The 283,789-nt window shown below is 45.2% G+C and overlaps 10 protein-coding genes and 2 pseudogenes across 15 annotated transcripts in view; 6 read left to right on the top strand and 6 right to left on the bottom strand.

The window, feature by feature from the left end:
* Positions 1 to 8,700, top strand: part of SP7 (Sp7 transcription factor) — a 9,233-nt gene extending 533 nt beyond the window's left edge. Inside the window, exon 2 of the mRNA XM_043968372.1 lies at positions 5,916 to 8,700. Coding sequence (XP_043824307.1) covers positions 5,916 to 7,187 — 1,272 coding nt within the window. The 3' untranslated portion in view covers positions 7,188 to 8,700. The remainder of the gene's footprint in view (positions 1 to 5,915) is intronic.
* A 7,678-nt stretch (positions 8,701 to 16,378) lies between these two features.
* Positions 16,379 to 24,026, top strand: AAAS (aladin WD repeat nucleoporin). Its single transcript, XM_043966563.1, has 16 exons — positions 16,379 to 16,603; positions 17,539 to 17,666; positions 18,330 to 18,385; positions 18,765 to 18,856; positions 19,070 to 19,116; positions 19,331 to 19,429; positions 19,799 to 19,942; positions 21,340 to 21,460; positions 22,342 to 22,466; positions 22,613 to 22,673; positions 22,779 to 22,869; positions 23,046 to 23,139; positions 23,226 to 23,293; positions 23,399 to 23,480; positions 23,561 to 23,645; positions 23,782 to 24,026. The coding sequence occupies exons 1-16, from the start codon at positions 16,481 to 16,483 to the stop codon at positions 24,001 to 24,003; spliced, it is 1,638 nt and encodes a 545-aa protein (XP_043822498.1). The 5' UTR covers positions 16,379 to 16,480; the 3' UTR covers positions 24,004 to 24,026.
* A 78-nt stretch (positions 24,027 to 24,104) lies between these two features.
* Positions 24,105 to 29,227, bottom strand: MYG1 (MYG1 exonuclease). Its single transcript, XM_043966565.1, has 7 exons — positions 28,803 to 29,227; positions 28,577 to 28,689; positions 28,299 to 28,458; positions 25,618 to 25,770; positions 25,372 to 25,494; positions 25,012 to 25,193; positions 24,105 to 24,317 (listed from the first exon to the last, which is right to left on the bottom strand). Exons 1-7 carry the CDS (start codon positions 29,019 to 29,021, stop codon positions 24,125 to 24,127), a joined length of 1,143 nt encoding a protein of 380 aa, XP_043822500.1. The 5' UTR covers positions 29,022 to 29,227; the 3' UTR covers positions 24,105 to 24,124.
* A 129-nt stretch (positions 29,228 to 29,356) lies between these two features.
* PFDN5 (prefoldin subunit 5) lies at positions 29,357 to 40,150 on the bottom strand. Its single transcript, XM_043966566.1, has 6 exons — positions 40,027 to 40,150; positions 39,811 to 39,913; positions 39,320 to 39,351; positions 37,913 to 37,987; positions 37,709 to 37,814; positions 29,357 to 29,508 (listed from the first exon to the last, which is right to left on the bottom strand). Exons 1-6 carry the CDS (start codon positions 40,096 to 40,098, stop codon positions 29,432 to 29,434), a joined length of 465 nt encoding a protein of 154 aa, XP_043822501.1. The 5' UTR covers positions 40,099 to 40,150; the 3' UTR covers positions 29,357 to 29,431.
* Positions 40,151 to 41,315: 1,165 nt separating this feature from the next.
* ESPL1 (extra spindle pole bodies like 1, separase) lies at positions 41,316 to 94,862 on the bottom strand. Its single transcript, XM_043967098.1, has 31 exons — positions 94,809 to 94,862; positions 90,591 to 90,683; positions 89,085 to 90,143; positions 88,694 to 88,798; positions 88,383 to 88,503; positions 87,041 to 87,177; positions 61,916 to 62,109; positions 61,484 to 61,723; positions 61,105 to 61,249; positions 60,872 to 61,010; positions 60,116 to 60,255; positions 59,346 to 59,480; positions 58,733 to 58,852; positions 58,228 to 58,399; positions 57,764 to 57,892; positions 57,447 to 57,603; positions 56,942 to 57,051; positions 55,550 to 56,541; positions 54,381 to 54,729; positions 54,024 to 54,191; positions 53,566 to 53,779; positions 53,176 to 53,363; positions 48,987 to 49,114; positions 48,737 to 48,859; positions 47,321 to 47,476; positions 47,032 to 47,202; positions 46,826 to 46,930; positions 42,565 to 42,680; positions 42,305 to 42,388; positions 41,937 to 42,101; positions 41,316 to 41,619 (listed from the first exon to the last, which is right to left on the bottom strand). The coding sequence occupies exons 2-31, from the start codon at positions 90,669 to 90,671 to the stop codon at positions 41,418 to 41,420; spliced, it is 6,345 nt and encodes a 2,114-aa protein (XP_043823033.1). The 5' UTR covers positions 90,672 to 90,683; positions 94,809 to 94,862; the 3' UTR covers positions 41,316 to 41,417.
* LOC122728453 lies at positions 67,711 to 68,030 on the top strand (annotated as a pseudogene).
* A 24,666-nt stretch (positions 94,863 to 119,528) lies between the features above and the next one.
* MFSD5 (major facilitator superfamily domain containing 5) lies at positions 119,529 to 121,138 on the bottom strand. The gene is given in 4 exon segments (XM_043965062.1): positions 119,529 to 120,845; positions 120,848 to 120,934; positions 120,936 to 121,040; positions 121,043 to 121,138. Coding segments are annotated over 4 exon segments (1,359 nt in total). The 3' UTR covers positions 119,529 to 119,774.
* A 13,031-nt stretch (positions 121,139 to 134,169) lies between these two features.
* RARG (retinoic acid receptor gamma) lies at positions 134,170 to 158,166 on the top strand. 5 transcript variants are annotated; one of them, XM_043969367.1, is made up of 10 exons: positions 134,170 to 134,336; positions 135,153 to 135,218; positions 138,046 to 138,378; positions 150,847 to 150,995; positions 151,354 to 151,495; positions 152,180 to 152,340; positions 153,068 to 153,244; positions 154,401 to 154,605; positions 154,956 to 155,114; positions 156,791 to 158,166. In XM_043969367.1, the coding sequence occupies exons 3-10, from the start codon at positions 138,192 to 138,194 to the stop codon at positions 156,988 to 156,990; spliced, it is 1,380 nt and encodes a 459-aa protein (XP_043825302.1). In that variant the 5' UTR covers positions 134,170 to 134,336; positions 135,153 to 135,218; positions 138,046 to 138,191; the 3' UTR covers positions 156,991 to 158,166. The 5 variants fall into 5 exon arrangements, with proteins under 5 accessions (XP_043825302.1, XP_043825301.1, XP_043825300.1 ...); XM_043969366.1 differs by lacking the exons at positions 134,170 to 134,336; positions 135,153 to 135,218; positions 138,046 to 138,378 and adding exons at positions 144,381 to 144,488; positions 148,859 to 148,993; XM_043969365.1 differs by lacking the exons at positions 134,170 to 134,336; positions 135,153 to 135,218; positions 138,046 to 138,378 and adding exons at positions 145,798 to 146,242; positions 148,859 to 148,993.
* A 2,088-nt stretch (positions 158,167 to 160,254) lies between these two features.
* On the top strand, positions 160,255 to 183,112 carry ITGB7 (integrin subunit beta 7). The gene is made up of 15 exons (XM_043969267.1): positions 160,255 to 160,281; positions 162,726 to 162,935; positions 163,354 to 163,555; positions 163,712 to 163,882; positions 165,090 to 165,331; positions 165,691 to 165,849; positions 166,981 to 167,076; positions 167,215 to 167,304; positions 168,366 to 168,509; positions 168,806 to 168,999; positions 180,799 to 181,022; positions 181,201 to 181,417; positions 181,570 to 181,778; positions 182,015 to 182,175; positions 182,592 to 183,112. The coding sequence occupies exons 2-15, from the start codon at positions 162,729 to 162,731 to the stop codon at positions 182,670 to 182,672; spliced, it is 2,397 nt and encodes a 798-aa protein (XP_043825202.1). The 5' UTR covers positions 160,255 to 160,281; positions 162,726 to 162,728; the 3' UTR covers positions 182,673 to 183,112.
* Positions 183,113 to 183,170: 58 nt separating this feature from the next.
* ZNF740 (zinc finger protein 740) lies at positions 183,171 to 205,330 on the bottom strand. 2 transcript variants are annotated; one of them, XM_043969269.1, is made up of 7 exons: positions 205,064 to 205,187; positions 201,874 to 202,217; positions 189,354 to 189,503; positions 188,851 to 188,937; positions 187,797 to 187,920; positions 187,261 to 187,379; positions 183,171 to 186,505 (listed from the first exon to the last, which is right to left on the bottom strand). In XM_043969269.1, the coding sequence occupies exons 2-7, from the start codon at positions 201,880 to 201,882 to the stop codon at positions 186,416 to 186,418; spliced, it is 579 nt and encodes a 192-aa protein (XP_043825204.1). In that variant the 5' UTR covers positions 201,883 to 202,217; positions 205,064 to 205,187; the 3' UTR covers positions 183,171 to 186,415. The 2 variants fall into 2 exon arrangements, with proteins under 2 accessions (XP_043825204.1, XP_043825203.1); XM_043969268.1 differs by lacking the exon at positions 201,874 to 202,217 and having other exon boundaries at positions 183,397 to 186,505; positions 205,064 to 205,330.
* Positions 205,331 to 237,172: 31,842 nt separating this feature from the next.
* Positions 237,173 to 250,905, top strand: CSAD (cysteine sulfinic acid decarboxylase). Its single transcript, XM_043969270.1, is given in 21 exon segments — positions 237,173 to 237,225; positions 237,227 to 237,293; positions 237,907 to 238,033; positions 238,128 to 238,218; positions 238,752 to 238,783; positions 238,786 to 238,833; positions 238,836 to 238,856; positions 239,170 to 239,222; positions 239,224 to 239,286; positions 239,487 to 239,566; positions 240,126 to 240,180; positions 240,906 to 241,022; positions 241,111 to 241,155; positions 241,157 to 241,178; positions 242,096 to 242,166; positions 242,168 to 242,179; positions 242,775 to 242,930; positions 242,932 to 242,978; positions 243,829 to 243,880; positions 244,002 to 244,091; positions 247,917 to 250,905. Coding segments are annotated over 21 exon segments (1,476 nt in total). The 3' UTR covers positions 248,091 to 250,905.
* An 8,548-nt stretch (positions 250,906 to 259,453) lies between these two features.
* On the bottom strand, positions 259,454 to 259,771 carry LOC122729994 (annotated as a pseudogene).
* Between the last annotated feature and the right edge of the window lie 24,018 nt (positions 259,772 to 283,789).

Raw genomic sequence — 283,789 nt, 5'->3', positions numbered from 1 at the left:
CTGGAAAGGTCTGAAATAGCGGGATGCTAGCCTGGGGGTGGGGGGGGTTATAAAAAGACTGGGAGTTTAAGAAGGATCGGGACAGTCCTAGCCCCGTGTGTGTGTGTGTGTGTGTGTGTGTGTGTGTGTGTGTATGTGTGTGTGTGTGTGTGTGTGTGTGTGTGTGTGAGAGAGAGAGAGAGAGAGAGAGAGAGAGAGAGAGAGAGAGAGAGAGAGAGAGGTGGTAGCAGGGAAGGGCTGGAGCAGGGGAGGGGGGGGGTGTTGTAGAAGGGACCCTGAGCCTAGGGCAGAGAGGGAACTCAAGGGGAGGAATGGGGTCTAGGGCTGCCTGCCCGGCTTGCAAATATTTAGCTTTCAGCCAAAGACAAACTTAGCTCTATTTTGGGAGTGGGTGGCTCCTGAAGGGGTTGGGCCACTTCCCCTCTGGGCTAGGACCCCAGCATCCCTAGCTTCTGTAACTGAAGGCAGGAAGAGCACTCTGAGGTCTAGGTCTCGAACCCCTCGATTCTGAAAGGATGAGGAAGGGCAAGTGTGGGACCGAACTCCCAAACCAGAAAGGATGATGAGAGAGAGACTGAGAGTGGAGAGGGGCCAACAGGGTTCAGACTCAGGGCCCATTTCCTTGTTCCCAGTTCTCTGCTTCTCACTTTCTCTCTCTGGTTTTCTATTTCTATGTATTTCTGTCTGTCTTGAGAATCCAAGAATCCTAGCATTTAGAACTGGAAAGTTCCTTAAAGATCACCTAGCCTGATTTCCTGGGTCCTCAGTTCTCATTGGTCTCTTGGATCTGGGCCAGATCTGAGCCCTCTTCCCTGCTCTCTTTAAACCGTATGGTCATTTAGCATGTTAAAAGACTGACTCTGTGTGTATTTCAGTATGAATTTACGTCCATCTGCCTGCTTGTCCACTCGCTTGTATGTTAGAATGTAAAGGGTAGATGTGTACAAGTTTGGTGTGTAGGTGCATAGGAGTGTCATCTGCAGCTATATGATGGTTTGTGGGTCTGGGGAGCAAGGAATGGGATTGTCGCTATATGTCCATAGGTATATTTGTGTGCCGCATGCCTCTGTGGCTGCATATGGGTCACCGTGCCTCAGAACACAATCTTATTTCCTCATATGGGACCCTAGAACTTTATACTTGTCTTCCAGCCTGGAAAGGGAGAGGGAGAATTTGGTTAGGTCCTGGATCCACCCTCTGACCGTCTTCCCCATGGGCTATGGAAGGGGTTGTATCTAGAGGAGGAAGGTGCTCAGATACCTTGACTCAAGAGGTGATAGTACCATGGGATGTCAGGGCTGTTGACGTGGCGAGGGTGCCTGGGGGAAGGGCTGACCAGGGGCCCTATGGATCCTGATGCGCAGAGAATACAGGACCAGAGTTACATGTATGAAAAACTGACTCTCTTTTCTGTCTCTTTATTCTCTATAAACTGGAGTCTTTCACCCAGGGAGCCTTTTTACTATTTGGGGGGTTTAGGGGTTAAGGTGGGAGGGGGCTGTGGATTTCCCATGGCAACTGATCCTTTTTTGCTGGCTTAGCCTTTGGGATGCCCAGGGGATCAGAAGAAAACTGGGGTCCCTAGAGTAAAGGATTACTGATTCCTTGCCCTTCTTATCCCTACCCATTTTATTCCTAACATTTATAGAGCATGGGGGATGGGTGGAAGAAAGATGGAAGTGGGGCTCTGGAGAATTGGGAACTGGGAGAAACTGGAATTAGGGGATGGGGAAGGCTTAGACAATAACAGGGAGCTTGGAACTGCAAGCTTGGATACTAGAAATCAATAACCTATCAGCCAACATTTCTTTTTTTTTTTTTTTAGCAAGGCAATTGGGGTTAAGTGACTTGCCCAGGGTCACACAGCTAGTAAGTGTCAAGTGCCTGAGGCCGGATTTGAACTCAGGTACTCCTGACTCCAGGGCAGGTGCTCTATCCACTGGGCCACCTAGCTGCCCCCAGCCAGCATTTCTTAAGGTATTATATATAAGGTAGGCTAGAGATAGGGAGATAAGGATCTGGGGGAAATGGAATAAAAACTCTATGCTGGGTCATAGAACACACACATACACACACACACCCCTTCTGCTTCCCTCTGGTGCAGTGTCCAAAACTGCTATATTTGGAATTAGAGGACCTGAGTTCAAATCTCAGCTCTGGCACACATGATGAGTGTTGGGCCCAGTCACAGAATTTAGAATCATAGAACCACTGAACACAAACTTCCCCTTCTTTCCTCTATTTTTTTTCTTTCTTTTCTTTTTCTTTCTTTTTTTTTTTTTAGTGAGGCAATTGGGATTAAGTGACTTGCCCAGGGTCACACAGCTAGTGAGTGTTAAGTGTCTGAGGCTGGATTTGAACTCAGGTCCTCCTGACTCCAGGGCCAGTGCTCTATCTACTGCGCCATCTAGCTGCCCCTTCTTTCCTCTATTTTGCAGACGAAACTGAGGTTGGGAGAAGTTAAATGATTTGCCTCAGTTTGTGAAATTAATAAGTGTTTGAGGCAGAATTTGAACCCAAGTCTTCCTAACTCCATGTACAGTGCTCTGGACCTCAGTTTTCTCATCTGTAAAATGAGTCTAAAGAAGGTCCCTTCCATCTCTAAATCTATGGATCCTACGATGTCCCCAAATTCAACTAGCATAAGTAAAAATGAAGCAATTTGTGAAGGAAGCAAAATGAAAGGAAAGGAGAGGAAGCAATTTGTGATGATTCTTCCCCCCTGCCCCCCATCTCAGGGTTCTGGATGATCTGGGTAGACCAGGTACCTCCAGAGTCCATAAAAAGCTCTGGTCCCTGGCAGGGTCTAATGGGGGAAGAGAGATTAAGTGGGGAGATCTGTACTCCTGGATCTCAGAAAGGAATCTGGGAATTGGACCATTTTAGGAAGGGGTGCGTGGAGATAGTGGGGTTGAACAAAGTATATCTGAGGTGCCAGGAGCCCTCCTAAGCTTTAACAAATCCCGGGGCTTCAAATGAATGAGAGAGGGAATTGCCTATTTCTGTGGAGGGAAACACAGGTACCAAGGGATGGAAACTTGGGCATCCCTCCCTGCCTCCCCTCCAGATAGAGTCAGGAATGGACCCCAGGGTCCTGCCTGTCTTCACCTCACCCCTCCCCTCTCTCCTCAGGGACCATCTCTCCCTGAGTCTGGGGTCCATGAGAGGCTTAGATCACCACCATCCCCCCCCCACCCCCGTCCCCGCTTCCTCCCTCTCTCCCCACAGCTGGGTGGGGTCCCAGGGCTTGGCTGAGGCCCCTGTGGCCACAGTGAGAGGGCCGGGCGGGGGGGACGGCGTCGGCGTTTTTAAAAATAAACCGACCGCAGAGAAACCAACGGAGCCGGGCAGGGCTGGGGGGGGGGAGGGTTGGGGGGGAGGAGGAAAATGGGGAGGGAGGCTGGTCTGGGGGGTTTCTGGGGCCCAGAACCAGGGTTAGTTTTCTCCTAGATGGGAAATCTGCCTTCTACTTCTCTCTTTTCTCTTTCTCAGGATCCACTCCCACTTTTTTTCCTTCCTTTCCTCTTCCTTATTCCCTCTCTTTTCAGCCCTTTTCCTGCCTTGTTTATTCCTTCAGTCTCTTCCATTATCTTTTTATTTGTCTGCTTTAAAAATAGATGTCTTTGCCTGTCTGTGTTTCCCTATCTCTTCCTCCCCCTCCCTCCCTGCTGGACTCTTTCTCCTCTCTCCTCTCCAGTGATCTTTCTGTTTGTTCTCGTTCTTCTCTTTACTTCTATCTCACCTCCTTTCCCTGTTTTCTCTGGGTCCCCGGACTCTCTCCCTGTTTCTCATGGTGTCTCTTTCTTCCTCTCTGTCTCAAAGTTGACTCTGTTCTTTTCCTCTCTTTTTCTCAGGCATTGAAGTACTCGTTCCGTCCTCCCCTCCTTTCTCCCTTTTCAGAGCCTGCCCTGCCCTGCCCTGCCCTGATTTAGAATATCCTCCCTAGCTTTAGAAAGTTAGTAACGTGAGGGGGTGGAGGTGGGGGTGGGGTTTGGGTTATTGTGGCCAGGCTCTGAGTGGAGATGATTCGTCCTGGGGGACCCTGAAGGGTCAGTAGAACCTTCAGCCATGCTAACTGGAGTTGGTCAGCTTTGTCTTCCAATAGAGAGGGCTGATGGGGGACCAGTAGAAGGGAGCAGGGGATTGAACCCTTGTCTTATCCTCAGCTCCAGGACCCTCGTTTGGAGGGTTTGCCTCATACACATCCCTCTTACACATCTGTTCCGTACATGAGCTGGAAGCTGACTGCCGAGGGGTTCATGAGTGTTGGATTTGGGGGCTCCTGGAAAACTTCACTCAGAGTGTATTATGCGTGTAAAGCTGCTGGGACCCAGGTGGTCTGACCCCCAGCTCCCAAGGAGCCTAAGTGGATAGATAAGGAGCTCAGGTGATATCTCATTCCTTTGGTCACAAGGGTCATAGATGTTAACATTTGAGAATCTGTTTCTAGGTGGGATGCTAAAGAGAATAGTAACAACTGGGGGTCTTGGAATGGAGAAGGATGCTTCAAGGATTTCTCCTTGTGGACCCCAAATTGACATTGGATACTTAAAGTTCTTCAGTAAAGGAGGCATGGCCTTTCAACTCAAATTCCGCCAGGCTGTATGCTGAGTTGGATTCCCTCTGATGTGGCAACACTGGCCAGGGGAGGCACTAAGGATGCCCTGTGGCACTGCTAATAGAAACTGCTCATCCTCAGTCCATGGGTGTGCTAGGGCAGGGAGTCCCATATGGGGAGGGGAGCGCTGAGGCAAGGTAGAGCTGCCTCTGGGCTTAGAGAGGGTCCTAAGATCCCCAGCTATCTGAGCCTGCAGTGCTCCTTTGAACTGCCCAAAGTTGGGGCGCCAGCTGGCGTTATGGAGCTGGGGTGTTCGCTACAGTCTTGAAAGAAATTCTTGCTCCAGCCACAATCTTGGCTCATTGGCAACCTCTGCTCACTCTCAATGTCTGTGTCTCTATTCTCCCCCTTTTTTTTTTCTTTTTCCCCGACTTTGTCAAGATAGATCACCCAAGGTCCTGACCCCAGGGGAAGTAAGTTGTTCTCTTGGAGGTACTAAGTAGGAAATAGTGACAGCAAGGGTATATTCAACCCTGGGAAGACAGCATTGATTAAGTGCTTACTATGTAATAGGCACTGTGCTAAATGCTGGGGATACAAAGAGACAAAAATATTACCCCTGCCCCCAAGAGGTTTCCTTTCAAATCAGGGAAACGACATGCAAATAACTATGCCTATCCAAGATATGTCCAGTAAATGGGAAAAGGGAGAGAGAAGGCACTAGCTCTCTGCAGGACGAGGGATGACTGGGAAAGACCCCTCAGAAAGTGGGATTTGAGCTGACACTGGAAGAAAGCCTGGGAGGCCGAGTAGAGAAAGGAGAGCAGTCCCTTCATGGGGGCAATCAGGGGAATGACACCGAATGAGGAGAGGGACTGTCACATGTGAGAAACAGCAAGAAGGGCTAGGGTGGCTGGGTAATTTTGGGGTTTTTTTGTTTGTTTTTTCAGGGCAATGGGGGTTAAGTGACTTGCCCAGGGTCACACAGCTAGTGTGTCAAGTATCTGAGGCCGAATTTGAACTCAGATCCTCCTGAATCCAGGGCTGGTGTTTTATCCACTGCACCACCTAGCTGCCCCCTACTGGGTCATTTGTACAGGAGAGTAACAGGGACATGCCATGAAGGTCTTAAGAAGCCAACAGAATTTGTCTTTTAGTCTGGAGACACAAGGGGAGGCAATGGAGCTGACTGGGTGTGTGCTGCATGGACCCATGTGCCCTTTAGGGAGAGCTCTTGGGTAGTCGAGTGGAGGATGGATGTGAGTAGAGAGAGGAGGCAGGGAGACCGCGGTGCTTACTGGAGCTCTTGGCTCCCATCCTCTGCTCATTGACTCATGGCCATTTTCCCTCTCTACAGGAGGATGCGCACTATGGCTCTAGCCCATTGGCAATGCTGACTGCAGCCTGCAGCAAGTTTGGCAGCTCCAGCCCTCTCCCGGACTCAGCTCCTGCAAGCAAAGTCGGTGCAAAGAAGCTATACTCTCTAGGCAGTGAACTCTCTGCCCCCAAAGCCATGGGTGATGCTTACCCAGCTCCATTTGCCAGCACCAATGGCCTCCTTTCCTCCACAGCCAGCCCTCCGGCCCCAGCTTCAGGTTATAGCAATGACTATACCCCCTTCTCTCACTCTTTCCCAGGGCCCACAAGCACCCAGGACCCTGGGTTACTGGTGCCCAAAGGGCATGGCTCTCCTGACTGCCTGCCCAGCGTCTACACTTCCTTGGACATGACACACCCCTATGGCTCATGGTACAAGGCAGGAATTCATGCAGGCATCTCCCCTGGCCCTGGCAATACGCCTGCCCCATGGTGGGACATGCACCCAGGGGGCAACTGGCTAGGCAGTGGGCAAAGCCAGAGTGATGGGCTACAAGGGACACTGTCCACTGGCCCAACTCAAACTCCACTCAACCCTCAGCTACCCACCTACCCTTCTGAATTTGCTCCACTCAACCCTGCCCCCTACCCTGCTCCCCACCTTCTTCCTCCTGGGCCCCAGCATGTCCTGCCCCAGGATGTCTACAAACCTAAGGCTGTGGGCAATGGGGGGCAGATAGAGGGAGGTGGAGGGAACAAGCCTCCTCGGGGTTCAGGGACAGGAGGCAGTGGTACCTATGGGGGTGGAGGGGCCGGGCGTTCCACCTGCGATTGCCCAAACTGCCAAGAGTTAGAGCGATTGGGGGCAGCGGCTGCTGGGTTGAGGAAGAAACCCATTCATAGCTGCCATATTCCTGGCTGTGGCAAAGTGTATGGGAAAGCCTCACATCTGAAGGCCCACCTTCGCTGGCACACGGGAGAGAGGCCCTTTGTCTGCAACTGGCTTTTTTGTGGCAAGAGGTTCACCCGATCCGATGAGTTGGAGCGGCATGTCCGCACTCACACCAGAGAGAAGAAATTCACCTGCTTGCTTTGCTCAAAGAGATTCACCCGAAGTGATCACCTGAGCAAGCACCAGCGCACCCATGGAGAGCCTGGCCCTGGGCCCCCTTCCTCTGGTCCCAAGGAACTGGGAGAGGTTCGGGGAGCAGAGGAGGAGGGCAGCCAAGCCCCCAGGCCAACAGCTTCACCCATTCCACCTGAGAAAGCCCCAGGAGGCAGCCCAGAGCAAAGCAGCCTCCTGGAGATTTGAACCAGAGGGTCCTCATTCTCTGTACCTTGCCTTAGTCCCTTTCCCCATTGCTTGTCCCTTACTTCCCTTGCCACCTTTTCTGTTTCCCCTTTTTTGTTCACCACACTCTCCAACCTCAATCCCAATCTCATTGCCGCTTGTTCCCATATCCCTGATTTGCCCTCCACCTACTCCCCCTCTAGTTTTGACATACTCACTAAGTGGTCCTCCCAACTAGCTTATTCTTTCTCTCCTTTTAACCCTGGTGTATCCTCATTCCTCCAAACTCACCATACCAAGCCTTTGTCTTAAATCCCTCTGGCTGCCTACTGTCCTCTCTCTTATTCTCCCTCCCAGTATCGCCCCATTCTTTCCCCTGCATCATCTCTGCCATTTTCCTTATCCTAGCTTCCCAAACTCTAGTTGTTCATTGCTCTCCCCTAGCTTCAATTTCCTCTGGACTACCACCCAAATTTCCATACGTTCATTTATAGTGGGAGATTGAGCAGGGGGCCTATGATCAATTGAGTCTCCAAAGGGAGCTGATCAGGAATTCATTCATTCATTCATTCCATCTCACTTCTCATTTGTTCATTCAGCTAATGTTTATTGAGCACCTACTATGGGTTGGTATTGTGCTAGGTGATTTCACTTGGCCCTCTAACCTCTGATTTGCCTAAGATTTCTAAAGTCTTTTCTTCTCTAAAAAGCGTTGATATTATCCACTCAAGTTTCCTCCCCTTTAAATAAGAAAATTATTTCTCCCTAGCTCCATCTCCCACTCCTTATTCTCTTCCAACCTTTTGCTCCATTTCTTCATCTTTACAGCTTTTTTTCCTTCCTTTTATAAACACAATAATAATAATAATAATAATAATGATAATTTATTGTCCCCTGGGTGCCCCTCTTCTGGATCTAGAACCTGGGAGGTGGGGTTAATGGCCTAATAGGGTGGGAACCAATGCCTGTGGTAGAGTGACCTCCAAGGTGAACCTGCTGCCAGGCCTATGCATTTTAAACCCACCCTGTGAATGGAGACTAATGAATAGTGATAATTAATAATAATTCTATTTATCTAAGTTATGATGATGGGTCAGGCAGAACTAGGCCAGGGATAAGTAGGGGTCTGTCTCTGCTAAGGGAGATCCCAGTAGCAAGAGTCTTTGCTTCCAGATGGGTTAGCTAGATCTCCCTCTCTCTCTACTAACAAAGTCTCAGTCAATGGGGACTTTGCTAATGACATCTCCCTTAGTCTCAATTTATGAGGTTTCTCTGTAATTGTGGTCTCTTTTTAATGAGTGGGATTTCTCTTTTTAAGGGATTTCTGCTAATAGGGTGGGTTAGTTAGCTGGATCTTCATACTCAAGAGTTTGTTTGATGGGTTCTTTGTCAATTGGGGTTTCTCTGATAGCAGGGACGATGTTATTGGGGTTTCACTGGTAAAGGGTTTTCCCCAACACCAGGGTTTTCCTAGCCCCAGCCAGAAACTGTGAAACATCAAGTCCTCTGTGTGTGTGTGTGTGTGTGTGTGTGTGTGTGTTCCTCTGAATCCCAGATCAAGGTCTCACTGCTCCCCTCCACCTCCAACTCCCACCCTGGGCTCTGTGGTCTCAACCATGGAGAACCTCATTGGCCATTTTAGAAATATTACCTTGAGGCAGCCTAATCTGATAGGTCGGGGACAGTAGATAGGGGGTTGGGAGAAGGAGGTGTGTGTGTGAATGAGAGGCTTTCTCTGGGACTAGAAATGAATCAACAAGTAGTATCTGAGCACCCACTGTATCTAAGGCACTGTGTGTTTGGAGGGGAGATACCAGGGAGAGAAAATACTGGAAAAAACTAGAAAGGTAAAGTCCCAAATCTGCCATTAGATGCCTCTGATTAACTTGACTCTTACTGTCAACCCCATCCCACCCTGGGACTTGGGATGTTCCCAAGTAAATCTTCAATGACTTTCGATGCCGATCAGTGCCTTTGGATCCTTTCTCTTCTCCTTACCCCACCCTCCAGCTCCTAGTGACTCCAGGTGAAAGGATGATGACCTCACCTAGGGATGGGGAAAGGGGATCGTGGGAGGGAAGGGTCATGCGCTCGTGGAGTTGTGTTTTTGTTTTTTTGTTTCGTGTTTTTTTTTAATTTAATAAAGACCTGATTTGATGTGGTGTCCACTTGGAAAGGGGAAGATCTGGGTAGACGGAGTGGAGGTGGGGGCGGGGGGGGGGTGGAAGTGTGGACCAAACGAGAAGGGCGGATACACATACTTTTCTTACCAAGTTGGGCTACGTCTATAAAATTGCATTCTATTCTGCATTTATTTGCATAGGAAATTCGCTACCCGGCAGGCCATTGGGGGTTAGATTTTTTAAAAATGTAGCTGTGCTCTTCTAATCCGTGGGCAGGAGACACTGGGGCACACGGAGCTCCTTCCTGTGTTTTCGACTTTATCCAGAGCCAAGCCCTTCCAAGTGACCTAAACACTAAGCCCTGCCTTTGGGACACGGCGATCTGAGAAAGGCAGAGAGGGGGAGTTTTCGGGCGCAGGGTTTGAGAACCAAAGGGGATTTGCGTTGCACTCCTCCCACCTAGGCCGGACTCTAGCCCACCCTTGCCCACGTCCCACCCCGCCCCCGACCTAGCAATCAGCTGCACTGGAGGAGCAGCCGCGGAGGAACAAAAGCTAGTCTGTGGCACCAGAGATCCCCGAGCCACAATAGGGCTTTGTGAGGCCCCCAGCCCCTGGGGCTCCCCTGCTGAGCTGGGCGGAGCTCTCCGGCTCCTCTTCCCGGGGGAGGTGCAGAGCCCCGGGCTTAACCCGGGCAGTTCTCCACGTCCTGCGGCTTGTGTCCCCATTGCTGGGGGAGGGGAAGCCTGGCAAACTGGGGAGGGGTGAGGGGGTGGGGTAGGGAGGAAGTCAGGACCAGACACCTCACCTACTCCTGCCCTCCACTGGGTCACTATTCCTCCTGGCACCCCAAGCGTGAAATCTCCCCGACCCGGGGGCAGAGAGCGCTCCATCAAAGGGACTTTGGAGAAGATTGCGCAGTTATCTCAGCAGCGCTGAAGGCCTAGCTCTCCTTGGGGAGTTGGAGAGCCCTAGAACCCGAGAAAGGAGGGGCCGGAAGGAGGGGACAGGGTCCCGCTAAAGGTTCCCAGCGCCTCTACAGGCCCCGGACTAGGCAGGCCACCCAAGTCCCCCGGCCTCTCCGGCGCCTGACCCTCCAGTTTCCCCATCCCTGCTGGTCGCAGGTTCTCCTTCCCTTGCCTCTCCAGCTCTTTCATCTCCCCCGATTCCGTTTGGGTGTTTTTTTTTTCTGGTTTCTGGGAGATAAAAAGCCGCGTCAAATAGAAACGGCGCAACGCCAGGACAAATAGGGCCGGAGGGCGCGGGCCCGGGGCATGTGCCAATGGAATGGGTACAGTGCCAGCAGCCTAGGGTGCTTGGGGCAATGGACTTAGGAAACAGACCCGGGGCACGTGGCTGTTCCCCACAGGGTTTTCCACACCTCCCCAGAGCCCCTTGGAAGGATGTTCCTTTCCAGAAACTGGTCTCTGCCCTCCCGCTGCCTCAGTTTCTCTTTCAGTTCCCTAGGGAGGTTGGAGTGGAGCTAATGCTTGGATGGGTGCTTTGTGTTTCTTAGGGTACTCCCTTCGCTCAAGCAACTTAGCCTGGACAACCTCGCCCCCTCGTGGAAAGGACTGAGTAATGCATTAGGTCTATGTTAAATAGCTAGTTCCATGGGCCTAGGCAAAGTTTTAGAAAAAATTATTTTTTCAATTAACGAGCATTTGTTTTCTTTCCTTCCCACTCCCCCCCATGAAAAAAGAAAGGAAGACAAAACACTTCGAACGTCTGACTATGCAAATACACAGTCAAGCAAAACAAATTCCTACACTGACCCTGTCCAAAAATATGTCTCATTTTGCCTCTTAAGTTCTGTTTCACCTCTGATCTCACTTCTCTGTCAGAATGTCAGCTCTTCAACTTAAATTAAGTCCCCCTTCTTGGTCACTACATGAATCAGGGTTCTTAAGTCTTTCAAAATTGTTGTCTTTTACAATGTTGTTATTTTATTTTATTTTTTTGTGGGGCAATGAGAGTTAAGTGACTTGCCCAGGGTCACACAGCTAGTAAGTGTCAAGGGTCTGAGGTCATATTTGAACTCAGGTCCTCCTGAATCCAGGGCAGGTGCTATATCCACTGTGTCACCTAGCTGCCCCCACAATGTTGTTATTTTTATTAGTTCATTCAAGTTTTCTCAGGTTTTTCTGAAATTTCACCATTCCTTACGGCATAATAGATTTCCATTCCATTTATTTACCATAATTAGTTCAGCCATTCTCCAACTGATGAGTATCCCTATAGTTTCTAGTTCTTTGCCACCACAAGAAAAACTGGTAAATATTTTTGTAGGTATGGATCTTTCCCTCTTTCTTTGATCTTAGGAGTATGGGCCTGGTGGTGTCATCACTGGATCAAAGGATATGCATACTTTAATAACTTTATCCACACAATTCCAAAGTGCTTTCCAGGACAAAATTTATATCTCCACCAAACAGTGCATTAATGTGCCACTCCGATATTTGTCATTTTCCTTTTTTTTGTTAATTTGCCAACTTGATGGGTGTAAAATACTTTAATAAATCTCAGTTGTTTCTGAAATTATTAGTGATGTGGATCATTTTTCATATGACTACTGATAGATTGGATTTCTTCTTTTGAAAATATCCTGTTCATGTTTTTTGACCAATTTTCTGTTGAGGAACCACACTAGGAAAAACTGTGAAATAGGAGGTTGGTATTAAGTGCTCAGGATGCCCCATACTACTTAGTCTGACTTCTTTCTAGGTTTCCCTGGAACTACTTGTTCTGGGTCTCTTCACTTCAGGGCTAGACTTGAAGTGTCTTCATAAAATCTGATTGGGAAAGGACCTTGCATGACATCTAATCAAACCCCTATCTGAAATAGTCATACAGTCAATGTTTGAAGGAAGACCTCTGGTGATGGGGAAAGTGTTGAGAAGGGGAGAGTAGACCAGGGCTCTGGAGGCAGCTATAACTGTTAAGGAGTTTTCCTCTATTTGAAAGAGAATGTGCATGCCTATATCCTGCTCTCATTCCTCCTTATTTCTTCTTTCTGTGGCTAAGCAAAACAAGGTTAATCTGTCTTTCACATAACAACTCTTCAAATAATTGAAGCAATTCTCTTTTTTTTTTTATTTTCTGCAATCCTCTCTACCCCTTGAAGCAATTCTCTTGATCTCTTCCTTCTCCAGACTAACCACCTAGTCTAGTGTTTGTGGTATAGTTTCATGTGTTTCCACTACTTGGGCTGCCTTCTCCTGAAAGAGAGGAAGCTTTTCAGTGTCCTGCTTACAGTGGACAAAGTGACCAATAAACTAATCATGACAATAATAAAAGGCTAGATGAAAGTCTCAGGGCCTGACCTGAAGGGGCACCTTAAAATCTTCTAATTCCCCTCATTTTACCCAAGGAAATTGGTAATTGGAAAAGAACATTGGATTGGTAGTTAAGGGCATTTAAGTCAATTTATCTCTCTAAGATTCAGTTTTCTTGACTATAAAATGAGGGGATTGAACTAGATTATCTCTACAATTCCTTTAAGCCCTAAATCCTATGAAGGTGAAGTGATTAGCCCAAGGTCACATAGCCAGTTGGTGTTAGAGACAGCAGCTGACTACTTTAACTTCTAATATGGTTCTCTTCCCATTAACCCTGGCCTACCTTCTAGAGATATACAGAGCCTCAGTCTTCTCTTGGGTTGTCAGATTTAAAGTAGAAAGTGTCAGGATAGGTAGTGTCCTCAGAGATAGGTGACATTTTTTAAAGCAGAATGTCCCTCAGAATCCTCCCTGTCCCAAGTCATTCATTCCTCTGTATGTTACAAGCATTTACTAAGTGCCCATGATGGGCCAGTGCATACTAAGACAAAAGGAAAATAGGCACAAAATGGGTCTCCTGTAGGAGGGAGCTCTCAAGCTGAAATTTGATTCTGTGAGGTGCAGCAGAGGAGGGTTTCTATTCTAGTCCCATGTAAAGGAATGGAGATGGGAGATAGAACATACAGGGAACAGCAACTGGGTCATTTTGACTGGTTGTAGAATTGAGAATAATGTTTGATAAGATAGGCAATGTTATGGGAAAAATATCTCCTATTAAATTTGTGTGATGGATAACTTGCTGCTAAATAAATCTTATCACAATGTAGAAATGATAGTGGTAGAAACCTAGATGTTATTGTGCTTATAAGCACAGGTTCATGAAGTAGAAAGATAACCTTGAACTCCAATTGGGTTTGGATCAATCTACTTGTAGAGAAAAACTGTATCACAGAGACAGAAAAATTTTCTAAATATATAACAATCTTTATGGCCTTGGGCCATAAAGATAACACAGACCTAGTCAAACAGATTCATTATTTCATGCTTCCTTTGGTTGTTCTTGTTCAGTCATTTCATTTTTTTTTAAGCTTTTTTTTTTTTTTAGTGAGGCAATTGGGATTAAGTGACTTGCACAGGGTCACACAGCTAGTAAGTGTTAAGAGTCTGAGGCCAGATTTGAACTCAGGTCCTCCTGACTCCAGGGCCGGTGCTCTATCCACTGGGCCACCTAGCTGCCCCTTGTTCAGTCATTTCAGTGGTGTCTAACTCTGTGACCCCTATTTAGGGTTTTGTTGGCAAAGATACTGGAGTGGTTTGCCATTTCCTTCTCTACCTCATTTTACAAATGAGGAAACTGAGGCAAGCAGGGTTAAGTGACTTGCCCAGGGTCACACAGCTAGTGTCTAATGTTGGGATTGAACAAACAGAACAAATTAGTAAAAAGACTAAGTTACAGAGTTAAACACTGAATTTACAAAATCCTACACTTACAAAACTACAAGGCTACTTTTTTTTTTTTGTGGGGCAATGGGGGTTAAGTGACTTGCCAAGGGTCACACAGCTAGTAAGTGTTAAGTGTCTGAGGTTGGATTTGAACTCAGGTCCTCCTGAATCCAGGGCTGGTGCTTTATCCACTGTGTCACCTAGCTACAAGGCTACTTTTGTTTTGTTTTGTTTGTTTGTTTGTTTGCAGGGCAATGAGGGTTAAGGGACTTGCCCAAGGTCACACAGCTAGTAAGTGTCAAGTGTTTGAGGCCAGATTTGAACTCAGGTCCTTGTGAATCCAGGGCCAGTGATTTATCCACTTTGCCACCTAACTGCCCCCTACAAGGCTGCTTTTATTTTATTTTTTTGGTGAGGCAATTGGGGTTAAGTGACTTGCCCAGGGTCACGCAGCTAGTAAGTGTTAAGTGTCTGAGGCCTATTTTGAACTCAGGTCCTCCTGACTCCAGGGCTGGTGCTCTCCACTGTGCCACCTAGCTGCTCCTACCTATAACTTTCTAATTTTAACTATTGGTTTTGTTAGGGCAAATACTTTTCAATTTTATGTAATCAAAGTTGTCCATTTTATTTCTGTGGTCTTTTCTATCCTGTTTGGCCATGAACTCTTCCTTTCTCTCTTCATAGATCCAAAAGGTCATTTCTTCCTTGCTCCTTTAATTTGTTTATGATATGACAATTTGTTGTTGTTTATTGTTGTTCTCCTTCCTTTTAGAAGAGGACCAATGACAGTGATGAGGGTGATGTCTTGACTTGCTCTTGAACTGGTTTTAAGTGAGGCAGAATTGCACAAAGTCCTCAACCTCATTCTCTCTTCCAGAGATACTGAAGTCCAATGGAAAGACAAAGATCATGATGACTGGTGATGGCCTGGATGTAGTGGATGACCTTAGCATGTTCCATGTCTGACTAAGCTTCAGCTGTTCTCATGGCAGTTGGAACAAATTATTCTCATCCTTCAATTCCCCTGCAGGAAGGTTTCACACCCTGGGGGTTACACACCTCCCTAACTCACAAGTTTGAGGCCTGTCAGTTACTCTCAACCTGGTTTAAGCCTGTCTGCAGAGTTGGTTTTATTGGGTGTAGCCAGCATGCAATGCTACAGCTTCTTGGAGCCATGCTTGAGAGAGAAGGTAATAGGTGGGCGCTAAAGGTGGATGAGCAACCCTGAAAAGGGCTCAGTGACTCCTAACAACAGAGGTGCTAGTCCTCTCTGAACACTCTATACAATCCAAAGTCAAATATCCATCTGGAGCTCAGCTTGGTATATGGTACGAGATGCTGAAGGAAAGCTAATTCTGCCAGACTGTTTTCCAGTTTTCAAATAATAAGGTCTTACCCTAGGTCTTTGAGGAGATGAAGAGAAAGGGGGTAATATAATATAAGGGAGAGATAGCCTGGGAGAGACTTGAGGGTTGAAGATACTGTTAAGTCACAGTGTGGACAAAGAACAGGGTTTAGTAGAGGAAGACAAAGGAAGAGGTGGAATTCTTGAACGTGGAGGTAGCATCTTGTGGCAAGATGGTAAGATCAAAGTTATGATCATCTTTGTGTGTCTCTGAGGTGGGGTGGAAAAGTGAAGTAAGTTCATGGGAAGTGAATAGGTTAAAGCAGATTTCAAGGTATCTGGGGAGAATCACTGCATATTGAAGTCCCCTAGTAGGATAGGAGTTGAGGAGATTGTGAGCTAGGGGGGGGAATGGCCCAAGGGGGTGGGAGTGCTGTAGCTACCAGGGCTTTGATCGGGTAGTGGAACTGAATTGCAGGACCCTGAAAGGGGACCAGGTGACCGAAGGATGGAAGGAGGGGGAGAGCCCGGAAGTGGCAATGAGGGGAGCGGGCAGGAACGTGCCCACTCCTTGACCTGTTGTTGCTGGGCAAAGGGGGAGGGGTCTTTTGAGGCTTGCCATTGCTTCTGCTTTCCCCCAAGTCTTGGTCATTTTGGGGAGGGAAGCGGGCACTGCTCTGGGATCCCAAGAGAGTGTTGGATCTCCCTCTAGATCCCGACTTTCTGCAAGCCCCCGGTCGTCCCTGAAACCTCTTCCAGGCTGCTCACAGGCCTGGGAGCGCTTACTTAGGTATTTGAACACAACTTATTTAAAAGCCCAGACTATAAAGGGGGGGGTGACCTCAGGCCTGGCTCGGACTCGCCCTCCCCCGCAAGATGTCTCCAGCCTTCTGGAACCTGCAGCCCCCTCCCTGCTGACGTGTTCACGCAGCTTCCCCTCCAAGGCGCCAGAGGAGCGCGAGAAGCAACCGGAAATCCCACCCCCTCGCTCCGCGCTCAAGGCCCTCTATTTCCGTCAGGCGTGGAAGCGGCGGCGTTTGTCCCGCGCGGCGACCCGTCCGCGTTTCGGCTCCGGCCCGAGCGCGCGTGGGACCGCCGGGAGGTGGGACCGGCTCCGCCTCGCAGGATGTGCTCCCTTTCGTTGTTCCCACCATCACCGCCCTGGGACCAAGTTACACTTTACGAATACAACAATGAGTTGGTGACGGGTGACAGCTATGAAAGCCCGCCCCCCGACTTCCGGGGTCAGGTAATTTACTCGGTACACTAGGCCGAGAGAGAGGCGAGGGGCGGGGCTAGTGGTGGGTGGAACAAAGAAGAGAGGAGATGAGAGGGAAGGATCGGTATTGGAAGATACGGGCTTGAAATGGGCGTGTTTAGATAAAGTGGGTGGGGCAAACGGGTTTAGCCAGGGTAGTGGCGGGACTAAGCAGTCTATGGATGGGAGCAGAGCGTCCGGCTTCGGCCTGCCAGACTTGGCCAAGTACCTGGCCCGAGTTAGACGCTTTATAAATGCTTTTTGACTTATCTAATCGAGAGCTTCTTAACCATTTTTGTGATCCTGGACCCCGTTAACAGTCTGCTGAAGCCCACGCACTCCTCAGAGTCATGCTCTTAAATGCATAAAATAAATACACAGAATTACAAAAATTACAAGCCAAGTACATGAAACACAGTTATCAAAATATTAAAACGCACACAAGTTCACAGACGCCTGGTTAGGAACCTCTGATCAAACCTGCATGATAAAGATTAGGAAATGGAGGCCCAAAGAGACAGAGGATAGGAAGTCCTTGATACAAAGTCAGGTTTTACTCCATACCTACAGCAACCTTCCCACTTCACACATACTTTAACCAAACACATGAATTCTGTTATGATTTTTTTCTTCTATAAAGTAATTCTTTGATAGTTTGATTGTTATGGCACTGAGTAGGTCAGTCCATTCAGGTTGTATTGTCATTTTGTTATTAAGTTGGCTTGGCCTTTCTGTGAGGAATTAATATTTCTCCTGTTGTGTGAAGAGTCCCAATGTCCTTTCCACTATATTTTCCAGTACCTTTTTGGAGGGAGAGTAGAGGGAAGGGTTGGGTATTTTATTGGAGTTTGGAAGTTCATGTAAAGCCAGGGAATAGTAAGAGAGGAGCCAGTTCCTTCTTCCTTCCTGAAAACCTGCATCAACAGTGGATCAACCTTCCTGTTCTGCATCTGACAAAAGACCCTCTCAAAACCCCCGGGCGTCTGGACCATGGCACCAAAACTGCCTTCATCCATCACCGTGAGAGTATCTGGAAGAGATGCATCAATGCCTGGTGAGGCTGGGAGCAGGAATCTCTGGGTCTGTAGACATTGGGGAATTTGAGACACCCTGCCTTTACTCAAAGACTGGTGTCATTGTGGCCTCTCCTGGTCTAAACCATGTATCAGATCCTTATTACCTCACCTGTCAAAAGATAAATCTTAGTCTGTGCTTCAAGGGGCTCTCTACTCACTGACTCGGGTGTATCTGAGAGCAGTGGAAAGAGCCCTGGAGGTCAGAGTTAGACAAGCATCCTAGGCAAGTACATACCCTCTTTGGGCCTCAGTTTACTAATTTGTAAAATGGGGGAATTGGAACAGATGGTCCCTTCTAAGCATAAACCCTTGGCCTCTGGTTAACTACCCCAGGCCCTTCTTCAGTCCTGTAAGCTGAGTGTCTCCCTCTCTGCCCCCTTCTCTGTCATCCCATCCAGCTGTCAGACATGAGCGCATTCTCTTTCTTTGTGCTTGTTTACATTTGACAGGTGTCCTTAGGACCTTTGGAGCGTTACCTTCCCAGTTCTTCTCTGTTTGGGTTCTTATGGGTGTCTAGTATGGTGCTTTGCACAGAGACCACTGAAAACATAGCTTTGAGTGTGTTCTGATAGGAAGCAGGGAGGCAGAAGGGCAGGGGTGGGGGGTGGCAGTCCCAGCCTCAGCCTCTTTGTTCCCTGCAGGCGTGATATGGGGGTTTCAGGCGTGTTGAATGAGGTCGCTAACTCCGAGGAAGAAGGTAAGTCATTTTCTTCTACTTCCCCTTCTCTTTTCCTCTGTAATGCAGCATGATGATAACTAGTGTGTAGAATGCATTCAGGTTCATAGAATGTTTTCTTCATAAACTTCAGTTGCCTCTTCCCCCCCCCCCCAAATTGTCCCTGTCCCCTTAACCTCAGCTCTTTTCCATTGCCCACCTTAGTGCTCCTTTCCACATATTCATTGTATCTGTCACTCCCACTAAATACCCCATGGGTGAGATACTCCTAGGGTGTCCTCAGGACTGAGTACCCTGGAGAAGGCTCAGTCACAGTCTAAAAGTGCTTAGTGCATGCACCAGATGTTGGGTAACTGCTGATTGGATGGTTCAGTAACAGCCGTCCCCTTCACCCCCGCAGTCTTCAAGTGGGTGAAGACAGCATCAAGCTGGGCCCTGGCATTGTGTCGATGGGGCTCTTCTCTCCATGGGTCTCTGTTTCCCCATCTGTCAGTGAGTTTGTGTTCCCTCCATCCCTTCCATGTAACCCTTAAAATGTTTAAGGTAGGATGAGGAAGGGAGGGGAGGAATGGTCTTGGTGACCATGGACTGTGCAGGGTGGGTTTTGATCCCTCAGAGAGAAAAGGGCTAAATCCCCCAAAAGGGGTGGGGGATGTCAATGAGAAGGTAGCATGCCCCCATCCTCATTCCTTTATCCCCTCACAGCTCAGGAGTGAAGATCTGATTGCCGAGTTTGCCCAGGTTACAAACTGGTGAGGGGATGCATCAAGGGGCCCCTGGGGAGCTGGGAGACTAACTCCAGCTTTGATACTTCTGGTCTGGTGGGCTGGGGGTTGGAGTTGAAATAATGGCCTGTTTCTCTTTCCCCCTCCCCCAAGTGAGCACCAGTAGCCCCTCAAATGGAGAAGGGTGTGAGCTGGGATTGGGGAGCACATTGCCCTCTCGCTCATGCTCCCTCACCCTCAGGTCCAGCAGCTGCCTGAGGGTTTTTGCCTGGCATCCTCACACCAATAAGTTTGCTGTGGTGCTGTTAGATGACTCCATCCGGGTATACAATGCCAACAGGTATGTGCAGGCAGGTCGGCACGGGAAGCCTGGGCTTCCTGACTGTGGCATTTCCCTTTAATCCCCTAGTCTTCCAGGGCTCATTAGCTGGTCCCCACACCCCAACCCCATGACCCCATAGCCAGGGTGATTGTATGTGTGTGTTGAGGGGTAAGAACTGGGGGAACTCTACATTTCTTGGAGGGTTTGACACGTTTCCTTTTCCCAGCCCCTGTCCCTGCAACTTTGTCTTGCCCATGCTTCCCTCTTGGACCTGTTTCCCTAACTGGCCCTTCTCTCCACTCAGAGTCCCCATTTTATCTCTCGGCTTCATTTCTGCCGGCTGTCCTCCTATCTCTGACCCTCTCCTTTGGCCTTCTCTCCTCTAAGCACCATAGTCCCCTCTCTGAAGCACCGGCTCCAGCGAAATGTGGCTGCCCTTGCCTGGAAGCCCCTCAGTGCCTCAGTGCTGGCCGTGGCCTGCCAAAGCTGCATTCTCATCTGGACCCTGGACCCCAACTCCCTGTCCACCCGGTGAGTTCCCTCCCTGGTCTGCATCCGCTCTGTCCTGAGGTTCCCCCAAGTGTTTTGGGACTTTGTTAGTGTGGGGGTGAGGGTGGGAGCCGACTATGCAGAAAGGAGAGAAAACCAGTTGGCCCCTCTGGAAACTCCGAGGCCAATAGGGCACAGCCCAAGGATAGAGAAAGGTAGAGAGTTAGGAATTGAATTCAAGGCAACAAATGAGGGATTAGAAGAGGGGAGAGAACCACAGGAGGAATGTGAATTTAAAAAGGGGATGAAGGAATCAGATCCTTGCCTGGGATTTGAAGGGAGTAGACAGGAGAGGTCGTGTCATCATGTGAAGCCCCAAGCAGAAAAGGGCCAGGCATCATTTGGATGATGATTAAAAGGCAGCAAGTGGATAGAGTTCTGGGCTTGGAATCTGCAAGGCCCGAGTTCAGATCTCCCCTTAGACACTTACTAGCTGTGACCCTGGGCAAGTCACTTCACCTCTGTTTTCCTCAGTTTCCTCATCTGTAAAATCAGGGTAATAATAGAACCCACCTTCCAGGATTGTTGTGAGGATCAAATAAGATCATTGTACTGTGGGGCAGCTAGATGGCGCAGTGGATAGAGCACTGGCCCTGGAGTCAGGAGTACCTGAGTTCAAATCCAGCCTCAGACACTTAACACTTACTAGCTGTGTGACCCTGGGCAAGTCACTTAACCCCAATTGCCTCACTAAAAAAAAAAAAAAAAGATCATTGTACTGTACTCAGCACAGTGTCTCGCATGGTGTGTGTGTGTAAAAATGTTAGCAGCTATTCTAAGAAGGAAAAGGAGATTCTCATCTACTCCACTGTTTATAGGAGGGGCTAGGTGGCCCTTCCCCTGTTCAGTGGGTTTCTTGAAGACAACAGTCACAACTTTAACTCATTAGTCTGGTATTACCTAACTTAACAAGTCAGGAAATCTTTTGTTTGTTTGTTTGTTCTCACATCACCTCCATTCCTGAGCATACTCCCTGACTTCGTACCATGGAACCATCCCTCAGAACAAAAAGAGAGAAAAAAGCATTATCAGCAGAATTAACCACTATGTCCCCTGGGCCTGACCTTTGTCCCCTACCTCTACACAGAAGGGAGGCCCCTCCTCAGACTTAAGGAAGCTCATCTGGCTTCGGTGGGAGCCTCTTCCTCCTCATTCCCTCTTCAGTGGGGTTGGGACATTGTTTTCATCCTCTGTCCTTACCATGATCTCATCCTTGGATCCCACCGTCCTTTTTCTCCTCTAACTTGGAGAGATGATGGCTGGCTTTGAAGGATTGAGAATTTCTGACCGAGATCCAATGCAGGGACAGCTGGGAAGCTGGACTCCTGGGTTTCCTTGGGCCACCTTGTCACCTTCTCCTTAACTTACAACCCTTGCAGACCCTCCTCGGGCTGTGCCCAGGTGCTTTCTCATCCGGGACACAGTCCTGTCACCAGCCTGGCCTGGTCTCCCAATGGAGGACGACTGCTTTCAGCCTCACCTGTAGATGCTGCTGTCTTGGTGAGTTGTTCCCTAACCCTCGGCTGACCCTTTGCTTCTGGAAAAGACTATTTTATCTGATGATATAAAGTGGGGGCGGGGGCGGAGCTGGAATTTTATTTTCGGTGGTCCAGGTTGTAGTCAGTAACCATTTATTAAGTATCTGTTCTGTGTCAGAAACAATGCTGAGTCCTAGAGATACAAAGAAAGACTTCCTCCCACCTCACCCCTCCAAAGACCAGCGGTTGTTCTCAAGGAGCTCACAGTCTGATGGGGGAGACACTGAACAACTCTGCAGAGATGAGATATCGCAGGATAGCTTGGAGAGAATCTCAGAGGGAGGGCATTCGCCTTAAGGAGGACTTGTAAAAGCTTCCTGCAGAAGGCGGGATTTTAGTTGGGACTTGAAGGAAGCCAGGAAGGCCAGGAAGCAGAAAAGAGGAGGCAGAGGGTTGCTTGTAGGCATGGGGAGGGGCAGCCAGTGAAGAAAATGCCTCAGGCCACCAGCAGGGTGGCCAGTGTCACTGGAGCTCCAAGGTCATGGAGGGAAGAAGTAAGAAGACTGGAAAGGCAGGAAGGGCCAGGTTATGTAGGGCTTCAGAAGCCAAATGGAGGATTTTATATGTGATCTTGGAGGTAACAGGGAGCCCCTGACATCGACTAGACGGGGTGGAGGTGGTCAGATTTAGGCCGTAGCCTGTCGGAGGATGGACCCAAGTGGGAAGGACAGGTCTGCTGGCAGGTGGTTGCAGCTGTCCAGGTGTGAGGTGAAATGAGGCTCATTCCCTCCAGTTCTGTCCGCCCTGTGGCTCCCAGCTCTTCTGGACCCATAGAAACACTCTGGGAAATCGCTGGGGACATTTGAGCTGCATCCCTTGAATGCCTTCTCCTCGTGCTTCCAGGTGTGGGACATCTCAACCGAGACCTGTGTTCCCCTTCCCTGGTTCCGGGGGGGTGGAGTTACCTTTCTGCTTTGGTCCCCCGACGGCAGCAAAGTCTTGGCTACCACCCCTTCTGCCATCTTCCGGTGAGTGAGGAGGCAGAGAGCAGACAGGCCTCACTTTGGCTCCGCCCAGAACTGTGGGGCACTATGGACCATCTTCTGGGCAGAACAGAATTGGACATTCTGGAATCTCGGGAGTCCTTAACCAAACCCCTCCCTCTCTGGTGCAGGGTTTGGGAAGCTCAAATGTGGACCTGCGAGAGGTGGCCGACGCTGTCAGGACGTTGTCAGGTACAGAGGGCTCCCAGACCCCCCAGTCACCTATGAGTTGTGTCTCCCACCTGGAGGCTACTCCTGCCCTTCCTCAGGGACCGATCCCTTTTCCTCCTTCCTCAGACTGGCTGCTGGAGTCCAGACGGGAACCGCCTGCTGTTCACAGTCCTAGGAGATCCTCTAATTTACTCTTTGACCTTCCCTGAGCATAGCAGTAAGATGTTCCTTAGAGGGACGTTGTCATTTTTAATAGACCCAACCTTTGGGGGATTGGGAGGAAGGGGAGGGAAAGTGGGTTAGATCCCAGAAGGATGGGCTGGGGAGGTCCCTCTTCCCACCTCTCGGGGCCTCTGAGGTGAGAAATGGTCTCATCACAGGCCTTTTCCACAGGGGAGGGAAAAGGGCAGGTTGGAGGTGCCAAGACTGCTACCATCGTGGCAGATCTGTCGGAGACAGTAATACAGACACCCAACGGCGAGGAAAGGTGAACGAGGAGCAAGGGCTGTGGTGTGTGGAGGGTGGGAAGGACTCGGCTCGCTTCTCCCCTTCACCTTTCACCGTGTTCTCCAGGCTGGGGGGAGAAGCTCATTCCATGGTCTGGGACCCTAGTGGAGAGCGTCTGGCCGTGCTCATGAAAGGTAACAGGCTGAGGAGGGGGAAAGCCCAGCCCACCTTTGCCCATCAGCTTCAGCCCTGGGATCCTGCCTCCAGTCCTTTACTGTCCTTGCTTCCCTTTTTTGCAGGAAATCCCCGAGTCCAGCATGGCAAGCCCATCATCTTACTCTTCCGGACCCGGAATAGCCCAGTGTTTGAACTACTTCCCTGGTGAGTGTTGCTCAGTCCTTCCCCACCTATTACTGTTTTCTCTCTGCCCTTCTTACTTTTCCCCCCACCTTGTTTCCCAGTGGCATTGTACAGGGAGAGCCTGGCACTTGGGCCCAGCTGATTGCCTTTCACCCATCCTTCAACAAAGGAGCTTTGCTTAGCGTGGTAAGGGGGGATTCCCAGCTGTTCTGATGGGTGGAGATAGAATCTAGAGGAACACAGGGATAGGGATGAAGGATTTTGAGTTGGGGTTGCTTAGTTTGGTTTGATATTTCATTCTCCCCTTTCAATTTCTCTACAGTGTTGGTCCACAGGTCGGATTGCCCACATTCCCCTATATTTTGTCAATGCCCAGTTCCCACGATTTAGCCCCATGCTTGGCCGGACTCAGGAGCCTCCTGCTGGGGGAGGTGGCTCCACCCATGTGCCTCTGTTTACTGAGACAGTCCCTGGGACTATAGCTAGCCCCTGGGACCCCTCTTCAGGAACTTCTTGGTCCCACTCTCCCACCAGCTATCTTTAATAAACATTCTCTATTGCCTTTCATTTCTGGTTGGTTTTTCTTAATGAAATGGGGACTAGGCACTTTAGAGAATGGGAAGAAACTGAAAAGAAAAAACTGAATACGGTCACTGCTGAGAATTTTATTGAGATCCATTAGAAGCCAGAGGTATTTGGCGCTGGGCCAGGGTGGCACGGGCCATACTCAGGGCACCTTCTTTGGTTCGGTGCCCACCGATGAAGCCATTAGCATGAACAAAAATGCAGCCAGGGATCCCACTAATCTGGTCCAGGGCCTCATCCCGAAGGCCCTGCCATTGCTCAGGCAGGGGCAGCCTGTGAGCAGAGAGAGCACACTGGAGGTGGAGCAAGGGAGAACTTAGGAGACAAATGGGGTACCCAAGAATGGAACGACTGTGATAAGGAGCAGAACTGGAAACCAAGGCAGTGTCCCATCAGCTGGGGAATAGCTGAACAAGTTATGGTTTATGAATGTAATGGAACACTAAGGTGCTGTTAAGAAATGATGAAGGGGATGGTTTCAGAGAAACCTGGGAAGACTTGCATGAACTGAAGCAGAGAGAAGTGAGCAGAATCAGGAGAATGTATTACTAACAGCACTGTAAAGGCTTAAGAACCTTGAAAAAAGTCAATGACTGTCATGATTCTGCGAGGCTGATGATGAGGCGTGTTGCTCACCTCTTGGCAGAACAGTGATGGACTCAAGATGCAGAATTACCGGTCCATTTCTGGACATGGCTAACAGAAGAGCTTGTTTTGCCTGACTATCTACATTTGTTACAAGAGTTTGGTCTTGCTTTTTTTTTTTCAGTGGGGTTATGTGGGTAGAAATAGAAGAGAATTAAATGTTAATTGAAAAAGATAAGCCAAACTAAAGAAAGGATGTGGGGTAGTGATGGGATAGAATGGGTTTAGAGGGCAAAAAGGAGTTTTCGGAGCTGTGAGGTTGGATTGTGGAACTTGAGCCTCCAAGGTCTGGGAAAGCAGCTGAGGGTCTGTGGGGCCTTACCTGCTCTCAAATGAGTGAAGCTCTCTTGGCACACACTGTACTCGCCATTGTCCATTCTGGTCAGGGAAGAGCACGAATGCAATGGGCACTAAGGGGGTCAGCCCAGGTTCAAGGTCAAACAAATGGTCTTTCCAGGGACAGCCACCATGAGACAGCTCTATAATTTCTCCACTTGGGTCCACCTAGGGGAAAGAAAGTTGTTAGGGGTGGAGTCAGACCTCATCCTCTTACTGCCAGTTGTGGCCTCTCAGAACAAACAAAACCCATCTGGGTTCCCACACCATCTCAGATGAGATGTGTAAAAGGGCTCAGCACAGTGACTGACACACACCAGGCACTTATGTGTTTTCCCTTTCCTACCTGGAATCTATTTGCCAGGGCTTTTTCCACCAGGGCCCGGGCAGGTAGCCAGCTGCGCTTATAGAAATCTAGTCTCTGTAGAAACTCCTCACGTACTAGCTCCATGGCACGATGAAAGCCGGCCTGTGAATGGAAGAAAACTCAGCAACTGGTTCCCATCCTTGCCAGGAACACACTGGGCAGAGCTTTCCTCCAATGCCCTTTTATTCTCTCAGGCCCCTCACCTTCCGCATCCCTTCTTCCTACCTCTGTGTCCTGATTTGGCTGGTTCCAGGTAGGGTTAAGCCGGGCCACCCGAGCGCTCAAGGTGGTGGTCAGTGCATATCGAGGCTTTCCTCCCTCGCACTGGGAGATCCCATTATCCACCGCATCGACTTCCTCCACAAAATATTCATACATCTGTTAGAAAGGACAAGGGTTTGGGGGTTGGATTGCTTAAGTAAGGAGAGCAAGTGTCATTTCAGAGAGGTGGCTTCAGGGACACAACCAGCCTTTAGTTCCAAAAATTATCCTTGTTTGACAACTGAGGAGCCTTGAGGCTCAGAATGGGTGGGTGACTTGCCCTAAATCACAGTTAAAGACTATGCCCATTATCTCTCTGGAGGCCTCAGGACTGGGATGTGCTGGCGCAGGGACAGGAGAAAGCTCTTCTTATGACAGATTGGCTACTACTTTCTCTTTTTCTTGGTGAGGCAATTGGGGTTAAGTGACTTGCCCAGGGTCACACAGCTGGTTAAGTGTCAAGTGTCTGAGGCCAAATTTGAACTCAAGCCCTCCTGACTCCAGGGCCTGTGGGCCACCTAGCTGCCCCCAGGCCACTACTTTCTTTTCTTTTTTAAAAAATTTTCTAAGAATGAATACATTTTCTTGCTCCGAAATAAATACAAACCAATTTGAAGGGTGGGGATCAGAGGGAGAGGCAGGGCTGGGGGCTGGGGACAAACCCCAGGCTTCTTAGTGCCAAGGGATTCTGGTGCAACCTGGAAACACAGTTACAAATGAGAATAATTTAAATTCTCTAATTTACAGTATGTACAGTAGCAGAAAGGTCACTAGGCACCCTCCCAGGGAGCCCCCCTTCAGGGTGGGAGAGATAGACCCCAGCACACTTCAAGCTGGTCAGGTTGGGAAGGGTCCAAACTCGTGGTTGCCTCGAGGACTCAGACACTACAGAGCCTCTGGCCGGGATTCAGCCAGGGTTCACTTCCTCCCATCTAGTGGATGCTCTGGGGGCCCCTTTGGCCTGGCCCTCCGGAGAGTCCCGTACAGTCTAGCTGCACTTAGAGGGGGAGCAGCCTGACCAGCTTCCCCTGAGACTGGCCCCAAGACCAGGAATGAGTCAGTGCAGAGGTTGATGGTAGTCCCTGGTGCCGGGGGCAAGGGAAACAAGCCAGGTGGGCAGCATCAGTCCATATCACTCATCTTGCTGCTCTGCTCGTCCTGCACCTTGCTGTGGTGGTAAGCGATCTGCACTGACTTTCAGATGTTAGACTTGCGGCCCTCCAGCATCTTCTCCTTGCCGAATTCCTGGTTCACTCCCAGAGGAACTAGCTTGGTCCTGGGGAAGCCACTGCCAGGTTCTCTTGTCAAAGAAGAGGTGGAGGTGGACATGCTCGCGAGCTTCCTGGGTCATCTCCCCAAGTTTCAACACCTCCAGTGGGGGCACAAGAATGGGTACCCTGTGAGGCCACTACTTTCTAATGTGAGTTTGTACAAGCTGCCCCACACCCCTCTGGGGCTCCTCGTCAAGTGGAGAGAACTTCTGTTCTATTTCACACTATTGTGAAGAAATACAGTAACATGTCAAAGTGCCTTGGAAAGGCACTTTGCAGAATGTCTCTCCAGCATGAGTAACAATGCTGTGCTTTTCTCCATGTCATCTAATGACCCAGAGCTGACTCAATGGAACCTGGTTCTAAAATATGCACCAATTAGCTCCATCCACAAGAAAAACAACTGTCTTAAATCATGCTTTCGTTTCTGACTTGGAGGGGACTGTGCTAAGTGTAACCCAAGATATTGGATGTTTCCAAAATGAGTTCACATGTGAGGTGGGAATGCAATGCTGCTTTTCATCACAATAGATTTCTCTTTCTAATAACAATAGCACCTGTGTGGCTAACTAAACTCTTAGTAAAGCTATTTTGTCAAACCACAAGGTAGGTATTACAAGTACATCGTTTCCATTTTACAGATAAAGAACATGATGTCCATCAGCAGGTGCCATGCCCAGAGCTCCTGGAGAATCCAAGCTTTCTGGCTTCAGATCTCCTGCCCTTTCTCACCCTATCATGTTGCCTGGCTCCTGCAACTGTCCAGAGCTAAGAAGGGTTTCTACATTCACAAATCCCTGTAAGATTTAAGTTAAAAACCCTTCTTGGCTCAGGGGCTGTACCAAAGCAGGCAGAGGGATCTGATCCCTGATAGGGGAATGTGCAGTGGCTGAGGGATAGTGTACTTGTATGGAGGGGGAAGAATAGTGGGAAGGTTAGTGAGGGGTTTGAAACTGATCATCCTCAATCTACCCCTGCATGAGAGATGACCATGCTTATTTTTAAATTGGGGGCTGCTCATTTTTACTTTTCCCAAAGGTCCCTGGAGCCAGCTAGGTCTTCTGACTTCTGGGAGGAGTGGCAGGGAGAATAATAAAATCGGCCATGGTAATTACAGCATTATTTATATGTTACAATTAGCCTAAAAGGGCACTACCCTTTCAGGCCCTCCGTATGGCACATTACACGCTATCTCATCAGAATCCTGGAAAGTGGGCTCTTTTGACCCCGATTTTGCAGATGAGGAAACTGAGGCAGGGCCAGAATGCCAGGGCCATTGATGTCCACCTAGTTGCTCAAGCGTGCTTGTGCTTTGCAAGGCAGGGCAAAAGACTTGGCTGGCCCTCGGGGTGGGTCACCCGTGGGGCTCCCCACCTTGTCATACAGGGTATCCACAACTCGGTCGTCTATACTGGTGTCCAGCAGCTGGGCCAGGAGCCTCTGGCCAAAGTGCAGATAGACCAGTCCCGCGCTACTCAGCTTCGTCTGCCAGGGCTTCCCGGGCCGCAGGGAGCTCATGGACTCCGTGAAAGACCTGGGGGAGGGAAGGGAAGGCGGGTCTGAGGGGGCCGGGCGTGGGGGGGTGGGGGTGAGGAGGGCAGCTTTGCCACGCTCGGGCTGGGGGCCGAAGGAGGGGGGGGGGGGCCGCGCACCTCTGGTGATGGTCATAGCGGTGTCTCTGCGGGTCGTACTCGCCGCCCACGTCCACCACCACGTCGCACGTGGCCAGCAGCGACGGATCGCGGGTGCGCAGGATCTCCGCCTCCTGAAGGGACAGGGAGAGGGGGCAGGGTCGTGAGGCGCGCGCGCTCGCGACCTCCCCACGGCCATGCACGCGGAGAGGAGGGGAGAGGAGCCCCGCCCGGCCCCCCGCGGTACCCGGTACTCGGGCAGCAGCCTCAGCAGCGCGCACGCCAGCGCCTCGTCGCAGTGGAAGGTGCCGTTGTGGGTCCCGATGCGGGGCCGGGCCGGCGCCATGAGGTCGTCACGGGGCCGCTTGGGGGACGGAGCGGGCTCGAGGCCCAGCCGGCGAGAGGCCCGCAGCGGCGTGGAGGGGAGCGCCAGGAAGAGGAGGCTGCGGAGGAAGAGATGACCCATGCGGAACTCGGGGGGCGGGGACCCAAAGACTGGCGGAAGAGCGCGCGCCACTTCCGCCCCGCAGCCGTTCCCGAGGGACGCTCTATGGAGCGTGGAAGCGCGACCCCCCGGCCGTGCTGCGGGAGCCGGCCCGATCCCAGACCCCCGAGAGACACCCACTCTCCCGACCCCGGTCCACGGCCCTAAGGACACCACCCGCGGCGCGCCTCCAGCCTAGTCCTGCGTCCCGGGCTAGCGCTGAGGTAGCCTCGACGTCACTTCCGGCATTTGACCACTTGACCTTGTCCTTCCCCTCTCCCCAGGGTCAGTGTAGGGTAAGAAAAGCGACACGAGGCTCCGGGTGGACCCAGCGGGCACTTTTATTGGTTCTGTACACGTGCTCCCGGCTCCCCCAGCACCGCCCAACCCCCTCAAGCCTTGGCTGCCGCCTGGGTCGCCCCCAGCGCTGTGAGCTGCTGAATCTTCTGGCTCATCATCTCCATGATAGCTGAAGGGAGAGAGAGGGGCACAGGGGTCAGGGAGCAGGTCTGGTGAGGGCCGGAGCGCGCCCCTGTGTGTCTGAGCAGGGGGTCCCAAGCACCCCTCCCCCCACCCCCAGCGTCCACTTAGCGAGGTGCGAAGGCAGAGGGCGGCCAGGGAGAGTCCCCAACAGTGACACCAAGTTCTGCCCAAAGCACTTAACTGCAGGAAAACGGCAAGGGGTGGGGGGTGCCCTAAGAGTTTTGAATCTGATCCTCGGTGACTCCAGTGAAAGCACAGGAAAGAAGGAATGACCATAGTCTAGAAAATGTGCTTTGGGATTCAGTGAAAGAAGCCTAACTGTCCTCCTCACTTTCCCCAAGAAAATTCTAGTGAGACATTCTGGCCAATAGGGCTGGCCACTGCAGCCAAACCCTTAGGTTTACAGCAGATAGGGATCAGGAAATCCAATAGGGGACTTCAGCAAGGACAGCCCTGGTGAAAGGTAGCCTCCCACTAGGTCCAGACTTAGGGGACAGGCCTCACCTGGAAGGCTGTGTCTTGGACCAGAAAGCACCAGGGTGATCATGTTACTTAGTATGACAGCAGGAGGTATGAAAGAAAGATTGTGAGCCAGGCAATGAACTTGGTGAGGAAAGAAGGAGCATGTTCCAGAAGTCAGTAGATGACAGCTGCTAGAATCTTGCTTGGCTGGTAAAAATGATTAAGTGAATGAACTCCAAAGTAGGGGAGGTTACTAAGTAATGGAGAGAGAGGGAGAGCCTGGAAAAAATGGGGGGAAGAGGAATATTCTAACTCTCCCACCTCAACCCGGTACTGGAAAAGGTATCCAGGGAAAGTTATCAAGAGGGAGCCAGGCATCAGTAAGTGAAAGAAGATGAAAGAAGTGGGAAAGGAAAAGGATTAAGGTGAAAGCAAGTTTGTTACTTATGGAGCAGGCATCCATGGTAAGAGGGGTGGAAACTTTATAGAGTGTGACAAAGTGACTACTGGCTTGCAGCAGCCTTCAGGTCAAGATAGTCCAGACCTAGAGACTCTGAGGTCCCTAATTCTCTATCCTAAAGTGCCAGAGAGGGCCTCAAGACAGAACTCTGGACTTCAAAGATCCACTGAGGCCTATCTCTCTGAGGTGGAGGTGAGTATGGGAACTTAAGCAGGGCCAACCACACCATCCAAAAGTTCAGCAAGGGTAGACCTTGCACAAAGCCCAAAATCAGAAACTGAAAAAGAGGAAAACCTTATCTGAATAAAGTGGGGCCCCTGAAAACCAGAACAAACAGAAATCAGTTATTTCATGCAATAGGTAGAAAAGTAAAACAATAACCCCCCCTCCCCCCACAAAAAAGCTAAAATAGTTAAAAACCAAAAAACAGCTGGCCCAAGTAAGGAGAGATAATATATTAGAATTATTGGACTCCCTGAAAACTACGATATATAAAAAAGACTAGACACAGTATATTTAAGAAATCATAAATTAAAATTACCCAGATCTATTAGAACAAAAGAACAAAGTAAAGACAGAAAGAATCTGCCAATCACCTCCTAAAAGAAGTCTCAAAGGAAAAGTTTTAAGAATTTGATAACCAAAATTCAGAACTCCCACATCAGAGAAAAAATACTGCAAATGGGGCAGCTAGATGGTGCAGTGAATAAAGCACCAGCCCTGGATTCAGGAGGACCTGAGTTCAAACCAGGCCTCACACACTTGACACTTACTAGGTGTGTGACCCTGGGCAAGTCATTTAACCCTCATTGTCCCACCAAAAAAAAAACAAAAACAAAAACAAACACTACAAACACCTTGAAACAATTCAAGGACCAAGAACTACAGGCCAAGACCATACTTTAAGACATGGAAGTTTTCACTAAAAAATGAGAGATTGTGGAATATGATATTCCAAAAGGCCAAAGAGACAGACTTACAAACAAGAATAACTTACCCTGTCAGATGAAGAAATCAAAGCTATCGATTGCCATGTGAAAAAATGCTCTAAATCACTATTGATTAGAGAAAGGAAAATTAAAACAACTCTGAGGTACCACCTCACACATATCAGATTGGCTAATATGACAAAAAAGGAAAATAAATGTTGGAGAAGCTGGGAAAAATTGGAAAACTAATGCATTGTTGGTGGAGTTGTGAACTGATCCAACCATTCTGGAGAGCAAGTTGGAACTATGTCCAAAGGACTATGGGACTCTGCATACCCTTTGACCCAGTAATACCACTTCTGTATCCCAAAGAGATCATACAAAAGGGAAAAGGAAACATGTGCATAAAAATATTTATGGCAACTCTCTTTGTGATGGCAAAGAATTAGAAATCAAGGGAATGCCCTTGGGGCATTGGGGAATGGCTGAACAAATTGTGGTATATTAATGGAATGGAATATTATTGTGCTATAAGAAATGATGAGCAGGCAGATTACAGAAAAACCTGGAAAGACTTAAGTGGACTGATGCTGAATGAAGTGAGCAGAACCAGGAAAACATTGTGCACAGTAACAGCAACACTGTACTATGATCAACTGTGATAAACTTAGTTCTTCTCAGCAATACAATGATCCAAGACAATTCCAAAGGATTCATGATGGAAAATGCTCTCCACATACAGAAAAAAGAACTAGATTCTGAATGCAGATTGAACCATACTATTTCTACTTTTTTTGAGGTTTTCCCCTTTTGTTCTGATTCTTCTTTCACAGCATGACCGATGCAGAAATATGTTTAATATTATGTAATAATATGTACATGTATAACCTATATCAGATTGCTTTCTGTCTTGGGAGCGGGGAGGAGAGAAAAATTTGGAACTTAAAATCTTTAAAAAATGAATGTTGAAAACCCTTTACATGTAACTGGAAAATAATAAAATACTTTTATGATTAAAAAAATAATAACTTACCCTGCAAAGATGAATATAATCTAGAGGAAAACAATTTGGCCTTTAACAGAAGAGAGGACTTTCAAGAATTTCTTATGAAAAGACTAGATCTGAGTAGGAACTTTGAAATACTAACACAAGAGAGTTGCTAGATAAATTTATCTCAGCAATCGGAGGGAACTCTATAATTCGATAGTATGCTAATGGGGGAGAAGAAAGAAATGTCTCTTGAGAACCTGAATATACTGGAACAGTACTGAGAGAGTTCAAGTTGAAAAAGAGGTCCTGTAGGTGGAATGGCTGTTCTGAGGGGTCTTTAGGGGGTAAAGAGATGGCATGGAGAACATGACATATATGAAGAGACACAGTGAAATGAGTCCAATGAGAACAACTCATATGCAACACTGTAAAGAAAAATTTTTGAAAGACAAGAACTTGGACCACTTCAATGACTGCAATGACAATGTCTGCAGAGATACCACAAGGTGCGCACGCGCACACACACACACACACACACACACATGCTCTTGGACATGGCCATTCTGTGAATTCTTTCTGCTTGACTGCTTATTACAAGATTTTTTACCTTACTTTTCTGTCAGTCAGGGTTAAATGAAAAGGGGAATACTAATGTCCAAAGGAAGAAGGCCACTGTGGTTTTTTTTGTTTGTTTTTTAGTGAGGCAATTGGGGTTAAGTGACTTCCGAGGGTCACACAGCTAGTAAGTGTTAAGTGTCTGAGGCTGGATTTGAACTCAGGTACTCCTGACTCCAGGGCTGGTGCTTTATCCACTCCACCATCTAGCTGCCCCCCTGTGGTATTTTTTTAAATGCATAGAAGACAAGGAAGTTCTGGGGGAAGCAGACAAGCAGGGAATTTTGAAAATAATGTGTAGCTTTTACTAAATTCTTTTAAAAAAGCAAGCAGCATGAAATGGAGTCTGATCATTTCACCTAGAAATCTGTTTTGTGTTCTGCTACATGTATGGAAATGGTTTGATGTTTAAGTTCAAAATGAATTAAAAAAAAAAATTAAAACCACTTAAGATCTTTGCAATCAGAAAAAGATCCTATTTTTACTAAGACCTATGTTTTTCTAGAAAAAGAAATTATCCCAAGTGTGTTTCTTTTAATTCCTGCATAAACACAAGTGACCCAGATTAATCAGGGTGAAGGCAATAAAAGCTTTGATAAATGTTAATTCTTGTGTCTGCCCTCTGAGATTACCTTCCACTGTATATAACTTGGATGTACAGTTCTTTGCAGTTATTTCCCCTATTAGAATGTGAACTCCCCTGAGGGCAGGAACATATTTCTGCCTTTTAATGTATCCCAGGGCTTAGCCTAGAAGCTGGCATATAATAAGCATTTAATAAATGCTTGTTTACTTACAAGAATATAGGAGTTACAAGTGCTAGTGGGCACTGAATATCATAAAAATGAAAATTATAGCTTGAGAGAAAATTAATACTTGAAACATCACCTATGCCTTCGCCCCACCTAATACATGGTTGTCAATACATCAATCAACAAACTTTGAGTCCCAATGAGCCAATTATTACTAGGCACTAGGAGTGCAAATAAAAAGACAGTTCATGCTTTTAAGTAGCTGGGAGAATATAACATGTTTACAGATGAGTAAATATGGGATATTTGCAAAATAATTACAAAATTATTTGGGGATGGCAATAACTGGGAAAAATCAGAAAAGGCAGGAAGGACAGCCTTTGCAAAGTCATGGAGATGGAAGATGGAATGTCTTTTTCAAGGAAAAGCATAAAGTTCAATGTGCTTAGAATCTGTATTAGGTGCCTGGAAAGATAGGCCGGAGCCAATTTGTGAAGGGCTATAAATGCTGATGAGAAGAATTTGAGTAGTCACTGAAGTTTCTTGAACATGTCAGTGATATGGTCAGGTCTATATTTTAGGAATATCATTTTGACAGCTATGTAGAAGTTAGACTAGAAGGGGAAAGAAAGACATGAGGCAAGGACAAAAAGATATTAAACTGCGCATACTCTTTGACCCACTGATATTGCTACTAGGTCTATAGTACAAAGATTCAAGAAAGAGGAAAAGGACCCATTCATAGAAAAATATTGATAGCAACTCATTTTGTGGTGGCAAAGAATGGGAAACTAATGGGATGCCCATCAGTTAGGGAATGGCTGAACAAGTTATGAATATGATGGAATACCATTGTGCTGTTAAGAAATTATTATGGGGATGGTTTCAAGAAAACCTGGTTAGACTTCTGTGAACTAATGCTCAATGAAGTGAGTAGAACCAGCAGAATGATTTATATACTAAAAACAATATTGTAAAGGTAATCTTTAACTTTGAAAGACTTATTAATTCTGATCAACACACTGACCAACCCTCTCTCCAGAAGAGTTATGATATGCCTTTTGTGTTTTATATTATAGTCATTTTCTGATTCAGTTGCACCATCCTTCCCCCCACCTCCTTCTTTTAACTAGATTTTTTTTTTTTTTGGCAGGGCAATGGGGGTTAAGTGACTTGCCCAGGGTCACACAGCTAGTAAGTGTCAAGTGTCTGGGGCCAGATTTGAACTCAGGTACTCCTGAATCCAGGGCCGGTGCTTTATCCACTGCGCCACCTAGCCGCCCCTTAGATTTTTTTTTTTAAATGTGGGTCAGTGAGGGTCAAGTGACTTGCCCAGGGTCACACAGCTAGTAAGTGTCAAGTGTCTGAGGCTGGATTTGAATTCAGGTCCTCCTGAATCCAGGGCAGGTGCTTTATCTACAGTGCCACCAAGCTGCCCCCTGAAGCTTCCTTTTTTCCTTCCTTCTTTCCTGACATGGCTAATTCTAGAATTTGTTTTGCATGACTCTACACATTTGTAATGGGTTTTATTTTTCTTGCCTTCTCAACGGGTAGGGAGGCAAAGGAGAGTGGGAAGGAATTTAGAGCTGAAAAAACATAAAACTGAATTTAAAAAGAAAAAGACTTTAGGCAGGGGGACCTATAAGAAGGCTTCTATAATAGTTTTCATGAAAGTTAATGAACGCCTGAAATAGGGTGGTTTATAGCATTAGAAAGGGATGGATTGCAAAAAAAAAAAAAAAAAAAAGGATGGATGAAGGGCAGCTAGGTGGCACAGTGGATAGAGCACCAGCCCTGGATTCAGGAGGACCTGAGTTCAAAGCTGACCTCAGACACTTGATACTTGCTGTGTGACCCTGGGCAAGTAATTTAACCTCAAATGCCTCACCAAAAAAAAAACAAAAGTAGATCCAAATCTTCAGTTCCATAGAAAGATATAGACTCTAAGATCTTACTGTGCTAATTTTTCTTAATTACTAGCATGCATTTGAAAAAAATAAACTGGAAAGAAAATAAGTGCAATTGAATGGGAAATGTCTGAACAAACATGGTATGTGACTATGTAATTTAGATAGCACAGTAGATGGAGTGCTGAGCCTGGAATCAGAAAAACCTGAGTTCAAATCCAGCCACAGACACTTACTAGCTGTGTGACCCCAGGCCAGTCATTTAACCTGTTTGCCTCAGTTTCCCCATTTGTAAAATGAGGATAACAATAGCACCTACCCCAGAGGATTGTTGTAAGGATCAAATAAGATGATAATTATAAAGCCTTTAGCGTAGTGAAGAGCACATACATATCAGGCACTATGTAAATGTTAGCAATTATTAATTCCACCATAAGAAACAATGACTATATAGAATTCAGAGAAACTTGGAAAGACTCATATGAACTAATATGAAGCAAAACAGAACCAAGGTAACACAGTGAACATGTTAATATAAAAGAATAAAAACATTAAAATACATTAGAATGTGATTCAGTGATCACTCGACTCTAGAGAACTGATACTGAGAAGTAGTGGATTACAGGTACAGACATATACCATCAGATGTGGTCAATGTGATGGTTTGTTCTTCCTTAGTTTAAGACTTCTTTCAGAAGGGAAGTGTCTACTGAGAGTGGGAAATGATAGCAGTGTAAAAAAGCAAAACCAAAATATTTCCCAAAATGCATTTGACACAGTAGAAATAAAATGCAGCTTTTAAAATTCTGTTCCAAGAGGTCTCAAATGCATTCACTAAGATCATGCAAGATTGGGGTAGCTAGGTGGCACAGTTGGTAAAGCACCAGCCCTGGAATCAGGAGGACCTGATTCAAATCTGACCCCAGACACTTGACGCTTGCTAGCTGTGTGACCTTGGGCAAGTCACTTAACCCTCAAAATAAAATAAAAGAATATAATCAACTCTCATTGGAAAATGCCAGAACTAAAAAACAAATAAGATCATACAAGATTCCATGACAGATATAGTCACGGACATAATTTTATTAAAAGTCCTCTGAATAGTGACTTCAAGTGAGGCATAAGAGAAATGCTTACCAAAGGTTTGCCAAGATCAAAATGCAATCACCTTGAGGTTCTCCAGAAGTTCTCATTTACAGAAAATATTGTATGAAAGTCACTGAACCCCAGAATACAAAGAATGATCCTTAATGAAAACCAAAAAAGCCTTGCAATCCATTCAGGAAAAAACCAAGATTGTCCAAATTATGACATGCAGCTGCACAAGAAAGCCCACTGAGTTAAGTCTCTCAGTATCTAACTACTTGGAAAAGGCACTGTAGACAGCCAGTGAGCTGGGTCCTGAATTGAACAGGAAGACCAGGTTGAATTGTACTGGGGGATCTGAACAGCACTTTCCATAATCCCAAACTGTTCCCTGCCACAAAAGCCGCTCTTTTTATCGACAATAGTTTCCAGATGATGCTATGTGTGTGACTCATGGAACTCTCCAAACTCAAGAGAATCCACATTCAGATGACCTAAAGTACAGTGAAAGTTGGCAAAAGTAGTGTGTGGCATATTACCAATGATGTCTTTAGAGTAAGAAGTTGTGTGCAACAAATGGACAGATACACTGCTACACTGGGACTCTGGAAACATTAAAAGAGCCAAGGGAATGCTTCCAGCCACTGTGCAGATGAGCTACGGAGTAATGAAAAAACAAAGACAAGAAATGCCCATGATCATAGAGTGATCACCGAGAGAGGGATTGCCCACATTGATGAAGTCACAGATCTTCTGAGGTTTTATCCCTCACTAAACTGGGGACCCCCCCACAAAGAAGGCCCAATCTCTCAACAAATCCCAGGTCAACTCTACTTACAGAGGGGTACTTGATATATGGTAACTGCCCATTCAAGCACATATGATACCCAGAGAAAGACAAAGGCAACAGAGAAAGATGGGAACACGGTGATATCTCTGGAATCAAACAAAGAAATTCATTTGTCCTAGAACTCATGGCCTCACCTTGCTTCATGGCATGCTTCTCCTGCAAAGCTGGCTGAATTTTTTCCATCTGCTTAGTGAGGAAGTCAATCTTCCTCTTGAAGAAGTCTTTAGCATCATCAGCTGACTGCCGAAGGAGAAGTTAATGAACCTCATGGACTCTCAAGGAGAGGTATACCCGCTGTCAATGAAGATGTCTCCCAGCCCCTGCTCTCACCAACTTACCTTCTCCACATAGTAGCCAGTTCCTACATCAATGAGAACATGTTCCACATCATGTAACTTCCCAGGTACATACATCTGAAGGGTGAGGATTAAGGAAAGGACTAGCCCAGCCTGGAACACCTTTACTTCCATTGTCAAAAGCCATGAAACACATTATGTAAGCCAGGGATTCTGAAGCTACAGTTGTGAACTTAGCATAGAGTGAAATGGATAAAGAAGGAGAGAACCCTAGGAAACTATACGAAGGTGCCCAATAATTGAAAATTCCAACCCACTTTGCCACAGTCAAAATTAAATCCATTTCTCTTCCTGAAATGTTACTCTCATTAGCACTCACAGACTGATAAATGATAATTTTCCACAAATCTATAAAATAAAAGGGCAGTTAAGTGCTGGTGCAGCTGATAGAGCACCAGTTTACATTTGGCCTCAGATACTATCTGTGTGACCCTGGGCTTAACCCTTAACCCTGTTTGCCTCAGTTTCCTCATCTTTAAAATGAGCTGGAGAAAAAATTGCAAACCACCTAGTATCTTTGCCAAGAAAATCTCAAATGGGGCCATGAAGAGTCAAATACAACTGAACATCAAATGTAAAACCCAGGCCTCATTTCTGAACCCACCAACAACTAGGCTCTTGATTTACATATATTCATCCATGAAGTCATTCAATGTCTATTAGTCAACTATTTATCTTTCATTTGTAGTTATTTCTGTTCTTCTGTTTAAGGAAGTCCAGACTACAGAATACAGGGACTTTTCCTTATAACCTGACGTATACAGTGCCCAGAAAAGCCTACTGAAGTGGAGTGACATAAGCTAAAGGGGGCAGCTAGGTGGCGCAGTGGATAGAGCACTGGCCCTGGAGTCAGGAGGACCTGAGTTCAAATCTGGCCTCAGACCAATGATACTTACTAGCTGTGTGACCCTGGGCAAGTCACTCAACCCCAATTGCCTCACTAAAAAAAAAAAAAGACATAAGCTAAAGGGATAGTTAATCTCAAATTGTTAAGTAATACACACAGTGTCTTCTTCTGACCCTTATTTCTATTTCCCTGTGATACATATATAGTTTATACCTTATTTTGTTGGGGGGCGGTTTGCTCCTAAGAGAGAAGGATATTGCTTGATCTCAGCTCTACCAATTCTGTGGTAGCCAGTATGTTGCTTTATATTGAATCTGATTCATGGACCCCAGTACTCAAAAGGCCAGTATAAACTTCAATCAGAGTTGGAATTAACTCTTTCCCTTTCCACTGGCCACCAGAACTTAAACATCTTAGGAGGGCCCATGAAAGGGGCATAAGTGAGGAACATCTAATGGCACCATGTGAGAAAGGTTTTTCTCAATCAGGCATGGAAAAGACTGCTGAAGAAACCAAAACCTTTTTCTAGATGGGAAGGATACAGAACTGGTCAATGGGACGAGTAATTCTTTCCCTGTGAAGGTAACAGAGAGAAACATCTGGGGAAGGCAGTCAGGACTACAGACAAGACGCTAAAAAGTAACCCAACCAGGAGCTTTTCCAGGTTGGATCTATTCAGTCTGATTGCCAAAACTGAGTTGGTAGGAAAACAGGAAGGGAGAGATCCTGACATTTTACCTTAAAAGTTAAAGTGGAAAAAAAATTTTTTGAAGGCCTTTTGGTGTGGAGGGGAGGGGGCAGATGATTTTCTGAATGGCTACTTCTCAAATTCAAGATGAAGGGTTAATGCAAAACTCCCCCACCTCCCCTTTGCCTTCTCTCAGCCCCTCCCATCCCTCAGACGCTGCCCCTGAGGCTTCTCTCTTTCCAACCCGCCCCTCCCCACCCATCCCCCAGGGACTGCACCTCCCCTCCCATCCCCCAGGCTGCCCTCGGTGCCCATCCTCCCCACCTCGGTGCACCCCCCCCATACCCTCGTTGTTCTTGTTCAGCACATTCAGACACTCCTTGGCCTCCACGTATTTGGTCTGTACAACCTTGAGCTGCGCGATGGATGAGGAGAGAAACTCCACCTCCTGTAAAGAGGCGAGAAGAGAGGAGCAAGTGAGGAGGGGGCCCGGCGGAGATGGCGGGACTAGGCGGGGGTCTGGGGTCCCGGGAGCCCCGGGAGCCCCGGGCCCGGCCTCACCTGGTCCAGCTGGTTCTTGAGCAGCTCCAGCTGCGGCAGCGACAACTCCGTGATGTTCACTGACTGCGCCATGTTGGGAGGCTGGACAAGGGCGGGGCACGCCGGGCGTGGGAGACGCTCTAGCCTCCCGCCGGGCGCGTCTCTATGGCGCGAAGGGCCGCCCGCCCCGCTGGCCCTCTCTATGGTCCTCGGCCGCCCGCTACCCGCCGGCCCCCCAGCCCAGGGCTAGTAGAGTGGGCCCCCCGCTAGTTCCTCTGCTGGACTGTTGGGCCCCGCAGCTGGGAAAGATGAAGGGCAGGACCTGGCCGCCTCCGGGGCAGGCCGGGCCACCCCGCCCGCCCCTCTGGCTACAATGTATCCACAATGTTGCACAGCCCATGGCGAATAGAAATACAGTGTAAGTCTACGAGCTGAGTCCCCCAAGCGTCTGCGGGGGCCCATCCACATCTTAGTCTAGATCGTCTTCACTTCTCCGTGCGCGGGCGTCCCCCCAAGTCCCTCAAGGAAAGGACCGTCTCCCTTAGGGTTTTATAGCCGGGGAAAGTAGTGAGGCAGAATGGATAGAACTGGCCGGCAGCCAGGAAGTCATGGGTTCAAGTGCTGGCCGGACGTTTGCTGGCTTTATAATCCAGGTCAAGTCGTGGATTTTTAGCCCTCCTGGCAGTATTCTAAAACTCCCCAACTGACAGATTTTCGTAGCTAAAGGATTCCTCCCCAGGGAGTTACCCCAACTGGTGATAGCACAGATCCAGTCTCTATTCGGTAGCCACTTTCTTGTTGACCGAATGCACTTTGTATCCCATAATTTAGCCCTGAGAAAGGAAAGGTTACTTATTCCTCTCCTTGTCTCCTGGCCCATCCGTCTAGAAGGCAACTTTCTGGTCCTTAAATGGTAGAGGCAGAGAAATGGCCTGACAAGGCAAAGCTTTCAAATGCCACAGGACCCCGACCTTACCCCCACCCCCCAAGCTTCTGTAGGTCTTCCCTCCACTCCTCCCCAGAAACATTTTCTGTTGGGAGAATTCGACCCATTAATCTTTACTGCCAACACTACTGCCCCACACCCAGTACTCCTCACTTTCTCTATATTAAATGTTAACCTTTAAGCAAAATAAAGAGAATGGGCACGAAGTAAGGTAACCCACAGGTCATGGAAATTTACAGCTTATCAAAACATCAACAAAGAAGGTGCAAGGTGCAGAGCAAGATTTTCAACGATCCCTTCAGATAAACCAGACATAACAAAGTTTAAGTGATAACTTTATTACAAAGAATAAAAACACATATAAACAATGAAAAAATCATTTAAATATTCAAAAGGGGGAATTTCAGAAGTAGGGGTTTGGACAAAGAAATCAGAGGCAAGGATTGTAAGGAGACTTTTCTAAGCATCACTGGAGGGAGACAGGCAAGCCATAGGCTACGGGTGCAGCTCCAATGAGGTATTTGAGTCGGGGAGCCTGGCGTGCCTGGATGATATAGGGGAGGAGGGGAGCCCCTGAGCCAGCCTCCAGCCAGCCCTGCAGAAGGGCCTCTGTGTAGCGGTCTATTTCTCTGTCTGTCACGTCCCACAGGTTTCCCAGGAACAGGGGGCTAGGAGACCAGAGGAAAAGAGGTTAAGAAAAGGCCTGGATAAGATCTATACATAGAAAAGGAAAACAAACAAACCCATTTGCCTGTTCATTTTGGGGGCAGAGCTGGAACAAAGGCAAAGGTGGGCCATAGGAGAGCTCTGGGTATGGGGATAATGAAGAAAAGGAAAGAATCAGCTATGTGTGGCTCAGAACTCAAAGCTGAAGTATGATTGGGGAAAGGGCAAGCTGGAGAGATTGGGGGGGAGAGGGGGGAAGAAGAGGGAGAGGGGGAAGAGCTCTCTTTCTCCAGACTCCATGCTCCCAGTCCAGACTCACCAGCCAGCAATGATGTACTTGAGAACAATGCCGGCCCCTTCCAGGTTCCCGTGCACAGCCAGGGCAGCACTGCTACACCCAAACAGCAAGGCTACTGCTCGGCAGCTGAGCCGCTGAATTGCCTGCCCATCCAGGAAGGAAGCGCCAGCCCCGTGCCCTGCATAACTGAGGCAGAGGTGGAATGAGCTAGTACCTGTGACTGAGATTCTTTTCCTTAAACTACCCTTTCTTTTCATTTTACTGCCCGACATCACCAACCACTCCTTTCTGCAAAGTTTTCCTCAGTAAATAAGAATTCTGCACAAATCCCCATGAGAAAGGGCAAGAGGCCCTAGAGGACCCCATTCTTGTCCACCCCAAACACTCACATATACAGATCATGCTCAGTCAAGGCCGCCTGGATCTGTTCTTGGCTTGGGGCCTCACCAACCAAGCCCTTCCAGCCAGCCTCACTGTGGAGAGGAACAAAATATAAGAAAGTGCAACAGGAAAAAATAGAAAAAGATAAAGTAAAGAAAATACTGAAAAGGTAAGTGAAATTAGAGAACCCATTTTCCTGCCCCCTCCCCAAGTTAGGTGTCTCTGATTAGTGAACTCTCAGATGGTCCTTTCTCTCCCTCCAGCCCACCTGCTGAAACGGGCTCGAAATCGCTCCTCTGTGTTTCCCAGATTGTTCTGTGGGTTCAGGACATAGAAGGTACTTTGTGGATTCACTCCCTTGTTCAACACTGATGAGGCCTGGGTCTGCATCAATAAGATAAATGTTCATTTTCCCCTGATCTGATAGAGTTGGGACCTTGGTGCCTTAAGTTGTTATCCTAATGCGTTGCTACAACCCTGTTAGGTAGATACTAAAGATATTATCTCCATTTTATATACCCGATCAAGTCCTAATATGAGAATGATCTTGAACCGATATCCTCTAATGAGGTGCTAGAGAGAAGTGTTAGGTGTCACTTGTGACAGCAGAGGGCAGCAGAGGCCTTGACTGGGGCCAGCCAGTGCAGAAACCACTCAGAGCTAGCATAAAAAGGAAGAGAGAGAGTAGACTAGGAAGGAGCATGGAGGAGAAATTCAGAAAGAGTGGGAGAGAATGAGTTATCAAGATGGTGAAACCAACAAGGGCTGAGATAAAAATCTCAGGAATAAGCAAAGGGGTCTAAAACTAGGGTAGGCAGGCCATTATGGGTGCCAGGGTGACAAAGTTAGGGGAAACAGCTGGGAATCTAGTTTCAAAGGCTTGGGAGTTGGAATCAAGATAGGCAGATGGTTGTACATCTGGTCAGAGGCAAATTCAGACCTTTTCACAACCTTTCACACACCTCATAACCCGATGTCCTTGAATTTTTCTTTTGGTGGGGAGGTGTTGGGCAATGAGGGTTAAGTGACTTGCCCAAGGTCACACAATCAGGTGTCTGAGGCTGGATTTGAACTCAGGTCCTCCTGAATCCAGGGCCGGTGCTTTATCCACTGTGCCACCTAGCTGCCCCGTCCTTGAATTCTTTTTTTTTTTTTTTGGCGGGGCAATGGGGGTTAAGTGACTTGCCCAGGGTCACACAGCTAGTAAGTGTCAAGTGCCTGAGGTCAGATTTGAACTCAGGTACTCCTGAATCCAGGGCCAGTGCTTCATCTACTGCACCACCTAGCTGCCCCCCTGTCCTTGAATTCTTAAAAGGATGCTTCCCTGATGGCCCACACCTGCCCATCACATGACTTTGAGCACTGGGTCTTGTCAGACAGCAGTAAGCAGAGCTCAAAGCTAAGTCTCTGTCTGACCCACTCTACTAGGGGAGAACTAGGGCAACAAAGGGAGCCAGGCTCGGCCCATAAAGGTTTTTTCATTCTCAAAGAATATTTTGGGGTTTTTTTCTCAAGGGGGGTGGCCAGGAAGGGGAATATTATTGAACAGACAGTTGATAGAAAACAGGGTAGATGTGAAATAAAGGAGGCAGTCATTGGATTGGAGACAATGATTTGGACCTTAGCAAAGGCTCCCATTGAGCAGTCTTCCAGGAGGCCTATCCCTGAATGGAGGTGGAACCTGGGATGCTCCACCTGCAGGAACTTCCTACAGCATTAACTGGCATGTTTATAAGTTAATCTTGGCTCAGTGAAACTTGATTTAAAGTTAGTCTAAGTTGGGAACCAAGAAATAATGGTGTGGCCTGGGCAGAGAAGTGGACACAGCCAAATGTTATAGCAAACTAATTCAGTGAGGAAACAGAAACTCCAGTGTCCTGGAGGCAAGAGCCATGGCAGCACAAATCACGTATCTTGTAATTTATACTCATTTATCCTAATATCTGGTTGGTGCCTTTGGCCTGCCGGTCTAAGGGTGGATGAAATCAGGTTTCAGAAGTAGGAGATGAGGTTTGTGGTCAGACTGTAGCCAGGAAACACCACCAGCAGCCATGACAGGTGGACTGGAAGCCATGGGGGGAGTCAGAACTAGGACTAGGATGGACAAAGTCCACAACCCTCAGCACTAAAGGACATGCAAGAACTGTAGCAGTCAGGGCTTTCTAGCTCGAAAGATGGTAAAGGCACAAACCTGATGTATAAAGCTGTAATGACCCATCACAACAGCAATAACCACAAACAATACTGGATTACTGTGGAAGCCTCCAAGTGGATATGACCAGCTGTGCTGGGTCCTTAGGGTTAAGTCTCCCTAACAAGCATACAGGAGGTGGAAGCTGTGCTCTAACCCTGACCCCAGGGGATATATCAAGAAAATGCAACATGGAGGGCCATGAACTGAACAGAAAGATCCTAGGACTCCTGCTGATTTTCAGTGAAAGGGGCGAATTCTAAATGAGGGCTCAGCAGCTATAGTTACCCAGGTTTAATTACCTGGTCTCTAGGTGGTGTCTAGAATTCTGCTTTGTAGACATGATGCTGGCCATGTGATTCTGACAACTGGGGGTACTGATTATTTTGTTTTTGGTGGGCAATGAGGGTTAAGTGACTTGCTCGGGGTGACACAGCTAGTAAGTGTCAAGTGTCTGAGGCCGGATTTGAACTCAGGTCTTCCTGACTCCAGGGCCGGTGCTTTATCCACTGTGCCACCTAGCTGCCCCCAGTACTGATTTTAAAGCATGGAAACCACCCAAGAAATGCCTCCTCTCATTTATGAACTACCTCGGGTGCTGCAGACTTCAGTAACTGGGGGCATGTTATTTGGCACCTTCTAAATTTCAACACCATGATTATGGCTTTGATGGTAAGAAGCTATTCCCCACACTCAATGTTAGCTGTAGTGTTGGGGAAAAAAGTCTGCAAATGCTCAACTGACGGGAAGGGAGGGGTACCCAAACTGCTGCTCTAAGGGACTACTGTGATCTGGGCAGGTGAGAAGATTTGGGCAGAAGTAAACTGGTATTTAGATAAGCACATTACATTCTTGGATTCAGGCAGAAGGGATGGCCTCCTATATAGGCCTAAGGGGGAGAAAGTCAGGATTGAGAAATGGAGAAGTAAGCCCTACAAACCAAGTCTGAGTCAGTACCAGAAGGCCGCAGTGGCTAGCCAGGGCATTCACTCTTTCAGGAGTTAAGGAGTCTACTCAGGTGTCATCTTACAGGGTCCTATTTAGGTACAGTGCTATAACCCAACCCCATTTTTTACTAGGGAATTTGAATTTTTCCATCTAGTGCGGATCTTGCTTCTGACAAGGTAAGTATGTAGGCCTCGGTTCCAAGTTTAAGGTTCTGTCTGGGTACATAGACCATTATCCCATTTCAGTTTCCTAGTCCCTGGGAAGTTCATAACTGAACGCAGGGGGACATTACAGAAACCAAGTCTAGCACTCAAACAGCATATTTACATTAGCCAGACTTCACATGCAATGTGATTTGCCATAAGTAGGCACTAAGTTAGAGGCCCTGAGCAAATCTAGCCAGTGATTGCAGAAGCAAGAGCTTTGCGACATTGTCCTGTACTGACCGGCCCATGCAGCATCTAGACACACATCTGGAACCCTGGCAAAGGCTGGCCACCATCCCTGCAGCAGCCAATCTTCAGGTTTTAACAGGGTCCATGCCCATCATACTCATTTGAGTGATCAGCCCCCGGGATTCAGGGGGAAGTGCTTTCCCGCAGGTTCTTTTCTCTACCCCTGCACAGCCGCATTGTATGGAGAGAAGCCGTAAGGTCCTCCATGCCACCAGGCTGGGTGGGGACTAAGCTGTCCAAATCCTGAGAGAATCTGGGGCTGGCCGGGATTAATAAGGAGCTGTGAGAGGTATTAGTGGAGCTCAGGTGTCACTAAGGAGTCATTCAGGGAGTCTAATGAAGAGACCTTATGTAAAGCAAGAGAAGCAGTAGGGAATCTAAGGGGACTAGGAGAATGAAGAGGTGCAGGTCAGATCCAGATGAGTGGGAGAGAATGGCGTGTCAGTCAAGCAGACAAAGCCCACAGAAGCTGACAGGAAAGAAAATCGGAGGCCCAGGCAAGGGGGCTTGAAAACAGGACAGGCGGGTGGGAGCCCTGACTCTTGGGCAAGAAGTAGAACTGAGTCAGGCAGCATGAGCCCTGATCAGAAAGAAGAAATTTGAGACTCATCAATCTGAGGGTGCTGCCGACCTTTGGGTGGCCTTACCTGTGCTAGGAAGCCCTCCCCGCTGGGGTTTATAAAGGGATGCTTTTCTGTTATCCCTGATAGCTGAAGCCTGCTACTAGAGCTGCAGCAGCTACAGCTCTATCCATTAATGTTTACAAACAGGACAGAATCAAATATCTGGGTAAGATAAACCTTCAGGCTTCAAGATAAACTACACTGACCCTGGATCTCCTCTCCCCCTCAAGCCTTCAGTCCTCTCTCATTTCCCCCCCAACCACATGGCCTCTCCCCTTTCAGGTCTTCACCCAAATCAGCCCCTGCCCCCACCTCTCTGATAAGTGAATAGCTGAGCAGGAACCGGAGTGAGGGCAGTCGAGTGACAGGCTGTGCCCGAAGACTGGGGATGTTCTCCCATGGCAGCTTCTGCAGGTCCTGAGGAAAAGAAAACAGAAGGTATGACTCTATCTGGACCTAGCTGGCAGGGAAGAACCCTCATGGAAGAATATAAGTCTACTAGTATCCTTCCCTCTCACCTTATCTAACACCAGTACCAGGTGCCCATTGCTTTGCCTGGGTTGGCCTTGCAGACGGTCAACAGCCTCCTGTAGAAGCTCCTGGGCTCTCTCTGGATGGGCCTGGCATAGACCGTGGGCCAAAGCCTGAACGTCCTGAGGGGAAAGGCTATGGGCAGCACCCAGAACCACCTGCAGGGAAAAGGCCGTTGTCATAATTTCACTTAAGAAAATATTGGACTGACCTCTGGATGGATCAGATTCCTCTCCCCTGCCTGACTTTTACCTAACCCCTTTCTCCTTAACTCACCTGCAGCAAGGCTGAGTCAGGAGACTTCCAGCCACATTTCCCCAGTGAGTCCTTTAGGGACAAGACTTCCTGGGTCAGGCTTGGACTCTCAGTGGGTGGGACCAGCATCGCCTTCCAACAGCCCAACACATGTTTCTCCAGAGAAGTGATAAGGACCTAAATGGGGGGGGGGGGGAGGGGGTTTACAAATTATACTGCAGAGATAGCACCCTGGGAACATTTTGTGATATTTGACCCATATTTCCTTCCCACTAATTGTAGTAGATGAGAAAAAAAATTTTTCCCTTTTTTTTATTGCCGGGAGAGACTTAATTGGAGCTGAGGGAAAATAAAAGAGAATGAGTGATATGGATATTGAATACAGGGTTGCTTGGTAAATGTCAGGTATTATTAACAATTCATTGATCTTCAAAGGAAGTCCTTCACCAAAAAAAGGCCATCTGTATATACACCGAAATATTTATAATGGCACTTTTTATGGAAGCAAGGAACTGAAAAAGTAGATGCCCACTGATTTTGAAATGGATAAACAAATTGTGGTACATGAATGTAATGGACTATTACTGTGCTATAAAAAATGACAAATGTGGAAAATACAGAGAAGTATGGGAAGATCAACATAAACTGATGCAAAGTGAAATAAGCAAAGCCAGGAACACCAACATACACAGTGATTACAATAATGGAAACAAAACCCATCACAAAACAACAGAAAATTAATGTTGTGAAATTATGAAGAATAAATCTGTCCCCAAAGAAGAGAATTGAGAAGATACTTTCCCTGGGGGGGCAGCTAGGTGACACAGTGGATAAAGCACAGGCCTTGGATTCAGGAGTACCTGAGTTCAAATCTAGCCTCAGACACTTGACACTTACTAGCTGTCATATAACCCTCATTGCCCTGGAAAAAAAAAAAAGGTACTTTCCCTGGCCCTCACTCTTTTGCAGAAGTGGGGGACCCATGGGTATGCAACATTACATATAATGTTATTTTTTTTCAACATATTAATCAGTTGTGCCAAATGTTTTCCCTGTCTTATTCTTCTTAAAAAAAAAAAGTCTTTGTCCAAGAGGATAACTAGTCATCCCCTCAGGAGAAGGGAATACCAAGAGAAATACAGGTAACATAAAACAAAATATCAATAGAAACCTATTTCAAACAACAGTTTTGTGTTGTTGTTATAGCACTGCCCCATTAGGTCGATAGAATGGGTATTATTAGCTGCATGAAGAAGCTGAGGCTGAGGTTCAGTGATCTGTCCATGGTCACACAGGCCCACACCAGAGCTTACATTCCAGCTGTACTGTGGCTGCCCACTGCAACAAGAGGCTTAGGCTGGTCAAAGGACACATAAAAAGAAGACAGGGACACTCCAGGCAGAACTCTGCAGCAACCAGGAGTCCCAGGCCAAGTACCTCCATCCTCCGGTCCAGCTTCAGCCGAGTTGTCCACCACTTGGACTTCTCTGTGCAGCTGCTGTTTTCTTTCTGTTCCTTCTGGATCGCGTCAAATTCTCCCAAGGCCAAACTCAGAGGCAGCTTTTAAAGACAAAACGGTATCTCCCATCACCCCTCTCTCCACCTTCCTCCCCCTTCTCTGCCCCAAAATAAACGACATCACACACAGCTCTTGCCATAAGCTCCAGCTGTCAGCCCTGGCACCCACCTTAGTTTGGGCAGTGGGGATCTGGATGGTAACAGGGGAACTCTTCTTTTCCAAACGTGTCAACAGTAATGTATCCCCCATAGTTCCAGACTGGAGGCTGACCAAGGCCAGCACACACACTGTCACCCCTAAGACAGAAACATATATATATATATATATATATATATATAAAAAATTGGAAGTGACTAGAAGGCAATTCCCTCCACTTTCTATCTATGACACAGCTTAAGTTTCATCTTCTTCATAAAGGCTTTTCTAACTTTCCTAAATAACTGCAACTTTTCCCTCCTCTGAACTCCTATACAGCTTATGATTAAGTGGTACAGTCAATAGAAGGCAGCTAATAAGTCATCTTTTAGATGGCAGAGCATCATTTCCCCCCCCCCTTTTTTTTAAGTGAGGCAATTGGGGTTAAGTGACTTGCCCAGGGTCACACAGCTAGTAAGTGTTAAGTGTCTGAGGCCGGATTTGAACTCAGGTCCTCCTGACTCCAGGGCCAGTGCTCTATCCACTGCGCCACCTAGCTGTCCCCTGGCAGAGCATCATTTACCCAATCTCACAATGAACTCCTTAATGACAAAAACTGTCTTCGATAGTTCACCCCTCACAGCATATGGCAGATTTATACCTTGAACAAAGTATGCATTCACACATTGGGAGGGAGGAAGAGGAGGAGCATCTAATAGGCTGGGCCAGACCCAGACCCAGGCATAGCTGATCTCTGGCAGCCAAGGACCACCCCCACCTAAAAAGGAGCAGACCCATCCTGACCTAGCTCTCTCTGTCCCTTCAAGACAGCATGTGGGGGCAGCTAGATGGCTCAGTGGATAAGCACCAGCCCTGGATTCAGGAGTACCTGACTTCAAATCCAGCCTCAGACACTTACTAGCTATGTGACCCCGGGGCAAGTCACTTAACCCCAATTGCCTCACCAAAAATAAATAAATAGATAGATAAATAAACAAACAAACAAACAGATAGATAGATTAAATAAATAAATAAATAAAAATAAGGCAGCATGTGCCAAGTTCCCCTTACAGCTGCTTCCGTCTTTCTCCCTGTTCCTGCACTCATCAGTCACTTAAGAGAATTCTCCTGTTCTCTCATGGCCATGCTCTTCCAACCCTAGAACACCCAGCTCACACTCCAACTCTGTCGACTCTTTCCACTCAAAGCTGTTCCTCAGTGGACAAATTTCTTCATCCTGGACCTTTTACTCTCACTCTTTGCATCTCCTTCAGCTCCAGTGAAACAACCAGCACTCCTTTCCTCCTCTTCTCTTCCATCTCAAAAGATCATTTCGAAGTCTTTTCTTTGTTCCTCTGGTCTCTGAGAAAGAAGTGGCTCTTCTCCTTGCTTGGGTCAATTCCTCCATAAGCTACCTCTAGCCTTCTTTAACAACTTAGAGCACTCAATCATTCTCTCTCTCCTTATGTACTGGTTCCTTTCCTAATATATTCAAATACACCTGTGCCTCCCTTATCCTTAAAAAAGTCCTTCTGGGGCAGCTAGGTGGCGCAGTGGATAAAGCACCGGTCCTGGATTCAGGAGGACCTGAGTTCAAATCCAGCCTCAGACACTTGACACTTACTAGCTGTGTGACCCTGGGCAAAGTCACTTAACCCCCATTGCCCCACACACAAAAAAAGTTCTTCCATAGGCCCTGCCATCCCCTCAAACTATCATCCTATATCTAGTCTCTCTGTCTCAGCCAGACTACTTGACAAAGCTATCTACACTCTCTACCCCCGCTCCCCTCCCAATTCTTTGAAATCTCACATCTCATCATTCCACTAAACTGTTCTCTTCAAAGTTACCAATGATCTCTTAATTGACAAATCTTATGGTCTTTTCTCAGTCCTCTTCCTTCTCCACTTGTCTGCTATATGTGACATTTGACCATCATCTGCTCCTGGATATTCTTTCCTTTTTGGGCTTTCACAACATTCAACTGTCCTGGTTGCCTCTACCTATGTGACCATTCCGTCTCAGTCTTCTTTGCTGGTTCATCATCCATATCACAGACCGTAATTGTGGATGTTCTCCAAAGTTCCATCCCAGTCTCTTTCTTTTTTTTTTTTTTTAATTTTTTTCTAAATTTATTTTATTTTAGCGGGGCAATGAAAATTAAGTGACTTATCCAGGGGCACACAGCTAGTAAGTGTCAAGTGTCTGAGGTCAAATTTGAACTCAGGTTCTCCTGAATCCAGGACCAGTGCTTTATCCACTGAGCCACCTAGCTGCTCCCCCAGCCTCTTTCATTTTAAACTCTCCCTTGGTAACCTCATCAACTCAGAGATTTAAGCACCATCTTTATATAAATGATGGTGAATAAAAGACCTATCCAGTCCCAGTCCCTCTTCTGAGCTTCCAGCCCACATCACCAATTGCCTACCATATATTTCTTTTTTTCTTTTTTTAGTGAGGCAATTGGGGTTAAGTGACTTGCCCAGGGTCACACAACTAGTAAGTGTTAAGTGTCTGAGGCCAGATTTGAACTCAGGTATTCCTGACTGCAGGGCCAGTGCTCTATCCACCATGCCACCTAGCTGCCCCTGTGCCACCTAGTTGCCCCCCGTATATTTCAAACAGGCTATTTCAAAGATATCTTAAACTCAGCATATTTGACAGTGAACCCATTATCCTTCTCCCTCTCCCTCCAAACCCTTCCCTCATTCAAACTTGCCAATTTCTTTTCTTTTTAGTCATGAGTATTTTATTTTCTACTTACATGTAGAGATAGTTTTCAACATTTGTTTTTGTAAGATTTCTAGTTCCAAATTTTTCTCCCTCCCTTTCTTCCCTCTCCCCTCCCCAAGACAGCAAGCAATCTGATATAGGTTATATATGTACAATCACATTAAACATATTTCTGCATTAGTCATACTGTGAAAGAAGAATCAGAACAAAAGGGAAAAACCTCAAAAAAGAAAAACAAAAAAAGTAGAAACTGTATGGTTCAATCTGCATCTAGATTCCATAGTTCTTTAAATTTGGCAATTTCTTTTGAAGGCACCATTATCCTTACAGTCTCCTCAGCTGGCTACCTTGGTGTTATCTGCAAAACCCTCCCTTTCCCTCATCCACATGGCCAATCAGTTGCCAAATCTTGCTGCATACCCATTCTCTTTATTCACACAACTACAACTTCAGTTCTTGCCCTCATCACCTCTGTCCTAGATGCTTCCAACAGTTTCTTAATTATTTTCACTGTCACTTCCCTAATAAACTAGCTCCAATGGCTTCCTGTTGCCTGCAGAATAAAAATATTACATAATATTTGTATTCTTTGCTGTTTCGCTTTGAAAGCACTCAACAATCTGGCACCAACCTCATGATTCAACCTCACTGGACATTCCTGTCTGTGACAATCAAACTAGCCTTCTCTCTGACATGACACTCCATCTCCTTTCCATGCCTTGGCCATGACTGTCTCAAATCCTGAAATGCATTCTCCCTTTCTCTGCCTCATCGTCTCTCTCCCTTTTAAATACTATCTTCTGCATGCTGCCTTTCTTGATTTCCCTAACTCCCTCTTCTCAAACGACCTTGCAGTTAACAACTGTATGGATTTGTATTTATTCACCTCTCACTGATGACGTACAAGTACCTTTGTGTACTTGTCTTTAAACCATAAGCTCTTTGCGAGTAGAATTGGTTTCTTTTTTGTACTTATATACCCAGTACCTGGCAGTGTCTGACACATAGTAGGTACCTAACAAAGCCTTGTGATTGACTAAACTTCACAACAGGGAATACAGAACACTTATGGCAATTCGATTCACTACCACAAGTTTCTAATATGATTAAAATATTCAGGAATTATTTCCTAAGTATAAGGTGTATATATTTGGCAGAGGGCATAGAATGGCAAACCAAGGAAAATCATCATATACCATTCCATTACAGTCTTTATGATCTCTTTTCCTAGGAAACTTAAAATCAAGACACACACACAAGATTAGACAATAGCCTTCCTAAAGGCAGGGGAAAGGAGAAAAGGCTATTTTTTCAGCAGCCCTGAAAGATGCATCTTTATTCCTGATGCTGTGTGGTTGTCACGGTCACCAACTTCCAGCTCTCACAAAAAAGAGTTCCCGGTAGTGGCTGATGCCTCAAACTCAAGCTTCTCAGTGACACAATAAGGGATAGAAGAGTTCCATTCCAACCACACCCTTCCCAATCATACCACTTGGCATCTGAGCGAGGAGTTCCTGGAAACTCTCCTTCTCAGGCTGGGGGAAGCAGCCAGGCTGTGGAGTCCTGAATGAAAAGAGGTGCTGGAGCCGGGTCAAGGGGACAGCTTTGGGCTCTTCCTGTAGATTCAGCCCCTGTAGCTGCTCAGTCACATCGAGACCTTGCTGCTTCTGTGCTTTGCTATGAGGAAGAAAGGTGGAAGGAAAGGAGGTTAATTAGCTCCCAACTTCACTTCCCTCAAAGAGAGTGGCCCATGTCAGACCCAGACCTCCCAAATCCAGAACACCCAAGGCCTAGTCCCAGAGGAAGCCAAAGGATCAGCAAGAGCCCTTGAAAACAGTCTCAAAAAGGGCCCAGAAAGGGTGAAGAGAGTGTTACTCACTGGAGATGTCGGTGAAGGGTGGTGAGCAACTGGTGTCGGGAAGTGACGGAGACAGATTCGGTGACCAAAAAGGCAGTGGCATGGGGATCCCGGTGACCCAGGCACAAAGCCAGGAGACGGCACAACTGAGCGTAGAGCCCACTTGGGGGGCAGTGGCTGACACAGCGGAAGGCAATGCTTAGGGAGTCATAGACGGAGTCAAGGGTAGAGTGGCCTAGGATGGGGGCAAATCACTTTCCATTGGTGAATTCCCTACTTTTTGACTAATCTAAGCAACTTTTCTTCTGCAATTAAGCCCCCATACTGAGTCTGGAAAGGGAACGTGAAGCTCTAAACCATCCATCTTGCCACCTTCATGGGTTCTCATTCTACGTGAGAATTTTAGACTTATCTGAACTGCAATGACAGGAGTGTCATGGGCAGGTGTGAGACACCCATTCCCAGGCCCTTTTACTCACCCAAGGCTGCAGGGGCAGAGGCAAGCCTAGAGCGCGCGCCACAGTGTTTATTGCCTTCTCTCTTCTCTGGAGCCAGGAAAGGCAGAGCTTCCTTGTTGGCATCTCGTCTTACCACTTCACACTCCCCCACAGTTGTATCACGCCAGGTTGGCATTGACTTCTGCCCACCTAGTTGGAGATAGAGTCCCGTGAGGTGTCACTTCTGGTCTCGAGCCCTCCTCTACCTTGGCACAGTGACTGCCACCATCCCTTCAGCCACCTCGTGGAACCTCATGACTTGGAGTTCCCCCTAACAGAAACATCTCAAGTCCTGACTCTTTGGATGCCCGCAGCAGTGTTGGGCTCCCTCCATCACACCTGAGGCCGTGCCCTCCTCGTCAGAATCCTGGAGAATCTCCAAGCTCACATCCAGTTTCTCAGTCATTTGTTCTTCAGGAATGGTCCGCATGAGCTCCATGTCCGACTTTGGCTGACGTCGAAGGGCTCTCTGAGGGGCGTGTTCCTCTACCGCTGCCTTCTTGCTACGGTGGGGTCGGCTGCCAGAGGTAGACTGATCCTTGGAGCCACCGGGAGCACCATCAGTATCTGTCTTTAGTCTTGAGGCCCTGCCACCCCGGCCCCTGCCTCGAGAAGCAGCTCCGCGTCTCTTGGGCTTTTCATCCAGTCCCTCAGAGGGAATGTGGTCCTCGTCATCACTAAAGTTCACCTACGGAGAGGGAAAATAGCAAAGAGAAAAACATCAAGAGTCCTGAGCAGTGTGACAGCCTTAGAGCGTAACAAGGGCCATAATGGAGATTTGGAAAGCTTAAGAATTCCATGATTGCTCCTCCACACACACTGCCACCTGATCTCGGTTCAGCGGTCCCAAAAGCCACAGGACATTTCCTTTTGGGTAGGGAAAGGAAAGGCAGCTGGGTGGCACAGTGGATAGAGTGCTGGGTCTAGAGTCAGGAAAACATCTTCTTGAGTTTAAATCTGGCCTCAGACACTTACTAGCTGTGTGACCCTGGGCAAGTCATTTAACCCTATTTAGTTTTCTTATCTATAAAATGAGCTGGAGAAGGAAATGGCAAACTACTCTAGTATCTTTGCCAAGAAAACCACAAATAGGGTCAGGTAGAGTTGGACACAATTGAAAATGACTGAACAATAATGACAAAAACAAAAAGGGAGAGGAAAGACCAAAGACAGCAATATAGTTAATACCATAACCTATATCAGATTGCTTGCTATGTTGGAGAGAGGGAAGAAAAGGGAGAGAGAGAGAGAGAGAGAAAACTTTGGAACTCAAAATCTTACAAAAAGGAATGTTTAAAATGATCTTTTCACATAATTAGGAAAAAATAAAATACTAAGTGGGGGGAAAATATAGTTAATACCAGAATTTCTTGCCTGGAACACTAATGGCAAATTTTAAGTTCCTTAAGGTTAGTAACTGTGTTATATAATGTGCCTTGCACACAATAAGCACTCAACTAATAATTAACATCCCAAACAGTCAATGCAGTCAAGTTCCTCTATGTTACCTTGAGGCGAGTCTGGGCTCTGCACCTCACCCTAGGTGCTTTGGCTAAGTCGGGCTTGTTCTTTGTGGAAAGCTCCTCATCAAACACAGTGAAGGGTGCGTGGGGGCCAGCGCGCCCTGGCTGCTTTGGAGTACAAGGTCTCCCGATAGGCCATAGTACAGCCGAAGGCCTCTCATCCCTATCCTCCAGGGAGGTATTGTTGAGGGACAGGTCATCAGAGACTATCTGCTTGCCTTTTTCTCCTGTAAGCTTTTGGCTCTGACTTTTAGAAGACTTTGAAGTCTGGGGTAATTTCACCACTGGAGGCTGCCAGGTCCAGGTGTTGGCAAAGAGCTGAGTGGTACAACAGCTGAGATGGGATATCGCTGCCAGAGCCTTTGCCACAAGTAGGCTGGCATGCCAAAAGTTCAGGTGGGGAGTCCTAGAGGCCACAAAACTCAGCCCAGTCTCTAAGATCCCCCATAGGCCTTTGTCTGGTGGATGGTTTATGCCTTCCAGGGTCAACTGGGTGTAAGCCTGAGCAATGATGTCCTCTAGGAATCTTGGGGCAGGTGAGGGTAGAGCTTCTTGGCTCAGTGTAGTTTGCAAAACCTGTGCCAGATGGTCTGTGGCCCCCCAGCATCTTGTGAGCACAGAATGTAACAAGTCCAGGCCCTTTGCCTGATGACCTGACGAGAGTTCTACCCCGGCAGAAGCTAGTGCCCACCGGAGACAGACAACTGAAAGAGCAGGATCGGTACAGAGCGTACAGGTGCAGGCAGGCAAGTGGGACAGGAAGGCAGGGGAAGACTGAGGTTTGATTTTCAGAACAGGGGAGGACACCAAAGGGCCAGGATCCTTGTCAACAGTGGCCACCAGCTGCAGAGCAGGGCCCTTCAGAAAGGCCTCTTCTTCAGGGAGACCAGAACAGGAAGGTGCTCGAGCCTGCTGTTGTCCTTTCTGGGGATGGATCTTTTTCATGTTATCTGGCAGCCGGGCTATCCCTTCAAACTCTGGGGAGATCAAAAAGCTAAGTCAGATAGAAGTTGGACTAGATAACTTCTAAATCCCATCAAACATGAAATCATTGAATCCAAGGGCAGGAGGATCATCTTGAAAGGTCATCCTTCTGTTCCCAAACAGGACCGAACTATCTCATGTCGTCTCAGCAGTTTAAGCCTTCTGGGGGAATCCACTTTCTCCCTAGGTCTCCTATTCCTGTGTTCAACTACGACAGTAATAAAGTTTTTCCTTATTTCTAATCTCAATTCTTTCTATAGCATAAAGAAGGTTGTCACTTGAAAACTCACTTTGGAGCCAGGGATAAATCTTCATCTCAGAAAATACTCAGTTTTTCTTACTCTACTCCCTTTACCTTCTCACCACTCTCTACAACTTAAGGTCATCACTCACCTGTCCCAGACTGAAGCAGGAATAGCACCTGCTCAAGATCTGAATGGCAAAGGTCAAGATCATTTCGGGCTAGTTCTAGTTCTCCCTTCAACACCAGGAACAGGGCACACCTTTTGGAAGGGAAGGGGTAGTTGAAAGACAAAAAAGCCATGAGTAAACTTTCCCTTTTTCTTCTTGCTCCATGATTCCCCCTGGCTGTTGCCTACAGCATCCATAGCTTCTTGCCCCTTTTACAAAAGAGCTCAAAAGTTCACTAGAGGTAGGTAGGACGTCCCCTGAGAAACCTCCCTTCCTCTCTATTCCTCCCTAGCAATGCCTTAGAACAGATGAAGAAACTGAGCCCTACATTGTGGGCATTAGGTAGTCCACAAGACTGTACATTTGAAACCTAGCTCTGGAAAAATGCCCAAAGGCCAACATATCCACTCCTAAGGAATACTTGGGAGTTACTGCTTTCCTTCCCTCTCCACCCTCTCTTCCCACCCTCTACCTCCCCAGCACTCACTGGCGTAGACACTGCAACTTCAGCGTGAGCCTCAAAGCCTCCAGACAAAAAGCCTTGGCTTCGCTTACACTGCCCAAGCGTCCCAACAAGGTGACCAGCTTCTCTGAGCAGCCCAAAACCTCTGCAAGAATTTGCCACTTCTGAATTAGGTTCTCACCTATACCAAGGGAAGGAAGACATTGTTATATCTCAACTAGAAGTTAGATACCCCCAAGACAAAAATAGGCACGTCTTCTATTTAGTCCCTGTATTCTGAACTTCAGAGGGACGTTCTCCCCCCAGAACCTGCTGACAAGTCTAAGAAGAAAAGAACCTACCATAGTCAAGAAAGCCAGTCTCCACAGCAGCCCGTTGGACAGAGAGCACATCCCTGCCCATCAGAAGGATAATTATGCTTCGGAGGAGCTTGTGGGATTCGGTGAGAGCGATCTCAGAGGTCTGCCAGCCTGTGTATGGAAGGAAGGGAGGGCCAGGAAGAGGGGAAAAGGAAAAAAGGTTACGGACAGAACTTTCCAGAATAAATAAACACTGTCATTCATATTTCTAGGGAGGGGAGGAAGTGCAGCTGCTTTTCACTACAGAGAGCAGATCCTAGACAATCCAGACTCATAGATCTAAATCAGAGAAGGGCACTGAGATGAGCCAGAGACAGGCTTAGTGGTTGGGTAACTAGCCACCTGAGTGAATAGGTTCCCTTGAACTCTACATGGAAAGAATCTCACCATGGTGCCTCTGGCACAAGGGAGTGCCCTTGTTCTCTTTCCCTCACATATCCACGTACCTTGAGTAGAAAGTTGCTCCCACTGCTGGACAGAAAGACTGCTTGAGGGGAGATTAAGGTAAACAGCCACCAACTGCAAGGCCTGTGCCCGAAGCAAGTACCAGGCCTTAGAAGGTTTCTGAAGGGCGGAATCGCGCAGCACAGACAGCAGCAAAGACAGACCTTCGGCCACCTGGGTGAGGGCAGTGCAGAAGAAACACAAACATGAGCCCCAGTGAGAGCTGCCAACAAAAGACAGCCAGCACCGTTCCCACTTCCGACCCCTCAGAGGGGACACGGCCTTCTAAGCAGTGGTGCCTGAGAGGAAGTAACCCAGGTGGTCATCTGGCGGCAGAACCAGCCCCAGAGCCCACGTATTCTCCTAGCCACATCCAAGTGCTCTTTGGTGAGGCCACTTCTTCAACGGAAAGAGGCTGGAAGCGTCCCTCCCAACCTAGTTGTCGTTCCCCATACCCGGGCTGGACAAGGCTAAAGATGCCTTTACCAGAGAGAACTGCTGGGTTACCTTCTTACAGAGGCAGTCAAGTTGGCTTCGAAGCAGGGCACAGGTATGGGTGAGGAGCAGGTGGCCATCGCTGTTGTGATCACTGAGCTGCAGACTGGCCTCTGCCTCCTCCAAATACAGCTACAGGCACAATATGGGAAGTGAGTGGTAGTACGAGGAAAAGCAACACATGGATAAGCTAAAGTATTATTTATTAACTCAAATATCAAGCTTTAAAGCATCTTTAAAAGTAGTTAGACATAATCCATTTAAAAGGTTATAGGTCGGGGGCAGCTAGGTGGCGCAGTGGATAGAGCACCGGCCCTGGAGTCAGGAGTACTTGAGTTCAAATCTGGCCTCAGACACTTAACACACACTTACTAGCTGTGTGACCCTGGGCAAGTCACTTAACCCCAATTGCCTCACCAAAAAAAAAAAAAAAGGTTATAGGTCCCGAGTTTTAAAAAGGTGCAGTTTTAAGAGACTTCAATTCGACAAACTCCATATAGCATATTTCTGCTGAGTATCATGAAGGGGTAAGAAAAAGATCCATGGGAAGGCAGGTCACCCTGCTCCATTATCTTCTGAGTTACACCCTCCCCAAGGCACCAGACAAGGCTGCACCAGTACTCACCTGGGCATAGCTGGGACAGTCAAAGGACAAGAGGATCCGAGTGATGTGGCAAGAGGCACTGGCTGCTCTAATGTTGTCCTTCAGATTTCCTGAGAGTCTACGCAGCAGCAAGTATGTCTCTAGAGCCTGAAGGGGCTAAGAAACCAGGAATGGCTGCACCCAAAATAGCAGAGATGCCAAACGCCCTCCCTAACCTTCACCGACCTGTTCCCCAAGCCCCTTGGAGCCTTATTCTGGGTCCACTTCAGGCTGAGTTGTTGTTCCACAAAAGGCAATTCTATGACCCAACAAAAAAGAAGTACTAAGAAGTATAACACCAAGCATTGCATCTCTCAGGATTTCCCATGGAGGTCCCAGATCAAAAAATACTCTGCAATGTGAGAGAATCAAAGAGGCCACCAGTCTCCCTGGCCTTCTATGTTTGATCCTAGGTTGCCTGGGAAGCTACATCCAAAAGAGCTGCACAAGTTCCTTATGCAAGATATTCACTCAAAACAGTTATTCATCAAATACCAATGATAGGCCAGACCCATTGTGGCGGGCGCTATAAACAATGTTCTAGGGGCAGCTAGGTGGAGCAGTGGATAGAGCACCAGCCCTGGAGTCAGGAGTCCCTGAGTTCAAATCCGGCCTCAGAAACTTAACACTTACTAGCTGTGTGACCCTGGGCAAGTCACTTAATCCCAAATTGCCTCACCAAAAAAACCCCAAAAAAACCCCCAATGTTCTGCTAAGATTACAAAGCAGCACCAACCTCTCAGCTTTGTTACCTTGGCCAGCAGCTGACAGAGGGCAGCCAGGATCTGGAGGGAGGCAGTAGTCTGTTGTAGACATCTTACAGCGGGCACCTTCCCTCTTGTTAGCATCTCTTTCCAAAGGGCCAGTGCCTCATCTAAGCACTTAGAATGAGCTGAAAGTCAGGAGAAACAACATTAAGGCCAACCTCCAAATATGATAGGCACAGACTCTAATTAGAGAAAACCTATCAAAAATAAACCACCGCAGGGCAGGTAGATGGCGCAGTGGATAAAGCACTGGCCCTGGATTCAAGAGCACCTGAGTTCAAATCCAACCTCAGACACATGACAATTACTAGCTGTGTGACCCTGAGCAAGTCACTTAACCCTCATTGCCCCGCTAAATAAATAAATGGACAAAAATAAGAAAAATTTAAAATAAACTGCCTTTTTCCCATGCAGGCCACCCCTACTCCCACCTCAGCCATGTCCTACTCTTAAGATGTAACCAAGGTGGGGCAGCTAGGTGGCACAATGGATAGAGCACCGGCCCTGGAGTCAGGAGTACCTGAGTTCAAATCCAGCCTCAGAAACATGACACTTACTAGCTGTGTGACCCTGAGCAAGTCACTTAACCCCAATTGCCTCACTTAAAAAAAAAAAAAGGGAAAAAAAAAAAAGATGTAACCAAGGGATCCCATCTCACCCTGAACTTTAGCCAACAAGACCTCGGCTCCCAAGAAAAGCATTGCTTTCTCCCCCAGCTTCCCTTGCTCCTAATGCCCTCACCAGCATCCACAGCCAGATTGAAGGCAATGCTACTGTAGAGAAAATGGTCATCCTGTATTTTATCTTCATAATTCAGGTCATTGGCTTCTAGCTCTATCAGGCTGGGCTGCAACTTCGTCCTCAAGTCTTGCTCGATGCCCTGAGGGACAGAAAAGTAGGGTCTGATAGGAGCCTGGTTTAAGATGTGAGGGAAGTAGCCCATCTCTATCTGACCCACTACCAGGTCCACTCACCTTCTGCATTTTGGCCTCCAGGGTACAGATGTAGAACCACAGCAAAGCCTGGGCTTTATCATCCAAGAACTGGTCTGTCGTCTGGCACTCGGGCTGTACCAATTCCAGCAGCTTCAGGGCCTCCTGCATGGCCTCCAAAGCTGAGCTGTGTGTGAAGACAGGGAAGTGAAACATGTCACTGGGCCCACGGCACCCCTCTGGAGGAGGCTGCGGGCAACAATCAGAAGCTCTCCACTGTGGACCCTTCCACAGGACAGACAGGCAGTTAAATGTGCCCCAATGGGCCTCAGGCCCTGATTACTTGGGAACAGAGACAAAAGGCAGGTAATAAAGGGCAGTCCTTCCCCAAAGAGCCCCCGTCCTGGTCCTTTAACCTCACCAGTTGGCATGCTGGGCAAAGTCATAGTAGCAAAGCACTTGGGCAAGCTCTACCAAATAGGTGGCCCGTGCCCAGGCCCCCGCCGGCGTATCTTCTGTGCTCAGCTCCAGCAAGTCACAAATAACATTGAAGCGCTCTTGTCCCGTGTCAGCCCGAATTGCTTTATACCCTCGCAGCTCTTCTACCAGCAAGGATGTCAGTGTCTCTGGGTTCCAGCCAGTCAGGCTGTCCCGAAGGGTCCTAAGGGAAGAGATGTGCTTAGGACCAGCCTGTCCCTGACAAAAAGGCCTTGAGCGTCCCTCACTGCAGGTAACCAGCATCCTTGCTCATTTCACATGGGGGCTACAACCATGGGCATGTTCATCTTTCATGGGCACAGTGATCACAAAAAACCCCCAGAGATGGCTTCTTCTTATGCTAATCCCCACTCACTTCAACTGCAATTCCTTGTCACCAGCCTTGGCAGCATCCATCTTGACACGAACCCAGAAACTGATGGGCTCCGCCATTTGCTCCATGGTGCAGGGCTGCAGGGCCATCAGCCACAGAGCCACCATCTTGCAGCCCTGAGCTGGCTGGCCTAGCTTCTTCAGGCTCTCTACGTGTAAGCGAAAGCACTTGTGCAGCTGTCAGGAGTTACAGAGTAAGGAAGACAAAAGAGATGCCATTAAGGACACCTGCATGTCCCCAGTTCGCTTTAGATGGACCCAAGGACTAACTTCAAACCATTAACAAAAATCTTTGGAAAAATGACTCCAAATCACTAATAATAAGAGAGATGCAAATCAAAACAAGTCTGAAGTTTTCATCCCACCCCAAATTTTAACAGTGACAAAAGAGAAACGTCATTCTGGAAAACATATTAGAATTAGATTGTTTAGCTAATGCATTATACCCTTTGACCTAAAAATTCTACCACTAAGCTTATGCATCAACAAGTTTGGTCAAAAAGAGAGTGTGTGTGTATATGTATACATACACACCCACATATATATTTGGACAAAAAGAGAGGCTTTCTCTTTCTCTGTGTCTGTGTAATGGGTGTGTATACATATGCACATATGTCTCCCTTTTGTGGTGGCAAAGAATGGGGATAAAATGCCCAAAGATTGAGAAATGGATAAACTGAAGTACATTTACTACTACAGTAATAAAAAATATAACACAATACAAAACATAAGAAGTAAGTAAGTAGTAATACCACTATTGGGTCTGTATTCCAAAGAGATCATACAAAAAGGAAAAGGACCCACATGTACAAAAATATTTATAGCCGCTCTTTGTGATGGCAAAGAACTGAAAATCGAGGGAATGCCCATCAATTGGGGAATGACTGAACAAGCTGTGGTATATGAATGTAATGGAATACTATTATTCTATAAGAAATGATGAGCAGGCAGATTTCAGAAAAACCTGGAAAGACTTACATGAACTGATGCTGAGTGAAGTGAGCAGAAACAGGAGAACATCGTACACAGTAACAGCAACATTGTGTGATGATCAACTACGACAGACTTAGCTCTTCTCAGCAATACAATGACCCAAGGCAATGCAAAAAGACTCATGATGGAAAATGCTCTCCACATCCAGAAATAGAACTATGGAGTCTGAATGCCGATTGAAACATACTATTTTCGAATTTTTAAAAGTTAATGATCAAGATGGCAGAGGAAAGGCAGTGAGCTCCCGAACTCATGACACAATCACTCCAAATAACACTATAGGAAAATGCCCAGAGCAGCAAAACTCACAGAAGAATGTGCTGAAATCATCTTCTAACAAGAACGGCTTGGAAGGTCAGAAGGAGGGAGCTGCTGTGCTGATACAGGAGTTGAGCTCAACCCCACAGTCAGCCTGACACAGATCCGATCCCAGGAAGGCCTCCCCAGAAAAGCAGACCCCCAGAGCCTCTGAATTAGCTGAAGTACCAGTGTCATCTGGAACTAAGCTCACAGTCTAGTGAGTGGGCTGAGCCCTGGGAAGGGGGGAGACTACAGGGGTCTATGCTGGTGCTAAGGCAGAACTTGGATTTTACACCCCTGCTGAGAACCAGGAAGCAGGCTCAAGTAGCAGTGGCCCAGGTTGGGGAAGGGCCCAATTTCATCGGAGATAACAACCACAACACACAAAGCTGGTTGATTAGCAAGTTGGTCTGGGGTCATCTAAGGACCAGGGAACAGACTGGGCGAGTGAAGAACCTGATCCTCCTTAAATCATACCACCTGGGACTTCTTCTTTTTTTTGGGGGGGGGGCAATGGGGGTTAAGTGACTTGCCCAGGGTCACACAGCTAGTAAGTGTCAAGTGTCTGAGGCCGGATTTGAACTCAGGTACTCCTGAATCCAGGGCTGGTGCTTTATCCACTGTACCACCTAGCCGCCCCCCACCTGGGACTTCTTAAGCTTGGGATACTGCAGCCTGGAAACAGTGCCCCACTTTAAGGAGCTAAAAGTCAAGTAAAAGAAAGGAAAGATGAGCAGACAGAGAAAGGTGAGGACCATAGAAAGTTTCTACAGTAACAAGGAAGACCGAGGGGCACCCTCAGAGGAAGATGTCAATATCAGGGCCCCTATATCTAAAGCTTCCAAGAAAAATATGAATGGGGCAGCTAGGTGGCACAGTGGATAGAGCACCAGCCCTGGAGTCAGGAGTACCTGAGTTCAAATCTGGCCTCAGAAACTTAACACTTACTAGCTGTGTGACCCTGGGCAGGTCACTTAACCCCAATTGCCTCACTAAAAAAAAAACAAACAAAAAAAAAGAAAAATATTAATTGGTCTCAGGCCATAGAGATGCTCAAAAAGGACTTTAAAGATAAAGTTAGAGAGGTAGAGGAAAAAATGGAAAGAGAAATGAGGGAGATGCAGGAAACACATGAGAAAAATGTCAACAGCTTAATAAGTCAAATTGGCCAAATGGAAAAGGAGGTACAAAAGCTCTCTGACGAAAATAATTGCCTAAGAATGAGGACTGAACAAATGGAAGCTGGTGACTTTATGAGAAACCAAGACACAATAAAGCAAATCCAAATGAATAAAAAAATAGAGGACAATGTGAAATATCTTCTGGGAAAAACTGCTGACCTGGAAAATAGGTCCAGGAGAGAGAATTTGAAAATTACTGGTCTACCTGAAAACCATGATCATGAAAAGAGCTTAGACATCATTTTCCAAGATATTCTCAGGGAAAATTGCCCTGAAATTCTAGAAGCAGAAGCTAAAAGAGAAATTGAAAGAATCCACCAATCACCTCCAGAAAGAGATCCCAAAAGGAAAACTCCTAGGAATATCATAGCCAAATTCCAGAGCTCTCAGGTCAAGGAGAAAATATTGCAAGCTGCCAAAAAGAAAGAATTCAAGTACTGTGGAACGCCAGTCAGGATAGCACAAGATCTAGCAGCTTCTACATTAAAGGACCAAAGGGCATGGAATATGATATTCCAAAGGGCAAAGGAAATGGGATTACAACCAAGAATCACCTACCCAGAAAAACTCAGCAGAAAAAAATGGGACTTTAATGAAAAAGAAGACTTTCAGATATTTGTGATGAAAAGACCTGAACTGAATGGCAAATTTGACTTTCAAATACAAGACCCTAGAGAACCATAAAAAATTGGAGTTGGGGGACATACCTGGGGTTGTACAGTGGGTGACTGTCTTGTGTCTGAGGCTGGGTTTTGGCTGGGATCCCCCTGGGTCCAGGGGTGATGCTTTGTCTACTGTCACTTAGCTAGGTGATGACATCTTTAGGGTTAAATTGAGGGGTGAAGGGAATTCACTGGGGGAGGGAGAAGGGCAGAGGTGAAATCCTACATGAAAGAAACAGGAAAAGGCTTATGGAGTAGGGGAAGAGATAGGAGAGGAGCAGGACAGTAAATGAATTTTACACTCATCAGAAAAGGCTCAAAGACCTTAAACTCATCAGAGCTACCTCAAGAAGGGACTAACAGACACACCCAACTGGGTGGAGTAATCTATTTAATCTGGGCAGTAAATGAGCCTAACACTCATCAGAATTGGCTCAAAGACCTCAATCTCATTAGAATTGGCTCAAGGAGGGAATAATTTAAACACTCGATTGGGTGGAGTAATCTCTATAACCCTTCAGGAAAATAGGAGGGGAAGGGGATAAAGAGGGGCAAAAGAAGAATGGGCAGAGTGGGGGAGGGGACAGAGAGAAGCAAATCCCTTTTTTTTTTTAAAGCAAATCCCTTTTGAAGAGTGATAGGATGAAAAAAGATGGATAATGGAATAAATATCATAGGGAAAGGAATAGGATGGAAAGGAAACAGTTAACAATAGTAATCATGAAAAAGAGAAAATGGGGAAAAAATTGTACAAAAAATATTTATAGCAACTCTTGGTGGAGGCTAAGAATTGAGAATCAAGGGAATGTCCATCAATTGAGGAATGATGGAAAAAGCTGTGCTATATGACTGTAGTGGAATGATCTTGTGCTACAGTAAATGACAAACAGGATGATCCCTGAAAAACCTGAAAAGACTAACGAACATAGATGTATAGTGAAGTGAGCAGAGCTGGGAGGACATTGTGCATAGTGACGGCAGTATTGTTCAATGAGCAATTGTGAATAACTTAACTACTCTCAGCAATGCAATGATCCAAGACAATCCCAAGGAACTAATGAGGAAGCTTACTATGCACCCCCATAGAAAGAACTGATAAAAAGAACACTTGTGGATTGTACATATATAACCTGGTTGCAATCTTGTGGAGGGGGGAGGAAAGGGAGAGAGGGAGGGAGAAAAATTTGGAACTCTAAATCTTATGAAAATGAATGTTGAAAAGTACCCTTACGTGTAACTGGAAAATAAATGTTTGTTGCTGAAATTAAAAAAAAAAAAAGAATGAATAATGAAACCTACTATTTTCACTTTTGGGGGGGATATTTTTTGTTTCTTCTTTCTTGTGGTTTTTCCCTTTTGTTCTGATTCTTCTCTCAAAACATAAATAATATGGAAATATGTTTAACATGATTGTACACATACAGCCTATATCAGATTGCTTGTTGTCTTAGGGAGTGGGGAAGGAAGAGAGGGAGGGAGAAAAATTGGAACTCAAAATCTGACAAACATGAATGATGAAAACTATCTTTACATGTAATAGGAAATCTGGGCAGCTAGGTGGCGCAGTGGATAGAGCACAAGCCCTGGATTCAGGAGGACCTGAGTTCAAATCTGGCCTCAGACACTTAACACTTACTAGCTGTGTGACCCTGGTCAAGTCACTTAATGCCAATTGCCCCATAAAAAACAAAAAGAAAAAACAAAACATGTAATAGGAAAAAATACTATTAAGAAGAAAGAAAAGATTACTTAAAAAAAAGAGAGGAAGACACAATGCAGAAATGACAGTGATAGGATTACTAAAACTTAGTTTTAAAAAGATCATTAAATCACTTAAAAAGAAGCACATCAATACACTGTTGGTAGAGCTATGAATTGGTCCAAATATTCTGGAAAGCAATAGAATTATGCTAGAAAAGTGATTAAAACATCCATTCTCTTTGACACAGAGATTCTACTGCTAGGCATATACTCCAAGGATGTCAAAGATTGAAAGGAAGACTCTACATCATCCACTGGAGAATGGCTAAGCCAATTTTGGTACATGAATGTGATGGAGTATGACTGAGCCATAAGAAATATTAACTAGGAGGAATACAGAAAAGCATTGGCAAAACAAGCTGAAGTGACAGAGAAATAAGCAGAACTAGGAAAACAAGATACATAATAACAACTATGTAAATGGAAAGAAAAAATGAAAATGAAAACTGTTCATTGTAATGACCAATTCTGTCATCTAAGAGAAATGTGAAACTGATTCCTCCCTTCTTTGTAGGAGGAGAAGGCTATAGGTGAGGAAATTTTGCTAAACTGCTTTCTTTATTACTCTTTTTTACTCTTTGCTCCTAGGAATGGGTCTCTCATAAGAGTTCAGTAGATATATTTGGAAATGAAGGTGATTAAAAACAAATGGTATCAGGGGCAGCTAGGTGGCGCAGTGGATAGAGCACTGGCCCTGGAGTCAGGAGTACCTGAGTTCAAATCCAGCCTCAGACACTTAACACTTACTAGCTGTATGACCCTAGGCAAGTCACTTAACCCCAACTCCCTCACTTAAAAAAAAAAAAGCAAACAAAAACAAACGGTAGGTATCTCTGTCCTTCTGTTGTGGCTGCCACTGAGGCTACAATGGCACCGCAGCCATGGCCATCAGCTACCCCATGGCCATGGGCCTCAACAAGGGCCACAAAGTTACCACAAACGTTTCGAAGCTGTAACACTGCTGCCGCCATGGGCGCCTGACCAAACATACCAAGTTTGTGCAAGATATGATCTGGGAGGTGTGTGGGTTTGCCCCTTATGAGAGGTGGGCCATGGAATTGTTAAAGGTCTCCAAGGATAAGCGAGCCCTAAAGTTCATCAAAAAAAAAGGGTGGGAACTCACATCCGAGCCAAGAGGAAGAGAGAGGAGCTCAGCAACGTCCTGGCTGCCATGAGGAAGGCCACTGCCAAGAAGGACTAGACTGGACCCTGCCTGCCTTGCCCCAGTTACCCAATAAATTACCCAATAAAGATTTGACAAACAAAAAACAAAACAAATAAAACAAAAAACAAATGGTATCAATAAAAATAAAAACTAGAGTATGGAGGCAGAGACAAGGTAGCAGAGAAAAAGCAGGAACTGACCTGAGCTCTCCCAAATTCCCCCCCAAACTTTAAATTTTCAAAATGAATTCTGGAGTGGCAGAACTCACAAAAGGATAGGGTGAAATAATTTTCTAGGCCAAGATGACTTAGAAGAACAGCAGGAAAGGTCTGTCACATTCAGGTAGAAGGGGAGTGCAACCCAGCTCTGCATCCAGGCAAGCCAGCAGGAGGTCTCTAGCCCCAGCACAGGTCAGCAACAAAGACCCTGGGGCCTAGCAGGCCAGTTGTGAAGCCTCCACCTCTGAGAGGAATGTGTGAGCCACAGGGCTTGGGGGCCCCAGTGCAGCAGGCAACTTGCCAGACTGCAGCCCAAGGGCAGCAGGTGATACTCCAGGCCCTGTGCAGCAGGCCAGTGGCCAGGCCTCTGGCCCCTGGTGCAAGAAGCTTAGGATAGTGCCCCCTGTGTCCCAGGAGCAAAGTTCAACTTTAAAATTCACAAAATAGGCTGGAAAAAGAAAAAACAAATAAACTAACCCTGTCCACAGAAAGCTATTATGGTGACAGGGAAGATCAAAACAAAATCAGAAGAAGATAACAATGTCAAAACATTTACATATGAAGCCTCAAAGAGAACTATAAATTGGTCTCAGGCTAAAAATAAAGTCCCAGAAAAGCTCAAAAAGCATTCAAAAAATCAAATAATAGAGGTAGAAGAAAAATTGGGGAAAGAAATGAGAATTATGCAAGAGAATCATAAAGAATCAACAGCTTGGTAAAAGCAGCACAAAAATGGAAATAGATGTACAAAAATCCACTGAAGAAAACAACTTCTTAAAAAGTAGAATTGGCCAAATGGAAAAGGAGGCACAAAAGCTAACTGAAGAAAATAATCCTTACAACTTAGAATTGGGCAAGTGGGATCTAATGATTCCATGAGACATCAAGAATCAATCAAACAAAAGCAAAAGAATGGGGAAAAATAGAAGAAAATGTGAAAAATCTCCTTGGAAAAAAACAAGTGACACAGAAAACAAATCCAGGAATGACAATTTAAGAATTATTGGAATACTGAAAAGCTCTGATTTAAAAAAAAAAAAAGTTTGAACAGCATCTTTGAAAAAATTTTCAAGGAAAACTGCTCTGGTAACCTAGAACCAGAAGGTAAAATAGTAACTGAAGAAATCCACTAATCACCTAAAAGAGATCCCATAATGAAAACTCCCAGGAATATTATAGCCAAATTCTAGAACTCTCAAGTCAAGGAGAAAATACTACAAAAGCAGCCAGAAAGAAACAATTCAAATATTGAGGTGCCACAGTCAGGATTACACAGGATCTAGCAACTTCCACCTTAGGGGCTTGGAACATGATATTCCAGAAGGCAAAAAAACTTAGAGTACAAAGAAGAATCAACTACCCAGCAAAACTAAGCATAATCATTCAGGAGGAAAAATGGACATTAAATGAAATAGAAGAATTTCAGACATTCCTAATGAAAAGACAAGAGCTAAACAGAGAATTTGATTTTCAAATACAAGACTCAAGAGAAACATAAAGAAGTAAATGGGAGGGGCAGCTAGGTGGTGTAGTGGATGAAGCACTGGCCCTGGATTCAGGAGTACCTGAGTTCAAATCCAGCCTCAGACACTTTGACACTTACTAGCTGTGTGACCCTGGGCAAGTCACTTAACCCCCATTGCCCTGCAAAAACAAAAACAAACAACAACAACAAAAAGAAAAAGAAGAAGAAGAAGTAAATAGGAAAGAGAAAATATAAGTTATTCAATAAGGTTAAATTGTTTATATCCCTAGATGGGATGATACTTGCAACTGTTAAGAACTGTATCACTATTTGGGGAGTTAGAGTATACACAGAGAAAGGATGAATATTGATGGGATGATTTTTTTAAAAAAAGGTGTGAGAAGAGGATTGCAGTGGGAAAAGAGGGAAAGGAGGCAAATTGGCTCACATGAAGGGGCAAGAAAGACCTATTACAATGGAGGGAAAGAAAGGAGGGAGATGAGAATCACTTGAAACTCTCATTGGATTTGGCTCAAAAAGGGAATGATATACACATTCAGTTGGGTATAAAATCTATTTTGCCCTCTAAGAAAAGTAGGAGAGATGGGGAAAAAGAAAGAGTTAGGCTGATAGAAGGGAGGACAGACTGAAAGAGGCTGAGGACAGACTGAAAGAGGCAGTGGTCAGAAGCAAAACACTGGTGAGGAGGGACAAGGTGAAAGGAGAGAAAAGAATAAACAGGAAAATAGAAGGAAGGGAAATACACAGTTAGTTTTCATAACTGTGAATGTGAATGGGATGAACTCATACATAAAATGGAAAAAAATAGCAACATGGAACAAAAATCAGAATCCTATCAAATGTTGTTTACAAAAAACACATTTGAAGCAGAAAGATACAGACAGAATAAAAGATAAAAGACTGGAGCAGAATATATTAAGCTTCAGCTAAAGTTTAAAAAAAAAAAGTAGGGGTAGCAATCATGACCTCAGGCAAAGCAAAAGCAAAAATAGATCTAGTTAAAAGAGTTTAGGAAGGAAACCACATCTTAATAAAAGGTACCATAGATAAAGTAATATCAATATTAAATATATATATATATATATATATTCACCAAATGGTATAGCATCCAAATTTTGAAAGAAGTGAAATGAGTTATGGGGAAATAGACAGTAAAACTATATTAGTGAGGGATCTCAACTTTCCCATCTCAGAACTAGATAAATCTAACCACAAAATAAACAAGAAAGAAGTTAAGGAGGTGAAAAGCATTTTAGAAAAGTTAGATATGATAGACCTCTGGAGAAAATTAAATGGGGAAAGGAAGACGCTTTTTTCTTTCAAATTTTCTTATGCATCTAACCTCTTTTTTTTTTTTTAAGTGAGGCAATTGGGGTTAAGTGACTTGCCTAGGGTCACACAGCTAGTAAGTGTTAAGTGTCTGAGGCTGGATTTGAACTTAGGTTCTCCTGACTCCAGGGCTGGTGCTCTATCTACTAGCTGGCCCAAGATGCTTTTTTCTTAGCAGTACAAGGCACCTACTCAAAAACTGACCATGTATTAAGGCATAAAAACCTCACAATCAAATGCAGAAAGGCAGAAATATTAAATGCATCCTTTTCAGATCATGATGTAATAAAAATTACATTTAATAAAGACCTATGGAAAGAGTTGAAATAATCTAATACTAAAGAATGAATGGGTCAAAGAACAAATCACAGAAACAATCAGTAATTTCATTAGAGAATGACAACACTGAGACAACATACCAAATTTGTGGGATGAAACCAAAGCAGTACTTACAGCAAAATTTATATCTATTAAAATTTAGAAATGAATTAGCCATACAACTAAAAAAAACTAGAAGAACAAATTAAAAATCCCCAATTAAACACCAAATTGAAAATGCTAAAAATAAAAAAAAAAAGATTAATAAAACCCCATTGAACTAATAAATAAAAGTAGGAGATGGTTCTATAAAAATAAATACACAAATAAATAAATAGATAGATAAACCACTGGTTAAATTGATTGGGGGGGATAGGGGGAAGCAATGAGGGTTAAGTGACTTGCCCAGGGTCACACAGCTAGTGTCAAGTGTCTGAGGCTGGATTTGAACTCAGGTCCTAATGAATCCAAGGCCAGTGCTTTAGATACTGCACCACCTAGCTGCCCCCTAATTTGATTTTTAAAAAAGTAAGAAAACAACATTATCAGTATCAAAAGTAAAAAGGGTAAATTCACCACAATGAAGAGAAAATTAAAGCAATGATTAGGAGCTACTTTATGCAACTGTATGCCCATAAATGTGACAATCTAAGTGAAATGGATGAATATTTAGAAAAATATAAATTGCCCAGATTAACAGAAGAGGAAATAGAATATTTAAATAACCCTGTGTTAGAAAAAGAAATTGAACAAGCCATCAATGAACTCCCTAAGAAAAAATTCCCGGGGCCAGATGAATCCATAAGCGATATTCTATGAAACATTTTAAGAACAACCAATTCTAGTATTACATAAGGGGCAGCTAGGTGGCACAGTGGATAAAGCGCTGGCCCTAGATTCAGGACTCCCTGAGTTCAAATCCGGCCTCAGACACTTGACACTTAACTAGCTGTGTGACCCTGGGCAAGTCACTTAACTCTCATTGCCCTGCCAAAAAAAAAAAATATATCAGTTCTAATATTACATAAACTATTTGGGAAAATAGGTGAAGGAATCCTACCAAATTCCTTTTATGACACAAATATGGTGCTGAGACCTAAACCAGGAAGAACCAACCAGAGAAAGAAAACTATAGACCAATTTCCGTAAGGACTATCAATGCAAAAATTTTAAATAAAATATTACCAAGGAGATTATAGCAATATATCACAGAGATTGTGCTCTTTGACCAAGAGGGATTTCTACCAGAAATGCAGGACTGGTTCAATATTAGGAAAACTACCAGTATAATTGACCATCAATAACAAAACCAACAGAAATCACATGATTATCTCAATAGATGTAGAAAAGGCTTCTGACAATAATACAACACGGCGGGGAGGGGGGGGGGGCAGGCAGGGCAATGAGGGTCAAGTGACAGCTAGTAACTATCAAGTGTCAGAGGCCAGATTTGAACTCAGATTCCTCCTGAATCCAGGGCCAGTGCTTTAGACACTGCACCACGTAGCTGCCCCCAACACCCATTCCTGTTGAAAACACTAGAAAGCACAAGAATAAATGGCGCTGTAACGATTGGAATGATGCCACCTCCTGGAGACTTACTGTAGGAAAGCTCCAACATGAGGAGAAGGCCTCTGAGGGCAGGACCATGCATCTTTTCTTTGGTGTCAGGAAGTGACGTTTGCTTGTGGGAGGAAGAAAGGGGAGCTTGGCGCTCTGATTCTCTCTCTTTCCTGTGGACTCTGGCGGAGAGCGGAGCTAGGAATGCTCTCTCCCTTTAATAGATAGATGAATCTAGGCCTTTCTCTCTCTCTTTACCAAATTCTTATTCTCCTTAATAAATGCTTAAAAGTGTAACTCTTGATAAAGCTTATAATTTATTGGTAACCACTCATTAGATATTTTAGACAGTATAGCTAGAATTTTAGCCCTTGCAGCGCTTTCCTTAAAATGATAAGTAGTATCTATCTAAAACCATCGGCAAGCATTATCTATAATGGAGATAAACTAGAAGTCGTCCCAATAAGACTGAGGTGAAGCAAGGATTCCCATTATCACCAGTATTATTCAATATTGTATAGAAATGCTAATTATAGAAATGAGAAGAAAAAGACATTGAATTAGATTAGGCAATGAGGAAATAAAACTATCACTCTTTGCAAATGATATGACAGTATATTTAGAGATTCTTAGAGAAATGACTAAAAAACTAGTTGAAATAATTAACTTTAGCAAAGTTGAAGGATATAAAATAAACCCACATAAATTATTAGTATTTCTATATATTATCAACAAAGCACAGCAGTAAGAGATAGAGAAATTCCATTTAAAATAAATGTAGACATTATAAAATATTTAGGAGCCTCCCTGCTAAGACAAATTCAGGAAATATATGAACATAATTACAAAACACTTTTTACACAAATAAAGTCAGATCTAAGCAACTGGAAAAATATAAATTACTCATGGGTAGGCCAAGTAAATATAATAAAAATGACTGTTCTACCTAAATTAATTTACTTATTCAGTGCCAATACCAATCAAACCACCAGAAAAATATTTTATAAAGCTAGAAAAAATAATAACAAAATTCCTCTGGAAGAACAAAAGGTCAAAAATATCAAGGGAATTAATGCAAACAAATGTGAAGGAAGGTGGCTTAGCCATACCAGATCTCAAAACTGTATTATAAAGAAAAATCATCAGAAATATCTGGTACTGGATAAGAAATAAGAGTGGTGGATCAGTGGGATTGGGTACATAAGACTCAGTAATGATGACTACAGTAATCTAGTGTTTGAAAAATCCAGAGACTCCAAACTTTTGAGACAAGAACTCACCATTGGACAAAAACTGCTGGGAAAACTGGAAAACAATATGGCAAAAACTCAGTATAGACCAACATCTTACACTGTATGCCAAGATAAGATCAAAATAGATACATGATTTAAACATAAAGGGTGATATCATAATCATATTAGGTGAGCTAGGAATAGTTTCCCTGTCAGATTTATAGAGAAGGAAAGAATTTATGACCAAACAAGAGATAAAAAACATTACTAGGGGCAGCTAGGTGGCACAGTGGATAGAGCACCAGCTCTGGAGTCAGGAGTACCTGAGTTCAAATCTGGCCTCAGACACTTAACACTTACTAGCTGTGTGACCCTGGGCAAGTCACTTAACCCCCATTGCCCTGCCAAAAAAAAAAAAAAACCATTACTAGATGTAAAATGAACAATTTTTATTTTATTAAATTAAAAAGGTTTTGCACAAACAAAACCAATGCAACCAAGATTAGAAGGAAAGCAAAATATTATTTTTAAAAACTAAGAGGTTTTTGTATTAACAAAATCAATGCCATTTACATAAGAGAAGCTCTCAACCGGGGGAAAAAATGATTTTTTGTATAAGAAGTCTGATAAAAAGTCTACCCTCCAACATATAAACAATTGACATAAATATATAGACCAAGGGTCATTCCTCAAGGTCAAAGGATATGAAGTTTTCAGAAGAAATTCAAGTGACCAATAAATGTTTTAAATGCCCCATATAACTAATAAGAGAAATTTACAGTATAACAACAGAGTATTTACCTCACATCAACAAATTAGGAAAAATAATTTAAAAAACAATATTAGCAAGTCTTAAGAAAGACAAGTCCAAGCACACTTTTGCCCTACCCCCCCTCAAAAAACCTACTATTATTCACTCCAAAATCTCTATACTGTTCATACCCAGCAATCCTATTACTGAGTGTAAACTGCTACATACAACAAAATATTTATAACATCACCCCTTGGAGTAAACAAAAAAACTGGAAACAAAATAAAAACCATCTGTTGGGGAATAGCTGAGCATTATAAATGGAGTATTATTATGTTGAATATGAGGAATTCCAAGAAACACAGGCACTCCCTGCCCAGGCCTAGGCTAAGTCCAGCAAAGCATCAGTGGCCTAAGCCAAGGAATAGGAAGAAAGTCATGAGCAAAATTCAGGCTGAGCAGTTTCTGAAACCTGTGGAAGGAGCACAGCAGGGGAGTAACCCCTGAGCCCAGTAACGGGGAAAAGACCCTAGTCAGAACCACATTAAAGGAAAGGTCCAATGGCCCCATGACAGAGGGAACCCTCAGGTAGAGCCAAGAATTGAATCAGTCTCAAAGTCCCTTAAAGTGGGGGAAGGGGGCTCAGTGCAGTCTGGCCCACCATATTCAGGGCAGCTCCTGCCCTTGCCATTCACTTGCAGAGCTTGACCCAAGCAGATACCCCCTACCCAATCCCTCCAGGAGCAAAGCAGGAAAAACTCTGACCACCATAAGGAAATGCCTTGGTTTGAGAGATACTTTGGGGTTAACCCCAAAGATGATAGCAACCCCACAATAAGTACAGATAAAACCACAAAGAAAAAAAATTCCCTGGCCACAGGGGCTTTAGGAGTATCTGGAAATAATGAAACAAAAATATATAATGGAAAAGCAAGGAGGCAAGACTGGCAAGGAAAACTGAGACCTTGGAACAGACTATGGAGAACCTCCCTCAGGAACTGAATGCCCTGATAGTTAGAATGGGCCTTTCAGAAAACAAAGACAATACAACAGGAAATAACAAAACAAAAATACATTTTAAAAATCTAAGAAATATTTAGGTCTAAGGATTACTGAGTTATCTAAAAAAGTCTGGATATTACATTTCAGGAAATCACAAATTAAAATTACCCAGAAGTTTAGAACTGGAGGGAAAAGTGAAAATGGAAAAAATACATTGATTACCTCCAGAAAGAACCCCCAAAATAAAAAGTCCTAAGCACAGTATGGCCAAATCCAGGGCTTCCAGATGAAAGAAAAAATACAATAAGTAGCTAAAAAAGGAGTTCAGGGGCAGCTAGGTGGCGCAGTGGATAGAGCACCAGCCCTGGATTCAGGAGGACCTGAGTTCAAATTCAGCCTCAGACACTTAACACTTACTAGCTGTGTAACCCTGGGCAAGTCACTTAACCCCAATTGCCTCACCAAAACCAAACAAACAAAAAAAAGGAGTTCAGATATCAAAGAGCCACAAAAGAAGAGGTGAGCTTAGAATATAATATTCCAAAAAGCAAGAGATAAAGGCTTAAAGCCAAGTATGACCTACCAAACAAAACTCAATACAGGGGGAAAAGGACCTTTAAAAAGACTAGAGATTATAGATATTAGAGGGGATGTAGAAAATTGGGACATTGATGTATTGTTTGTGGAGTTGTAAACCAATCAAACCATTCTAGAGAACAATTTGGAACTGTGCCCAAAGGGCAATCAAACTGTACATACCCTTTGATCCATCAATACCACCAACTTGTACTGTATCCAAACAAAATTTTTGAAAAAGAAAAATATGGGAGGGGGAGGGGGGCAGCTAGGTGGCACAGTGGATAAAGCAATGACCCTGGATTCAGGAGGACCTAAGTTCAAATCTGGCCTCAGGCACTTGACACTTACTAGCTGTGTGACCCTGGGGCAAGTCACTTAACCCTCATTGCCAGAAAAAAAAAATAGTGAAAGGACCTATTTGCACAAAAATATTTATAGCAGCTCTTTTTGTAGTGGTGAAGAATTGGAAATTGATGGCATGACCATCAACTGGGGAATGGCTAAACAAGTTGTGGTAAATGACTGTAATGGAATATTATGCAAAATGCTTTCAGAAAACCATTACTGATGAAAAAAGGCCAGAGCTGAGCAGACATTTGAAAATGGAAATGCAGAGGCCAGAGGAAACATAGAAAAGCATACATATTTGTATAAGTGAAAGGAAATGTGTGAGGATGAGCTGTTAAAAGAGGAATGATAAACAAATGTCTTCTCAAAATCCTAATGTCTTTAAGGGTCAGAGATAAAAGTTAAAATGACTGTGGGCCTGTCAGTGGTTTTGTTCTTTTTAATAGTCTTAGGAGAGGAAAATTCATTCTTCTCCTGGTTCTACTCTTGACTCATCTCAACCAGACTTTCCCTACCAGGTCATCAGCTGCTACCTTCACTCCCCACTTTTCAGTTCCCTTATGTGTTATCCTCCCCTAGTACAATGCTGGCTCCTTCTTTCTACTTGTATTTGTTTTCGCACACAGTATCTGTCAAATAATAATCACTTAATAAATACTTCTTGTCTGAGGCAGGGTCAGGGAACTATGTTGGGAAGCAAAGGAGGAAGTAGGGGAGGGAAATCATTACTACACAATAAAAGATTAAAAGTACAGTCATGGAAGAAAGGGTTAAGGGAGTGGGCATCCAATGAACCATACTGTATTATGAATGAGGTATGAAAACAATCATATTCCCTTACACACACAATTATAGAATAGAACATTCTCAGAATGGGAATATATTCAACTTCAAAGGGAAATTGGATGGGAAGGGACAAGGGAGGAGCAGAGAGGGTTCTAGGAGAGAAGGCAGGATAGATAAGGGAATAAATCATAAGCAAAACAATCTCGAATATAGGAGGGAGGAAGATTGAGGATTTACAATTAAAAGAAAGAATAAAAAAAAGAGGAAATAGGCTGCTCACTTAGAAATCATAAGTGTCAGGAAAATTCTCTTCTATCTTCTCACTTACAAAAAGGAAGGCAGAAGTAAAGAGGAAAAAAGCATAAGAGGACAGGATAAAGAGAAATATACAATTAACAATCAAAACTATTAATATAAATGGAATGAACTCACCCATAAAATAGATTACAGCAAAACTGATTAAAAAGCAGAATCCATGGGGCAGCTAGGTGGCACAGTGGATAGAGTACTGGCCCTGGATTCGGGAGGACCTGAGTTCAAATCCAGCCTCAGACACTTAACACTTACTAGCTATGTAACTCTGGGCAAGTCACTTAACTCCAATTGCCTCACAAAAAAATAAAATAAAAAAAAAAGCAGAATCCAACAATATGTTATTTATAAGATACACAGTTGAAAAACAAAGATTCACAGAGTTAAAATGGGGGGCTGGAGCAAAATCTATTATACTTCAGCTTAACTCAAAAAAACAGGGATAATAGGGGGCAGCTAGGTGGCACAGTGGATAAAGCACCTGCCCTGGATTCAGGAGGACCTGAGTTCAAATCCAGCCTCAGACACTTGACACTTACTAGCTGTATGACCCTGGGCAAGTCACTTAACCCCCAATGCCCTGCCAAAAAAACAAAAACAAAAACAAAACAGGTATAAAATTGATTTCAGTTAAGAAAAGAACAGAAATTGTATTATTCTCAAAAGCACCGTAGACAATGAATCAATCTCAGTACTTAATATAGATGTCCTTACTAACATCTAAAGGAACATTTAAAGGAAAAGTTAATTGAAATGGAGGGAAAATTAAATATTAAAACTATAATAGTAGGACTTTAATATACCCTTTAATAAACCAAAACTAGGGGCAGCGAGGTGGCGCAGTGGATAAAGCACCGGCCCTGGAATCAGGAGGACCTGAGTTCAAATCCGGCCTCAGACATTTGACACTTACTAGCTGTGTGACCCTGGGCAAGTCACTTAACCCCCATTGCCCTGCAAAAAATTAAAAATTAAAAATTAAAAAAATTAAAAAAAAACTAATAAAGAAAGAAGGGCCTAAGCAGAATTTTAGCAAAGTTAGGTATGACAAAACTCTGGCATTTACTGAATGGGAACAGAAAAGAATTTATATTACTTCTCATTCTTTTTTTTTTTTTTAAAGTGAAGCAATTTGGGGTTAAGTGACTTGCCCAGGGTCACACAGCTAGCTGCCCCTATATTACTTCTCAGATGTACATGACACTTTTACAAAAACTGGTCATGTAGAAGGCATAAAGACCTCACCAAAATATATAGAAAAGCTGAAATAATAAATACACATTATTTATTGATCAAAATGCAATAGAATTAGGGGGCAGCTAGGTGGCACAGTGGATAAAGCACCAGCCCTGGATTCAGGAGGACCTGAATTCAAATCTGACCTCAGACACTTGACACTTACTAGCTGTGTGACCCTGGGCAAGTCACTTAACTCTCATTGCCCCACTCCCCCCCAAAATGCAATAGAATTATATTTAATAAAGGGGCCCTTAAAGAAAATATTTAAAAGCAATTAGATGTTAAGTAACATTATTCTAAAGAACCATGGTTCAAAAAAAGCAAATTATTAAAGCACTTGCTGACAATAATGATAATAACTAAAACATTTCTGAAGGGAAAATTAATACCTCTAAATGCCTTCATAAACAAGAGAGAAAAAGAACAGATTAGGGAACTGGGCAAGCAATTAAAAAAACCTGAGCAAATACAAAATCTTCACTAAACAACAAAGTGGAGATTATAAAATTTAAAGATTTTAATAAAGTTAATTTTAAAAAGACCTTGATGGGGGTAGATAAGTGGCACAGTGGATAAAGTGCCAGCCCTGGATTTAGGAGGACCCGAGTTCAAATTTGGCCTCAGACACTTGACACTTACTAGCTGTGTGACCCTGGGCAAGTCACTTAACCCTCACTACCCCTTAAAAAAGAAAAAAAAGACCTTGATGTTATAAAACTAGGAACTTGCTTAAATACTTTTTAAAACTAAGAAATAGTCAGCTAACCTGGGTTAAAAAGAGAGGAAAACCTAATTGTCAATATCAAAAATTAAAAAGCACTCACAACGAATGAAGAGAAAAGAAAGGAAATTATTAAGATGTATTTTATTCAATTATATGCTAACAAAACTAGGCTGCAGGAAATAGATGAATACTTCTAAAAGTCTAAAATAATCAAACTGATAAAAGAAATAGACTAAATAACCAATTAGCAGAAAAAAATTAAACTATAAATGAATTCCCATAGGAAAAAATACAGGACCAGATGGATTGATTCACAAGTGTATGCTATCAAATATTCAAGAAAAAGTAATTCCAATACTAGATAAACTGTTTCAATAATAAGAAAAGATGGGGGCAGCTAGGTGACGCAGTGGATAGAGCACCGGCCCTGGAGTCAGGAGTACCTGAGTTCAAATCCGACCTCAGACACTTAACACTTACCAGCTGTGTGACCCTGGGCAAGTCACTTAACCCCAAATGCCTCACTTAAAAAAAAAAAAAGAAAAGATGGTACTCTTCTAATCTCTTTCTTTTCTTTTTTGTTTCTAATCTCTTTCTATGATACAAATATGGTCTTAAACCAAACAGGCAAAGCAGAGAAAAAAAGAAAAGCTTATAGACCAATATCCCTAAGGAACATTTATGCAAAATGTTAAATAAATTATTAGCAAATAGATTACAACAACATGTCAGAAAGATTATACATTATGACCAGGTTTAGTTTATACCATAAATGCAAGGTTGGTTTAACACAAGGAAGAATATAAATATAAGCCATGTTAATAACTAATGAAATATCAGTGAAAACTATATAACTATGTCAATAGATATTGAAAAAGCTCTTGACAAAATTAAACTCTATTAAAAACTCTAGAAATCATAGGAATAAATGTCCATTTCTTCAATGTGGTAAATAGTATTTATCTAAAACCAACAACAAAAATTATATGTAATGAAGAAAAGTTATGGAATTATGCCCAAAGAGCTATAAAGCTGTGCATACCCTTTGACCCAGCAATACCACTTTGGGGTCTTTTTTCCCAAAGAGATCATGGAAAGGGGAGAGGGACCCACATGTACAAAAATATTTATAGCTGCTCTTTACGTGGTGACAAGGAATTGGAAGTTGAGGGAATGCCCATCCATTGGGGAATGGCTGGACAAGGTGTGGTATATGAATGTAATGGAATACTATGCTGTAAGAAACAATGAGCAGGAGGAGTTCAGAGAAACCTGGAGGGTCTTTAGTGGGCTGATGATGAGTGAGATGAGCAGAACTAGAAGAACATTGTACGCAGTATCATCAACATTGTGTGTTGATCTACTGTGATGGACTATATTCTTCTCACCAGTGTAACAATACAGAAGAGTTCCAGGGAATTCATGATAGAAGAGGATCTCCAAATCCAAGGGAAAAAAAAAAACTGTGGAGTATAGATGCTGAATAAACCATACTATTTCTTTTGTTTTTGGTGCTGTTGTTTTTCTATTTTGAGGTTTTTCGTCATTGCTCTGATTTTTCTCTTATAACATGACTAATGCAGAAATATGTTTAATTTTATTATGTATATATATAAAACCTATATCAGATTACCTGCTGTCTAGGGGAGGGGGGAAGGAGGGGGAGAAAAATCTGAAATTGGAAAGCTCGTATAAACAAAAGTTGAGAACTATCTTTACATGTAACAGGAAAAAAATAAAATACTTTATTAAAAAAAAGAAGGGGGCGGCTAGGTGGTACAGTGGATAAAGCACCGGCCCTGGATTCAGGAGGACCTGAGTTCAAATCTGGCCTCAGACACTGGACACTTCCTAGCTGTGTGACCCTGGACAAGTCACTTAACCCCCTTGCCCCACAAAAAAAAAAGAAAAAGAAGAAGAAGAAGAGGCCAGTGAATCTCTCTGTTATATATAACCTGTGTTGTCTTAGATAAGTCCCTTCCCTTACTTTACTATGTTAAAGGACTGTATTGAAGTAGACAATATCTAAAGTTCACTCCAGCTGCAAAAAAATGTATGATTCCATTATTTTGTGAAATAATTATTGCCTGTAATTAAGAGTTTTTATTTGCTCTGAGTGGAACATTAAGGGTGACTGTAGAATTGAGAAGCAATCAAAATGACACTTTAGGAAAATGATCCCTGTTGCTTCTTTTAGGCTATATTAAAGGAGGAAGTTGCAATTTGAAATTGTAATAATTATGTTGTATATGAATCTAGGAGTATCTTAACTTGACCTGTACATTATGAACATGCAACAACATTTAGGTTCTTGAATATATTTTGCAAATTATTTTTCTCTAAGTACACAGATCTGTAGTAAATAGACAAGTATTAAAGTTTTTAAAAGATTACTTATTTTATGCCAAGTATTTTGTGGATTAAACAGTCAATATATCTTAGCGTTTTCACACTAGTATTCAATATTATATATCCTTAGATTCATTTTTCTTTAAAGCATTTCTTGTGATAATAAAGCTGTTTCTTAGACATTAAAAAAAAAAAGTTAGAAGCCTTTCCAATAATGTCAGGAGTAAAGTAAGAATACCCATTATCAGCACTACTATTTAAGAGTGCAAGAAATGCTAGCAATAGTAATAAGAAGAAATTGAGTGAATCTGCACAAAATTATAGTTTTTTCAAAAAATATGATGGTGTAGAGAGACAATTAAAATTAAATGAAATTATTAATAACAAGCAAACTTACTGGACATAAGATAAATTCACATAAATACTGTGTTCCTTGTCAAAGAATTGCAAATTGAAGGGGTGCCCATTAGCTGGGGAATGGCTGAACAAGTTGTGGTATATGAATGTAATGGAATACTATTGTTCTATAAGAAATCATGAGCAGGCAGATTTCAGAAAAACCTGGAAAGACTTCCATGAACTAACGCTGAGTGAAGTGAGCAGAAACAGCAATACAATGATCCAAAACAATTCCAAAAGACTCATGATGGAAAATGCTCTCCACATCCAGAGAAAGAACTATGGAGTCTGCATGCAGATTGAAGCATGCTATTTTCACTTGTTTTTTATTTCTCATGGTTTTTCCCTTTTGTTATGATTCTTTTTTTCACATGACTAACATCGAAATGTTTAACATGACTGTACATGTATAGCCTATATCAGATTGCTTGCGGTCTTAGGGAGGAGGAAAGGAAAAGAAGGAGAGAGAAAAATTTGGAACTCAAAATCTTACAAAAATGAATGCTAGGCGGATTTCAAGGAAACCTGGAAGGACTTATAAGAACTAATACAGAGTAAGATGAGCAGAACCAGGAGAACTTTGTACATGGTATCAACAACATTGTGTGATGATCCACTGTGATAGACTTGACTCTTCTCAACAATACAATGGTTCAAGATAATTCCAAAGGACTCACGATGGAAAATGCTCCAAATCCAGAAAAAAGAACTGTGGAATCTAGATGCAGATTGAACCATACTGTTTCTACTTTTTTTGTTTTTCTTTTTTAAGGTTTTTCCCTTTTGTTCTAATTCTTCTTTCACAGCATGACTAATGCAGAAATATGTTTAATGTGACATATATAATGTGCAACATATATAACCTATATCAGATTGCTTGCTGTCTCGGGGAGGAGGGAGGGAGGGAGGGAGAAAAAATTGGAACTAGAAATCTTATAAAAACAAATGTTTGAAAACTTTTTCTACATATAACTAGAAAATAATAAAATACTTTTATGATTAAAAAAAGAAAAAATGAATGCTAAAAACTGGCTTTACATGTAGCTAGAAAAAATTAAAATACTATTAAATGAAAGAAAAAAAAGAAAGAAAGCTAGAGATTATAAGAATTCGAAAAGAGGAAGGAAAATATTCCAGCAGGCATGGAGAATAACCAATAAATGTAAATAGGAGATGGAAAAAAATCAGTGTTCCTTTACACAACCCAATAAAACCCAACAAGAAGAGATACAAAGAGAAATTTCATTTGAAATAACTAGAGAGGCTATAAATAACTTTGGAGTGTAGCTTCCAAGATTCACCAAAGAACTGCATAAGTAAAAGTATAAAATACTCTTAATAGAAATAAAAACAGACTTAAATAGAGAAACATTAATTGTTGAAGCCAATATAATAAAATGACAATTCTAACTAAATTAATTTACTTATTTGGTGCTGTGGCAATTAAACACCCAAAAGCATTTTACAGAACTAGGAAAAAAAATTCATAGGAAAGAAGAAAAGGTTAAGAATTTCAAGGATAATAATGAAAAAAGGTAGTAAATAAGGAAGTCTCTCAGTAGCAGATCTCAAACTCTACTACAGAACAGTAATCATTAAAACAATTTAGTACTAATTTTTTTAAAAAAGGTTAATCAGTGGAACACATTAGGTATATACAGAAGCAAACACAGTAAGGTAGTATTTAATAAATTCAAAGATTCTAGTTACTGAGGGAAGGATTCACTAACAAAAAATCTCTGGGAAAACTGAACATCAGTCTGGCAGAACTTAAGTGGAGAATAACATCTCACTTCATATACCAAGATAAGCCTTAAATGGAAACATGACCTAGATATTAAAGATCACAGCATAAACAAGGTAAAGGATCAAGGAAGAAATTATCTTTTGGATCTATATAAAGGGAAGAATTCATGACCAAACAAAGGATAGAGAGGATCACACAAGGTAAAAAGGACAATTTTTGATAATATCAAATTTAAAAGTTTTTGCATAAATAAATCTAATTAGAAGGGAAACAGGTAACTAGGAAACAATCTTTATAAAAAGTTTCTCTGCTAAAGATCTAATTTCCAAACTATGTAAAAGAGACAGCTAAGGGGCAGCTAGGTGGTGCAGTGGATAGAGCACCAGCCTTGGAGTCAGGAGTACCTGAATTCAAATCCGGCCTCAGACATTTAACACTTACTAGCTGTGTGACCCTGGGCAAGTCACTTAACCCCAATTGCCTCACTTAAAAAAATAATAATAATAAAATAAATAAAAGAGACAGCTAGGTGGCACATTGGATAGTGTACTGGCCCTGGAACCAGGAAGACCTGAGTTCAAATCTAGTCTCAGACACTAGCTATGTGAATCTGGACAAGTCACTTAACCACACTTACCTACAAACCCCAAAACTCCAAGGTATATAAGGAACTGATAAGATTAAGAACCACTCTTCAATAAGTGTTAATAGGACAGAAGCACTTAAATTTTAAAACGAAGAAATCCAACCTATCAATAATCATATGGGGGGCGCAGCTAGGTGGTTCAGTGGATAAAGCACCAGCCCTGGATTCAGAAGGGCCTGAGTTCAAATCTAGCCTCAGAAATTTGACACTTGCTAGCTGAGTGACCCTGGGCAAGTCACTTAACTCTCATTGCCCTGCCAACAAAAAGAAAGAAAGAAAGAAAGAAAGGAACAAAGAAAAATGGAAAAAATATTTTTAAAAATCATATGAAAAATTATCTAAATCATGAATAATTAGAGAAATGAAAGTTTAAACAAATCTGAGGTTCCACCTCACAACTATCTGATAATTTGTAACTGTACCAGGAAGTTATCCAAATGTTTCTGAGCCAGCAATACCATTACTAGGCCTATACCCCAAAAAAGGAAAAGAAAGATGAAAAGGATCTATATATACAACAATACTCATACAACCATTTCCTTTTGTAGTAGTCAAAAATTGGAAAATAAGGGGGTTTCCTCCTATTGGGAATGGCTAAACACAAGGTGATATATAAATGTAATAGAATATACTTGTGTCATAAGAAATAATGAAATGGGACAATTTCATAAAAAACTGGGAAGGTTTATATGAACTGATACAAAGTGAAGTGAGTATAACTAGAATATATATAATGACATTATGGCAAAAAACAACTTTGAAAGACTTTAGTATTCTGATCAATGCAACAATAAACCATGAGTTCAGAAGAATGCAGGTGAAATAGTCCACTCTCCTCCTGATAAGAGGTCATGAACTTAAAATGTAGAAAGAGATATACACTTTGGACATTGCTAATGTGGGAATTTGTTTTGCTGGACTATACATATATCTATAAGATATGGATTTAGAGATTTGTTCTTTGTTTTGTTTTTAATTTGTTCAACGAGAAAGGGGAATAGTTGGAGGGTCAGATTAATTTTTTAAATGCTTGTTTCTTGGAAAATAGAAATAAGAAACTAAAAAAAAAGGGGAGGGGGGAGAAGAAATATAGGAAGAATTGAATGAAATAATGTGTAGTGATGAAAGTAGAGCGCCAAGAAAATAAAACATACAATTTCTTTTTGTTTTTTGGGTTTTTTGTTTTTGTTTTTGGTTTTTTTTGCAGGGCAATGGGGGTTAAGTGACTTGCCCAGGGTCACACAGCTAGTAAGTGTCAAGTGTCTGAGGCCAGATTTGAACTCAGGTACTCCTGAATCCAGGGCTGGTGCTTTATCCACTGCGCCACCTAGCCGCCCCCTAAACATACAATTTCAATAGTGTACATTCAGACAGCAATGAACATTTTTTGATCACATCTATTTTTTCAGAGTGGTGGGAAGAATGAGTGAAGAATGCTGCTTATAGGGTAGCTAGGTGGCACAGTGGATAAAGCACCGGCCCTGGATTTAGGAGGACCTGAGTTCAAATCCGGCCTCAGACACTTGACCCTTACTAGCTGTATGACCCTGGGCAAGTCACTTAACCCTCTTTGCCCGGCAAAAATAAAAAACATTTATTTTAATATTAAAAAAATGAAAAAGAATGTTGCTTGCTCTGTCAGAATCGGTTGCTAATAGGTCAAGTTTGTACAACTTCCCTCTGCTTTATTCCCCACATCTATAGGATTTTCTTTTCTGCTTCCCTTATCTTATGGAAGTTTACATCTAACCAAGATAATATCACCAAGTAAACACAAACTGAAAAAAGGAAAGATAAAACTTAAGACTAGTGTGCTTAACATAGCCAAGAGCTCACTCTCATAATCATATAAGGTTCTTGGGCTAAGACAGGAAAGCTTCCATTCTCCTAGCTCTGAAGCCAGTGGGCCCAGGCTGGGAACATCTCCAGTGCAGCCTCACAGAGCAAAGTAAACTTCCCATGTGCCTTGCAAATCCCAACCATTCACTATGTCAATCCCTCTCCTCCCCCTGCCTCCTCACCTTCTCCGGAGGCACTGCAGGGTATGTTCCAGGCTTTGCCAATCCCATCTTCTGACAGAAAGGCTCAGTGACAGTGCTAGCCTCAGCATAGAGCTTCTGGCTATAGAATCTATAGGCCAAGTGACTGGTGCAGCAGGCTGCCAGGCAAGAGAAAGGACCATCAAAAGAGGTTCAATTCCAACTCCTATTGGAACTGCTAAATGGGGAGGGGGGGGGAGGGAAGAATTACAAATGCAATATCTGTGCCTAGGCAGACCATTCCAGTTAGGCCACTTTACTTCTCCCTAAGTAAAATTAGTGGTATGGCACATTGAAAGAAAACTGACCTTTAAGTCAGCAAGTTATTGGCTCAAGTCCTCCTTACATATGCTGGCTGTGACCCTGGGCAACTGACTTAACGTCTCCATGCATGGGAAACCCTAAAAAACTAAACTGCACTGATGAAGGGCACTCCTCACAGGGAGATATCTACCCCAGTAAAATCACAGATCTCATTAAAAAACAAACGACTTCTTTTGAGGCCACTGCACAGGCTGGCTGGCATCATTTTTTTCATGTGCCCTCATCTTCCTTTAAAAGGATCTGTCTTGGGGGCAGCTAGGTGGTGCAGTAGATAGAGCACCAGCCCTGGAGTCAGGAGGACCTGAGTTCAAATCCAGCCTCAGACACTTGACACTTACTAGCTGTGTGACCCTGGGCAAGTCACTTAACCCCCACTGCCCCACCAAAAAACAAAACAAAACAAAACAAAAAATAAAAGGATCTGTCTTCTTTCACAAAGTTTTCCTAGATTAGCACTCTATTCACCCCGTTCTTTATTCCCTACATATGTAGGATTTTCAAGCCTGTGAACTTTCAATTATATTAAACACTCCCCTGTTCTATTTCCATTACTATGGATAACTGAAAAGATGGCTGTAAATATGACCATCTCCTCTCTATTCCTTTAGCCTTCAAGGTTCAGGGATGAAAACGGTTACTTCTGCAGTCTTCTGTAACTTCCATAGTAACAGGGGCAGCTAGGTGGAGCAGCGAGTGGATAGAGCACTGGCCCTGGAGTCAGGAAGACCTGAGCTCAAATCCAACCTCAGACACTTGACACTTACTAACTATGTGACCCTGGGCAAGTCACTCAACCCCAACTGATTCACACAAAAAAAAAAAGAAAAGAAAAAGAATTGATTACTTCCATGGTGACAAAGACAGTGGCCCAAGGCTAAGCGTCGATTGCTTGACCGGCCTTCTAAGAAAAGTTCTGTGTGGACATAGCCTTCACAGTGTGCAACAAGCAGAAAGAACCCTTCCATGAGCACCCTAACAGAACAAACATCTAGGAACTGACCAGTAACTCCAAGGTACTCAGCCTGCTCTTGGTCCTTTAGGCCCACTAAAGCTTCCAGCATCCAGACAACAGCACAGTGACAACTCTCTACTACCTGGTTCAGGTCAGCCAAATCAGTTACCTAAAGAAACACATGTGTGAGATGAGAGAATGCAGGATTATCTCAAGGAAACCCCAGCCACCACTTAAAACAAGTAACAGCAGCAACACCAACAACAATACTCAAGCTGTCCATTTGGGTACTTTAAGCAAGACCAAAGCAATACTTTTGGGAAAAGGTCTATCACCCAGGTGCAAAAACCCAAGAGTACCTTAGCACCGTTGAAGAAATCATAAACCATCCTGGTGTAGAGTTGGAGTCCGTGAAAATGAGTCTGAACCAAGACTTGAAGCTGCTTGGGGCAATCCACAGGAGCCTACAAGGATAAGAAATAGCAGAAAACTAATTCACGGGGAAGCAATTATCATGTGAGAAGCTGAGTCAGAGAAAAGAAGGGCCAGGAGAGTGGCAAGCTGGTTAAGAAGGACAGCTGCCAACTCCGAAAGTCTCAGGCTGTCAACTGGCTGCCTATGGCCCACTACCAAACCCACCCAGGTGAGAGCAAGAATTTCCAGATTTGACCAGGGACTCTCGGCTGGCAGGGAGTTTGAGTTGGGTCCTCCCCCTCCCCCAGCCCAGCCCAGCCTCCAAACATCACTTACATTGTCCCGAAGCTGGCGAAGAAGATGACAGTATTGGCCCAAGAAGGCAGAAAAGCCCAGGATGGTGTCCAAGTCATACTTTTTCTGGGCGTCACTCTCCAGGACCGAGAGGAGAAACTGGCAAGTCTCCACAAGGGCCCTATGTGAGGAGGACGGGCCCTTGACACCCAAATCGAGGGTAACCGCAGCCTTGCTCAACAGCTCCCCCACTCCCCCAAGGGCTCCTGCCAGCGACCTCTGCAGCTCTACCCCAGACAAGCACAGCTGCAGGCTAGGGGCCAGCTCCGTACGTCCTAGATAGGCCTGGGCTTCCCGCACAGCCCCAGCGGCCTCATCACAGCAGCCGCTCAGGCACAGGCGCCGACACCGTTCTAAGGTGAGCTCGAGGAGGCAGAGGGCCCTGCAGGGAGAGAGAAGATGCGAAGGGCAGGCTTCCTCACCAACCAGCACTTGGATCACACAAGCAGAGAGCTGTTCACTGAGGAAGCAGGCATCTGCCTTACTCAAAGGATGCCCGCTAGTTTCAAAGAGCCGGCAGGCAGCTTCAGCTTGACAAGCCGTTGGGGAAGAAAAAAGGGGGAATTTACAAGGGGTGCTGTCATCTTCCAGGAGTACTAGGAAGCTCAGAGCCCACAGGCGAACAGAGAAGGCAGACTGCTGTTCCCCAATTGCTTCTGCCCCCTTCCAAAGCAAAGAGAAGGCACCTCGGGCAATAGCCTCATAGTCCTGGGATGCACCCACAGGCACATGCTGCACTAGGCAGGCGTGCAATGATTGGGTCAGGCGGCGAACAGCTTTTGGGGCTACCCGGGCAGTAATATTCCGCAAGAGGACAAAGAGGATTCGTTCCAAGTAGAGGGGGGAGCGATGAGGGGTTGCTGTCAAGTAGCCATCACAAGCCAACTCTGCCAGCTGTAACAGGATGCCCAAGTGCTCAGGGCAAGCTGGCCCAGCCACCACTTGCTGGTTGCAGGCCCTCAGAATGGCATCACATGCCAGCCGCTGTTCTGTTGCAAGTGAACGACCTGTGGGGCTATCCAGAGGTCTGGCCAGGAACTCCTAGAAGGAAAGGAATTTGTAAATCAGGTTACCAAGGGAAGGAAGGAGGTAGAGAAAGGGGGCCAGACATCAGATCATTCCATAATAATATCTATCTTTTTTCATATTATTTTTTTGTGTGTGTGAGGCAGTTGGGGTTAAGTGACTTGCCCAGGGTCACACAGCTAGTATGTGTTAAATGTCTGAGGCTGGATTTGAACTCAGGTCCTCCTGACTCCAGGGCCAGTGCTCTATCCACTGTGCCACCTAGCTGCCCCTTTTCATATTATTTTAACAAAAAGGAGGGGAAAGGTTTTAAAAATCAAGTGGGCTACAGCCCCTGGGGTTGTGTACTAACACCAGTCCTCTCTAACTAATAATACTGCTCAGTGTTGGATGGTGAAAACCTAAGGAAGACATTCCAAGCTCTAAGAAATTATCCCGGCCCACCAACCACCCTAACCTAACCTTCAGTTCAACCAGCAATGCCTTGGCCTCTTCTTGGCTATTCATCCATTTTCCAAAGTCTGCTCCTTTAAAGTTCCTCATGGCCCATATGAGCTGCCAAAATAGAAAGAGAATTCAGGGATAATTAGCTAGGTCCAGCTAGACAGAAGGATAAACTTAATATTGAGTAAGTATGCAAAAAGACCCATGTCATCCCATTTATCAATTTCTCATTGCTAATGAATGGCCTTTCCCCACTTAGATCTCATACGGAATTGTTTTACACCACCTAGTATTCCTCTTTCTGTTAAGTATGACCCCCAGTCATTTTGAAGGTTACCCAGATGAGACAATGGTTCTAGCAAATATAACTCTGCTAGCAAGTCTTTAAGAGTCTAGCCTAACTAAATTCAAAAAAAAGTTAATCACAAGATAATTGACCACCAGGTGATAAATTCATTTGGATTCAACTACACAAGATTTCACTTACTTATTCAGGCAAGGCCATGGAAGAAGTTCTAGTGGGGATCACAGATCCATCCCTGAAGTAATGCAATGTTTTAGATTTATTTGTGTGCTGCTTACACTGTGAGTTGTGTGTTGTATCCTTCTTCCAAACTAGAAACTGACCGAGGGGCCTGTGTGACTCTGGACAAATCATTTAATGCTTCAGAATCTGTTTCCTCATGTGGGCTTAATACAATACTTGGGAATATTACCTTACAGAGGTATAATAATAATAAAAACAACAACACCAATAATAATAATAGCAGCTAGCAGTTACATAGTACAATAAAGTTTACAAAGTATAGATATTAACTCAACCTATCTACACAACCACCCTCTAAGGTAGGTGCTAATATCCCCATTTTACAGATGAGGAATAGAGGTCAAGTGACTTGTCCAGGATCATACAGCCAATAAGTATCTGAGAGAGAATGTCTATCTCCAGGCCCTGTACTCTATCCACTAGGCTACCTAGCTACCACCCATGAAGAAAACTCTTTTCGCCATTTTTACAGTGAAATGGAAGGCAAGGTTCTCGGCTGAGAAGGTAATGAGAATGAGAGATCTGAGGAGGGATGAAAAGATTTGGAAGAAGCACTGTGGAGAGAGTGGGACAGTTTAAAAGGATTGACTTCAGGTAGTTAGAGCCCAGTTGAATTTATATAACATAAATTTGTAGTAGATCCAGTCAACACGGTTATTTATTTTATCCTGCTTTATTTGGCAGCTCGGCAGTAGGAATGAAGGCAGAGGATAGTGAGAGCACTCCAGGGCTAAGGCTTAGAAGAGGAAGATCGGTGACAGGATTAGAGGACAAGGAATTCAAGAGAAGAGGAAGGTGTAGACTTGAAGTGGTTCACTAAGCTGTCAAGATGGGGAAGGAAAGAAAGTGTAGTCAGTGCAGGGATGAAGATATGGAAAGAAAAAACTAAAGAGTCAAGGGACTGAAGATCACAGTGGGAAGAACAGGCTCCCTGGTTATAAAGTAGAATGACAATGTAAGCAGATAATAGAATTTCAGAGTTTATAAACACAGAAGTGGAGCATTGGTGGGTGATGTCAAGATCAAGAAATGACCATACGTACCTCACTCTCAACTCTCTACAATCCAGCTTCCAATTTCATCATTCAACCCAAACTGCTCTGCATTGACTTATGAATTAATCTCCTCATCATTACATCTAATGGCCTTTTCTCAATCTTCATCCTTCTTGACCTTTTGGCAGCTTTGACACTGTCAATCACCCTCTTTGATACTCTTCTTTCTAGGCTTTCATGACACTACTCTCTCCTGGTTCTTCTCCTCCCCCTGTGACTGACCACTCCTCAGTCTCATTTACTGGGTCTTTATCCAAGTCATGCCCACTAATCACAGGGGTCCCCCCAGGACTCTGTCCTAAATCTTCCTCTCTCTCTTTTTTTTTGCAAAGCAATGAGGGTTAAGTGACTTGCCCAGAGTCACACAGCTAGTAAGTGTCAAGTATCTGAGTTCGGATTTGAACTCAGGCCCTCCTGAATCCAGGTCCGGTGCTTTATCCACTGTGCCACCTAGCTGCCCCCTTTTCTCTTTTTTTCAACCACAGGTTGGCAGCCTGCACTTTTGTAGGTTTCAAGCTAAGAATGGTCGTTTTACATTTTAAGTGGTTAAAAAAAAATCAAAAGAATACTATTTCCTGCTATGTCAAAAAAGTGGACTTCAAAAGCACCAGCCCTGGATTCAGGAGTACCTGAGTTCAAATCCAGCCTCAGACACTTAACATTACTAGCTGTGTGACCCTGGGCAAGTCACTTAACCCCAATTGCCTCACTTAAAAAAAAAAAAAACTGGACTTCATGTGTCACCTTTTTAAGGAACAGTGGAATGGGGATTATTTTGATATTGAATTAGAAGGTAAGACATTATGTTTATTATGTAATAACACCCAGTCATGAATGACTCTTTGTGATCCTGTGGACACAGACCATCTGGTTTTCTTGGCAAAGATGGAGTGATTTGCCATTTCTGTCTCCAGTGGATTAAGGCAAATAGGTTAAGTGACTTGCCCAAGGTCATACAGCTAGTGTCTAAGGTTGGATTTGAAATTGTGTTCCTGACTCCAGGACCAGCACTCTATCCACTGAGCCATCTAGCTGCCAATAACAGTATAGCTGTGCTAAAAGAATATATGTTGGGGGCAGCTGGGTGGTGCAGTGGATAAAGCACTAGCCCTGGATTCAGGAGTACCAGAGTTCAAATCCGGTTTCAGACCAGACACTTGACACTTACTAGCTGTGTGACCCTGGGCAAGTCACTTAACCCTCATTGTTCCACACACAAAAAAAAAAAGTGTGTGTGTATATATATATATATGTTGACATCACCAGACTAAGCCCTCATCACACATTCCCAACTCACAGGAAAACAATGGTCAGAAAAATGAGAAAACTTTACATGAAAGCAGAATTTCTTGACAAAAATTAAGATGAAAAGGAGGCTGCAAAGTAAGTTTCCAAGTGGTTCATCTGTTGAAGCAAGTTAATTAAATTGTAAATATTTACAGAAGCAGAAGAAATGTGTCCAGAGAAAATAAACTAGTTTTAAGACTTTCAGCCTTTTGGCTCAATTAAAATCATATGCTCATGGATTGCTATCAGTATTTGGGATACCCATCTGTGTGAAAAAAAAATTTTCAAGGATGAAATGCATAAAAATCTCATTACAGATTAGCATTAACTGATGAACATTTGCAATCAGTTTCAATGAAGGGAACACTTTGAACCCCAATTAAGCAAAAGATCCCCCAGAAAAAGAATTCCATTTTACTAAAAAAAACTGTACTTAAAAAAAACCCAACTGTACCTAATTATTATATTTTAAATTTCACCAATTAAAAAAGTCATAGAAGGTTGTTTTCTTTTGTTACATAAGCACCTACATAGTATCCTTGATTTTGCATCGTGACCCACAAAGCTTAAAATATTTACCATCTAGCCCTTTTACAAAAAAAGTATGTCCCAGCTTTACACTTGTTCCTTTGATGATCTCATCACTTCCCATGGTTTCAACTCTCATCTCTACTTATCCAGCTCTAACCTCTGCTGATTCCAGGTCTCTCATCTTCATTGTCTAATAAACATTTCTAAATGGCCGTCTCACAGACATCTTAAACTCAACATGTCCAAATTGAACTCATTATCTTCTCAAAACCCTACTTCGGTACCACCATCCTTCCAGTCGCCCCAGCTCAGAACCTGGGTGTCATCCTTGACTCCACCCCCGCTCCCCCCCAATTCAATCGATTGCCAAGGCCTGTCGATTTTACCCTCCTCCTAACTCTCAGAGCCTGTCAGATAGTAGGGGCTTAATATCAGTGTTTTATTAATTGAACTATTCGTTAGAATGAGATGTCATTGAAGAGGGCAGCCCTTCCCCTGAACAACTGTTGGCTGAATTGAAAATGACCCTTGGGGACCCGCCTTGTCCGTACAAGTGCATTCCACTCGCTTGTTCAGGTGACACCCACAACCCCGCCCCCCCCCCTCCCCGTCCCACGGTTCCCACAGCCGCCCCTCCCCCACCCGGTAGCCGCTCCATCCACGCCTGGGGTCAGTGGGCCAGGGCGAAAGAGAGTCACTCTGGCCTCGGTCTCCCCACTTCAGGCCAATCCCTCGGCCCCCACTCTCCTCACCGCCTCATGCAAAACAAACGAAGCTGCTCCCAGAGGACCACCCCCCTACCCACCGCCCCCTCACCTCTCCCCAACGGTAAGACGAAGATCTGAGAGGTGAAAGACGTCCCCCACTTGCCTTCAGTCTAGGTCAGGGAGCCACGAGAAAACGAGAGAAGAGACTACCAGACTGTACCATTCCCTTCGCGCGCCAGTCCCCTCGTTCAAATATCCGCGTCCGACCAATCGAACTAGCTATCATCATTGAGGCGCGACCCGCATGGGATGCCGGGAGTGGTAGTTCATTGTCCCTTCACTTCTCAGGAGCACGTGACCAAGTCTTCACCCTCCTCACCCTGGGAGGGTTGGAGAGTTTCAGGGTGGGGCTTACTTTTGGCAGTTTGGGGCGCGGAGTCCTCGAAATGAATTATCTCTTTCCGTTTGTTTTTTCTCTTCGAGGAAGGTCGGCCTCTGCCCTCCTGAAAACCCGGTCCCTTCTTCTCGGAGCAAGAAAGATAAAAGTGCAGAAGAGGCTTAAATAGCAACAAAATGGAAGTATAGTTTGATTTTTAAAAGTAAGTTTTTCATTGCAATTAGTGCTGCTTGTCAGTCCTGGCCCTGTTATTTCCTGGACTTCGTAGAATTCTCTCTCTCTCTTTCTCTTCCTCCTTCCCTCAGTGTCACAAGAGTCACAACAGGTTTGTTTTTTTAATGATTTTGAATTTTGTGCTGCATGTTATTTCAAGGTGTTTTTTTGCCAGTTTTCTTTTTTCTTTCATTTTTCGATGCTCGTTCCGAAATATTTGTACTTATTTTCTTACAGATATTCTTACTAGCCAGTCCAACTTTTTGGCACTTTCTAAAAATTATTTTTTTCATTGATATCTTTTGCTGCTATGCATATGTCCCAAAGAGGCCAAATATCAAAATAGAAGTCCCACAGTATTTAAATATTTATAACTTCACCTTTTGTAGCAGCAAAGGTCCGGGAAGAAAGAGGATGCCATTCACTTGGGAGATGGCTAAGCCTGCTGTGATGCATGAATGTAATGGAATATTACTTGTGCCCTTATAAATGATGAATATGACAAATGGCATGCAAAACAGGGCAAAGTAAAATAAGCAGATTAAGGTAAGCACTATACACAAAGATTGCAACAATTTAAAAGGAAACGAGAGCAACAAAAACAAAAGCCTGAAACTAGACCCTTTTTTATTATGATCAAGCTTCACCATGAGGGAAAAAAAATAAAGGAAAATGCACTACTATCCCTTTGAAGAAGTGGGGAATTATTGGATGTAGAATATTACATTTAATGTGTTGGTTAGTTTTTATGAACTTTTTTTCCCTTTTTCTTTTAAATTCTTTGTTACTAGGGATGACTTTAGTTAGAAGAGCAGATATATTTGAAAATAAAGGTGATATGTAAAAAGAAATCAATCAAAGTTAAAAATAAAATTTTCCCAGTAAGAATTCTCTCACGATGAATTTATTAAATGTCATAGGATTACAAATCCAATGAATGTACTCGTGACATCTAATGATGCCTGATACAGTAAACACTGCTTTTGGTTGTTTCTGCTCATTTGCATGTGTTACTGACTTATTGGCTATTGCCTATCTGTTTTTATGCTAATTGCTGGTTCAGGTTATCTGTGGTTAGATGATTCTAGTATGTTGCTTAGTAGTAGCATCACCCATTAATTGAACTGACTTTTTTTATTTTTTTATTCAGTCAGTCAGGCACAAGCATTTATTAACTGTCTACCAAGTGCCAGAGGCTGTGCTAGGTGCAGGGAATACAAAGAAAGGTTAAAAGACAGTTCTGGCTCCAGGAAACTCTTGGTTGAATGGGGGAATCGACATACAAATGGCTATGTACAAACAAGCTATAGACAGGATAAACAAGAGATAACGAATTAACAGACAGAAAGCACTATCATTCTTATAGAAGGTTGGAATTTTTGCTGAGACTTGAAGCTAGAAGGCAGAGAAGAGGAAGGAAAGAGTTTCCAGGGTGGGAGTGGGGAGTTGAGAGGAGCCTGGAGTCGAGAGATCCAGTATGTGACCTGAGGAATAGCAAGGAGGTCAGTGTCAGTAGATCATAGAATATGTGATGAGCTTTAACAAATGAGAAGCCTGGAAAGGCAGGAAGGGGCAAACTCATAGAAGGCTTTAAAAGTCAAACAGAGGGGGAAGCTGGGTGGTGCAGTGGATAAAACACCGGCCCTGGAGTGGACCTGAGTCCACTCAGGAACATCTGAGTTCAAATCCAGCCTCAGACACTTGACACATACTAGCTGTGTGACCCTGGGCAAGTCACTTAACTCCCATTGCCCTGCAAAAATAAATAAATAAATACAAAAAAGTCAAACAGAGGATTTTCTATTTGATTCTAGAGGTACTAAGGAGTCAATGGACTGCTAGATGACTTGGAAACTCAGGCAAACCCTGTGTTCAAACCGAGCCTCAAACACTCCTAACTGTCATGGGCATGTCATTTAATCTATGTTTGCCTCAGTTCTTCAACTGTTCAGTCATTCCCAACTCTTCGTGACCCCATTTGGGGTTTTCTTGGCAGAAGTACTTGGAGTGATTTGTCATTTCCTTCTCTGGCTCATTTTACATATGAGAAAACTGAGGCAAACAGGGTTAAGTGACATGGTTAAGTAAGTGTCTGAGGTGATATTTGAATTCCAAAAGATGACTCTTCCCAACTCGAGGCCTAGTGTTCTATCCACTACACCACTGAGCTGCCTCAGAGAGTATAAATACCAACAAATCTTTGGAGCTTGACTGTCTTTGGAAGAAGATAATAAAACCATAAACATTGATATAGCCAATTAGGAGTCAGAATGCTATGACATTTGCTAAGGTGTTATGAGAAAACTGTTTCTCAGGCTATGGCTTTGCTGCCAGAATCCACTCTGAATGGGGCAGCTAGGTGGCGCAGTAGATAGAGCACCAGCCCTGGATTCAGGAGGACCTGAGTTCAAATCCAGTCTCAGACACTTGACACTTACTAGCTGTGTGAGCCTGGCCAAGTCACTTAACCCCCATTGCCCCCATTGCCCCGCCAAAAAAAAAAAAATTCTGTCAGCAGAACCCTGAAATTCACACCAGACTGAAGAATGATCAAGAAATCCAATGAAAAACTCTAAGTGACATCATCTACCTCAGAACTGCACAAAAAGTCAGTCGGCAGCCTTTGGACAGTAGGAAAGGACTTGCCCAACCACCCACAACAGCAAAGCAATAGTATTGCCCAGGAAAATCAGAGAAGGAAAGGTGTAGCCTGCAAGGAGAGGGACAACACAATGGGAGGGTTCTCATGAGAAAGCCTCTCCCCAGTCCCTGGAAAGCCCCTTGAGGGGAATTTGGAAGCCCCAGGGAGTAGCAGCTGGCAGACCATAGAGATGCCAATCACCCTGGTACTACAGTGCTCACACAAGGACAACCCAGGTCTAGCAACTCTGAGGTCTTCAACACTCCCTAAAGACACAGATTTTTGAACCTCAAAGGAGGGGGGTGGCATACTCCAGGAAGTGGAGGTTCACAGAACTAAGGAGAACCACAATGTGATTAAGCAAGGCTAACCACCACACTCAAATTTGCCTCTTAACAGAAAAGCCCTCAAAGTGACATACCAGTCAAACTACTGAAAGATTACTCTGTTGTGCTGGGAAAAAATAACAAAATTCATATCAAGGAACTCACTATTTGCTGTTGGGGAAACTGAAAAGCAGGATGGCTAAAAATAAAAGGAACATCTCACGCTGATGTGGGATAAGATAAGCTCAAAATGGGTACATGACTTAGATATAAAGGATGACATTGTAAACAAATTAGAAGCAGAGGAAAGCAATTACCTATCAGATCTATGGATAAGGAAGAGAATTCATGACCAAACAAGGAATAGAGAAGATCATAGAAAGTAAAATGCACAATTTGGATTACATAAAATTAAAAAGGGTTTTCATAAACAAAACCAAAGAAGCTAAAATTAGAAGAGAAATAAGTAAAGGGGGGGGAATCTTTACAGTAAGTTTCTCTGATAATGATCTCAGTTCTAAGATATATAGGGAACTAATTCAAATTTATAAGACTAAAAGCCATTCCCCAATTGATAAAACAGTTAAGGGATATGAATAGGCAGCTAGTTATTAGCTTTCAATAGCCATATTTTTTTAAAAGCTCCAGATCACAAATAATCAGAGAAATGCACATTAAAACAATTCTAACTTTCTACCTTAAACTCATCAGCTTAGAAAGTTGACAGAAAGGGAAAATGACAAATTTTCGAGGGCCTGTGGAAAAAGAGGGACACTACAACACTACTGATGGAACTGTGAACTGATCTAGCCAGCCATATTTGGGGAGCATGGCCAGTGTGGGAATTTGTTTTGCTTTACTATGCATATTTGTGACAGGGGGGTTTGTTTGACTTTTCAATGGGGGAATGGAGGGGTAGGAAACAGAAAATATGATTTTTTTGTTCACCGAAAAAAAAATGTTTAAGCCCCAGGAAATGATCAAGGCAATACAGACACAATGGATCAAAACCACAGATTGGAGAAATTGGTCAGATTTCTCAAAAAGTCAGTGGAATAGAGTGATCAACCTTGGGTTAGATGGACCTTGAGAAAAAGAACCTGCTTTCCTGTTGTAGTGTCATAGAGGGCTGGGTAAAAATTCAAAGATGATGGTTCTGTTGGCTCTTTGTAACTACCTACCAGAGAGTTACGGAACTCAAGAAGTGTCTCTAGCCAAAGGAGAACCTCAGTGCAGACAACAGGAAAAGGAAGCTCTTATCTATACTGCAGTTGTAGAGACTACTTTGGAGTACTCTAAAGATTCAGCTAAAATTAATTAAAACAATAACTTCAGGGGCCGCTAGGTGGCACAGTGGATAGAGCACCAGCCCTGGATTCAGGAGGACCTGGGTTCAAATCCAGCTCAGACCCTTGACACTTGCTAGCTATGTGACCCTGGGCAAGTCGGTTAACCCCAATTGCCTCACCAAAAAACCAAAAACAACAAAAAACCCAATAACTTCAGGAGAGTATCATGTTATAAAATAAACCCACATAAAGTATCAGGCTTCTCTGTATATCACCAGCAAAACCTATTGTTGTTGGTTGAAATGACTGAGGAATCAAGGGTTCTAGCTTCCAAGCATATCAGTTTATTAAGCAATGCATGCCAATTGCCTAACAGATCAGGACTGGGGCAGCTAGGTGGCACAGTGGATAAAGCACTGGCCCTGGATTCAGGAGTACCTGAGTTCAAATCTGGCCTTAGACACTTGACACTTACTAGCTGTGTGACCCTGGGCAAGTCACTTAACCCCCATTGCCCCACAAAAAAACCCAACAAAACAAAACAGATCAGGACCAGGCCCCTCAGCTTTGACACTGGATTCTGAATTCAGAGGGAGAAAGATTTTTATGCATTAAAAACAATCAAGGGGGCAGCTAGGTGGTGCAGTGGATAGAGTGCTGGCCCTGGATTCAGGAGTACCTGAGTTCAAATCCGGCCTTAGACACTTGACACTTACTAGCTGTGTGACCCTGGGCAAGTCACTTAACCCTCATTGCCCCACAAAAAAAACCAAAAAACAAAAACAAAAACAATTAATCAAATAATTAAAAGAAAACAAAAATGAGGTAGTCTGATTTCTAATTGCAGGAAAAATTAGGGACTTTCCAAGTTGGATGGGTTAATACAGTTAATAGGGGCAATTCCCAGAAATCAGAAAAAGATGTGTTTCTCTTCCCAAGTGTCTGTATTCAATCAAAGGAACACGAAAATAACTGATGAACCAGTATGGGGCCAGTTTTCAGAAAAGATATATGGGTTGCTTGAGATGTAAAATTGTGAAAAAACTCCTTGCATCAGTCTTCAGATCTGACACAATTTCTGGTCAGCATACACAAGTCATTAGTTAAGATCTAATAATTAAGGGTCTTTAATCAAGTAGAAGTAGTCCAGTCATCCAGGGCTATCTATGTTCAAACAATGCAATAAGGTTTTCTCATAATTCCCACAATTGAATAAAGTTTTCTCACAAGACAGAAATTAGACTAGACCCGTAACTGAATAGGAAGGGAACTGAGCTAGTTCCAGAATTGAGTCACAAGATAGAGTCAGTGTGGTTTACTCAATTTCTCTTCTTGTTGTTGGTTTTTGTAGGGCAATGGGGGTTAAGTGACTTGCCCAGGGTCACACAGCTAGTAAGTGTCAAGTGTCTAAGGTCGGATTTGAACTCAGGTACTCCTGAATCCAGGGCCGGGGCTTTATCCACTGTGCCACCTAGCTGCCCCACCACTTACTCTTCTAATTCTCTCACTATCAAGAAGAGAAAGAAAAAATAATTAAAAAAAAATAACTACAGAATATTATACATAGTGTACTGGCAATCTAAGGGCAATGCTCTGTGTTTCTATCCCACTTTGTTATGGAAATGTTAAGGAGATGTATTTCTTAAGTTCAGAATAAAATAATTTTTTTTTTCTTTTAGTGAGGCAATTGGGGTTAAGTGACTTGCCCAGGGTCACACAGCTAGTAAGTGTTAAGTGTCTGAGGCCGGATTTGAACTCAGGTACTCCTGACTCCAGGGCCAGTGCTCCATCCACTGCACTATCTAGCTATCCCAATAAATTTATTTTTAAAATACTACAGAACAGAAGGGCAGCTAGATGGCGCAGTGGTTAAATCACCGGCCCTGGATTCAGTAGTACCTGAGTTCAAATCCGGCCTCAGACACTTAGCACTTACTAGCTGTGTGACCCTGGGCAAGTCACTTACCCCCCGTTGCCTGCAAAAAATAAAATAAAATACTACAGAACATATAAAAATCTGGAAGACTACCGACTAAAACACACAGGAATTATGTAAATAAAACTACAAGATATTCTTAACACAAATAAAGACAGAAATAATTAGTCTACATTTGTAGACTGTCCATACAATAAAAAAATGACTACCCAAATTAATTTCTGTTTCAAATGAGCTGCCAATCAAATTAGAAAAATCTTACTTTATAGGACTAGAAATATTATAATATCATTCATCTCGTTGAACAAAAAGTCAAGAATTTCGCAGGATATAATGTGGGGAAATCGTGAATAAAGGGGACCTAGAAGTATCAGACCTCAAACTATATTATAAAGTAGTTATCATCAAAATTATCTGGTTAAAAATTAGAAAAGCTGATCATTTGAACAGATTAGGTATCCTACATGCAGAAGCAAACAAATACTGTGGCATAGGGTTTGCCTCAAAAACTTCAGTTTGTGAAATTAGTAATATTTGACAACTGGTTAAAAGAAAAACAAAACAGAAAGCAACCCAGCATAAATTAGGTTTATCCCAACATCTCACACCATATACTACAATAAGTTACAAATGGATTACATGGCCTAGATGTAAAACATAACATAAACAAGTTAGAGAAGGCAAGAAGGAAATACCACTTACAATTATGAAGAGGAGGAAGAGTCCTTGACCCAAAAAAGTATAGAAAGGATTATAGGAAATTGATTGAATAATTTGATTATATAAGACTGAAAAGGTTTTGTGCTAACAAAATCAATTCAGTTGGTATTAGAAGGGAGACAGTTAATTAGGACATTGTAGCAAGTTTCTCTGATAAAGACTTCCTATCCAAGCTATAGGGAACTGATTCAAATATATTAAGAACAAGAACTGGGGCAGCTAGGTGGCACAGTGGATAGAGCACCAGCCCTGGAGTCAGGAGTACCTGAGTTCAAATCGGGCCTCAGACACTTAACACTTACTAGCTGTGTGACCCCGGGCAAGTGACTTAACCCCAACTGCCTCACTAAAAAAAAAAAAAAAAAACAAGAACTATTCTCTCCATACGATATATACATTTTCATAAGATGGAACAGGCAATTATAGAAGAAATTAAAAGAAGAAATATAACTGAACAACTATTATATATATATATTTTTTTTAATTAATAAAGTATTTTATTTTTTTTCCGTTACATGTAAAGATAGTTCTCAACTTTTGTTTATACAAGCTTTACAATTTCAGATTTTTCTCCCTCCCGCCCCGCCCGCCCCCCACCCCTAGACAGCAGGTAAACTGATATAGGTTTTATATATATATATATATATATATATATATATATATATATATATATATATATATATATATATATGTATATATATACACATAATAACATTAATCTTATTTCTGCATTAGTCATGTTATAAGAAAAAAAATCAGAGCAATGATGAAAAACCTCAAAATAGAAAAAAACAACAGCACCAAAACCAAAAGAAATAGTATGGTTCATTCAGCACCTATACTCCACAGTTCTTTTTTTTTTTTTCTTGGATTTGGAGATCCTCTTCTATCATGAGTTCCCTGGAACTCTTCTGTACCATTGCATCAACTATTATATTTTAAATGTCATTAATTATTAATAATAAGAGAAATATAAATGGAAACACTTCTGAGGTTCTATCTCATACCCATCAGATTATCAAAGATAAAAGGGAAGGAAAGGAGGGAAAAAATGAAAATGAAAATGACAATTGTTGGGGAGGGAAGAAGGAACCTGTGGGAGCAGAGGAACACTAATACACTTCTAATATATCTTTGAAACCAGCCAATAATTCTGAAAAGCAATTTAGAATATCCTAAAAGCTACTGAACTTTGGCCCATTGTTACCTCTGCTAGGCATATACCTCAAGGAAATCAAAGAAGGAAAAGACACATTTGCACAAAAATATTTAAAGAAGCACTTCTTATTATAGCAAAGAACTGGAAACAAAGTCTCCCAGTAACTGAGGAATGACTAAATAAATTATGATATATGACTATATTTAAACATTTTTCCCAGTCCCCATGAACTCTCAAAAATCCCCCCAAAAGAGAAATTATTTGCCACATGTAGAGAAATTACAGCTGAATTCACAAAACAAAAAGGAAAAGCCCCCAAAGGTAACAAACATCCCTATAAATTACATTGAAAAACATTATTCTGTTAAATACTCCTCCCCTACCAGATTCCAAACTCACTACAGAGAGGCATAATCCAACACAAACCAACCCCCAGGCTTAATCCTGGATCCACACTGGTATCCCTTCGTGCAGCATACCTTACCTGATTTCCTTCCCCCTCCAGCTTTGCACAAGTGACAGATATGCTGTCTATTCAGCCACATGAAGAGGGAGGGAAGTATGCTGCCTTATGTCTCTGGTAGTTACTAGATTAGCAATTCCAGAGGCTGCAGAACTTCAATGCGGCCAAAGTAATTTTCCTCAGGTACAGATCTGACCATATCACTCCTCTACTCAATCAATTCTGATGGCTTTCTGATAAAAAACAAAAACAAAAACAAATGCCCCTATTTAGCTTTAAAGTCTTTTACAAGTAACAAACTGTTTTAAAGAAATAAATATATGGGGGCAGCTAGGTGGCAGTGGATGAATCACTGACCCTGGATTCAGGAGGACCTGAGTTCAAATCCCACCTCAGACACTTAACACTTACTAGCTATGTGACCCTGGGCAATGTAAGGGGCTAAAATTCTAGCTAGTCTGTCTAAAATATCTAATGAATGGTCACCAATAAATTATAAGCTTTAGCAAGAGTTAGACTTTTAAGAATTTATTAAGGAGAATAAGAATTTGGTGAAGAGAAAGAGAAAGGCCTAGATTCATTTATCTATTAAAGGGAGAGTGCATTTCTCTCTCCCTTCTCCACCTGAGTCCTGTGGAAAAAAAGGCAAGAGAGCCAGCCTTGCCCCCTCTTCCTCCCACAAGCAAACTTCACTTCCTGACGCCAAAGAGCTGGATGTCTTGCCCTCAGATGCCTTCTCCTCACGGAGGAGCTTTGCTACAGTAAGTCTCCAGCAGGTGGTGTCATTCCAATAGTTACAGCAAGTGACTTAACCCTCATTGCCCTGCAAAACAAAACTAAACAAAAAAAGGAAAAGGAAAAAAAGAAATTACTGAACAGTAAGTTGGATTTATACTAGGGATACAAGGACAGTTCAACATTATTAAAATGACATATTAATCATAATAAAACAGAAATATTCAACGCCACATTAATATATTAATAGATATGGGGGAAAAACCTCTGATAAAATACAATATCAATTTATGCTCCTGTAAAACCCTACAAAGTACAAGCATAGAGCAGGGGTTAGTAAGCTTTTTTGTTTCATAAACTGCTTTTGACTATATAGTGACACCTATGGATTCTTCAGAATAATGTTCTTAAATGCAAAAAATACATAGGATTACAAAGAAAACCAATTATACTGAAATAATTACCAAAATAATTTTTTATGTCATAGACCACAGGTTAAGAACCCCTGTCATAGAAGGATCTTTTAAAAATATGATAAGAAATATCTATCTAAAACCAAAAGTTAGCATTATAGGTAATAGGGAATACTAGAAGCTCTCCTAGTAAATATGGGAGTAAAGCAGAGATGCCCCCTTTCTCTGCTATTATTAGACACAGTTCTAGAAATGCTAGCAATTGCAATAAGATGAGAAAGAAATATAGACATGAAGCAAAAAGGAAACAAACCTATTCCTATTTGCTGGTGACATTATGATTTACTTAAAAAATCCTAAAGGTAACTAGATGGAGAAGTGGATCAAGTACTGGACTTGGAGTCAGGAAGACTTGCGTTCAAATCCAGCTCAGACACTTACTAGTTGTGTGACCCTGGGTAACATCTAACTGCCTCACTTTCCTTAACTGTAAAATGGGGATCCCAGAATCCATCTCAGAGAGTTGTTATGAAGTTCAAATGAAATAAGAGGTTATTCCCTTACCATTCCTTCCTAAAGAATCAGAAAGGAAACTAATTGAGATAATTAATAGCTTCAATAAAGTTGTAGCCTAAAAAAGAAATACATAAAAATCAATTGTATTTTTAAATAGTACTAACGAAATCCAACAAGCCATAGGATAAAGGGAAGACCCATTCAAAATAACTACTAAATGTATAAAATACCAAAGAAACTGATTACCTATATAGGTAAATTTACAAAAGACTCCTTAAGGGGGGACAGCTAGGTGGCACATGGATAGAGCACCGGCCCTGAAGTCAGGAGGACCTGAGTTCAAATCCAGCCTCAGACACTTAACACTTACCAGCTGTGTGACCCTAGGCAAGTCATTTAACCCCAACTGCCTCACCAAAAAAAAAAAAAAAAAGATTCCTTAAAGAACTAGAGCATAACTCAGAAAACTGGAGGAATATTCAGTGCTCATTGCATAGGCTATGCTAATATAAGAAAAAATGACAATGCTATCAAACTTAATTTATAGATTTAGTGTTATATAACTCAAACTACCAAAGGTATACTTTTCAGGCTAGACCAAATAACAACAAAATTCATTTTTAGGAATAAAAGATCCAGAATATCAAGGGTAATGAAGAAAATAGATAAAAATGAAAGAGATATAATACTTCTAGATCTCAAGATATTATAAAGTAGCTATTATCAAAACTATTTGGGGGCAGCTAGGTGGCGCAGTGGATAAAGCACTGACCCTGGAGTCAGGAGTACCTGAGTTCAAATTCGGCCTCAGACACTTGACACATACTAGCTGTGTGACCCTGGGCAAGTCACTTAACCCCCATTGCCCTGCAAAAACAAAAACAAAAACAAAAGCAAAAAAAAAACCAACAAAACTTTTTGGTATTGGTTATAAAACAGAAAAATAAATCAGTGGAGCAAATTTAAAAAGGAAGAATCAGAAACATTTTAACTAAATAACTCAATGTTTGATAAATCTCCCCCAGAATTACTTTCAGATATAACTCCCTATATAATAAAAATTACTAGAAAGCATTCCATAGAAAATTAAGGTTAGAGCAGCATATTATGCAATATCCCATAATAAATTCTACCTGACATGAATATTAATGATCATATGTCAAAATTACAAAAGAACCAGATGAGGTACCTTTCACAGAAATAAACAAACAATAATTAGAGGCAATTGCAAAAAATAAAAAAGATAAATTTGATTAGATGAAATTGAAAAGGTTTTGCACAAAGAAAATTAATGCAAGTAGGATAAGAAGGGAAACAGGTGGAAAAAACATATCAAATATCTCTGGGTGTGTGTGTGTATACACATGAGGTAGGTAAAGTGTTTCATGCTGGTATATGGAAGACGGATTAGAAGCACAGATTTAGGGGCAGCTAGGTGGCGCAGTGGATAAAGCACTGGCCCTGGATTCAGGAGTACCTGAGTTCAAATCCAGTCTCAGACACTTAACACTTACTGGCTGTGTGACCCTGGGCAAGTCACTTAACCCCAATTGCCTTACCCCCTGCCAAAAAAAAAAAAAAGAACCACAGATTTATATCTGGAAGGGATGGTAGAGGTCTTCAAGTCTAACCTCCTCATTCTGCAGCTCAGACCTTAAGAAGGTAAATGATTTGCCTGGTGTCACACCATTACTAAGTATCTAAGGAAAGATTCAATTAGACTCATTCTGCTTAGTCTCACAAGGAAGTTCTAACAAGACATAACAAGATAGAAGTTACAAAGGGGCATATTTAGGCTTCATGTAAAGAAAAACTTCCCAAGAAGTACAACTATTTTCGGGGCAGCTAGATGGTACAGTGGTTAGAGCACCAGCCCTGGATTCAGGAGGACCTGAGTTAGAATCCAGCCTCAGACCCTTGACACTTACTAGCTGTGTGACCCTGGGCAAGTCACTTAACCCCCATTGCCTCACCAAAAAAAAAAAATTATAATAAAAGAAGTACAGCTATTTTCTAGGGCTAGTGGGAGACATCTTAACAAAACAAGAAATAGAGGTGATCACAAAAGATAAAACATAATTGTCAATATCTAAAATTTTAAAGCTTTTAAATCCATGCAAATAGGAAGGGAAAGGACGCTGTTAACAGTTCTCATAAGATCATAGATTTGGAACTAGAAGGGACCACAGAGGCCAAAAAGTTCAACCCCCTCATTTTATAGCTGGGGAAACCCCTTAACCATAGAGTTTAAGGGTCCAGGTTCACACAGGTAGTCAGTGTGTGAGGCAAGATTTGAACCCAAGTCTTCCTAATTCCAAATCCAATATATCTAAGTAGCCTCCCTAACATCCTACTGAGCCAGAAGAATTGCAAACTATTAACAACCACGTGGAAGTCTGTTCCAAATCACTAATAATAAGAGAAATGGAAATGAAAACTATTAGGAGGTTTCACCTCAGCTATTTGGCATAGACAATGAAAGATGGAAATAATGAACACTAGAGGTGCAATGGAAAGACAGGTACATAATAAAGTACATTCTCATGAAGCTAGGAATTGGTGCAACCATTCTGAAGAGTAATTTAAAATAATGATAAAGGGGGCAGCTAGATGGCACAGTAGATAAAGCACTGGTCCTGGACTCAGGAGTACCTGAGTTCAAATCCCTCCTCAGACACTTGACACTTACTAGCTGTGTGACCCTGGGCAAGTCACTTAACCCCAATAGCCTCACCAAAAATAAAGATTAAAAAATGCTCCTAAAATGTTCATATTCTTTGATTTAAAACATCAACAATAATAAAAGATGTCTAAAAGTAGAAGAGACTTCCTCCAGAGTAAATTTTGTCTATCTTCAGTGAAATTGTTCAAACAGAAGTTGGATAACCATTTGTTGGACATATGGATTCTGATTCATGTATGGGTCTGGGCTAAATGGCCTCTAAGATTCATTCCAATTCTGAAATTATGTAATTCTGACTTGAAGTATGCTGCTATCTTTTTTTTTTTTTTGGCTGGGCACCAGCCCTGGATTCAGGAGGACCTGAGTTCAAATTTGGCCTCAGACACCTGACACTTAACCAGCTGTGTGACCCTGGGCAAGTCACTTAACCCCCACTGCCCCACAAAAAAAAACAAAAACAAAAAACAAACAAAAAAAACTACTCTGAGATACCACCTCACATCTATCAGACTGGCTTTACAAGTTAATTCTACCAAACAATTAAAGAACAATTAAGCCAATACTATATAAACTATTTGGAAAAATAGGTGAAGAGGGGCAGCTAGGTGGCGCAGTGGATAGAGCACCGGCCCTGGATTCAGGAGGACCTGAGTTCTAATCCAGCTTCAGACACTTAACACTTACTAGCTGTATGACCCTGGGCAAGTCCCTTAACCCCAATTGCCTCACACCAAAAAAAAAAAAAAAGAAAAATAGGTGAAGAAACAGTCCTACCAAATTTCTTTTATGAGATAAATATGGTGCTGACACCTAAATTAGGAAGAGCCACAACAGAGAAAGAAAATTATAGACCAATTTCCCTAATAAATATTGATGCAAAAAAATCTAAATAAAATATTAGCAAAGAGACTACAGCAATTTATCACCAGAATAATATACTATGACCAGGTGGGATTTATACCAGGAATGCAGGGCTGGTTCAATATTAGGGAAACTATCAACATAATCAACCACATTAATAACAAAACTAACCAAAATCATACGGTTATCTCAATAGATGCAGAGAAAGGTTTTGACAAAGTACAGCACCAATTCCTATTAAACACTAGAGAGCATAGGAATAATTGGAATTTTCCTTAAAATGATAAGCAGTATCAGTCTAAAACCATCAGTAAGCATTATATGTAATGAGGATAAGTTAGAAGTGGTCCCAATAAGATCAGGGGTGAAACAAGGTTGTCCATTATCACCACTATTATTCAATATTGTACTTTAGCAATAAGAGAAGAAAAAGAAATTGAAGGAATTGAAGGAATTTATTGAAGGAATTCAAATAGGCAAAGAGGAAACAAAACTCACTATTTGAAGATAATATGATGTAAGGTAATATTTAGAGAATCCTAAAGAATCAACTAAAAAACTACTTGAAACAAGAACTTTAGCAAAGTTGCGGGATATAAAATTAACCCACATAAATCATCAGCATTTCTATATCTGACCAATGAAGCCCAGCAGCAACAGATAGAAAGAGAAATTCCATTTAAAATGACTGTAGACAATATAAAATATTTGGGAGTCTACCTGTCACAGCAAACCCAGGAACTATATGAACACAATTACAAAACACCTTTCACATAAATAGTCAGATCTAAACAAATGGAAAAATATCAATTGCTCATGGGTAGGCTGAGATAATATAATAAAAATGACAATTCCACCTATATTAATTACTTATTCAGTTCCATACCAATCAAACTACAAAAAAATATTTTATAGAGCTAGAAAAAAATAATAAAAACATTCATCTGGAAAAACAAAAGACCAACAAAAGGCCAAGAAAATCAAAGAAATTAATGAAAAAATACAAAGGAAGGTGACCTAGCCATACCAGATCTAAAACTATATTATAAAGCAGCAACCATCAAAGCTATTTGGTACTGGCTAAGAAATAGAGTGGTAGATCAGTGGAGTAGGTTAGGTACACAAAACACAGAAGTAAATTAATGGGGCAGCTAGGTGGCACAGTGGATAGAGCACCAGCCCTGGAGTCAGGAGTACCTGGGTTCAAATCCGGCCTCAGACACTTAACACTTACTAGCTGTGTGACCCTGGGCAAGTCACTTAACCCCAATTGCCCCATTAATTAAAAAAGAAGAAGAAGTAAATAAAGTAAATTAATAGAGCAATCTACTGTTTAATAAACCCAAAGATTCCAGTTTCTGGGATAAAAACTCACTATTTGACAAAAACTTCTGGGAAAAGTAGAAAATCATATGGCATAGACCAACATCTTACATCATATACAAAAGTAAAGTCTAAATGGGTACATGATTTAGACATAAAGGGTGATATCATAGGTAAATTAGAAGAGGAATGAATAGTTTACCTGTCAGATCTATGGAAAGGGGAAGAATTTACAACCAAAGATGAGATAGAGAATATTATGAAATGCAAAATGGATAATTTTGATTACCTTAAATTAAAAAGATTTTGTACAAACAGAAGCAGTGCAGCCAAAATTAGAAGGGAGGCAGAAAGCTAGGAAACAATTTTTATAGGTAGTACCTCTGATAAAGGCCTCATTTCTAAAATATATTGGGAACTAAATCAAATTTATAAGAATCCAAGTCATTCCCCAATTGAGAAATGGTCAAAGGATATGAACAGGCAATTTTCTGATGAAGAAATCAAAGCTATTTATTGCCATATGAGAAAATGCTCTAAATCACTATTATTTTTATTTTTTAATCATAAAAGTATTTTATTATTTTCCAGTTACATGTAAAGATAGTTTTCAACATTTGTCTTCATAGGATTTTTAGTTCCAAGGTTTTCTTGCCCCCTTCCTTCCCTCCCCTCTCCCCAAGATGGAAAGCAATCTGATATAGGTTATATAAGCACAATCACAATAAACACAGAGAAATGCAAATTAAAACTACTCTGAGAGAAACCTGGAAGGACTTGCATGAACTGATGATGAGTGAGATGAGCAGAACCAGAAGAACATTGTACACAGTATCATGAACATTATGTGTTGATCAACTGTGATAGACTAGATTTTCTCACCAATACAATGGTAGAAGAAAGTTCCAAAGGACTCATGATGGAGAAGGATCTCCAAATCCAGAAAAAAAAAAAAAAAGGAACTGTGGAATATGGATACTGATTAAACCATACTATTTCTTTTGTTTTTGGTGCTGTTGTTTTTCTTTTTTTGAAGTTTTTCCTTTTTGCTCTGATTCTTCTCTTATAACATGACTTATAACATAGCAGGAAAAAAACCTACTCTGAGGGGGCAGCGGATTCAGAAGGACCTAAATTCAAATCTGGCCTCAGACACTTGACACTTACTAGCTGTGTGATCCTGGGCAAGTCACTTAACCCCTATTGCCCACAAAAACAAAAACAAAAACAAAAACAAAAACAAAAACAAAAACAAAAACAAAAACAAAAACAAAAACAAAAAACAAAACAAAAACTACTCTGAGATACCACCTTACATCTATCAGATTGGCTAATATGATAAAAAAGGAAAATGATAAATTTTGGAGGTGTGGGAAAATTGGAACACTAATGCATTGTTGGTCGAATTGTGAACTGATCCAACCATTCTGGAGAACAATTTGGAACTATGCCCAAAAGGCTATAAAACTGTGTATATCCTTTGACCCAACAATACCACTATTAGGTCTATGTCCTAAAGAAGTCATAAAAAAGGGAAAAGGACACACATGTACCAAAATATTTATAGCTGCTCTTTTTGTGGTGGCAAAGAATTGGAAATTGAGGGGATACCCATCAACTGGGGAATGGCTGAACAAGTTGTGGTATATGAATGTAATGGAATACTATTGTGCTCTAAGAAATGATGAACAGGCAAATTTCAGAAAAACCTGGAAAGACACGAATTGATGCTGACTCAAATGAACAAAACCAAGAGAACATTGTACACAGTATCAACAACACTGTGTGATGATCAACTGTGATACACTTAACTCTTCTCAGAAATACAATGATCCAAGACAATGCCAAAAGACTCATGATAGTAAATGCTCTCCACATCCAGAAAAAGAACTATGGAGTCTGAATGCAGAGTGAAGCATACGATCTTCAATTTTTTTTGTTCGTTTGCTTGTTTCTTCTTTCTTGTGTCTTTTCCCTTTTGTTCTGATTCTTCTCTCAAAACATGACTTATGTGAAAATATGTTTAATGTGATTGGAAAGTATAATCTATATCAGATTGCTTGCTGACTACAGGAGTTGGGAGGGAAGAGAGGAAAGGAAAAAAATTTGGAACTCAAAATCTTACAAAAATGAATGTTGGGGGCAGCTAGGTGGCGCAGTGGATAGAGCACCGGCCCTGGAGTCAGGAGTACCTGGGTTCAAATCCAGCCTCAGACACTTAACACTTACTAGCTGTGTGACCCTGGGCAAGTCACTTAACCCCAATTGCCTCACTAAAAAAAAAAAATGAATGTTGAAGGGGGTGGCTAGGTGGCTCAGTGGATAAAGCACCGGCCCTGGATTCAGGAGTACCTGAGTTCAAATCCGACCTCAGACACTTGACACTTACTAGCTGAGTGACCCTGGGCAAGTCACTTAACCCCCATTGCCCTGCCAAAAAAAAAAAAAAAATGAATGTTGAGGGGCAGCTAGGTGGCTCAGTGGATAGAGCACCGGACCCGAATTCAGGAGTCTCAAAGTTCAAATCCAGCCTCAGACACTTGACACTTACTAGCTGTGTGACCCTGGGCAAGTCACTTAACTCCAATTGCCTCACCAAAAAAAAAAAAAAAGAATGTTGAAAACTATCTCTACATGTAACTGGAAAAAATACTATTAAAAAACATACTATTGGTAGAAATGTGAATTGGTTCAACCTTTCTGAAAAACAATTTTTGAGAAAAGTAAGCATTTACTATGTGCCACATATTACACTAAATGCTAGGGATACAAAATACAAAAATCAATATAACTGAGGGCAGCTAGGTGGCGCAGTGGATAGAGCACAAGCCCTGGATTCAGGAGGACCTGAGTTCAAATCAGGCCTCAGACACTTAACAATTACTAGCTGTGTGACCCTGGGCAAGTCACTTAGCCCCAACTGCCTCACACTCAAAAAAAAATCAATACAACCTCTGCCTTCAAAGAGCTGACATTCTAAAAGGGGAAGACAACATATATAGGGGAGTTCAAGAAGGGTTAAATGCCTTGGTTAGGGAAACCACAAAGATAGAGATTAGAATCATAGGGCAATTAGTTGACAGACCCTTTCTAAGAATTTTGCTGTTGATAAATTAACAATTTACTAACTATATAGCTCAGTGGATAGAATGCCAGGCCTGACCTCTTCCTGAGTTCAAATATGGCCTCAAACATTTACTAGCTGTGTGACCTTGGGCAAGTTACTTTACAGTGTTTGCCTCAGTTTCCTCATCTGTAAAATGAACTGGAGAAGAAAATGGCAAACCACTCTAGTATCTTTGCCAAGAAAATTCCAAATGAGGTCACCAAGAGTCTGAAATAACTGAACAAAATTGTTAATTTGATTCGTGCAGAGTATATGGCAGGAAGATGACCTAGAAGAAGTCAGATTTTTCTGGGTTAGGACAAGACAGGTAGAATGCTCACCAATGAGAAAATCAGAACCCCAGAGTACCAGGTACAAGATCTGGATTGGGGGCAACTAGGTGGCACAGTGGATAGAGCACCAGCCCTGGACTCAGGAGGACCTGAGTTCAAATCCAGCCTCAGACATTTGACACTTACTAGCTGTGTGACCCTGGGCAAGTCACAACCCCAATTGCCTCACCAAAAAAAAAAAAAAAAAAAGATCTGGATTGGAGAGAAAACAAGGCTCCATGGAGATTGGTGGAGAACAGCCTTATATGAAATGATGCAGACTAAAGAAATTAAAACAAAGAGAATAAAGACACATAGTGGAAAATAATGTAATGAAAACAACACTAGAAGGCAAAATAATTCAGATTAATTGCAATAAAGAATGTGGTCCCAGAGAACAAAAGATGGGGTGGGAAGTGGGGGAACATTTCTTCTCCATAGAAAGGTAGAGGGAGGCAGCTAGGTGGCACAATGGATAGAGCACCGGCCCTGGATTCAGGAGGACCTGAGTTCAAATCCGACCTCAGATATGTAACATTACTAGCTGTGTGATCCTGGACAAGTCACTTAACCCAATTGTCTCACCAAAAAAAAAGGTGGAAGGCTACAGGTACAGAAAGTTACCTATGTTATCTTTTTGTTTCATTTTGTTTGGCTCTTGTAATTGATTCTTTTTTTTTTTTAGTTTTTTTTTCCTTTTTTTGCAGGGCATTGAGGGTTAAGTGAGTTGCCTAGGGTCACACAGCTAGTAAGTGTCAAATGTCTGAGGCCAGATTTGAACTCAGGTCCTCCTGAATCCAGGGCTTTATCCACTTTGCCACCTAGCTGCTCCCTTGTAATTGATTCATAATGGAGAGTTCAGTGTATGAGAGAAGAGGAAATGAAGAGCCCTCAGTGAAAAGACAGATTTTTAAAAGAAACATCCATTTTAAAAATGGAAAGAAGGAAGGGGGTAAAACTTGAAAATTGATCAAACAGTATTGACTAGAGAATGAATAGGAAATCCACGTTTTATTTATTTATTTATTGGGTGAGGCAGTTGGGGTTAAGTGACTTGCCCAGGGTCACACAGCTAGTAAGTGTTAAGTGTCTGAGGCCGGATTTGAACTCAGGTCCTCCTGACTCCAGGGCCGGTGCTCTATCCACTGCGCCACCTAGCTGCCCCCCAGGTTTCTTTTTGAGGTTCCAGTCCATCTTCCCTACAGAGACAAGAGACAGTCTCTTTCCTGGGACAGATGTTATTTCTCTCAAATTCCAAATCATATGGTTTTCTGTCCAGTTGGAAAGCCTAAAAACCAAGAGATTCAAAATTGGCCATATTGGTATAGGGACATATTGGTTTGTCTTTAGAGGGATGTAAGTCATTCCAGCCAATATGTTTATTTGTTTTGCTTGATCATACTTATTACAAGGGAGGGTTTTTATTGTGTAGAAGGTAGTCTTTGGGAAGTGACAGAAATGAGAAAGAAAGAAGGAAGGAAGGAAGGAATAAGAGAGCACCAGAAAAAAACAAGAGAAAGATAAAAGAGCATTCACAAAAGAAAACAGGGGAATGTAAACATTGCAGTAGAATATGATCTCCTTAAAGGCAGGAACTGTTTGGTTTTTGCTTTTTTTTTTAGTGAGGCAATTGGGGTTAAGTGACTTGCCCAGGGTCACCCAGCTAGTAATTATTAAGTGTCTGAGGCTGGATTTGAACTCAGGTACTACTGACTCCAGGGCCAATGCTCTATCCACTGCGCCATCTAGCTTTTTGCTTTTTTTTTATCACCAAATATTATTGAATGTTTTCAACTAGATGTCCTGATGGCATATCAAACTCAATGCACCAACTCCCATGTTCTGAATGTCTCTGTTACTGCTGAGGGCACCACCATCTTGTAGTTGCTCAGGTTCACAAGCCATGGGTCATAGACTCTTCACTTTCCCTCAATCCACCTATCTGATCAGTTGCCAAATCTTGTGATTTCAATCTTCACAACATCTCTTGTATACCTGTGTCTTCTCCATTTATGTAGCCACAACCCTGCTCTATGTCCTCATTGTTTCTCACCAGGATCATTGAAATAGATGCCTAATTGGTCTCTGTATGCATCTACAAGATAGATTGGGGGAGAAAACTAGAGAGACCAGGAAACATTTGAGGCAGAAGGTGACCCTTGAACTAAGTGTTGAAGGAAAACAGGTACAGTAAGAGATAATGGTGTGTATTCCAAGCATGGAATACAGACAGATGTATTTTGCCTATGTCCATATGTGTATGTACTGTCTCCTCCTGTTAGGATGTAAATTCATTAAGGGTAGGAATTGTTCACCTTTGTCTTTGTACCATTATCACCTAGCCAAGTGATAATACATAGCAAGATCAGAGAATTATAGATCTAGTCATGGAAGGATACTGAGAGGTTGTCCAGTCCAACCTGCTCACTTTACAGATTTAGCTGCAAGTCGGCGGGAAAGGCCCAGAGGTCACTAAAGATGAAGCAGCAAAGCAGATAGCATTGTATCTTCTTCCAAAAAAAAAAAAAAAGTTGCAAAGAGAGGGCAGCTACGTGGCACAGTAGATAAAGCACCGGTCCTGGGATTCAGGAGGACCTGAGTTCAAATCCAGCCCCAGACACTTGACACTTACTAGCTGTGTGACCCTGGGCAAGTCACTTAACCCCCATTGCCAGCCACCCCCACCCCCCAAAAAGGTGCCATGTATCTTCTTAATAAAACATCGGTTTCTGATGTTGAAGCATTTGATGACAGCAAGGATTTCTGACATGGAAAACTTTCTTTTCTGGTTCTTCTGTAGCAATAGATACTCAATGGTGGCACTGGTAGAAATATCAAGGCCCCTTCTCCCCCCTGGGGTCTGGTGGCAAGTCTGTTCCTAGGACTTTGGGAATAAAGTCAGAAACTCTAGTTTCCCTGCAGGTCTTGGTAATTTGGGAGCCCATCATATATTCAGAAATGAATTAGAATATCAACTCCAGTGATATCATTAATTAATTTAAATGTAGGGCCTGGTCTCAATTTGATTAGGATAATCTTCTTAAATCATTATGTTGGATTTGAAGAAATCAGGGGCCTTCTAACCCATCTCCTCTTAATCCAGGCCTGTCTCACAGGAGAGAAGAAGAAAAGGTCCCCCATCTATTGTGGTATACTCTGACTTAACCTCAGGAGAATCACTATTACTTGGCTCTCTTCTGAGCTAGTAGGGGTTGGGGGGGGCAAGTGTTCCCCTCCTGCTCTAAGGGGAGGGGACCATTACTCCCCCAGTCCCACCCTCTGCAAGTCCTACATTCCTTTGGCACCAGCTGATGCTATCTCTATTCACAAGCCAAGACTTGCAGGACTGGAAGCCTGGAATGCCTTGGATCTTCCTGTCTAGGCAGTAGCCTGGTATCTAGGAAAGGCCTAGTCTCCCATTTCCAGGATATTTAGCTCTCTTCTTCACCCCTCACTGTCCCCAATAGCACACTGCCTGGAGATTTTCCAGCTTCCTTCCCCCTCTTCCCCTCCCCCAGCCCAGAGCCAGGCTTTAAGCCCCACCCCAGGCTTTGGTGGGAGAGTGGCTGGGAGCAGATAAGATCGAAGGTGGGGCAGGGAGTGGCTCTGCTGGGACTCTTTCCCACCGAGGCCTTCCAGGGTGGCTCACTCAGGATGGGTGGGGAAGTCAGGTACAGACAAGATGACACCAGAACCCTCAGCCTCTTAGCCTCCATTTGGTGTCATTTCTGGTCTAAAGTCAAAGTGGTGAGAATGAACTAGGTAAAAGGGGCAACTCCCTAAAGGGGGCAACAAAGGTGGCAGGGTTCAATCAGTCAATCAAAATTTATTAAGCACCTATGCTGTGCTAAGAGCTGTGGATACTAAAAAAGGCAAAAGACAGTCCCTACCCTCAAGGAGCTTACTATCTAAGAGGGGAGACAACATGTAAACAAATCTATACAAAGCAAGCTATATACAGGATAAATTGGAAATAATTAAAATAAGAATTAAGGAATTAAGAGGAGTTGGGGAAGGCTTCCTATAGAAGGTAGAATTTTAGGTGGGACTTAAAGGTCAGAGTGGAAGAGGGGCTGCCTCCTGCATATGGGAGGGGAAGGTGAGTTTTACCCCAGAGGACAGTTTGCCACAGTGGTCTATTGGTAAGAATTGTTGGCCCCTATTTGTGTCCATTCTATTTCTTCTAAATCCTTTGCAATCCTGGCTTCCACTCAACTGAAACAGCTCTCTTCAGTTACCAAGGATCTCATAAATTGCCAAATCTACTGGCCTCTTCTCAAATCTTATCCTTTATGAGGTCAGACCAATTTACAGCCCCTTTAATGTTCATTGCCTATTTTGATCACTTTTTTGTGTGTGTGTGAGGCAATTGGGGTTCAGTGACTTGCCCAGGGTCACACAGCTAATAGAGTGTTAAGTGTCTGAGGCCAAATTGAACTCAGGTACTCCTGACTCCAGGGTAGGTGCTCTATCCCTGTGCCACCTAGCTGCCCCTATTTTGATCACTTTTGCGATCAAACTTCAGTTATTTTAGTGGGCATTATTTTATCACTTTTCACCTGGACTGTTGTACTGGTTTCCCTGCCCCAAGTCTCTCCCCACTGCAATCCATTCATTCTCCACACAACTGCAGATTTTCCTAGAGTGAAGTGATTTTCCTAGAGTGAAGGTCTGCCATTCCCTTACTCAATAAACTGCAATGGATCCCTATTACCCATAGGATAAACAGAACCCTGACTTCACAACCTTGAACCCCTTCCCACCTTTCCCAAGTCTTCCTACAGGTTCTGTTCCCCCACAAGGCCTCCAGTTCTGCCATACTTGCTACTTGGGATGCTTCACACAAGATACTCCATCTCATCTCTGTTCCTTTCTTTGTACTAGCTGTCCCCCTAACCCTAGAATGGTCTCCCTACTCTCCTGTCTCTAGAAAATGCCCTCCCTTCAAGTCAATGCAGACACCAATTTGGACAGGCAGCCTTTTCTGATCCCCTTAGTCGCTAGGGTCCTCCCTTCAAAACTACATTCTATTTCATTTTTTGGTTTTTAGGGTTTGGGGGTTTTTTTTTGGGGGGGAGGGGGCAGAGCAAAGAGGGTTAAGTATCTTTCCGCAGGGTCACACAGCTAGTAAGCGTCAAGTGTCTGAGGTCTGGATTTGAACTGAGGTCCTCCTGAATCCAAGGTCAGTGTTTTTATCCACTGTGCACCTAGCTGCCCTTATTTCATTTTGTACAGCTCCCCAATAAAAAACTGTAAGCCTCTGTTCCACTTTTGTCTGGCATCTCTCATACATGAAACAATGCCTAGCATAGAGTAGGTTTCTAATAAATGCTTTCTGATTGAATTGCCAGATTGTTGATAAAAACACAATAGAGCTCGGAGTCCCTGAGAAACATTGTCTAGTTAGTGGCCTGGCATCCTGGGAATTTATCTAGCCTGTCTTGATTCTCTAACCTTGGGGACAGGGTATGAGCTCCACTTGACAGCTAGAGAGGAGATTAACTTCAAGCAGAGGGAGAAGTGAAGGAGCCAAGGGGATTTGTTCCTTTCTGTGAGGTAAGCAGACTCTTTCCCCTTCAGGGACCTCAGGTGATTCTACCTATCTCTGGATCATGTATTATCAAAGCCATGCCATCCTCCAAGAAAATCTATACTTACCGATCACTATTAAGGTTGGACCAACTAGAGGGGGAGGGTAAGAAAAATCAAATCAACATTCAGCTCAAAGAGTTTATTTTAAATAGGTTCTTTTGTCTTGTGGAGGAAATAACACAGGGCCCTTTTCAGCACCTTGATTTTCAAGTCCATTTAAACCCTCCACTCCTCCTGCCTGAGCATTGGCAGGGGAAGTAGTCCCAATACAACTCATGTGGCCAAAGAGATGACAATTCAGGGGCAAAAGGGAGATATGTACACCCCCTGGGGGTGGGATCCAAGAGTTCAGGCTGTCCCTAGATCGGGGTCAGAGCTCGGGGGCATAGGGCTCCCCAGCAGGTGGTGGCACCCTCAACTCAGCGTCATGCCTCACAACGGTGAAGAGCCCCACCACAGCAAGCAGGGCCATGACCATGACTGCCGAGCAGATGCTAAACATGTTCCGAGTACCTGTTTTTCGATCACTGTCATGGAGAACAAGGAGCCCTAAGCAGGCTAGCAGGTGCAAGGGGACCCGGAACCAGTTAAGCACTCCGGCCTGTTCCATCTCAGGGATTACTTTTCTTCGCAGAAAGCTCATACTGGGAAAGTACAAACCACAAGCCAGCTCTATGAGCAGGAAGGCAACAAAGGACTCCACTGGGCTCTCCTGGCCTGGACTAGTGGAGAAAGTCAACATGAAGAGGGAAAAGACGACGATGAGGACGGCAAGGGACAGCAAGTGCATGGGTTGGAGGTGGTACCTCTTGGAGGTTGCTATTCGGTATAGGGAAGAGCCTAGCAAGCTGGCTGACATAAAACTGGAGAAGACGATGCCTAGTGGTGCTCCATGGGGATCTAGGACAGGTGTCCAGAGGAAGATAAAGATGAACACAACACTTTCAAACAGGGCTTGAATGGTACCTAGCAGTAGCACCCGTCGGTCTGATAGGAGGCAGCGAAGACCCCCTCCACAGGTCCTCAAGAACGCTCGCTGCCGGTCATAGTTCTCTCCCCAGTTACATAGGGCCAGGATGCCAGCCAGAGCCAGGAGGGGGATGGCGGCCACAAAAGGAGCCACAGGTCCAAGCCCTAGCCAGCTGGCCACAACCTCGGCGGCCACCCCGGCTGCTATGGCCAGTGCGTGGTTCCAAAAAGCAGCACGGGCAAAAGTGGCAGGGATCCACTCGGGTGGGAAATCGTGGCGGGCGACATGTTCGTGGATGTACCATGACTCAAAAGCGGAGAAGAGCAGAGGGCTGTGGAGAGGCCCCCCTAAAGCCCGGTCCCACAAGTAGTACGAAGTAGTCTTGGGAGAGCTTGTCATGCAGCAGAGGGAGTAGGTGAGGGAGAAGAGGACACAGCCTTCTTTCTGCCGCATCCAGTCCACACAGGGAGGAGGGCCACGAGGCCAAAGAGGACGGTGGAGGCCAAGCCGCAGACATAGAGGATGGACAATCTGTGGCCCTCCAAGAAGTGGTAATGTTGGGTAGAGCTTATAGAGGTAAGGAGCCTGCAGCCAGTCTGCGGCCAGAGCCAGGAAATAGACCTGGTAGAAATCGAGCTGGAACCGAAGGAAGGAAGGGTTGCACGCAGGGCCCTGCTCAGAGGCTTGGCCCTGCATCCTGACAGCTCCAGCCCCAGGCAGGCAGCCAGCAGAAGGGCGAAGGCGAGGTAGGCCGTCACTAGCATGGCGGGCCCCGGGCTGACCTAGGGAGGAAGGGAAAAGGTGAGGAGCAGGGGGCCCAGGCTCACACCCACCGGCCGGGTGGCACTGCCAGGGGCCTGGGTGGGTACCCAACAGGCAGCTCCACACCCTCTGCTGACAACTCTCCCTGCTGTCCCCCGGAGCCCAGACCGGAGGGACCAGTCAGGTAGGTGTCCTGTGTCTGGGGACACTAGGAGGCTTGGGAAGGGGCTGAGCATCTCCAGAAGACCCAGGGACCCCTCCTCTTGGGCGCCCAAGGCTGCCACCCCTTTCCATAAGCCCTCGTCCCCCCATTCGTCTTCCCCACGCGTTTCCACCGTCCCCCCCCCCCCCGCGTTCATGTCCCACTCCCGGCTCTGCTCCTGGGATCCCCATCTTCAGCTTCTCTCTCTCACCTCCCCACCCCCCGCCCCCGCGAGCCCCCCACGCACGCGCTTCTCCCCATGCCGGGCTCGCTCTTCCCGGCGCTTCCCCGGACCCCTCCTGCTGGCTTCCCCGCTCTCACCTGCTGCCCCGGTCTGCGGGGACGCCCCGGTCTGCGGGGACGCTCCGGTCGCGTCCGGCTCCCGCCCGCCCCACTCCGGCTCCAGCTGAAGCCCCCGCCCCTCGCTCCGCTTCCGGGAGCCCGGCTGGCCTGAGGCCGCCGTGGGCCCCGCCATGACAGCCCTGTCACGTGACGAGGCCCCAGCTCCCGGGCGGGGGAATGCGGGAGGGGGCGAAGGGAGGGGGGTAGGCGAGGGAGGAGAGAGGGGCGGGGCCTCCTCTCCTCTCCTCCCCTCCCCTCCCCTCCCCTCCCCTCCCCTCCCTTCTTACTCCTCCCTCCTCCTTCCTTCCTGAACTTCCGCGCTTCTGCTCCCCACCCCTGGCACGCACCCGGGTGCCGGGACGGGAAAGGCGAGGAGTGACCCAGGCTCACCTCCGCCGGGCTGGCCCGCTCACTCTGCTCCCTGCGGCCTCCGAGGTGGAGAGGCCGGAACGCTGCATCCTCCAGGCCCGAGACCTGGGTCCGAGAAAGCCCAGACTTAGCCTCCCCCTTCCCTTTCCCTTCTTCCTCTTCCTTCGCTCTCTCCTTCCCCCTTCTTCCTTCTCCTCCCCCCCCTTTCCCCTTTCTCCCCATCCCTCTTTCTCTCTTTCCCCTTTCCCCCTCCCCTTCCCTCTCCTTCCTCCTCCTTCTCCCTCTCCTCCTTACACTTGCCCCTCCCTCGTCTCTCTCCCCTTCTCTCCTCCTCCCCCCACTAACCAGCATGCAGACCACCCTTTGAGGTTTACGTAGGGCTTTACCTCCGCTCAAGGGGACCGTGCAGAGGTCCGAGTGCTGGTGCTGGGCTCGAAGGCAGAAATCTCTGTGTGATCCCGGGCAAGTCCCTTACTTCCTTTCAGCCTCAGTGTCCTGCAGAATGTTTTGAGGATCAGGTGCAATAACAATAGTTGCTAGCTCTTTGCAAAGGCACTGGACAAACATAATGTCATTTCATCCTCGCCACAGTTCAGGGAGGTGGGTCCAGCTGACACCCAAACAATCTTAAACAGCTTCGCATTTCATCTTACGCAAGCTGAGAGGTTCATTACTGCCTGAAGCTGGGCCTCTTTTTCTTGTGTGTAAATGAGGGTTTAGCGGGGCAGCTAGGTAGCTCAGTGGATAGAGCACCGGCCCTGGAGTCAGGAGGACCTGAGTTCAAATCCGGTCTCAGACACTTAACACTTACTAGGCTGTGTGACCCCTGGGCAAGTCACTTAACCCCAATTGCCTCACTAAAAAAACAAAAAAAAAAAACCAAAATGAGGGGCTTAGGCTTCGATGAACTCTGAAATCATGATACTCGAACAGTAGCACCAGAAAGGTCTTTCCAGTGAGATAAGAAGAGCCCCAGACAGCCTGGGCCTGCTTCCGTTCCATGAATTGCTGGTGGGGAGTGTTGTTAAGTAAGCCGACTTCTTCATGGAGTTGGAAGGGACATTGGAGATCAACTAATTCAACAACCTTTCCCTGATTTACAGATAAGGAAATAGAGGTTCAGTTGAAAGAGCATTGGGGCAGGTAGGTGGCACTGGCCCTGGAGTCAGGAGGATCTGAGTTCAAATTTGGCTTCAGATAATTGCTAGCTGGATGAACCTGGACAAGTCACTTAACCCTAATTGCCTTTTATTTATTTTGTATTTATTTTTAAATTTATTTATTTTAGTGAGGCAATTGGGGTTAAGTGACTTGCCCAGGGTCACACAGCTAGTAAGTGTTAAGTGTCTGAGGCTGGATTTGAACTCAGAGTACTCCTGATTCCAGGGCCTGTGCTCTATTCCCTGTTCCACCTAGCTGCCCCTCCTAATTGCCTTTAAAAAAAAAAGAGTATTGACTCTGGAGCCTGAGGATTTGGGTTCAAATCTCATTTCACTCTATCCGTGTGACCTTAGGCAAACCATAACTTCCCTAGACTTCCTCTCTAAAATGAAGAGATTGGACTGGGTTGTTTCTAAGACTATAATCTTATGATTCTAGGTGAGTTACCCAAAGTCACCTCAGAATTTGAATTGAGGTACCCCAACTAAACCCCCTAAAAAAACCCTAAACCAACCATGTACCACAAATCATACCATAGCCAGAGAAAGCAGGAATGGTCCAGGTAGTTGAGATATGTGTCAAATGGGAGACTCATCTAACTTTCCACTATAATCTAGTCCTGTGCACCATGATTCCTTTTGAAAAGACCTCCATTTAGGGCTGAGGTTACAGATGGAGGGACTTACTTAGCATGACCATGGATAGGTCGCCTAATTTATCTGAGCCTCAATTTTCTCATCTGTAAAGTAGGAATAATATAATAGTCTCTTGTGTACCAACTGAAATAGTGCCTTAAAACACTTTGCAAACCTTAAAGTGTTATCTTAAATGTCTGTTATAGGATTTCCAAACTACAGCAGTAAAAACTAGAATGTCTATCCCAGCGGCTCCAAACTTCTTCATTTCTAGCATCTTACTGGTCTTTCCATCATCTGGAAAATAAGGAGTGATAATTCTCCTCATTTTTCAGCTGGAAAGACAGGTCCAAAGGCTTGCAGTGATGTCCTCAAGGTCACCCCACCTGGATATCCTGCCTCCCAGCCTGACTCAATGAGACTTTCTTTTGAGCTTTTTTCTTCTATGTGATGGGATCATGCTGCACAGAAACAGAAAGGAAGGTATAACATGATCTATGACTCTCCCCCCAAAGAAGGAGAACATTTTCTTCTTTATTTTGGATTACTGTTGTTTGTCCTTCTGGGTCCAGTGGCAAGATATACATCAGGATGACTGGATATGGCCCTGGTTGTTTAAGGCAATTGGGGTTAAGTGACTTACCCATTGTCACACAGCTAGTGTCCTCCCAACTTCAGGCCCAGTGCTTGATCCACTGCGCTACCTAGCTGCCCTTTATTTTGGATAATGTAATATTCAAGCCACCTGTTAGATGGAGGGAAATTACATAAGCAAAATGACCTCTGTAATTATTATCTGGGCAGCTAGGTGGCTCAGTGGATAGAGCACTGGGCCTAGAGTCAGAGTCAGGAAGACCTGAGTTCAAATTTGGCCTCAGATAATTACTAGCTGTGTGATACTGAGCAAGTCATTCAACCCTCCTTGCCTCAGTTTCTTCATCTGTGAAATGAGTTAGAGAGGAAATGGCAATCTACTCCTGTATCTTTGTCAAGAAAACCCCAAATTGGGGGGGATGCCTATTAACTGGGGAATGACTAAACAAGTTGTGGTATATGAATGTAATGGAATACTATTGTGTTGTAAGAAACGATGAGCAGGCAGATTTCAGAAAAACCTGGAGACACTTACATGAATTGATGCTGAGTGAAATGAGCAGAACCAGGAGAACACTGTACACAATATCAACAACATTGTGTGATGATCAACTGTGATAGACTTAACCCTTCTCAGCAATACAATGATCCAAGTTAATTCCAAAGGACTCATGATGGAAAATTCTCTCCACATCCAGAAAAAAACTATGGAATCTGTCTTTGGTTTTTGTTTTTTGAGGTTTTTTTTCTTTTGTTCTGATTCTTCTTTCACAACATGACATGCAGAAATATGTTTAATGGGATTGTACATATGTAATCTATATCAGATTGCTTGCTGTCTTGGTGAAGGAGGGAGAAAAATTTGGAACTAGAAATCTTATAAAAACAAATGTTGAGGGCCAGCTAGATGGCGCCGGCACCGGCCCTGGATTCAGGAGTACCTGAGTTCAAATCTGACCTCAGACACTTGACACTTACTTACTAGCTGTGTGACCCTGGACAAGTCACTTACCCCCCATTGCCTGCAACCCCCCCCCCAAAAAATGTTGAAAACTATCTCTACATTGAACTGGAAAGTAATAAAATACTTTTATGATTTTTAAAAAAACAACAACACCCAAATGGGGTCACGAAGAGTCAAATACAAGTGGACAATAACAAATTATTATCTGTACTATTTTTGTTTATTATTGCCCCATTTAGAACAAAACCATTCCTTGGGGTCTTGCTGGCACCTAAGAGCTATGACTGAACCAAAGTTAGGAAGAAACCCCAAAGTTTTACAAATTAACTAGCCTAACCAAAGGGATTTGGAGGGGATAAAGATTGGAAACCCCAGGCCCCCAAATTCCCCTTCACCATGACCCCCATGTCATCTCTTTGTTATGTTATCTGAGGTAGAAAAAAAAAGTTGTGTTTCCACTTTGTGAAGGTATAAGAAGTTGGAATTGAGACTCAGGTGTCCTGGCTCCTCGCCTTAAGGAGGAATTCTGGTTACTGGTTCTGACCATGTCCGTTTCCCTGCTCCTTACATGAACGTTTCAGGAATGAGTGTGGGACAAACAGGATGATTGAGTCCCTAGCAGAACAGGAGACAGTTGTGGTATTCAAGTGAGTATGCAGGACCAAGAAGAGAGAGAAAGGGGTAAAGACAAGCAGAAGACAGAGATAAGGGAGGAAAAGATGGAGAAATGATAGAGACAAAAAGACAAAGGCGAAGAGGGGAAAACAAAAGAGGAATGAAATAAATTAAAATTGACCTGAAAGTGGGTGGAGGGATGGGAGGGGGAAGCAGAAATACAGAAATGAATACTCAGAACAAAGACAAGATCAGGAAGAAAGCAAAAATGGAGGTGAATATAGGGACAGTGAGATAAAGAGGGAAAAGATAGGAGAAATAGGTGATGAGATCCTGAAAAGGGGAAAACCAAAATGTAAAAAGAGGAGAGGAAATAGAGACAAAGGAAGTGAAATAGAATTAGGCTGGCGGGAGAGAGACACAGAGAGAGCTAGAAAATCATAGAATGTGATGTAGATAGAGTGAGAGGCGGGGACAACTAGGTGTCACAGTGGATAAAGCACCAGCCCTGGATGGACCTGAGTTCAAATCCGACCTCAGACACTTGACACTTACTAGCTGTGTAACCCTGGGCAAGTCACTTAACCCTTGTTGCCCCCCCCCAAAAAAAAAATGGACGATAGAGTGAGAGGCAAAGAGACAGGGAAAATATCCTGAGGGAAAGACTGGGAGATAGAGATGAAGAGTCATAGTGCCTGGAAGACAGTTTGGGAGAGAAACAGAGAGTGAGGATTGGAGGGCTCTTGTCTACTGCCCCTCCAGAATTAATACCAAGACCATTAGATCTTAACTCTAACTTTTTTTTCCCCCCTTGCAGGGCAATGAGGGTTAAGTGACCTGCCCAGGGTCATACAGCTAGTAAGTGTCAAGTGTCTGAGGCCGGCTTTGAACTCAGGTCCTCCTGAATCCAGGGCCGGCTAGAGCTTTATCTATTGTTCCACCTAGCTGCCCCCTAACTCTAACTTTTTTTATGGTAAAATGTCTGCCTTCCTCTAGGGGCCAGGGCTAGGATTAGGGAGATGGTGACTGGAAGCAAGTGGATTGGGGAAAGTGAGGTGGAAAGGAGTGTTGGAAGTTGGAGCCACAGGGTAATTTCCACTCCCGGTTTAGGCCAACTGGGCAAGAACATCAATTAGGAGATTACCCACAGAGGGAGGGAGGGGAATAAGGGATTGAGGTCATGAGATTTGGGAGATTCCTCAGAGATACCTAATACAGAAATATCCAAACAGAGAGAGACAATGAGGAAGACACAAAGAAAGTGATAGAGATAGAAGATTACAGACAAGCGAACCTTCCTAAGGGAGAGGGATCTCCCTTCAGGGGGTCAAAGATCACTGCTTAAGCCTTTTTTCCAGTTCTAGGAGATGGACTGGTCTGGACTGGATTAGGGTCCTAGTCCCTTTTCGAAGGCTCTCAGGGAGTGAATGGGGTGAAGTATAGTATCCTCCAACTTGCATAAATGGAGGAGTTTCTCTTACCTGTATTAACTGAAGAGAAGGTTCTTGTTCCAATGAGAGATACGAAGAAGATTCTCACCCTGAGACTAGTCTAGTTGAGAAAGTTCATTCACCTAGGGGAAAGAATGCTTTTGGTCCCTAGAAGGTGTAGAATGGGAACGGAGACCACTCATCCACTGGGACCAACTTCAGAAGGGACACATCTCTCACTCCCAGGAAACCATAGTCCTTGGGCTACCAGCTGGCCCAATGGAGGAACCAAGCTTCGGCCTCTGTCCCTCCAGTTGGAAGCCTCAGGGTTGAGGGGTCTCCAGGAACAGAGCCTTAGAAAGGGAGCAGCAGCAATAGCAGTGGGAAGAATTGGGGGAGGATGGCAAACTCTGTGAGGGAACAGAAGCCAACCTAGGCCATCGAACAACGACCCCCAGAGGGCAGGAGTCCCTTGCAACAACAGCTGCAGCAGCTGGCAGGGGGGCTGGGACCCTGAGCATAACAGCTGCAGCTATTGCCATAGCAACAACGGGAGCAAGGACAGATTCCTTGGCCCCGGGAAGAGGGACAGGTGGGGCCGGGGCTGGGATGGGAACAGGTAGAGGGGTGGCTGGGGCAGGGAGGGTGGGGACAGGCAGGGCAAAGGCTGCAGAAGTCAGGGCAAGCGGAGAATGAACAAGCAGGGCAGGGGGTGTGGGCACAGGATAAGGGTAGATAGGCACAGGATGAGCAAGGAAGATGGGGGCAGGCGGGACAGAGACAGGCAGAAGGGCAGGAAGGGCAGGGACAGACAAAGGAGGGGGTAGGGAGAACAAGGACAGGCAGGAGGTGGGGCAGAAGGGACAGGGATAGGAAGGAGGAAGGCAGTGAGCAGCAGAAGTGGAGGACTGTCTGGGGGGAGCCTTCTTGCCCTGAGGCCCCAAGCGCAGGCCCAGAGAGAAATCCATCCAGCGGCGGAAGCGGCAAAATGGGGGTGCTGCATGGGGGGAGGGGAGTGATAGAGCTGCAGAGGAGGGTGGGACGGGATTAGTCCTGAGCCACCCTGAGCTGAGCTGATCCCGACTGAGACAACTCCTCCCATCTCTTCACCCCCAGCTAGTCCTTCCCCCTGACCCCTAACCTATCTTTAAGGTTAATCCTGCCTCTCTCTCCCATTTCATCCCTGACTCTAGACAGATGGAAGTTGTAGAAGAAGGGGCCTGCACAGAGAGTAACTAAGCCCTGCTGCCCCCAAACTCCCCAGACACCTGGGGGTCCTGAAAGAACACCCCTTCCAGGTTCCCTTCCACTCTGCTAAAAAGGCTGGGACAGGCAGGGTTACCGACACGGTGCCTCCTCGGTGGTTTTGAGAAGGAGCTAAATCTGAAGAAGAAAACCAAGAATTGGAAAGTGAAAACTGGTAGATCTTGTCCCTGTTGGAGATTGAAGAAGACCTCACTGAAGTCCCCAAAAAAAGGTTCAGGGAGTGGGGGGAAGGGGATAGGGGAGCAAGATGCCTGAGCTCTGGGAGTTTCCAGAGTGGGGAAGTCCCAGGGTGTGGGGGTGAAGGTGCTCCTATGGCCTCACCCAGCACCTTGGCCTTGGGGGATGTAGGGCAAAGGGAAGAAAATGGGTCAAAGCAACATTGAGGAGTTAACCCTATTCTTCCCATGGCTTTCTCAAGTTCTACAGAAATGGAGTCAGCACAAAGCCTGCCTTAGAGAGGAAGCAAGTTATAATAGGAAAATCACTGGATCTGGAGTTAGAAGGGCTGGGTTCAAGTCTGCCATCTAATTATTGTGACTTTGGACAATACTTTGTTGTGTGATCTTAGGCAAGCGAATGCTTTGGCCCAGTAGCAAGGTCTGGGTTAGATAATCTCTAGAGTCTCTTTCAGTTCTAACATTTCAGGACCTTTAGTGATTTCCCCTGAAAAGCCCTTCAACTAAGCCCCCTTTATTCTCTCCAGAGACCCTAGTGTCCTGAGACTGAAGTGACTGCTCCCTGGTAGACAGAGGAGCCAAAGGCTGACCCCTACCCCATCCCCCAACCCTCCCCAGGAAGGTGGGGGGAGAACCGCTTCCCTGGCTCCCAAGCTTCCTCTCCTCTTTAGTTATGGAGGGGAGAAGAGGGAATAAGCAGTTATCTAGGGCCTACTATGTGCCAGGCACTTCACTGAGTGCTTTTTACAAATCTTTTCTCATTTGATCTCACAACAACCCTTCGAGTTAGGTGCTAGGGTAGAGTAACAGCTCTCTGTAATCCATGGTAAGAACTGAGATGTTTCAGCAGGCTGTGGAAGGTTCTAAGCCTTCCCCCTAAGGAAGAGGCTTAGCTGTGATAAACAGAGGAAGGCACACACACACACACACCTAGAACACAGACTTTCAAAGAGCCACAAGCAGTTAAAGGCATGGCTGTGCACCCTCACTGAAGGTGCAGAGTGGTGTAAGACAGGTTGCGACTCGTCTAACTTTGGGTGAGGCAGGCTATGAGAGAAGAGCAGACTTTTCTGTTTGATATGGGCTCCAGCTGGACCAAAGGAGTTGACCTGACCCAGAGGGGACCTGTAGGCTGGGAGTTAGTAAATCTGTTTTTTAGTTCCATCCCAGGGGACTCCATAGTTTTCTTCTCTGGACCCCTGTTTTCCTTTCCTGTGGCTTTGGAAGTGGAGTGGGAGGAAGAAAAGATTCATACTGGGACAGGGTCAAGGACAGGACCCAGGTGTCCATGTCTCCCAACCTCTTGCTCTGGCCACCAGAGGGTGCTCACTATCCCCTTTGGAGCTGAAAACTGAACTCAGACATGGGGAACACAGAGGGAGACACCCCTCTCCACAAGATATGAAAGATCCCTTCTTAGCTCAAGGCCAGCTGTCCCCATAGTAACCAGATGGAAAAAGATGCTTTATAAGGGTAGCACAGGATAGGACCTGGGGTGTAGGGACCTGGCCAACAAATGAACATTTATTAAACACCTTTTATGTGCTAGGCACCACCTGGTTAAGTGCTAAGAATACAAAGAAAGCCTCTGCTTGCAAGGAGCTGATAGTCTAGTGAACTGTGCGGGGAGGAAGGGTGAGTAAGTGACATTATCTCAAGACATTCTAGGAGGGTTTGTGACTTTCCCCAGCACATACATATATGCACCTCTTGTTGTGCGGGGAGCTGGTAGGAGGAAGATCAGCAAGTTGGCCAAAGAGGGACAAGGAGGGGGGATGGAATGGCACAAGCCTTGGTGCTGAGGGCAGATCAAGGAGGCAGGGCTATGTTGTACAAAACATGTTTTCCTCTAACACTTCCCTGGTGCTCTTTCCCCCATGGGCACTCCTGTGGCCTAATGATTCCCTCAGAGGCCCTGGCACAGTTCCAGCCTTATGTGCATCTCCCCACTCCCCCAAGCTGTCAACTGCCTTCACCACTACCAAGGGAGGCAGCCATGAGGAGGTCCTGAGTGGCGCCTGTTCCAACAATGCCAGTCAAATGGCACAGGCTGAAGAGCTGAGGTGTTCTTGGGGGGAGACATGCCGGTGCTCTCTGTCTCAAACACGCTGCTTCCCTGGTGGTCATTTCTTTAATCCCAAGCTTCCCAGTTCTCCCCCTTCTCCTCCTACACAGTGACCAAGTTCCGGGGTTCCCTTCGCATCTGAGACAGGAGCCAAATTTTTGCTTATATAGTAAAGGACTGGGTAGGTTGAACACCTAGACTCTGCCCCCTTCTCTGCACCTCAAAATGAAAATAGGTTAATTCTGGGGAGCAGGAACAGGAGGCTTAGTACTGAACTGAGGGAGCCAGAGGAGTCCCTCATGACGTCATTATATCAGATTGCGTCATTGGCAAATGAGTTTACCACTACTACAAATAGAGAGACTAGCCTGAAAGGGGGGAGGGGGAGAGAAAGGGAGAGGAGGGGAGACAGAGAACTGTATCTTTCAGAGTCCCTCATTAGTTCTCGCTGGTGAATAACCGAGCCGGTGAACCAGGAATTCTGGCTTCCAGCCTCCTGGAACCAATAGCGTGAAAGGCAACTCTAAGTTTTGTGCCTCCTTCCCCTCCCTCACCCCCTTCTCTTCCAGCCCCCAACTGGCTCTCTGTTTGCTTTGACTTCAGGCCAGCGCTACACAGACCCCTGTTGTTGGGCACTCCCAAGCAGGGTGGGAGTGGTGCGTGAGTGCGTGCGTGTGTATCCCTAGAGAAGGAGCCTAGATAGAGGAGGATTTTCAAAGCCAGGGGCCGCTCGGACTGGCTAAGAATGCAGGGGACCTTTTAGGAAGCAATGAAATCTAGACTCCGAGCAGTGACACGCAGACTCTGTCGTTGCCTCCCCTTCTCCTTTAGTTTCCTCCCCTCCCCGCCCCCGCCCCGGTCGTTTGTCCCTTTCCCTTTCTCTCTCATCGTGGTCTTCCCATTCCTGCTCCCTGCCTTTTGGAACAAGACTTGTTCTGCCCCAAAGGCTCCTCCTGGTAAAGAGAAGGGAGGGTTTGTGGCTCTCTGGTGGTCAGCTGGCCTGAAGGTGATGCCTGGGGAGGGGATCCTGGGATGTGGTGCCTGGGTTTGTTTGGGGATGCCCGGGAAAAGGAGGGGAGAGGTAACGGTGTCCCCGCCCGGCTCAGAACAGGAGACTCATTCACTGCAAACCAAGTACAGATGTGCCAGGGAAGCGGATCTAGACCGCTTTTCCAAACCGCAGCTGGGTCCCGCCCTTCTGTTCTCCGCCCCCCTCCCCAACTATACTGGGCAGAAAGAGTTAATTGTGTAGAGAAGCCCTTTCCCCCAGTATATACACGGGGGCTCCACCATCTCGCTCCCTAGCCAGGACGCCTGGGTCCGACTCCTAGCCAGGACGCCTAGGTCCAACTTCTCTGACAGCCCCTCCCCGCTCCAGCGTGGCTCCCAGAGTAACCGAGTAATGTCAACAGCAGCCGTGGCCGCTCCGGGGACTGGGCCCCAGGAGTACTGATTCCTAGCTCCTCCCCGTCCCATGGACCGAGAGAAAACCTAGTTATCCTAGCCTCCAGCGTCTCGTTCTCCCGGGACGGAGAAATAGCCCCTCTCCTTCACATTACTTCAACAATCACTAGCAGCTTATGGACCAAGAACCAAGGAGTGGATCCGAAATGGAAAATGTGATGGTACCCAAGAGTCCTAGTCCCCGGCTCTCCAAAGTCTCCTGCCGAGTACATATAGGACCCTAGAGAGTAATTAGTGGAAGGGGGAATAAATTCCTTTGGGCAGCGTCCCCCAGACCAGTTTCCACAACCATCCAGTGAAGCCTCCCCTTTTCCATCCCGCCTCCTCTTTTCTTAGCGCTCCCGGTTCAAGAGGTGGGTGATTGGAGAGAGGGGACTCAGGGAAGGGCCTAAACTCCCAAGATCCCTCCCCTTCTTTAGGCTCTCCCTCAGTGTTTTCCCCTTACCTTCCCCTTCCCCAAATCCAACAACTGGTCTGAAATGGGGCAAACCTCCTTTGTCACAGTGCTGGAAATTTAGTGTGGGGTGTGATGGAAGTTAGACACACAGACTCAACAAATGCCATCAGACAGTGACAGACACATCCACACACCCACTCACAGTCAATAACGTTTATGGAACACACTATTGTGTGCTGAGCACATACACACAGAGACACACTCGATGCTCTCAAGCTCTGCCCAGTCTTTCTCACACCCAACACTCCTCCCCATCCCACACACTAGTCCCAGTGCCCAGCTGCCTCTCCCTTCCCCTCTCTCTATTTCAGAACCCAACTTTGGAAGAGGAGGAGAACATACAGTGCGAACTAGGAGTCCAAGCGCCCTGCCTTCCAGAGGGAGGGTAGGGGGTCTTTATGCTCAGGCTCCAACATCCCCCTACCATCTCCAACAGTCAAACCAGTTTTGCCTTTAAGTCAAAAGGTCTGACTGGGATGTTTGCACTTTGTCTCCCCCTTTAGATTGTAAGCTTCTTGAAGGCAGGAACTGTCTTTTGGCTCTATTTTGTATCTTCCGCTCTTAGCACACTGCTTGGCACATAGTAGGCGCTTAAGAAATGGTGATTTGAAATTGAATCGAATTGAAAATGAGAAGGGTGGGGAAGGAACTCAGTTCTAATGGAGAAAGGAAAGGTAGAGGTGTATGTGTATGTATGTAGTTGACGCTGGCATAACCCTGTCAGTGCCACTCCCCCAATGTTTGGGGGTGAGTAGTAGCCACCAACACCCCACATTAGTGACACACAGTGAGCAAAAGAGGTTGGCATGATGGATAACCAGCCAGTACCCAGCCAAGCTAAACTATCCTTGCTCCACCCCACCCCCCAACAACAGAGGAGTAGGGTAAAGCAAAACTCGGAAAGGGGGCTGGCATCTCTGGCACCCCAGACACTGACCTTCTCTGCCCCTAAGTCATGCCTACTCTCCCCCGGGACCGAGCAACAAAGGCCAAGCGAAAGGGAGGGGCAGAGACACAGGCGTCCCCGGCTGCCCCGCCTCCCCTTCTCTCCAGCCCCCCCCTTCTCCCCAGCCCCAGGGCACCAGGGAGGGAGCCGGGTCCGGGCAGCCGTCCGGGGAGGGAGGAGCAAGAGCAGGAGGGGGAGAAGGGGGCAGGGCAAGGAAGGGAGGGAGGTGAGGGGGGAGGGAGGGAGGGAGAAAAAGAAAGAAAATATTTTCCGTGTCCCCGCCTGCGGAGTCAGTGTGCGGTTTGGGAGAAAATGTGTCGGATATTTTGGGGCGGTCACGTGGGCGGGCAGGCTCCAAGAGGCCCCAGGACAGTCCTAGCTTAGAGCCCGTGGGCCCCCCCCCCAAGATCCCCCCGTGACAGCGAACCCCTACTCTAGCTCCTGCCCATCACCAAGACCGTCCAATTCTGGGACCTCCGGGCTTCGAGGATTCCCCTTCCCCCTCCCCTTCCAGGTGAGTCAGAAGGAAAAGGGAGCTGGGATGCCTGGGTCCTACAATGGGGAAAGGGGGACACCCGAGGGAGCAGTGGTCTGGAAGGCTGCCTCTTGGATGCTGGAGGGCGAAAGTCCTTTCTGGCTTTTGGGGGGGGGGGTTGCTCAAGTCGACCCAAGGAGGGTATATCGGGGCTCTGAGAGGGTGAACTCTGGGGGTGGGGAGAATCTGTGGATTGAGGGATCTTCATGGTGGGGAAGCTTTAACTTATCCTCTCCCTGAGCTTGGAGTGGAAGGGGTGACCCGAAGAACTTGGGGCAGATTCTGACCTTCTCCCCTTTCCCCTTGGGAGGTACTGGAGGCTGGGAGTTATTTAGAAGAGGAGAATGGATTGTCTGGAGAATGATTGTGGGCTTTGTTCTCTCCCCCTAAAAACCCTGCTCCAGCCTGGGAGCTCCTGGGGAAATGGTCTTTTTGGTCAGAGAGGTTCTCCTCCCCTTTGACACCGGATGGAGGGATTTGAGGAGCAGAGATTTAAAAGACAATGACAAGAGCAGAGCGAAGTAGGGTGGGAGTTGGAGGGAAGTGGGGGAATCTTGGGGTGTTAGGGGACCAGGACTCCTGGGTCTAACGATTGCATTCTCCCACCTTCCATCAGAGGGTCTAGTCTGTAACCCCCCTCCCCCCCCCCACACTGGCTAGGATGAAAGATTTCTTCTGAGTCTCTCTGGCTGAAAGCCAGGTGGGACAGAGGAAGGCTAGAATACTGAACTACAAGGACCCCAGAGTCCTAGTCCTCCAGCCCTCCTTACTGACTTTTTGCCTCTCTCTTCCTAGCAGTCACAGCCTAGTCCCCTCAGCTTTGCCCAGTATGTAGGAGGGAGTGTTTCAGGCGGCCAGAGGGTAAGTGTGTGCTGTCCATTTGAATGGGGAGGAGGATGAGAGGTTAAGAATGGGGGGAAGGGGGGGCAGGTCAGAAAGTCGGGATAGTTGGATCCAGTACCTAGGTCTGATGTCCAGGGGAGCTGGAGTCTCGCTCTCTGAGTCCAGAAGGATTACTTCTCTCCAGCCCTGGATCAACTTCTGGGGAGGGACATGGGATCTTTCCATGTGAGGAGACCTCACCTGTGCCCACATTTTAGAGGGAGGTGAAGAGAGGGCAGTATTAGGGAAGTGGGTAACTTGTGTAGCCTGTGCCCCCCCTTGTCAGAAGGGAGTGGGGCTAACCTCCAAAACAACACCCCTTCCCCCATTCATACACTGTAGCTCAGGGCCCTGGTAGGGAGTGGTGGGCACGCCCCCTTCTGCCCCCACCCTGGCACATCCCCCCCTGGCTCAGAAAGCCACCTAACTGGCACCTCCAGTTTCCCCCCTGCCCCACCCTGCCCGTGCCCTCCGATGCCCACACACATTCCACTGGCATTGCCTGCCTTCTCCCCTGGGCACTGCCCTTTCCTGGGGCCAGTTCAATGTAGGGAAGACACCTGGGGATGGGAGTGGGTGGAGACCCAGGGTCTGGGCTCCTCTGAGGTTGGCATAGAGCCAAAGGAAACACCCCCCCATACCCTCTGTAGCAGCCAGGGGCCTAGGCAGGAGGCCTAAGGATGCCTGAGTCCTTCCACTGGGACTGTGGATGGGGTCATGGAAAAAGGTGGTCGTGTTTATTCAGGGGGGGCGAAGAAGGGGAGGGGGAAGAGCAGTCACAAGAGCCTCTTTGTTCCACAAGCTTAGCTGGACTGGGCAGAGAGACATGCCCCCCCCTTCCCATCCGCCCTCCATCCCTGCCCACGCCCACCCCCCTCAGTTATAAGAGAAGCTGCTTTGTAAAGCAGCCCACCCCTCAACTGGGCCCACTCTTTGGGTTGGGATGTTGGTGGGGTAGAGGGGTGAGAAACATTTCTTTCCAGACAGCTCCCCAGGGAAACCCAGGTGTCTCAAATCCAACTCAATGCTTCTCTTTACTCCATGTACCACCCCTTTCCTCCAACCCCAAAAGTCCCCCCACCCCACCCTAGGCTTGAGCTTCACAATGAATGAAAAAGAAACTAAGCTCCAGAGATGAACCTACTACTGTCCCCCATTCCCATTTCAGTCTCTAGGGAGATGAGAGGGAGGCAGCTCCTGTTCCTTCATCTACAAACCCCATTCCTTAGGGAGACCCAGTATTTAAGCAGCCAGTTCTGAGTTTCTACCACCCTGTCTCCCATTCCAGGGTTCCCCATCTCTTTAGACTGCAGCCTAGAATCTCAGTATGTGAGGAGGAAAAAAATGAAACCAGCCTAAGTGACTCTGGGCATCATGACTTCAACTCTAAGCTAGGGCCAGGGAGGGGAAAGGGGGAGAGCCTCTTGTTTCTCATCCTTGGCATCAAAGGGGTTAATGTAGTTGGAATGTGGCCCAGCCTGTTGGGCTGTGGCCCAGGGGCCTCTGGGAGCCAGGACTCCTGGCTCCACCTGGGATAAGGACTCTAAGGAGAAGGAGAAAGGAAGAGAGATGGGGCCCCTGAGGTTGGAAGGTCAGACTTCTGGGTATATGGGTGTGGTGCAAGGTGAATGTGGTAGGGGGTGTCTCATGACCAGTTTTAAGGACCAGAATGGAAAGATACATCACTGGAGACTAGAGTCCCTTACACTTGGGAGAGATAGACAGACACACACAGAGTTAGAGACAGAAGCAGAGGGAGAAGCAGACAGATAAACTGAGAGTTGTAAAAATACCAGGACATAGAGATGCCCAAAGATGAGAGATGGTAAGAGAAACAAATAGAAAATGATAACTGTGGAGACTGAGAGATCATCATGATGCCAGGAGTAGATGCTAAAATGAAAAGAGAGATGCAGGAGTCCTTCCCATCTCTGTCTCTTTCTCTCATTCTATTCTACACACACACACACACACACACACACACACACTTTTTGTGTGTCTGCCTCTCTCCATCCTCTCCCACCTCACAGTCCTAGGAGGGGATACCCCGAGCTCAGTGCAAAGACCTCCCACACCAAATACAGGCTGTAATCCGAGTGAGCATGGAAGAGAGGGAGAGCCCAGCAAAGAGTTAGAAATGGTAGCAAAAGGAGAAGGGAGGAGGAAGATGAGAGGAGGCATGTAGGGGGAAAGGGAGAGAGAGAGATTTAGGGAGAAGACAGTGTTGGGGAAGGAGGAAGTTGAGAGAATTTGGAGGGGGTAGGGGGTTAGAGGGGAGAGGGAAAGGGAAAGGAGAGAGTTAAAAGAAGGGGGAGAGAAAATTGGGAGGGAAGAGAAGAATTTCGGAAAAGGGGGATTGGCTAAGTGTGCCAGGAGAGAAGCTGCAGAGGCTGGCGTGTGAAATGTACACAGATTAATAAAGAGATAAGGAAACACCTAGGGGTCGGAGAAATAGGCCTGGGCTTCAGAAGAGCGATAGAGACTTCTCCTCCATTGTTAGCCCATACTCCTATGGCCGGAGGCCTGACCCCTCACCTTCCTCCTCCCTCGGCCTCACCTCTTTCACCTACTTAGGACAGACAAAGGCTCCGGGGCCCTGGGCTCTTTTTCCTGGGGTGGATCTGGAGGGTGTCTCTAAGCCCCAACACAAGTCCCCTCTGTGTTTCCCCTAAATTTCAAGGGCCCTTTGCTAGCAGCTGCAGATTGGGAAAGTTGTTGCCCTGTGAGTGAGGCACAGGAGGGGTATTTACAATCAAAAAGTGATCCCCTCCCCTTCATCTGACCTTTTTTCTTCTTCCCTCTCCAGGACCCTCGGAGCCCTGGTGGTTGGGCTGGACAGGGTGGGCACGGAGCCTCCCGGGCCCAGGCGTCGGGCATGGGCGGGGGGTGTGGCTGAGGGTCCCCCCCCGCCCATTGCAGACCCTAGAGGGCTCAGCCACCCATGCCACCGCCATGGCTGCCAATAAGGATCGTCTGTTTGTCCCCAGTGCCCTGGGACCAGGGGCTGGTTTCCCTGGGTCGACCAGCTTCCCTTTCGCCTTCTCTGGGGGACTCCGGGGATCCCCACCCTTTGAGATGCTGAGTCCTGGCTTCCGGGGCCTGGGCCAGCCTGACCTCCCCAAGGAAATGGCCTCTCTGTGTGAGTCTCAGGGGCTGGGAGGGGAAAGGGAGGGGAAGGGGAGACAACAAGGAGGTTGGAGGGTTCTCAGATAGGGGGTATCCAACTGGGGCTGACTGCCATACAGACTGGGGAGATGGTCACCAAGGTTCTTGGGTCCCCAGGTAGGAAAGTTAGGTCTGAGCCCCTGGGGCACTGGAAAAACTGTTCGGTTGGAGTCTTTGTTGGGGGGGTGGGGGTGGATCTGGGCCATGTGGAAGTAGTTATAATGAAGAGGGCTTTTGCATGCAAATAGGTTGGGGGAAGCTGGAGAGGAAGAAGTGGGGAGGGGGTTGAGTGGCTGTTGTTCTGGAGCCTGAGAAAGTCATGGGCAGTTATTTGTTGTTGAATAATAATACTTGACACATTTATATGGCAAATGAAGGTTTGCAAAGCGTTATGTAAGCGTTATCTCATTTGCTCCTCCCCATGAACTCTGTGTAGTAGGTACTATTATTACTGCTGCTTTACTGATGAGGAAATTGAGGCCTGTAGACTTGCCCCAGAGTCACACCATTAGTAAGTGTCTGAGGGGAGATTGGAATCCACATCTTCCGGATTCGAGGTCTAGCATCCAATCACAAAAAAGGAGTGTGGGAGTTCAGGGAGGCCAAGGAGGCTAGGAAGCCAGTCAGAGTGGTGATCATTTTCTGGGTTAGGGGGTTCAGCCTGTGCTTCTGAGGAGTAGGCTTATGAACAACCCCAAAGCCAAAATGGAAAGGGGGAGACCTGGGGTTGAGACTAGAAAGGTGTATGAGTTAAGAGGTCATCCTCCTAGCCTCCGGGATGGGGTGGAGGCAGTCCTATAGGAGAAGAACTTATATCTTAAACCAAACCGGGGAGGTGGGGCCCATAGATAGGGGGTGGTGTCCTAAGATTAGCTTCCCTCCCTTCTTTGTGGGTCTTGTGCCCCTCCCCTCCTCTGGGGCCTGGCACAATGCCTGTGTGCTGTGCAGATCCCAACATGCCCCCCTACTCTACCCTACCTGTACTTTTTTTTGTTGTTTTTTAAAGAATATGTCACTCTTCCCGCCCCCCCCCCCATATGAGGGTTAAGTGACTTGCCCAGGGTCACACAGCTCCTACCTGCACTTTGAATGAAATCCTTGGGTGCTGACAGTCGCCTAGTCCTCCCCCATTGCCCCCACTGACCCCAACCACACACACACACACACACACACACACACACTCCTCCTGTAAGGCACCCCAACCCTTCTGTGACCTGTGACCTTTTCCCTTCACCTTATCCTGGGGAAGGTGTGCCCAGGGGCCTAGGAGCTAGAAGTGAGGGTGGGATAGAGCTGTAGAGAGGCAGACTGAGTAGATGAGGCAGAGAGGGAGCCCTCCATCTCAAATTAGAAAGGAGAGAGACAGTAAAGGGAGTGAAAAGCAGAGAAACAAAAAGAGGTTCGGGGACAGAGATAGAGTCAGAGAACCCTGATTAGAGAAATGGGCATGGGGAGAGAGGGGAGCCCTCTATTTGCAGAGGGGCCACTGAGAGTGGTGTGTATGTGTGTGTGGTGGGGGAAAGCGGGGAAAGGGGTGACTAGGCTGGCCTGGCAACTGTACTGGAAAGAGTGAGCTCATCTGGAGAGAGCAGACATTGTGTGTGTGTGTGTGTGTGTGTGTGTGTGTGTGCGCGCGCGCACGCGCGCATGTGCGCACGCCCATGTAGTTACATATATACGTGTGCATCCATATGTAGTGTTCATGCATAAAAAGGACAAGCAGAGGTGAGCAAGGAGTTGTGTAATGAGCCAGTCGCTATGGGTCTGATGAATTTGCTATGGCCAACCTTTGTTAGGTGTGCCTAAAAAAAATGGTGAAAATGTGTGGATGGCATGCAGGTGCATGGAAAGGTACAACACACCCTCTTTCTCTAAGGCCCAGTAGACCCCACTTGCCCTCTTTCCATCTCTAACAAGGTTAAGGGCTGTGGATTGTGAAGGCCAAGACCCCTGCCCTGTCACTGTACTTATTGCAAAACCATTAGGACTTTGGACCCCATTCTTCCAAGGAATAAGCTATCAGTATCTTAGGAGAAGCAAATGTGGAGCTTGAGAGCTAGAAAATAAACTTTCTGGTAGAGAGGAGTGGGATGTGGAAGATGGGCTAGGTATGGGATCGGGAGAGTAGAGGAGAGATTCTTGTCATGGACTCCTTAGGCAGTCTGGAGAAACCTGTGGACTTTTTAGAATAAGGTTCTTAAATGTATAAAATGAAATACATGGTATTATAAAAGAAAGCCATTACACTGAAATACAGTTGCGAAAATATATTTAAGAAACAGACAAGTTCACGACACCAGGTTAAGAGCCCTTATTCTAGGGAGACACTCCAGAGACCTGGGAGCCAGGCATCCTGGGTTATAACCCGAGTTCCCATTCCATGACCCTGTGGTCCAATCTCTGGTCATATTCTTGTTAAAAGTCAGGGTTTAGGGTTCAAGGTGGGGTTAAGCCTGGAAAGGGGGTCAGGGACCAGCATGGGCCCCCTTTCCAAAGGCTGCCCTGAAGCTAGGGGCAGAGAAGTAGACTCTGGAGGAGGAACAGGAATTAAGACTGGGAGCTGGGGAGGGCCAAGGAGGGTGCGGCTGCTGGGGACAGGCCTGGGCAGAGCTGTGGTGTTTGGGGGTGGGAAAGCCTGGGCCTCAGACAACTTGGGTGGGGGAGATGCATGAGAAAGCTGGTGGTGGGGGCAAAGAGGGAAACAAAAGGAGAGAAGAGGAAGCATATACTGTCCTAGGGGAGTCCTGATCTGTGGTGAGGGTTCCCTCTTCCCTTTGGACCCCAGATCTCTCTACCTCCCCCACCCACACACACACACACTCCTTTCCTTCCATATCTTGCCCTGTGTTCCAATTGCTGGCTTCTTTTCCCTCTATTTCCAGCCCTCTTGATAGAAAAACATCAGAGGTTGGCATGGAAGGAAGGGTCAGTGAAATGTTTTATCTTAGACCTGCGCAGGACAGATCATGTTCACCTTTTCCCAGAAGCCCCAGATCCTTAGCCCGTTTTCAATCCCCTCCTTGGTTGCTGAGCTTCTGCTGTACTTGCTAGGGGCCTGTTATGGGTTTAAATGGGTGAGATGAGTATAAGGGAACCAAGGGGGGGGGGGGAAGGCTGGGGCAGCACGTGCTTGGCTGAGGCATGTAGAGGCCTGTGTGCATGGGAAAGCAGGGAGGGCTGTGTGTACGTGTGTGTCCACAGACGTTGTGGGAATCTAGGGGTCTTTCTCTTGTGTCTGAGGGCCAGTGAGTTTCTGAATGTTGCGAATGTATCAGCATTGCACTTAGGTCAACCTGGGGCAGTGGGGCAGAATGTAGTGGGTGGGGAAGGTCCTCCAAAGGTCTTTCTCCTGTTGGGGAGGGAGCTGAGTTGTTAGGACCAGGGGGTTCCATTTCACATCTGGGCATGAGTCGGTGCCCTGCCCAGCTCCACAGGGTCAGGTGGAGGGACGAAGAGACACGCACAGAAAACAGACGTGAGAAACAAACAGAAGTGAGATGAGGAGCAATCCGAGGGATGGGTAGAGGGATATAAACAAAGGGAAATCCTGCGGCCGAAAGACGACAGAGTCAGGAAAGGCAGAGACAAAGGGAGACAGAGACCCAGATCCAGAGGCGGTGAGGGCAGTGGGCAGGCGGCCTCAAGGAAAAAACCCCAGACTACCGCCTCCTTTCCTTCCCTCCCCTTCCCTGCTCTCTCTCCTCCTTCGGCTCCAGCTCCAGGCCGACACAAACGGGGCTTTGATTGCAACAGGAAACCTCTCCGGCGGGGGGAGCTGGGCAAGCCGCCGCCTTTGGGGCCCAGTCTGCACCCCCCCTCCTGCCTCTCCCCGGCCCCCCTCTATCCAATCCTTACCATGGAAGGCCCCTGTCCCGGTCCAAGGCTCCCCACCCCTTAGTCCCACCTCCCCGAGCTCCAGAGACCCCTCCCATTGCCCTGGGCCATCCTCCCATTGGGGGGCTGCTCTGAAACCCAGGTCTTCTTCCCTGAGGCTGTGTCTGCTTTGCCCGGTAACCCCCCCCCCAATAAATTGGAAAAGAGAAACAGTTGATCAGGAGTGAGGGTTGGGAGGGTGAGGGCTAAAGAAAGTTATCTCCCCCCTTTTCCTCCTGCCTGCAAGTCAGCTAGAATCCATCTGTGCCAGGGGTAGTGTTGGGGGAAGGGTAATGATGAGGGTTAGACCATTCAATTCTCAGAACTTATGGCCTGGATGGTCACTTTCCTTATTGGGGTGGGGGAGATACCCTGTTCCCCCTTCTCGTGTGTGCGCGTGCGTGCGTGTGCATGCGCCCGCGCCTTTGGGAGGCTCATGGGGAGGAGGGGGCACAAGAAGAGGGGGTGAGTCAGGCAGTGTGCCCCCCTCCCCCCCCAGGCTGGTGGAGAACATCTGGTTTTCATGAAATGCTAGAAGAGTAATGGGCCTAATTGCTGCAATAAGGGCAGGGGGAACATTGAGGGTAAGGGGGGAGTTGAGCAGCCACCCCCCCCCCTCCCTGTCACACCTTTCCCCAAGGCCGTGAGGGGGGGGGTGAGGCTGATGGGAAAGGCTAGGCAGGATGCCCTAACGTCCCTCCCCTCCCCAGACCCCCTTACTTAGTAAGGTAGGGAAGGAACTCTGAAAGGGTGATGTGGAATGGGGAGCATCTGTTGTTGGGAAGAGGGGGGCTAGTGAGGCTTTGGGGCTTTCTGGAACCCTCCTCCCCCACTCCTCTTGTGCCCTCCTCCCAGTCCCCCTCCCTGTGGCCTGGCCACTTCTGGTTCTAATTACCAACCAGGCGGGCCTGACTTAATTGGGACCTTTCGGGAGAGGAAGGGTGGAGGGGGAAGGGTGGGGGGCTGACAGTCTGCATTGAAGAACTGGGATCCCTTTATTCCTTTTACCTGGATTTTGGGGGGTTGGTGTCACCCCCATTTTAGTCCCCACACATACATTTCTGTTACAAGAGTATTCACGGGACTTCTCTGCCTCTACCCCCATCCCAAACCCTGCCACTGGCTCAATTCCAAGTTCAAGAAATACATTCATTTGTATGGGGTGCGCCCTTGTTGGGGTGCCCCCTTCAAGAATAGGGAGTTAAAAACATGAGGGGGCGCTTACCCTGGATTGGAAAGGATAGCATCCTCTTCCCCACTGCAGCCCCAACCCCCTAATTCAATAAGCGCCCATCGGCTGCTTTACCTTCCCAGTCTCTTCAATCCCTCCATCTCTGTCCCTTCTCAGTTTGCCTATCCAGCCCCCCCCTTAACTCCCGTGCCTCCCCCCCCCCCAGACCTCCCAGGATACTGTGGTACCCCTTGCTCCGCTCTGTTCTGCTATCCTCCCAATCCAGCCTCCAACATTTGTCCCCTCAAGTCCCTTGCACCCCTTAACTACCCTCCCCCCCCAATTGCATCAGAGATTCTTAGAAAAGTGGCGCCCCGCCCCGCCCTGCTGCTGCTGCCGCTGCCGCCGCCGCTGCCTGGGCTGGGGGGAGGGCCAGCAGCGCGCGTGCGCGCGCGTGTATATATGTATATGTGTGTGTGTGTGTGTGTCGCGCGGGGGGGGGGGGCGGGCCAGGCCAGGCGGCGCTTCCACTCCCTCCGCGGCTCCCCGTGTGAGCCAGGCTGACCGAGCCGGCTGGGCAGGCCGGGCGGCCGGGCAGCCGGGCGGGGCACTGGGGATGGATGGGGTGGGGGAGGAATGAGGGGGGGCGGTTTCCGGGAGTAGCAGCCGCTGGCGCTGTCCCGGGGCCAGGCCCCCCGACTCCGCCCGGGCAAACTCTTGACGTGGACCAGCTTCCCTCTACCCAGCCCCCGTGCCCCCCTCCCCAGCTGCTCCTGGTTCCTCCTCCCCAGTGCTGGGTCCCCAGCGGCTCCAGGGCTCTCTTCAGCCCCGGGTCCCCCCATCGCCCCACACCGGGAGGGTGGCTGATGCTGGGAGGGTCGCCGCAAAGGGGGCGCTGCTTGCGGACGTGGGGAGCATTTCTACAATCTGGGAGGAGGGCACTGGAAACTTCCAAGGGGCATTTATGACCCTGGGGGACAGTTGTGATCCTGAGGGACATTTGGTGATCCTGAGGGGGGAGTTTATGATCCTGGGGACAGGTGATGATTTTTGGGGAGGGGGCATTTGACGATCCTGGCGTACAGTTGTGATGCGGGGATCCAGGGCAGAGTTAGTGATCCTGAGGGGCATTTGATGATCCTGAAGGGCAATTGTTCATGGCGGGTATTGATCCTGGGGGGCACGATGATCCTAGGGGGCAGTTGGCGATACCGGGGGGCAGCTGGTAATCTTAGTGGGGTATTTAGGGACCGAAGGGGCAGTTGGTCGTCCTAGAGGGGTATTTGGGCGAAGTTGTTGATTCCGGGGGTAGTTGGTGAATCTGGGTTGGACACTTCGGAGTCCCTGAGAGTCACTTAATGTTGGAGGAGCAATTATGGAGCTCTTCAGGGGTGCAGTCATGGACCCTAAAAGCGGGGATTGGGAGCCTGGAGGGCAGTGGGAGTCACCAAGCGGGCAGGAGTCGGGGTGGGGGCTAGGGTTGGAGGCGTTAGGCATACAGGGACCCTAGAGTTTAGAAAAGGGTACCCCCGGGGCTGCGTTGCTGGTGGGAGGTTGGGGGTGCCGGAGAAGGACGTTCGCCGGCGGGGCCGGCGGCCGGCTGGGCGGGGCCGGGCGGGGCCGGGTCAGGGGGAGGTGAGCGCGCCCGGCCGCCAGCCCTGAGGGGGGTTCCCGGAGAGTTCACGTCGGGCGCGCGCTTAGGCCCCGGGACAAGGAGTTGGGGGGGAGGGCGGCAAGGAGAGGGGGCGGGGACTAGAGGAGGAGGCCGAGCCCGAGCCGCAGGAATGTGCCGCGAGCGAGCGCGGAGCGGGAGCGCGCGCCGAGGGGGAGGAGCCTCAGGAACCAGCCCGGGGGGAAAGGGGGAGGGGAGCGAGAGCTTTGGACCCCGGGGCTGCGCGCGTTGGGGGCTGGAGGACACCTCCTTCCTCCCTTCCGTAGCCCTGGTCTTCGCTTTCTTTCTTCCCTTGAGTTGGGTTGCAAGGAAAGTGTGGCTGTTGGAGAAGGGAAAGAGTATGCACGCTCCCTTTCCTTGCCCCCGCCTCCACCCTAGGCACGCGCGTGGGTGCAAATTACGGGCTTCCGTACAGTGGACTGGGATTCAAGGGGTGTTCTTGCACGCGTGTTTATGTTTGCACATGCGTGCGGGCATGTGCGTGCATTGCCGAATATGTGCATATGTGTGCGTTCCAAGATGTGTGCACGCATGGATCTGTGCTTTCTTGCGCGCGCTCTCGTGTGTGTGTGTACATATGTGTGTGTGCGTGTGTGCGCGCTTGACTCTTCATTCGGCTCCAGCTCGGTGCCCGGCCCCCTCCACTCTCCAAGCCCCACCCCCCTCCACCCCTCCGGGCTTCGCTTTTACAAAAGGTCTCCCCAGTGAGAGCAGCCTCGGCGCCCGCCTGGAGTGAGCGGGACCTCAGCTGCCGCGGCTTCCAGCCCCGCCCGGCCCCCTCCCCCTTACTGGGGATCACCCCCCCACACACCTATCCACGCCTCCCCGTATGCAGCCCGGCGACCGGCACTAGCACTCCCCCGCCTCCCTCCAGTAGCGGGGCGCTGCCGGGGGAGGAGGGGGATTGCCCGCGGGTCTCCGGCGCACTGCCTCCCCCTCTACCTCCTCCACTCCCTCCACCCGGGGCCGCGATGTACGATTGCATGGAAACGTTTGCCGGGAGCCCCAGACGGCTGTACGGGGCGGTGGGGCCCGGGGCTGGCTTGCTGCGCAAAGCCACCGGCAGCCCCTGCTTCGCCGGACTTGAGTCCTTTGCTTGGTCGCAGTCCGCCAGTCTGCAATGTAGGTACCGCCTGGGACCGAGGTGTGGGGTACGGGAGAGGTGGATGTTGGCCCTTTAAATGTTTTTTTGGGGGGGTTGACATAAAATAGATGTCTTGACAAGGGCCTTTTAAATCCTTGAGTGTAGGAGAAAGGGGGTACTGGCCCTTTAAATGTGGGGGCCCCCGGAGATTTCTTTGGGTGTGTGCAGTTGGTATATAGTAGGTGATTTCCATAGTGGGTGTATATCTGGTATGTGTGGTTAGGGCCAGAGGTTTCTCTTTTTTTGGGGAGGGGAGACACTGGTGTTTATGTGTGTAATTTACAAACCAGTTGACCCTAACCTTGGAGAACCTCAACATTTAGCTGTGCTCGGGAGCGTGTCTAAAGTTTTAAGGTGCCTAGGTGGACCCTCGTGATTCTTTTTTTGTGGACGAACATTTGATGTTGGAAATGTGGGTGACAGTTATTTTCAGGGTGTGTATGTTTGTGACCTTGGGATTGTGTGTCGTTGGTGTGGCCCAGTGTGTGTGTGTGTGTGTATGTGTGTGTGTTTATCCCAGTGTGTATGTCTCTCTCTGCAGATTGCCTACCAGCTCACCCAATCGAGTGGGGTTTTGCCTGTGTGGATGTTTGTGCCATGAGTCTGACCCACAGTGGATGAGGGGGTGGGTGGTTTTGGAAAGTGATATGTGTGAGAGTGCATCCTGTCCCCCTCCCCTGTTTTGTGTAAAGGGATGGTTGGGTTAGTACTGTGAGGGGGGGGAGGGGGTAACCCAGGCCTGCTCCCTCCCACAACTTCAGGAGGAAGGACCCTGGGTGGGTCGGGTGGGGTGCAGTGGGGTGATAATGGGCACAGGGCGGGCAGAGTTTCCCTCTGGGTCTTTTCCACATACAAGTTTGAAGGAAGCGCAGTCAGAAAGAAGTGTGTGTGTGTGTGTGTGTGTGTGTTGGGGGTGGGAAGAAAGGCTAGTCACAGAGAGGGGAAATTTCTTCCTCAGTGGGGCCCCAAAATAGCTATCCTGCCCTCCTCTGGTGAGGGGTGGGATAGATCGAGAACTCCCGGCTGGGGAGGGAAGACCGGGGGCCCTGGAGCCCCCTTCTCCAGAGCTGTAATAAAAAGCCGGGACTGGGAGGCAGTAAAAATGAAGTCCAGATGAGAGGCAGCTTTGAAGAGTGGGTTGCAGAGCCTGGAGGAGGGGGTGGGCCAGTTGGAAGGGGGGGGTCCTGAGGGAGCTGGAGGCTGTGACCTGCCCCCCCCAACTCACTGTTCAGTTTCCATAGGGCACGGGTCCCCTTAGGGATTGGGGGGATGTTGAGAATGGTTGGGGATCAGGAATGGTGAGGATGGGGGCGGGAAGAGAGAAGGGAAAAGGGCAGGGCGGACTGGGGGCGCTGTGGGAGTGTGGGAGCCCGGTCACCGAGCCCAGAGCCCCCGCCAACGCTCCTCACTCCTTGGCACTCGGCAGCGCTGTTTACAAGTTCAGCCGTTTTCAGTTCCAGAGCAGAGCCGCTCAGATCTAATGACTTGACTGAGGGGGGCTGGGGGGGTTGAGGGTGGAAATGAAGGGAATTAGATGATGGGGAGGGACGGGGGTAGGGGTTGAGGGAGGTTGGGTCTTGGCATTTCTGGGATGGGCGATGGGCAAAGGGGGAGGAGGAGGGAGGAGGTTTGTCCCAGACCTTCCTGGATTCTCAGCTGCCCTATGGCTGCCTTCCTGGGTCAAGGGGACAGATGTAGTTTTGGGGTAGGGGTGGGGAGGTGAGGAGGGGTATTCCAGGAACTAGTCTTTGGTGGGGTTAGGTAGGGCCTTTCTGTCACTTCAAGCAGACACCAAACTGCCCCGTAGGCTGACCACTTCCTCTCTTCCCCATTGCCATGGGGGGGGGGGTACTAGGTCTTTGGCAGCCCAGGGTCCATCTGGAGTGGGTGCCAAGTGGCTAAGGAGGTCTGAGGAACCTGGTTGGCCAGTTAGGAAGAGGGCCGAGTGAAAGTGTGTCCCGGGATTCATCAGGTCTTTTGGGGCTACTTGTTGGCTGTCTTAGGAATGGGTGTGCACGTTAGTGTGCCTTTCTGGGTGTTGTGTGAGTGTTTTTTGAGCGTCTCTTTTGTCTTTTTGTAGGTATTTCTGGGTTAGGGGTGTAGGGAGCTGTGTGTGTGTGTGTGTGTGTGAGCCAGTGTGTCTGACTGGGAGGAGGAGGTGTGGGTCTGCTCCAGAGCCTGGGGCTTCGCAGTGCCCTGGGCCTCGCAGCTGGGAGCATTTACAGCGGCTTATAAAGAGTTTGTTTGAAGCTCTCTACTGCCTGGCCAGGAATTTCCTCAATTTCAGCAATTTGGACTTTAAAAGGAGAAAAACCCAGAGCCCACCACCTCCCCTTCCCCAAAAGAGGCCCCCCTGATTCTGCCCCAGCCAAGCCTGTCGTGCCTAGGGGGCCCTTGTTGGGGACAAGGCTAGGTCCAACCTGGGCTAGGGTAGGGTCTCTGCAGTAGTGTCCCTTCCCAGATGGGCTCCTGAAATCACTAGCTTTGTACTTTAGGGTCTGAAGATTGGGGTGGAGGGAGTAAGGGAGGGCTTGTAACAAGGGTGTCCAGGCAGGGGTGATGGCATCACCCAAAGTAGCAAAACTGCCCCCTAGGCCTGTCTCCTCGAACCCCCCTGCTTTGTGGATTGGCTGGCACTGCCCCATGCCGGCTTGGCCCCACCCGGGGCCCTTTCGCAAGAGAGGAAATGAGGCAGCTCTCTGAGGGCAAGGAAGGCGTCAATGCCCGAGGTGAGCACCCAACCCCGTTCATAGCCCAGTGGGCACAGTTCATCCTGAGTAAAGCTTGGTGGGGAAAATGGGTCTGGGGAAAGAGTTTGGCAGCCCGCCCCCTCTCCGGGATTCTTGGGAGTAGTTCCATCCCCCAGCCCTCAGTTTTGAATAGGATTCAGGCATCCTCCTTCTCCTCCCCATCTGGATTCTTATGTAAATGGAGGGGGGGTCAGGTCTCCCTTCCCCCATCCCACCCTCAGAGTGGGTGGAGTCAGCCAGCCTGTTACCCAGTAATCTGGCTCTTGGATGCTCTTTCCACGCTTACCCTCCCTTGTTGGATTGGGGACCTATCCCAGGTGGGCCCCAGTGGTCTGGGGAGGATGTTCAGAAAGCTGATGCATCTTGGATTCCTCCATTCGCTGACAAAGCAGGGTTCTGGGGAATTCTTGCTTTAATCATGGGATTCCCTCAGTTCAGCTTGACCTGCCTAGTATTTGAGAATGGGCAGGGGTGCACGCGCGCGTGTGTGCGCACGCGCGCGCACACACACACACACACACACACACACACACACACACAGCCACCAACATCCAAAGCAGACTTCTCTCCGCTCAGATTAATTACTGTGGCATAGAAGTGAGTAGTGTCTCCTCACCCATTGGGAGGTGGGTTGCCTCCCCTCCCCCCCCCCTTTTGGGAGCTATATTTGGGTGTTTTTGAGTTCAGCAGCTCTGTAAAGGAGAAGCATGGAGGCAAATTGTTCAAAGATAGTCCCTCCTCCCTCATTACCCTTGCTTGCATGCTGCTGCATGCCTTCCCAGGCATGTATGCCCCACAGACTCCCAAACATGCTTCTGCATACGTGCCCCCCTTGTCTCTACCCTTCCTGGGGCCCCATTTTTAGAGTTCCACCTTTTCTGTCTCCTCCTCCTCCTTTAAACTCTAGCCCCTGGATTTGAACAATGTCTAGAATGGCATTGTACCTATAATCATGCTTGGTTTGGACTAAACGAGACTTGATTTATTGTCTCAGATCTGCTGCCAACTCACTTTGTGTTGTTGGACAAGCCTTTTCTCTTGAGACTCAGTTTCCTCATCTGTAAAAGAATGGAATTTCTCAGTTTAGTTCTATATTGTTGAGTAAATGCTTTTTTTTTTGGTGGGGGTACAATAAAGCCGGGAGATAGCTTGGGCATTGCATTCACCCAGGATGACCTTTCTGTGCCCCAGATAGATTTAGGGTAAGGACACAGAGAAACTAAGGAATAGGGGCATGCTATTAAGGCATTTCCTGAGGCGAAAAGGGCAACGTCCTATCCTATTATGTTTTGGAAAAAAGGAGGCCTGGCATTCCAGGCTCACCAAAAGACCCCAGCTACCCACTCACCCATTACTCTCCCCAAGGCCCCAAGGAGGAAACCCTTGGCAGATGCAGTGTATGAATCCTGGGGAGGGGAAAAGGGTGAAAGAACCTCAGATATCCAGAACCCTGCTTTTTTGGTTGGGTCCTAGAACCTTTGGGGTTTAGATAATTCAGTCCACATGGGGTCCAGCCTCTGGGGTAGGGCTTGAGTCTCTTTGGATTTGGGGTGGGGATTAGGCTTTGTTTTTGAAGAGCTGAAGGTGAGGCTGGCTTTGTTGTAGGGTTGTTGATGGGTGGGTGTTTATTGTCCGCATGTGGGGAAATGGGGGGAGGTTAAGTTGTATATGTGTCGGTGGGAGGGGGGCTGATCTCTGTTACTGTAAGGTCGTTTGCACGGCTGTGTTAGAGTTGGGTTGTTGTTGCTAGAAGACTGGAAGAAGTTGCAGAACAGGGTGTTGTGGGGGGCCTCCTCAGTTAACTCCGCATCGCTCCTTCCCTTTCTTCCCAGCGGTAGAGACCCAGAGCACAAGCTCCGAGGAAATGGTGCCCAGCTCCCCCTCACCCCCTCCACCTCCCAGAGTCTATAAGCCATGTTTCGTCTGCAACGACAAGTCCTCCGGCTATCACTATGGGGTCAGCTCCTGCGAGGGGTGCAAGGTGTGTGTTGGGGAAGCCCCATCGAGCTGGGCTGAAGCCAGGGGGGCCGCCCCAGAGAGAGTTGGGGGGGTCTCATGTAAAGGGTAGAGAACCAAGGCTAAGGGTCAGGTAGGTCAAGTCAGTCAGGCATTTACCAAACACCTGCTATGTGCCGAGCATCATAGTAAAAAATGGCAAAGGGTCAGGGGTGAGGTCAGAGAGTGGAGGTCTGGGCTGGGGGAAAGTGCTTGGGGTAGGATACGTTCTCTGTCTAGGCTGGAGGTTGGGAGACAAGGGGAGAGGCTCTGGGCAGGTTGAGCCTGGAGCTCTGGGAATGTTGGCTTGACCACCCCCTCCTCCCTTTCCCCTCCACCACCAGGGCTTCTTCCGACGGAGCATCCAGAAGAACATGGTGTACACGTGTCACCGGGATAAGAACTGCATCATCAACAAGGTGACCAGAAACAGGTGCCAGTACTGCCGACTGCAGAAGTGTTTTGAAGTTGGGATGTCCAAGGAAGGTAGGCCCCCCCACCCCCCCTCCAGTGCTGCCCCTTCCAGGACCATTCTTGGGGATGGCCCCTCCCTTCTGAAACCCTGCCCCTTTCCCCCCATCTTTGCAGGACATCCCACCCTGATTAGCCATGGATGACTGCCTGGGAGGGCCCCCACCCGCCCACCCTCAACCCTCTCTCCCTTCCCCAAATTGAGACTGTCCCCTGGGCCTTCACCCTTTGGATTCCCACAAACAGGAATGAGGATTGGGGATCACACACCCTCCTCCCAGGGGAAGAGTGAGGCCTTACTGGAGGTTTCCCATTCTTGGTCTTCCTTGCTACTGGGATTTAGCAGGGATTTGGGGTGCTGGCTCCCTCTCCTCCCATCCCCCACCATTGTGCTGCCAGGGCTATAAGTGGATATCCTGCCGGCCTTGTATCCTGCCACCCCCACCCCCCACCCCCCTTGTTGGCTCCCTCGGTAGCTCCCGCAGGGTGACAGGAAGGGCAGGATGGAGTCCTGCTGCCTGGAGAGAGGGGGAGCAGGGACTACAGGCCCTGGGCCCGGGAAGGGACACTGAGCTGTAGATAGTGGGAGGCATGGAAAGGTAAAGAGGTGGGTGCTGCCTCACGTTGAGAGCCAGGGACCTGGCTGCCCTAACCTCTCTCCTTGCACCTCTTCCCCTTCACTCCCTGCCCTGCCCCAAGCTGTCAGGAATGACCGAAACAAGAAGAAAAAGGAGGTCAAGGAAGAGGGTCCTCCTGACAGCTATGAGCTGAGCCCCCAGCTGGAGGAGCTCATCGCAAAGGTCAGCAAGGCCCACCAAGAGACCTTCCCCTCATTGTGCCAGCTGGGCAAGTATACAACGGTGAGTGGACACGGCAAGGTCACAGGGTAGGCATTGAGGGAGACACCAGGGTGGGCTCCTGGAGAGACTGAGAAGGAAGGGGAGTGTTTGGGAAGATGTTCAGCAAGCCCCTACTGGGGGGCAGGCTAGGTGGCGCAGTGGATAGAGCACCAGCCCTGGATTCAGGAGGACCTGAGTTCAAATCTAGCCTCAGACATTTGATACTTACTAGCTGTGTGACCCTGGGCAAGTCACTTAACCCCAATTGCCTCACTAAAAAAACCCAACAACACACACAGGAGGACCTGAGTTCAAATGTGCTCTCACACACTTGATGGTTACTAGCTGTGTGACTCTGGGCAAGTTGCTTAACCCTCATTGCCCAGCAAAAAAAAACCCAAAGAGACACTGAATTGTTGTTGTTTTTTTAAAAATTGGGTTTTAAGGGGCCCCTTTAGGGAATAGGGATAATCAATAAACATCTGTTTATTTATTTAGTTTGTTTGGAGGTGATTGGGGTTAAATGACTTGCCCAGGATCACACAGCTAGTAGTAAGCTGAGGCAGGATTTGAACTCATTCCTTCTGACTCCAGGACTGGTGCTCTATCCACTATGTCCCCTAGCTGCCCCTCAGTAAACATTTATTAAGCACCTACTGTAGGCCCATGCTGGAATAGGAATTTGAGAGTAGGTCACAATGGCCCTTGACCCTGTAATTCTTCCACCCTACCCCATTCCCATCCCTAGAACTCAAGTGCAGATCACCGGGTGCAACTGGACCTTGGCCTATGGGACAAATTCAGTGAGCTGGCCACCAAATGTATCATCAAGATCGTGGAGTTCGCCAAGAGGCTTCCTGGTTTCACAGGACTCAGCATCGCCGACCAGATCACCCTGCTCAAGGCAGCCTGCTTGGACATCCTGGTGAGGGCGAGGGAAGCCTAGCAACCACGAAAGAACACTTTCTTTAGGCCATGCCTTGATTCTGCCTTCTCTTAGACCCCACTCCCACCCCTCCAGCCTTCCCCCATCTCAGAAACTTCCCACATTCTAGAAATCATTGTCCCTCGGGGGGATCCCAGCCTGGCCTCTGAGACCCCTCTCATCCCAACCCAGGCCCCTCCCTACTTAGCTCAAGGTTTCTGAGAGTTCTCTTGTTGGATTTCTTTGGGCTCCTTTCCCAAGATCCCCCCCCCCCTCCCCTCGGCACTGCCCACCTAAGCAGCTCAGCATGTGTGGTATAGTGGGAAGGACTCTGTCCTTGGAGTTAGGAGATCTAGGTTTGAATTCTGGTCTCTCAACTCCCTTCCCCCCTACCCCAGCTCCATAAGACTGACCACAGTGTTATTCTCTTCCCCCTTCTGGCACCTTGAAACACTACTCTAGAACCCGCTGAGAACCTGTCTCCTTCCCCAGGACTGATCACTGACCAGTAGACAAACCTTTTCACCTGTAGCCTTTGAAATCACTTTTCAGTTCCCACCCCTCTTTTTTTTTTTTTTTTTTTTTTTTGCGGGACAATGGGTTAAGTGACTTGCCCAGGGTCACACAGCTAGTAAGTGTCAAGTGTCTGAGGCCAGATTTGAACTCAGGTCCTCCTGAATCCAGGGCCAGTGCTTTATCCACTGCGCCACCTAGCTGCCCCCCCCCTTTTTTGGAGGCAGTTGGGATTAAGTGACTTGCCCAGGGTCACACAGCTAGTGTCAAAGTGTCTGAGGCCTGATTTGAACTCAGGTCCTCTGACTCTAGGGCTGGTGCTCCCACCCCTCTTTATATCTTCCTTCTCCTTTCACTTACACCCTCTCTTGGGGCTCATTCTTGAAGTCTGTGTCTTGTTCATGGTACATCTACTGTCCCCGACACGTGCCCTTTGCCTCACCCTGGATTCTGTGTCTCAGTTATTTCTTTGTCCTTTTCACTCCCTTGACAGGCCACAGATTCTTCTCCTTCTTCCCTCTCCCTGAGCTGTGTCCCCTTACCCGGGTCCCCTCCTTGCCTGCTGCCTCCTATTCCCCAGTCAGGCCAGGACCACTCCCTCCCCACCTCTTGCCTTTCCTTACCCTTCTCCATCTCCCCCCAGATGCTTCGGATCTGTACTCGATACACCCCAGAGCAGGACACGATGACTTTTTCTGACGGGCTGACCCTGAATCGGACGCAGATGCACAACGCCGGCTTTGGGCCTCTCACAGACTTGGTCTTTGCCTTTGCCGGGCAGCTGCTGCCTCTTGAGATGGATGACACAGAGACCGGACTTCTCAGTGCCATTTGCCTCATCTGTGGAGGTACTGTGTGACCCTGGTGTCTGCCGACCCTCCCCTTGGCCTTGTTTTTCCTGATACTCCGGTCCTTCCGGACCCTAGGGCGGGGGCCAGTTTTTCTCTAAAACAGCTACTGCTGGGGGAGACTGCCTTGGCCTTTTTTCTTACTTCTGTCAGGTTGGATTACAAGTTTCTCTCTGAGTGGGGATAATGTGGGGAATTGCTCGGTTTCCTCTAGGCCACCCCCTAGTGGCCCCCCCCTTCTTTATGTTCCTGTTCCTGTTGTCCCCAGTCCTCCAATCCCACTGGGTCCTCTCTCCTCCCTTCCCACAGTCTTTCCTCTGACCCTTGCCTCCTCTTTTTCACTTCCCTAGATCGAATGGATCTGGAGGAACCAGAGAAGGTGGACAAATTGCAGGAGCCGCTCTTGGAAGCTCTGAGGTTGTATGCCAGGCGGCGTCGGCCCAGCCAGCCCTACATGTTCCCAAGAATGCTCATGAAGATCACTGACCTGCGGGGCATCAGTACCAAGGGTCAGCCTGGAAGGTGGAGGGGGGAAGGGTGTGATAGTGGGAAGAATGAGCCTGTGTCCATTTGAGAGCTACATTTCCTACACACCTGGCCTCTGTCCTACAACTCTGTCCTTGGTTGGGGAAGAGGGGGAAGAGAAGGAAATCCAGAGGAGACCTGGTCTCTGGGACTACCCAGACTGATGGGGCAGACTTCAGGCACAGACTAGCTGTGTGATCCCTCTTAAGTCACTTAACCGCTGCCTGCCTAAGTTTACTCATATGTAAAATGGGGGTAATAATAGTACCTACCATGGGACATCTAGGTGGCACAGTGGAAAAAGCACCGGCCCTGGATTCAGGAGGACCCGAGGTCAAATCTGGCCTCAGACACTTGACACTAGCTGTGTGACCCTGGGCAAGTCACTTAACCCTCATTGCCTCCCCCCAAATAATAATAATATAATAACAATAATAGTACCTCCCTACCTCCCAGAGTCATTGTAAGGATCAAATGAGATTTGTAAAACCTGTTGCAAATTTTAGAGAGCTATATAAATGTTAGCTGCTGCCGCTAGTCCTCCTCCAACTGCTGCTGCTGCTGCTACAACAAAGGCATAATAGCAACTCACTTAAAAAACAAAAAATAAAAACGCTCTTTCCTTACAAGCTACCCTGTGTGGGTAGCTAGGTGGCGTAGTGGATAAAGCACTGGCCTTGGATTCAGGAGGACCTGAGTTCAAATCCAGCCTCAGACACTTGACACTTAACTAGCTATGTGACCCTGGGCAAGTCACTTGACCCTCATTGCCCTGCAAAAACAAAAACAAAAAAACAAACAAGCTACCCTGTGAGGCAGGTGGTACGACTATTGTCCCATTTTGCAGATGAGAAAACTGCGTCTCAAGTTGTGACTTACCCAGGGTGACATAGCTACTACATGTTAATGCTTATACTTGAACTGAAATCTAACTCCAAAGCAACTTCTTTCCACTCTGTCCCACTGCCTGGGCATAACTGATCCCATCAGCACTGGAATCAAAGTTAGGACTGGGAACAGTTTTTCCGGAAAAGCTTTGAGGAAGGAGGAAGGAAATAGTCATTTATTAAGCAGGCCCTTTGCTAAGTGCTTTACAAATATTCTTATTTGATCCTTACAATAATCCTGGGAGGTTCAGTGACTTACCCAGGGTCACCTTGCTAATATTTGAGGTCGGATTTGAACTAGTGTCTTCCTGACTCTAGGTCCAGTGTTCTAGCTGCCCCGACAGACCAGGGTTAGGAAGGAATAAGGGTAGAGGAGAGGCATCCCAGTTTTGGAAGTACCCATTATGAGAAGAGTAAGGGATGGGTGTGGCAAGACAGGAACCCTTGCTGCCAGGCTGGAGGGAGGCTGTGTGCCTGTGTGTGGTGGCAAGTCCCTAGAAACGAATGGGAATGGGGCAGCTAGGTGGTGCAGTGAATAGAGCACCGGCCCTGGAGTCAGGAGGACCTGAGTTCAAATCCGGCCTCAGACACTAAACACTTACTAGCTGTGTGACCCTGGGCAAGTCACTTAACCCCCATTGCCTCACCCCCCCCCAAAAAAAAAAAGACGAAGAAGAAGAAAAAAAAAAGAAATGAATGGGAATGGGGTGGGTCAGAGGTAAGAGGAGCCATCAGGTCTGATTGTTTCTTCCATGGGGGCCTCTTCCTCACAGGAGCAGAACGGGCTATCACCTTGAAAATGGAGATCCCAGGCCCAATGCCCCCCCTGATCCGGGAAATGCTGGAGAACCCCGAGATGTTTGAGGACGACTCCTCGCAGCCGGGCCCCCGACCGGAGCCCCCCAGCGAGGATGAGGGAGTAGGGGGTGGGGGCGATGGGGACCTCAGCCCCCAACCTGACCCAGACCCCTGATTTCCCCCTGCTGTGGTGGTGGTGGTAAGGGGTTATCAGATACCCAGGTAGCAGACTGACCATCCCCACTAGTGACTGGGAGAGAACCTTGTGCGTCCTCTCTTCACTCCCATTCCCCAAACCAGCACCAGTTCAATCAAGCTCCTTGTTTTTTGCCAAAGTTTTCCTGGACCGTGGGTCCTTCTTTCCCCTCACCGAGTCCTAACTGGGCTTCCTCCCCACAATTTTCTGGCTAGGACCTGATTTCTGTGCCTCCCCACCCTTAGGGAGATTGAACGGGAGGGGTGAGATGGGGTCTCAGCTATGAATCTGGGAGCTATGTCTTGTTCATAGGGGATCCCTCAGTTCCCCAGCGGGGAGAAGGGGGAGAACCTTTGTTGGTGCTGAGTAGGTGAGGACCTCATCTCCCACACACCCCCTCCCCTCGGCCCCCCTCCCCTGCCCGGTGCTTAGACCTCCAGGAATAATTAGGAACACTAGAGACCAAAGGGAGGAGCAGGGGGGCTGGGCCAGCTGCCCCCACCCCCTTGTGACCGCTGTGCAATGCCCCCTGCCTCCCTGTGTGCCAGGCACGGTAGGGGGTAGCTGGTCCCTCCCCCCAGTCCTGTGGGGGCAGTGAAGAGGGGCAGATGCAGGTCCGTTCTGTACCTCTTTGCTGATGGCTCCAGCGCCTACTCCCCCTTTCCCCAGGCTTCTCCCCCGAAAGGGGAAGTGCCCTCCGTTAAGAATCCCCCAGCCCTACCATGTGCCTTGGGTGTCCCCCGCCCCCCATCTCAGCCATCGGGGCGGAACCCTTCTACACTACAGAGGGGCCTGGGGAGCCCCTCCCACTCCACCCCTAGTGCCTTCCCCCCACAATACCCCAGAGCAGCTCAGCCCAGGGAGGGGAGGGCTGCTTAGCTGATCCCGACCCTACCCAGAGGAAGCCTCTTATTTATTTATTAGCTTTTGTTTACACCCTGGAATTACCCCCCATCCCCCTGGGGGTTCTGGGGGTGGAGCCCAGGGCCCCTTCTGATTCCCAACTCCTGGTTTGTATTTAGCTGCCAAATAAAATTCCCACTGGCCCCCCTTTTTCTCTGGGGGGGCTGGGTGCTGTCCCCTCCCCCCCTTTGTTTACAACCCCCTTCCCTCCCGCTGTATCGCATATTGCTGAGTTTTCTATTTTTGCAAAATAAAGTGATGGAAACTCATGGCATCTGACTCCATCTGGGTGGGGAGGTGGAGTTGAGGGAGGCAGGAAGACTTGCCTGAGGTGGGGAGAACTAGGCTTGTGGTCGAGCAGGTGTGTTCTCTTCTCCCCCCCCCCCATGGGTGAGAATACAGCCAAAGGGAATGAGATCTGGAAGCCAGATTGGGAATCCTAGCTGGGAAAAGGGAGGGACTGGGGGGGGGGGCGGTGCGCAGTGGAGACCAGGTACGTCTATCCTGTTGTACCTGGGCCTATATCTTCCCTTGGCCACTAGAGGGTAGCTATGAGCACCTCCGTTCTTATAAAGCATCCCTGAGACAACCTCCTCCCCAAACTCAGTTCTAGACCTGGAAGAGAGATGAGAAAACCGTGGCCTGGGGGGAGGGGGGATGATTTACCCAACCTCATACATCCAGCAAGCTGCGGAGCTTGCACGGGAGTGTGGGTCTCCCCACTTGTCTGTATCACCTGAGCCTGCACCAGGACCCCTCCCTTTGATCCCCCACCTTTGACAGGATCTGTGCTTGATTTCCTGAACAGAGGAATTGGGGTGGGCTGTCAGGCTCTGGACTGCCTTCTTTTCAGAAAGGTCAGTGCTGGGAGTGGGGAGATACAGGAGAGAGAAGAGACCACAGGAGTGAAGTGGGAAGCTGGGAACTAAGCAACCAAGAATCAGGAGAAAGTGAAAGCTGGAGAGGAAATCGCAGAAGGGCTGCTGTGGGGGACCTTGGGAGGGGAGACAAGCAGGGGGCAGTGGTGTTACTATAGGTGCCAAGGTAGCTTCCTCAAACTCTTCCTTCCAGACTTCCCTTCCTGGTCCTTGTATCCCATGGATACAGGGTAGTCACACCAACAAATTTCCCATCCCTAATATTTGACCCCATAAACCCTAGTTCCTGGATATTGCTTTCTAACTCAGACAAAACATAGTGAAGTTTTTGGTTTGTTTTTTTTTTTGGTGGGCCAATGAGGGGTTAAGTGACTTGCCCAGGGTCACACAGCTAGTGTCAAGTGTCTGAGGTTGGATTTGAACTCAGGTCCTCCTGAATCCAAGGCTGGTGCTTTATCCACAGCGCCACCTAGCTGCCCCGAAGTGGGGTTTTTTGGGGGGGTTTTGTGAGGTAGTTGGGGTTAAGTGACTTGCCCAGGGTCACACAGCTAGTAAGTGTTAAGTGTCTGAGGCTGGATTTGAACTCAGGAACTCCTGAATCCAGGGCCCGTGCTTTATCCACTGCGCCACCTAGCTGCCCCCCAAGATTTATTTTTAAATTTTATTTCTTTGGGAGGGGGGCAGTTCAGGTTAAGTGACTTGCCCAGGGTCACATAGCTGGTATCCAAGGCTAGGTCCTCCTGACTCCAGGCCTGCTGCTCTATCCACTGAGCCACCTAGCTGCCCCTGTGAGGTTTCTCTTGGCCCTGTATCCTGTCTGACAGTGCACTCAGGTCCAGACTTGACATTCTCATTCAATCTTTTCTTCTCCTCCTGTAGCTGTTCTGCTCTTCCATCATTTACTTTTCTGATCTCTGGTTCCTTGCAGCTCTCTTCAGCTTCCACCTCCCATCTTCATCATCTCCCACTCTGTCTTTTCCAATTTTATCTTGGGTTTCTCCATCCACTTTCTCTCCATCCCTCCATTCTTTTATCTTCCAACCTCCCTATGCTTTCTTTTTTTTTTTTTGTTGGTGAGGCAGTTGGGGTTAAGTGACTTGCCCCGGGTCACACAGCTAGTAAGTGTTAAGTGTCTGAGGCCGGATTTGAACTCAGGTTTGAATCCAGGGCCAGTGCTCTATCTACTGCGCCATCTAGCTGCCCCCCTCCCTATCCTTTCTCTTTCCAATGACTCCCAGCCAATATTATCAGCCAGTTTCTCCATGGCCTTCCAATCTTTTTGCTGCCCCTCCTCCATGGGTCCTTCCTCTCTCTGCCTTCTTCTAGCCACTTTTCCCTTCCCCCCACCCTGCACACACACTCACATCCCCCCAACCCCCCATAGAAGTTCCCCCTCCAACTCTGGGTGTGTCACTTCCTCCCCAGTCCGCCCTTAGGCAGATGCAAATAGCACAAAGGCAGCTTCGGCAAGGGGAAGCGCTCTGCACCTGTGAGTACCAGGGAACCCAATCCCTCTACCTGTAACTCCCTCCAAGTTCAGACCCTGTCCTCCGTACCTGCCAAGGGGAAGGGAGAGTTTCTGAACCACTGAGGCTGCACAGCTAGGCTCCACAGACTCTGCAGCAGGAGGGACTTCTGAGCCCCGTGGCTAGGAAGGAGTGAGGAACGGGGACTCTGGATTCCTGAGTCCTCCTGCCTAGGTTTTAAGTCCCTTGCTGCTCCTGAGGGGACTCTTAAGCCCTGGCCCCAGAATTCCATGCACATTTACCTTTCTGATTTCATTTTCTCTAGGAGGGAGCTTCTGGGGGGAGGGCAGGGGTGAGAAAAGATAAAGAGGAGAGGGTCTTCTTTAGCATCTCAAAGTTAACTTGAACTTTTCCTTCCTTCCTGGCTCTCAACCCAGCACCTCTTGTACCTAATATTTGCTTAACTCTCCCACCTCAGACACCAACATTTTCTAGGGGAAAAGAGGGTAAACAGACTTGGGTGGCCAATAGGCCTTGGTTCCATCCTCTCCTAGTGTCCCTCGAAGGTACTAAGCCTGCATGGTGAACAGAGGGATCAGTACTAAAGCAGGAAGGTAACTTGCGACAAGGGCATCTATGTTTTAGGCTTTGTTTTCCCACCATTGTGGGAAAGAAGGAAATAACAAGAAGACTGTGTACTTTAGGGTGAAGATGATTTAAGGTCCTGGAGTTAGGACCAACCAACGGAAACAAGAGGAATGGGAAGAAACTAGAGAAAGAAAGGAAGACTGAAGGGCTCTTTCCCACAGGAAGAGAAAGCAAATGGAAGAAAGGGAAATAGTAAAGAGAGAAAAGGATGGAGCCAGTTAAGAATATGGGGGAAAGATGTAAGTTGGACATTGGTAATCAGGATTAGGATTCTGGGGAAAGACAAAAAAGGAAGGAGCAGTAGAAGGGGGAAAGGAAGAGGGAGGGTTGTTGGGGAGAAAGAGTATTGTTACAGAGACAGAGAACTAGTAAAAATGGGAAAAGGTGATGGAGTAAAAGAAAGAGGGAGTTGAGGTGAAAAGGAGGCAAGGGAGCAGAGTTGGGTAGAAGAAGAATTGGGGGAGGGAACCATGGCCTCCCGAATGGGAAAAAGAGTAAGGGGCTGAGTGAGTGAGGATTCCAGAAGGTGTTTTTGAGTTTGTCCCCTGGGGGGGTGGTAGGGGTTCTTGAAGGGTGGAGGCCCTGAGTGTAGTAGGAAATGAGTCAGAGCCAGGAAAGGTGCTATCTTTTCTCCCCCCACAAACACACACAATACATCAACCACATAGAATTGAGGTTAGACAGAAGCTATGCCCTAGGCCCCCCCATGAAGGACATGGTAAAGGGGATGGGATGGTACAGATTCAGCACTCTGCCTGAATTTAGAGGTTGGGGGGGAATAGAGAGAAAAGGGGGAACTCAATCCTCCTGCCTCTCACCCCTTCCCCATACTCCTGGGCTCACTTAGTTCTGGGCCCAAAATTACCCTTGGAAGAAGTGTGCTACAGATAGATATCTTGTCTGTGTTTGTACAGTTAGGAAAGTCCACCTGGCCCTCCAGGAGTCATATTGGCTACAATCTTGCCTTTCAGGTCAGATAACCCCTAAAACCTCCTCCTCCAGGCTAACAGAAAATATTTTCTACTAACTCTAACCCTTCCCTTCCCTTCCCCCTAGCAGAGATCTTGAGAAAATCGAACCTTAATTCTCATGCTCCATTCAGTCCTCAGCAGTATTCCCTTCTCTGTCTCTTCCATATTCCATTCTTCCCCGTCCCTCCTATCTGCCTCCCCTTACCCTCCCGCTAGCCTTCTCTTCTTTGGTCCCAATAGCCGCATGTATTTGACTAGCCCTCAAATCACTGACTATCAGACCTGAAAAGGGATCTTTGAGATCATCTCACCCTAGCCCCTCATCTGCTACCCAGACAGTTTGGAAACTTTCTAGCTCCTCGGAGCTCTGCACACAGTAGATGTTTAGTAATTGTTTGATTTATCAATTGATTTGCAGCGAGGCAAGTGCGGTGCAGAAGAGCCAATAATTTGCATAATTTCTAATTGCACAGCTGGATCTGAACCCAGGTCTTTGGACTTGGAATCTAATGCCCTTTCCATTGTATCACATTCCCTCCTTGAATGCAGATCTTTCTACTCTTTCACTTTTCTGAAGGTGGAAAACCAATTTGTTTTGACTTTATTGGGAAGTCGAGTTCAGGTCCTGGTTCCCCTCTCTCTCAAGAACCTGAGGCTGATTTGACCTCTCTCTGTCTTTGACCCACTCCAAATCTTAGAGAACTACTGACTCTATAGGAGGAAGTGAAACGGGTGTGGAGATAGAGATGGGGTGGGGTTTGGACAGGAGACTACAGGCTAAACTGATGGGAATAGGCTGCCCCCACTGAGCACCTTCCCTCCGTTCACCTGCTTTCCATTCATTGTAGACTATGAGAGCTGGAGCTTTTGCAATACTCCTAGGACTCCTGCTGGCTTTGGGCACTGGCCAGAGGAAGCCAGATGCCAGCCTCTTATCTACAGAGAAGACCCTGGAGGGAGAAGATCCTGATCTGTCAACTTCTGGGTTCTGTCGATCAGTTTCCTCCTGCAGGGAATGCATCCTTTCCCACCACAGCTGTGCCTGGTGCAAGCAGCTGGTGAGGGGGCATTTTGTGCCGTGACTCTGTGTGTGTGTGTGTGTGTGTGTGTGTGTGTGTGTGTGTGTGTGTGTGGTGGGTGGCAGTGGGGCCCATCTTTCCTTTTTGTGCGACACCCTAGGCTCTGTACAGGAAGTTTGAGGGCTTGGACCCTGGGCGGGGGTTGGGAAGCTGGGGCGGCGCAGGGAAGGGATCAGAGGGTGAGGAGGGGGAGGCCGGGGCTTGTGTTGAGGAGCTGGGGGAGGAATCTGCGAAGTGGGGCCAAGGGGGAGCTAGTGCAGCTCGAGTCTTCAGATGATGGCTCAGGTGACGGAAAATGAGGGATTGCGGAGACGCCGGGTCGGAGCAGAGTCGGGAGTCAGTGGCGGGAGGGGTGGGGAGCATGTGCATGCCTGACTGGCCTGCTCCCGGCCCGCAGAACTTCACCGCCGCGGGGGAGACAGAGGGGCGGCGGTGCGCCCGGCGAGAGGAGCTGCTGGCCCGGGGCTGCCCCTCCGAGGAGCTGGAGGAACCCAGAGGACAGCAGGAGGTGCTACAAGATGAACCCTTCAGCCAGGGAGCACAGGGCGACGACACCACGCAGCTGGCCCCGCAGAAGGTTCGGGTTAAGCTGCGGCTGGGTGAGCCTGGGGACGCAGGAGGGATGGAATGGAAGTGGGGTGGGAGGATAGGACAGGGGTTCATTAGCACGCCTGAGCTGCGTGGGGAAGCTTGGCCCCGCCGGCACTTGGAAGGGATGATGACTGTCCCCGGTCCGACTGGGACCCCACCCACAGGCGAGACACAAAGGCTCCGGGTCCGCTTCCGTCGAGTCGAAGGCTACCCAGTGGACCTGTACTACCTCATGGACCTGAGCTACTCAATGAAAGACGACCTGGAACGAGTGCGCCAGCTGGGGCACGCGCTCCTGGTCCAGCTGCAAGGGGTCACCCGCTCGGTGCGCATTGGTGAGTTCAGTACACCCCTGCATAGTCTCTCCACACTGCAGTCTGCGCCCTAAGCCAGGACAGCCCCCAGAGACTTACCTGGACTGGTCTCCAACCCCCTCTGACTACTTTCTATCTCTGTAGACCCTCCCCTTCACTACATAAACCCGAGGCTGTCTACACCTGGTCCCCAGAATTATTACAGTACAGGTCTGAGCCTTCCCGGCATAACATCCCAGCTCACCACCAAGGTGGGGTCCCCGACTTGCAGGTGGCTTTGTACAAGGCTCACCCTGACTTTCCCCCTCAGCGCTAACCCGAGCTTCACAGTCAGATCCGTAGGCCCCTTCCTTTCCATTAAACAACCTCCAACCCCAAACCCCCTTTCCCTGGCCCATCTTCTTCCACCTAGACCGATTTCCCCAACCATGTTTTTCCCTTTCCTAAACCATTCTTATTCCTCAATTTTCATGAATTTCTGGACTTTACAACCATCTAATTACTTCCCACCCCTTTGGGAACCTCCAGTTAGCCATTTTATCCTTTCCACCCCAAAGCTTGCCCTATAGACTTTTCTCTTAATTCTTTCTATTTCCCAATGTTTGATGCTCCCAGTATATATCCACTATATTCAAATATGTTAAGGACTAAGGAAGAGATTTATTCTGGATGGATATTGGAAAGACAGTTTTATGCCTGATTTAAGGGGAAATTTTCTCTTTTTTTTTCCTCTCCTTTGCTGGGCAATAAGGATTAAGTGGCTTGCCCAGGGTCACACAGCTAGTAAGTGTCTGAGGTGGATTTGAACTCAGGTCCTCCTGGATTCAGGGCTGGTGCCTGACTCAAGGGCTAAGTGGAATCCCTTTCCTATCTATGTGGTACTGCGGTTAGAGCGCCAGCCCTGGAGTCAGGAGGATGTGAGTTCAAATCCAACCTTAGACACTTAGCAGCTGTTTGTGGTCTAGGGCAAGTCCCTTAATCCTGATTGCCCCCCGCTCCCCAAAAAAGGAGTTAGAAAACAGCTTGTCTGGGTATTCCTGTTCAGGTATTGTCCCTGACACGCTGACATACCCTTTTCAGAATTGAGGTTCTGTGATTCTGAGTGTATCAACTAAACTTTGCCTCAGAAAACAGTTCTGAGTCCCCTGTTCCCAGTGCAACTGCCTATGCTGTCTCTCTATCCTCCCCTCCAGTCCCTTGAGATCCTTTTTTGTTCTCACTACGCCAGGCTTTGGTTCTTTTGTGGACAAGACGGTGTTGCCTTTTGTGAGCACAGTACCCTCCAAGCTTCAACATCCGTGCCCCACACGACTAGAAAAATGCCAGCCACCCTTTAGTTTCCAGCACGTGCTACCCCTCACGGATGATGCCTCAGCCTTTGAGAGTAAGGTTGAGGCACAGAGTGTGTCAGGCAACCTAGACTCCCCTGAAGGGGGTTTTGATGCCATCTTGCAGGCAGCCCTGTGCCAGGTGTGTATGTGTGTGTGTGTGTGTGTGTGATCAGGAGAGGGGGAAAAGAGGGTAGGCTGGGGATTGGGGGGTGTGGGGAGGAGTGCTGGAAACTAGGCCTGGAAGCCTAAGAAGATGAAGGGGGAATAGAGTGCTGGACAGCCCAGAAGTCTGGAGGACAAGAATGGAGAGAGCTCAGGGAATGAATAGCAGAGAATTTCATGGATTAAAGAATTGCGAGGGCTTGGAGGGAAGAAGAGAAAGCCAAAAGCAGAGCTATGGACAAACTGATCTCTGAAAGAGTAAAATGTTGTTGCCAGAGAGGCGAGGGTCACTGATATATGTCCCTCTCCTCTCATTCTCACGCTCTTGTTCCCCAGGAACAGATTGGCTGGAGAAATGTGTCTCGGCTGCTGGTGTTTACATCTGACGATACATTCCACACAGCAGGGGATGGAAAGTTGGGTGGCATCTTCATGCCCAGTGACGGACGCTGCCACCTGGATGCTAATGGCTTCTATAGCCGAAGCCGAGATTTTGTGAGAGCCCTCCTCCCTTCAAACAGCTACAGTAGCTCCCTTTCTTTCAGCCATGTCCCAATCCCTGTCCCCTGGAGCTGCCTAGCTACCTGCTCCCCTCCAGAGTAGAGTGCTTTCCATCTGGGGTCCTTGGAATTAAAAAAAAAATTATGATCACTGTATTTCAATAGAACCAGTTTTCTTTAAAATCCTATGTATTGGGGCAGCTAGGTGGCGCAGTGGATAGAGCACGGGCCCTGGAGTCAGGAGTACCTGAGTTCAAATCCGGCCTCAGACCCTTGACACTTGGGGATGACACTTGACACTTACTAGCTGTGTGACCCTGGGCAAGTCACTTAACCCCCATTGCCCCGCCAAAAAAAAAAAAAATCCTATGTATTGGGGTAGGTGGCACAATGGATAAAGCACCAGTTCTGGATTCAGGAGGACCTGAGTTCAAATTCAGTCTCAGACACTTGACACTTACTAGCTGTGTGACCCTGGGCAAGTCACTTAACCCTCATTGCCCCACCCCCCCAAAATCGTATGTATTTTATTTAATACATTTAAAAACATTTTTTTCTGAGAAGGGATTCATAGGTTTCACCAGACACTGCCAAAAAATAGGTGGTCGTGGCTCCACCTATGGGTTCCTTTCTGTTTCTTTTTTTTTTTTTAAGTTTTGCAAAGCACATCACATGTTTTATTTATTTATCCATTCATTCATTTTTTAAAAAAATTTTTGTGGGGCAATGAGGGTTAAGTGACTTGCCCAAGGTCACACAGCTGGTAAGTGTCAAGTGTCTGAGGTCACATTTGAATTCAGGTCCTACTGAATCCAAGGCCAGTGCTTTATCCACTGAGCCACCTAGCTGCCCTTCATTCATTTTTTAATTTATAGAATAAAGTATTTCCATAACATAGTATAATAAAAAAGATGATTGCACAGGAAACCACATAGGCATTGTATGTACACAATGTGTACAACTTGCTATTCCTTTTAAATAGATAATAATGTTATCATGCAAATATTTTTTCCTTTTTTTCTTCCCCTCTTACCCCATCCTAGAGATAGCTACCATTAGACACAAATAGGTATACACACACAGATACAGATATATGTAAAATTATTTTATCCTCTCCATTTCTCAGGACTATCCTTCTGTGGGTCAAGTAGCCCATGTTCTATCTGCTGCCAATATCCAGCCCATCTTCGCTGTCACTAGTACTGCATTGCCAATCTACCAGGTGAAGCTTTTCCGGACCCCATCCCCTTAAGTCTTCTCAATCCCCTTTTGTTCACCCACATCTCCAACCTCCCCCCTCTCCTCCATCCCTTTTCCCCTCCCCCTTTTCCCCTCCCTAATAATCCCTGTGATTCCTTAGGAGTTGAGCAAGCTCATCCCCAAGTCAGCCGTGGGGGAGCTGAGGGAGGACTCCAGTAATGTCGTACAGCTCATCATGGATGCCTATAATGTAAGGCTGGAGCCGGTCCGAGGAGGGGAGGAGAGGGCAGGGATTGGATGGGCAAAGGAGACACGTGGGGGAGGGTGGGGGTGGAGAAGGGAGACGATTCAAGGGTCTTGAGGAAGGAACTGTGCTGCTTGGTGGGGTGGCCAGAGCAAAGAGGAAGACATCTTTTCTTAAATTCATATACCTTTAGCAATTGGTTTGGGTTTGAACTGGATCACTTCATTCCTTCATTCATTCCTTTGTGCCTGTTGCACACCTGATGCTCAGATACACATAGATGAATAAAATACGGTCCTTAATCTCTAATAATTTACAATCCAATAGGGCAGATGGGGAAGGAACCTCTTTGAGATGATCTTCTAGACCAGGGGTCTGCAAACTATTGCCTGAGGGCCAACCCACAGCTAAGAGCTGTTTTGACATGTTTAAATAGAAAAAAAAAGATTTAAAAATATAAAAATTATTCTTAGCTTGTGGGTGGTACAAAAACAGGCAGCAGACAGGCTGGGGGTTGTAGAAAACCCCTGATTGTCCAACCTCCTCATTTGCAAATGGGGAACCTAAGGTCCAAGAGTAGTGATTTGTCTAAGCTTGTATAGTGAGCTGGGAGTAGAATGCAGGTCTCCTACCTCCTAGACCACTGGTTTTTTACTTAGGCTGTCCTATTTCTCAGTTCCTTGAGGGTAGGAAAATTGATTTAAAATTTTCCTTTTTGTAGAACTAAGAGGTCCTGACATGGGACCTTAGTAAACTCTTATTTTCTTGTGTCAAATAAAAGGGGGTCGGGTAGCTAGGTGGCACAGTGGATAGAGCACCGGCCCTGGATTCAGGAGGACCTGAGTTCAAATGTGACCTCAGACACTTGACACTTACTAGCTGTGTGACCCTGGGAAAGTCACTTAACGCGAACTGCCTCACCAAAAAAAAAAAAGGGGGGGTCCATGGATTGGGTAAGGCATCTGGGAACTGGCAGCTAGACTTATGGGAGTTTCGTATGGAGGTGGGGTGAGGGTCAGAGGGAGAGGTTCATCCCTATGTTGTGATTGTCAACCCCTGCCTTTCAGAACCTGTCTTCCACCGTGACAATGGAGCACTCACAGCCTCCTCCTGGGATCCACATTTCCTATGAGTCCCAATGTGGAGATTCTGAGGCCAGGAAGGACACAGGAGACCAGGGCCAGTGTAATGATGTCCCAATTAATCAAACGGTGAGATGGGAGCAGGGGTGGGAAATAAAACGATGTGGGATAATGGAGTGCTACCAGGAATGGAGAGAAAAGAGAGGAGCAAGAGGGGACCCTAGATGTTGCAATGGGGGATGTTATTGAATTGCTATGCCCATAGAATGAGTTGAGAATTTGGAGATTCTGTGTGTGTGTGTGTGTGTGTGTGTGTGTGTGTATGTGTGTACACACAACCTGACTCCCAAGCTCTTACTTCCCACTGAATTTTCTGGGTTATGACTATATGTCCTGTATGTTCTGACCCCGCCTCTTCCCACCAGGTGAGTTTCTGGGTAAAGATTCGTGCTACCAGCTGTCTCCCTGGCCCCCATGTCCTGAAGCTCCGGGCTCTTGGATTTACTGAGGAGCTGAGTGTGGAGCTGCATACCTTGTGTGATTGTAACTGCAGCGATGTACAGTTACAAGCCTCTCACTGTAGCCACGGCCATGGTGACCTACAGTGTGGAGTCTGCAGGTGAGGGGATCCCCCTCTCCTCTGGCATTCCCTTATAGCAAGCCATCCCTGGTCTCTTGGAGCTTCCCCTACCCAGACTTTTCTCCCACACTCATTTAGGAACTCCTTTCTCTCAGATATCCCATGACTCACCCTAAATCTGTCCTTTGATACTCCCAGCATTCCAGGATTCTCCTTCTGACCTTCACCTGCTCCTCAAATTACTTACCATGGTCCCTTCTGTATCCTTCACATATTCTGAGACACTAACTGGGTCTTAGTTCACCATTCTTTTTTTTTTTTTTAGGGGATGGGGAACAGAAGGGTGTGAGGGGTAGTTGCTGGGGAGCAGTGAGAGAAAAGAGATTGGACCCGAAGGGAGAAAAGTAGAGAAGAGAGAAACATTGAGGGCTGGAAGCTGGGGTTGAGGCTGGGAAGGGGCAAGGCAGGAGGACAAATCAAAGAATCTCAGACTTGGAAGAGAACTTGGAGGGCACCTAGTTCAGTCTTTACCCAAACAGGAATCTGTTCTATAGTATTCCTGACCAGGGACAGAGAACTCACTACTTCCCAAGTTATCTTGTACTATTTTAGTGGGGAAAGGGGGCGGGGGAGGTACCCCTTTCGAATTGTCATACAGCTTAATTTGAGCCAAAATCTTCCTTTCTTGTTCTGTCTATCCATCATTCCTGACTCTGGCATCTGGTGTCTAGTAATGATCACATGCCCCCCAAATCCTCTCTTCTTCAGGCTGATCATACCTAGTTTCTTTCTTTCTTTCTTTCTTTCTTTTTTTTTTGGTTGGGGCAGTGAGGGTTAAGTGACTTGCCCAAGGTCACACAGCTAGTAAATGTCAATTGTGTGAGGCCAGATTTGAACTCAGGTCCTCCTGACTCCAGGACTCTATTCACTACACCACCTTGCTGTCCCAGTGCCTCATTTATTTAATCACTCCTTCCATGGGCTTCCGTCCCCTTGACAATTTGGTGGTTCTCCAGTTTATGGAAATCCTTCCTGAAAGGTAGTAGCCATATTGAATACTGTATGGTATCAGGTAGAAAGCACTGAATTTGGAATCAGGGTATGAATCTCACCTCTAAGACTGCTTAGCAGTGTGACTGAAGGCAATTCCCTTAACTTTCTTAAACCTCTGTTTTCTCATCTGTATAGTGGGGATAATGTTGTATAAGCCTCATGTGCTATGTAAATATGACTTGTCATCATATGCCAGATGTGGTCCCACCAAGACAGAGTACACCTATCCTGTTTTGTGCTTTTCTTGATGCAACCTTCGGGGCAGTGGATAGAGAACCGGCCCTGGATTCAGAAAGACCTGAGTTCAAATCCAACCTGAGACACATGATACTTGCTAGCTGTGTGACCCTGGGCAAGTCACTTAACCCTCATTGCCCCACCAAAAAACAAAACAGGGGCAGCTAGGTGGCGCAGTGGATAGAGCACTGGCCCTGGAATCAGGAGTACCTGAGTTCGAATCCGCCCTCAGACACCTAGCACTTACTAGCTATGTGACCTTGGGCAAGTCACTTAACCCCAGTTGCCTCACTAAAAAACAAAACAAATAAAAAAGATGCAACCTAGGAGAGCATTAGCTTTTCTGCTGGCCATGTCACGCTCTTGATGCATACTTGCAGTTCACTAAAACCTTCAAATCTTTTTCACATTTTTCATATGGTTTAGTCCTGTTTCCCTTGCCCTGTATTTGTGCAGTTGATTTTTTGAACCCAAATGTAGGACTTTACATTAATACGTATTGCATTCTATCTTATTAGAATCAGCTTGTTCTAGCCTGTCAATATATTTTTTGAATCCTGACTTTTAATTTATTAGCTAGTCATTCAAGCTTCCTGTCATCGGTAAATATTTTTAAATGTTTATTTTATTTTCCCCCAATTACATGTAAAAACAATTGTTAACATTCATTTTTAAAACTTCTTGAGTTCCGGGGCAGCTAGGTGGCGCAGTGGTAAAGCACCAGCCCTGGAGTCAGCAGGACCTGAGTTCAAATCCGGCCTCAGACACTTAACACTTACTAGCTGTGTGACCCTGGGCAAGTCACTTAACCCCAATTGCCTCACTAAAAAAAAACAAACAAAAAAACCCCCAACTTCTTGAGTTCCAAATTCTCATCCTTCCCTGCAGTTCAGAAGGCAAACTATATGATATAGCTTGTATATGCACAGTCATGCAAAATGTATTTGTTAGTCTTGTTGTGAAGGAAACCATAGACAAAAAAATCCCAAGAAAAATTAAGTAAAGAAAAATTATGCTTTGATCTGAATTCAGACACTATCAGTCCTTTCTCTGGAGATGGATAGCATTTTCCCTCATGAATCTTTTAGAATTGTCTTGGAACATTGTATTGCTGAGAATAGCTAAGTTATTCATCCTTGATCATCATACAATATTTGTTTTGTGTGTGTGTATGTGTGAGTCAATTGGGGTTAAGTGACTTGTCCAGGTCACACAGCTAGTAAATGTCAAGTGTCTGAGGCCAGATTTGAACTCAAGTCCTCCTGACTCCAGGGCTGGTACTCTATCCACTGCGCCACCTAGCTGCCCCTAAGGGTTTTTTGTTTTTGTTGTTTTTTTGTGGATCATCATATAATATTGCTGTCACTGTGTACAATGTTCTGCTTTTGTTAATTTTGCATCAGTTCATATGTTTCCAGCTTTTTCTGAGAGCATCCTGCTCATCATAGTATTCCATCACAATCAATACAACTTGTTCAGCCATTCCCTAATTGATGAACATCACCTTAATTTCCAATTCTTTGCCACCACAGAAAGAACTTCTGTAAATATTTTTGTACATATATCTTCTTTTCCTTTCCTTTTTTTTTTTTTTTTGGTCTCTTTGGGATATAGACCTAGTAGTGGTATTGTTTGGTCAAGGGTATATGTGGTTTTATAGATCTTTGGGAATTGTTCCAAATTGCTCTACAGAATGGTTGAATCAGTATATCACTTCACCAACAGTACATTAGTCTCAATTTTCCTACATTCCCTCCAACATTTGTCATTTTCCTTTATTCGCCTATCTGATAGGTGTGGGTCTGTAGCTTAGAGTTGTTTTAATTTGCATTTCTCTAATCAGTAGTCATTTAGAGCCTCTCCTCCTTCCCCCCTTTGGCAACCAGGGTTAAGTGACTTGCCTAGGGTTATACAGCTATTAAATGTCAAGTATCTGAGGTCAAATTTGAACTCAGGTCCTCCTAACTCCAAGGGCTGGTGCTCTATCCGCTGCGCCACCTAGCTGCCCCTCTGAGACTGCATTTGAACTCGGGTTCTCCTGACACCAGGGCTGATGCTTTATCCACTGTACCACCTAGTTGCCCCAGAGCATTTTTTCATATGATTATAGATGGCTTTGATTACTTTTCTGAAAATTGCTTGTTTACATTTTTTGACCATTTATCAATTGAGGAATGGCTCTTATTTCTATAAATTTGATTCAGCTTTCTATATATTTGAGAAATGATGTCTTTAACAGAAAAACTTGCTGTGAAATTTTTTCATAGTTATGATTACTACATCCAATTTTTCCTATTTATCCTACTCTTTCTCTCCTTTCACTCTGTCCCTTCCCAAAAGCATTTTGCTTCTGACTTTTACCTCCCTGGAGTCCACCCACCCTTCTATCAGCATGCTCTCCCTTCCCCACCCCCTTTTCTCTTATCCCCTTCTCATCCTACTTTCCTGTATGATAAGATAGATTTCTTTACCCAATTGTATATGTGTATTATTCCCTCAAGTGAGAGTAGGGTTTATGCACTACTCCATCTTACTCTTTACTGTAAAAGCCTTTTTGCAAATCTTTTATATTAGATAATTTACCCCATTCTACTTCTCCTTTTCCCCTTCTCCCAGTGCATTCCTATTTCTCACCTCTTAATTTTTTTAGATTATTATACCATCATATTCACCTCACACTCATGCCTTTTACATATTCTCCTTCTAACTGCCCTAATAATGATAAACTTTTTAGGAGGTACAAGTATCACTTTCTTATGTAGGAATGTAAACAATTTAACTGTGTTGAATTCCTTATGATTTCTCTTTCCTGTTACCCTTTTTATGCTTCTTTTGAGTCTTGTATATGAAAGTCAGATTTTCATTTAGGTCTGGTCTTTTCATCAGAAATGCTTAAAAGTCTTCTATTTCATTGAATGTCTATTTTTCCCCCTGAAGGATTACACTCAGTTTCACTGAATAGGTGATTCTTGGTTGTAATCCTAGGGGTTTGGCCTCTGGAATATCATATTCCAAGCCCTTTGATCTTTTAATGTAGAAGCTGCTAAATCTTACATTTCCCTGACTGTGGCTCTTTAATAAATGAATTATTTCTTTTTGGCTGCTTGCAAAATTATCTTCTTTACCTAGAAGATCTGGAATTTGGTTATAATACCTGGAGGTTTTCATTTTGGGATCTCTTTTGGGAGGTGATAGATGGATTCTTTCAATTTCTATTTTACTCTCAGATCTTTTTCTGTTGTTTGCTCATTTTTCCAGCCTATGTCTTGACTTTTCACTCTATGCTAAAGTGTGGCTCTGCTTTTGAAAAAAGCTTCAGCTTTGTTTTTTTTATGTAGCTGTTTTCAGAGATAATTATTTTCTTTCTTTTTTTTTTTTTTTTTGGTGAGGCAATTAGGGTTAAGTGACTTGCCCAGGGTCACACAGCTAGTAAGTATTAAGTGTCTGAGGCTGGATTTGAACTCAGGTACTCCTGACTCCAGGGCCGGTGCTTTAACCACTGCACCACCTAGATGCCCCCAGAGATAATTTTGAGGGTCTGTAAGTTTTTGGTTCTTCCAAGGTGGTATGAACTAATGACAGGTGAGCTTTGGTTTGTGAGTGACCACCAACACTTTTTCTGCCCTGGAACTGTGACCAGGGTCCTAGCTTCCCTGTGGCCAGAACCTCAGATGTGCTAGTGCTCCTCCTCATCCTGTCACTGAGACCCAGGACTGTGAACTCAGATCCAAGTATGGTCAATGCAACGGAAGCCTCTGGTGCCAACAAAAGGAATCCTGTAATCTCTTTCTCACCAGTTGTCTCTCCCCTTTACCATCTGTGGGCTGAGTGGTCTAGATACCACCATTGTGCTGCTATTGATTCAGTTGCCCCCAAAGCCTACTGCTGGTTTCCTAGAATGTATCTTGTACAAAACCACACTTCACTCTCAGCCTGGTGTAACAGACCTTTCCTGTTCACCTTCTAAGTTGTCTTGGGCTAGAGAATTGTTTCACCCCATCCTTTTGTGGGTTCTGCCACTCCAGAATTTCTTTTGAGGCATTATTTAAACTTTTTGGAGGGGTTTTGGGGAGAGCTCAGGTGAACCCCTGACATTCCTCTGCTATCTTGGTTCCGCACCCTGTTAAATATTTTTTTTAAATAAAGTATTTTATTTTTTTCCAGTTACATGTAAAGATAGTTCTCAACTTTTGTTTATACAAGCTTTCCAATTTCAGATTTTTCTCCCTCCCTCCCCCCTCCCCTAGACAGCAAGTAATCTGATATAGGTTTATATATATATATATATATATATATATATATATATATAATACCTGTTAAATATTTTTGTAAAAGTTGTATTCAAACAGCTAGGTGGCACAGTGGCTAGAGCACTGGACTTGGACTCAGGAAGATCTGAATTCAAATCTGGTCTCAGATACTTCCTAGCTGGATGACTCTGGGCAGGCCACTTCTCCTCTGCTTCAGTTTCTTCAACTGTAATATGGAAATAATGATAGCACCTTCCTCCCAGGGCACTGAGGTGGTGCAGTGCTGAGCCTGAAGTCTGGAAGACCTAAGTTCAAATCCAGTTTTTGTTTGTTTGTTTGTTTTTTTGGTGAGGCAATTGGGGTTAAGTGACTTGCCCAGGGTCACACAGCTAGTAAGTGTTAAGTGTCTGAGGCAGGATTTGAACTCAGGTCCTCCTGACTCCAGGACCGGTGCTCTATCCACTGCACCACCTAGCTGCCCCCAAATCCAGCTTGTTTTTAAGCTGAGTCTTGAAAGAAGCCAGCGATTTTATATATGACGGAGGCAGCAGTAGAGAGAGAAGATTCTAGGCATAGGGGAGAGCCAAGGCAAAGACACCAAGTTAGGAGACGGAGTACTGTATGTAAGGAACAGCAAATAGGCCAGTATGTCTGAATCACAGAGTACGTGGACTGAGGGAAGTAAAGTGTAAGAAACCTGGGAAAGGTAGAAAGGGATTGGCTTGTGAAGAGCTTTAAATGCCACAGCACTTTATATTTGATTCTGGAGGTAGCAAGGACCCACTAGAATTTATTGAATAAGGGGAGGGTGATATGGTCAGACCTCTGCTTTAGGAAATCACTTTGGCAGCCATGTGGAGGATAAAGTGGGGAGAGATTTGGGTCAATGTGAACAATTAGAAGGCTATTTTCACAGTCCAGATGAGATGTGGTTGTGTGAATGGAGAGAAGTATGTAAGAGATGTTAAGACAAAATCTTATCTTTGCCTATTCAGTTCTGGGCCCAGTTCGTCATCCATCTGAAGTACCTTTTTTTTTTAATTGTCTGGAATTTTTTCATCTGAAATACCTTTATTGTTTAATTTTTTAAATTAAAATTTTTTTTTTTGGTGGGGCAATGAGGGTAATGACTTGCCCAGGGTCACACAGCTAGTATGCGTCAAGTGTCTGAGGCTGGATTTGAACTCGGATCCTCCTGAATCTAGGGCTGGTGCTTTATCCACTGTGCCACCTAGCTGCCCCAACTATAGTCACTTCTGGATTTCAACCATTCATGATCAAGTGATATAATATATATAAAGTGTATCACTAACTATAAATACTGTCTTCATCCTTATCAGCTATATGCTGGATATTTTCCTCCTAGATGTGCTATAGGAATCTCAGAATTTTATAGGAATTCATAATCTTTCCTCCTCTAAACTTCCCTATTTCTGTGGAGGCCACCACCAACTTTCTCAACCAGGTATGTATTCTTGGAGTCTTGATTCTCTCTCTCTCTCTCTCTTTTTTTTTTTTAAGTGAGGCAACTGGGGTTAAGTGACTTGTCCAGGGTCACACAGTTAGTAAGTGTTAAGTGTCTGAGGCCGGATTTGAACTCAGGTCCTCCTGACTCCAGGGCTGGTGCTCTATCCACTATGCCATGTAGCTGCCCTGAGTCTTGATTCTTAATTCTTGGCAGCCAGATGGTGAAGTGGATAGAGGGCTGGGCCTGGAGTCAGGAAGACGTGAATTCAAATTTGACCTTAAGCACTTACCAGCTATGTGGTCCTGGGCAAGTCATTTCACCTTTGCCTGCCTCAGTTTCCCCAACTGTCAAATGGGTTAGTAATAATACTTAACGTCCAGGCTTGTTGTGAGGATTAAATGTGATGATATTTGCTAAAAATATTTGGCACAGTGCCTGGAACATAGTAGGTGCTATATATAAATGCTTACTCCCTTCCATTTTCCTTTCTCCTCCCCTCTTGCCCTCCATATCCAGTCAGTTGCCAAATCTTGTTGATTTTTGTACATTCTACTTCTACGAGATCTCTTGCATTTACCCACTCATATAGCCACTGCCCCAGTGCGGGCTCTCATCATCTCTCACCTGAACTACCAGAATAGTGGCCTAACTGATCTCCTAGCTTCCAGTCTTCCAGATCTCTCTCAAATTCATCTTCCCCACAGCTGCTTGGAAATCTCAAGACCCAGGTCAGACCTGGGCCACCTTCCTACTTAGAAACCTTTATCAGCTCTCCTATTGTCTCTAGGATAAAATAATCTCCTTAGCTCACTATTTAAGACCTTCCAAATATCTTCCCTTTCCAGCCATCCTTATATTGTGTTCCCTTCACACTGGACAGTCAGCTCTTCCCTAGAACTCAATAATCTGTGTATTTGCACTATTCCTATTCCTGATGCCTAGAATACTCTTCTCTCCTCAGAATAATTGCCTTTCTTTTTGTCTTTTTGGTTGTTTTTTGGGGGGGTATTTTTTGGGGGTATTAATATTCTCAGTAATTTTAAAAAATTATTTTGGAATCTTCCCCTCTTAGATGTATTTTGAACATTGATCCCTGAGCATTTTTATAATTGTGTTTTCTCCTGCACATGGAGGTAAGGGTTTTCCCCTATGTCATCTTCCTTAGTGCTAGCCCATTTCTTCTTCTTCTTCTTCTTCTTCTTCTTCTTCTTCTTCTTCTTCTTCTTCTTCTTCTTCTTTTGTGAGACAATTGGGGTTAAGTGACTTGCCCAGGGTCACACAGCTAGTGTCAAGTGTCTGGGGCTGGATTTGAACTTAGGTCCTCCTGAATCCAGGACCGGTGCTCTAGCCACTGCACCACCTAGCTGTCCTAAAGTCTTTTTTCTTTTTTTGTTATTGTTTTTTTGTTTTGTTTTTATTTCTTTTTTTTTTAGTGAGGCAATTGGGGTTAAGTGACTTGCCCAGGGTCACACAGCTAGTAAGTATCTGAGGCCGAATTTGAACTCAGGTACTCCTGACTCCAGGGTCAGTGCTTTATCTACTGTGCCACCTAGCTGCCCCCTCCATTTCTTCTTATAGCACAAATGCTATGGTATTGAGTTCAAGTGTGATGGTCTACTTATGAGGACAGATAACTGTAGAAAAGCTAGGAAATCTGTTCCATTTCTCATCTATTTGTTGTCCTGCTTGTTGTTACTTATAAATGTTCTTGGCTTATTTGTCATAGTTGGGTCTCATGCTAAGCTTTCTGGAAGTTTCCTTTCTACCTGCTTTTCTTTTTTCTTTTCTTTTTTTTTTGGGGGGGGTGAGTTAATAAGCTACTTAGAATCTTCCATTATCTTCTATAATTTTTTTTTTCAGCAATTGGGGTTAAGTGACTTGCCCAGGGTCACACAGCTAGTAAGTGTTAAGTGTCTGAGGCCGGATTTGAACCCAGGTCCTCCTGACTCCAGGGCCAGTGCTCTATCCACTGCGCCACCTAGCTGCCCCTATAATGTTTTATAAATGTATTCTAAAACAATGTGGCCTTTGGCTGCCACATATCTTCATTTGATAAGGAGATGCAGTGTTTGCTGTATGAGTTGATTCTCTGGCACTTTGGGCCTCCTTATTGTGGTGACTATGACTATTAAATTTCTCTAATAGTTTTTTGTTTTGTTTTGTTTTGTTTTGTTTTTTGCGGGACAATGGGGGTTAAGTGACTCGCCCAGGGTCACACAGCTAGTAAGTGTCAAGTGTCTGAGGCCGGATTTGAACTCAGGTACTCCTGAATCCAGGGCCGGTGCTTTATCCACTGCGCCACCTAGCTGCCCCCAATAGTTTGTTTTTAAAGAGATCAGGTTGGAGCTTCTGTAATTGCTTGGAATGATTTATCATCTTTATACTTTCCTCTAACTTGGTGTTGTTTTTGGTATTTGTTTTCATCAAACAGCTGATTTTGACAACTGCATTCCAGTAATTAGTCATATCTAGCACCTCCCACTTTCTTCTTGAAGAAAGGGTTCATGATATATAGGTTTGAGGTTTCTAAGTTGTCTAAAAGCTGTTGGTCTTTTTAATGACTAAATCCCAAACCATAGTATCTGCTATACTTTTTGCCATCCTCCCCTGCTGTTCACCTTTGCACCCAATCACCAAATATCAGTGTTGAATTCACTTAGTTTGGAGGCTGTCAGGGTTTCTGTAACAATTTTTTACTTCGTCATTATTGCAGATGTTGGCACCTAATTTGCAGTTATCTTATACTCCTTATAATCACTAAGACCGAATGTCTCATGAAATTCTGTTTTGACCTTGAACACACTAAAAACCCAATTCTAGTAACCCCTTTACTTTACCTTTTCAACAAGAACTCATGAGTTAGTCTTTCATCAAGCTGCAAATTCCCTTTGTCTTTTGGTTTCATTTATAGTGAGAATGTCAGTATGGAGCAAACCATTAGTTGGCTGGGGCAGTGGATAGAGTGTTAGGCCTGGAGTCAGTAAGACCTGAGTTCAAATCAGACCTAAGACAGTTTACTCATTGTGGAACCCTGGACAAGTAATTTAACTTCAGTTTCCTCAATAATAGCATTTAACTCCTAGGATTGTTGTGAGGATCAAGAGCTACCTGGCACATAATTGGTGCTTAATAAATGTTTGTCAATAGAGTGATAAGAAATAATCAAGTTCACTGTGGGACGGGGCTGCACAGGACTGAAGGCCATTCTTTTTTTTTTTTTTTTAACCTATTTCGTGGCTGACCATGGCCAGAGAACTTGGAATTCTTGGTCCTAACCTGTTGGAGATGTCTCTAAATGAGGTGTTTTCAGACAACAGTCTATTATAGGTACCATATTTGAAGACTTTTGCTTCAGTATAGAACCTGTCAAATTGTGCACTCTTTTGAGAATCCAAGGTCACTTTTACATCATAACAAATTATTATAGTAAGATTTTTGTCTGTATGTGTTTTAAAAACTTAAGTTGGAGGGGGGGCAGCTAGATGGCGCAGTGGATAGAGCACTGGCCCTGGAGTCAGGAGTACCTGAGTTCAAATTTGGCTTCAGACACTTAACACTTACTAGCTGTGTGACCCTGGGCAAGTCACTTAACCCCAATTGCCTCACTAAAAAAAAACCCAAAAAAACCCCAACTTAAGTTGGCCCCTGAGTACCTTTCCTATGCATCCACATTGGTCTCTTTAAACAGTGTCTCTTTTTCTTCTTTATAGGATTTTTTCATTTTTCTAATATTCAGAATTTCATTCTTGAGAGCTTCCCATTCATTTAGAATTTTAGGCCCTATCTTTCATCTCGACTTTTTGAAATATGTTCCCCACAAATCAAAAGTAGACATCAGACTTTGCCCAGCTTACTTCTTCTTGTCTTCATAAATTCTAAGATGTATTGGTCATCCCCTCCTAAGGTTCTTATCATGTCTAATTCAATAATCAGTTCTTCCTTATTGATCAAAATCAGGCCACAAAGACCAATTCTCATGTCACTCCAGACTTTGAAGAATTAAATTATGATTAAGTCAAGAATGAACTACTCTTCTTTTGGTGGACTGGGGGGGGGGACACAGGGGGGAGAGGGAGAGAGAGAGAGGGAGAGGGAGGGAGGGAGGGAGGGAGGGAGGGAGGGGGAGAGGGAGAGCGGGAGCGCTCCAGGAGATTCTGAAAAGCCAGAAGGTACCCATCATTGTTTTCTCATGCTTTGTGTCAGGCTTTGTGATGTTTTCCAAACTCCTCATCTATTTCCTCCTTCTGGCCAGTTGGTCAGTAGTTTGAAAACAAAATTGCTTCTTTGAATCTTTCATTGATCCTCGCTCAAATTTCCCCTCCAGTTCTTAGATTTACTCACAAGAGTATACGTTGTAAACACTGTTGCTTTTAATTTATTGAGTAAACTATATTCCTCTAGAGCCATATTTTAGTTCTGAGTTCCATATCACTAAAGCTCATTGATACTTATAAATTGAAGTTACCTTATCAGGTTAATATCTAGTTTACTTTGAATATTATTCATGCCTTAATGTGGAAATCTGAGACTGTTTTATTACTAGATCTTTCTTGGTTATTGTTTCTGTGAAACACTGATAATTTTCTTACCTTGTTATACCTCTGGTATTTCGGTTGGCAGATATATATGATCAGTTTCCTCCCTCTCCCATTTTCATTTTCAATCTCCCTAGATCAGAGAGGAGCAAAGGTACACAGAGGAAATAATAGCAGGGACTGGAGGATGCCAAGGGAGAGGAGTTTGGGTTAAGGTACACAGAGAATGGGCAATTCCTTCCTTAAATATTTTTCTCCCCACTTCTTTTCCCTCTCCTCCTGCCCCACCCCACAGATGTGCTCCAGGTCGTGTTGGTCGACTCTGTGAATGTTCAGAAGCAGAGTTGTCATCACCAGATTTGGAGTCTGGATGCCGGGCACCTAATGGGACAGGGCCCCTGTGCAGTGGGAAGGGTGTGTGCCAATGTGGACGGTGCAGCTGCAGTGGGCAGAGCTCAGGGGATCTCTGCGAGTGTGATAATGCCAGCTGCGAGCGACATGAAGGCATCCTCTGTGCAGGTACCTGGGAGGGCTTTAAGGAAACTCTTTAGGAGGATGCCCAGGAGACAGTGGGTAAGCAGGACAGCTCAGATGAACACCCAGGGGAGTCAGATGGTCTCAAGCAGGGTGTTTGCTTGGGGTGGGGCACGAGAGGAATCTCATTTCTGCCCTTTCTTTTTCTCCTGTCGCACTATAGGCTTTGGCCAGTGCCGCTGTGGAGTCTGTCATTGTGATGCCAACCACACAGGCCAAGCCTGTGAATGCAGCAAGGACACGAGCAATTGTATCACCTCAAGTGGCTTCTGTAGTGGACATGGTTCTTGTCAGTGTAACCAGTGCCAGTGCCTGGAGGGTTACTATGGTGCCACGTGTGACCAATGCCCAGGCTGCAAGACACCATGTGAGAAGCACAGGTGAAGAGTGTGGATGCTAGGGTTTGGGGAAGCCAGAACCCAAGTAACACAAGGGGAAGCCCAAGGCACTGAATAAAAGTGGATTGAATTGGGTGGCTTTTGGGAGGGGGGCTATTGGGGAATGTCACTGATTCTTGGCATTGGTGGGACAGGGACTGTGCTGAATGTGGAGCCTTCAAGACAGGGCCACTGGCCAGCAACTGCAGTTTGGCCTGTGCCCATATCAATATAACAGTGAGCCCGATGCCTCTGCTGGATGATGGCTGGTGCAAGGAGAGAACGATGGACAACCAGCTGCTCTTCTTTCTGGTGGAGAATGAGGCTGAGGGCAGGGTCGTGCTGAGAGTTAGACCTCGAGAGAGTGAGTATGGGTGGGGGGACTTGGGGACATAGCAAATTGAGACACAGGGCACAGAAGACTAGGGCGGTGGGCAGAGGTGGTGAATCTTGGCTGTGCAACATATCAGGGCTTAGTCTTCTGGGCAGAGATGGCTCTGGAAACAGCAGGTCCCCACAGCTCGGGTTAGGTCGGCGGGGTCCTAGGGAGGATTTTAGGCCTCCCCAGGCTCCCTTAGTAACCATCCTTCCACTCTTTAGGAGTAGTAGATTACACCCAGACCATTGTGCTGGGCTGTACAGTGGGCATCGTGGTAGTAGGGTTGGTGCTTGTCCTGGCCTATCGACTCATGGTGGAAATCTATGACCGGAGGGAGTACAATCGCTTTGAAAAGGAAAGGAGGCAACTCAATTGGAACCAGGTGAGGAGCCACCCAGCTCTTTCTCTCACATCCTTCTCATCTTGGCTGCCCCCAGACCCTCTCTACCCTCTCCCACTTTTTGGTAGCTCATCGGCCTCTTCAGGAGTGAGGACACCTTCAGAGCCAACCTTACCTGCTTCCTATCCCTTAGCTCTGGCTGCTCACCTAAAACACCTCTTACCTCTTTTGGGGTTTCCATGATCCTATTCCCTATGTCATAGTTCCTTAACCATCTCCCTTCTGTCTTGTCTTGGTCCTGCCCCTCTCCACTCCCAGTTGTCTACTGTTGGCATCTCAGGTGAAGCCTGTTTCTAGAGAACCTTAGCACCAGGGAAATGGTGGGTGAAGGCAGAATCTGCTTCCCGTACCAGCTTCTGACCCGCTCATCCCATTGCTGTCTTCTCATTTCCCACCAGGATGACAACCCGCTCTATAGGAGTGCCATCACCACCACCATCAATCCTCGATTCCAGAAGAATGACGAGAGCCTGCAGTAAGCAGCTGCTCTCTCACAGCACAGCAACACAGCCCTTCTCCTTAAACCAGGGTCTGACTCAGGAGTCTCCTCAGGGCTTGTTCCTTCCCCTTACAGTGGCAGAGCACCCTAGTCAGAGCTCCATATCACCCTTCCCTTTTCCAGAAAGGGTAATTTCCTACCCAACAAATCTGTTGCTTTAAAAAAGAAAAGAAAAAAGTGCAGGATGGAAACCTTTCCTCCTTGCCCCACAAGGGCCCTCCCTCAGGCTAGTGCTGTTGTACTGATGCCACCGTAGGGAGCCCAAGTGGACAGCATGTTTTGCTTTCACTTCTGCAAAGCGCAGATTGCAATCTAGCTGGTGGCTTCCAGGAATGGCAGTGGGGCTACGTTGAGTCAGGACCTTTGGAGAGCACTTCCTTAAGAGAGCTTTTACCACTACTCAGGTCCACCATCTCTACCCAATTGCTGCCCTGTTTTTCCCCACTGTTGACCTAGGAGTAGAGAGAAGCACCATGAACCAGGTGATGTTGCCTTTTAAGTACACACATAGGGGAGGCATGATAGGGTGGAAAAAGGGGCACAAGAGGGGATGCCCAATTCTGCTTCCCCAACTCATAGGGATAAAAGCAACCTGAAACGGACCCCTCCCCAGGAAAGGCAGACACTGTAGAAAACCCCCATTTTATTTAAATAGTCTAAATGTGTCACAAAGGAACGTACACTGCACTTTGAATGGTAAAAAGATACAAGTTTATAACATCTTATAAAAACTACCATTTAAAATTTCTTGTCCATCTGTTACTCCCTTCCCACCCCCCCAATAGCAAAATAAGTGTATTAAAAAAAAAGGGGGGGGGGAGGGTGAGAGGGTGAAGGGGATGACGAAAATAAAAGCTCCAAGGCCTGTGTAGGATGGTGGGAAGAGGGAGTTGGGGGCCAGGGAGACTGCTCCCCTCTGGCCACCAGGCCAAGGGGCATTATCAGTAGCTGAACAGCCGCTGTGGGCTGGTGAGGGGGTCTCTAGGACCCTCAGACGCTGGGGTGGATAAGACAGGAAGGCTAAGGGCTGGAGAAGATATGGGAATTTGGGTAAATGCTACATGGATGTAGCAACTCCCCTATAAACTGGCTCATCTCCCCTTCCTCCTAGCTGTAGTATCTGCAGCACAGAGAAGGGTGGGGAGGATTCAATCTAGGAGTCCTTGCGGTCTTCCGTGGTTTCTTCCATTAGGTGAGGCTCCTAGGCCTAGGTGGGCAGCAGCCCTCCCTCCCTCCTTCCAGCCACCCAGCCCTTCCTCTAAAGTCTTAGCACCCATTGCAACAGAATTAGCCACAGGCTTTCCCCTTCCATGCCAGTGATGGCTGGGAGCCGGCCTGGCCTGGTCCCTTATTATACACTCATTAGCTCCCTCCCATTCCTTCAGCTGCTCTAGCCAAAGCCAAAGAAGCAGTCTGACTTAGAACACCTCAGCACAGAACCCATTCACATGATTTCCCTCTCTCTCCCCCACCCCCATAAAAAACCCCTGACCCCCGCCATTAGCCTTACAAGACAAGGGGGTAGGGTGGGAAGAAGCCTTCCCAGTTTTTAAGAGCTGTCTGTGGTTTATCTTTCTAAATCCATCCTTGCTTCTCATGAAATTCCCCATTGTGGACATTTAAGGAAATCCTAGACCTGGGTGACCCTGGCTCACCTCCCTGACACCCAGGAAGCTGGCTGGCATTCATTAAGACTCCCCCTCCCAGGGATCATTCACTGCACAGGGGAGGGGGAATGGGTGTGAAATGAAAACTGGGAGGACTGAGCCAAGCCTCAGATACTGCCCACGCAGAATTGGAAAGCCAGGGGTCCCTTTCTGATGTCAAGTACTCCCCCTTCTTTTCTCTGGCCCCCTGTTGCCTGTACAGAGGGAGTGGCCCACGGGCTGCCACCATCTCCCCTGCTCACCAAGTTTAAGGACAAAAGGAACACAAACTCTTTCAGCCCTGCTCTTATCCAGTCCCACCTCCTCCTATCCTACCCTACTCACAACTTCCCCAGACTAAGATGGGAGGTAGGGACAGAGACACTGCTGCACCCCAAGGAGGATTCCTTACACCTTTTGCTTTAAGGGAAGGAGTGATTTCATTCCAAATTGCCTTTGTTCAAGAATCCCTAGCTCTCAGCTTAGGCCAGAAATACCAGAGCCCTCAGTCTGTTAAATAACAGAATCCTCAATATACAAATCTGCTAAAATCACTGAGATGCTACTCAGTTTCCCAAGGATCCTTTGGATTTGGGAGAGAAGAGGTGCTTGGCTCAATTTGCCATTACTGTATATTCTAAAACATCCACAGGTGTTGTGCGCACACATAAACACTCTGGGGCATGGAACAAGTGGACGTGGGACTTAGAGTACTGATTACAATGAAGTCCACATTAGCTCCATCAGTCATTGCAACTCGCTTCTCTGTGCCCCCCCCCACCCCCCAATCCCACATTCAGGGCCATGGAGGGTCATTAAGGAGGGAACAAGATCCTCTCATTCTTTCATTGTGAGGAAGCACCCATCTTTATCTCAATACAGTGATAGGACTTGGGTGGGTAGGTACAGGGGAAGAACACTGCCCTCCCCCTTTCAGGAGTGAGATAAGAGGCTGACTCCAGTTTCATTTACTTCTTCAGCAGGTTGTGACCCAACTCAAGTCTAATCCTGACACAGCAGCTAGCTGAACTTCTAAGAGGGCACAGTGCTGATCCACTTTTTGGCACCCAGAACTTCCAACCCATCCACTTTTATTTGAACTTCAGTGGCAATGGGGGAAGGCAATCAGAAAAGTAGGCTACGTGGAAGCTCCCCTCAAGATTTAGGCTCTCTAAGAAGAGGGGGTGATTCCCCAGGCCTCCTTCCATAGCTTCCTCCAAAAGGCACTTGAGCCAGCCCCATCAAGTATTTGTGTCACATACCGCTTTAACACACATGGGCACAACTCTTGCTACTACACTGGGGGAGAGGAGATACCTGTCCGCTCTTGTTTGTGTCCAACTGCCCCTGGCTCTCAGGGACCTCTTTCCAGAGCCCATGGTAAGCTCAGCTGCCGGCCATCTCTGCTCCCCACCTGCCTCAGAGAAGAAGGTGAGGTACAAGGGCATATAAACACTGAAGGCAAAATGCAACCAGAATGCCATCTGTGGGGGGATGACCAGGACAATCACAGTCCCTGCTTTGCCCTGGGGTGCCATGCCTTCATGTTATCTATGTCCACAGTTCATCTAGTGAAATCACTTTTGGATTAAATATATATGCATATATACACACACACACATATGCATATATATATGTATACACACAAACACACATCTATATGTACATATATACGTATACGTATACATATACATACACACCCATTCACACACACCCCCTTCCCAGTTTCCACTCCCATGTGGAGTTCATGGCTGTGTGATCCGCTGTTCTGTCTTGGTCCTGTATCTTGAGTCCCTTTCCATGGCTTAATCAAGGGTTCAGAGATTGGTCAACCCTCCCAGGAACTGCTGGAGAAACCCCTCCAGCCACCCAAATCTCAGATTATTTACAGGGCTGTGGCTCTGGTGCCCTGTCCCCTGATGTAGGTTAGGTCTCTGACTCTCCTGGTCCCCTCCTTCATGAAGAGAAGAAAGAAGAGGCATGTGGAGGTGTGGGAGGTGGTGGCACCATCAGAACCAGAGGGGGCAGCATCTTCAGCAAGCTCTTCTGATCCTTCCCACCACCCTGGGCCCCGTGCCTAGAGGGAAAACTGCCCATCAAGGGTTTTGGAGTGACACCCTTGGCACATCCGTTTGTGTCTGAGCAAACGATCTGTCCGGGAAAAGCTCTGAGAAGAGAAAAAGGAAAGGGTCAACACCTAAGAAAATGGAATGGCCGGCTGGGCCTAGTCTTTTCCAGACCCAGTCACTTCCATTCTTCCTCACCCGAGCCAAACCCTAATATCTGTGTTTTGGTAACACTGCACTTGGGATGTTGTCTAAGTCTGGGGATTGAAAGCTTCTATCATCCTGGGAAATGCTTGACAGCACATGCTCTGAATGACCTCCTCTACATCTTTCTCTAATACCACCTGAAGGTTCTGCACACAGGGACACAGCAGTTAAAATGACTTCTCTCCAGAAATGTCTCATGTGGGCTGCTAGGTGGTGCAGTGGATAGAGCACCAGCCCTGGATTCAGGAGGACCTGAGTTCAAAACCAGCCTCAGACACTTGACACTTACTAGCTGTGTGACCCTGGGCAAGTCACTTAACCCTCACTGCCCCCCCCCCCAAATGTCTCATGTAAGACTAGGCTAAAGGACAATGGGTATCACTACAACAAACACTGTTTTAGTGTTGACACTGGTCAGGACTCCTCTGGCATAAGACTAACTCTAAAAAGGCCTCATTTAGGTCACCCTGTGATGCTAATCCCATCAGAGGTGAGGGAAGTAGGAGGATGTCAGGGCTGAAGAGCCTAGCTTCTTAGAGCAAGTAGGGAACTCTGTGTTGAAATCAGTCCTGAGGAAGAGTAAGGTATATAGATGGTAAAGAGGAGTACGTGTTCATGGTGAGTGTAGAGAGTGAGGGTTAGGTGGTACCTGCTGACATCGTTCACACTGGTAGGGCTTCTCTCCACTATGCACACGCTTGTGGCGCTCCAGATGGTACTTCTGAATGAATCGCATATCACACACGTCACATTCAAATGGCTTCTCCCCTGGCCGAGGCAGAGAAAAGAAGGTAAATAATGGGCTCTTATCCCAGGTACCTTCCTGAGATCTATAGCCCCCCTTCCCTTTGCACTGGTTGCTTCACTCTGGCCCTCCTCAGTGAAACCTGAGAGGCTTCTGAGGGGAGTGGAGAGGTGGAAGACACTTCCACCAGAGACTCCTGGGCTCAGCTGTGAACTACATCCCAACCCTATGTCTTTAGGTATTCTTCCTCCCCTATTTCCAACCTCTTTTATAAAGTAGGGTACCTAGGGGTCTGGAGGACAGGAGAAGCTCTGAGACCTTGTTTTTACTTAACTCTTACAGGGGGTCTTCACAAACCCCCACACCCACCCAAACACAAGCCGCACTCCCTCATGTATGTTAGTGATTATTTTCTCTCCTGATACAGGCAGAAGGCTTACCTGTGTGAATGAGGATGTGCCTCTTGAGGTGATAACTACTTCTAAAGGCTCCAAAACACTGCTCACAAATAAAGTTTTTTTGGCTCTTTACTTGAAAAGAGCCATTCTGCTCCACAACCACCATCTGGGGGATGACAATCAGGCATGTTACCTCAGGAGGAGCTCCAGTGCCTGCCTGTTCCTAGAAAACCCTATTCTAGTGTAGTACCTCTAATGGTTGCTTGGCTTTCATTTCTTTCTGCTTATACTAAAGAGGATCTTTTTTCTTCATCACTGGGGTCAGGTCAATTCCAGTTTGGAGATGAGAGTGAAATGGTTTATCTTGCCAAATCTGGAACACTAGAGATGATCAGGGAAGAGTCAAGTCTGCATCTTTCCTAAGGAATCCCACATACCACCCCCTCCTCCTTCCTGTCTCGATTAACCCAGGTCAGAAACCAAGTAACAATAGTAGTAGCAACAACAATCCTTATACTTTAAAGAAGAATTTGAAGAAAGACTTCATATTCATTATCTAATTATACTTCCTAGCTAACCTTAATAACTCTGTTTTAAGGTTCACAAAACACTCTCCTCACAGCAACTGTGAGCCACGTTAAGTTTTTTTTTTTTTTTGAGGACAGGGGTCCTGGACCTCTGTAAAGATAACTTTTTGGTGTACAATCACTTTCTTCCTCTGCAGACTGGCAACCCTTCTGTGATTAATAGTGCAAGCATCACTGTCTCCATTTTACTGATTAAGAAACAAGCCCAGAGAGCTTACATAACTTGCCCCTTCATGACGACGAGTCAGGCCTCTAACTCAGGCTTTCTGACTCCAGGTCCAGTGTTTTTGCCACTCCACCCTGCTCCCTTGCTCAGAGGGCTGAAGTGCCTTGGTCTAGGGAGACCACCAATACATAGCAGTGTGGGGACCTGAAACCAGGTCTTACAAGTCTCACCTCGACCACCCAATGGTCTTGAGGTGATCTAGACTTCAGGGCATTGATTCTAGCAAAGACAGAAGGATTGAAGGGGGTCCCTCTACCCCAAGGAGGCCTGCCCCATTACCTGCCTTTTTAACTTTTTTTGGTGGAGGAGCCTCAGCTGTGGTGCTGTCATCTTTTCGGTTTCGTGACTTTTCTCCATCTTTTCGGTGACCCTTTTAAATACAAGATCATATTTAAAGCTTTGATCTACTCCACAAAGATAAAAACGGGCAAAGAGACAGGATAAGAAAAGAGGTTCTCACTATTTTCAGACCCACTATTAGCTCAAAAATGAGTCATATGAGATGGATTCCTCCCTCTTCCCAATCCCAAAGATCAGAGAGTGGGGCCTCAGTGGGAACCTTTGTTCTTATCTTCTCACAGCTCCTCAGGCTGTGGTCTCCAAAGGTTAGAGGCAGGGAAAAGCCCCTCCCTCCAATGTAAAAAAAAAGACCCATTTACCCAACCCCAGAACGATCAATGGGAGCTGGTGGCACCGAGAAAAGGAAGGGACATCTCCCTATCTGGCTGAACAAAAGCCCAGAGTTTTCTACAGAAAACCCAGGTCACTCAACTCGCAGTGCTGTACCTGGCCTGAGCACCTCAGCACCTCAGGGTTGCCCGTTCGCTCCCCGTTCTCTGCCTGTTTGCTGGCAATCTGGCTCAGCATCATCTTCTTGCTGGCTGCCGTGGGGACCAAACTCACACCTGCAAGGCCCTCACAGGCTAGAAGACTCGCCTAGATTGGGAGAAGAGAGGTCAGATGACTTGACAGGTTCAACTAATCTTGGCGATGTTCCCTCACCCACACAAGTGGTCCCCTGCTCTGCACAAGTCAAACTCTATTCCTCAACAGTGGCCTTCTTTCCCAACATCACCAAATACTAACTTTGCTTTCCTTTAAGCATAGCGATAAAGCTTACCATTCTTCCTGCCTGAGATGGATTCTGCTTTTCTTCAAGACATAATTACTCAGCTTCTTCTAATCCTTACTTGACGTTCCCCTTTCTGGAGCTCTTATTAAAATGCTTACTGATTGATCCCAATTGATCCTACCAGGAACCTGTCATTCTTTTACTCTGATGGGCTTGTTCCATATTGTTTGCTTTGAACACTGGTCTTTTGTTTTACTTGAAATAAAAGGGGCAGCCAGATGGTGAAGTGGTCAGAGCTCTGACTGTAGTCAGACAGAGTCCAAATATACTCAGCTGTGCTCACTCTGTTTGCCTCAGGTTTCTCATCTGTAAAATGGGTCCAATAACACCTAGCTCCCAGGGTCGTTGTGAGGATCAAAGGAGATAATTGTAAATTGTTTGGCTTAAATTAGTGCCTGGCACTAGCAAGAGCTCTATAAATGTCAGCTATCATTATTATAGAAGAAACTAAGGGGAATAATGGAGGTTGGGCCTACAGAGTGATGAACAGTGATTCCTTATTTGCCAATACTCTCTTTGAGAGGTTGGTCTGAAGCAGAGTTTAATCCTATTCAGAGTAGTTTTGAGAGATCTTGCTCAGCCCCTGAATCATCTCCAGTCTCAAAGATGTGGTGAGCAGGACCAAGCTTCAGATTTCAGCTGAAATGGAAGGGGAAAGGATTACAGGGGAAGAGATAACAGGGAATGAGAATTTTGCCCCAGCAATTGCCCTAAGAGGAGATCTGGTATCTTTGAGAACCTTCAGATCAGCAATAACTTAGGGACTGCTTTATTCCAGAATACATTAAGGTTCAAAGCACTTTCCGCGCAATACTGTGAAGTTGGCAGTGCAAATATTGTTACCTCCATCTGTCAGATGAAGACAGAGAGGCTAAATCACTTTCCTATGGTCTCTTCACTGTAAGTTCTGTGTCGTTTTTTGCTCTTTCACTTTATGGAAGAGAACAGATCTTGACCAAGGTTACATACACGTATCTAAGCTTGTTTGTCCAATGATGGGGTTAGAATAGATAATCTCCAATGTCCCTTCTGTTGTGACTATATTCAGTTTGAGCCCATTAACAAGTATTTATCTACTGTGCTATTATTTAGGAAGGAAAGGAATAATCATTTCTATGGCATCTTTTATAGGCTATGCACTATGCTAAGCACCTTATTCCTAGAAGAAGGGGCTATCACCCCCATTTTGCAGCTGAGAAACCGAGGCAAACAGGTTACATGACTTGCCCACAGGTCACACAACTGGTAAAGTATCTGAAACCAGATCTGAACTCAGATCTTCCCAAATCCAAGTCCAGCACTCTACCCACTGCTGCACCTCTGCTGATAGGTTTGTCCTATGTCTAATATTGAACTATTCAAAGGGAACCATCATCTTTTACTACTTCTTCCATATTATCTCACAGCATCCAAGGCACTTCCTTGCTCTGCCCAGTCTATATTATTGACCAATTTCTTCACAGGAAGAAACTTTGCTAAGTAGTAATTGATTCCAACTCATCTTCCTCCCATTTCCTCAGGTCCTGTATACATCTAGGTAATCTCAGTGGAATGAATACTCTCTACTGATGCATCTCAACTCCTCTCTAACTTAGATGATTTTTCAGAGTTGCTCTGGCCAAAAAAATTCATTACCCTGTAGCCAACATAGTGATGAGCTCCTCTGAATGGAGACAACAGACACAGAATCTATAATTCATTACCAGAGCTGTACAGTAGAACCCCCTAGAGTTTATACTGACATCATAACCAAATCAAAGTGACTTTATTGGAGCTGCAGATCCTCTATATATCTAAATATATGTGTATATATGAAAATGTGCTTTTTTCCAGACAACCATCTCGTTTTTCCCTTTAAACTGAGAGCTCCCCAGGCCTAGGATAATAACAAAGTGGGGATTTGAACATTGGCTATATGATGATTGTACTTAACCTAATGTCACCCATAAAGGTAGATATCTAGATATAATTTTCCACAATATAGTGTCATTCGCCAAATTAGGGGACTAAAAGTCATATGGTTTCTCAGCTAGCAGGTGGTGCAAAAGCAAGTTCTTTGCCCTTGTCTCCACCCAAACCTCCAAAATTGGCCAAAATAATAGCTAGTATTTACAAAGAATTTTAAGGTTTGCTAAGTGCTTTACAAATATTAACTCATTTTACCCCTTACAACTACTTTGTAAGGTAGGTATTTTTATTATCTTTCTCATTTTACAGAAAAAGAAATCAATTCAGGCAGAGGGTCAAGTGATTTGCCTAGGATCACACAGCGAGTGTCAGTGACTAGATTTGAACTGAGTTCTTCTTAACTCCATGTAAATTCAGTGCTCTACCCACTGTTGCCATCTAGGTAAAATAAATGCTTATTGGACACTCCTAAGTATGGAGTGAATAAATCCCTTTTTGAAGACTGAAAAGCTGTGTGAACCTCAAAATCATCCTAGTAGGGGAAATGTTATAACTGAGATATTTAGTATAAGAAACAGAAGCAGAACTAAGGGTGTTCTAGGACAGCATGGAAAGAGGAAGGCACCTGGATAGAGGTAGTTAAGGAAAAAACACATCCTGTAGGAATACTTGTTAAGCCTGGGGCAAGGGAGTTTTCCCCAAAGAGGGAAGAAAAGGGTGTTGGGAGCCTTCCTTCTTCTGGTATATATGCAGATGCCCTTTTCCTCTGTAAAGAGACCAAAGGCAGCAACAAGAACTAACTTGGGAACAATACGTTAAAGGAATCACGACTTCCTTGTAACTCTGAGGCTTTTATTCCATCGGAGGGTTAGCTCTCCACTTGGAGCCACCACTTGGATATTTCTCCATTTTTTTTTCTTTTTTGTGTTTTTTTGTTTAGTTTTGTGTTTTGTAGGGCAATGAGGTTTAAGTGACTTGCCCAGAGTCACACAGCTAGAAAGTGTGTCAAGTATCTTGAGGCCAAATTTGAACTCAGGTCCTCCTGAATCCAAGGCTGGTGCTTTATCCACTGCGCCATCTAGCTGCCCCCATATTCCTCCATTTTTGACCAACAAATGAGCAAACATTTATCACGTGCCCACTCTGTGGGCACAGAATATAATAGGAATAAAACAGCTCCAAGGAGTTTGTATTTTACTGGAGTAACATGGGGGCAGGGATGTGTGTATGTGTAAAGTATACACACTAAATATAATATAATATAATATAATATAATATAATATAATATAATATAATATAATATAATATAATATAATATAATATAATATAATATAATATAATATAAATAAAGACTGTATATGTGTATACAGATACGTCGACAATAAATACAAGACAGTTTAAGGAGGTAGGGAAAGAGTAGCTGAGGAACCAAGAGAAGATCCATGAAAAAGGGGGTGTAAGCAGGTAACCAGGGATTTAAAGAGATGAGGGGGGCAGCTAGATGGCTCAGTGGATAAAGCACCAGTCCTGGATTCAGGAGGACCTATGAGTTCAAATCCAGCTTCAGACACTTGACACTTACTAGTTGTGTGACCTTGGGCAAGTCACTTAACCCTCATTGCCCTGCAAAAAGAGAGAGAGAGAGAGAGAGGGAGAGAGAGATATGAGGGAACACATTACAGATGTGGGAACATGTTCATTTTGAAGGGACAGCAAGGTCAGTTTGGCTGGAACACTGAATGCATGAAAGGGAGTGATGATGTATAACAATGCTGGAAAGGTCAGCCAGGATCTGGTTGTCAAGGGTTTCAAAAGGTCAACAGAGAAGTGAACGTTTCGTCCTAGAGGTAATAAAGAGGCCCTGGAGTTTACTGATCAAGGGAGTGACATGGTCAGACCTCTGCTTAAGGAAAACAATCTGGCAGCCGTGTGGGAGGATGGATTGGAGTGAGTCTTGGGGGCAGTGAGATCAAACAGAAAGCTGCTGCTGTAGTCCAGGTGAGAGGTATGGAGGAGCTGAACTAAGTATTCACACAGTGAGACAGGGACAGATGAGAGAGGTGGTGGAGTTAGAGAAGGCCTGGAAACATTTCCTGAAGGTGAGATGGGAGCTGAATCTTGAAGGAAAGCAGGGACAGAGTCAAGGAGGGGGAGCATTCCAGGCATGGAGGAGAGCCACTGAAAAGGCACTGATTCCCGACATGGAGTGTTGTATTCAAGCACCATCAAGCAGGCAGCAATCCAGCAAGTTGTTGGACTGGAGGCAAGCCAAGTCAATCAACAGTCAGTCAACAAACACTTAAGTACCGAGTATGCGTAAGTACAGAATTGTGCTGAGTGCTGGGAATCCCCAAAAGGACAAAATCAACCCTCCCTTAAAGGTGGGGAAGGCAGAAGGGGCCAGATGGATAAGGGCATTAGGGGGAGCCGCTGGAGCTGACAGGGTAGGAGGAGAGGAGGCCCTCTGGGAAGGCCACTTTGGCAGCTCAGATGAGCAAGAGGCAGGCAGCCTCATCAGAGGGCTGCTGCCGCAGCAGCTGCTCCATGTTCCAGGGCCTGTGTCTGGGAGGCGGCTAGTCAAGGGGAGAGAAGGAAACATAAGGCAGAGACGCTGTGAAGGTAGAGACAAGACTTGGCACCAATGTGGATGTGGCGGATGAGGACACCAAGGTGACCAGAATCAATACAATTTATTACTGTAACAGAGAAGTCATAGTAATAAGGAAGATGGGAAGGGGGCTTGGGAGGAAAGAGAACGAGTTCTGTTCTGGATGTGTTAGTTTGAGATGTCTATGGGAGATCCAGAAGTACAACAGGATGTGAGACTGGAGGTCGGGAGAGAGTTTGGGGCTAGATAAAGAGATCCAGAATCTGTATGGAGATGACAATTGAATGTGTGGGAGCTGATATGGTCAACAAGTGAGTTAGGTAGTAGAGCAATGTTTTTCTGTGCAGCAAACACCAAATTTGATAAAAGGAAACTTATGTGGTTTGTTAATAGGCATTAAAATAATATGTTTTAATAGAGGAGTTCTGCCAAAGTTGATTTTACCACACTGTGAAAAAGTCTGAGAATCATATATAAAAAAGAAAGAGAGAAGCGTTCAGGAAAGAACTTTGGAAAACATCTGTTAATGGGTATAACCTGGAAGATCCATTAAAAGAAATCAAGAAGTAGCCATCAGATAGGGAGGAGGAGAGGAGAATCAACAAGGAAGGGATCAACAAGAGTATGTAACAATGTCAAAAGTTTCGGAGGTCAAGAAGGATGAGGATCTAAAAGAAGCCACTGGAGTTGGCAATTAATAGATCACTGGTGACTTTGAAAAGAGCAGTTTCAGTTGAATGATGAGATCAAAAGCCAGACTGCAGAGGGTTTAGAAGTTTGTAAGAAAGGGAGAAGAGAGGAAGTAAAGGCATGATTGTAGACAGCTTTTTTTTTTGTGGCAGGGCAATGAGGGTTAAGTGACTTGCCCAGGATCACACAGCTAATAAGTGTCAAGTGTCTGAGGCTGGATTTGAACTCTGGTCCTCCTGAATCCAGGGCCAGTGCTTTATCCACTGTGCCACCTAGCTGTGCCCCGCAACAGCTTTTTAAAGGTGCTTATCCAAGAAAAGGAGGGGCAGCTAGGTGGCACAGTGGATAGAGCACTGGCTCTGAAATTGGGAGGACCTGAGTTCAAATCTCACTTCAGACACTTACTAGCTATGTGATCCTGGGCAAATCACTTTACCCCAATTGCTTTAAACATCCGGGGCCATCTCTAGTTGTCCTGATATCTATCTTGCCACCTGACTCAGATGGCTCTGGAGTAGAGTGAAGTTGGTGACCTTGCATAGATAGCCTCCCTCACTTAAATCCAATTCACTACAAGTCATGACATCACTTTCCAATGTCATGGTCCTCTTCAGGAACAAAGGACAAAGAATAGCCAAGAAAGGGAGGAAAGAAATAGGATCTTATCCAAGAATTCCAAAGAACTCATGATGGAAAAGGTTCTCCACATCCAGAAAAAAGAACTGTGGATTCTGAATGCAAATTGAACCATATTGTTTCTACTTTTGTTTTTTCTTTTTGAGGTTTTTCTCTTTATTCTGATTCTTCTTTCACAACATGACTAATGAAGAAATATGTTTAATGTGGATTGTACATAATAACCTTTATCAGATTGCTTTCTGTTTAACAAATGTTGAAAACTATCATGTTAACTGGAAAATAATACTTTTATGATTAAAAAAAGAAATAGGATCACAGCTAGCTGGGATGGATTCAAGTGAAGGCATTGTTTTGGGAGGCAGGGTCCTCCTTTGAGCAGGTGGTGTGAAGGGACACGATGAAAGGTTTGAGGAGAGATGAAAAGGTTTTAAAGCAACACAAGGAGAATAATTAGTGACAAAGAGCACCTTGGAAGACATGTTGTCAATTTAATCATACACTCTCGTCCTTAAGAGGCTGAAAAATGACAGTCCTCTTTGAAACTGTTGGTGTAAAGCTGCAGTAGTCGTCCCATCTTGTCAACAAGGATGGTGTATGCCTAAGTGCCCATTGTGTAGGCTATAGTGGGCCAACTAGGTGCAGAGTGGTCAAGAAGAAAAGAGGGGAACAGTATTTGTTGTCTTCACAGTATATACCTGTACATTCCTGGAGGGGAGAGACTCTTTTAACCTTTTTTTGTGTTTTCCTTGTGCTTAGCATAGGGTCTGAACAAAAGTTTTTTGATTGATTAGGAGGGAGATATAATTAGAATAAGTATTAGGCTGGGGCATGGGGGTGGATTATGAAAATGTGGTTCTCCTGTAAACCACCTAGAAGTTAAAATGGAAATTGGAACCATATGTATATATGTATAGATATTGTGGTGTATATATCTATCTCTTAAAAGAGCCTTCCTGGGGCCACCTAGGTGACGCAGTGGATAGAGCACTGGCCCTGGATTCAGGAGGACCTGAGTTCAAATCCAGTCTGACCCTTGACACTTACTAGCTGTGTGACCCTGGGCAAGTCACTTAACCCTCATTGCCCCCCCCCCCATAAGATGGCAAGTTGCAGGGAAGATGCTAGCCTGTATGGGTAGATGGAGTTTCCTCATGCTAACGAAATTACAGGCATCCATTCCCTAACCCTATCCTATTTCAATCACAATTTCAAAATTATTGCTATCTTTTGTTTTTGTACTGCCTTCATTACCAAAAATGTCCCTCCCACAGCAAGAGTGACATCCCCTATTAAAAAGAGGGAGGAAAAGAAAATGTAGCTCATCAAAACTAAACAATGCAGATTTAATCTGACAGTATGCAGTACTGCCCAGCCCTGCAAAGACTGACTCATTTACTCTGAAAGATTTTATTGTTCAATGTTAAATCTGCGTGTATGTGTATGTCTCTGTATGTACAAGTATGTGTGTGAGTCTACCGTTTAAACTTGTGCATGCTGGTTTATTAGATATTAATTTGTTTTGGCAGAGTATTATCTTTAAAAAAAAAAGACAGGGAAGGGAGTGAATTTAAGGAGTTAGAAACTGTTTCAGACTCTTCTAACTCTTTACAGTAGGAAAAAGAAAACAGGGTGCAGTGGGGAGCCCTTCAGGAAATCCTAGTACTCTAGAGTTAGAATGAAAAAGAGGAGTGACTATATCTTGGAATAAGGAATGAAATTGCTTCTCTGGCTTTGGTTAGTAGTAAACTGGATTTTGGATTATAAAATTTGAACAATTTCTGGCCAGAGAAAAATTGTTTCACTGCCTAAGTCTACTATGGTAAAAGCTATATGAATATGATCAGTTTGTGCAATGATAACAAGGTTTTTTCTACATAAAGGGTTTCTCTTTACAGGAGATCCCAGGGTATCTATTGGCAGGGGTGGGAGGGTCGGTGGGAATGAGAGTTAAGTGACTTGCCCAGGGTCACACAGCTAGTAAGTATCTAGTCTGGGTTCACATTTGAACTCAGGTCCTCCTGAATCCAGCGCTGGTGCTTTATCCACTGCACCACCTAGTGGCCCCCGGGGTATCCATATTTTACATTTTACTTTGATCAACTAGAATTCTATATAGATTTAATCCAGTGAAATTATGAACTTGGACAACTTTAAAGCCTAACTGGATATAAAGCTAAAAGGATTTTAATTCAACTAATTCATTATTTAGGACCATATCTGGTTTTCCCATTTTGGAATGAAAATATCTAGAATAAAGCAGAAACAGTGCTGGACAGTCAGGTGAGACCTGAATTCAAGTTCTGTTGACAGTGATTAACTATAACCTCCTCGAGAGGATCAGTGAGTCTCAGTTTTCTTATTTATAAAAGTGGGCTAGGATTTTCCTGTACTACCTAGCTGACGAAGTATTACTAAGAAGTGCTTTATAACTCCTAATGTGCCATGTAAACGTGAATTATTCTCACCATCAGTGGCATATAGGATTGTTGTTATCATGGAAGGAGTTTGGTGGCAATGGGATCTAACATGCAGGTTCTGAAAAAGGAATTTAATGCTATTCTCACCGACAGGCTTAAGGAAATCAAGATGTGGCTCTATTGTGAGAACAGGTGTACTGTACTTCATCTGTGTAAATGATATAGACACACAGAAGGCAATTATGCTTACAGACAACCAATTGATCAACAAGTATTTACTGAGCATCTACTCTAAGTTTAATTATATCATTAGAGCTGAAAATTAGTGGGCTGTGGCAACAGTGGATGGGCATGAATTCTGACATTACTCAGAGTACTCACGAGGGGTTTTTCTAGAATCTTTAACTTTTTTTTGTGGCAGGAACCCCTCTGGTAGTCGGGTGAAATCTATAGACCCCTTCTCAGAATATTTTTAAATGCTTAAAACATATAGGATTACAAAGGAAATAATAACATTAAAATGGTTATCTAAATTAAAAGAAAAACACACGAGTTCTCAAATTCCAAGTTAAGAACCCTTGATCTAGAGCAGGGCTTCTTAAATTTTTCTCACTCACAACTACTTTCCACCCAGAAATTTTTATGTGACTGCAGGTATATAGGTAGACATAACCTTTGAGTGTTGCCAAATTTTTCAAGGCCCCCACATTCAGTTATGAGACCCCCATATGGGGTCACAACCCACATTTTAAGAAGCTTTGATCTAGAGATTTATCAATAGGCTGGGACTTTGCCAGCTGTTTCTGAGACTCAGGAACCATTATGAAGAACACACTGACTTCTGAATAACAAGAAAGTGTTACCATTCTATTATCTTTTTCATTTCCCATCTTATGCTGCTTGGTTATGATTATGATTTCTGTACTTGGTGTTTGTGACTGTTGAAATTGTTTATACCCAATGTCCAACTTGACGTGAGATCTGGTTTGCCACAGTACATAAATAAGAGGTGTTTGACAGGTAATATGCGGGGAAGGCAGGAATGGGCAAATAGGAGAATAAGAAAAACTAATAAGCTCTGCATTTCTGCCTATGTTTCCTTGTCCTAATTATTACTGTTACTTTATTTTGATGCAATTTTTGACATGGTTATGGTTATTACTAGGAAATTATTGATTGATGCTGCTAACATCTAAGATTCTCTTGGTCCATTTTTTTTCATTTATTAATCACAATAGACATTTTTAGATAGTACTTTAGAGTTTGGTACAAATTAACTCTGGAATCTGACAAGGAAGGGGTCATGACTCATGTGTGACCCTCTGTCCATGTCAGAGGTGTGCTTTAAACTTAGGCCCTGTTGACTCCAAGGTCAGCCCAAGATCAAGACAACTCTGACAAGTTAGTAGAGGGAAGCCTATCATATAAGAATGACTTCACCCAGAGTGGACAACACATATGAATACAAATCTTTACAGAGAACACACTAAATTTTAAGGGACAGAAAAAGGGTAAAAGGATAATTATATGTTGGTTTTAGTAGTAACTGGTTTAGGTTGTTGCTGTTCAGTCATTTCAGACATTTCCAACTTTGAGAACCCATTGGGGGTTTTCTTGGCAAAGATACTGGAGTGGTTTGCCATTTCCTTCTCTAGCTCATTTTACAGATAAGGAAACTGAGGCAAACAGGGTCATACAGCTATTAAGTATCTAAAGCCAAAGTTGAACTCAGGAAGATGAGTCTTTCTGACTCTAAGCTCAGTGCTCTATCCACTCCACCAGCCAGCTGCCCAAATTAGTTTAAGAGCAAGGGATAATTAGAAGAGAGGTCATTGGACGAAAAGACAAGACTGCTTTAAGACTTGCCCCTAGTGTTCAACTATAGTCACAGTAAAGTTTGGAGCAGGAACATTAAGAGTGGCCTTGAGGGAGCAGCTAGATGGCACAGTGGATAGAGCACCAGCCCTGGATTCAGGAGGACCTGAGTTCAAATCCGGCCTCAGACACTTAACACTTACTAGCTGTGTGACCCTGGGCAAGTCACTTAACCCCAATTGCCTCACTAAAAAAAAAAAGAAAGAAAGAAAGAGTGGCCTTGAAGGGCTGCTAGGTGGTACAGTGGATAGAGCACTGACCCTGGGATCAGGAGGATCTGAGTTCAAATCTAGCCTCATACACTTGGCACTTACTAGCTACATGACCCTGGGTAAGTCACTTAATGTGGATTGCGGGGGGGGGGGGGGGCAGAGAAAAAAGAAAACATTGAGTCAGGTCTAGTTCAAGAAAGGAAGGAAGCATTAAATTCAACTGTGGCTTCTACATGCCAGCAGGCATATTAATGACCTGAGTCAAAGTAGGAGGTAGAGGATTGAGGGCTGCTGAGAATTAAGCTGCTGTTTTCCTAGAAACTAAGCAATAATAGTAGTGAAGCATTCACTAGGAAAGATTCAGCACTGTAAACAATTTTCTTCTCCCTGAATGTGTGCTTATAACAACTTCATCAGCATATCCCTTAGATTATATGCCTTTCAGGGTAAACTATGGCTGCAAGGATTTGAACACCTAAGAGATAGAAGAGACCCTGGTGGTCAGTGGATAAATGGGTAATCAGAAATACTCTCTCAGGCTAGCAGGAGTACTTATTAGTGACTAAGTAAGCTACACTATTAGTAAAGGCTTCCAAAGACCCTTGTTTCTTATTTTTTAGAAGGTTGAAGAGTATAAATGGGGTCCAACTACTTCCCTAAAGAAGGCACACGAGAAACTAGAACTGTCTAGACAATCTTAAGGATTCTTCTTCTTCATCAAAGGGGATGGGTTAAAGAGATGCTAAAATTGCCAGGGTCCTCCTTCTTGTAGTAAATGGAAATCCATATTGCTGGAAAGTAAAGAAAATTCTTACCTAGTAAGAGCAGGGACAGGTGGCTTAAGCAGGCTGCTCTTTGAGGGCTGAAGTATATACCTCCCTTCAGCCCCTGCACACAGCCTGGCCAGTAGAGTGTGTCGTAAGGAAAAGTCAGTTAGTTGAGAGTATATCCTTTCCCAAGTCTTCTTTGCTTGCAAAGCCTATTTAAAACTACACTCCCTTCCTGAAAGCATTCCCTTACTGATGTCATTAAGCTGTTTCCAACAATGCCAGTTGACAATTACATTGGCTCTTTACATGTTCACCTCACTTATCTTCACTACAATCCTATGAAATAGATACTACTGGTATTTGTTATGGTCATTCTCATTTTACAGATAAAGAAACTGAGGCTTAGAGAGCTTGCTGAAGGTCTTACAGTGAGTTAGTATCTGAGGAAGTATATACAATTCTCTTATACCCAAGTCTGGTGTTCTTTCCACTCACCCGCCATAATTCCTTGATCATACTTTTTACTCCCCTTGGAGGTGAGCACTCAATTTACAACTTATCTTCACTTACCTATGTGTTGCTTTCTAAGCATCACATCTGTGACTGGGGTACATGCTTTATTTGGTTTGTTTGACTGGGAGCTCAGTGAAGGTAAAGACTATAGATTGCCTCTCTTCCTTTCTCTAGGCCAGCATTTCCCAATTTCTAGCCACAATTCCATGGCAAATTTTTGCTTGGATTGTAGAAAAAGCTTTACAAAGTCCTTTATGTTTAAAAAAATTTTTGTAACTTAAAAAAATGGACCCCTTCTCACCCTTCCCATCCCCATCCTCTAAGGCACCTCCAACCTCAGAGTTGAGGCTGCAGAGAGCTGGACAGTCTTCAGGAGAAAATGTAGATATTTTAGCAGTCCAAAGTATAGTTTTGGTGGGGTAATATTTCTCTAGTTCTCCCCTTGTGCCCAGCACAGCACGTGGCTCATCAATATAAGAAGACTGAGACCACAGCACAGAGCCTACAGTCTGGTGTGGCATAGATTTAAGAGACTGCCTTACCTGAGCCATGTCTCCCACTTCACTTAACAGGATCCAACAGTTCAAGAGTTTCTTACTCCTTTGGTTAGTGTAGATTCAGAGGAAACTATCAACATTTCACTGTAGCCGCCTCATGCCATGTCCTCTGTATGCCCTTGCTGCCATACTGAGAGGCCTTTGGCTGCCGCTGGAACTCAGCGCCCTCCAAAGAGAAGATGATGTCCCAACAATTGGGCTCTTTAACCTCAGTAGTAGTTTTCTGATGGGTTCCTGCCCGTTCTCAGAGTAGCATAAAGACCTGCCCGTCTTCTGTGTCTAGCTCAAGTCTCTGGAGGTAGCTCTGAATCTGTTTCAGAAACCTGAAACTAGAAAGTGAGATGGGGGTTACTGAGATCCAGCTGCTGAGAAACAGACAAGGGTATTATGGGATGGAATTATTTTGAGTTGTTCTAGGAAGCTTACACAGAGGAGTCATAGTAAGTTGGGCATACATAGATCATTAGAGCTAAAAGGGATGTTAGAAGTCATCTAATCCAACTTCTTTATTTTATAGATCAGGAAACTAAGGAACAGAGAGATCACCTGTCCAAGACACAATTAAATGTTAACCACAAGTTAACTCCCAGCAAATCAGTTAACAAACATTTATTAAAGCCCCTAACATACACCAGGCATTGTTCTGGGTGCTAGGAACATAAAGATAAAAAAGTTTCTGCCCTTAAGAAGCAGAGACAATCATGGGTAATAACATATAAGTAGATAGAAAGTTAAAAAAAAAAGTAGATAGAAAGTAAGCAGAAAATAATTTTTTAGGAGGGAATGAGCCACAGCTGATTGAGGTATTTATGAAAGCTTTCTTGTAGGAGGCAGCATGTGAGCTGAATACTGAAGGATGCTGGGAAGTTTTACAAAGAGGAGGTGAAAAGGGAGAGAATTTCGGGTCTGGGGGACAGTCTGTGCAAGGGCATCAGAAGATGGATGTTATATGTGAGGAACAGCAAATAGGTCCATTTGGCCTGCCTGGAGAGTGCACAGAGAGGAGTAAGGAATAGTCAAGTCTGGAGAGGTGGTCTGGAGCCAGACTGGGAAGGGTTTAAATGCCAGACAGAGGAGTCTACATTTTATCCTAGAAGCAAAAGGGAGCCAGTGGAGTAGGATTTCTTGACCAGGGTCCATGGAAAAGGACCAGGGGGGAATCTGTGAACTTGGAAAAGAATTAAAACTTTGTTTCCATACAGTTGGTTTCCTTTGTAATACTCCGTTTAATTTATGCATTCGATATTGTCATGAGGAGTCAAGGGGCTTCACCAAAGGGATCCATAGCACAAAAAAGATTATAAACTCCTATACTGGAGTGTTTTGAGCAAGGATGTTAGAGTCAGACCTGTGCTTAGGACCATCACTTTGATGAAAGTTTGAAGGATGGATTGGAGAAGGGAGGGACCAGAGTGCAATCTATGGGGAGGATATTGTAGTAATTCAAGGTGATATGGGTATGAACTACCCTGGTGGCCGTATTAGTGGAGAGACAGGGTTAGGAGTAAGAAACGCAATGGGAGCAGAATCCACAAGACTTGGCAACTGATTGGAGATGACTCTGAAGTCATTTAACCTGCATGACAAAAATGGGACAGTTAAGAAGAGGGTCAGGGAGAGGGGAATAATAGATGAAATCTATTTTGGACATACGACCATAGAGCTAGAGATGGAAAGGACCTCAAAGGCTCTTCACTTTACAGATTTGAATTAACAAACAGGTCTAGGGAGATTAAGTGATTTTTCCAATTTCACTAGAAATCAAGATGAGCATATGAATGGATGGATGGATATGTAAATTTCGGAAGATAAATGAATTCAAGGAAGCCAGTTAAGACTTTAAGTAGGGAGAGAAGAATGTGGGAGTGATCAAACAGGTAAGAAGGATCCCCCAAACCTAAAGTATCCAGAAAAAAAGCAGTTAAAGTTAAATGCTACAGACAGTGCAAGAAGAAAGAGGATTGAAAAAGTTCAAAGGATTTGGCAATTCGGTAGTCACAGGTGCCTTTCTTTGGAAAGAGCAACTTCAGTGGAGGGATGAGGCCAAGAAGCCATGTTGCAAGGGGCTGAAAAGAGACAGGAGAGGAAGTAGAGATACAACAGTCCCTGGTTTTTCCTACAAGTCTGGTGGTGAAGAGGAAGAAAAACTTGGACATAGTTTTTGTATGGTCTACAATTTTTCTTAAGGACTTGGGCAGTGGCGTGGGACGAGAACTCATGCTCCCTCCTCTACTCCACACTGTATCTATCACCCCCTACTTTAGTTTGAAAATTACTCGTTGGAGGCCCGGGAACAGTTAATTCCATCCTCTCCATCTGACAGATACCGAGGGAAGGGACTTGACAGAGGACCCCCAGCTAGCTAAGGACGTGCGAGGCCGCAGGGGCTCATCCCCCTTAACCCTCTCCGCGGGTCGGAAGGGAGAGTGGGCAGCAATGACGTTAACCCCTTCCTCTCGGAAACGAACAATGCCCTGGCGGCAGGGAAGGCCGGTCCCCCGGGAAAAGGTGCACGGTCCGGCGTCTCGCACACAAAGCAGCAGGGGGAGGTGGAGAAAGGGGGACGGACAGACCCGGGGAGGTTTGGAGAGGCCCCTGCAGCGGCTGCTGCGCCCGAGCAAAGTTTCTGGGAAGCGCCGGCAGGCAGGCGAGCAGACGGGCAGGCGGGCAAGCAGTCGGGCGGAAGTGGGACGAGGCCCGCAGGCCGGGCCACACGTGGGTGCAGGCTCCGGGCCGGGCCGCGGGGGGGGACGGAAGGGGGAGGGGGTTGCGGTGACGCCACGGGCAGCCAGAGCTCCCCGAGGTAGGCGGACGGCGCGCTAAGGACGGGCGCGGGGCCGCGAGAGCGCCGAACGCCGAGGGAGGAGAGCGGCCGAGCTGCGTGCTCGCGCCCGGGTTTCCCTTCAGCCCCCCGCCCCCCCGGCCCGGAGACGAGGCCGAGAGCGCGCGCGCGCTCGGGCAGGATTGGCCGGGCCCCGGGCCGGGGGTGTAGGGTGTCGGGAGGGGGTGGGGAGACAGGAGTGCGCGCGCGCGCTGCCGCCCGCTGCTACTGCTGCTCCTCCTCCTCCCCCGCCTGCCTCGCACGCGCCCGCGCTTCTCCCCCGCGGCCTGCGAAGGGGCCTGAGGCGCAGTCGTCTGCCTGGGCCGCGCTTTGCTCCCCGGGACGGGCTCTTACCTGCCGGGCGCAGCCTCCAGCAGTGTTCCCGTACGGGAGAACCCCTCCCCCAGTGCTCACTCTCCGGTGCCAGCCCCGCCGCTGCCGTTGCCCCCGCAGGGACCGAGGCAAGTTTACAAACACCAGCCCGGGGCCCGCTTCCCCGGAAGCACTTTCCCCCTCCCCCTCGTCCTCTCCGCCGAGCGGTGGCATCCACTTCCGGGCCCAGCCGACTCGGGTAGGAGAGAGAAAGCGGGAGGGAAAGAAAGCTGTAGGACTGGAGGTGCAGCCTGGGAGGCGGGGCTAATAGAGTCAGGGCGGGAGCGCACATGCGCAGAGGAAAAGGGAGTCCTATCCCGGCAGCCATCTTGGTAGAGGGCAGCTGGGTGGGTCACGTGGACAGCAGAGAGGGCGGGGCGGGGCCCGGCCCGGGGAGTTGACGACAAAAATGGGTAGCCTATAGGGGCTGTAAGGGTTGTTGGGAAGCAGTTCTAGAATCTATCTGATCATTCTCTCTGCATACAAAATTCTGTTCTGCTAAGTTTTTCCTGATAATTCCTCTCCTGGAATCCTTCATTGTGCATTACGATAGCTGGCATCTAGCATTTAAACACAGAGCTGCCTTTCCCCCCAAGTCTCAGAGTTGAGGCTGGATGACCACTGGTCTGAATGTTGTATGTAGAGGGAATTCCTGGTTACACAGTGAGACTGGACAACCTTCAGTGTCCCTTTCGGCTCTAAGATCCTGTGACCAATTCTTGTTTCCCCTGTGCTCTTGAAGCATAAGACCTAGGGTTGCTTAACTTGTGAACTTGTTTGATTAGTATTTCCATAACGATTTCAATATGATTGTTTTTCTTTTTAATATTTTATTTTGTGACTTTGAAAACATTTTTCTAATGCAGTCCATCTACAGAGAGAAAATTGATGGTGTCTGAATACAGATTGAAGCATAATTTTAAAATTTTTTTTGTTTGTTAGTTCCTTTATCTGAAGTTTTGTTTTTATGTTTTCTCTCACAACCTAACTAATGTGGAGATGTTTTGCATGACTGCTCATGTGTAGCTTATATTGAATTGCTTGAGTTCTTGGAGGGGAGGTAGAGAATTTGGAACACAAAGTTTAAAAAAAAATTTGATGTCAAAATTTGCATTTACATGTAATTTGGGAAAATAAAACTTAATGGGAGAATGAAAACATTTTTCTGAGAAGGGGTCCCTATGATGTGGGATGGAATTTAGGGTCAAATTGATTGTCCCACCAAATGATGTGGGATAGAATTTGGGGTCAAATTGATTGTGAGTTGTCCCAAAAGAATTACAAGACTCAGTGACTCAGTTTACCAAGTTTTATTGCAATGTTGTGAGTGATCACAGGGAGAGAATCAGAAAAGTGGAAAGGTATCTCTCAAATAGTGAAAGGAAAGACAGTTATATTTATAGTATGGATAAATTGATGATCAGTCTCATTATAATAATCTCCACCTTGGGGAGGTACAAGGGAGGGCCTGTCCGCATTATAATATTCTCCACCTAGGGGTGTTTCAGGGGAGGGCTTATCCTAATTTGGAGTTTCTGGGGTCCTAAGCCAACCCCTGAGGCGGGTACCTTTTTCAGTGGAGGTGTGTTTTGGGGGTTTACATGTCATAAGGCGAATCTAGGGACAAATTTGGCCTTTTCTGCCCATGTCTCTTTCTGATTCCCATGGCTAGTTTCAAAATATAATCATTTTTCATTAGAATTTCTATAGGTTGTCTTTTTCCTTTATTGTTATTTTGACCCGACCCGTTTTTATGGGTACTGATCACTGTGGGTACAAGAATCTGGTAAGTTATCCATTAACTGGGGTCTAACTCCCTTTTGGAGCTAATATCTGAATTAGAGCTTGGATCTTAGGTTTTTCTATTAACCCCTTTTTGCCTCCTACATCACATAAGCTTCACCACCAGACTGCTAAAGGAACAGGGGTATTTTTTCCTTAAATTATTACACTCCTTGGATCCAGCCATGCTGCCCCTGCTATTCTTCACATGTTCTCTATTTTCCCACCAGGTAATCCTCTATGCCTAGATTGCTCTTCCTCTTAGAACCCATGGTTTCCCTCAAGTTTTAGCTTAAGCATTGTCTTCTGCATGAGGTTTCTTTGGTCATCTTCCCTCACCCTCCCCTACCCCCAAGCTACTAGTGCTTTCTCTCTTTTTTTCTTCAAGTCTGCCAGAAACAATTTTATTTTTTTTTTTTAATTAACTAAGTATTTTATTTTTTTTCGTTACATGTAAAGATAGTTCTCAACCTTTGTTTATACAAGCTTTACAATTTCAGATTTTTCTCCCTCCCTCCCCCTTCCCCTAGACAGCAGGTAATCTGATATAGGTTTTATATATATACACACACATAATAACATTAATCCTATTTCTGCATTAGTCATGTTACAAGAGAAAAAAAATCAGAGCAATGATGGAAAACCTCAAAATAGAAAAAAAACAACAGCATCAAAAACAAAAGAAATAGTATGGTTCATTCAGCATCTATACTCCTCAGTTCTTTTTTTTTTTTTCCTGGATTTGGAGATCCTCTTCCATCACGAGTTCCCTGGAACTCTTCTGTACCATTGCATTGGTGAGAAGAATATAGTCCATCACAGTAGATCAACACTCAATGTTGATGATACTGTGTACAATGTTCTTCTGGTTCTGCTCATCTCACTCATCATCAGCTCACGCAAGACCCTCCAGGTTTCTCTGAACTCCTCCTGCTCATCATTTCTTACAGCACAATAGTATTCCATTGTATTCATATACCACAACTTGTCCAGCCATTCCCCAATTGATGGGCACCCCCCTCAACTTCCAATTCTTTGCCACCACGTAAAGAGCAGCTATAAATATTTTTGTACATGTGGGTCCCTTTCCCCCTTCCATGATCTCTTTGGGAAAAAGACCCAAAAGTGGTATTGCTGGGTCAAAGGGTATGCACAGCTTTATCGCCCTTTGGGCATAATTCCAAATTGCTCTCCAGAATGGTTGGATCAGCAGAAACAATTTTATTAAATTTAACAGTGGATAGAATACTGCTCTTAGACTCATCTTTGTGAGTTCAAATCCGGCCTCAAAAGCTTACTAGCTGTGTGACCCTGGATAAGTCACTTAATCCTGTTTGCCTCAGTTTTCTCATTTGTTAAAAATTAACTAGAGGGGGCAGCTAGGTGGTGCAGTGGATAGAGCACCGGTCCTGGAGTCAGGAGGACCTGAGTTCAAATCTGTTCTCAGACACTTGACACTTACTTGCTGTGTGTGACCCTGGGCAAGTCACTTAACCTCAATTGCCTCACCCCACCCCACCCCCCCAAAATTAACTAGAGAAGGAGATAGCATTTCTGCCAAGATACTCTAAATGGGGTCCAGAAGAGCCAGGCACAGTTGAAACAACTAAACAACAATATATCCAAGCTTTTTCTAGCTTGGAGGGAAAGATGTCTATAAATGGCAGTCTTACATATCTTCTGATATAACTCTGCTCCAAGGTGATTTGACATAACATTTATAGGAATCTAGGAAAAGGAAAAGTTCATATGTTAAAATAAAAGTTTGGGCTAACATTCTGGAACTACTTAATTCCTTCCTGCATCTAAAGTACTTTTAAGTTCAAAAAAGAAGACAATGGCCTTATGTGGTTCCTGGTACCAGACACCCCAGGTGGAAGGGAAGGCAGTGATCCCATCTAGATGTCACTGGAGAAATGGGTGGTTAGGGATCCTTAGGTATTCCTCTTTAAAAAATTACACCCTAGGGGGTAGCTAGGTGGTACAGTGCATAAAGCACAGGCCCTGGATTCAGGAGGACCTGAGTTCAAATGTGGCCTCAGACACTTGACACTTACTAGTTGTGTGACCCTGGGCAAGTCACTTAACCCTCATTGCCCAGCCCCCCCATATATATATGTATGTATGTATATATATGTATATGTATATATATAAAATAATTTTTAAAAGTAAGCTCTTTGGGGCAGCTAGGTGGCACAGTGGATAGAGCATTGGCCCTGGAGTCAGGAGTACCTGGGTTCAAATCCAGCCTTAGATACTTAACACTTACTAGCTGTGTGACCCTGGGCAAGTCACTTAATCCCAATTGCCTCACTTAAAAAAAAAAGTAAGCTCTTTGAAGGCAGGAACGGTTTGGCTTTTGTCTTTGTAGGCACCTTGGTGCCCTTAGGTTGGAGATACTTAAAAGCTTTTAAATGTAGAAAAGCCCAAAGTTCTCTTACAATCTTTCTGGAAGGTGGTTCTTCTCCTGTTCTCTCTGGAGAGCTTTTTACATATGTTACCTCATTTGATCCTTACCATAACATTGTGACTACATTGTTGTTGTTATCTACATTTTACAGGTGAGGACACTGGTCCAGAGGGGTTAAATGACTTGCCCTAGGGTCACTGAGAGTCCCAGGCAGGATTAGATTGTTGGCCTTCTTATCTCTGAGTCTAACTCTCTAACACTGTACCATCTAGCTTTTTGTATTGATATGTTTTTGTTTTTGATTTTTTTTTTTGGTGAGGCAGTTGGGGTTAAGTGACTTGCCCAGAGTCACACAGCTAGTGTCAAGTGTCTGAGGTCATATTTGAACTCAGGTCCTCCTGAATTCAAGGCCAGTGCTTTATCCACTGCGCCACCTAGCTGCCCTGATATGCTTCTTTTTTTTTTTTTAATTTTTTTTTTTAGCAAGGCAATTGGAGTTAAGTGACTTGCCCAGGGTCACACAGCTAGTAAGTGTTAAATGTCTGAGACCGGATTTGAACTCAGGTACTCCTGACTCCAGGGCCAGTGCTCCATCCACTGCGCCACCTAGCTGCCCCGATATGCTTCTTTTTAATATCATTTGCCAGTGCAGCCTCTCCCTCTCCCAAAAAAACAAGCCCTATAACAAAGAATAAAAAAGAGAAGGGGACAAAAACCCAGTTCAGAAAAATTAACCAACATACCTGGAAAAGTCTGACAATACAGTGGTCCATAGCCCCAGTCCTTACCTGTACAAAAAAGGAAGGGCACTGCCTTATATGTCTTCTTTGAGTTAGGCTTGATCATTATAATTTCACAGTATTCAGTTTAAATTGGTTTATGATTGTTTCCACTTTCATTGTAGTCATTATGTATAGATTGACCAAATTTCTTCTAACATCTGTTCCTCTACCATATCATAGATAATATTTGGTTAAAAAAAAAGAGAGAGAGAGAAAGGAAAGAAAATTTGGCAAAACTTATCCATACATCAAAAAAAGTCTGAAAATATATGTAATGTTCTATACCAGTGACCATGCTTTTTCTTTGCAATTTTGCAATATTCACTTTTTTTTTTGGTGGGGCAGTGAGGGTTAAGTGACTTGCCCAGGGTCACACAGCTAGTAAGTGTCAAGTGTCTGAGGCCCGATTTGAACTCAGGTCCTCCCTCGATTCATAACACCCCCACCCCCGTGGGCCTAATGATGTAGGAACTAGTGTTACAAATGCAAGAACCACAACACAAAACACAAATGATTTACAAACAGACCAAGAGGCAACAGGGACCCTAATACAGAATAAATCTAAGAGTTCCATGGGGGGGAAAAAAAACGGACAAAGCAAGCAGTTGTGAACAGTTTCAGCCATCCAGGTAATCTCTGTACGGCAGCTCAAACTCCAGAAGGTGTTCTGAACCATACAGACTCTGCCTCAGTCCAGGACCACATTTGCCAGAGAGTTCAAGCACTCTTCCAATTCTTGTAACCCTAATGCAGTAAAATTAGAAACTTATTCCATTACCAAAGTGAAATTTGTAAGCATAGCTTCATGTTCAAGTTACCCTACAAAAGGAATAGTAAAGACAGCCGTTTTTAAGACCCACCAAAGAAAATTATCTCAGGTTCCTCTTCTGACTCTAGTATAAGAAGAGGCAGTAGCATTTTTACTCTATAATCCAAATAGCCCAAGATAACACATGGGCTTGAGCAATCAGTAGTTAACACTAAAGATTTATAATCTCCTCCTTGGTTTAGGAAGGGGAAATACCTTTGGGGCACAATAGGAGGCAAGGGGACCAGGGCTAGGGTGGACAGGTGAATGGACCTGGCAACTAATCTAGCAGCAGGGTCTGCCCTGTGATTCCCTTGGACTATGGAGTTGGTAGCTTGGTGCCCTTGGCAGTACACAACAGAGATCTGACTGGGCAGATTTAGGATCAAACCTAAAATGCATAACTATGTTTCCTAGTTACCATGCTCCCTCTCATCTGCAATGGGGAGGAATTTCACTTTCTTCTAAAGCAGAAAAATACCCAGTTAATTTAGACTTATCATAATACCATGTAAGCATTAGCAGGCAGATGACAAACCTGAATATTAATATACCTTGTTGTTTGACATAAAAAGTGACCACACATTCAAACTGAAAACAGTAAGATCTTGCATACTTGCATTGTGCTCATTTCTTCTACTGACTACTTGCTCTGATTATAGAAATCTGCTATAAAAGAAAAATCAGGGACATGATTATAAGGCCAGGATAAAACATCCTTAGCTCTCTTTGATTTCAGGTAAAAGTTACAAGTGACCACCAGTCACACAGTACTAGCCAAATTCAGGGAGAGCCAGTTGGGGAAACTTTTCCTATTCAGTAGGAACATAATGAGCCAGAAGGAGCCTACCTCAGATTGAGTCCGAAAATTGTCCTCTGCTTTTTCCCAGATACTTCCACCTGTAAGCAACACATTCCCTCTTGTGGCATTGATTTGTGGAATTCTCTCCAGTACTTGGATTACTGCCTTAACCATCCAAACAATTATACCTGAATTCAAAACTCAAAACAATATAAACTACAGTCCCAAAATATTTTATCTTAAATAGCAAACCTCTACTCTCATGAAATTGCAATGAGCAAAAAAGATTTACCAGGAAACACGCTTGGTTTTTCCTTCCTTCTCAGATTTAAACTTTATCCTGGTGTAAGGATCAATCATTAGAAATTATTTCTATACAATTAGCAACCTTATAAATCCTCAGCAAAACCATTCCTTGTAACCAGCTCTTTTCTGGCAAGTTTAAAAATTTTTTTTAATCTAGAAGGCCTTTTTCTGTTTAATGATTTACCAGCTTCCAATGCTTTCCTCTGTGCCTTAGAGGAAATAACTACTATACCTATTTTTGTTAAAACCATCAATTACTTTTTTTCCAATAATTTTAACACAATTAAAAAAAATTTGGGGGGGGGGACTGGGCAATGGGGGTTAAGTGACTTGCCCAGGGTCACACAGCTAGTGAGTGTCAAGTGTCTGAGGCCGGATTTGAACTCAGGTACTCCAGAATCCAGGGCCGGTGCTTTATCCACTGCACCACCTAGCCACCCCAATTTAACACAATTTTAACACATATACATCAATTTAAAAATAACTTTAAAACTTATCAGTATTCTTTGGTTTCTTCCAGAATTCACAAACCTTGAAATGGCAGGTGAACACTTTAAAAGTGGCAGTGCGGGGGCAGCTAGGTGGCGTAGTGGATAGAGCACCGGCCCTGGAGTCAGGAGGACCTGAGTTCAAATATGGCCTCAGACACTTAACACTTACTAGCTGTGTGACCCTGGGCAAGTCACTTAACCCCAATTGCTTCACTAAAATATATATAGAGAGTGGCAGTACACCTTAAATATACTCCCCTCTTCTCTTTTTTTTTCCCTAAGATTCCAAATTCTTTGAACAGTCAGTACAAAACAGCACAGTTTTCTTTCTATTTGCTTTTACCAATTATTTTAAATACTCGGAATAGTTTCTTAAGATTTTCTAAACGTTCTCTCTCTCACCCACCACTCCTCTCTGGTGCTTCACAGCCAGCCAGCTAGCACCTTAGAAGGAGGGGGGGAATAGAGCAGCAACGCAAGTCACGCTTCACTAACTTCTTTAAAACTCTTACACATTACAAATAGTTCCTGATTTTTTAACTATTCCACTACAAAAGATTTCAAAGTAGAAGGAAGCATTTTCAAACCAGCTTTTACAATGTTCGTCTAAGGCTATGAATGCCTAGCAAAGAAGTTACATCCCAATTCCAAATTCAAAACTCTTAAGTAAACACACACCTGTACAGAAGTCAAAGACTTCCCTTCTCCCACCTTCAGAGCCTGGCCATTGCTCTGAAAGGCTGGCGGGGGGGGGGGGGGTGTTTACAACAAAAAATTTCCCACAGATTTTACAACACAATTACAACATAAATGCACAAGACAACAAACAGGCTAGCAGCTGCACACAGACAAGCAAACAAACAGCCATACCTTAAATCTTTTTCTTGCAATAAGTCCTTTTCAACCATGTCTAATTTTTTCCCTTTTTTCCCCCAAATTTGTAAGGATACACCCGAGGGGTCATGCAGAATGTTTTCTCTCTCTGTCCCTGTAAGGTAGGTTGGGCTAAGACCATACCTGAGAAAAATCCTACCTCAGACCTTGGGGTCCCACCCAATGTGACTGAGGTTTCTGAGGCAACGGAGGGGAAAAACACAATGCATACTCCTCAGGGAACCCAAGAGCCGAATGAGAGGGTTGCTGTGGCCAGACAGTATTGCAACAAAACACCGTCCATTTTCTGGAAAAGGTCAGTGCTATCAGACTTATCCCAATTTTTCAAGATACACCCCAATGGGGAGTCATTAGGGATGCTAGCCTCCTGACCCATCCGTAACCTCCCAGAGGGTACCAACACCACACCTGCGTCCATGTGGGTGTCCTAAAACATCAAAGAACCCAATCCAGAGCATCCCCCAGACTGCTGGGTCTTTCCAACAGGGCAATTCCTTTCTTCCCTTTTCAGGAAAAAAAAGGAAATCCCTCAGGGTAAATTGCTTGATCCCGGATCGACGTGGAAATACCCCCACTTGCTTTGGTGAGCCAGCTGGACTCCCAAAGGAGCCAAAAAACCAAACCTGTGTACAGGAGGTTAAAAGCAAATCCCAAACTTACCTTAGCAAGATCTCACCCCTCTGAGCCTGGGACTTGAAGTCACACGGGGCACCAAATGATGTAGGATGGAATTTGGGCTCAAATTGATTGTGTGTCGTCCCAAAAGAATTACAAGACTCAGTGACTCAGTTTCTCAAGTTTTATTGCAATACTGTGGGTGACCACAGGGAGAGAACCAGAATATTGGAAAGCTATCTCTCAAAGAAGGAAAGGAAAGACAGTTATATTTATAGTATGGATAAATTGATCATCAGTCTCATTATAATAATATCTATCTTGGGGAGGTACAAGGGAGGGCCTGTCCTACTCATTATACTATTCTCCACTTAGGGGTGTTACAGGGGAGGGTTTATCCTAATTTGGAGTTCCTGGGGGTCCTAAGCCAACCCCCGAGGCGGGTACCTTTTTCAGTGGAGGTGTGTTTTGGGGGTTTACACGTCATAAGGTGAATCTGGGGACAAATTTGGCCTTTTCTGCGCATGTCTCTGTCTGATTCCCATGGCTAGTTTCAAAATAGAATCATTTTTCATTAGAATTTCTATAGGTTGTCTTTTTCCTTTATTGTTATTTTGACCTGACCCGTTCTGGTCTGTTATGGATGTTGATCACTATGGGTACGAGAACCTAACATAAGTTATCCATTAACTGAGGTCTGACTCCCTTTTAGAGCTAAGATCTGAATTAAACTTTGGGTCTCAGGTTTTCTATTAACCCCTTTTTGCCTCCTACATCACACTGGGCCCCCTAGCTTCTCCCTGCAATGTTCACTTTTGACTATTTTGTGGTGGTTCTTTCCATTTATGTTGTTTTGTAGTTATTGTATATGTTTTCTTGTCTCTGCTTTCTTCACTCTGCCTGTTTATGTCTTTCCATGCTTCACTGTATTCATCCTATTCACAATTTCCTACAGAACGGTATTCAGTTTTACTCATTGTTTAGCTGTTTGAGCCTCTCCTTTGTTTTCACTTCTTGGGGCCTTGATCTCCTGGCCTTACCTGCCTAGCTCACTTGACCACTTAGAGTATCAATTGGGGAACATGTTTTGATCAGACTTCCTTTCAAAAGATATCGTAGCTAATTGAAGAATTGGGAAACCTCAGCTAGAAAGGAAACTAAGGACTTCTTACAATGCTCTTGCCCTGGAAGACTTCTCTTATTACCTTGGGATCTCCAACAGAGGAAGGAAAGACTTTTATGTAGGAGAGTAAAGGATTGGTATTCATAGCTTCTTCATAGGGGTGGAAAGGAAGTTCCTAGATATTCCTCCCAAAGCTATTTGGTGTTCTTGACCATCCCCCTGTCCCCAGAGCAGCAAGATTGTTCATCGACTTCATTGGTTTTTTTGTCTGGTGCTGGTGCAGAACAATTGGGAAGGAGAAAACAAGATGGAAGTCTAAGGGAATAAATTAGGTACTTATGCAAGTAAACTTAAGAATTTTAAGCTCAGGGGCAGCTAGGTGGCACAGTTGATAAAGCACCAGCCCTGGATTCAGGAGGACCCGAGTTCAAATGCGACCTCAGACTCTTGACGTTTACTAGCTGTGTGACTCTGGGCAAGTCACTTAACACTTATCGCCCCCCCAAAAAAATAAAAAATAAATATTGAAAGAAGAATTTTAAGCTCTCTCCCTTTTGGTGTTGTTATAAATGAAATCAACACATATTTGTCAAATTGACATGGGGCTAGGACATATTGAGGAATTAAGAGACTATTTTTTTGCGGCGCAGTGAAGGTTAGGTGACTTGCCATGGGTCACACAGCTAGTAAGTATCAAGTGTCTGAGGTCGGATTTGAACTCGAGTCCTCCTGAATCCAGGGCCAGTGCTTTATCCATTGTGCTACCTCGCTGGCCCCAAATTAAGAGACTATTAAAAGTTTAACCTGGCCAACTAGATATCAGGAGGGACATACCTAAGAAGTTAGGGAAGATTAAATTCTATAGCAGGAAAGTCAGGCCTGGCTACTACCTGAGCTAGGAAACAGAGATTACTCCAGAGGTCAGGACTCTCATTCCTAAAGAAAAATCCCAGGGGCAGCCAGGTGGTACAGTGGATAAAGCACTGGCCCTGGATTCAGGAGGACCTGAGTTCAAATCCTGGGGAAGTCCACATTGCCCTGAAGGAAAAAAAAAAAGAAAAATTCCCTTGACTCTCAGGAATCTTTCCGCATACCACCCCCAAAAGGAACTTTCCATTTTCAGGTGGTTACCACATCTGTCCTCTATAAAAGCTTTTGCCTTTCTTCCATTTGAGGAGAAAAAAGTCACTAAGCCATCTCCTCCCCAAGAGGGAAGTCTACCCTCTTGGTCACTTTCTCTAAGCGCTCAAATAAGACTATTTTATTCTAATTGCCTTTGTGCCAGAGTGTAATTCTTTACAGAGGAATACCTAAGGACCCCCACAACCTATTTCCCTGGTGATGAAATGCTAATAAACACTGTCCCTATATATAAAATCCCTTAGGCTTCCTCCCACTTACTGCTCTACTTTTTTTGCTGTACAAAACCAAGTGCCTCCCTCTCACTAAGAGTGGCAACAAAAATAGAGAAGAATCGGAAAAAGAATGTTTTAACAATATCTCTCCAGTTCATCTGTTCCTCTTTTTTTCCAGCTGCTCTACTCCAGGTACTCATTGCAACACATCTGCATTATAGTGATACCTTCCTAGCCAGTGTTCCAGTTTCCTTCTGTCTTCCCTATTCCATCTTCTGTGTTGATTTCAGGTAAACCTTCTCTGTGTACCCATGCTATGGTCTCATCACTTTGTTTGCTCAAAACCTTTCAGGGGATCCTCATTTTCTATGGAGGCATTTGAGGTCTTTTGTGGTCTGGCTCTAAGCTCTTTCCTGGTTCTCCTATCAGAAACATTTATTAGAAACCTACTGTTGTGCCAAGCATTATGGTAGGCCCTGGGGATATAGATAGAAATAATGAAATCATCTAGCATCAAGGAGCTTTCATTCTTATTAGGGAAACATACATAAGGAAATGCAGAATAAATGGAAGTAAACACAAAACAGCTAAATAGGAGGTAGTTTGGGGCATCGGGAAAAACGTAGAAGATGGTGCTTGAGTTTCTTCTGGAAGGAGGAGAGAATTCTATGAAGCTCAGGGAGGAGAGAGAGCATTCCAGGCATGGGGGACAGTCATTGCAAAAACAATGATGAGTGATAGTCTTGTTGGTGAGGAACGTAGAGAAGACAAGCTCTGCTGCTCCACAGAGTGTAGAATGGGGAGTGTCCTATAAAATTAAAAAGATAGGTGGGGGCCAGGTTGTGCAGAACTTTAAAACTGAACCTAGGGGCGGCTAGGTGGCGCAGTGGATAGAGCACTGGCCCTGGAGTGAGAAGTACCTGAGTTCAAATCCGGCCTCAGACACTTAACACTTATTAGCTCTGTGACCCTGGGCAAGTCACTTAACCCCAATTGCTCACTAAAAAAATAACAAAAAAAAACTGAACTGAGGAAAGAGGTTCCCACATTGGCCATATGCAAAGATGTCTGTCTCATTCTGTGTCTTGAGTCTGTCACTTCTCTCTTGGGAGTTGAATAGCATGCTTTGTCTTGGTCTTCTGGAATTCTTGAATCACTCAGTTCTTAAGTCTTTCAAAGCTTTTTTCTTTTCTTTTTGTTATTGTATAAATTGTCCTAGTTTTGCTCACCACCTTGAGGTCAGTTCTTATAAGTCTTTTAGTTTTTGCAGAAATAGCCATTTTGTCTTTTCTTTTGGCATAATAATGTTACATTACATCCATAGGCCGCTAGGTGGCGCAGTGAATGAAGCACTGGGTTTGGAGTCAGAAGACCAGAGTTCCAGTGTGGCTTCAGATACTGGCTGGCGTCAGCTTGGGCGAATCACTTCACCTGTATCTATCTCAGTTTCCTCATCTGTAAAGTGGGGATAATAATAACACCTGCCTTCCAGAGTCGCTCAGAGACTAATATAAAATAATATTTGTAAAGCTTTTTGCAAACCTTAAAGCACTGTTCAGATACTGTTATTATTGTTATATACCATAATTTGTTTGGCTGTTCTCCAATAGATGGGCATCCCCTTACTGACTAGTTTGTTTTTATGCTACTAAAAAAATGTTGTAAAAACTATTTTTGTGCTTTGGGGTTTAATAGTGATATTGCTGGGGGCGGCTAGGTGGCGCAGTGAATAGAGCACCGGCCCTGGAGTCAGGAGGACCTGAGTTCAAATCTGGCCTCAGACACTTAACACTTACTAGCTGTGTGACCCTGGGCAAGTCACTTAACCTCAATTGCCTCACTAAAAAAACAAACAAACAAAAAATAGTAATATTGCTGGATCAGAGAGCATGCACAATTTAATGACTTTTTGAACATGGTTCCAAATTGCTGGACCAGTTAACAGTTTAATCAACAGTGTGTCTTTTCCTGAAGACCCTCCAACAATTGTAATTTTCTTTTTTTGTTATCTTAGCCAGTCTGATGGATCTCAGGGAGAACCTGAGAATTGCTTTTATTTTACTTTCTCTCATCATTAGGGATTTGGAACATTTTTTTCCCATATGGCTACTGATATCTTGGATTTCTTCCTTTGAAAACTACCTGTCCATATCCTTTGACCATTTATCTCCTGAGGAATGGCTCTTGTAGAAATGCCAACCTTAATAGGGAATAATGTTATAGTAGAAAGAATAGGTGGAACAGTCGATAAAGCACCGGCCCTGGATTCAGGAGGACCTGAGTTAAAATCTGGCTTCAGAAACTTAACACTTACTAGCTGTGTGACCCTGGGCAAGTCACTTAACCCTCATTGCCCTGCAAAAAGAAAGAAAGAATGTTATGGAGCCAGTCAAATAGCTCAGTAGGTAGAGTGCTGGGCCTAGAGTCAAGACCCAAGTTCAAATCCATCCTCAGACACTCACTAGCTATATGACCCTGGGCAAATCACTTAACCTCTGTTTGCCTTAATCCACTGGAGAAGGAAATGGCAAACCACTCCAGTATCTTTGTCAAGAAAACCCCATCTGGAAGTCACGGAGAAAGAGTTGGACAGAGAATATCAAGGATTGGGTGACTTGGATTTCAAGCACAGTTTACTTCACTATCTGGCTATTTGGCCCTCTGATAAGTCATTTCCCCTTTTATGGTTCAGGTTCCCTTTCCTAAAATGAATGTATTAACTTCTGTTTTACTCTAAGTCTCTAATTGAGAGAATCAAATAAAACAATTGAATGTGAAAGAAACTTTATCCCTCATACAAATGCAGAGCAGTTCTGGTTTGAGTGACTGATGTTATTGCTTCTTGGTTTATGCAAGCTTAATACAAATGAATAGCCTTACCATTCTGAATGATGATTGATCCATCCCATACACAGCAGCGGAACACATATGTTGTAGGTATCTATCTCCATGGATTCCTTGAGCTGGCTCTCACAGTTAGAAGTCTTTGCTGCCTTTCATCATTGCTTCCTCAAACTTCTCTCAGCTTCCCCTTCTTCTCTTTCTCAGCCTTCGTAATGAGGACAGTTATTTGATAAGCACATACCATATGCCAGGCATTGTGCTAATTCCTGGGGATACAAGGACAAAGAAGCAAATGATTTGTGTGCTAGAGGACTTTCCATTGTAATGGGGAAGTTGACGAGGACATTATGTACAGTGTGAACATAGAATGAATAAATACAGAGTAAGGACAAGGCAGTTGGCAGATCAGGGAAGGCTTCATGTAGAAGATGGTTCTTGAACTTTATCTTAAAGATAAGGTGGGACCAGGGGCGGCTAGGTGGCACAGTGGATAAAAGCACCGGCCCTGGATTCAGGAGTACCTGAGTTCAAATCCAGCCTCAGACACTTGACACTTACCAGCTGTGTGAGCCTGGGCAAGTCACTTAACCCCCATTGCCCCGCAAATTAAAAAAAAAGATAAGGTGGGACCCAGAGGCACTGGGGAAGAGGAAGCTCATTCTAGGCCTTTGGGATGGCCAGTAGAAAGGCAGGGTGACTGAAGGAGGCCCCTTTGGAGAGGCCTCAGGATGAAGGAGTCCGGAGGGTGAGTACTAAGACTGGTGAGAGGGATTTAAAAGCTGGGCAGAAACATGAAGCAGTTTGCTTTTATGTTATTCACCATAGAAATGGAAAGCACCAGGTTTAGTTCCATTCTACTCAATTCCTCTTTACTTAAGTTCAGCAAACATGTATTGTGCTTGGGGGATACAGTGATGAAAAGATGAAAAACAATGGAGTTTGTTCCCTCTCAAAGAAAGCAATCAGTTCTCCTATCCTCTGTAGACTTACTCTTCAGGTTTTCCCTCCACTTCTCGTCTCCTTTCAGTGAGCAGGCATTAAGTCTTCCACGTGCCAGGTACAGTCTCTGCTCTCCAGGAGCTCATATTCTGCTGAAGGAGAGGGGAGAAATAGGTAAGTAGATAAGGATGCTAGAGGCAGCACATGTTTTGTATAAGGAAAAGATGTCGCTGTCCAGGGTAGGGGCAGGTGTGGGGCAGAGCCATAGAATTATAGGGTTTGGAACTGGAAGGGACCCTAGAGGTCATCGCCTCAGAACTGGAAACTGAGGAAACGTCACTGTACATACTCACTTCCTTTGAGACCACATCCAGGCCTGTTGCACGTAGGCTATGATGTGTACATGTTGGAGCCCCTTTAATGGATGGTCATCTTGCCCATCAATTGGGGAATGGCTAAACAAGCTGTGGTACATGATGGTATGCTATAAGAAATGACAAGCCAGGGGGCAGCTTGGTGGCGCAGTGGATAGGGCACCGGCCCTGGATTCAGGAGGACCTGAGTTCAAATTCAGCCTCAGACACTTGACACTTACTAGCTGTGTGACCCTGGGTAAATCACTTAACCCTCATTGCCCCCCCCCCCAAAAAAAACAACAAACCAAAATGACAAGCCAGGATGACTTCAGAAAGGCCTGGAAAGTCATGTGTGAAATGATAAATTGTGAAGTGAGCAGAACCAAGAGAACATTGTACACAGAGACAGCAATATTGTTTGATGAAGAACTGTGAATGACTTGACTAGTCTCAACAATACAATGATCTAAGACAATCCTGAAGGACTATAGATGAAACATACTATCTGTCCACCTCCAAAGAAAGAACTGATTGATGGAACATGACTGAAGCATGCTATTTTTTCATTTTCTTTCATTTTTTTTCTTTTAATCAAGTTTTCTTGTACAAAATGACACATATGGTCACGTTTTACATAATCGTACATGTATAACCCATATCTGATTGTTTGCCACTTCAGGGAGGGGGGAGAGGAGGGAGGGTAAGAGGGATAAAAATTGGAACCCAAAAACTATAAATAAAAATTTTTATTATTAAAAAATATATATAGATGGTCATCTTCATGAGAGCAGGAGCCATGTCATGTTTCCTCACAGAATGGAGAAATGGAAAAGAACACTAGGGACTCAACTGAACAAACATGGTGCTTTGCTAAGCTCTAGGGGTACAAAGAGCAGGAAGAGGAGTGCCCCTGCCTCTGAGGATGTTAGAGAACTTGCTCTCCTTATGTGACCCAGTGGAGAGACTAGAGTTTAAGTTGTGCTTGAGACATTTATGAGCTATGTGAGCCCGAGCCTCAGATTCCTCACCTGTAGAATGGGGATACTAAGAACTCAAATGATATAAAAAGAATAAGTATCAAGTTCATCTTATCCTGTAAAAGTGACCTCTCAGGGGCAGCTAGGTGGCGCAGTGGATAGAGCACCGGCCCTGGAGTTACCTGAGTTCAAATCCGGCCTCACACACTTAACACTTACTAGTTGTGTGACCCTGGGCAAGTCACTTGTCCCCAATTGCCTCACCAAAAAAACAAACAAAAAAAAAGTGACCTCTCATTATTTTTTTCCATGGTTGAATCATTTCTGCAATTTTTACTTTTCCTTAGATTTCCCCCACAGATGTTCTAGGTTATTAAAGAATCTCATTACTGCAGGAACTAGTCCCTGTCCAAAGGCACAGCCTATTGCAAAAAGATAGCGCAAGTAGAATGATGGGGAGCCTCTGACTGAGTTTCTTTTGCTGATGAAATCCTGGCTCAGATCCTGATACTCTTGACACTTGCCAAACTTGGTGTTGATTCTTGTCATGCTGCTTCCCAGTTGGTGTGTGATGGATGAGCTGTGATAGGACCAAAAGCTGGAGGAAGTAAGTGGGCTCCAGCAGGGAGGAAGTCAGTCATTCCTAAGACTGAGAAGGAAGATCTAGAGTCGGTTCTAGTGAGGCAAGGGCATAAAGACTGGAGCTAGAGAGGAATAGGAACCGAATATCGGAGCAGAGAGAGTAGAAAGCAGTTCTTTGCTCCAAGAAGGACAGTGCTTTTGAGTCATTTCCAGCCTAGATTAGAACAGTATGATAATGCCCTGGGCATCCTGTCTGTGATGAGCCTGCTGCTGAATCTTGGTTAGGCTCTGTAGAAACACACCTTCTTGTTCTGAGTGTGATCTGCTGAAAGGACAAGGAGGAGAGGAAAGGCTTCCCTACTGAAGTGAACTCTTTTTCAGGGTTCTATTTTCTCAGGTTTACAATGGTCCCGGCTTCCAGGTCTTCCCTATTCTTGGGTTTTCACAGTACCCATCAGCCTAGGATCCATGACTCCCTGGCAATATACCTTCCTGTTTGGTGCAAACTCCTCTACCAGGTTGAGTTCCATTCATGTTTCCCCAGAAAGACTCTCCCCCTAGAGGGAGTTGGTAATAGCTCCCATTGCTTTCATCTCTTCCTCTTCTGTAGCACTGGATGATTTACAATGTACGTGCCTCAGGAGGACTGTGAGGCTGGGGATAGTAGGAACTGCCTTTTACAGGTGACATTATCCAGCGCAAGAGCCCTGGGGCACTCCACTGAAGGCCCCCCAGATGACACAGAGTCAGTATTTGAACTCAGGTTCTCTGACTCCAAATCTGGGGCTCTTTGCTTTGGAGTGGCTTGTCTAAGGTCACAGCTATTAGAACTTTAACCCAGTTGCAAAGAAAAGATCCCTTAGAATGGAGTTGTCAGACACGCAGCCCACCGCACTCCTAAGTGGGCCTGAATCAGATTAAAATGTCATTGGGAAATATTTAACAAAATAAATAAAAATATAATGTGAAAAAAAAAAAGAATCTCATTAGTCCCAGAGGGGGTTTTCTGACATGCTATTTAAAAATCTTCTTAAGGCATAGGTCTTACTATGTCATTTCATTACCATAAAACCTTCAGTAGCTCCCTATTTCCTCTAAGACAAAATACAATCTTCTCAACCATCATTTAAGTCCTTCCTTAGTCTAGCTTTCTTCCAGCCTTAACATACTGTAAATTCAGTAGGCTATGTCCTGGCATCTGTCCCTGAGCTTGGAATGGATTTGCTCTTCAACTGTGCTTTTCAGAATCTTTATTCAGGGATTTTCTCCACCCCATGGGCTGCTTCCTCTCATAAGCCTTCCCTGATTTCCCTCTGGTGTACCTGTTCCCTTCTTAGGCCCTCCTGCTGATCTCTAACTTCTCTCACTGAATACTGTGTTCTGTCTGCTTAAGTGCAGGAACGCCCTCCCTCACGCCCCCCTCATCCCGCTGTAGTCTATGAACTCTATAAGGTCAGGAACAAGGGTTTTGTCTTTGTATCCCTAGAATCTAGCAAAATGCCTTGCTTAATAAATGCTGATTGAATTGCATTCTCTAGGGCCCACCTGGGAGGGGGAGGGTGGTGAGATTTTTTTTTTTTAATATCTCTATCTTGTGGGGAAACACAGCTCATCTCCTGGTTGGTTTTGTTTGTTTGATTTATTTTGTTTTTATCTTACCGAGTAACTGGGCTTTATTTTAACATGGTTGAGTGCCAATAGCGCTGAATCTGATGTCTAAGGAAGTGGGTTTGAGTCTACCTCTTGGGGCAAATCACTTCCCCTTGGTTTCTTCATTTATCTCCTGACCTTTAAGGACCAGGCTATATTTAAATCATAGGCCTAAGCAACTCACCCTGCTCCTATTCCTATACCTCTTCACTACTTTACTTTCTCTCCTTAAGAGACCAAATTGGTTGGAAAATAGAAATTATCATTTCTGCAAACAGCTGAGCTTTTTGGTCAGGAGTCACTGGAATGGATTAGAGACATGCCCTGACTTTAGCCACTTTCTTTTTTTAGTAAAGAAAATATTGCAACACAGTCTAGAGAGGAGAGGGAGAGCTTATCCAGTTTTCTGTGTAATGGGTTGTTTGTGGAGAGATAAAAGAGATAACAGCTTTCTGACCCTTTGAAGATTAACTTTAAAAAAATTCGGTCAAAGGGGGCAATCAGCCCATGGTTTAAATTTATCCAACCCTTTGACATTTTATCAAGGCTGAAGCTGAAGCAATTCTGCTCCATGGTGAGCACTTGGTGAGGGAGGGAATTGGACCCTGTGAATTGTACATTGGGAAAACTAAGGCCTTAAGGGATTTAACCTTTCATTCCTGAATTTTCATCCGAGATTATCTATCCAGACTAGGGTGATTGTCAGTCTTCTGGAGATCTGACCAGAGATCAGATAGCCTCTGGCCAGGTGATCTAGCTTGAGGTTTCCTTCCCTTCTTTCTAGACCCTGTTTCTCCATCAGTGCTTCCACTGAGATAGGGAGATAGGGAGCTTGCAGTTCAGGTTGGCAACTTCTCTGCAATTTGTCTCCAGACTTTTTTCATCATATATATATATATATACACCTTATCAGCCAAAAAAACCCCAACAAAATTGAGCTTGTACCTCCAATATATACATATATTTACTTAGTTATAAATTGTATATATGTAGTGCCTTATTAGGTCCATTATAAAACACAAAAGTAGAAATACAAATCAGATGAGATAATTACAAAATAATATTTTATCCCAGAGTCACTAGAAAGCCATAAAATCTGTTGAGTAAGGGAGTAAATAATGTGGTCAGACCTGTGTTTTAGGAAAATCATTTTAGCAGCTAGCTGTGTGGAGAATAGATTAAGGTAGGGAGAGACTGAGGTAGGAAGACCAGTTAAGGAAGCCCTTACTGTAGTCCAGGTGAGAAGTGATAAGGGCCTGGACTGGGGTGGTGGTGACTGTGAGAAAAGAGACTGATAGATAATGTGGAGATAAAAATGACATTTGGTAACTGAGTGGATTCTGGGATGAGGACTAGTGAGCAGTCAGGAAGTCAGCTTGGATGGAAGAATAGTGGTGCCCTCCACAGAAAGAGGGAAATTCAGAAGAGGAGCGGATTTGGAGGGAAAGATAACATAAGATCTGTGATGCATATTGCAGATTGTCTGTGCCTGCTCATCCTGTTTGACTGCTCTGTCCCACTGAACATGAAAAGGGAAAAGGCAGGGCTCTTATTCGCAGATTAGTGCCTTGGAGTAGAGACCCCATTTCTGAGAGTAGCCAAGGATGGGACCTGGTGGAGCATGGGATGCATTTTTATGCTCAACAACAACGACTGCGTAATTTTCCCAGTTGTCTTGTTGGAAATAAGTCCACAATTGGCTATCATGGGGACCGTGGGGTGTGACCGATCTTCCTACCCCATTGGTTGATCACACATCCCTTAGAGTCAAACCATAACCCCTTACTTGGAGCACTGGGGGGTGAAGTGGTTTGCCTAAGGCCACACATCCATTCTGTGTTGGAGGTAGAAGCCTGGTCTTCCTGGCTCTAAGGCCCCTCCTCATTTTCTCCAGAAACACTCCCTAACTAAATCTACAGAGCTTCCGCATTATCTCCAGCACTGGTGTCTGGCCTAATTCTCATGTTCTCCTAAAATGTTCTGATAGAAGTGACCTCCAGAATTAACTGAGGACCATTTCTTAATTTTCCATCTTCCCTTCTTTTCTTTGTTGTTTCTTAGATGCATCCCTTTCTGTTCCCCATAAATGAGCAACTCTGAAGAGAGCCCATGTCTCCTTTTTCTGGCTTTCCTTTTTTCCTGACATATTCAGAAAGGGCAAAGTCCTATATTAGGGGAAAAACAAAGATAAATTTAACTCATCTCTTACTTATAAGTAAACGTAATCTATGTCTCAGAACCCTAAGCTCTAGGTTTACACAGACTTGGTTACAATTATCTGGGCTAGTTTGGGATATCGGTGGACTGTATATGTGGGGAAGGGAGTACTCCTATAACCTGGAGGACTTTCCTCTTTGGGATGGGGAAGCTCTTTTTCTCCTTTTGATTTAATTTTTTAAATTTACATTTCATTTTAGTAGTATTTTTTCACATTCACTTTTTTGTTTTGTTTGTTTGTGACAGGCAGGCAGTTGCAGTAATGGAGGTGAGAGGCGATGAGGGTCTGTGGCAGCACCGGAAGAGAGAAGGGCATGTATTCAAGAGATGTTGCAAAGGTGGAATCCATGTGTCTTGGCAACACCTTGGATGTGGGGGTGAGAGAAAGTAAAAAGCCCAGGATGGGGGGTGGCTAGATAGCACAGTGGATAAAGCACAGGCCCTGGATTCAGGAGTACCTGAGTTCAAATCCAGCCTCGGACACTTGACACTTACTAGCTGTGTGACCCTGGGCAAGTCACTTAACCCCCATTGCCCCGCAAAAAAAAAAAAAAAAAAGCCCAGGATGACTCCTAGGTTGTGGGTAGGGGTGGAGAGGATGGTTTTAGGGGGACATCCAGGTCTACATCTGTGAAAGGCAGTTGAAGAAGCAAAATTAGAGTTCAGCAGAGAGTTTGGGGCAGCACGTGTAGGTTTGAGAATCATTGGCATAGAGATAGATAGTAATTAAATCCATGGGAGGTAATGAGATCACCAAGTGAAGTAGCGTGGAGGGAAAAGTGAAGCAGACCAGGACAGAACCCTGAGGAACACTTATGATTAGCAAGCATGATCTGGAAGAGCATCCAGCAAAGGAGACTGAGGAATGATCAGATAGGTAAGTAGAAGGAGAACCAGGACAGAGTGGTGTGCTGCAGACCTAGAGAGAAGAGAGCATTGTGGAGGAGAGAGTAATCAACGGTGTCAAAGACTACAGAGAGATGGAGGAGAATGAGGACTGAGAACACAACATGGGATTTGGCAACCGAGAGATCATTAGTAACTTTGCAGAGAGCAGTTTCAGTGGAATGATATGGCTGGGAGCCAGATTTTCAGGGCTTAAGAAGAGAATGAGAGGGGCAGCTAGGTGGCACAGTGGATAGAGCACCGGCTATATTTAAATCATAGGCCTAAGCAACTCACCCTGCATAAACTTTTTTTTTTAAGTGAAAGAGTATGGAACTGAATCCTCAGTGGCCTGGTCCTTGCCTGGCTGCTGCAGCATCCCAAATTATGCTTTTCTTTCAACAGCTGGTATGGCCATCTTCTCTGTAGAAGTATGAGTAGGGATACAGGTGAAGAGAGGGTACAAAGTTCCAAAAGCAACCTTTTATCCTGTCATGGGAATCCTGCTCATTTTCCAAAAGGACCATTTTGACCTCAGAGTGGTGAGGGCCCAGTCCTTTTCCTGTGCCAGCATCTTAGAATTTGCTCTGTCAGCCTCTCTCTGTGAATCATTTCCTTATGATGTGTAAAATTAAATGTGGTCGCTTTGTGTCTCAAGTTTGGGGAAAATTAGCTGGGGTTTCTTATATATTTGTTACTTATAAATGAGAAGCTTTAGCACCAGTTTTGGGGCATTAAGCATTTATTAAAGCATACCAAGTATTGGGTCAGAAAGTTAAAAAAAGGCCTATGTAGCCTAGAGCTTCAGCCTGTCTGGTTTCTTTCTCCAAATCCTCCACCACGAGCCTGTTTGAGAGCCAACCAGCGGAGAAGCGGTCCTTACACACTGCTTCAAGCTCATTGGCTAGCAAAAACCAAATTCATTGGTTCATTGGACTTGAGGGTGGTCCCGTGTTGAGGTCAGAGTTCACACCCTCTGAGAACACACCCTCTTGAGGGCCAGGCAGGTATGGTTTTAATTGAATTAATTTTAAGTGAGTTAATCAGTGAAATCTGCCAATCCAATCAATCTTTTTTTTTTGTTTTTTGTTTGTTTGTTTTTAGTGAGGCAATTGGGGTTAAGTGACTTGCCCAGGGTCACACAGCTAGTAAGTATTAAGTGTCTGAGGCAGGATTTGAACTCAGGTCCTCCTGACTCCTGGGCTGGTGCTCTATCCACTGCACCACCTAGCTGCCCCAATCCAATCAATCTTAATCCAATCAATCCCCTCCCCTTTGGGCGGTCCTAAACCCATTATTTTCTCACATCCTCAGGACCTAAGAATATTCATAGATGCTAAACAATGAGCCAATTTCTCCCGGGAAGCATACTTTCCTGGGTGTTCCCTATGTTCTAGTCCCCTAGCAGAATGTAAGCTTCTTAAGGGTAGGGACTTTAATGTTATATCCCTAGTATATTTGGTTTTTGCATGTAGTAGGTATTTAATAAATGTTTATTTATTAGAGAAGGAGAAACAAAGTTCTATACAAAATCTTAGGAAGGAAAGATATTTTCCAACTTAAGAGATCAAGGAAGGTTTCATGGAGAAAGCCATCTTTGAATTGGAAAAGGAGAGAACCTAGGGGAAAGTGTGTTGTTTGCCCTTGTTTTCAAAGAAGACAATGACATGACGATGTCATGATTTGAAGTGAATTGGAATTGAGTCAGGGCTGTGCAAAGTCACCAGGCTCACTCTCCAGAGCTCTCTGGGTCCAGTGGCATGATAGAGATCAAAATGACTGATGATGACCCCCATGGGAAAAGCATGAAGAAGGAAGGCATGAAAGTGAGATAACCTAGAATGTGCAAAGGGACAGGTAAATAGCCCAGTTTGGCTAGAGTGTAAAATACTTGGTGGGAAGCAGTCATGAAAGAAAAAGTGGTGCCAAATTTGGGGGCTCCTCAAATCGTAGGCTAAAGAATTTGGACTTTATTTGATAAACAATAGGGAGCCATTGAAGGATTTTAAGTAGAGGATGGACATGATTACTTAAAGATTAACTTGTCATTCTTGTGTAGAGGAAGGAATGGATTAGGAAAAGCTATAACACTGGATGGTGATTTGCTGAATCTAGCTTCCCTTTGGAAAGGGTGCCAACAGGTTCACAGTCCCCAACCCTGAATCTTCATTATTTTCTTGAGGATTTGCTCCTGTGCTTAATGCAGGAAATATTAAGCCCTGCTCACAGAGCTAAACATGCCACATAGGTCCTGTCTTCTCAATGATCAAATTCAGCTCAGTTTAATGCAGCATTTATCAAGCACTTACTATGTACAAGGCATAGTATTTTGGGGGTGAGGGACGGGCCAATGGGGGTTAAGTGACTTCCCCAGGGTCACACAGCTAGTAAGTGTCAAATGTCTGAGGTCAAATTTGAACTCAGGTCCTCCTGAATCCAGGGCCAGGGCTCTATCCACTGCGCCACCTAGCTGCCCCAAGGCATAGTATTTTCAATAATGGTCTGCAATGGTTGCCTCTGTTTTCTTAATTTCCAGCAATATAATTTCCGCCTCTATCACTCTGCAGTAAAGGTAAAAACTAAAGAAGTTTAGTCTTGGAGGTCTCTAGTAATATTTTTGCCAAGTAAATGGCCTTTTCTTAGTTTTCATTCTTTAGCTTCTGCAACTTTTTGCACTATTGACCCCGAAATACTTTTCCCTTGACTGTCATGACACCCTATGTTTAAAAACATTTTTCCACCTTCCCTTTAAACATCTCTTTTTCTATATTCTTTGCTATCTTCTGTCTCCTTCTGTCCCCAATGGTGGGCATTTACTAAAGCATTTTACTCCCTGTTCTTCTCCTCTCCCTTTCCTCTTGGTGAATTGATCCTATATCTTGGCTTCATTCTAGTATCTGTAACTCTCAAATCCATATCCTGAGTTCTCATTATCTCACCAGATACACAAGAGACTCTGCTCCTACTTGATGGCTTTCCTCCTCTGCCTACAGGACATCACCACTTGGATCACTTTCCAAGCTGACTTCCCCATACCCTCATCCAAACAAGCTTCCCCTTATCTCCAGTAATGCTGCTATCATTTTCCCAGTCATTAAGGTTTAAAATTTGTCATTTGTATATGGTCAGGCCCATGGTTTGGATGCCATATTTACTTCAGAGAACTAGTATTTCTCTGAAGTCTTTGCATGCATTTATACTCTGTTAGCAAGCCATTTACACAGCAAGACTGAAATCTAACTGGGTTGAGGGTGAGGTGTGAGAAACAAGAACAGCTACCAAAGAATGTGGGCAAAGAGTAAAAGTAGTTGGAGGCCAGAGAGACCCAAGGAAGGGGCTGAGGAGCAGGGCACCTAGAAAGCAGGATGTGAGCCAGTTGGAGTGACTGATAGACATATCCTCCTCCCTCCTGTTGGGGAGAGTGGGGGATTAATTGGGAGTAAGACAACCTCTGCTGTTTTAGGGGAATGGGCTGTAGCCATTTGGGAATGGGTACCTGGAGAATTAAATACTGATTGTTTCATATTATTGCTCCATATTCTGTTCTGTTAAATAGTTTTGTTTTGAACTTGCAGTCATTGGGTTTGGCTTAGCAAACAAAGTATCAGTGGTGATTTGGGGTCAGTTCAAATAGATGATGGGCTCCCCCAAAGATTCCAGGTACTTGGGGATTAGCTGAGAAGGGACCCTGAAGAGCTACATAGCTTTGATTCTTTTTTTATCTTTATCTCCCATATCTCATCTGCAATCCAGTTTCATTGTTTCTTCCTTTGAAATGTCTTCAGAACCAGTCTCTTCCTTCTTATTCTTGTCTTGGCGCTCATGACCCTACTTTTGCACTACTTTAAGAGCCCCTTATTTGCTCAGCCCTTCTCTTCTGATTCTCCTCTCCCTTCTACTACCTTCTCCACTTTCTGTTGGCAAACTGATCTTCCTGTGGCACCAATTTCACCATGTCACTTCTCTGTGACAACAAAAACCTTCAGTGGCCCTCAAAAATTCATTCATTCTTTCAGACAAACATTGTGTCTACTAGAAGCACTGTGTGCTTTGCATTCCAGATTCTCCATAAAGGGACATTTAATGATGTAGCTAGGTTAGCTGTTATAGAATCATAGCCCCAAACTGGAAGGCGTGGTGGGTGGGTGGTGGGAAATAAACTCTCCCCTTAAACACACACATGCTCTCTGGGGAGAGTGAGCTAAGAGATTATATAGCTAAACTCATGGTTCCTCAAGTACTTTTTTCCCTTTATGGAGCCTTCCTGAAGAAGGCCCCTTAAATTATATGTGATTTTACTTTGAGATCTCAAGAGTCCGGACCCTTTTAGAGTTATAAAGCTGCCTCTCCTTGGTATGTCTAGTTTGTCCTTGTTTTTCACCTCCCACTACAGACACTGCTCAGCCACTGCTTTTCTGGGGATGCTGCTACCAAATCCAATGGGAAATACAATTCAAACAACCTTTTGATGGTCATAAGATTTTCTTCTGTTCAAAGGTGGGGGAGCAGAGAGACACTCCAGTCCACCCCCAAACTTCAAGTGTTACTGTTAGGCTCTCTTCCTTCCCACTTTTTCCCCCATTATTTTCCTTGAGAGTCTTAACTTGTTCCTCCAGATGAATTTTGTTATTTTTTTTCTATAGTTCTAGAAAGCAACCTTTTGGTATTTTGATTGGTATGGTACTGAATTAATAAGTTAACAGGTAGTATTATCATTTGGTTTTATATTTACATGGCGCAACCATGAGCAATTAATCTCTCTCCAATTATTTGTTTGTCTTTAGTTCTGTACACTTGACCTCCCAGGGCCCTAGACTGCTCTCTGTTACTATAAATTGTAGAATAGGTGCCAGCCTGCTTTGGTAGAGGTTACTTCTCCCTGGTTGCTCCCTGTGCATGCAAATCATAGATCCAGTCCTTACTCCTATAAAGAATATTTTGTAATTTTATTTATACTTGTCAGTGTTTTTTCTCTTTTATACATTTTAAAGAATGTTTCAGTGATCTTTCTTTTTCTTGGCATCATTATTGATAACCTCCCTTCATCTCTGATTCTCACCTTTCACTCTAATTAACCAAGAGAAAGAAATGGGGGTCACTTCAGGTGACCAGCCTCCTACTTCACTTAAATCGTAACAGCTTTTATATAGCACTTTAAAGTTGACAAAGCCCTTCATATATTCATTTGAATATTGAATTGATATAATGTGTGTATGTATATGTACATATATGAATTCATATTCATATATGTGAGGATCATTTGAGAGGTAGGGGCTATTATTTTCCACATTTTACCAAGAGGAGGGCAGCTAGGTGGTGTAGTGGATAAAGCACTGGCCTTGGATTCAGGAGGACCTGAGTTCAAATCCAGCCTCAGACACTTGACACTTAACTAGCTGTGTGACCCTGGGCAAGTCACTTAACCCTCATTGCCCTGCAAAAACAAAAACCAAAACAAACCAAAACAAAAAACAAACAAGAGGAAACTGATACTGGAGAGGTTCAGTGATTTACCTAGGGTCCCATAGTTGTAAAGTATCTGAGGCAGAATTTGAACTCAGCTCTTTCTGATTCCAAGGGCAGTATTCTATCCATTGTGTCACCAAAGTCTGGTTCTCTTATCAACTGAGGTGCACTCACTCAATGACCTTCCTCTATTCCTCAAAACTCCTCAGCAGCATCTCCCACTTTCCCTCCACTGTTACTCTTTGTAACATTCTTCCTAAACACCTGGATGGCAAAATAGATGGAGCACCAGTCATGGAGGCAGAAAGACCTGAGTTCAAATCTGACCTCATACACATACTAGATTATGACTCTGGACAAGTAAGGCACTTAAGCTCTGTCTCAGTTTCTTCAACTGTCAAATGGGGATAATAATAGCACCTGTTTCCCAGGGTTATTATGAGAATCAAATGAGATAATGTTTGTAAGAAGTACCTGGCACATTGTAGGTGCTGTATAAATGCTTCTTTTCTCTCCCCTCTTCTTTATGATAAACTTTTGGGAAAAGTTATCAACACATCCTCTGTCCCCACTCTCTCATTGACCTCTTTCAATTTGGCCTTCACTCACACCGTTCTCTCCTGAAACTACTCTTTCAAAGGTCCCATTCAACCTTTAAATAATCAAATAGACTGCCCTACTTTTGGTCCTCTTCTTCCTTAAGATCTTTCTACAACACGTGACATTGGGAAGCACCCCTTTGAAAAGTTATTTTCCCTTGGTTTTTGTTTTTGTTTTTTTGGTGAGGCAATTGGGGTTAAGTGACTTGCCCAGGGTCACACAGCTACTAAGTTGTCAAGTGTCTGAGGCTGGATTTGAACTCAGGTCCTCCTGACTCCAGGGCCGGTGCTCTATCCACTGCGCCACCTAGCTGACCCTCCCTTGGTTTTTGAGATATCACACTCCATTGGCCTTCTTGCTCCTTCTCCAAAGATTCTACCTCTGTCATCCCCAATGACTCATTGTAATCTCTTTGAGCCCCTAAAGTGGATGTTACCTAAAGTTCAGTCATTGTCTCTCTTCTCCTCCCTCCCTTTTCCAATACTGTAACCTTGGTCAAGTCAGTTCCCCTCTCAAGGTCTTACTTTCTTCATCTGTCAAGTTAGGAGGTTGGCATTCTGGAGAGCAATTTAGAACTATGCCCAAAGGGCTATGGGGCTGTTCATACCCTTTGACCCAGTGGTACCACTACTAGGTCTACATACCAAAGAGATCATAGAAAGGGGAAAAGGACCCACATGTACCAAAATATTTATAGCAGCTCTCTTTGTGGTGGCAAAGAATTGGAAATCGAGGGCATGACCATCAATTGGGGAATGGCTGAACAAGTTGTGGTATATGAATGTAATGGAATACTCCTGTGCTGTAAGAAATGATGAGCAGGGGGCAGCTAGGTGGCCTAGTGGATAGAGTACCGGCCTTGGATTCAGGAGGGGACCTGAGTTCAAAGTCCAGCTCAGGACACTTAACCATTTACTAGCTGTGTGACCCTGGGGCAAGTCACTTAACCCCCATTGCCCTGCAAAAACAAAAACAAGAACAAAACAAACAAAAAAAAGAAATGATGAGCAGGCAGATTTCAGAAAAACGTGGAAAGACTTAAGCGGACTGATGCTGAGTAAAGTGAGCAGAACCAGAGAACATTGTACACAGTAACAGCAACATTGTGCAGTGATTAGCTGTGATAGACTTGGCTCTTCTCAGCAGTGCAATGATCCAAGAAAATTCCAAGAACTCATGACAGATAACTCTCTCCACATCCAGAAAAAAGAACTGTGGATTCTGAATGCAGATTGAACCCCTACTGTTTCTACTTTTGTTTTTGTTTTTCCCCTTTTTGAGGTTTTCCCCTTTTGTTCTGATTCTTCTTTCGCAACATGACTAATGCGGAAATATGTTTAATGTGATTGTACATATATAGCCTAAATCAGCTTTCTGTTTGGGGAGGGGGGAGGGAAGGGAGGGAGAAAAATTGGAGCTAAAAATCTTATGAAAACAAATGTTGAAAACTATCTTTATAGTAACTGGAAAATAATAAAATACTTTTATGATTAAAAAGAAAGTTAGGAGATTGGAAAAGATGTCCTTCCAACTTTGTAGCCTTTGATTCTCTGAACCTTCCCTTCTCTTTCTGCACTCTGCTTTGCCAGTTTCATTCACTGCTATAGCTTGAATGATTGCCTCTCTGCAAATGATTCTCAGATCTGTATTTCTGTTCCTGAATTTTGAAACCACCCTATAACACTTCTCTGTCAGGATATATTCTTTTTTTTTGGTGAGGCCATGAGGGTTAAATGACTTGCCCAGGGTCACACAGCTAGTAAGTGTTAAGTGTCTGAGGCCGTATTTGAACTCAGGTTCTCCTGAATCCAGGGCTGGTAATCTATCCACTGTGCCACCTAGCTGCCCCCAGGATATATTCTTGTCACCTCAAATTCAACATATCCCAAACTGAGCTTTCCTCTAAAACCTGCTCTTTCTCATGAATCCATCACTCGCCCTTGTATTGCTGAGAAGAGTCAAGTCTATCACAGTTGATAAACACACAATGTTGTTGATACTCCCACCTGGATTCTTGTAATAGACTCTTAACTGATCTCATGAATTCTCTTTTCTCCTCTGAACCATCCTTCCTACCCCCTGTCAGATTTACATTCTTTCCCCTTATATTTTTCCATTTTTTTTTTGTTCTAAACTTAACAAATACCAAATAAAATTATCATTTCTGTATGTGTTATAGAACAGGAAACTAAGCAGCTAGACTTCTTGGGACCTTTCTTTCTTTTTTTTTTTGTGGGGCAATGAGGGTTAAGTGACTTGCTCGGGGTCACACAGCTAGTGTCTGAGGTCAGATTTGAACTCTGGGACATGAGTCTTCCTGGTTCTAAGACCCAGTGCTCTATCCACTTCCCTACCTAGCTTCCCTGGGCATGATAGTCCAGTCCTTTAATCCCTGCTACTTCCTGGCTTCAAATTCTGTAAAATGAGCTAGAAAAAGAAATGACAAACCACTAGAGTATCTTTGCCCACAAAACAGTAAGTGGAAGTTGGATAAGTTATATATATTAGGACCCCACCCCCACCTCTCCAAATAAACAAGCTATGACTGAGCTGGAGGCAAGATGAGACCTCAGCCCAGCCAGAAGAGAGGATCCAGTCTTACACAAGGGGAAGGTCTCTCTAGCCTGTGTGGAGGCAGACTGGGAGTTGGGGTTATTTCCCACTTCTTTCTCCACTGTCTCTAGAACCAAATCAGGAGTTCCTTCCCTAGCTCTGCAGGGGAGCATTTTTCCCATTCAGAGGTCACCTATTCTGCTGCATAACAGCAGCATGGAAAAAACCCAGGCTTGGGTGGAAATGGGCATTACGATGGACTCTGAATATGAAAATGGCCATTCCCTCCCCCCCCTTTAAAAAGGGTAAATAGGGTGACTCATGGTCTGAAAGGGGGAAACTACGACACCTCAATGAGTCAATCAACAAGTATTTATTAAGGGCCTGCTGTGTATTAGGGACAAATAAGTGCTACTGTTAGAAGTAGAAGCATGCCTCTTCTGTTCCAAAGTATTGTCAGCAAGTGTACAGGGGTCCTCTGATCAACCCTCACTACACAAAAAAAGTTTGGTATTTATTGAATATAATCTCTGTTCATTCCTGATATGGGGGGAACCAGGTCAGTTCTGGAACTTCTCTGGTCCCTGGGATCATATGGGAGTAGACATAAGGAAGTCCAGAATCCCCATTTCCCTCTCAGCTGTTTTCTCCAGAGCCCCTGATTTACCTCAAATTCTTCTGGTTCTTCCTGTCTATGGTTGGGAGACAATGTTCTCTCAAAACCTTCAAATCAAAATTAAAATGAAACTACTGAGGGCAGCTAGGTGGCGTAGTGGATAAAGCACCGGCCCTGGATTCAGGAGGACCTGAGTTCAAATGCGGCCTCAGACAGTTGACACTACTAGCTTTGTGACCCCGGCAAGTCACTTAACCCCCATTTCCCTGCAAAAAAAAAACAAAAACAAAAACCAAAACCCAAAAAACTACTGTCCTTCTTTGAGTCTAGCTAGGAGAAATCCTCAGCTTAGGGACCTTTCCTACTGCTTCTGCCTCCAGTTTAAACATCTACAACCAAATCCCTTTGATCCAAATGTGAATCCCCCTTTCTCTGTCCCTCTCCTCTCTCTTCCACCCCCATAGTAAACAGAACTTATACATAAGCCTTTAACTTGAACCCTGCTCTCCTCCTTTTCACATCATAGCTTTTGGGCTAATGTTTATTCTAAGAGACTTATCTCTCACCCTGCTGTCCTTCTCCAACCCCCTCTCCCTCCCCCATACCACACTGCTAAATTCTGTTTGGCCCAGTGGTCATCAGAGGTGATGTCACGACCACATGACTTGCCTATACCTCCAGTTTCCCTCTATCTAACTTCTGCCCAGTGTCCCAACCCCATTGCTCCAAATAAGTTTTGGAGCCTCAGATTTCTTCTCATTCTCCAACTCTGATGAATGTTGAACTGACAGGTGACTGGGAGGGTAGGGTTATTTTCCCTCTAAATCTGATTGGAATTTAAGAGTGTCCCCCCCCCCTTTGTTTTAAAAGCCTAGCCATTTCCAGATGCTCTTTGGAACTCTCCTTTCCTGCCTCTTTAGGTTTCCCATTGCTGACTCAGTGGTGAAGCAGAGGGAGGCTTGGATAGCTCAGGTCCGTTGAGGTTCCCAGTCCAGGTCAAGTGTCATCTCTAACTTGCAGATGTCAGCAGATGGTCAGATGGCTGAATCAAACCACCTCTCCCCTCATTGGGATCTACCAGCTGGTGAAGCCTACTTCAGATGTCTTTGCCATTGTTATGGACGAGGCCGTACGAAAAGGAACTGACGCCACTGAGAAGGTGGGTTCTCTTCTTCCTTTCTTTCCTAAAGCACATTGCTTGGAAGTATGTTGTGCATGACTTCACATGTATAATCTTGTGCTTGCCTTGTCTAGGAGGGGGGAAGGAAGAGAGGGAGGGAATTTGGAACCCCCAAATTATAAAAACATGTTAAAAATGGTTTTTGCGTGTATTGAGAAAAATAAAACAAAAATACATTATTTCAAAAAGGGATAAAAAAAGCATATTCTCCCTTTTCCACTCCATCAAATCATGCTTTTTCTTGCTTCCAAAGCACTTTAACCCTAATTCTGATAGTTCTCTTGCTCTGCAAACCCTGTACCAGTTTAAATGTTTACCATGTTCATCTGCAGTATTGTTTTGTAAGTGTGTGTGTGTGTGTGTGTGTGTGTGTGTGTGTGTGTGAGAGAGAGAGAGAGAGAGAGAGAGAGAGAGAGAGAGAGAGAGAGAGAGAGATTTTTTACTTTATGTGTGATTGTGTCCCATCCCTGGGTTGTGTAGGTCTTTGGAATTCTTCTGTGGCACTTATTTCTGAGCTATAGACAAAGCAAGCACTCAATCAGTGTTTTTGACTAACTGTCCTCAAGCCTTCCACCAGCTTTTCCTTGTCTAGGTCTGTGAATGGAAGGAGCCAGAGGAGCTGAAGAAGCTGCTCGATTTGGAGTTGCGGAGCCACGGAGAGAAGCAGGAACAGATCCTTGACCGGTGCCGGACCATCATCCAATATAGCGTGAAGACCTGTGGGTCTGGGACTCAGGGCGTGGAAGGATCGGGGAGAGCTAGGCTAGTGAACCAGCTCCATCCTAACCTCTCTGCTCTCCTCTGCTACTCCAGGTCATCCTCGATTCTTCAATCAGCTCTTCTCAGGGCTGGACCCTTATTCTCTGGCTGGTCGGATCATCACGGAGAGCCTCAACACTAGTCAGTAAGTGTCAAAGGAGTGGGAACAGAACATCACGCAGAAGGGAGGATGTCCTTTCCTCCCTCTTCCAACACTTCCTAGCATCCCTGATGGAATCCCACTCTCTAGCCCTTCTCTCTCTCCCTTCACCACAGACACCCTTTCCTTCCTTTGCTCTCCTCTGGTCTCTCTCTGCCTTCGGTTCCTCCGTCCAGTGCTGGGCTTAGAGTGAGGAAGCTCTGAGTGCCAATCCTGTCGAAGACCCTCCGTCTCTGGTGCCCTGGGCACGCTACCTGCACACCTCACCTCTTTGTGCTTTGGTTCCCTCATCTATAGAATGGAGGGGGTTGGACTTGATGGTGTCTAAGAGCCCCTGCAGCTTGAGCTCCTAGAACCCTGGGTTTTGACACCTTGAGCCCCCGACCCCAGTCCTCTGGCTGTTGGGTTTCCTGTCTCCTTGTCATGATCTCCTTCCTTTTCCGCCCTCTGGGTGTTCTAAAGAGATGACCAAGTCCACACCCTTCCCTTTCTTCACTCACCACCCCTCCTCCCTTCAGGTACACTTATGAAATTGCTCCCGTGTTTGTCCTCATGAGGAAGAGGTGCTGAAGAAGCTGCGGGCCCTGGTGGGCTGGAGCAGCGGGATGGGGTCTTCTGCCCAGGTATGGACCCGGGAGGGGGATGAGAATGTTTCTGTCTTCTCTCTGATGACCGGCATGGAATCCAGACACCAGCTGAGCTGGCAGCACTCAGATGCCTGTCCTTGTGTTCCCTCCCAATGGGTCCAAGGTCAGGTAAAGGGAGGATGCAGAGGTTCTTTTTAATCCTTGTCTATCGACAGGATCAGGGCTACCTCCAGGGTATCTGCCATTGGGGCTCTCTCCTGTGGGGGAAGGGAGAACAGAGAGCAGGGGACTTTGGGAGGACTCTGTTCTCCCTCTCATCCCCGTCCATCCCACGTGCTCCCCATGACAGGTGGCTCCATCTCCAACATGTACGCACTGAACCTGGCACGTTACCAGCGGTATTCCTGACTGCAAACAAAGGGGACTTCGGGCCCTGCCGCCCTTGGCCATCTTCACAACACAGGAGGTGTGAGGCTCAATTTGGAAGTTCCCATGCTACCTTCCTGCCAGCTTAGCTAGAGGCCCTTAGACCTTCTCCACCCACAGTTAGTTCTGTAAGGCTGACTGTGGCCGAGCCTCAGGCAGCTGAGTGAGTCCTCTCAGCTCCGTGGCTGCTGTCTCCTCCTCCCCCATCCTCTGCCTCAGTCTGTCTCTCTCCTTCCACAGAGTCACTACTCTATTCAGAAGGGAGCCGCTTTCTTGGGCATGGGCACAGACAGCATCCGACTGGTCAAGGCTGATGAAAGGTGAAAGTGGTTTCTGTTCCTATGGCCCCAGACCCAGGATTGACACACCTTGTCTTTACTGCCATCAGGCCTAGTCCATCCCCCTCAAGCAGGACATCCCTCTCTTCCCTCCACGTGGCTGCTTCTGCCAAGTCTTCTCTTCCCAAAGGGAGGGAGAACTAGGAAGCCAAAGAGAATGGAGACCAAGTCACCCAACAGTCGTATCAAGAATGGGAATATTAAGTTGGAAAAGAGAAGGCTTGGGCTGGCTGGGGTGGGGGCCATGATAGATGTTTTTAAGTCTGCCCCAAAGGAGAGAACGGTACTAGTGGCTAAAAGTTGCAAGGGAGCAGTTCGAGGCTTGTTGGAATGAAATCTTGCTGATAATTAAGCAGTCTGAGAGTGGAAGGGGCCCCCTCGAGAGGGAAGAGTGTGCTAGCCCCCTCCTCTGGCCATATGATTGTTAGGGTGGTTGGGGGGCTGGGGGTGCTGCCCAGTGTATGAGCTAGATCTGGTGATCTCTGAACTACCTCCTGATGCTGGGATTCAGAGCTTCTGTCACCTTGGCCTCCCTTTCTAGGGGAAGGATGATCCCAGAGGACTTGGAGAAACAAATTCATCAAGCCGAGGCAGAGGTAAAGAAGGGGGGCTGCAATGGGTAAGGGGAAGCTGCTTGTGCCGGCACCCCTCAGTTCTTCATCTCTCTGGCTATGCTGGCTCGCTCTGGTGCTTTTCACCTACCTGCTCACCTGTGTGCAGAGCTTAGCCAGGTTTGGATGGTGGGAAGGGTGGGGAAAGACACCAGTGTCTCCTCAGGGAGCTTCCATGCTGGTGGAAGAGACTGGAGGATGCATCTAGTACATACTGCAGAGACAAGAATTAAGAAGCTTCGGGGTGGGGGGGGGGCAGCTAGGTGGCGCAGTGGATAAAGCACCAGCCCTGGATTCAGGAGGACCTGAGCTCAAATCTGGCCTCAGATACTTGATACTTACTAGCTGTGTGACCCTGGGCAAGTCATTTAACCCTCATTGCCCTGCAAAAAAAAAAGAAAAAAAAAAAGCTTCTGGGGAGAGGGAGACTGGAGAGTGGAGTCCAACTTGTTCTGGGCTTTGGAGCCACTCACTTGAGGTTTCATGCCCTCAACCATAAGTCAAGGGGAATAAACTACATGATCTCTCAGGTTCTTTGTAGGTCTGTACCTGTGATCCTAGAGCTCTGGGATATATAGAGGGAATGATAGGAATGGAGGGGAGCTGGCCTGGGAAGACTTCAGATGTTTAAGGGGAGTCAGATGGATCTTTGTTAATATGAGGGGAAGTCTGGATCTCCTAATGCTGTCATCTCCTCTCCTGACCCCCAGGGTGCTGTGCCACTCCTCGTCAGTGCCACATCAGGTACCACAGTGCTGGGGGCCTTTGACCCTCTGGAGGCCATTGCTGATGTATGCCAGCAACATGGGCTGTGGCTGCATGTGGATGTGAGTGCATAGACTTCCTCTGGGGCAGTACCAGGTGGCCTTCAGAGAAGCAACCTTGTGCCCCTACTTTTATTCCTTTTCCCAACAGGCAGCCTGGGGTGGAAGTGTCCTGCTATCTCAGACATACCGGCACCCTCCTGGATGGCATTAAGAGAGGTAGGGGTGTTCTATATCAGATTACCTCGGCTGTCTAGGGGAGGGGGGAGGGAGGGAGGAGGGAGGGAGAAAAAATCTGAAATTGTAGAGCATGATATAAACAAAGTTGAGAACTATCTTTGTATGTAACGGAAAAAAATAAAAAAATACCTCATACATTAAGAGGTGTGTGTGTGTGTGTGTTGTGTGTGTGTGTGTGTGTGTGTGTGTCCCGTAGGTACAGGGGGACTCAGCCCCACCTCCTCCACCTCCTTCTTTCTTGGGGCCCCCCTTTGCCCCCTTTATTGTTTCCCACTGCATGCGTGTATATATGTATGTGAGCACATGTGTGTCTTTGTCCCAAAACTTTCTGTTTCTTCTGTTGGTCCCTTTGGGGTTTTCCTGTACATCTGCCTCTGTTCTGTTTTCTTGTCTTTCTCTTTTTCTTCTTTATCATTCTTTTTCTGACCTTTCTCTCTTTCCTTGTTTTCTTTTTCTCTTCTTCTTTCCTGAGTTCTGCTATTAGAGGGGAAAGTAGATCCGCCATTGATCAAAGGCCTCAGGGGAAGTTGAAGGACAAAGGAAGAGGTTTGGAATGACTACAAAGCAGAACCATAGAAGAAGAAGCTAAGGGGCTAAGAGACAATCTGAATTATACTCTTCTTATTCTGAGTCTAGAACAAGAAATGAGGACTAAGGAAATTGTGTAAGAAGGGAGTCAAGAGTGGCAGGTGTTGGAGATGAGTGCAGGAGTGGCATGCTTTGAGGGGTCTTAGGTAGGTGAGAGATATAAGGGTACCAGGAAGGCAAGGTTAGGGGAGCAAGAGAGCCCCTAGAAATCTTTGAGAGGAGATAATCGGGCTGGCTTGGGTAGGGGACAGATGGACCACACTGCTGCAGGAGAGACAGGATGAACACTGGTTTACTTTCTTGCACAGGGCTGACCTCGGTGTCCTGGAATCCCTACAAACTGCTCACAACTGGGCTGCAGTGCTCAGCTCTCCTCCTCCCGGGACACCTCGGTGGGTCTCCCTGAACCCCACTGCTGTACTCTCTTTCCCCTACATCATCAGGGCATTCCCCATCCTCTTCTGGCTCCCTTGACTGGATACCTCTGACTGCCCCAAACTCTCTCCAAAAGAGTGAAGCTCAAGTCTGGGGTCATAGTGTGGCTTTCCTGGTTAGCGCTGGGGAAGAACTCAAGATTAGGAGAAGAAACCCAAGATCATAGATTTAAAGCTGTAAAGGACCTTAGAGGTCACCTGAAAACATGAAGAAACTGAAGCCAAGAAGTTAAATGACCTGGTGCAGGGTCACATAAGTATCAAGGGCCAGGATCCAAATACAGGCCAGGTCCAGCACTTGTTTGCCATACTGATTTGTCTCCTCTGGGCTTGAACCATTCCTGTGTCACCTCTGTAGGTCAAGGTTCAACCTTGCAGGTGGTCAGATTAGATAGATGGTCTTGGAAGGTTCTTTCCAGCTCTGAAGTTCTGTGATTCTGGTGACAAGGGAGGGGATGGATGGGATGACCTTCCTTGCTCTGTCCCAAGCCAAGCAGGAGGACCTACAGGCGATGAGTGTTGGGAGACATGCTTAGGGTTTCCTCCCCTGTAGAACTTGCTGAAGCACTGTCACGGAGCCCAGGCCACCTACCTGTTTCAGCAAGACAAGTTCTATGATGTATCCCTGGACCATGGGAGAGCAAAGTAGTGCAGGTGTGGCCGTCGTGTGGACTGTCTGAAGCTGTGGCTCATGTGGAAGGCTCTGGGTCGGATCAGGGCTGGAGCAGCGTGTGGACTGGGTCTTCACCCTCACCCGGTATGGGAGCACCCGGAGGGTTTGCCCCCTCAGAACGTCTGTCTGTCTGTAGTCTCCTTGTTCTCTGTCGCCTCTTTCTCTTCTGCCTCTCTACACGACATGTTTCCGGAGTCCTTACATTTCTTTTTTCTTCCTTACCTCTTTCTTTTATTTCTCTTTTTCCATTTTACTCTGTCTTTGTTTTTGGCTCTCTTTCTTTGACCTTTCACTATCTTTGTTTCCCTTTTTATCCGTCTCTCCATGGTCCTGTCCTTTGTCTTTTTCTGTTAACATAATCTTTAACTTCAGGCTAAAGTCCACACTTATGGTTTCATTGGTATCAGAAACTCCCTTTACTGGTGCAGCTTGGCGTCTTCTCTGCAAATTATAGCTCTAGAGAGTTGGGTGGAGGAGTGAAAGGTTAAGGGACTCACCCTGGTTCATACAGTATCTGTCAGATAAGAGACTTGAACCTAGGTCTCTCTCTTTTTTTTGTTTTTGTTTTTGTGAGGCAGTTGGGGTTAAATGACTTACCTAGGGTCACACAGCTAACAATTGTTAAGTGTCTGAGGCTGGATTTGAACTCAGGTCCTCCTGAATCCAGGGCAGGTGCTCTATCCACTGTGCCACCTAGCTGCCCCCTAAGTCTCTTTTTATTCACTGTGCCAAGCTGCCTTTAATCATATTAATTTAGTTACTTAAAATGTTATTGATACTTTCTTTGTTTTTCATGTCATAGGTATTTCCCAATAGCCCAAACCCCCAGAACTCTTCCCTTGTAGCAGAGAAAAGCCATTACGTTTGTATGCCCCAGTTTATTCTGCCCCTTCTTCCTTTTCCTCACTCCACTGTGGCACCTGCTCTTTTGTAGGTACCTCGTAGAGAAGATGAAGACGCGGAAGGGCTTTGAGCTGGTCATGGAGGTATAATCCTCTTCTCCCTCTTCTTTTTGTACTAGCTCATCCCTCTGTGGGAGATGAAGATTGGCTCCCCCCATGGTCTACCCATTTCACTGATCTAGACTTTTCATTTGTTCCCTTCCAGCCAGAATTTGTCAATGTGTGTTTCTGGTACGTTCCCCCCAGCCTTCGTGGACAGCAGGACAGTGCTGATTACTGCAAGAAGCTAGCTAAGGTAAGTAAGCGCTGGTGGTTGTGGCCATTGCTTTCCTCTCCTCTAGGGCTAGAGCTGCGGGGGTGGAAATGTAGGTGGTTCACTTCTGCCACCCGGTGGTAGAAAATATGTCTGCCTCACCTTTGGTCCTTGAGTAGGCTTGGATTTAAAAGAGAGTCTTGGGGGCAGCTAGGTGGTGCAGTGGATAGAGCACCAGCCCTGGATTCAGGAGGACCTGAGTTCAAATCTATCCTCAGACACTTAATACTTACTAGCTGTGTGACCCTGGGCAAGTCACTTAACCCCAAGTGCCTCACCAAAAAAAAAAAAAAAGAGAGAGAGAGAAAGAGCCTTGGACTTTTGTTTGGAGAAAGAAGAAAAGAGAATAGAACAAGGCTTGTTTCTGGAATACAAGAAGGTTAAAGTATGAACAGAAGTGTATCAACTTGTCCTAAACCAGGCCCAGCATATGGACTGTATCACTCATACAACCCTTACTGGAAACTAAGGAGGGAAAAGAGACCCAGTCCTTTTAGTGGGGAGACTTCCAGTCTGATGAGGGGAGGAGGGATAGTAGGGAAGAGCCAGGAGACAAAGACAAAGATCAGGCTTGGACTAACTAGTGAGCCTAGAAGGAAGGAGACCTAGATTTTGGTCCTGGCTCTGCTCCCTACTGGCTATGCCAAGCTGCCAAATCCCAGTTTGATGGAATTAAAGCTTCCAGGGACCATAGAGATCATCTAATCTAACTCCCTCAGTTTACAAATGAAGAAACTAAGGCTCAGAGAGGTTTACTAATGCACAAAGAGGTGTTTGTTTTAACTGAATGTTGTAGAACTGAGTGGTTTATTTGAAAAGAGATAATAGATTTAGTTAGAGAGGACCCCCTCAATTTATAGGTAGACAGTCCCAAGGTCAGAGGGATGAAGTAAAAAATGCCGCAGGTCACATAGTAAGGAGCAGTGCCAGAATTTGTACCCAGGTCTTTTGACCCCCCCAATCCTGTACTCTTCCCATTATTCCATGCTGCCTTCTGCTAGAGCAGGGGTTGTTAACCTTTCAGGGGCATAGATTTTTCTGGTGAGGTATAGGGGCCTGTGGGCCCCTTCCCAGAATGAGAGTTTATTCATAATTGAAGGAAAGGTTAAATTTCAGTTAGAGGTCAGTGAAAATTAAGCTATCACTTTTTCTCCCATCCTAGTTTGTTGACCCCCTAAAATCTATCAGTGGGCCTCAGATTAAGAAACCCTGCTCTAGAGGAAGGAAGAGAAATCCTTGTAAGCATTTATTTATTATGTGCTTACTATTCCTAGAGATGGACAGCACATGCATTTTGTCAAGTGAGGACCTTAGCTGAAATTGGGAAGTTCATCACCAGGCTAGCCAAGGAGGGGATGGATTTTTCAATAGTAGCAGTTCTCAGAGATCAGCTACTCACCTGTAAAATGGCTTTGAGCTGGGTGGGCAGAAGGAGTGCCCACACCAGAGAATTCTGGATTTTTTTTTTTTAGTGAGGCAGTTGGGGTTAAGTGACTTGCCCAGGGTCACAGAGCTAGTAAATGTTAAGTGTCTGAGGCTGGATTTGAACTCAGGTCCTCCTGAATCCAGGGCCGGTGCTCTATCCACTGCACCACCTAGCTGCCCTGAGAATTCTGGATTATTGAAACATTGAAATAGATGGGCTTGAAACTGCACTGTGTTATGGAGGATAATAACAGTATGATAGCTCCTGCCCTCTAGGAGCTTATAGTCTTTGGGAGTTTGGGCATAGATATGACACTAGAGAACAATGAAGGACAGTTTTATAGTCAAGCTTGTGAGCTACTGGAATTGAGAAAAAGGAGAAGGAAATGTAGACTGGAAGAGTTATGAGGGTTCCTTGGAGAAGGTGCAACTTGACTTGGAAGTGAAAGAATGAGTCAGATTTGGAGAGGCAGAGTTGAGAAGGAGGGTGTTATAGTCAGCATGCATGGAGTTAGGGAGGAAAGATCTTGGAAGATGGCCAGGGAGCCCGGAGCACCACCTGAGCAAGCCTGGCCATGCATGTGTGGAGACTCAGCATGGCCAGGAGTCCCAAGGAAGTGGATCTGAATCCTAGCTCTGCTGCTCACCGACCGACTTGACTGACTCAGTCAAGGCATTTAACCTGACCTTTGTCTTCTGTAAAAAAAGGCTGGACTGGGGCAGCTAGGTGGCACAGTGGTTAGAGCACCGGCCCTGGATTCAGGAGGACCTGAGTTCAAATTCGGCCTCTGCCACTTAACACTTACTAGCTGTGTGACCCTAGGCAAGTCACTTAACCCCAGTTGCCTCACCAAAAAAAAAAAAAAAAAGGCTGGACTGTGAGGAACCTTCCAGCTCTATAGTCTATAATCTCCCTTTGCTGAGTGGTGGGAGATGCAGTCAGTTATGTGGGGTGGGGCCAGATCATGGGAGGAACTTTCATCGCCAGGCCAAGGAGTTTAGAGTTGACCCAGTAGGCACTAAGGATCCACTGTGGGCCGCTCAGCAGGAGAGCAGCAGGATGAAAGGGTGGTTTTAGTGGAAAGTGGCCACGTGGAAAGTAGCTTCAAAGATGGCTGAGGGGGGAGATGATTGGAGGAGAGCAGCTTGAATGTTCCTGCAGTGATCCAAGTCCAAAGCAATGATGGCCTGAACAAGACTGGTGCTAGAAGGAAAGGAGCAGACATATGGAATATACCCACATACCATATACCCACATTGTTCTCTCCCTCCTCCCAATTCCTGTAGCACAAAGTTCTGGTGACGAGAATTCGTCCTTTTGTTTCATGTCTATGTCCTAATCAGTCGGTCAAGAAGAGTTTATTAGTGACCTCCTGTGGCCCTCTGCTAGGTAGTGGGGGTATGAAGGCAAAATTGAAGCAGGCCCCGCCCTTAAGGAGGTTACATTCTGTCATTCTCAACAGGTTTCATGCTCTTTGAGAGAAAATTATTAGAACTTGAGTCTGTTAACTGATTGTATATGGAGGGGAAATGAGAGGAAGATGTCAGAGATGACAAAGCATGGTCTTGAGAGTGAAAGCAGGGGTGGTAGAGGATTTAGCTTTAGCTTTAGGAAAGGGATATTTTGTGAAGGTTTGGGGTGAACCTTGTGGTATAAGAGAGTCATAAGATCTGGGTTCAAATCCTGCCTCTTCAGGGGCAGCTAGGTGGCACAATGGATAAAGCATTGGCCCTGGATTTAGGAGGACCTGAGTTCAAATCTGGCCTCAGACACTTGACACTAGCTGGGTGACCCTGGGCAAGTCACTTAACAACAAATCCTGCCTCTGCTACTTACTACCTATGTGATCTTAGACAAGTCATGTAACCTTCTTGACCTGTTTCTTTTCTTTTCTTTTTTTGGTGAGGCAGTTGGGGTTAAATGAGGTCACACAGCTAGTAAGTTTCAAGTGTCTGAGGTCTGATTTGAACTCAGGTCCTCCTGACTCCAGGGTCAGTGCTCTATCCACTGTGCCACCTAGCTGCCCCCCTTAACCTGTTTCTTTAACTGCCAAATTCAGAGGTTGAACTGGGTGACCCTTTGGCTGTAAATCCTTTGACCCTATGAGGAAGAGAAATGAGTTAATGACATTAGACACCAGTGGAGAGCAGGTCTGTTCAGTGAAGGGGGTTCCATGTAGCTAGGGAAGGAAAGCAGACTGCAGAGGAGCCACAAAGCCCAGATAAATGGCCTGGGACATGACAATTGGAAAAGCAGTCGGAGCCTTGAAACATTCAGCTTTGTAAAGTAATACGGTTCTGGGGGGCTCGAGGGGGGCAGCCAGCAGGCCACCCCTTCTCCCTTGCAGCCTGGATTCTGAGCCCTGTCTTTGTGTTCTGCAGGTCGCGCCGGTGCTGAAGGAGCGCATGGTCAAGAAGGGCTCCATGATGGTGGGCTACCAGCCCCACAGAACCTGGCCCAACTTTTTCCGCCTGATTGTAGCAAACCCAGCCCTGACCACAGCCGACCTCGACTTCTTCATGGATGAGCTCGAGCAGTTAGGGCAGGACTTATAACTCCCCTAGGCTGACCAATGAGCTATATTTCTTATACTTGTAAGGTGTTCTTAACATTCTCTTTCTACTTGTTTGCTCTGAAGTTAATTGGTGATAATGATGAAAGGCAGTGGAGGGAGAGAATCAATTAGTCAATCAACAAGCATTTATTAAGTACCTAGTCCATATACCAGGCACTGTACTGGGAATACAGACACAAAAAGTGAAACAGTCCCTACTCTGGAGGAGCACATTTTCATGCGGAACTACATATTATAAATATATACACAATCAATATAGACGGAGACTAATAAATACAGAGTAGTTAAATACAAGTTAGTTTGGGAGGGGGGCACCAGTATTTAGGGGGATCAGGAGGGGCTTCATGTAGAGGTAGTGCTTGAGCTGAGTCTTGAAGGAAGACAGAGATTCTAGAAGCAGGAGAGAAGGAAAATGTGCTTTCCAGGCCTGAGGAATGGTCGGTGCCAAGGCATGGAGGCCGGAGATGGAGCAGTGTGTGTGAAGAACAAAGAGCTAGCCATTTTGGCCAGATCTCAGAGTGTGGGAGAAGGAGTCACATACAATCCACAGGGTGGGGCCAGGCTCTGAGGGGCTTTGGAAGATAAACAGATGAGTTTACATTTTATTCAAAAGGCCAGAGGGAGCCACTTGGAGTTTATTTAGTAGGGGAGTGACTGTCAGATCCCTGCTTAAGGAAAACCACTTTGGTAGCTATTTGGAAGGTGGATTGCAGTGGGGAGAATCAAGGTAGGGAGTCCAATTCGGCTTTTGCAATAATCTAGGCAAGGGTTTGTGTGTGAGTAGAAAGAAAAGGCGGGATACGAGGGATGGTGCAGAATGGCAAGATTTAGCAGCTGATTGGATTTGTGAGTGGAGGGAGAGTGAGGAGCTTTATGGACTTTGATAACTCTTAGGTTACAAACTTGGGAGACTGGGAGGATTTGAATAGAAATAGGAAAGTTTGGAAGAGAGATGGATTTGGGGGGAAAGAACGTGAATTCTCTTTTTGAGATGTTGAGATTGAGATGACTCCAGAACATCTAGGTTCAGATGTCCAGTTGTGATGTGCGACTGAAGTTCAGGGTAGAGATGGGTCATCTGCATGAAGATAATTACACCCATGGGAACTCATGAGGGAAACTAGAGAAAGAAGAGAAGAGGACAGGTATGCCCACATCGTCAGGATGATGAGCCAGGAAAGGAGAGTGGGAAGTAACAGGAAAGAGAATTGTCACAAAAACCTAGAGAGAAGAAGAGGGTAGGAAGTAGTGTCACATGCCTCAGACAAGTTGAGAAGGATGAAGGCCAAGAGAAGACCATCAGATTTGGTAAGTAAGAGATCATTGGTTGGAGAGAACAGTTGAGGAATGAGTAAGAGGAGAAGAAGTGGGGGGCAGCTAGATGGCGCAGTGGATAGAGCACCGGTCCTGGAGTCAGGAGTACCTGAGTTCAAATCCAGCCTCAGACACTTAACACTTACTAGCTGGGCAAGTCACTTAACCCCAACTGCCTCACTAAAAAAAAACAACCCCCCCCAAAAAAAAGGAGAAGTGGAAGCAATAAGTATAAGACAGCTTCTTCTAGAAGTTTGGCATAGAGAGGGGTGGGGGTGATTGCTTGAGTGTAGGGTAGGGTCTAAGGAAGATTTTTTTAAGGATGGGGGAGACTTGGATATGTTTGAAGGGAGGGGACCAATAGATAGGGAAAAGTTAAAGATTGGAAGTGGAGATTGCAGTCTGGTTGAGATTATAAGATGTTGGAGAATATGGGAAGGGGGCTGGGATCAAAGACACGTGTGGGGGCAGCTAGATGGTGCAGTGGTTAAAGCACCAGCCCTGGATTCAGGAGTACCTGAGTTCAAATCCAGCCTTAGACACTTGACACTTACTAGTTGTGTGACCCTGGGCAAGTCACTTAACCCCCATTGCCTGCAAAAAAACCCAAAAAAACATACATGTGGAAGGATTGGCCTTGGCAAAGAGAAGGGCCCCCTCATTGTTAAAGACTAGGAGAAAGGAAGAGATGAAGAGAAGTGGAAATGAGATAGCTCAGCCAAAATGAACTTAATGTTCTCAGTAAAGTAAGAGGCCCTCAACTAAGATGTTGGGGGGAAGGGGATGTATGGGAAGCTTAAGGAAAGGGGAGAAGAATTGGAATAGCTCCTCTGGGGAGTGAGAAAGATGCTCAATTAGAGAGGAATAAAAGGATTGCTTTGCTGCAGAGGACCCAGTTGAAGTTGGATCACATGAATTTATGAGGTACAGTCAGAAAAGTTGCATGATCTCCTCTGGCTTTTGTTTAGCAGCTGTTTGTTAAGTGGTAGGGAAAGGTGGTAGAGAACATTAGGGTTGGAAGTAGTAAGATATGGGGGCAGGCACTTGACTGTAGAACTAGAGTTTCCAGCTGAGCCTAATTGGTAGAAAGAATGATTTCTGCCTGTGTGAGAGAGTTGGTACAGAAAGTTTTGAAGAGAGGCATTCTTCACTTTAAGAGATGACAATCCTGGTTCCAGACTCTTTTTGGGACTGGAGAAATAGAAAGGCTATCTTTAGACATGTAGGGGAAGCTGGCTTCTCAAAATGTGCCTCTTTCCTAGCTTGCTTTCTTAGAGATGTTAGGGACAAGGGAATTTAATTTCTCTTTGGGTTAGGTTGAGGTTATTCACTTGGTCAAACAAGATCTCACCTCACTCCTGTCTAAAGAGCAAAACTGCCTATCTAAAGAACTCATTTACTCATGTGTATTTTCTAATCTGTAGAACTCCTCCAATATCTGTTTGTCGTCTGTTCATATAAAAGAATTTACTCACTCTTCACTATTTGTGGTGGTCTTTTGTGTAACCAGCATTTGGTGGGAAGGGACCAGACTGGTGGGTATAAGCTGGTAGCTTTTTACATTTTAAACCAGTCATCCCCACAGACCAACAATATTTGGGGAGGTAGATAGATGTAATTCTTGTCTATAGTACCCTTTCTCTTAAAGAAAATGGCCAGCCTCGTGGTCCCTTCTGTTCCCCTTAAGACAAGAATCACAAGATTTAGTAATTTATACCTCGGAGAGGGATGGACAAGATTCTTGAGATCTAGTCATGCCTTCTCTTGAACATCCTGTCTATATGTTTAGACATCACATGTATGTGTGTTATATGTTTATGTATGTGTGTATCTCTTAACATAAGCCATGAATATCTCACAGATGTATATGTGGATCCTAACGAATGAATGTCCCCTTTAAATGAGCAGTTCTTCCTAGGGAAATCTGGGAAACTCAGGATGGGGGGGAAGTAGGTCCCAAATCTATCTTTAAAAAGTTAAACTAGGGGCAGCTAGGTGATGCAGTGGATAGAGCACTGGCCCTGGAATCAGGAGTACCTGAGTTCAAATCCGGCCTCAGACACTTAACACTTACTAGCTATGTGACCCTGGACAAGTCACTTATCCCCAATTGCCTCACTTAAAAAAAAAAAAAAGTTAAACTAGAAGAGAGGAATCAGAAACAAGAGGCAAGATTTTGATTAGCAGAGAAGCACACCCCGCTGTCCCCTATCACACATATATAGATAGGCACACAGATTAGAGTTCCTAAGGCAGTCCTGAGACCTAGATTGAGTAAGGAAAGTTTGTTGTAAGGCTATAACTATTCTCAATGAAAATTGTATTGTTGCCCTTTGTTTTTTGATACCACAGACATTTCCCTTTAAACATTCTCACCCTCACCCCTACCTGCCATCAAATCTCCCTTTGTAACAGAGATATTTAAGCAAATCCAACCAACACCCTGACCACATCTGACAGTATGTGCCGTATCCCACATTCACAGAATCCAACTCTACTGAGGAGAAGGTGCATTTTCTTATCACTTTTCCAGGATTGATTCAGTGAACATTTTAAATGGAAAAATCAATTATTCGCAACCCTACATTCTCCCCATACAGTGTCACATCCATATGCGCCCACTTTTTCCTAGAAGTTAAGACCTATATGGATAGGGAACTCAGTCTTTCTCCTGGTCATTCCTTTTAGTTCTCCAAGAAGTCCCAAATCTCCCTCAAAGGTCAAACAGTAGGTATTCATGTACCAAGCATTGTGCTAGGCACTATAGAATACAAAAGAAGTATGAGACACCATAGAGTTAAAGAAAACCCAGAAGAAGGAGCCGGCATAGGAAAGTACCATGTTCTCTCAGTAGTGTATGTTCATAGTGACATTATAAAGTATTAAATTATGTGATTCATGCAGCTACAGAATATTTTGAAGAACCAGTTGTGCAGTATAGGCAAGTACAAAAGATGTAGAATGAAGAGATAAAAATCAGTATGATCTGAAACCATCGGAGAGGGGCAGCTAGGTGGCCCAGTGGATAGAGCACTGGCACTGGAATCAGGAGTTCCTGAGTTCAAATCCGGCCTCAGACACTTAACACTTACTAGCTGTGTGACCCTGGGCAAGTCACTTAACCCCAATTGCCTCACTAAAAAAAAACTAAACAAACAAACAAAAAAGAATATATGAAACCATCGGAGAAGGCAGAAACTTGGTTCTTGAAGCATAAGCAAGGTATGGATTTGTACAGGTTTCATAGGAAGACAGGATTGCAGACTCAGAGCTGGAAGGGACCTTTATAGCCATTGAGTTCAACACCCATTTTACAGATGAGGCAACTGAGTTACAGAAAGGCTAAGTGTACTTACCTGGGGTCACTGGTCTTTATGACTCCATGTACACTGACTGCCGTGTCCACTCTACCAGGCTGTCCCCTCATACACCAGGGGCTGATCAAGGGAGCTCCCTATCAGGTTGATGATAATAATAACCCCATAAAGTTTTCAAGGCATATGTTATATCATCTCATTTTAGATATTATTTCATGATCTACAACGTGGTTAAGTCTTTGGAGTTTTAATTGTGTCTTTGTATGTGATGTATGGGCACGCCCCTTGGCACATCACCCTAAAGCTAATAGAATTGCTTTGCTGCTGTGGGGCAGACTGTCATGGAAAAAGCCCCTGGTTCCACTGGCTTATAAAATAACAGCTCTTTTATTAGGGGCCATTCCCCCTCCTTGGGCCTTCCCCCCCCCCCCCCAGAAAGGTCTTAAGAACACAGAACAGAGTTAATATCAGAAGTTGGTTCTGGGGAGAGTTTACTTCCACCCCCCTCCCATGATCTGCTAAAGGCTACCTTGAGACAGACATACATAAAAGGATAGTTCCTGGACCCCAAGTTCTTGGCTGCAGCCTCAGAGAGGCAGTGGTATGACCTCTCAGCCCAAGACACGGGAGCCAGTAAGGGGAACTCCATTGCTGAGTGGTGAGAGTTCTTGACTTGCCTCTAGCAACTTTACATTTAAGAGTTCTTGAGGGCAGCTAGGTGGCACAGTGGATAAAGCACTGGCCATGGGTTCAGGAGGACCCGAGTTCAAATCCGGTCTCAGACACTTGGCACTTACTAGCTGTGTGACCCAGGGCAAGTCACTTAACCCCCATTGCCCCGCAAAAACAAAACAAAATAAAAAAAGAGCTCTTGAACCTCCAGGCTCCTGGATAGAAGAGAGGGGGTTTCCTGGGCTATAAAATCCTGGTATATAGCCTTCAAGTGAAAGGAGAATTTCTGGACAGGAAACCAAGAGGGGAGATTAACATCACAATATGAGGCAGTATGGGAGCTGGAATTTGTCTTTTTTTTTTTTCCCCCATGCCTTTATTTTTTTTTTCCAATTACATGTAAAGAAAGTTTTCAGCATTCACTTTTTTTTGGGGGGTGGGGGTGGGACAATGAGGGTTAAGTGACTTGCCCAAGGTCACACAGCTAGTAAGTGTCAAGTGTCTGAGGTCAGATTTGAACTCAGGTCCTGAATCCAGGGCTGGTGTTTTATCCACTGTGCCACCTAGCTTCCCACAGCATTCACTTTTGTAAGATTTTGAGTTCCAAATTTTTCTCCCACTTTCCCTTCCCTCCCCTCACCCCAAGCCAGAAACAATTTGATATAGGTTATATATTACAGTCATGTTAAACATATTTCCACATTAGTCATGTTGTAAGAGAAGAATCAGAACAAAAGAAAAAAAAAGCACAAGAAAGAGGAAACAACAACAAAAAGCAACAACAAAAGTGAAAATGGTATGCTTCAATCTGCATTCAGATTCCATAGTTCTTTTTCTGGATGTGGAGAGCATTTTCCATCATGAGTCTTGACATTGTCTTGGATCATTGTATCACTGAGAAGAGCTAAGTCTATCACAGTTGATCTTCACACAGTGTTGTTGATACTGTGTACAATGTTCTCTTGGTTCTGCTCATTTCATTCAGCATCAATTCATGTAAATCTTTCCAGGTTTTTCTGAAATCTGCTTGTTCATCATTTCTTATAGAACAACAGTATTCCAATACATTCATATAGCACAACTTGTTCAGCCATTCCCCAATTGATGGGCATCCCCTTAATTTCCAATTCTTTGCCACCACAAAAAGAGCAGCTATAAATATTTTTGTACCTGTGGGTCCTTTTCTCTTTTTTATGGAGTCTTTGGGATATAGACCTAGTAGTGGTATTGCTGGGTCGAGGGTATGCACAGTTTTAAAGCCTTTTGCACATGTCCAAATTGCTCTCCAGAATGCTTGGATCAGTTCACAACTCCACCAACAGCGCATTAGTGTTCCAATTTTCCCACATCTCCAACATTTATCATTTTCCTTTTTTGTCATATTAGCCAATTGGATAGTTGTGAGGTGGTACTTCAGAGTAGTTTTGAGTTGCATTTCTCTAATCAGTAGTGATTGAGAATATTTTTTCATATGTCTATAAATAGCTTTAATTTCTTCATCTGAAAATTGCCTGTTCATATCCTTTGACCATTTCTCAATTGGGGAAAGGAATTTGTCTTCTGTTAATACCATGAGTTAATCAGATAGTGTGGATTCCATGGAAAGTAAAAGGTTTTCTCCTGAAGTCCCCAAATCATTTTCCTCCTATGGGAGACTATATTCTCTGAGTGGTTTTAGAAAGCCAGTGCTAATAAAGATCCCTCTTGAAATCTCTCTTGACTGCCCCTCCTCCCACCCTCTCAGCTGAGAACCTTGCCTCAGATTTTACTGAAAAAAATTGAGGCCATTCCCCAAGACCTCCTTCTCCACTCCTCCTCATCTCACATCACTGAGATGCTTTCTGCTACTGCCTTCTTCATCCTTACCCCACATGATGAGGTGGCACTTCTCTTTGCCAAGGCAAACCCCTCTACATGTACAAATGATCCTATGCCATTCTATTTCCTCTAACAGATTGCTCCTCTTTCACTCCCATTTTCTCACTTATCTTCAATCTTTTCCTATCTCCTTGCTGCTTATGAACATGCCTTGTCTCCCACCACACACACCTCAAAAAAGACCCCCTCCATCCATTGATCCATCCATCCATCTCCCCTAACTAATCCCTCACTTGATCCATCTGTCCCCTCCAGCCCCACTCCCCATATCTCTCTTCTTTTTTGTGACTAAATTTCTTGAGGAGGCCATCTACAATAGATGTACAACACAATTCTTTCCTCTCACTCCATTCTTTCCTCTCTACAGTCTGGCTTTTAATCTCATCATTCAAATAAAACTGTTTTCTCGAAAATTAACTCTCCTTATTCCCCAATGATCTTTTTTTTTTTTTTTGGTGAGGCAATTGGGGTCACACAGCTAGTAAGTGTCAAGTGTCTGAGGCTGGATTTGAACTCAGGTCCTCCTGAATCCAGGGCCAGTGCTTTATCCACTGTGCCACCTAGCTGCCCCCAGTAACATCTCTTGAATATGCTCTCTCCTCTCCTTTGATGCTGCCACCACCCTGGTATAGGCCCTTGCAGGCCCCACTTCTCACCCAGACTATTTCAATAGCCTGCTGGTTTCTTTCCCTACCACAAGCCTTTTCCCCACTCCAGTCCATCCTTCACTCAGCTGTCAAAGTGGTCTTCTTAAAATGCAGGTCTGACCATGCCATCCATTAGTTAAACTCCAGTGACTCTCTATCACTTCTTATATCAAATATAAAATCTTCTGTTTGGCATTCCAAGTCCTTCGTTATCTCCCCTCCCTGCCTACCTTTTCAGTCTTCTTATACCTTACACCATCCTATGTACTCTGTCATCCAGTGATACTGCTTAGACTGTGAGCTCTTTGAGAAGAGGAACTGTCTTTTTCCTTTCTTTGTGTCCTCAATGCTCAGCACGGTGCTGAGCACATAGTAGGTGCTTAATAACATGTTTATCAACTGAATGAAAGTGAATAGGCTTCACCTCAGGGTCAAGGTGCTGTCTAGCAGTTCTAAGTTTATTTTTCTTCTGAGGGGCATTATGTAGCTAGATTTATTTAATTCTGAGACGGGAAGATTCAGATCCCCCACTAGTATAGTTTGTTTGTTTTTTCCTTTTTTTTTTTTGCTGAGCAATGAGGCTTAAGTGACTTGCCCAGGGTCACACAGCTAGTGTCAAGTGCCTGATCATATTTGAACTCAGGTCCTCCTGAATCCAGGGCTGGTGCTTTATCCACTGCGCCACCTAGCTGCCCCCACTAGTATAGTTTTGCTGTCTATTTCCTCTTGTAACTCATTTAAATTCTCTAAGAATTTGGATACTATACCACTTGGCGCATATATGTTTAGTATTGATATTACTTCATTATCTATCATACCTTTTAGCAAGATGTAGTTTCCTTCCTTATCTCTTTTAATTAGATCTATTTTTGCCTTTGCTTTGTCTGCGATAAGGATTGCTACTCCTACTTTTTTTACTTCAGCTGAAGCATAATATATTCTGCTCCAACCTTTTACCTTTACTCTGTGTGTATCTCTCTGCTTCAAATGTGTTTCTTATAAACAGCATATTGTAGGATTCTGGCTTTTAATCCACTTTGCTATTTGCTTCTGTTTTATGGCAGAGTTCATCCCATTCACATTCACAGTTATTATTTATTACTGTCTATTTCCCTCCATCCTATTTACCCCCTTCTTTCACCCTATTCCTCCTTACCAGTGTTTTGCTTCTGATCCCTGCCTCCCCCAATCTGCCCTCCCTTTTATCAGCCCCTCTCCCTTTTCTTTACCTTTTTCTCCCCTACTTCTGCCCTCCCTTCTATCAGTGACCCCCTTTTCCCCTTAACCTTTTACTTCCCTAAAGAATAAGCTAAATTTCCTTATCCAAATGAGCATATGTTATTCCCTCTTTGAACCAAATCTGATGAGAGTAAAGTTGAAACAATGCTCACCCCTCCCTTCTTTCCCTCTATTGTAATAGGTTTTTTGCACCTCTTCATATGATGTAATTCACCCCATCCTACCTCCCCTTTCCTCTTCTCCCCATATACTCCTTATTTTCACCCCTTAATTTTCTTTATACTATCACATCAAAGACAATTTATATTTATACCTGAGGGGCATTATGAATTGGAAGAATGCATGCAACCCCATGGAAAGTGAGATTCTGGAACATTGGGGTATTGCTTGTCTAGAAAACCCATCCTGTTCATTCCTGAGATTTGCTACAGGACAGTGCAAAAGCTTGGAAGACTTTAGGACCCTCTGGAAAATGGAACTCACCTGAGAGAAAGAATTGTATTGAATGTCTATGGGATACTGGGAGTCTTTTTTATTTGGGTATAATAATGACCCAGTGAATGAAAAGAAAAGCATTTGTTACACAATTAAGCTGTGTTAAGCACTGGGCATGCAAATAGATAAGCTTGGTCTCTTAAAGAACTCACATTCTGTTAAGAGGAGACAGCACATACAGGTTTCCACTTGAAGTCAAATGACAAGGCCCAGTGGTCCAGAGGGTACAGAAGCAAAACAGATGGTAATGCATCTTCATAAATGGCAGCTAGGTGGTGTACTAGATGGAAAACTGAATCTTGGAGTCAGGAAATTAATATCAGTTAATTAACAGCAGTTCTGGGTGGGGGTATAAGAAGTCAAAGGGAGAAATTATTTTTGAAGGCTGCACCCAAGACTGAAACCCGTTCCTATAAACCCAGAGCTCTGGGCCCTAAGCAGAGGTTAATGATTGGTAGAACTGAGACAGAGACATAGCAGTACAAAAATGTAATGGGTAAGGAAAGGCACCTGACTGTATCAAAGTATGGTGCTTCACCATGTATCAGATCATTGGCGTGGAAATCACAGATGGAGGGTTGATTTCTCAGCTCTCCAGGTCTACACCTTAGCCATTTTCTTGAGGGGGGTGATTTGGTGCTGAGAATTGTCTCATACAATTCAGACTCACATGAGACATTTATTTATTTATTTAATTGGTGGCTCATTAGTATCTTTATTATTTCTTTCTTTTTTTTTTCTTTTTCTTTTTTTTTTTTTTTAGTGAGGTAATTGGGGTTAAGTGACTTGCCCAGGGTCACACAGCTAGTAAATGTTAAGTGTCTGAGGCTGGATTTGAACTCAGGTACTCCTGACTCCAGGGCAGGTACTTTATCCACTGCGCCACCTAGCCGCCCCTTATTTCTTGGTGTTTTTTTTTATTTTTGTTTTGTTTTGTTTTTGTTTTTGTTTTTTTTTAGTGAGGCAATTGGGGTTGAGTGACTTGCCCAGGGTCACACAGCTAGTAAGTGTTAAGTGTCTGAGGCTGGATTTGAACTCAGGTACTCCTGACTCCAGGGCCGGTGCTTTATCCACTGCGCCACCTAGCCTCCCCTTATTTCTTTTTCTTTTTTTTTTTTTTTTTACATATAAGGTATTTTATTTTTTCTGTTACATGTAAAGATAGTTCTCAACTTTTGTTTATACAAGCTTTACAATTTCAGATTTTTCACCCCTTATTTCTTAAAGTAATAAACATTTTTATTTATAGTTTTGGATTCCAGTTTTTATCCCTCCTTCCCTCCTCCCCTCCCTCCCCTATCCCCTCCCTAAGGCAGTAAGCAATCAGATATAGGTTATAAGTGTATGATTATGTAAAACATTACCATATTAGTCATTTTGTATAAGAAAACTTGAATTAAAAAAAAGAAAGTGAAAAATAGCTTGTTTCAGTCTGTGTTGAATCAATATCAATTCTTTCTTTGGAGGTGGATAATATGTTTCAATAGTCCTTTGGGATTGTCTTGGATCATTGTATTGTTGAGAATAGTTAAGTCATTCACAGTTCTTCATCAAACAATAATTGCTGTCTCTGCACAATGTTCTCTTGGTTCTGCTCACTTCACTATACACCAGTTCGTACAAGTCTTTCCAGGCCTTTCTGAAATCATCCTGCTTATCATTTCTTTCTTTCTTTTTTAAAAACAGCAAGGCTTTATTCACAAAAGGAAAACTGAGGGGAGCCCGGGGTCCTCCATTGGGCTGAGTCAAGTGTTGAGCAGGAGAGGGAGTCTCTGGCTGCACTACTTGCCAGCAATGAATGGGTTTCTGAGGACCGTGATGACCAAATCCCCCCATTGGAAATGTAATGATCTTTGTTCACTGTGACTTCTTTCCTTTGCTGCTCTTGGGTACCTCCATCCACATCTCCTTCACATTCTCCAAGACCATGTTGCAGTGCCTGTCAAAGGCACCAGCTTCTTGTTGCCGCAGTTGATAAGAACCTGAGTGTTGTTCTTCCCTGACAGTGTGAGCATGGACAAGGGCCCAGTGTTGAATTCCTCCTCTTCGGGCTTCTGTGGTTCCTCAGGGGTCATCTCGCCCTTGGGCTCGTTTAAGAGACTCACTGTGGCTGTGGTCCCTCCGTCCCTTGCGCTGCTGCCTTCCTCATGTTGCCGCTGCCTTTGTATCTGGCTCCATTTTCGCTGCAGCCTGGTGTTCCTGCTTGTCATTTCTTACAGCACAATGATATTCCATCACCATCAATCATATACCACAGCTTGTTTAGCCATTTCCCAATTGATGGGCATTCCTTTGATTTCCAATACTCGGCCACCACAAAAATAGCTGCTATAAATACTTTTGTACGTGTGGATCCTTTTCCTTTTTTTATGATCTCTTTGGGATATAGAACTAGTAGTGGTTGGATCAAAGGGTATGCACAGTTCTATAGCCCTTTGGGCACAGTTCCAAATTGTTCTCCAGAATGGTTGGATCTTTTCACAACTCCACCAACAACGGATTAGTGTCCCAGCTTTCCCACACCCCCTCTAACATCCAATATTTTCTGTTTTTGTTATATTTGCTGCTCTGATAGGTCTGAGTTGATTTAATTTGCATTTTTCTGATCAGTAGTGATCTAGAGCACTTTTTCATATGACTATTCATAGCTTTGATTTCTTTGTCTGAAAATAGCCTGTTCATATCCCTTGACCATTTATCAGTTGGGGAATGATTTATTTCTATTATTATTTTTTTTTTGTTTGTGGGGCAGTGGGGGTTAAGTGACTTGCCCCAGGTCACACAGCTAGTAAGTGTCAAGTGTCTGAGGCCGAATTTGAACTCAGGTACTCCTGAATCCAAGGCTGGTGCTTTATCCCAATGATTTATATTTTTATAAATTTGGCCACATGAGACATTTATAAACAACACTGCAACTGTATTCCTTTATTAAGGGGAGCTCATCTCTTCTCAGTCTGCTCTCCAAGGTTTTCCCTTCCTATTATCAACATACTTTTTTTGTTGAGTCATTTCAGTCATGTCCAACTATTCATGACCCCACTTAGAGTTTTCTTGGCAAGGATATTGGAATTGTTTGCCATTTCTTTCTCTAGCTCATTTTACATTATAAGGAAACTGAGGCAAACAGGGTGAGGTGACTTACCAAGTTCACACAGCTAGTAAGTATCCTAGGCCAGATTTGAACTCAGGAAAATGAGACTTCCTGATGCCCAGCCCAGTGCTCTATCCACTGTGATACCTAGCTGCCTGGGCTCAAATTCCTTATCCTGTGGGGGTCACCTGAACCTGAAGGAAGACAAACAGCATAGAGCAGAAACAAACACCCCATGTTCACTAACATACTAAAGGAAGGCAAATTAACCACTAAAATGGTGTTTCTCAGACTGTGCTACAAGGGACAGTGAAAACCCCAGTTTTGTTAATGATCCTTATGTTGTTTGTTAATAGACATTAGAAGTAATATCTTGGGCGGCTAGGTGGCGCAGTGGATAGAGCACCGGCCCTCGAGTCAGGAGTACCTGAGTTCAAATCCGACCTCAGACACTTAACACTTACTAGCTGTGTGACCCTGGGCAAGTCACTTAATCCCAATTGCCTCACTAAAAACAACAACAACAACAACAACAACAACAACAAAAAACCAAGAAGTAATATCTTTAGAGGATTTTACTACAAGGTTTCTGCCAAAGTTTTTCTTAAAAAAAAAAAAGGCTTCCTGGGGCAGCTAGTTAGCGCAGTGGATAAAGCGCTGGTCCTGGATTCAGGAGGACCAGAATTCAAATCCGGCCTCAGACACTTGACACTTACTAGCCGTGTGACCCTGGGCAAGTCACTTAACTCTCGTTGCCCTACACCCCCCCCCAAAATGGTAATTACATATATGTTTCACACAAAAAGAAGGCTTCCTACACTGTGGGAAAGCTTGAGAACCATTGAAACAGAAGAAGGCTTCTTGATGCGCTGGGATCAGAGAGGGATTATGGGATCACAGATCTAGTGCTAGAAAGAGCCCTTCGAAGTCACCCAGTATATAATCCCCTCATTTTGTAGATGAAGGAACTCAGCACAATGGTCCCTAGCCTAATCTATGGCCCAGCACCCCATGTTTACATTGACTCCTGAGGCCTGGATGCCCAGTCCATTGGACATTGGAGGTGTCCTTGAGGGACCCTTGGAACATGTCTAGATTGCCTAACATGGAGGCCTCTTCAACCCCTACCCTACCTGTGTTTTTTTGTTTGTTTGTTTTGTTTTGTTTTGTTTTGTTTTGTTTTGTTTTGCAGGGCAATTGGGGTTAAGTGACTTGCCCAAGGTCACACAGCTAGTAAATGTTTAAGTGTCTGAGGTCGGATTTGAACTCAGGTCCTCCTGAATCCAGGGCTGGTACTCTATCCACTGTGCCACCTAGCTGCCCCTCTACCTGTGTTTTTAAAACTGGTGAGACTGAGCCATTAGCTCTTTTTCTGCTGTTCTCTTATTAGCTTCATCCAGAGGGTGGAGATCCTAGTTAACCCACAGCAAGAATGTCATGGAGGGGGCAAAGATTTTCCTCTCCCTCTTCCCTCTCTTTTGTCCCAGCTCCAAGAAGTGAACATGGGGTGTTTGTTTCTGCTCTATGCTGTTTGTCTTCCTTCAGGTTCAGGTGACCCCCACAGGATAAGGAATTTGAGCCCTGGTGACCTTGAATATAGGATTGCAAATGGAGTGTTACATACAGCCTGCCTAACACAGAAGCCCTAAGATGCCAGGGTGCCTGGGACTCAAACTTCAGGGGAATTTGGGGCTTAGAACTAGAGCTTTGAGCTATAGGAACTGAGCGAGGCTGTGAACCTTAGCTCTTTTCTATCCCCAGAGACAAAGGTGTTGTGTAAGGGAGAGAAGGAGGATTGTGCCTTCCATGTGTTTCTATTTTTGTTTTCTGTGTCAAAGAGAATGTGACTATTAGTGGCTAAATGGAACTGAGGTACGGAGAATCACCCCCTACACTTGACAGAATACCTTCTGTGGGGGCTGAAGCCATTGGCAGAGAGCCTGGACATACACTAAACCCCCTTAAGGGTATCAGAGAACCTTGGGAAAGGGGAGTGAAATGTAACCTACCTGACCTTCAGGCAGTGGAGGCCGGGATGGCTTCTGTTACATGTATTTTGTAATTGCTTCTCTCCCTTGTTTAGTTAAAAATTCATCTCCTATCCATACCTGTGATAGATATATTATCTGTTTCTCCTCCTCCTCTTCCACCTCCTCCTCCTTTCTCTCTCATTTTTTGTTTTGTTTTGTTTTGTTTTTGCAGGGCAATGAGGGTTAAATGACTTGCCCAGAGTCACACAGCTAGTATGTGCCTTATAGTAAGGCGCTTGAGAAATGGAACCCATGTACCTGGGACAATTCATGACTGGACCGGTGGTTTTGATGTCCTTGAAGTCTTGAGGCAATCTATACCATGTTACCTGCATGGCAGAGCTGCTTCTATTGCTCTTGGATACTGAAACAGTACCAAGTTCTTTTAGCATATAGACACCCTTGGCAAGACACTGACAGTGTTAAGCTTTTATTATACGGATGAGAAGTTCCTCTAAGCCAGAGAACTGCAAAACTTCTCAGATTTCTTCTGGGGCAGTTTTCTGCTTTCAATCTGTAGATATCGATAGAGCCAATGCTTCCTTTCCCCAGCCAACTCTTCAAATAACACGGCATTCTGTTTTCTCCAATATGTTGTCAGCAAAACCAGGCTTCTTCTCTAATCAGCACAGCTCACAGAAAAGCTGATGAAAAAAAAGTTTGTCTTTCCTACCCTGTTATTCCTTCATAAGCTATAAAGGGCAGTAAAGGGGCAACACAGGAGCTGGAGAGGTTTCCTATCTCTCAGCCTCTGTATGGTACTAAAGGTCAGTAAACTCAATGGCTCTTCATACAGGAGAATGACTGCACTCCTCCACCTAGCTTCCAGCAGCTACAAGGAGATATATCTTTCACAAGCCTGAAAACAGTAATATGTAAATGAGCTTATGGACAACAATGCCTTGCAGCCATCACAACCTTCCTCCTGGCTTTTGTCTCTGAAAGAAATGGTTGGGGGCAGCTAGGTGGTGCAGTGGATAGAGTACTGGCCCTGGAGTCAGGAGTACCTAAGTTCAAATCAGGCCTTAGACACTTAACACTTACTAGCTGTGTGACCCTGGGCAAGTCACTTAACCCCAATTGCCTCACTAAAAAAAAAAAAAGAAAGAAAGAAATGGTTTTCTCTTCTCAGAACACTATGTGTCTCTCCTTGAACATTTTTATCTGATGGGCTGTTACTTTTGGTTCTGATTTTATCAGTGTTCTACATACAAGTGTTCTTTTTTTCCCCCTTTCCCCAACCAAAGTATCCATATAACAAGAGGCAGCATATTACATGAGAAAGGCTGCTGGCATGTTGGGTGGACCCCCAGTTCAAAGCTATAGGAGGACAAAAACAAGAGTGGAACAGGTTGAGCAGGTATGAATGGGTTGGGATCTGTGTTATTGGAGGGGAACTTTCAAACCCATTCATTTAGGTATGTGAATCTGTACAAGGTACTTTCCAGGCTCAGGAAAACCAAAACCAAAACCAGTATCCTCAGAAGAGCTCTGTGATCCTCAGTGCAAAAATGACAATTGATTGGAACCACCAAAAGCAGGTGAGATTATCATGGGAGAGAAAGTTGAAAAAGAAGAGAGCCCAAGCCAGAATCCTGAGGGACCCACACCTTGAAGGAACAGGAAGTAAATGAGGAACCAGCAAAGGATGTGGAAAATGAACCAAGAAATTGGAAGGGAACCATGAGAATGTGGTGTTCTCATCTGTAAAATGGGGGTAATAATAGTACCAACCTCCCAGGGATGTTGTGGGGATCAAATGAGATCATTGTAAAGTGCTTAGCACAGTGCCAGACATGTAGTATAGCTATGTAAATGTTAGCTATCGTCATGGAAGCTAAGAAAGGAGAGGGTAAACAAGGAGTTTCAAAGGAACAAGGAGGATAAGAAGAGAAGTAATTGGGAGGTAGGGTAGTGACTTTTGAGAAAGCCATTTTGGTGGTGACCTCTTGGAAAAGAAGTGGAGGCAGGAAGTGTAGACTTTTTTTAATATTGACACTGGGGTTAGGTGATATTGAGGAATTAAGGGAATTAAGGGACTATTAAAGTTTAGTTTGGCCAACTAGATAGCAAAAAGGACATACCTAAGAAGTAAGGGGAGATATAATGCTATAGACCTGGGGCAGTGCCAGGGGACAGGTGTTAAGGGCTAAAATTCTAGCTAGTCTGTCTAAAATATTTAATGAGTGGTCGCCAATAAATTATAAGCTTTAGCAAGAGTTAGACTTTTAAGCATTTATTAAGGAAAACAAGAATTTGGTAAAGAGAGAGAGAAAGGCCTAGATTCCTATCTATTAAAGGGAGAGCACATTTCTAGCTCCGCTCTCCACCAGAGTCCAAAGGAAAGAGAGCGAGACTGAGCGCCAGTCTCTTCCTTCCTCCTCCCACTAGCCTGCGTCAGGAAGTGACGCCAAAGAAAAGACTCCTGGTCTTGCCCTCAAAGACCTTCGCTTCATGGGCAGAACTCTTCTACAGTTAGTATCCAGCAGGTGGCGTTATTCCAATCGTTACACAGGGTTAACTCCAGAAGCCTTTCCCATCCCACCTCTCATTCAAGCTTTCCCTACCCCACCCCCAAAAGGAACTTTCCATTGCCAGGTGGTCACCCTTTCCATCCTCTATGAAAGCTTTGACCTTTCTTCTATTTGAGGAGAAGGATGTCTCTAAACCATCTCCTCCCCTTGAAGACTTCATTGGTCACTTTCTCTAATGCCCAAATAAAAGACCCTTTTATTCTAATTGGACTGTGTGTGAGAGTTGTAATTCTTTACAGAGGAATACTAAGGATGACCTATTTCCTCTGGACATGAGCTTGAGGGAATAATTAATGTTAAGGAAAAGATTTTTTTAAGAGGGGAGAGACTTGAGCATGTTTGTAGGATTAAGGGAAGAATCCTGAACAGGACAGATTATTGAAAATCTAGGGGCAGCTAGGTGGCGCAGTGGATGGAGTACAGGCCCTGGAGTCAGGAGTACCTGAGTTCAAATCTGACCTCAGACACTTAACACTTACTAGCTGTGTGACCCTGGGCAAGTCACTTAACCCCAATTGCCTCACTAAAAAAAAAAAAAAGAAAGAAAGAAAATTTACACCCATATACCATTCTCACTGATCTAATTATGCCACCTAGGTGCTTTTTTTTTTTAAATAGAGTTGACCCTGAAACTTGGATTCAAAACCTGCCTCGGACACTTCATGGGCTGTGTGACCCTAGAAAAGTTACATGATTTCTTAGTGCTTTGGACAACTGGTAGTCTTTTTTTTTCTCAACAAACATTTATTTTATTTTCCATTTACATGTAAAGGTAGTTTTCAACATTCATTTTCATAAGATTTAGAGTTCCAAATTTTTCTCCCTCCCTCCCTTTCTTCCCCCCTCCACAAGATCGCAATCAGGTTATATATGTACAATCCACAAGTGTTCTTTTTATCAGTTCTTTCTATAGTAGTGCATAGTATGCTTCCTCATTAGTTCCTTGGGATTGTCCTGGATCATTGTACTGCTGAGAGTAGCTAAGTCATTCACAATTACTCATTGAACAATACTGCTGTCACTACGCACAATGTCCTCTCAGCTCTGCTCACTTCACCATACATCGATGTTCATTAGTCTTTCAAGGTTTTTCGGGGATCATCCTGTTTGTCATTTCCTGTAGCACAAGTCCATTCCACTACAATCATATACACAGCTTTTTCCATCATTCCTCAATTGATGGACATTCCCTTAATTCTCAATTCTTAGCCTCCACCAAGAGTTGCTATAAATATTTTTTGTACAATTTTTCCCCCTTTTCTCTTTTTCATTATTACCATTGTTAACTGTATCCCTTCCATCCTATTCCCTTTCCCATGATATTTATTCTATTATCCATTTTCTTTCATCCTATCACTCTTCAAAAGAGATTTGCTTCTGTCAGTCCCCTCCCCCACTCTGCCCTTCCTTCTTTTGCCCCTCTCTCTTTATCCCCTTCCCCTCCTATTTTCCTGCAGGGTTATAGAGATTACTCTACCCAATTCAGTGTGTACATTAATCCCTCCTTGAGCCAATTCTAATGAGATTGAGGTCTTTTTTTACTGCCCAGATTAAATAGATTACTCCACCCAGTTAGGTGTGTCTATTAGTCCCTCCTTGAGGCAGCTCTGATGAGTATAAAATTTCTGATGAGTGTAAAATTCATTTACTGGCCTGCTCCTCTCCCATCTCTTCCCCCACTCCATAAGCCTTTTCCTGTTACTTTCATGTAGGATTTTGCTTCTGCCCTTCCTCCTCCCCCAATGAATTCCCTTCACCCCTCAATTTAACCCTAAAGATGTTATCATCTAGGTAAGTGAAACAGTGGACAAATCATCACCCCTGGACCCAGGGGGATCCCAGCCAAAACCTGGCCTCAGACACAAGACAGTCACCCACTGTACTACTTCAGGTATGTCCCCCAGCTCCAATTTTTTTTATGGTTCTCTAGGGTCTTGTATTTGAAAGTGAAATTTGCCATTCAGTTCAGGTCTTTTCATCACAAATATCTGAAAGTCTTCTTTTTCATTAAAGTCCCATTTTTTCCACTGAAAGATAATGCTGAGTTTTGCTGGGTAGGTGATTCTTGGTTGTAATTCCATTTCCTTTGCCCTTTGGAATATCATATTCCATGTCCTTCGGTCCTTTAATGTAGAAGCTGCTAGATCTTGTGCTATCCTTACTGGGGCTCCACAGTACTTGAATTCTTTCTTTTTGGCAGCTTGCAATATTTTCTCCTTGACCTGAGAGCTCTGGAATTTGGCTATGATATTCCTAGGAGTTTTCCTTTTGGGATCTCTTTCTGGAGGTGATTGGTGGATTCTTTCAATTTCTCTTTTAGCTTCTTCTTCTAGAATTTCTGGGCAATTTCCCTGAGAATATCTTGGAAGATGGTGTCTAAGCTCTTTCCTTGATCATGGTTTTCAGGTAGACCAATAATTTTCAAATTCTCTCTCCTGGACCTATTTTCCAGGTCAACAGTTTTTCCCAGAAGATATTTCACATTGCCCTCTATTTTTTTTATTCATTTGGATTTGCTTTATTGTGTCTTGGTTTCTCATAAAATCACTGGCTTCCATTTGTTCAATCCTAATTCTTAGGCAATTATTTTCATCAGAGAGCTTTTGTACCTCCTTTTCCATTTGACTTTTCAAGCTGTTGACTTTTTTCTCATGTCTTTCCTGCATCACCCTCATTTCTCTTTCCATTTTTTCCTCTACCTCTCTAATTTTATCTTCAAAGTCCTTTTTGGGTGCCTCTATGGCCTGAGACCAATTCGTATTTTTCTTGGAAGCTTTAGATATAGGGGCCCTGATGTTGACATCTTCCTCTGAGGGTGCCCCTTGATCTTCCTTGTTACTGAAGAAACTTTCTATGGTCTTCACCTTTCTCTGTCGGCTCATCTTGCCTTTCTTTTACTTGACTTTTAGCTCCTTAAAGTGGGGCACTGTTTCCAGGCTGCAGTATCCCAAGCTTAAGACATCCCAGGTGGTATGATTTAAGGAGAATCAGGTTCTTCCCTCACCCGGCCTGTTTCCTGGTCCTAGATGACCCCAGACCAACTTGCCAATCAACCAGCTTTGTGTGTTGTGGTTGTTAACTCCAAGGAGCCTATGCCTCTCCCCCACCTAGGCCACTGCTACTCAAGCCTACCTCCTGGTTCTCAGCAGGGGTGTAAAATCCAAGTTCTGCCTTAGCACCAGCATAGACCCCTGTAGTCTCCCCCCTGCCCAGGGCTCAGCCCACTCACCAGACTGTGAGCTGAGTTCCAGACAACACTGGCGCTTTAGCTGATTCAGAGGCTCTGGGGGTCTCCTTCTCTGGTGAGGCCTTCCTGGGACTGGATCTGTGTCAGGGTGACTGTGGGGTTGGGCCCGACTCCTTTATCAGCACAGCAGCTCCCTCCTTCTGACCTTCCAAGCTGTTCTTGGTTAGAAGATGATTTCAGCACATTCTTCTGTGAGTTTTTTTTTTTAATTTATTTTTTGGAGGGGCAATGGGGGTTAAGTGACTTGCCCAGGGTCACACAGCGAGTGTCAAGTGTCTGAGGCTGGATTAGAACTCAGGTACTCCTGAATTCAGGGCCAGTGCTTTATCCACTGCTCCACCTAGCTGCCCCCTTCTGTGAGTTTTGCTGCTCTGGGCATTTTCCTATGACCTTATTTGGATGTTTTTTGGAGCGATCATGTCATGAGTTCAGGAGCTCACTGCCTTTCCTCTGCCATCCTGGCTCTGCCCAGCTAACCTAGTCTCTTTTTAAAAAAATATATAATTTACAGAAAAGGTGCCAGTCTACATTGGTAGAAGGAATTTCCTCACCTGGGAACACTCTATGCCAAAGAAATGGCAGGTTTAGCATTTATCCCTAGTTAATATCCCACCATTGGTTGTCACTGTGGAATATAGAGTTAGGCTCTGATAGTCAAGTCTTAGGGCAGCTAAGTGGCAAAGCCAATAGAGTGCTGGGCCTGAAGTCAGGAAGACCTGAATTCAAATCCATTGTACATTTGCTAGCTGTGTGACCCTGGGTAAGTCACTTAACCTCTATCTGTCTTAATCTACTGGAAAAGGAAATGGCAAATCACTCTAGTATCTTTGCTAATGTCATGGGGTGCAGAGTACCCCAGAATTTCTCTGGGGCACACCGAGGAATCTTCTCCTTGAGAAACTAAACCAGAGGACAGATAACACCTAGAGAGATAAGCTGAACCAAATCGGACTGAGCTAGTTTGGGATTCCTACCCTTCATTTTGGTCTCCCTTACTCTGGGGAGATAAGTTTGGGTGTGGCTGCGGCCTTTGTGTTCTGAAGAGGGATCGGTAGCCACCCCTCACCCAATTCCTCTAGTCACTACCAGTGGGGGATGGTCCTCCACTGCTCACCCAATTCCCCCAGCTACCACCAGTGGGGGATGGTCCTCTCTCACTAAAGGAACTTTCCACAGGAAGATGGTCCACCCCCATCAGTCCTCTATAAAAGTACCTTCCAGTTTCCTGTTCGAGGAGATTTGGTACCTCTGAGCCATGTGCTTTATGCCAAATCTCCCCATGAAAAGTCTAAGGATTTCTTTCATGGTTTCCCTCCCCCCACCCTTCCCTTCCCTTGCTCCTAAATAAACTATCACCTTGTTCTAACTAAGTTTTGTGTGCAAGAGGGTGTAATTCTTTAAAGAGGAATTCCCAAGAACCCCAATCCCTAACACATCCCATACCCCATTTTCCCACTATATCACTAAGAAAAACCCATGATCAGTATGCCACAGTCAGACATAACTGAACAATTCTATCCTTTTTGATCCTTCCTCTCAACTAGATAAGGCTTAGTTGGATCTTTCCTTCCCAGGCCTTCCCTATTTTCTGTGGGGAGAAGGGGAAGGGAAGGGGTGGGAGTAGGTTTATGGTGTGATCTCTTCTGCCAGCTCAGCAGAGGGCAAGGCGCACAGAAGGCACTTAATTCTACTACTCCTAGTCAGCTCCTTGTAGAGCTACTCCTTAAAGATATTCCTGATTCTGGAAGAGATTTGTCTCTCTGCCCTAATTTAAACTTTTATGGATCTCCAGATAGTCCCCGGCCACTCTTTTTTGAAGCAAGAGCAGGATACAGGAAATATTTTGATAAAATAGTAAATACAGTATATTGCAGATTCTATTACTGGTCTATCAGTCAAACCAAGGAACATTTATCAGGTGCCTCCTATGTGTTAGGTCCTGTGCAATACACTGGGGATACAAAGGAGGTGAAAGACAGCCCCTCCCCTCAAGAGGCTCACAATCTAACAGGGGAGACAAGAAGCAAACAAATATGCACTAACAAGCTATGCTGTTGTTGTTCAGTCATTTCAGTCGTGGCTCTTCGTGACCATGTTTGGAGTTTTGTTGGCAGAGATGCTGGAGTGGTTTGCCATTTCCTTCACCTGTTCATTTTACAGAAGAGAAAACTGAGGCAAACAGGGTGAAGTCACTTGCCCAAGGTCACACAGCTATTAAGTGTCTGAGGCCAGATCTGAACTCAGGAGGTTGAGTCTTTCTGACTCCAGGTCTGGCACCTGTATACACTTTGCCACTAGCTGCCCAACAAGGTAATTAAAAGTGGAGAGGCACAAGGATTGAGAGAGTTTGAGGCTTTCTCTAGAAGGTGAGATTTTAGTTGGGACTTGAAGGAAGTCAGAGAAGGCAGGAGGCAGAGATGGAAGGAGAGCTTTCCAGGCACGGCATTTAGAGAAAATGGAGCAGAGACGGAGTGTCTTGTTCGTGGAACAGGTGGAAGGCCAATGTCAATGGCTCCAAGAGTCCATGTTGGGCAATAAGGTATAAGACTAGAAAAGTGGGAGGGGGCTAGACTATAAAATGCCAAGCAGAGCCTTTTGTCATGGGGTGCAGAGCACCCCAGAAGTTCTCTGGGGCACACCAAGGAATCTTCTCCTTGAGAAACTAAACCAGAGGACAGATAAAGCCTAGAGAGATAAGCTGAACCAAACCGGACTGAGCTAGCTTCGGATTCCTACCCTTCATTCTGGTCTCCCTTACCCTGGGGAGATAAATTTGGGTGTGGTTTCCGCCTTTGTGTTCTGTAGAGGGATTGGCAGCCACCCCTCACCCAATTCCCCCAGGTCCTCTCTCACTAAAGGAACTTTTCACAGGCAGATGATCCACCCCCATAAGTCCTCTAAAAAAGTACCTTCTGGGGCAGCTAAGTGGTGCAGTGGATAAAGCATTGGCCCTGGATTCAGGAGGACCTGAGTTCAAAGCTGGCCTCAGACACTTAACACTTACTAGCTGTGTGACCCTGGGCAAGTCACTTAATCCCCGTTGCCTCTCAAAAAAAAAATAAATAAAAACAAAACAAACAAACAAAAAAGTACCTTCCAGTCTCCTGTTCGAGGAGATTTGGTACCTCTGAGCCATGTGCTTTGTGCCAAATCTCCCCATGAAAAGTCCAAGGATTTCTTTCATGGTTTCCCTCCCCCCACCCTTCCCTTCCCTTGCTCCTAAATAAACTATCACCTTATTCTAACTACATTTTGTGTGCAAAAGGGTGTAATTCTTTAAAGAGGAATTCCTAAGAACCCCAGCTCCCACCAACCCATACCCCATTTTTCCCCATAACACTTTGTTATTTGAACTTGGAGACAATAGGGAGCCTTTGGAGTTTATTGAGTAGGGGCAGAAGTTGACAAGGTCAGACCTGCGCTTTAGTGGGAGTTAGGTGATGAAGGCCAGCACTGGAGAGAAGGGGTTCTATTCAATAGATGTTGCAATGGTGAGATGAACAGACCTTGGCAACAGATTGGATGTGGGGGTGGAGAGATAGTGAGGAGACATCTGGATTTTGAACCTGAGGGAATAATCAGGAAATTTGCAGGTGGTGGGGATAGGTTGAGTTCAGTTTTGGACATGTCTGAGTTTAAGATGACTACTGGATAGCCAACTCAAGATATCTGAAAGGCAGCGGCAGCTAGGGGGCGCAGTGGATAAAGTACCAGCCCTGGATTCAGGAGGACCTGAGTTCAAATCCAGCCTCAGACACTTGACACTTACTAGCTGTGTGACCCTGGGCAAGTCACTTAACCCCAATTACCTCACTAAAAAAAAAATACAGGGGCAGCTAGGGGGCGCAGTGGATAAAGCACCAGCCCTGGATTCAGGAGGACCTGAGTTCAAATCCAGCCTCAGACACTTGACACTTACTAGCTGTGTGACCCTGGGCAAGTCACTTAACCTTCATTGCCCCACCAAAAAAAAAAAAAGAAAGAGAAGTCCAAGATGTCTGAAAGGTGGTTGGAGATGGGAGATTGGGGCAAGATAGGTAGAATTGAGAATCATCAGCATAAAGATGGTGATTACTTATGTGGGAGCTGATGAGATAACCAAGTGAAATAATATAGAGGGAAAAGAGAAGAGGACTCAGGAAATAGTCTAGTGGAAACCTATGGTTAGAGGGCATGACCTGGATGAGGGTCCAGCAAAGGAGACAGAAGGATCTGTATGATGTGTAAGAGAATCCAGAGAGGCAGGGGCAGAGGTTTGGGTTTGGAAGAGGAAGTTGGGGAAAGAGCTCAGACTGTTTCATCTATCTCTGAAGAGGTGAGTACAATGGGAGGCCTCAGCCCAAATCCTTTGTTTGCCCTAAAATGCCTAATGGCTCACTTAAATCTCTCCATTCTCCTTCCACCTTCTCCTTTTGGTTTCTCCTTTCAGTTTTCTGTTGGTTGTTGCCCCTATGCTGCAACTGCTTGCTTTTAAATTTTATTTATGTTTTTACTTTTAAAATTTTAACATATTTTTCAATGAACAAAAATTGTTTTTCTTCCTCCCTAAAGTCCCTCCCCCATCAAAAGCAAAAGAAAGCAAAATAAAACATCTGAAAAAATATGCATAGTCAAGCAAAAGACATTTTTGCTTGGTTATATTAAAAAACATAACATATATCTTATTCTCACCGCCAGGAGAAGGGTAGCATGCTTCATTATCAGTTTTCTAGAATTGTGATTGATCATTACATTGATAAAGGTTCTTTTTTTAATGGTTTATAATCTGTCCCTCCTGAGTATCATTCCCCCTCAATGAACAAAAAAGAAAACCAAAACCCAAAATTCTTATAAATATGCAAAGTGCAGAAAAACAATTTCCCACATTGGCCGTCCCCCAAAATATGTAATGTCTACATTTAAATTTATCACCTCTGGTAGGAGGTGATTAGTGTGTTTCATCTTTAGTCTTCTGGACTTGTAATTTGTCACTTAAATTTTTTTTAACTCATGGTTTTGTTATTGCACCAAAGTTCTAAAGTCTTTCAAAGTTGTCTGTCTTTATAATGTTAAATTGTTCTCCAGGTTCTGCTCATTTACTCTGTATCAATTCATACAGGTCTTCTCAGGTTTCTCTGAAACTTCTTTTCATCATTTCTTAGAGCATGATCATATTCACATACTCTAATTTGCTGAGTCACCATTCAATGGGCACCTCCATAGTTCTAGTTCTTTGTACTTTTCCCACTACAGAAAGAACAGCTTTAAATATTTTGGTATGGGTTCTTTTCATCTTTCTTTGCTTGCTTTGGAATAGGCCTAGTAGTGCTATCTCTGAGTCAAAGGGTATGCACAAGTTAGTGAGATATAGTTACAAATTACTTTCCAGAATGGCTGGACCAATATTACACCGAGTGGTAGGGCAGCTAGCTATGGGAGTGATAAGAGCCCCCGCCCTGGAATCAAGAGGACCTGAGTTCAAATGTGACCTCAGACACTTAGGAGCTGTGTGATTCTGGACAAGTCATTTACATGTTGGGCTGGAGAAGAAAATGGCAAACCACACTAGTATCTTTGCTAAGAAAACCCCAAATGGGTTCACAGAGAGTCTGAAACCTTTCAATAACAAAATAAACAGTGCATTAATTTGTCTGTTTTCCCTAAAGTCCCTCTAACATTTTAATTTTCCGTTTTTGCCATCTTTGCCAATCTGATGGTTGTGAGGTGGAACCTCAGCCTTGCTTTATTTTGCATTTCTCTAATTATTAGTGATATGAAGCATTAAAAAAAATGACTAGGTCTCCCTATCTACTCCCAGACTGGAAGTACAGTAGCCACTTGTCATGGGGTGCAGAGCACCCCAGAAGTTCTCTGGGGCACACCAAGGAATCTTCTTGAGAAACTAAACCAGAGGACAGATAACGCCTAGAGAGATAAGCTGAACCAAATTGGACTGAGCTAGCTTCGGATTCCTACCCTTCATTCTGGTGTCCCTTACCCTGGGGAGATAAGTTTGGGTGTGGCTTCGGCCTTTGTGTTCTGAAGAGGGATCTGTAGCCACCCCTCACCCAATTCCTTTAGTCACTACCAGTGGGGGATGGTCCTCCACTTCTTACCCAATTCCCCCAGCTACCACCAGTGGGGGATGGTCCTCTCTCACTAAAGGAACTTTTCACGGGCCGATGGGCCACCCCCATCAGTCCCCTATAAAAGTACCTTCCAGTTTCCTGTTCGAGGAGATTTGGTACCTCTGAGCCATGTGCTTTATGCCAAATCTCCCCATGAAAAGTCCAAGGATTTCTTTCATGGTTTCCCTCCCCCCACCCTTCCCTTCCCTTGCTCCTAAATAAACTATCACCTTATTCTAACTACGTTTTGTGTGCAAGAGGGTGTAATTCTTTAAAGAGGAATTCCCAAGAACCCCAACCCCAACCCGTACCCCATTTCCCACCATATCACACTGCCACTTCCTGGATCCCAGTACTGATCCTGTGAGAAATTGATATTTCTCTCTTATATTTAATAACTAATTATCATATTGTAATGGTGGGAAATGGGGTACAGGTTGGTGGGAATTGGGGTTCTTGGGAATTCCTCTTTAAAGAATTACACCCTCTTGCACACAAAACTTAGTTAGAATAAGGTGGTAGTTTATTTAGGAGCAAGGGAAGGGAAGGGTGGGGGGAGAGAAACCATGAAAGAAATCCTTGGACTTTTCATGGGGAGACAGGCATAAAGCACATGGCTCAGAGGTACCAAATCTCCTCGAACAGGAGACTGGAAGGTACTTTTATAGAGGACTGATGGGGGTGGACCATCTGCCCGTGAAAAGTTCCTTTAGTGAGAGAGGACCATCCCCCACGGGTGTTAGCTGGGGGAATTGGGTGAGGAGTGGAGGACCATCCCCCACTGGTAGTGACTAGAGGAATTGGGTGAGGGGTGGCTACGAATCCCTCTTCAGAACACAAAGGCCGCAGCCACACCCAAATTTATCTCCCCAGGGTAAGGGAGACCAGTAGGAAGGGTAGGAATCCCAAACTAGCTCTGTGTGAATTGGTTCAGTTTATCTCTCTAGGCGTTATCTGTCCTCTGGTTTAGTTTCTCAAGGAGAAGGTTCCTTGATGTGCCCCAGAGAACTTCTGGGGTGCTCTGTGCCCCATGACAATATTAGGACCAAGGTTTTCCCCTTTTCTACTTTCTTATCTAGAAGTCAACCAGTGTGAGAAATCTCTCTTAAAGATCTACCCAGGCTAAGGTCTAATCAGACAGTAAAAGAAATTTTAAGTTTGGGCTAATGGGTCATTCCTGCCCATTATGCTTGCTCAGACAGGTCAGGGAAAATTTTGATTCTCCCTCTTATCAAGAAATTGGGAATTGATGTCACTTTTTTTTTTTTTTTGGTGGGGCAATGGGGGTTAAGTGACTTGCCCAGGGTCACACAGCTAGTAAGTGTCAAGTGTCTGAGGTCTGATTTGAACTCAGGTACTCCTGAATCCAAGGCCGGTGCTTTATGCTTGCTCAGACAGGTCAGGGAAAATTTTGATTCTCCCTCTTATCAAGAAATTGGGAATTGATGTCACTTTTTTTTTTTTTGGCGGGGCAATGGGGGTTAAGTGACTTGCCCAGGGTCACACAGCTAGTAAGTGTCAAGTGTCTGAGGTCTGATTTGAACTCAGGTACTCCTGAATCCAAGGCCGGTGCTTTATCTACTGCGCCACCTAGCTGTCCTGAATTGATGTCACTTTGACCATGATTTGAGTGACCTAAGCCATATACCCCAAGATAGTCCACATCCTATTGTGTTAGTTAACCAATCAGAACTGATTAGGCTGAAGGACATAAAAACTGTGACCCCACTGCCATTAGGGATCTTTGGTCTAAGAAGAATGGACAAATGACCGTCCTTTTATTAATAATCTGCTGGCCTTATTAATAATATGATTAAACTACCCTGAAAACATATCTCTTAAACCTTTTTAATCGTCACATCCTTCTTCTCCATTTTCAACCTGGGCCGGTTCACTCCTCCTTGGGCAACCTGGTAACCCCCAGAGAACCAGGGTTCCCAATATTAATGTTGTATCCCTGATCGGTTTAGCCTAATGGAGACTGGAACTCCTAAGCTAAAGAGTTCCATGAGCCATAGCCTCTCTGGTTAGTTGTCCTTTAGTTGTGTTTGGGGGTGTTTTCCCCACCCCAGTTTTGTCTGACTTTGTGACCCCTTTTGCAGTTTTGTTAGCAAAGATACTCTAGTTGTTTGCCATTTCCTTCTTCAACTCATTTTACAGATGAGGAAACTGAGGTAAGCAGGGTTAAGTGACTTTCCCAGAGTCACACAACTAGTGTAAGGTAGAATTTGAACTCAGGAAGTAGCAGGGATTAAAGGAATGGACTCATCATGCCCAGGGAAGCTAGGTAGTGAAGTAGATAGAGAACTGGGTCTTAGAATCAGGAAGAATCATCTCCCAGAGTTCAAATCTGACCTCAGACACTAGCTGTGTGACCCTGGAAAAGTCATTTAACCCTGTTTGCCTCAGTTTCCTCATCTGTAAAATGAGCTGGAGAAGGAAATGGCAAACCACTCCAGTATCTTTGCCAAGGGAAAAAAAAAAGAGAATCAGCCATGGCTGAAAAACTACAACCATTATGTCCAATCTTTGGGCATTTTTTTCATAAGTCTTGGATTTCTTTCTCTGAGAATTGCCCTCATATCCTTTTCCCATTTATCAATTGGGATCATAAATTGGAATCTATTCCTTATATATCTTGGAAAAAGACCTTTCTTAGTGAAACTTGGTCCAAAGATTTTTTTCCCCCTGTTAACTGTTTCCCTTCTACTTTTGGCTGCGTTGGTTTTGTTTGCTCAAAAACCTTTTAAATTTTATGTAGTCAGAATTGTCCTGCAGATGCATTCTAGTCTGTCTTAAGTCTTGGTGGGGGTTAGGGATGCAGTCTTGCTGTCTGGAAGCCCATGTGTCTCTTTTAAAACTTCCAGGTGTGACTCAAATCCACCTTCTAGTTCCAAGATGGTGATAATACAAATTGTTTTAGGGCTATAAGAGAATGCTAGCTAGTCCCTCTGAATTTACAAATCCCCATATGCTAGTAAATTCTCAAACTCCAAGTCTAAATATACCATAGAAGAAACTCCTGTGAAATAAAATAACTTTGGAATCTCATCTCTCTTGTCAAAAATCAGGTGGACCAAAAGCTCAAGCTAAGTTAAACAGAACAAGCCAGAAATTTACGGGCTGTGGTTCACAAGGCTCCCTGGGACAAAAGAACCCTTATAAGCCTGAGGGAAGAGAGGGGGTCGGCCTAGAGAGCAGCCAAAGCTGTCAGGAGTTTAAATCCCAGCCCTATCAGTCTCTGAAATTAAAAGGATTGAGGAAAACCTACACACCCAGCTAGAGTAGTCCCCAAATATCCTTTGCAATCCATTTAAAACTCAATCAATAGGTGTGGCTGACAATTAGGTTAAGACCAAAACCCGGTGGGGCAGATTTACAAAATAAAGAGGTAGGTGTGGTTCTGGTTGAGAATGGTAAAAAGAGACTTGGAGTAACTCTTTCTTCCCCACATCCCCACTCCACCCCACTCTAGCAGGAGCCAGCCCACAGTCCCTTTCACCAAGGTCTCCAGGACCCCATTTGAGAACCCACCTCACTTTACATCTATGAGCCAGGTAGAATAAGCCAAATTTATAGGACCTCCTCCTTAACATATGCACATTCACCAGACCAGAGTGGTAAAGATCTACTGGGTGTCTCTTTGGTCTTAGGTTAAAACTACAGATTTTTAGAATACCCCATATAATGTCTCTGGACTTTTTCTATGGATCAATCCATTGTGCTGATTGGTTATTCTCTTTAAATAACTATATATGGGGGCAGCTAGGTGGCGCAGTGGATAGAGCACCGACCTTGGATTCAGGAGTACCTGAGTTCAAATCCAGCCTCAGACACTTGACACTTACTAGCTGTGTGACCCTGGGCAAGTCACTTAACCCCCATTGCCTGCAAAAAAACAAAACAAAAACAACAACAAAAATAAAATAAATAACTATATATGGGGCAGCTAGGTGGTATAGTGGATAAAGCACCAGCCCTGGATTCAGAAGGACCTGAGTTCAAATCCGGCCTCAGACCCTTGACACTTACTAGCGGTGTGACCCTGGGCAAGTCACTTAACCCCAATTGCCTCACCAGAAAACAAACAAACAAACAAAAAAACCTATTTATTGTGTGGGGGGGGGCAGTTAGGTAATGCAGTCAATAGAGTGCCAGGCCTAGAGTCAGGAAGACTCCAGCTTCCTGAGTTCAAATCTAGCCTCAGACATTTACTAGCTGTATGACCCTGAGCAAGTCACTTAACTCTGTTTGCCTCGGTTTCCTCATCTGTAAAAATGAGCTGGAGAAGGAAATGGCAAATCACACCAGTATCTCTACCAAGAAAACCCCAAATGGGGTCACAAAGAGTTGGATGTGACTGAAAAAAAGACTGAATGATATGAGATGGCTGGGAGGGGATTGGGAGGGGGAAAGGGAGGGATACTGGGGATAACTATGATGATGTAAGAAACAGAAGACATCAGTAAAAATTTATTTAAGGAACATCCTGTATAAACCAGGACCCATGAGGTATCAAACTACCAGGACTCTGAGTCAAAACTAGGACCTTTTAAAAGGTTCAAGAATGCTTACATACCATAAAAACTAAAACAAGTTTCTATGAAAAGGATCATCGCCTATGGGGGCATTTTCCTGTTAGAGGGTCCGCTGTCAGTCAGATCTCAGGTGGAGAGCTGAAAAGATTTCCCTGATCAGCCATAGAACCGTGGGGCATTAGGGAGACCTCAGAAGGACCTCCATGACTGTCCTAGAACCACGTTTCTGTTTAGCAGGCAGACTGTCCAAGTTTGCTTTTCACATCTGGGCAGCTGGGGGACTCATTTCCTTTCAGAGCAATGGATCCCAATGTGTCAGTGAATGGAGAGGTTTGTTCATATGCTTCCCATCTCTGACTTAGCTTCCTTGTGTAATTGTAAATGTTAACAGGGTCAAGGGGAGCCATATCCCTAGAGCGTGCCTAGCATGCTCTGCCTACCACCAGTTCATGGGGAAGAGACTGGGGTCCCTGCTCCTGGAAAGGTGTGATAACATATAAGGGAAAGGTCCTGCTCCCAGATTCAGAGAATGCTCACATATTCTTACTTTTTAAAATCTGCTTTCATCTTGGTGAAGAGGGGCTTTTTGTGCTGGGCCGCTGAACCTAAAATGAGAGGCAGACAAAAGACTCCCAGAAGGGCAATTTGAGCCCCTTTTCCTCCCTGGCTGTGACCAAGAGAAGAGGCCATAAGCCTCCTGGAGAGGAGAAAGGCCTCAGGATTTAATCTTCTCATCTATGGGCCAACCTAGGAGCTTCAAAAGTTTGGAAGAGTGAGCCACCCCAGAGGGTGGCTGAATTTTGCAGACAGTTGAGTCGGATGAGGCCTGTTTGACCAGGCCGAGTAGTACAAAGGTAGCCAACAGGGAGCAAGATTAATTTAACCACTGGCTGTGCTGCATTTGAAAGTGAATTTGGTAGGGAAAATGCATTGTAGCAGTCCAAGCCCACTCTTCCCAAGGACTAAGGTGGTGTTAAGTTGTTTTGTTTTTTGTTCCTTTTTGGGGGAGGGGGGAGGGGGGAGCACAAGAAGTGCCTGTAGCATTTGGAGGCGGGGAGGAGCAGGAATGGTTTATACTTACAAGTTCTTGTTATATCTTCTCAGTAAATACCACCTTGTAAAAGCTAATTGATATTAATTAGTTAAATGATATTAGAATGCTAATTGCTGGAAGATATTAATGATATAAGAGAGATGCCGTTACTTGTAACAGATACTGGGGAGAGAACACACCAGAATGGGAGCTTATGCTGACAGCACTAGGGAAGAACCCCACTCCTCAAGGATACCCTTAAAACTATAAGGGAGGGGGCCACTAGGTGGCGCAGTGGATAAAGCACTGGCACTCAGGAGTACCTGAGTTCAAATCCGACCTCAGACACTTGACCCTGGGCAAGTCACTTAACCCCCATTGCCCCACAAAAAAACAAAACAAAACAAAAACCAACTATAAGGGAAAAACTATAAGCTTGAAGAGGGGCAGCTGGGTGTCGCAGTGGATAGAGCACTGGCCCTGGATTCAGGAGAACCTGAGTTCGAATCCAGTCTCAGACACTTAACACTTACTAGCTGTGTGACCCTGGGCAAGTCACTTAACCCCAATTGCCTCATCAAAAACAAAAACAAAAAACCCCCAAAAAAACCCAACCACAAAATATGCCCTACTTTCCCATTTATTTCATACTGTTTTATCTTCTAAGTGATGACTAGAGTGTTCAAATTGGAATCAAGAAGACCTGAGTTCAAAACTAGCCTCAGACACTTCGTACTACTCGTCCATTCAGGGCCTCACTTGGCCTCAGTTATTTCACCTATTAAATGGGGATAATAATCCTCCTGGGGAAAAAAAATAATGCTGTTGGAGTCGTTGTGAAAATAAAATGAGATAATATTTATACAGCACTTTGCAAACCTTAGAGCATTATATAAATGCTAGGGCTATTATTATCATTATTAAAGCACAGGGTTGTTTTTTCCTGTTAGAAATAAGGATAAGAGATCTATTGTTCTGTACAAACTTACAAAATTGGCAAAACTGGTTTTCTCAAATACCCAAGGCTACTCACTGTCTGTCTCTTCCTTGGGTTCTCTGAAGTGTTGCCTTTTAAGAGTTTAGGCCAATAACTAACTGCTCCCCACCCTCTCTTATCTCATCTGAGCAGCTGAATTGTATATACTCTGTCTCAAACCATTCTCCTGCTCAGTGCCAGTTCCTGGGATTGTCTACCTCAGGGGGAAGCACCAACATATCCTTGAAGACCCTTCCCGCTGCCGCATACAATTTACAGCTGTAAATGTAACAAGGGGACTGGCCAGTGGGATTCCTGCCTTCAGAACATGCTCCACCAGCTGCCAGCCCACATGGAAGACCCTGTTTCCAGAAGACATGATGACGTATAATGGAAGGGTCAAATTCAGAACATGTGCAGGTATTCTGTTTCTGAGGTCAGCTACTGGACCTAAATTGGGAGGAGTTGGGAGGCAGATAAACCGAAAAGGTCATCTCCTCATTAGTGTTGTTCAGTCACTCAGAAGTGCCCCAGAGCTCTTTGTGAGCCCATTAACCACAGCCCACCAGGCCCTTCTTTTTTTTTTTTTTTTTTTTGGTGGGGCAATGAGTGTTAAGTGACTTGCCCAGAGTTACACAGCTAGTAAGTAAGTGTCAAGTGTCTGAAACTGGATTTGAACTCAGGTCCTCCTGAATCCAGGTGCCCCTTCACCAGGCCCTTCTATCTTCCACCATCAATCAAAGCCAATCCAAGTTCATGTTCTTTGCTTCCATGACATTATCCACCTTATCCTCTGCCGTCCCCTTTTCCTTTTGCCTTCAATCTTCCCCACCATCAGGGTCTTTTCCAATGAGTCTCATCTTCTCATTATGTGGCCAAAGGATTTCAGCTTCAGTTTCAGTGTTTGGCCTTCCAGTGAATAGCCTGAATTATTATTTTTTTTTCTGGATTAATTTCTTTAAATATTGACTGAGTTGATCCCTTTCTGTCCAGGGGATTCCCAAAAGTCTTCTCCAGCACCACACTTTGAAAGCACTGATTCTGTAGCATGTCACTTTCTATATAGTCCAACTCTCACTAACTTACACTGCTATTGGAAAAACCATAGCTTTGTCTATATGGACCTTTGGCAGCAAGGTGATCTCCAGATTTGCCGTAGCTTTCCTTCCAAGGAGAGCAAGCTTAATTTCATGGCTACATTTGCCATCTACAGTGATGTTTGAGCCCAAGAATATAAAATCTGACACTGCTGCCATGTCATCTCATCATCATGAGCTAAACAGACCATAAATGCATTGCAATTCCCAATCCCATTGATGAGTCAGATCACCAAAAGGCTCATGGTTGGCTACCTGTCTCCTTATAGTTGTTTTTTTTTTTTTTCAGGGCAATGAGGGTTAAGTGACTTGCCCAGGGTCACACAGATAGTAAGTGTCAAGTGTCTGAGATCAGATTTGAACTCAGGTCCTCCTGAATCCAGGGCTGGTGCTTTATCCACTGTGCCACCTAGCTGCCCTCTCCCTTATAGTTTTGTTGTTGTTGTTGTTTTTGCGGGGCAATGAGGGTTAAGTGACTTGCCCAGGGTCACACAGCTAGTAAGTGTGTCAAGTGTCTGAGGTCGGATTTGAACTCATATATGCCCCAGTAGGGCATATTTTGTATCTAAGTAAATCATTATTTTTTCACAATACATAGTAAATTTTATTGGTCCATTATTTAATTTTCTTGTACATGGGGTCTTCTCACCCTGGAATATCCCTAGCTCCAGCCCCCTTCTTCCATTGGTGAGTTCCTTCCAGAACTGCTATTTTGGGGAGGGGTCCAGGCTGGCCATTTTTTATTCCCCTTCCTGCTGTGCTTCTGACTCTCCTGAGCAGGTACCTTATTCCCCCTTATCTCCTCTTTTCAGCTTCCTGTTTTGTGTTGTCTTTCACCATCAGAGTGTAAGTTCCTCAAAGGCAAGGACTGTCTTTTATATTTGTATCCCCAGCACTTATAGCAATGCCTGGCACACAGTAATCATTTAATGTTAATTACTTAATTGCCTTCTTTGTTTCAGTAGCATGTAGATGCTTGGAAGTTGTACGAGTTGGAGCACTTCTGTGTTGGTGATCCTATCTGACCAAGATATGCCAAGGATGCACTGAAAACAGTACATGTGGAAGCTGTTAAGCTTCTTGTCTAGTATATGTAGTCCATGTTTCGCTGCCATACAGTAAGGTACTCAGGACGCATGCTCTATAGACAGCAAATTTGGCTCGTCTTGTCAGTTTACTGTCTGTCCAGACACGCTTGGCAAGCTTAGCCCTGGTTGAAGTAGCTTTCCCAATCCTCTGATTGATCTCAGAATCAAGTGACAAATTGTCACTGACAATAGAGCCAAGATACGAGAATTGGCTTACGACATCCCACTGGTAGCTATCGATGTGTATCAATGGAGGCGACATAGCACTCTGACACATGACTTTTGTCTTTTTAAGATTTATGGTTAGGCCAAAGTCCATGCAAGCTTGGGAGAAGTGATCCATCAAGTTCTGCGCTGGCTCAGCCATGTGTACCGC

This window comes from Dromiciops gliroides, chromosome 5, assembly GCF_019393635.1.
Source record: "Dromiciops gliroides isolate mDroGli1 chromosome 5, mDroGli1.pri, whole genome shotgun sequence".
Classification (NCBI taxonomy): Eukaryota; Metazoa; Chordata; class Mammalia; order Microbiotheria; family Microbiotheriidae; genus Dromiciops; species Dromiciops gliroides.
This window is presented reverse-complemented; position numbering and strand designations above follow the sequence as displayed.

Coding starts and splice junctions, on each gene's coding strand:
- MYG1 (XM_043966565.1), bottom strand. CDS start 29,021: ATGGGTCATCTCTTCCTCCGCAGCCTCCTCTTCCTGGCGCTCCCCTCC. Junction 25,194..25,371: donor CCCTGGCAAATAGATTCCAG/GTAGGAAAGGGA, acceptor TCTTTCCCCTAG/GTGGACCCAAGTGGAGAAAT. Junction 24,318..25,011: donor CTTCACTCATTTGAGAGCAG/GTAAGGCCCCAC, acceptor CTCTGCTCACAG/GCTGCCCCTGCCTGAGCAAT.
- AAAS (XM_043966563.1), top strand. CDS start 16,481: ATGTGCTCCCTTTCGTTGTTCCCACCATCACCGCCCTGGGACCAAGTT. Junction 18,857..19,069: donor CTCTGTTTCCCCATCTGTCA/GTGAGTTTGTGT, acceptor ATCCCCTCACAG/CTCAGGAGTGAAGATCTGAT. Junction 23,481..23,560: donor GTGTTTGAACTACTTCCCTG/GTGAGTGTTGCT, acceptor CTTGTTTCCCAG/TGGCATTGTACAGGGAGAGC.
- PFDN5 (XM_043966566.1), bottom strand. CDS start 40,098: ATGGCGCAGTCAGTGAACATCACGGAGTTGTCGCTGCCGCAGCTGGAG. Junction 37,988..39,319: donor TCGTCCCATTGACCAGTTCT/GTATCCTTCCCA, acceptor CTCACCCTTCAG/ATGTATGTACCTGGGAAGTT. Junction 37,815..37,912: donor CTGGCTACTATGTGGAGAAG/GTAAGTTGGTGA, acceptor CTCCTTCGGCAG/TCAGCTGATGATGCTAAAGA.
- ESPL1 (XM_043967098.1), bottom strand. CDS start 90,671: ATGAGGAACTTTAAAGGAGCAGACTTTGGAAAATGGATGAATAGCCAA. Junction 58,400..58,732: donor TTGACTGCCTCTGTAAGAAG/GTAACCCAGCAG, acceptor GCCCTCACCCAG/GTGGCCGAAGGTCTGTCTTT. Junction 53,780..54,023: donor CTCTGCCCCTGCAGCCTTGG/GTGAGTAAAAGG, acceptor CCCCCATCCTAG/GCCACTCTACCCTTGACTCC.
- RARG (XM_043969365.1), top strand. CDS start 146,092: ATGTACGATTGCATGGAAACGTTTGCCGGGAGCCCCAGACGGCTGTAC. Junction 148,994..150,846: donor GGAAGGCGTCAATGCCCGAG/GTGAGCACCCAA, acceptor CTTTCTTCCCAG/CGGTAGAGACCCAGAGCACA. Junction 153,245..154,400: donor CAGCCTGCTTGGACATCCTG/GTGAGGGCGAGG, acceptor ATCTCCCCCCAG/ATGCTTCGGATCTGTACTCG.
- ZNF740 (XM_043969268.1), bottom strand. CDS start 205,255: ATGCCACCGCTCGGCGGAGAGGACGAGGGGGAGGGGGAAAGTGCTTCC. Junction 189,504..205,063: donor CTGGAGGCTGCGCCCGGCAG/GTAAGAGCCCGT, acceptor CTCCCAATCTAG/GCGAGTCTTCTAGCCTGTGA. Junction 186,506..187,260: donor AGTGTGAACGATGTCAGCAG/GTACCACCTAAC, acceptor TTCTCTTCTCAG/AGCTTTTCCCGGACAGATCG.
- ITGB7 (XM_043969267.1), top strand. CDS start 162,729: ATGAGAGCTGGAGCTTTTGCAATACTCCTAGGACTCCTGCTGGCTTTG. Junction 167,077..167,214: donor CTGCATTGCCAATCTACCAG/GTGAAGCTTTTC, acceptor GTGATTCCTTAG/GAGTTGAGCAAGCTCATCCC. Junction 182,176..182,591: donor GGCAACTCAATTGGAACCAG/GTGAGGAGCCAC, acceptor ATTTCCCACCAG/GATGACAACCCGCTCTATAG.